The sequence below is a fragment of the Lithobates pipiens genome, unplaced genomic scaffold (genome assembly GCF_037356315.1).
Source record: "Lithobates pipiens isolate NorthernLeopardFrog02 unplaced genomic scaffold, aLitPip1_a1.2 Scaffold_160, whole genome shotgun sequence".
In the NCBI taxonomy this organism is placed as follows: domain Eukaryota; kingdom Metazoa; phylum Chordata; class Amphibia; order Anura; family Ranidae; genus Lithobates; species Lithobates pipiens.
In genome coordinates, this window is record NW_027507749.1 from 1,525,391 (window position 1) to 1,791,771 (window position 266,381).

A 266,381-nucleotide genomic window follows, 5' to 3' on the forward strand; every position below is an offset into this window, starting at 1 on the left:
AAAACTAGACACCTAGGTTCTCAACTTACCCGCCCCTCTAATGAGAGTCTCAAACTAGCGAAATTACTGCACGAACAGGGACTGGCAGATGTTTGGAGAGAATTAAACCCCACCAAACGAGATTATACCCACTTTTCATACCCCCATAATTCATACGCCAGAATTGACCACCTGTTAGTGAAATCCTCAGTTATCCCTACCATACTTCAATCAAAAATTATTGACTCCTCCCTATCGGATCACTCATTAGTAGTCATGACCATCCGTTCACAACACAATAGATCGGGCCAGAAACAATGGAGGCTGAACGAGTCCATCCTATCAGATCCTGTTCGAGTCTCTTTGCTAGCTGACTCCCTCAAGGAATACTTTCAATTTAATGACGGTGATGAGGTTTCGGTGGAAACACTCTGGGCGGCTCATAAAGCCTTCATTAGGGGGGAACTCATCAGACTATCATCAGCCATTAAAAAAAACTAGAAAACTAATACGTGTCCCTGAAGACTCGGCATAAACAAGACCTGACCCTTAATTTACTTCCTCAACTGAACAGGATCAGGCTGGAACTGAACCTAGCTCTAACGGCTAAAGCCGAAAAACAAATAAGATGGTCGCAAAACAGATTCTATACACAAGGTGATATGATGGACTCTATGTTGGCCAATAAATTATCTCCCAGACTCAAAACACAGGCTTTACCAAAGATTATAATCCCTGGACAAGGCCCCACAGCTAACCCTACAAAGATACTGGGCTCATTCGCAGAGTTTTACAATAAACTCTACTCACCAACCCCAGCCCCTACTGATCACTCCATAGACGCTTTCCTAAACGACCTTCCTATCCCATAACTTTCTTCGAACCATAGAGACAGTCTAGAAGCCCCTTTTACAACGGCGGAAGTTTTAGCAGCAATTAAAACCTTAAAACCGGGCTCGGCCCCCGGCCCGGACGGCCTATCCAATCCTTATTACAAAAAGTTTGCCGAAACTTTAGCACCTTATCTCTCTAAATTCTTCAACTATGCCTCGAGGGGAAACCCACTTGATCCCCAGCTAAACACAGCGCTTATAACCGTCATCCCAAAACCTGATAAAAACCCGGAAGAGGTCGGGAATTATCGCCCAATCTCTCTAATTAACTGTGACATTAAAATACTAACCAAAATCCTTGCCACCCGGTTGGCAGACTTCATTAATGCATATGTACACAAGGATCAGGTGGGTCTCATTCCGGGTAGACAAGGCCCGGATCAGATAAGGAGAACCATAGATATTATGTCCATTCTCCAAACAAACTGGAATGGGGGACCTAAAGAATCGGGTATGCTTCTCTCGCTTGACCTAGAGAAGGCCTTCGATTCGGTCTCCTGGCCTTATATCTTTGCTATCCTCCGCAAATGGGGCTTTGGACAACGCTTTACTGGCTTAATACAGGCTCTCTACTCAACTCCTACAGCGAGAATCCGAATCCAAGGCTTCCACTCCAAACCCATAGCCATAAGACAAGGAACCAGGCAAGGATGCCCATTGTCCCCATTAATTTTCGCGATGGCGATCGAGACCCTTGCCATAGCTATAAGACAAAACCAAGACATAAAAGGGGTGGTATGCAGATCTCGTGTTCACAAATGTGCCCTATTTGCGGACGATATCATGCTATACATCACTTCTCCCATAACTTCCTTGCCCAATCTAAACGTCCTGCTAGATTCCTTCTCCAAGATGTCAGGTCTCCAAGTGAACTACATTAAATCCCAGGCTCTCAACGTCTCTCTAACTCCCGCCACTGTTGAACTTTTAAAGCAGAACTTCAATTTCCAATGGAACGACTTCTCCATCAGATACCTAGGTATAAACCTCACAGCTAAGATAGAGACTTTATACAGTCATAACTTTCCCCCGATGTACCGTAAGCTAGAAGCAGAAGTTTTTCAGAATTGGACCCATCTTCCCATATCATGGCTAGGCAGGATACACGATGTCAAAATTACACTATTACCCAGATTACTTTATCTGTTCAGATCCCTGCCAATCCCCATTCGTAAGGATCACCTTTCTACCTTCCAAAACAAAATCCTAAAATTAATTTGGGGTAAGAAAGGTTATAGACTAGCCCGCAATACCCTCTTTGCTCATAGGAAGAGAGGTGGTTTAGGCCTGCCGCATATGTTCCGCTATTACCAAGCAGCCAGACTAACACAGCTATCCGTAATTTACTCCAAATATGAGAAGCCAGACTGGATCCATATTGAGAATCAGGCAGCCCCCACTTTTACCCTAGACTTCTTACTGTGGACCCCCCAGAAAAACAGACCCGCTATCTTGTCCCCAACCCTCTCCCACTCATTTAAACTATGGGATTCCCTGCGCTACTCTGCCTCCTTGGTCTCAACAATTAAACCTTTAACTCATATTTTTAATAATCTTCACTTCCCTACAGGATACAATGTACTTGCCTTCAAATGGTGGGTCGATAAGGGCCTTTATAGGATAGGACACTTTTTCACAGCAACAGGACCTATCACCTTACAATTTTGTATCAAGAAACTAAGCCTACCCAAGACCGAAATTTTTCGGTTTCATCAGATTCAACATTTTCTGCACTCCCTTTGCAAAGGAGACTCAAACCCCCCGATCTTTACAGATTACGAACTTTGGTGCGGTCAAGCCATGGACCAGAAGGGGGGGATCTCCTTGGTGTACACGTCCCTTACCACCCCCAAAACAAAGGCGCCCTATATGGCCACCTGGGAAACTGACTTTTCTTTTCAATGGCCATTGGACAAATGGCACTCAATGGGGGCTAGATCCTTTCGGGGTCTGCTCAACACAAACCTTATGGAAGCAGGGACAAAAGTACTAACCAGATGGTATTACACGCCAGCCAGAGTCGCACACATGTTCCCAACAGCCAGTCCTCTCTTCTTCAGGGGCTGCATGCTTACGGGGACAATGTCACACATTTGGTGGGAATGTTCAAGAATTCGCCCCTTTTGGAAGAAAGTTTTTAACCTGATTAAAAAACTGATTGGTGCCAAGGTTCACAGCTCTCCTTAATGATTCCATTACCCATCTCTCTAAACCCTCCAGCAGATTGACCCAATTTGTACTGCTGGGAGCCAAAATCTCCATAGCCAGGAATTGGAAGGAACCAGGGGTTTCTTTTACAATAGCCAAGAAAAAGATTTCCTGGATCATGTCCCAGGAGGGGCTGGCCAGTTTGCTGGAGGACACATCTGATGGGTTCGTAGCCACCTGGGAGCCCTGGGCCCGAGTAATGGGCCTGACCAACTTTCCATATGTATGAACTCTTCTTATTGAACCTGCTGCGAGTAATGATGCTCTTCCCACCCCTACCCCCCCCCCCCCCCCTCTGTCTTCCCCCTCTTTCTCTTTCTCTCTCTTTCCCTTTTCTTTCCTCTTGTTCTCACATTTCCTCTCGGTTTCTATACTGTGGACTAAGGCTAGCCCGGAAGGGTATAAAATTATCTGTAAATGTCTCTTAGGCAATGTTTGTTGGTTGGCATAAAGAATCTTCCGTGACTTGCTCTAGTTTGCTTCTCCCAACAGAGGAGCTTCAGATCGACTCATGAGCTGATCAGCTGGCAGATTAGAAGTTCTCTGGTACGTGATAGACAATTTCCTTTCATTTATCTCCTTTTAAGTTCATATTTTGTGGGCGCTAACTGCCCCCGGCACAGTGTGATCCCATTCGGGGTGCCAGAGGGGCTAGGTGGCATCCCGTCTCTCTTTTTTACATCACTCCCAATAGTCATGTCAATCCGTACCAGACATAGTGGGTTTCTCTTTCTGTCATTTTCATTTTCTCTTAACAATACAGCTGTCATACAGTCCGCAATGTGACCTCACCGGTTTATGCTGTTTGCCTGTTTTTTTTTTTGACATGTTCACCACGTTCTCCATATATGTGTGAGACGACATGTTGTCGCTGTCTATTGTATGGACTTTATTTTGAAACAAATAAAAATCTTTGAAAGTAAAAAAAGATTACCAGAGAGCGACAAAAGTGCCTATAGACCATTGGTTGGTCTTATCCCCCAGGTGAGGGCACATCGGATGAGGGAATTATCACTAATTCATGTGGATGATTGGAGCATATAGTCTTGAACACTAATTAACCCCTTCCTGTCCAGCTGCCGTAGTTTTACTGCGGCAGAATGGCACGGGTGGGCGAATCGACGTTATGTTACATCGGGCGCGCGCCACGACGCTCTGATTCATTTCTGAACCAATCTGTCTCCACGCCCAGTCCAATTATTTCTGGCCTGGACCTGCTGATAGGTCCTGACGAATGAAATCCTCCCCTGCCTGCGTAAGTGTAAATACAGACGGGGGTAGTGATGTCATCTCCCCTCGTGGAGCTCTTTTCCGTTCCAGAGAGAGGACACCCAGACGTGAGTTGCACCAACACAACCCTACACTAACACAGTACACATGGGCACATATCTCATTCCCCAATCACCCAGTTAACCCCTTCACTCCCTGTCACTGTGTTGCCCAGTGCAGTGTTTTTCTTTGATCACTGTACTGGTGTCATTTGTGACACTAATCAGCATTAGGTTATTTAGTAGTAGCCCCAGATAGGTCTAGAGACCCCCCTAACCCCTTCTAATAAAAGTTTAACCTCGTAATCCCAGTAGTTTAGGGTTGCCAAAAACGCAGTGATAACAGGATCAGCCCAGATACCTGCTAGCACCTGCGTTTAGCTCCTCCGCCCAGCCCGCCCAAGTGCAGTATCAATCGATCACTATCACTTACAAAACACTAAACATATAACTGCAGCATTTGCAGAGTCAGGCCTGATCCCTACGAATGCTAATAGTTTTTATGGTAGCGTTAGAAGCATTCTCTGACAGTCAGTGTTCTTTTTTTCCTGTGAGTCTCACTAGTGTACCAGTAAATTTAGAGGCCAATATGTCCAATCGAAGGTACATCAGTGAAGAGGCGTACACGTTTCTGAGCATAACAGATAAGAGTGAAGAGGAACTCACCCATCTGACAGATTCAGGCTCAGAATACAAACCAGTAGACAGCAGCGGCACCCTGACAGATAGCTCTGAAGACGGAGTTGTGGTCCCTGCCAAGGTCAGGAGTACCCAACCCCGCTCTTCTGCTGCTGTTGAGGTGCAAGAACTGCAGGTCTCTAATATGGAGCAGAGAGCCAGTACTCGTGCTGCTCATCCTTCTGGTCAACTTGCAAGCACCATCGGCCTAGTACGCCCTGGTCGTACATCCAGAACGTGGTGAAGTTCAAGCTGGTGAGGTGGCAAGCACAACTAGTGTCCCGCAGCCACCAAGAAGACAAAGACAGGCCAGTGAAGCCCATAGTGCCCTTCCTGTAGCATTTCCCAATCAGAATTGTGAGCCTATCTCTTCTGCAGCACCCATACTTCCCCCATTCACTGGCCAACCCAGAATTCAGGTGGAAACAGTTTTACGTCACTTGATTTGTATTCGCTGTTTTTCATGGAAGATCTCTATAGATCTATTGTGGACCAAAGCAATTTGTATGCTGGTCAATTCATCACCGCTAATCCCCAGTTGACTCTTGCCAGAGATTGGAAACTTATTATGGTCTCAAAATTTAGGACCTTACTGGGCCTATCCCTCCTCATGAGCATAACTAAAAAAAGTGAGTTGCAGTCATATTGGTCCACTGACCCAATATACCTGAGTTCTCTGCTTCCATGACCAGGACATGATACAAACGTGATCTTTCGGTTCATGTATTTCAATGACAATGAGCGCTATTGTCCTCAGTGTGACCCTGAATATGATAGGCTCTACACAATTCAGCCCCTCATAACCACTTCAACCAACAGTTTACAGCCTTGTTTATTCCCGATCAAGTTGTCTGCGTTGATGAGTCCCTGATTTTGTTTTCTGGCCGCTTGTCATTCAAACAGTATCTTCCTAGCAAGCGTGCTAGACATGGGGTCAAGATGTATAAGATCTGTGGCAGGGCAACAGGCTATACATATAGCTTTCTGGTTTACAAGGGAAGAGATAGTTACGTAGAGCCGGAGAACTACATAGGGAGCGCTTTTAAGATAGTGTGGGACTTGGTGTCACCCTTATTAGGAAAGGGGTACCACTTGTATGTGGACAATTATTACACAAGCGTGCCACTTTTTATTCACTTGTTTGTTCACGGAATTGGCACATGTGGCACCGTGTTCTCTAATTGCCAGGGCTTACCCCAGTGGCTTGTAGATTCCCGTCTTAGGATGGGGCAGAGAGCCTGCTTGAGATGTAATATTTTGCTTGCTGTGAACCGAAGAATCCCCCCTCTGTCCACGAATATAACCTTAATATGGGAGGGGTGGATGCATGAGATGCATTTCCGTGTGTCCTCCCTGGTACCCTTACCCAAAGAAATCCCCAAAGAAGATGTTGTGTCTGTAGAAAGTGCGGATATAGGCATGACACCTGCTATTATTGTCTCTCCTGTCTTGACAAACCTGGTCTTTGCATCTGTGACTGTTTTGAATGCTACCACACACTGGTGGAGTATTAGCATAGGGCACAGCATTGCACAGTCCTAGGCACACTTACACAGTGTCTCGAAAAATGAGATGGCCATCACATTTTGAGAGACCCTAATTTGGAATGTTTACAGTTTATATAAGTGCAGAAAAAAAACGTTGTTTTATTGTTAACCATCATTTGCTTAGCAGGTACACCATTCAGCTGCAGCACAGGTTTATTTATTCTGACAGCAACAGTGTTTTCTCCCACAACATGTAAAGCCGTGACTCCAGCGGAGGTGATTTCACCACCACAGTTAAAAAAAAGAGCATATATACCGAAGCATGGGGGCAGGGGTGGAGGAGTGATATTCTCCTAACATTAGGGGAAGATCGCCCCATGCTTCGGCATATATTTTTTAGGCACAGATTGCATTAAAAAATTTGTTTTATTGAGTTAATGTTTTATCGTTACCATTGTTAGATTTTCAGGTACGCCATTCAGTTGCAGCACTGATTTATTTATCTTGACAGCAACAGCATTTGCTTTCGCGATACGAAAATCTGTGACTCCAGTGCTGTAGGAGGTGATTTCACCACCACAGTTAAAAAAAAATGGTGCATGTATCCCCCTCATTATAAGTGGATGGATGAAGAGCGGTATTCCAATAGCATACCCACTGATCAATCTCTTTTTTTCGTTCAGCCCACAGGCTGCATGAAAAAAAGAACATTACAATATATGCCCAACAAGGACCAGCAACTTACTGGCATGTTGCTGGACTTTGAGTGGTTCTACCAGAATGATCCCTGCAGGTTTAGGTATCATCTTGGTATCGATGGTATGGTATGGATAGAGTGTTTCATGACCGCCTAATTGTCATTCAAAGTGTGACAGCGCTGAGAGACGAAAATTGGTCTGGGCAAGAAGAGAGTTAACCACTTGCCGACCAGCGCACGACGATGTACGTCGACAGAATGGCACGGGCAGGCAAATGGGCGTACATGAACGTCCCTTTAAATTTGCCGCCCTGCCATCGGGAGCACGCCGGCGGCGGCGCGCTTCCGCGCTGGTCGGGACCCCCGTATGTCCGGTCGCGGGACCCGCGGACTCGATCACCGCGGGCATCCCCGCGATCGTCTCACGGAGCGGCCGAATGTTGTAAACAACATTTCTCCATACCCGAGTACCTATCTGTGGCCCATCAGAGTACCCGAGTACCTGTCATCAGGCCATCAGTGTACCCGAGTACCTGTCACCAGGCCATCAGAGAATCCAAGTACCTGTCACCAGGCCATCAGAGTACCTGTTACCAGGCCATCAGAGTACCTGAGTACCTGTCCCAGGCCATCAGAGTACCTGTTACCAGGCCATCAGAGTACCTGAGTACCTGTCCCAGCCCATCAGAGTACCCGAGTACCTGTCACCAGCCCATCAGAGTACCCAGGTACCTGTCACCAAGCCATCAGTGTACCCCAGTACCTGTCACCAGGCCATCAGAGAATCCAAGTACCTGTCACCAGGCCATCAGAGTACCTGTCACCAGGCCATCAGAGTACCCGAGTACCTGTCACCAGCCCATCAGAGTACCCAAGTACCTATTTTCAGCCATTGCCTCATAGAATATACGTTGGGGTATTTGCTTTCCCAAATTGGGGTCATTTTGTGAGTAATTCCACTGTCCTGGTGCTCCTGGACCATCAAAAGTGTCCTAGAATGCCTGAAGGTACTACTTCAATGTTTGGCCTCTGTATGTGACCAGGCTGTGTAAAAGTCCTACACATGTGGCATCACCATACTCGGGGAAGAGTAGCAGAATGTATTTTGGGGTATAATTTGTTGTATGCATATGCTGTGTGTGAGAAATAACCTGGGGTGTTATTTTTGCTAAATACATGCTATTTGTTAGAAATATCTTATAAATGGACAACTTTGTGTAAAAAAAAAAAAATGCGGTTTAATTTTTTTCCCACATTTTTCAAAAACTTCTGGAAAAAAATGAACCGTTCAAAAGACTAATTTTGCCTCACAGATGATACATTGGGGTGTTTGCTTTCCAAAATGGGGTCATTTTGTGGGCAATTCCATTGTCCTGGTGCTCCAGGGCCTTCAAAAGTGTAATAGGTGGTTGAGAAATGAGATGCGTCATTTTTGCTCGTAGAACGCCTGATGGTGCTACATCAATGTTGGTCCTCTGTATGTGAGCAGGCTGTGTAAAAATCTCACACATGTGGTATCGCCATACTCAGGAAGAGTAGCAGAATGTATTTTGGGGTGAAATTTGTTGTATGCATATGCTGTGTGTGAGAAATAACCTGATAACATGACAATTTTGTAAAAAAAAAAAATATAAGAAAAATAAAAAAAATCTTAATTTTGCAAAGAATTGTGGGAAAAAATTACAACTTAAAAAAACTCACCATGCTACTTACTTAATACCTTGGAATGTCTACTTTCTAAAAAGGGGTCATTTGGGGGGTATTTGTACTTTCCTGACTTGTTAGTGTCTCAAGAAATGAGGTACACCTGATATACTGAAGGCCTGATCAGATGTGATCAATTTTCAGTGATTGGTACCATAGTTTGTAGACTCTATAACTTTCACAAAGACCAAATAATATATACTAATGTGGGTTATTTTTACCAAAGATATGTAGCAGTATAAATTTTGGCCAAAATTTATGAAGAAAAATTACTAATTAGCAAAATTTTATGACAGAAACAAAGAAAAAGGCATTTTTTTCACAAATTGTACGTTTTATTTTATTTATAGCACAAAAAATAAAAAACCCACTAGTGATTAAATACCACTAAAAGAAAGCTCTATTTCTGTGGAAAAAAGGACACAAGTTTCATATGAGTACAGTGTTGCATGACTGAGTAATTGTCATTCAAACTGTGAGAGCGCTGAAAGCTGAAAATTGGTCTGGACAGGAAGGAGGTGTAAGTGCCCTGTATTGAGGTGGTTAAAAGCGACTACTTAAAGAAGCTGTAAAGCAATTGTTTTCTTACAGCTCCTGATTGTTGAGCTAATATTCTGGGCACTAGATCCAAAACACAAGAAAGCAACTCAAAGAACCAACTAAAGAGACATGGTGGGATAGAGCCACCTGGGTGGGTCTCTCATGCAAGCAATTGAGTCACTAAAGTCACTAAAAGTGGTGGGGCTGAGTGGACTGTGAGGATAGCGATCACCGAATAATGTCCCCGAGTTGCAATGTTTTATGCACCTGAATTATTCAAAGTTCTGTTAATTCTGATCTGTACTCATTCTACAAAAGTAAGACTAGACAAAAATTCCACCTACTGTACTGAGCCATCTATTGGAAACACCATATTACATACATAATATATTGCAGTGATCACTTACCTGTGTATACCGATATAGACTAAGTAACTGAGCCAGTGCATTATTTGAATAGAATTCATTGTTACCAATAAAAGCAGCCACTTCTCCGTGCCCCTTACAGTAATAGTTATGAGCATTTTTTTCTCCAGACAATATCTTTGTGGCATATCCCAAAATATTACTTGGGTCATTACAATTATCAAATATATGATAGCCCAGGGTAATATTGGGCAGAAGATCGGGGTCCTTGTTAATCCTGTTGATAGCTGAGATCATCACCAAGATGTTTTTATACTCTCCAAAGTCCAACCTGCAGGATATTGAGAGGATTAAATTGAAACAAAATGGTTACTTATGAGATTACAGTTTAGCCACATCCCACAAAACACACACAAGAATGTTTTTAAAACAATAATGATTTAAATTTAGTGTTTACTATATTTTTATTGACAGTTTTTAGGACAGAATAGACATTTTATGAGGCGTAATACAAGTTTTATATTCCAGGGCTATTGCAGTATAAGTGGCACAATAAGGTACGGATATAGTAATGCAGTAAACAGGTAAGATAACACAACACTCGGGGATTAGTTTGTTAGAGGAATTAAGTGCTGTCAAGAAATATGCCTCTGAAGTAGAGAAATGGGAAAGAATAGAAATGATATGAAAATATAAAATTGATAGAGTCACTAAAGTATAGACATCCTGGTCTGAAAAGTCCATAATGAGGTCTCAATAGGTACAGTATTGTGAGAACTAGTACTAACGGGGATGTCACGTGGCTAAGGAAACATATACTCAGCTGTAATGTCAGACAAAAATACGTAGGGAAAAGAGGTCAGTTTAATACCTTCTTTTCAAAGTGGCTGAAGAAGACCAGTAAAGAACCCACACCGCACATTTGTCACATGCTCCAAAGGTACCAGACAAGGCTGCCCGCTTTGGCCGCTGCTATTCGTTCTCTCCCTAGAACCCCTCTTACGACGCCTTAGGGCTAATGCCAACATTAAAGGAATTGATGTCTTGGGATGAATGCACAAAATAACAGCGTTTGCAGATGCCATATTTTTTTTGTCCGGACCACACCTTACCATTCCCAACTTACTCAGTGACTTTGCCGATTATAAAGTACTGTCCAATTTACAAATTAACTAAATCCTACGCCTTAAATATTTAACTACCAACCTCCAATATATCCAAATCCAAATGCCCCTTTACATGGCAGACGCAATTCATTACGTATCTCGAAATACAACTCCCTAGACATCTGAAAGACTTATTTAGACTGAATTACTTATCTATACTGAAAGACATTCAACATGATCTCCATACTTACTGTAGCACAAAGGGACTTTTTCTTGGTTCTGTAGGGCTGCCATAATAAAGATTAATATCCTTCCCTGCATTCTCTTTGTTCTACAAATCACCATTCAATTTTCCAAAACCTTCTGCCTAGTCTATAGAAAAGCCTGTACATGCTTTATATGGGGACACATACATCCTAGAATCATCTATGATCTACTAACATTTTGCAAGCTAAAAGTTGACATAGGCTTACCAGACATTCTCCAATGTTACCTAGCTTCACTTAATGAGAATAGCAGACTGAAACCTACATAAAAAAAAGGAAAGCCTGAGTTCAAATAGAAGATGCTGGCCTGCCAATTCCACTACAACCCCTGGCTCCCATCAAGACAAACACCTACAGAACCCAAAGAATACCCTACGATAGGCCCATCCCTTCACTTCTATTATCTTGCATGTAAAAATGTAGACTTAACAACCTTTCCAGGGCCACTTGACTTCACACCTGGCCTTTCACCATACTTTCGTAGTGAAATATGGCCACATGAACAGGTACAGGCAGAACACTTTTTCCAGAGAGGCAATCTTCGCTCTGATGAATCACTGCAGACTAAAATGCACAATTCCTACTTCCTTCCTTAGTTGTACGCTAAGGCATTTTTTTAAATACCTAAAAACCTCCCCAGACTGTTCCTGTGACAACACACCATTTGAGGCTTTCTATTCCAGAACCACTCCACAGCACCATATATAGTAATCTCTTTACTTCCTTCTCATTACACATTTTTAAATAAAGACCAGTTGACTTTGTCAAAAATGGGAGAACCAACTGGGTCTTTTCCTCAATGACGAGGAATGGGAAAGACTTCTAACAAGTACTCACAAAGGCTCAATAAATGTGACAACACAAGAAAAAGGCTCCAAAATATTTACAGGCTGGTATCGGACATCCACCCAACTTCAAAAACTCTCACCCACATATTCTTCATTATGCTGGAGATACGGAACCAATCCAGGGTCTCTGCTACATATTTGGTGGTCCTGTTCAAAATACAAATCTTTTGAAAAGCAGTACATGAAACTATAACAAAAATAACAACATACACCTTGGATTTCACTCCTGCACAATATTTACTTCACCATTCATCTCTTCAAAAAGCCACATATCACTATAAGCCCCTGTACACACGGTTGGACATTCTGCCAACCAGATCTGTTGGATTTTGTCCGTCGGATTTTGCCTGTCGGATCTTGTCCGAAACTGTTGCATACACACGGTCGGACTAAGTTGTCGAAAAATCCAATCATTCAGAACATGATGACGTAATTTAGTTACGATGGGACTACCTTCAGGCTAGTAGCCAATAGCTTTGATGTAGGAATTTGATCTGAGCATGCGTGGCACTTGGTCCGATCAAAATTCTCTACACATGATCGGAGTATGTTCGATCGAACCAGTTGGTCGGAAAATATTTTCAACATGTTGGAAAATTGGGTCAGACGGATATTCCGATGGAATCAGTCTGATGCATACCACACACAGTCAGATTATCCGACAACACGGTCCGATAGGACACATTCCGACGGATTCTCCGCCCGTGTGTACAAGGGCTAAGTCTCTTGCCTTACACCTCGTAAATGTGGCAAGACACTGCATTCCTTTACAATGGGGCACCCCTACTTCACCAGCAATTACAGACTGGTACCGGTACATCTGCGTAAACAGCAGATGTGGAAGAGCTGATAAGCATCGCAAAAGACAACACTTCCAAATGTACCTGCATATGGGCATGCTGGTTTCATTTTCAAGAATTCCTGAACCCATAACCATAATAAATGAAATTGGATAATGTCTGGATAGTATCCCCACTGAATTAGGTTGCCAGAGAGGTGTGGAGTGTTTTTACCCACTCTTCTGACAAATTATTCTATCCTCAGGCCTCCTATATGTCTTTATATGCTTCTTTTATACCTCATAATCCAAAACACACATTTATGATTACAATCCATACTAGTTATTACTCCATGATTTATCTCCCTTATAATTTTCCAGTATTTTTCCAACCTGCATAGAGTCCAATTCCCCTCTTGCTTCCATTTATCCCCCACTCAAACTTCTCCCTCTCCCATCCCAGTCCATATCCCTCCTCCTGTCCCACCCATCTGCTTATCTGCCTCCCCTCCCCACACACCCACTTACCTCTTGAGGTTATACCATCCTGTGAGAGAGTCTAAAGGATACTATCTCTATAGTTTATTCTCAATAAACAGTAATTCTGTTTACTCAAGTTCCTTTTTTGACAAGACCATAAGTTAACCATTGTTATAGGCAAAATCAAATTTGTTATGCTGAATGTGCTTCTTTTAAACTGTAATATGTTCAAGTGCACTTAATAAATATTTACGTTATCATACATTAATATGTTTTCCTTACATTATGAAGTATTTACATTCCCATCTACCTTTTTACTGTTCATTTTGTACCTACCATATGACTCCAATCCAATGGTATATTGTTTTCCTATATCAAATCACATTAAAATATTTTAAAAAAAAGAAAAATGTGTCACGTGTATCTATGTCAGAACCTAAAAGCTCCTCCATCCTCACAATATCATTTACCAAGTGTACCCAGCTTGTCAGGGAGAAGTTTTCCAGAGAGATGGTATCAGTTGTCTACCTATGGTATCAGTTTTCACTCTAGCAAGGGAACTATTGGCAATAGCATTAGATCATCACTAGATGTTCAGAGGTTCCAGTGGGAGGAGAAAACAGCTTTATATGCAGATGATGTCCTCCTATTTTTGAGGGACACTCAATCCTTGCTTATTAACGTAATGGGTATATTTGGTGACTTTGGAAGGGTTTCTGGCCTGACCATTAATTGGGATAAATCAGTATTGTTATCTGTGGATCCATTAGAGCAGTGATTCTCAACCATGGTTCCATGGAACCCTAGGGTTCCTCCAGAGGTTGATAGGGGTTCCTTCAGCATTGGGAAATCTCTGCCTCTCAGATAAGTTCCCACTGACACCATTGATCTTTTTAGCTATCTGTAAGGAGGTAATTCTTCCCAATGATCACAAGTGTAAGGACCATTCTTCCCACTGACCATCACACTAATGTATCATGAGTTGTAGATTTGTAATTTTTAGCAGGGGTTCCCCCAAGTCCAGAGAACTATTTCAAGGGTTCCTCTGTGTTGAAAAGGTTGAGAAAGGCTGTGTTAGAGGAACCTTTACTGGCTAGTCTTCTTCAGATGGAGATGGCTAATAAAATGAAATATCTAGGGATATATATAACAGGAGATTAGTGTGCTGTCCCCAAATAGAATGCCTTAAGCTATAAAAAAAAACATACATTCAATGTATACAATCAAAATAAGAATCAGTATACCTGTGTTTGTGTTATCAACCAATGGTGTGAAATATCTGTGATGCTGAACGATTCAATGACATAGACAATTCCTATAAAGTGCAAAGTGTCATAAAGTAATAAAATAAAATAACATGACTATTAAAGTGACATGTTTAAAATCAACTAATGACAATCTCCGTGTAAGAAACCATGAAATCAGATTGAGACAGAAGTACAATTAAATCACACTTGTTTAATAATAACAGTAAATAGAACAAATGTAGTCAAAACATAGCCAGATTTCAGGAACCCAGAATGGATAGTCAGACAAGCCAGAAGTCAGGGAGCCGGAGATGAGCGTAGTAGAACAGTAAGCAGGATCTGGAGCCAGAAGGGATGTCAGCAAAGCAAGTCTTTAAACAGGAATGCAGGAGAGCGTATCTGTGATATTGACTAAGGTGAAGGGAGAGATCCTCTGGGCTGGACGGCTTAAGTAGGTACGACTGACGAGCAGGATCAACAACAGGTGAGTAACTGTGGAGAGATAGGAGCTGGCAATTAGCCGACAGCTGAGCGGCCATCTCAGAGAAGGAAGGGCTGAGCCCAGCTCTGACACTCCATAATCAAACTTATTGTCTCATATATGTAAACAAAAATCAAGCTGTGAAAGATGGTACAAAGTCCAAATACAATCCCTGAACATGCAAAAACAAAAATAAGAAGAAAGTGCTCCGTGCTGAATATAGTGTCCATTTAGAGAGCTTCACCACTCTTCCACATCTGTTCTCATATGGATACGACTAAGGCTATTGCCGAAACGCATCAGTTTGTTTTACTGTCACTCTGATGTACCAATAAACGACACTTCAAGGATTACAGTGTTGCCGGATCTTCTTACTACTGTTGCATTGGAGTGTGTTGGGACACATTGAGCCTCGGCACCTGTGAGTGGACCCGGTGTATGGATTGAGTTGTTCCTGCAGAGAGCGCTGTTACTTTTCTTCTTTTCCATGTTCATATGAATAGACAGGCTGCTTAGCAGAACCGCTGATCCCTGAGGGATCAAAAGGGCTCTATGATAAACTCCCCAAGGAAGCCAGAACTCCTGATTGATTATATATATATTTTGAATTAAACTCAACATATCATTTAATCAGAAGGCTGGCTTGGAGGGGTGGCACTGATGAGCACTGATAAGTGGCACTGATGAGCAATGATAGGCAGCACTGGTGGGCACTGATCAAGAGGCACTGATTGGCAGCACTGATGGGCACTGATAGGTGGCATTGGTGGGCACTGATTAGCAGCACTAAAGGGTCTTAGTTTTACCGACCACAATGCACTGTGCCACTGCAAAGTGCACTGGAAGCCCTGACTGACTGAAGAAATGAAAGCTAATATCATTTAATCAAAGGTTGTTTTCATTTTATAAAAAAATATATAATAAATAAAGCATTTTGAGGGTTCCGTACAAGAATACATACCAGTTCAGTTTACAATAAAAAATAACTGAAGAAAACATTATTGACCACTACCTGAAATACATGTCAATAATTACCCTAGACTAATAGAGAGTATTGAGTATATACACTCATTGAAATTGTATAAAACCGATATAATAACTAATATAAAAAAAACAATGGCAGGATCAGCATTATATATCTCAATTTAATAGAGTCCGAGGACTAATACAATTTATTATGATGGGTGTTAAACGCTCTCCTGTGGGGGCAATTAGCCCCTACCCATTGAGTAAATCCTCCATAAATAAAAAAATAAAAATAAAAATGCTATAACAGGCCCAATGAAAATGACTAAAATGAACATAAATAAAATAAATGGGAAGCAAAAAATAAATGATGCATAATATTCAAGCCATCTATTCTTTTTCTAAAAATAAGCCTTGATGTACACAAAATCTGCCGTAAAATAGAAAAAGGAGAAAGGGAAAAGACACTTGCATGGAATTCAACTATTGTTAATAAAGGAATTGATGTCCTACGCTATAAAAAGCCCCAGTGGACAAAAGTATTTGAGGTAAAAAATCCATTGGGTTTCTCTATGGGAGAATTGTCTCTTCATATTACTCCCACGCCAATGGGGCGTGTATTTTTCTTTAGTGATAACTTCCAACTTAGAGGGGTCCATATGGTGACACCGAGAGAAATGCTGGGACACACTATGTCCCCCAAAACACCCAAAATTGTTAATAAAGGAGTTGATGTCCTACTCTATAATAAGTCCCAGTGGATGAAAGGATTTGAGATAAAAAATCCATTGGGTTTCTCTGCAGGAGATTTGTCTCTTCGTATTACTCCCATGCCATTGCCACTTTAGTGATAACCTCCAACTTGAAGGGGTCCATATTTTGACACCGAGAGAAATACTGGGACACACTATGTCCCCTAAAACACCCAAAATTGTTAAGAAAGGAGTTGATGTCCTACTCTATAAGTCCCAGTGGATGAAAGGATTTGAGCTAAAAAATCCATTGGGTTTCTCTGTGGGAGATTTGTCTCTTCGTATTACTCCCACACCAATGGGGCGTGTATTTTTCTTTAGTGATAACCTCCAACTTGGAGGAGTCCTTATGGCGACACCGAGAGAAATGCTGGGACACACTATGTCCCCCAAAACACCCAAAATTGTTAATAAAGGAGTTGATGTCCTACTCTATAATAAGTCCCAGTGGATGAAAGGATTTGAGATAAAACATTTATTGGGTTTCTCTGCAGGAGATTTGCCTCTTTATATTATTCCTGCACCAATGGGATGTGTATTTTTCTATAGTTATAAACTCCAACTTGGAGGAGTCATAATGGTGGCACCATGAGAAATGCTGGGACACACTATGGGGTTTATTTACTAAAGGCAAATCCACTTTGCACTACAAGTGCACTTGGAAGTACAGTTGTTGTAGATCTGAGAAGGATATGCAAGGAAAATAAAAAACAGCATTTTTGCTTGTACATGATTGGATGATTAAATTAGCAGAGATTCCCCTCATTTCAGATCTTCCCCTCAGATCTAAACCAACTGCCCTTCTAAGTGAACTTGTAGTGCAAAGTGGATTTGCCCTTAGTAAATCATCCCCTATGTATCCCAAAACCTTTCCTGATATTGGCCAGGTGTTCTCTAACCCATGCCATCAATGTCTGTGTAGTCTCCCCACATATTGGAGACTACAGTGGCAAGTTATGAGAAAAACCACCCCTCTAGAATGGCACATGATGAAATCCTTGATGGTATATTCCTTGGACGTGACACTTGAAGTGAACTTAGAAGTCCTTACAGTTCTAGCGTTAAGACAGTTGTTACACCTCCTACAAGGGTGAAACCCAGTTAAATTATCAAACACACTAACCTTGGGTGGTCTTTCTATTACATTCAGGGCCACTAGCTCTCTCAGGGTGCCTGCGCTCCTGAAGATAACTTGACACCTATAATGAAGCACAGGACCTAAAACCTTGTCGCCCTTTAAACTTTTCCAATAGTTGGACAGGATCCTGTTTACCTATCTGTGCTGTGCTGTAAGCAGTAAAAGCAGTAAAACCTCTCTCTTTTTTTCCTAGGAACGAGGAGATTCTGTGATTCAGTTAGGAGACAATGGGGCTGATTTACAAAGGGTTTGCGCCATGAGTTGTGGCACACGCCGATGCACAACGGCTGTTTTTGTATTCACAAAGCATTTGTGCCTGTAACACAGCGCAATTCCCCATTTACTATTATCATGCCGGCGCACGGGAGGTGGCGATCGGTGCGCCACTATAGACCTGGCGCACGCATTATTCAACTCAGAATTAAAAGAAGCTGGGAGTGCCAATATTATGGGGGTGATATGTCTGCTGTGCCTGCAAATACACTTGGAACTGCGCAAGGTAAATTTATGAATTGCGCATGCTCAAGCGGCATTTGGGCACGTTTAAGTGCTCTGGTTCACTTCTCTGGCAAAATCTTAGTAAATGTCAAGCCACATAGATTCATTTACATAAGTCGAACAGGCGCACCTCTCAACTTGATTTTTTTGGGCGCTGGTTCACTTCTATGGGTTTTTTTTAAGGCTATTTGCACACAGGTCATGTTACCATAAAGAAAAAAAAAATTAAGAAAAAAAATTAAGAAAAAAAAATGTGTGGGGGTCCCCCGAAATTCCATACCAGGCCCTTTAGGTCTGGTATGGATTTTAAGGGGAACCCCATGCCAAAAAAAATGGCATGGGGGTCCCCTTCAAAATCCATACCAGACCCTTCAGGTCTAGCATGGATTTTAAGGGGAACCCTGCGCCAAAAAAAATAAATGGCGTAGGGGTCCCCCTCAAAATCCATTACAATGATAAGAGACAGTTTTTGACAATTCCTTTATTAACCACTTTCAGACCGGACCAATTTGCTGTTCAAAGACCAGACCACTTTTTGCGATTCGGCACTGCGTCGCTTTAACTGACAATTGCGCGGTCGTGCGACGTGGCTCCCAAACAAAATTGACGTCCTTTTTTTCCCACAAATAGAGCTTTCTTTTGGTGGTATTTGATCACCCCTGCTGTTTTTATTTTTTGCGCTATAAACAAAAATAGAGCGACGATTTTGAAAAAAACGCATTATTTTTTACTTTTTGTTATAATAAATATCCCCCAAAAATATATAAAAAAAAATTTTTTCCCTCAATTTAGGCCGATACGTATTCTTCTACATATTTTTGGTAAAAAAAATCGCAATAAGCGATTATTGATTGGTTTGCGCAAAAGTTATAGCGTTTACAATATAGGGATAGTTTTATAGCATTTTTATTAATAATTTTTTATTATTTTTTTTTTTACTAGTAATGGCGGTGATCAGTGATTTTTATTGTGACTGCGACATTATGACAGACACATCGGACATTTTTGACACATTTTTGGGACCATTGTCATTTATACAGTAATCACTGCTATATAAATGCAGTGATTCCTGTGTAAATGACACTGGCAGTGAAAGGGTTAACCAGTGGGTGGCAGTGTAGGGGTTAAGTGTTCCTAGGGGCGTGCTACTAACTGTGGGGGGGTTGGGCTTTCATTTAGTGTACACTGATCTCTGCTCCAATCACATGGAGCAGAGATCAGCGTCACTAGTTGCTAGGCAGAATAGAGAAATGTTGTTTACACAGCATTTCCTCTATTCGGCCGCTCCGTGAGACGATTGCGGGGATGTCCGCGGCGATCAAGTCCGCGGGTTCCGCGACCGGACTCACGGGGGTCCCGACCAGCGCGGGAGCGCGCCGCCGGTGGCGCTCTCCCGATGGCAGGGCGGCATCGAAAATTGGACGTACCTGTACACCAATATGCCTGCCCGTGCCATTCTGTCGACGTACATCGTCATGCGCTGGTCGGGAAGTGGTTAAAGTCTTCTTCTTTCATCATCTTTCTTCTGGTCTTCTTCCTTCTTCTTTCCTTCATCCTTCAGTTTCTTCCCCAATCTTATTCTTCCTCCATCTTCTTCTTCCTCCGATCCTCTTCTTCTTGCTCAGGTGTTCTCGTCCGGCATCTTCCTCCATGGCGTCTCTTCTTCCTTGCTTCATTCTTGGGCCACTCCGCACAATGGGAGGCTCCCGCTGTGTGGCGCTTCTCTTCTTCTGACACTTATATAACGGAACCCTGCGTCAGAGGGGGCGGGGTAACCGGGTGGCCCCACCCTCCGTTATATAAGAACTGTCAGAAGAAGAGAAGCGTCACACAGCCTCCCATTGCCCGGACCGGCCTGAGAAGGAAGGGAGGAAGAAGAGACGCCATGGAGGAAGATGTTGGACAAGAACACCGGAGCAAGAGGCAGAGGATCGGAGGAAGAAGAAGATGGAGGAATAAACCGAAAGATGAAGGAAAGAAGAAGGAAGAAGACCAGAAGAAAGAAGATGAAAGAAGAAAACTTTAATAAAGGAATTGTAAAAAACTGTCTCTTGTCATTTTTAACACTTTTAACCCTCACAACCACCGGCCAGGGTTGTAGGGATGAGGCCCTTGTCCTCATCAACATGGGGACAAGGTGCTTTGGTACCCCAAAGCAAGCTCCCAATGTTGAGGGCATGTGGCCTTGTACGGTTTAGGAGGGGGTCGCTCTCTCGCCTCCCCCTCTTTTTCTGCAGCCTGCCAGGTTGCGTGCTCGGATAAGGGTCTGGTATGAATTTTGGGGGGGGGGGGGCCCACGACATTTTTTTTGGGCGTGGGGTTCCCCTTAATATCCATACCAGACCAGTCATTGAAAAAAACATCAGGGGATTCCCCCACAGTCTATTACAGGTCCTTTAGGTCTGGTATGAATATTAAGGGGAAGCCAAAAACAAAATTTAAAAAAGAAAAAATTGTGTGGGGGTCCCCCCAAATTCCATACCAGGCCCTTCAGGTCTGGTATTGATATTAAGGGGAACCCTGTGCCAAAATGTAAAAAAAAATGGCGTGGGGGTCCCCCCAAAAATCCATCCTAGTCCCTTATCTGAGCATGCAACCTGGCAGGCCACAGGAAAAGAGCGGGGGTGCCCCCCCGCCTGAACCATACCAGGCACATGCCCTCAACATGGGGAGGGTGCTTTAGGGTAGCCCCCCAAAGCGCCTTGTCCCCATGTTGATGGGGAGAAGGGCCTCATTCCCACAACCCTTGCCCAGTGGTTGTGGGGGTCTGTGGGCGAGGGGCTTATCAGAATCTGGAAGCCCCCTTTATTAAGGACACCCCAAGATCCCGGCCTCCTCCTGTGTGAAATGGTAACGGGGTACAAATTGTACCCCTACCATTTACCAAAAAAGTGTGAAAATTGTAAAAATGACATGACACGGCTTGGGACAAGTCCTTTATTAAAGAATAAAAAAAAATGTCCCACAAAGTCTTCTTCTTCTTCTCTTGCTTCACTGATGGACCAAAAAAGAAAAAAAGAAAAAAAAAATGACCATCCCGCCTCCATGGGAGGCTCCAGCTGTATGACGTGTCTGCGTTTTGACAGTTCTTTTATAACTGAGAACACTGTGATGTTCCCGGATGACCCCACCGCCCTCTGATGCACAAGGACTTCCCTATGGCTTTCCCGGGGCGTCAGAGGGGGCGGGGCCACTCATTTACATAACTGGTGGCCCCGCCCCCTCTGAAGTTATAGGGAAGTCCCCATGCGTCAGAGGAGAACAGATACACTCTGGAAGCGGTGAGTTGGTAGAAACCACTGAGGGCGGTGGGAGGGGGTGTGTCCCCTCTCGCCGCCCGCAAGAATGATCAAGTGGTGGAACAGCCGCTATAATAAGTCTTGTGGTGTAGGGAATCTCTGGATGAAAAAGCCGATATATGGTTTATGCCTGTAGCTGCACGCATCATTCAGATATACCCACTCCAAGTTAATGACTTCATATGATGGTCGGCAGGCGGGATTGTGCATTTGTTTTGTACCATCTGAAAATCACGAATCAATGCTCACCAAACTTCTACTAACACGAAATTAGCAGAAGGGACTCAAAGGGTAGCGCATGAGAAATTAACTTCCTCTTTATACTTTCATAATACGTCACTACCAGGGCTGGTGCTACCATTAGGAAAACTAGGCAGCTGCCTAGGGCGCACTGCTGCCTACGGCGCCCGGCCACTGGTGTTCCTACTCTCTAATCTCTGCATCAAGCAGCTAAGTCTCAGCATCAGCAGCCAGCTGCCACTCCGATCGCACATAGTGTCAGAGGCACAATGGTAGCGGAGGACTGTGTCCGTGTCTTAATGAATGAAAGCAAGCAAACATTCATTGTTGGGGGCTGGTAGGCTGCATTGAGGGGTGCTGGTAGGCTGCATTTGGTGGACACTGGTGAGTCTGCATTTGATGGGCTCTGGTGAGGCTGCATTTGATGGGCTCTGGTGAGGCTGCATTGGATGGGCGCTGGTGAGGCAGCATTACTGGGTGCTGGTCAGGCTGTATTTAATGGGCACTGGTGAGGCTGCATTTGATGACTGTTGGTAAGGCTGCATTTGATGGGTGCTTGTGGGCTGCATTTGGTGGGCGTTGGGGAGGCTGCATTTGATGGGAGCTGGTGAGGTTACATTTGATGGGCGCTGGTGGGCTGCATTTGATGGGTACTGGTGAGGTTGCATTTGATGGATACTGGGGAGGCTACATTTTATGGGCGCTGGTGAGGCAGCTTTGCTGGGTGCTGGTCAGGCTGTATTTAATGGGCACTGGTGAGGCTGCATTTGATGGCTGTTGGTAAGGCTGCATTTGATGGGCGCTGGTGGGCTGCATTTGGTGGGCGTTGGTGAGGCTGCATTTGATGGGAGCTGGTGAGGCTGCATTTGATGGGCGCTGGTGGGCTGCATTTGATGGGCGCTGGTGGGCTGCATTTGATGGGCACTGGTGAGGCTGAATTTGATGGGTGCTGGTGAGGCTGCATTTGATGGGCGCTGGTGAGGCTGCATTACTGGGTGCTGGTCAGGCTGTATTTGATGGGCACTGGTGAGGCTGAATTTGATGGGCATTGGTGAGGCTGAATTTGATGGGCGTTGGTGAGGCTGCATTTGATGGGTGCTGGTGGGCTGCATTTAATTGGCTTTGGTGAGGCTGTATTTGATGGGAGCTGGTGAGGCTGCATTTGATGGGCGCGCCATTAAAAATCTGGGGTATACATGGGCAGGGCAAAGGGGGTGGAGCCAGGAAGGGCGGAAAAATTTGGTTTCGCCTAGGGTGTCAAAAATCATTGCATCAGCCCTGGTCATTACATTCGAGTTTGTCAAACGACAATTTGCGGATAGTTAGTATGTTAGACAAAATCCTGCACACGCCCTTTTGACACAAATCAGGCGCTCGGTCGTCCAACAATCGAACCGTGTGTACGAGGCCTTAGTGTATCCAGGTGGATTGTTTGTTTTTTTTTCAAGATTAATTAGACTTTGCTTGGTAAATGGTAACTGTTATCTCCTGATTATTATCATTTTATTGTCATAGGAATACCGACCTAAAATAATTAAAAATAAATAAAAAAATTGCTGTATATTTCTTGCGATCACCATAACTTACCACCGCCCTCATGATCACAGCGATACCACATAATAATTAAAACATGCGGAAAAAAAGAGACGAAAAACCTAGCTAACATCCACATATTAGACAGTGAGCAACCTAGATAAAAGAAACAAACTCAAAGTTAGACTGACCCCCTAGTGTATTCATAAAATAGCCCATTTCAAGGTGGGCATAGAAATAGTGTTCGCCATCTGGTTGTGAGTCCACCTGTAAAAGAAGACTTTATTATAACATTCTCAGTTCAGTCTTTTCCCCAGAAAGCAAAAAAAAGAAAAAGAAAAAAAAGAGGAACAATGAAAGCAGGAGAAATAAGCATGTTGTGAGTGGGCAACTGTAAGACAATGTGAGTGCAGGCCCAGACGCTAACCAGGTTCCATCTAAGCGATATAGTCTACATTTTGCTCGGAAACCGGAAAAACCTGAATAAGGGCCTTAAAGAACCCCCTGGGGGGGCATACCTTTTGGGGCAAACTTGTTTTACCCAGACTTGGATGAGGGTAGCGAGCGTTTTCTGGGTGTAGTTTCAAGCTGCAAACAAGGTGTAAGCTGGCGGAGTGAGATCATTGGAAAAGATGATGGTGGGACAGTTGGAACATCAGAGAGTCGGCGAAGAGGAAGAACAACAAAAAAATAAAAATAAATAAATAAATGAAAAAGGGGGTCTTGGGGCTTCTACAAGATAAATGTTTCAGGTAGTTTCAGCGTGCAGGAGACGATGGACTGCGATTTAGGTGTCCATGAGATCTGGCCTGTCGATTCGGTCTCGTCTTCTAGGCGGGGAGATGCATGGGCTTCCGTGTTATGCTCCCCTTCCATGATGCGGCGCTGATGGGGACCTTCGTCTGCGGTCTCTGTTTCTCTGCGCTCTGGGAGTCGAGTTGTTTGTTACTTCGATCCATGTATCGTGAATCTGGAAGGAGTTGTACCAGTCCGGTACCTCTGTTACAGGGAGGTTGAGCGATTCACAGAATGAATGCAAGTCGTCAGGAGTGCGTAGAAGCGCTGTGTGACCTCTCCATGTTGCGGACAAGCAGAATGGAAACTTCCATCTATAGGGAATGCCTCTGGTCCGGAGTTGGTCCACCAGTGGGCGAAGGGCCCTGCGTTGCTGTAGGGTAATGTTGGAGAGGTCTTGGTACAATTTGATTTTGTGACCGTTGAAAAGCACCCTGTTCTTTTCTCTGGCTTTTTTAAGGATAGCTTCCTTTAGTGGGAAATTTACCAAGCAACAGACAATGTCTCTTGGTGGGTCAGTGTCTCTTCCTCTCGGTCTGAGAGCACGGTGAATTCTTTCAAAGTCAATTGGGGAGTCAGGGGGTCTCTCCAGCAGGTCATTAAAAATGGACGTTGCCGTTTGCATTACAGGGGTTTGGTCTGTTGTCTCGGGGACCCCACGGATTCTGATGTTGTGTCGCCTTCCTCTATTGTCGAGGTCTTCAATATGGCGTTGCATCTCTATAAGGTGGCAAAGGTGGTTGTCAGAGGATCTTTGTATTTGCTTCAGGGCATCAGAATGACGTGATATAGTTTGTTCAGCTGCTCCAATTCTTGCTGCCATGTGCTGGATGTCAGATTTCAGATCTGTAATGGCTGCTGACAGTGTAGCTTTAATATCTAGAGCTACAGCCTGAAGATCTGCAAGGCTTAGGGCCTGTGTGGCTGGGGCAGCTTGGGGGGATACAGCCTGTGTTAGTGGGGGGAAGCTGTCTTTGTTTAGGCCCAGCGGACCGTTCGCGCCGCCCGCCGCACCTCCGGAGGTGCCGAGCGGGGAGGATGGCTTAGGCGAGGCCGCGGCTTTGAGGCCTTCCCCGTGTGCCGGGCGAAACATCGCCGGTATACTGGTATGAGGAGACTGACCTGCATCAACAGTCTCCTTGGATCCCGGAGCGTTCCGATCCCCCTTCCCCATGGTCGGATGGCGGCGGATTGGCCCAGAAAGATGCGTATTAGCTCCCTGTACGCCGGAGGAAAGGGCTCAGGCGTCCATCTCTGTCCCCGGTTAGGCCACGGTTAGGTCTCTTTTTTTCCTCATGATAACATACAAGAGCCCCAAGGCTCTAATTATCTTAGGTTTGTCTCTCTCATGGTCTCTAGGGACTGGGTTATCCCAATACCAGCCATATTTAAAGGTCTCTTTTAGTCTGGCTCGACCCCCATTCCACTAAGGTTATTGAGGTAAACTGTATTTTTTGTTCTTCCTTCTTCTCTACCATTATATACATAAAGTTTAAGTTGTGTGCTTGATTTCAACTTTTGTTTGTTACCAGTCAGAAGCTCCTGTAAGGGGTATAACCCCTTCTCTCTTTTGCTACAGCTTCTGTTAACTGGGCGAGTGGAGAACCCCGCTAGTGCACATCCCCCATGGATCTGAGTAAGACCTATCCTAACTATCCTGCTCGATTTATAGACACAACCCTTCTGCTAACTGGGATCAGCACTAGTCTCCAAATCCACTGACACAATTATTTGTTGTTAATTCCGGGCTCCGAGCCCGGTGTTGCCTGGCGGGATTCTCGGTTCGTCCTACTCCTTCTTTGTGCAAGGTTAAAGGTATTGTTATTACTATTATTGTTATTAAGATTGTTGTTTAGAAGATTCCTTTACTACACACTACTACTAAGCAACATATTTACTCAAGCCCTCCAGAGGGTGAAAGGGTCTCATCCCCCTGACGCATTGCCTCATAACACATACACAAGATCCTCACTTAATTTGTTTCGATGGTCATTATAAAGAGATATGCATATCCACGGTCCAAGGTTGATCACTTATTCACACTTCTTCTCATCGCAACATAGGCTTGGCTGGCTCTGATCACATTACGCGATGCTGCCGCGCTACCCCCCTTCCACCTCCATGCATCACAACCCTGTCCAGTTTTAAATTTCCATGCGCACTTGAGCTCCCTGGGCGCCGATCCCTCTTACCTTATCTCAAACACCTTACTTTGTGTTACAACATCTGACACTTGCTTGTCCCCCCTTTTGGTCATTGAACCCACACAAGGAGTGATCTCCTATATCGCTCCTTGACCCTACCGGCATATACATATAGGTTGGCTTAGCTGGTCTAATCCTTCCTCCGGTATCTGTTCTACCTACCTGTTTTAGGTAATCCCTTCATCCCCCCTCAATATCCCAACTAAAAGAACCAAGTTCCTTTCTGAGTTTCAAAAATACAGAGCCAACATAGTATGTATCCAAGAGACTCATTTCAAATCTAACAATGTTCCAAAATTCTCGGATGGACGTATCCCCACTGTTTTCCACTCCACTAATCCCGAGGGGAAGACAAAAGGAGTATCCATCCTCATCTCGAAACACACTCCACTGCAGATACAAGATACAATGGTTGACCCGGGGGGAAGATACGTCTTCCTTAAGGGAGAGGTGTTATCACGCCCCATCACGATTGCCAACATTTACGCCCCCAATACGAAACAGGTAGCTTTTTTTCGTAAGATCAAAGACCTTCTAACAAATTTTGCTTCCGGTATTCTTATACTGGGAGGAGACTTCAATGTTCCCCTCAACCCCATTGCCGACACCTCGAATGGCTCTTCGAGCATTCCCTTCAGGGCTCTTAAACAAATTAAATTACAGCTGCAGTTGCTAACGCTACACAACACGTGGAGAACTCTCAACCCTCAATCTAGAGATTATACTTACTTTTCAACAATCCATCAAAAATATTCCAGAATCGACTACTTTTACATCACACAATCAGACCTACCACTCCTGACGAACACAACTATTGAGCCAATGACTTTATCTGACCACCACCCAATTACACTAACTTTGACTTTCCCGGAAAAAATCACTAAAACCAAAACTTGGAGAATGAACACCACTGTACTTAAAGACCCTATAGATATCCTCCGCTTCAGAGACATACTCACCGACTATTTTACTCGTAATGACACTGACGATACCTCCAACGTCATTCAATGGGAATCCCACAAAAGTGTCATCAGAGGCGAATTTATTAGGAAACTGACCCAACTCAAAAAAGAAAAACAAGCTAGAATCAAATCCCTAGTAGATCACATACACAAACTAGAACTTCTACATAAAAAAACTATGGCTGTCTCCGCGTTTGAGGAGTTGACTAAAGCTAGAGACTCACTTGCCGACGAACTGAATCTAAAGGCCAAAAGGCAATATATATTATGTCATAAAATATACTACGAACAAGGCAATAAAAGTGGCAAACTTCTTGCAAGAGCGGTTCAGAGTAAGAAAGCCGCTTCCACCATACACCAAATAAAAGACAACAAAGGAAAGTCGTATTCCTCGAATGAGGAGATAGCCAACCAATTTGAGCAGTACTACCAATCACTTTATAATATCCCTCCCAATCCCAAGTTTACCCCAAACTCAGAGGCTAGAACTAAACTCATTCAAGAGTATTTAGACAAACACAGTCCCCCGAAAATAGCACACAATATCGCTCTGGAACTCGAATCTCCCATTTATGGAGAAGAATTTGATAGAGCTTTAAAGGACATGAAAATTGGCAAAGCCCCGGGTCCAGATGGTCTCCCACTTCAATATTACAAAACTTTTCTCGACATTCTTAAACCCAGGTTCTTGAAAACTTTCCAATCACTCCATTCCGAACGAAACCCCCCCAAACAGGTCCTGGAAGCGCACATAGCAGTCATTCCCAAAGAAGGAAAAGACCCAACCCTCGTCACGAACTACCGCCCAATTTCTTTAATAAACGTAGACATTAAAATTTATGCCAAAATCCTCGCCAATAGAATATTACCCTTACTCCCATCACTAATCTCCCTTGACGAAGTGGGATTCATCCTGGGTAGGGAGGGCCGAGACAATACCATTAAGGCCCTGAACATAAACAATTGGCTGACTTCCAAAAAGAAACAGGGATTCTTCCTCTCTCTCGATGCCGAGAAGGCGTTCGACAGAGTGGCCTGGGACTTTATTGATGCAGTCCTTAAAAACATCGGCTTACTGCCTAAGATGAGAGCATACATCTCTGCACTATACTCAAATCCTACTGCTCGCGTTCGCACCAACGGCCACCTGTCGAACGCCTTCACCCTTAAAAATGGGACGCGTCAAGGTTGTCCCTTGTCCCCGCTTCTATTCGTTCTCACCCTAGAACCGCTTCTTAATAAAATCAGAGCCAACCCGGACATAAAAGGCATAGAAATAAAAGACCATTCCTATAAAATCGCTGCTTTCGCAGATGACATGCTACTCTTCCTATCGCAACCCCTTATTTCACTGCCTAATATAATTCAAGAACTTGAGGCGTTCCAATCAATATCCAATTTAAAAATTAACCACTCCAAATCGGTAGCACTAAACATATCCTTACCCTCCAATGATGTGGAACTATGTAAGAAAAATTTCCCATTCACGTGGTCTCCTAAACATATTACCTATCTTGGGATAGAAATACCCTCAAATCTAACTGACCTTTTCAAACTCAATTTTCTACCCTTACTAAAAGACTCACAAGAGGACCTTATAAGATGGAACTCCCTCAATATTTCGTGGTTTGGTAGGGCCTCTTTGATAAAAATGACTATTCTTCCCAGATTCCTTTACGCTATGCAAACGATCCCTATCAGATTACCTTCTTCTTTCTTTGCCGCCTTTCGCAAAGCATGTACCACCTTTATTTGGAGGATTAAACCTCCTAGAATCAAATACACAAGATTAACTCTCCCAAAAAATAAAGGTGGAATAGCCCTCCCGGACCTGAAAAAGTACCACCAAGCAGCTATGCTCACACGTATAGTGGACTGGAATTTACACCAGCCTATCAAGGATTGGGTATCACTAGAACAAGCCCAATTCCCCTTCCCACTCAGTCATCTTCCATGGATAAACCCCAAATACCACTCAAAAGAGATTAAATCTCATCCTATTATCGGTCCCACGTTAGCAATATTCCATGACACGTATAAAAAAAGTGACCCTACCCCTTGGATCAGTTCCCTAACGCCTCTCAGAGACAACCCCGACTTCCCCCCAGGAAACAAACAAAAATCTTTCTTAGTAAACTGGCCCCACAAAAATGTACTGATCAAACATTTCTTACACAATGGGAAACCTCTTCCCCTCGGGGAAATCAATAAAGACAACGACCCGAGACTAATCTCCCACTGGACGTACCTCCAAATAAGACATTTTCTCTCCACGGTAGTACTGACAACTCTGAGTTCCAAACCCCCCAAGACCATTGAAACTCTATGCTCAGGTATGCACCCTCAAAGACACAATATTTAAATTATCTATAACTCATTATTCGACGAGGGTCTAGAATTCTCTTTCCCATCCTGTCTAGCCTGGGAAAACGACCTCAACCTTTCATTCACTAATAAAAACTGGGAAACTATTTTCATGTACGCTCACAAAGGCTCACTCAATGTCGCTACTCAGGAGTGTGGATTTAAGATTCTAACCAGATGGTATAGAACACCCAGCACCATACAGAAATTCAACCCCCAGATCTCCAACAAGTGCTGGAGGTGCAGTGGTGAAGTGGGATCACTATTCCACCTATGGTGGTCTTGCACTCATATCCAACCATTTTGGAAAATGGTTCATGAAACCATTACATTCATAACCTCAGAACCGTTAGAATTCGACCCAGCCCACTTTCTACTGCACCACAACACAATCCCCTCAAAAAGATATTTGAAATCCCTAGTGATGATTATGACAAACGCTGCTAGACACTGCATCCCCTCCCACTGGAGGTCAACTTCAATCCCTACGAAAAAAGAATGGTTCAAAAGGATCACCTCTATTGAAACTATTGAAGAGCTTATCAGTATCTCGCAAGAAAGAATGTTACAATTCACCTCAACCTGGTCAAAATGGCTAGCTTTTAAAGATACTCAGGAATATAAATCGTCTATTTAAGTATTATTTGTTGCCGATTCTCTGTCATTGATCTATGTTTCTGTACATGAGATGTTCATACAGCGCAGGCCGCTGTCCACCCTTCCTCACTGCCTGATCTTCCCTCCTGCCACTACGCCTAAATATAAACTCCCCCCCCCTTTTTTTTTTTTTCTTTTTTTTTATCCCTCCTTTCCCCCTCCTTCCCCTTCCTCCTCAAGAATATTGTTATTTTATCCTTATATACGCTTTGATTCTCTTTCCGCCTTATCTGACGAATACAATTTTTCATTTTTGTCTAAAACATCCTATGTTGTAACCGTTCAATCCCTGTGAATGTTGCAATCTCTTATGTATCTTTGCTTACATTTAAGATATCGTGTTGAAATGCAAATGTCACTGTGCGATTCAATCTTGATTGTAATGTTCTGTTACCTTTCAATAAAAATTGTGTAAAAAAAAAAAAAACAAAAAAAAAAAAACATGCTTTTTTTAGTATACCAAAAATATACGGACCCTGACCTTTGATCCTTATATTGACCTTTGACTCTTACCTTGACCCTAACACAAACCCTGGCACCGACCTAGATCAGATCTTGATCTAGCTTTTTCTTTCTTTCTTTTTTTTTTTTTACACACTTTTGTTAATTAGCATATTCTTCCCTGCAAGTATAGAAAGATACAATGAGGGATACGGTATATACAAAAAATGGAGCGCACAGAATCTTTTGCAGCTGGGCTTAGAAACCAATCAGCTTCCAGGTTTATTGTGAAAGCTTAACCACTTAAAGTGATTGAAACTCCACTGTGCAGCTTTTTGGAGTCCCCCGGCGGCTCCTCCCCGCATCAGATAACCCCCTAAGAGAAGCGCTCTCCCGAGGGGGTTACCTTGAGAGCACGATCCCGAGTCCAGCATTTATGTCCAGAGACATGAAAGCCGGACTCGGCCCCACCCCCCTGGCGCCTGCGTCATTGGATTTGATTGACAGCAGCAGGAGCCAATGGCTGCACTGCTATCAATCTATCCAATCAAGAGCCGGGACCCTGTGGGGTGAGGGACAGTGCGTCCCCACCGAGGAGATGAAGGGGATCAGGTAAGTAAAACAGGGGGGCTGGGGGGGGGGGCAGTGACTGCCATAGGGTGCATTAAGGTGAAAAAACACCAGGGTTTACAACCCCTTTAAAGAGGAAGTAAAGTCAAATAAAAAAATTTAAGAAAAATAACACCCTGCAAGGCAAAGGCATAATGAGCTAGTATACATAGCATACTAGCTCATTATCAATGATTTACCTGAGATTGAAGCCCCCGCAGCGGTCCTCGGCCACCTCCTCCGTCGCTGCCATGATACCTGGAGTGTCCTGGTTGCGGAGCGCATTTAAATATTCGTTCCACTTTCCGGAAGTATGGCTGAGTCAATTTATTATTTTGTTTTGGTAGAGGTCACTTCCGGCGGACGTGAGGTGTGATGACACCTACTTCTGTTTTTTTTCCTGCTTTCCGGAAATACGTGAAATGGGTCCGATAACAGCAGTTTTATGCGTAAGGTCGTTTCTGCCGCATGGATCATTTGCATAATTTTGGGGTAATTTTCTAATTTACTCTCCCTATACAAGGCCTCAATTGCATGTCATGGCCACGCCCCTGAAGATGCACAATGGTGACGAAACGTTGGGTTGAATGAGGGACTAGCGACAAGCTGAGAGTGAGCTGATGAATCCGGGAGTGGCTTCCATCTGAGTGGTAGGAAGTGCTGGTCACTTTCTGATTTTTATGCCTGTGACTCTTTTATGAAATGTGAGTTTATATGTATTGGGTTTATAAAATAAAATCTCTGAGTTTTATGATATCTGCGCAATGAGAATATCTTTTTCATTTCTGCATATGGCCATTACATTACTGCCCTGAAATATATCTATTGGGATATGATTGAGCTGAGATCCATATACGTGCCATTTGATGATATATGTGGAGGAGATTGGATTGTTGAGTCAGTCTGAGAATAGGAGAAAACCCGGGACCTGAACGTACACGGTTATGCTCTATGTGCATGATTAAATGCACTGATGGTGAGAGTCGGTGTGGTTGGGTGCTGGTGATGGTCTCCTTCTTTCTTCTTTTGGACAAGCACAGATGAACTTTCTTGAAATTATTGAGACTGTATCATGTGATCACATTTATGAACTTTTTTCTTTGTATCGTTTGATTTATCTTAGCGCTACACTGAAACTTTTAAGTAATTCATAATAATCATGCATACTAGCTCATTATGCCTTTGTCTTGCAGGGTGTATTTTTTTTAAGAGGCTTAAGTGGTATACAACTTACCTCTTTAAATGTGCCAATCCTGACCCCCCTTTGGGGTGGCATGTCGACCATCATGCAGGTAGAGTTCCCCGCATTCTATTCATCATCCTTGACCGAGTCCATCCAAACAGCAGGGGGGGTGATTGGAATAAAATCTTGCTCCAAAGGGAGGCCGTTGGATTGCTGAATTCAATGCAACCTCGTTTCCAGGCCTTAATACTCAATTAAGTTTTCAACCTTTTTTTAGAGGGTTTTAATTCAGGTGGATGTGAAAAAGAATAAACAAACAAATGTGCCTTTTTTTTTTTTTTTTGCGCAATCACCTATATTGATTATGTCCATATACCATTTCCCAATTTTTTTGTGGGTTTGTCTAATAATTTTCTAACTAAAAAAATTCTATTTTTTCCTCTATTTTGTATTCTTGTTGCCATATGTGGGCTCGCCCCGTTACCCGCCTGGCGCATGAAGCCTGTCCCCCCTTTTGGAGGGCGGGAGCCCATTATATGCGACATGCCCGGAAGTCCCCGGGGTTTTTCGGGATACCCGGGTTTCTGTCACCATGCTGCACCGGTGGGCTCGATCTGCGTGACCTTCCCCTAATGTTTATTGCACTGGGCAGATGCCGCGCAGCTCCTGCCCTGAGGATCTCATTTGCTGTGCCTCCCTATATTCCGCTTGTTCTTCCATTCCCATTTTTTGTTTAATCTCCTATTTTTCCCAGTTTACAGCCGCTGATGACTGTTCTGGCGTCGTAATCTTTAGCATATCATGCTGACTGCCAGCCGCGCCTCCCGGCTAGGTTTTAGCCTATTAGAGACATCGTACCTTCACCAATTTTAAAATGCCAAAAGTTAGCCACTTGTTGCTACTTTCAGGTGACGTCATTACGTCATTTCCTGCGGTGACGCCTTCACTGTTTCTGGGGGAAGACTCCAGCATCAGTTGATCCGTTCACCGTGCCTGCGCCGGCTTGAGGTGACGTCACCACGTGGAGGTCTTTTCACTGTCGCTGGGAAACGTCTCCAGCAGCGGCTGATTTTCTCTCTGCGCATACGACGGCATACTATATAGGCATACATATGGCGCACCGGTCAGTGTTGACCTGACGCTCCAGGAACAATATGTGAGCCATGTTTGGGCTGCATCTATGCTGACCCGACTCTCCAGCAATGGTATATGAGCTATATTTTGGGTCCATACACGCCTTCGCTTAATCTGGTAAGTTAGAGAAATGGTTCCCTTTTTTCTTTGTATTTTCCGTATATAATTTTGGAATCCAAATATACAATAAGTGACCCTCTGAGGTTGGAAGAGGAGAGATTTGGTTGGTCTCCTTCCCCTTTCCTCATTTATTCCACAAGAGTTTTTATTGGGTACTTATTCTATACGACATGTTTCAAACATTGTTGGTTATCTACCTATATCTTGTCAATACAATTCCAACTTTTCGCATATTTATACTCTTCACTTTTTATATCAGGATTTTTCTTGACCACCCATCGCAATTTTTTGGTGATGGGGCTTTTTTTGCGTGGAGATCCTTGTGAGCGCTGTGCCGAGCCCAAACAGAATCCATCGTGTTTCCCGATGGACAGACAGCGGCATTCTCTTATGAAATTTTTAATTTTAATATCCTTTTCAAAAAATCGCATACAAATCCAGTATTTGTATGTATGGTGGACATGCTCAGTTTTTATAATGATGATTCCCCCTTTGAATGTCATACTAAATTTGCTGTTTTGTCTTTTTTTTCAGAATGTATTTGCATCCTCTCCTATAATGCCTCTGAGGAAGGGATTTCATTTCCTGAAACATGTCAGGCCAAAGGAGAAAAATTAACATCTACTGAGTTTTGTATTAGTCCTTTATAAATTCATTGTTCTATGAATTTTGTATGATATAAATTATTTATACGTTTGTCATTTAACACATATGTGTCTTTAAATAATCTTTTGAATAAACAATGTTTTATGATTTATCATTTTTTGATTGTTCGCCTTTAAAGTCTCATGGTACCGGGGGGAGGGGGGGGGGTACTTATTCCCTTACTTAGGGTTTTTTCTTACTAAACAAACATTTGGGATGTCGGCAACACCTAAGTGAGAATTATAGTCTCCCAGTGGTTCCCTATTCATATATATTTATAAAGCAGTACATGTGACTTTCACAAACATTCACCGTTGGTTAATCAATCGCTGTCATTTAAAACGCATTTAGCTGCAGTGAATATTCACGTGCAACCAGTATTTGTTAAGATCCACTGATTTACACATCTAAAGTTTTCCCCAGGCTGGCTTATTGCTATGCTGTGAATAGTCTTTACGGTGATCAGCCCTGATAAGGAGAAGATCATACACACATCTATTACATGACAGCACCTCTCTCTATCCCTCCCTCTCTCCTGGCAATAAAGAACCATTGAGATTTTCAGTCTGCAGGAGCCATAACTACATACATGACATGGTTATTTATTAGAAATCCCAGCATGACCCGAAGATAAAATATGATGGAAGACAAATGTAATCATTGTATATCGGTGCAACACCGACTGTAACCAAATAATGAGAAAATATTTAAAAAATCTGTAAAAACAGCTGTAAATGTTCATAAAATATTACGGTGACAATGAAAAATGTAATTTTCCTTGTTGAATTATACAGAGAGAGCAAATATGGGAAAAAGAGACTTACTCTTGACACACATAATCACCTGGTGGATTAGTTATACATTCCCTCCCAAAAGCAAAACGATATACATATTGGCTGTACACGTGAGCAGAGATTAATCCTCCGATAATGACATCTCCTTCCTTGTGATATTCATACTCAAATCTTGGCATTGCCATAGTAAGTCTACACTGAGGTGCTGAGCTCCGGGTCCATGCGCCTCCATAGTATGTGATGAAAAGGACGAGTATCAGCAGGTAACAGACACAGAGGAGAGGAGAACATTTCATGGCACACAGCAGATCCTCTCAGCCACCGGCAGATCTGCCCAGGAGGAGACACAACCACCGGAGCTTTATACACATCGACTGACAACGATTTACACTACAGAACAAAGAACAGGATAATAGTAACATCAGTTTGAGACCGATTTAGACTTCAGAACAAGGAACAGAAAAATAGTAACATCAGTCTGAACATATAACATGTATAACAGGCAGTATAGCTGATCTAATAGAGTTAGTTTATTCTTTTATTTTTATATCCAGTACACTTTCAGACTCTCAGTCGTTAGATAGAATTATTCATTTTTAAAGATACAGTATACTTCTCAAAGAAACATGTTTTTATGGTAAAATTTAATTTTTTACATCACAGGATGGAATGTGAGAGCCCAATAGGGATGAACGAGTTATTCATAATCCATTTTTTGGACCCCCCACATACACCCTGCTAGGAAAAGTCAACAACAAAAATTGGTAAATCACCAGAGACTCCTACTCCAGTAATCCTTCAAGAGCACTCCAAGTATTCCGCAAACATGGTGAAGCCCAAGCGAGCGCACTCTTCTCTAAAACTACCCTTCTGACTCTTGCTCCAGCATGTAGACCTTGAGAAACCTATCTCAGAACTGGAGATGCTTAATATGATCAAGTCAATGAAGTCTAACAAGCGGCCCCGGTCTAGATGGCTTCACAGTCACCCATTACAAACAGTATACTATGCTGTTAGCACTGCTGCTAGTAGGTGTCTTCAATTCACTTCTAGATGGACGTTCCTTCCCCCTGTATACCCTGATGGCTATCATTTCCATGCTCCCTAAACCCCATTCTGATGATAGCTCATAGACTAATAATCCCCCTCCTTAACCTTGATATCAAAATTGTGGCCAAAGTCCTATTAACCTACTTGAATGTTGTCATCACCTCTCTGATCCACAGCGACTAAGTGGGCTTCACACCTCTCTAACAAGCTGAGGATAACGTCCGCAGGGCAATTCTGTTGACACATGCAGCCTGCTCAAGACATATCCCCCACCTGTTTTCTCTTGTTGGACAATAGGAAGGCTTTCAACATGATCTCTTGGCCGTACTTACAGTGACCTCTGTCTCTGCTCCTTTTTTGCCCTGGCTATTGAGCCTTTGGCCCAATGAATTCAAGCTAACCAAATATTAAGGGCGTAGAGCTTGGTGGACAACTTCATTAATTGTATCTGTCCGAAGATGATATTCTCTTCTTCTTGTCCTGCCCCTAAACTGTCCCAAACCACATTTCAGTGTAGCGGGACGCTGGAGAACGACCACAGAACTGACAGACCCGAATGGCCCATACCGACTGGATTTTTTGAGAACGGCACAACTGCGCCACTTCCTAGACACTCTGGCGCCACCTAGGGCCGCTTCCCCATCTCCCACACCCATGGAAGATCTATGCTCGGGATCGGGGTTGGTGGCTCATACTCTATCCTTAACCTACACGTTACTGAATGTACCGCCGGAAGGCTATCAGCTCCCGAGTCTCATTAAATGGGAAAGGGAACTGAATTGCACATTCACAGATCTTCAGAAGCAGAAAATTGTGCTGTTTACACACAAATCGTCAATCTGCACTAAGGTGCAGGAGACGAACTACAAACTCCTCACGAGATGGTATAGAACCCCGGCGTTGCGTAAATTCCTCCCGGCGGTGTCAGATGAATGCTGGCGCTGCCGGGAAGGGGACGGGACTTTGCTGCACATTTTTTGGTCCTGCCCTAGACTCAGAGGTTTTTGGGAGGGGGTTCGTCAAATCATACAGAGATTCACTGACTATGTGATCCCTGATGAACCGGCGTTCTTCCTACTCCATGCAAACGACATACCCACACGCTCGTATAAGAATTCATTGATAAGACACTTGGTAGACGCAGCGAAGGCATGCATTCCCTTGCCTGGAAGTCTCCGCTCCCGCCCACTCTGAATACCTGGGTCAGGAAAGTCGAGGATGTTAATAAGATGGAAGACCTTGTCTTGACGAGCCACCATAGACAGGAGTTATACGCCAAGACATGGCAGCTTTGGAATGTATTCAAATACTCACAAGAGGGGCAGGCCCTAAGGGAGCCCCTAAATCACCCACCGTGAAGTGGATAATATCTTGAACTATTGTTCGAATGTTTTATGTAACCCGTGTATCCTGGACAGCCATGCTCGTGGGTCCCCCCCCCTTCCACGCCCCCTCCAACCTCCTTCCTCCTGCCCACCTCTGGACCTTTTCTTCCATCTCCCCTCCTACTTTCCCCTCTATTCACTGTCTTTCTTTCTAGCTTTGCCTTCCTTGGCACTTCAGGGCTCTGTTGGAGTTCCTGTGCTTTTCTACATTCTTTCAAAAACAAAAGAAAGAAAAAGGAGGGAGGGGCCTGACCGGACCTAGACAGTTTGTTGTTGAGTGCTGATACCAGGGAATACCTGTGCTACAGTTGTATGATGTCTTGTACCTCAGATTGTTGTTCCCTTCAACTGCACTGTGACTGTTTTGATTTTGTACATGTGATGACCGGTTTGGTCCTTTCTTCTGAATACAAATAATAAAAAAAAAATAATAATAAACTGTCCCAAACTTCCATAAACCAGTTCAATTTGAAATTGTTGTTCCCTTCAACTGCACTGTGACTGTTTTGATTTTGTACATGTGGTGACCGGTTTGGTCCTTTCTTCCGAATACAAATAATAAAAAAAAATAATAATAATAATAATAAACTGTCCCAAACTTCCATAAACCAGTTCACGACAGTCTTAGACTTGGGGTGAACCCTCACAGATCCATAGCGCTTAATATAACTTTGCCTTTCTCTACCCCCTACCATCTGAATGAGACCTTGCCACTCCCTTGGTCACAACACTCTACCTCTTACCTAGGCATTAAGCTGACTGCTGACCCCTCTGCTCTATACTCTGTGAACTAATCTACCATGCTAACTCACCTCACTAACCTTATGACCTTTTGGTCTACCTTACCTTGATGTGATGTCGGAAGGATTCAGTTGTAATTTTACCAAAAATGTTATATATTTTCTGTGTCCTTCCCCATCCTACTTTCTTCAGATCTTACAGTACTGAGTGCTCTCCTGTGTTTGGGGCAAGTTCAGACCCCATGTGTCCAAAACCATCCTCAAAGGTGACCTGGGATTACCAAATTTCACTAAATACTACCAAACAGGGGATAATATACTCCCACTAATAACTAAATTTAGAACTAAGATTGAAATATGGAAGAAGCTCCCACTATCAGTTGCGGGAAGATGTAATTTGATCAAAATGGTGTGGCTGCCCCAGATGCTGTATTTATTGCATAACTCCCCGGTATGGGTTGATAAAAAGTGGTTCAAAAAAATAGAAGAATTATTTAGAGAACTCATATGGAAAGGTCGAGTGTCAAGGATTAGCCTCCAGACCTTACAGTTATCAACTAGGAAAGGAGGAATGGCAGTACCCCATCCACGGAGCTATTTTTTAGCAGCTCAATTACAGCATCTGGGGATAAGTAAAGGTAGGATCGGAGGAACAAATAAGGCATTGATGATAGCAGAGTCCCCTCATAATACAATTATGGAAGCCCTGGAGGCAAACTCATTTCAATATAGGATACCGACGATAAAAATGGTTTTAAAAGTCTGGAAGGCAGTTAAAACAATGAAAGGCCTGGGAGGCCTGACTAAATATACCCCATTATGGAATAATTTAAATTTGCCAGAAATGGAAATGATTGGTAGATATAGACCATGGGAGATAAAGGGGATTGATAAACTGGCCCAATTATATGAAGGAAGGATATTGAAAACATTTAATGCATTGAGGGCGGAGTTTGATATACCAAAGCATTCATTCTATAAATATTTGCAGATCCGACATGCGTTGGATAAACAATTTAATAAACAAGGCCCAGTGTGGAATAATTCCCCTTTTTATGATAGATTGAACGCGCAAGAAAAGGCAGGGGGAACCATAGCAGAAATATACCCATACATAACTGAAGGGAATATAGAAAACCCAGAGAAACTTAAATGTAGAGGGAAATGGGAGGAGGAATTTGGGGCATTCTCAGATGAGCAATGGAGGAAGTTATTGGAGGCAGGACACTCTATCTCAATCTCGCCTGCACAGAAGGTTTCTCACTTGATGCTATTGCATAGATCATACTATACCCCCAAGAGACTGTTTGGCTTTGGGAAAAGAGAGGATGATAAGTGTCCAAGATGTCAAGATACTGGGGACCTAGCGCACATGTTCTGGAGATGTCCCAGACTATTTCGATACTGGTCAGAAATTATCCACACTCTGAATGAAACGTTTGGAGTGGGAGTAGGGAGAGATCCCAGACTATGTGTGCTGGGACTGGCCGAGGGAATAGGGGGCTCATCCTGTACAACTAAAGCAATACTGAGGTGTATGTTTCAGGCAAGAAAGCTTATAGCACAGAGGTGGCAGGCAGAGAGCCCCCCCTCGGCAAGAGATTGGACAAGGATAATAACAGAAACAATATGGAAGGAGAGGACAGTGTATATCAAAAGAGGAAACTTGAAGGAATTTGAAAAAATATGGAAGCCTTGGATGGACAGGATAGGATATCCAACGTAGAGGGAGGGAGGTGGAGAGAGAAGGGGACGGGGGGAGGGAACATTTTGGTTAGTTTCTCTTTTTTTTTTTTTTTTTTTTTTTTTTTTTTTTTTTGGTTTGTTTTGCTTTGTTTTGTTTTTGTTTTCTGGTTTTTGTTTTGTTTTGATCTGTTTCTTGATCTTGCCGGAAGGGAAATAAGGCTGTGAAATCAGATAATTGTTAAATTATGAAGGAATGACTGTACCCTTGACGATCTAATGGTTTCCTTTTTTTTTTATATATATATATATACTTATGTTTAAAATTTTGTTATAATATGATATAAAGAATGTATTTATGAAGAAAATGAATAAAGAATATCTTAAATTAAAAAAAAAAAAAAAAAAAAAAAAAAAAAAAATACTACCAAACAGCACACCTGGCACAACTCCCTAAATATCATGAGGTGCATGAGATTCCACTCTGGGTTTCCCTAGAATCGGTGGACTGCAATCCTCTGTTGGTTGCTAGCCTGTTGTGGCTATCTCCTGGGTAGGGATGATGCGAACACCCCCTGGTTCAGTTTGCACCAGAACTTTCGAACGGACTGAAAATTTGTGCTAACTTTAGAACCCCATTGAAGTCTATGGGACTCAAACGTTCGAAATAAAAAGTGCTAATTTTAAAGACTAATATGAAAGATATTGTCCTAAAAGGGTTTGGGGACCTGGCTCCTGCCCCAGGAGACATGGGTCAATGCCAAAATTGTTTTTAAAACTGACGTTTTTTTCGGGAGCACTGATTTTAATGATGAATAAAGTGAATTAAAAAAAGTGAAATATTCCTTTAAATATCGTGCCTGGGGGGTGTCTATAGTATGCCTGTGAAGTGCCACGTGTTTCCTATGTTTAGAACAGTCCCTGCACAAAATGACATTTAACGGAAAAAAAAGTCATTTAAAACGGCTTGCGGTTTTAATGTAATGTCTGGTTCCAGCAATATGGATAAAATCATTGAGAAAAATGGCATGGGTAGCCCCCCTGCCATTACCAGCCCCTTTGGGTCTTGTACGGATATTAAGGGGAACCCAAATAAAAAAAAAGGAAAGGTGTGGGGCCCCCAGGCCCTATATACTCAGAACAGCAGTATACAGGCGGTGCAAGACAGGGACTGTGTAGGTTTTGTTGTGTTAAGTAGAATCTGTTTGTAATTTTGAACTGGTACATTTTTAAAGTGTAGCTCCAGTCAAAAAATCTATTTGTAAGCTTTTTGGAAAACATGGGAAGGGTTATCACCCCTCTATAATTTACTTTGCCGTCCATCTTTTTTTATCTCACTTTTTGTTGTCTCCTTCCATTTGCAAGTAGGAGACATTTGTAAGTTGGATGTTTGAAAGTAGGGGCCTGCCATATATGCTCTGCAGAAATGGGGGCCTAAGGTGTTGGTGTTGCCACAACACTGTAAGACCTCAAATTGACTCTTGGTGGGCACTGGAGCGCCCTGCTGTGAACGATTATATCAAGAATTGTAATTACATGCCATTCTTGAACAGTGGTAGAAAAATTGTGCCTTTGGTGGTTGTGGTGGTGGTGGTACTGGTGCCATAACACTATAAGTCCTCACAGTTATTTCGGTGGGCGCAGGAACGGGCCCTGCTGTGAAATATTATATCAAGAATTGTAATTTCATGCCCCTGTTAAACAGGGGCTGAAAAATTGGGCCTTAGGCACTGGTACTGGTGCCACGACACTGCAACCTCTCCCATATACTCTAGTTGGAGTGCAGGAATGCGCCCTGCTGCAAAGCATTGCATCAAAAATTGTATTACATGCCCCTGTTAAACAGGGGCTGAAAAATTGGGCCTATACACTGCAACCTCTACCATATACTCTAGTTGGAGTGCAGGAATGAGCCCTGCTGCAAAGCATTGCATCAAAAATTGTAATTACATGCCCCTGTTAAACAGGGGCTGAAAAATTGGGCCTTAGGTACTGGTGCTGGTGCCACGACACTGCAACCTCTCGCATATACTCTATTTGGAGTACAGGAATGAGCCCTGCTGCAAAGCATTGCATCAAAAATAATAATTACACGACCCTGTTAAACAGGGTCTGAAAAATTGGGCTGGTGGCATCACCCAGAACCAAAAATGTTCTTCCAAGATATCAGTGGAGGAGGAAGAGGATAGTCAGTCAACATAACAGGACAGTCCCTCAGCATCAGCATAGGCAGTCTTGAAGGGATGTGACATTTCAAAAAAATTATTCGGTTACATCAGCTTCAGGTGCTTGGTAGCTGGTGGTGAACCAAGACTGATTCATCTTTATGAAGGTCAGTCAATCAACCGAGTCGGTGGACAGGCGCACTCTGTGATCGGTTACAAAGCCACCAGCAGCACTGAAGGTGCGTTCCAAAAGAACGCTGGATGCAGGACAGGCCAGTAGCTCAATTGCATACTGTGCAAGCTCTGGCCAGTGATCCATCCTCAAGACCCAGTAAGAGAGATGATTTTTGGTGGGAAAGGTGTCCAAGTCTGACCTTGCCCAATTTGCCCTTAGGTATTCCTGCACCATGTAAATCAGACGCTGGTGATGGTTGCTGGAACCGATCATACCTTGGGGCTGCGGACTAAAAAATTGTCTGAACGCATCGGTCAGACGGCCACCTTCTCCACCGCTCCTTCTGTGACTGATCGAAGACTCAGCAACACGTTGTCCAGGACCAGGAGTTTGTAACCTCCCAGTCTCTGGGAACACGTTGCACAGACCTTTCTGCAAGGCCTCCCGGAGATGTCTCATGCCACGTACACACGATCGGAATTCCTGCCAGAAAAAGACCGATGCGAGCTTTTCATCGGAAAATGCGACCGTGTGTATGCTCCATCGGAATTTAGCTGTCCGAATTTCCGCCAGCCAAAAATTGATAGCATGTTCTCAATTTTCCCAACGGAAAAACTTTCCATCGGTAATTCCGATCGTGTGTATGCAATTCCGACACACCAAAAATCACGCATGCTCAGATTCAACTACGAGACAGAAGCTATTGGCTACTGACTACTGAACTTCCTTTTTCTAGTCACGTCGTACGTGTTGTACATCACCGCGTTATAAATGATTGGAATTTGGTGTGACCGTGTGTAGGCAAGACAGCTTGAGCTGAATTCCGTCGGAATTCCGTCGGGAAAACCATCAGAGCTTTTTCTGACGAGAATTCCAATCGTGTGTACGAGGCATTATCCTCTGCTCCCTCTGCGACAGCAAGATAAGGTCTGCAACCTTACCCTTGTACCGTGGATCAAGGAGAGTGGCCATCCAGTTATGGTCCCTCTCCTTGATCCGAAGAATATGAGGATCCTTCCACAGGCTTTGCAGGATCAGGGAGGCCATGCAGCGTAGGTTAGATGCGGTATTCGGTCCGGAGTCCTCTGGGTCACTAAGGACAACATGATCCGCAGCCACCTCCTCCCAGCCACGTACAAGTCCACGGGTTTCTTGGGACTGTAAATGATCCCTACAAGACTGCTGATGCTGAGTGCCAGGCTTCACCTCCATGCTGACTCAATCCTCCTCCTCTTCCTGTGTGATGGGTGAGACAGCAGGAACACTGTCTGCATAAAGGGGGCATTAAGAGGCAAGGAAGTCCTCCTCTTCCTGCCTCTGTTCTGCCTCAAGTGCCCTGTCCATTATTCCACGCAGCGTATGCTCCAACAGGTAGACACTGTCACCATCCTTGTGGCCACCTCAAATGGTGACAGAACAGTGCATGCATCCCTGATCATGCCCGACTAGAGAGGTGAGAAAAAACCAAGCTCCCCTGACCCTGTCCTGGTGCCGTTGTCACACAGGTACTCATTGATGGCCCTCTGCTGCATGTGCAGCCGCTGCAGCATGGCCAACATTGAGTACCACCTGGTGGGCATGTCACATATAAGGCAGTTCTTGGGCAAGTTCAACTCCTTTTGGAGCTCAGCCAGCCGAGCACAGGCATTAAATGATCGGCGGAAATGCACACAGACTTTCCTGGCCTGCTTCAGGACATCCTGTAAGCCCGGGTACCTGCCCAAGAACCGCTTCACCACCAGGTTAAGGACGTGAGCCACATAGGACACATGGGTTAGTTGTCCCTGTCGGAGGGCGGAGAGAGGATGTTGGTGCCATTGTCGCAAACCACCATTCCTGGCTTAAGCTGGCGTGGCGTCAACCACCTCTCGGCCTGCCCCTGCAGAGCTGACAAAATATCTGCCCCAGTGTGGCTCCTGTGCCCCAAACAAACCAGCACAACCACGTCATGGCATCTTTTTGCCTGTGTACTTGCGTAGCCCCTTGAACGCCTACGGAGCAGCGCTGGTTCCGAGGACAGAGCACTGGAAGAGGCCATGGAGGAAGAAGAAGAGGAGGGGGTGAAGGAGAGAGGTGTGTCACAACCAGTAGTAGCATTTTGGAGGCGTGGTGGTGGAACAACCTCCAACACTACTGCACCTTATCCTGCATCCTTCCCATCTGCCAGAAGAGTGACCCAATGGGCCGTGAAAGATAGGTAACATCCCTCTCCATGCCTGCTGGACCATGATTCAGCGGTAATATGCACCTTACCACTGTCCGCCCTGTCCAGAGAGGCAAGGACATTGCCTTCCACATGCCGGTAGAGAGCCGGAATCGCCTTCCGTGAGAAAAAGTGGCGTTTGGGGACCTGCCACTGAGGAACCGCACATTGCACAAACTCACGGAAGGGGGCCGAGTCTACCAACTGAAAAGGCAGCAGTTGAAGAGCTAGCAATTTAACCAAGCTAGCATTCAACCGTTGGGCATGTGGATGGCTGGGAGTGAACTTCTTTCGACGGTCCAGCAGCTGGGGCAGGGAAATTTGCCTGCTACAATCTAACGTGGGTGTACTGCTAGCAGAGTGCCCGCAAGTACTTGGCTGTGACACACCTAATTCTACACCTTCATTCCTCTCAGTGCAGGTTTCAGAGAGGACTGAAGGTCTAGTGGGGTTGGAGATCCCAGCTGATGAGGAGCAAGGAGAGGTCCGCTTAGTTCTTTGGTGTGGGTCTTTAAGGTACTCTTGCCAACGAGCTGCATGGCAGGTCAACATATGTTTGGTCAAGCATGTGGTGCCCAAGCGGCTAATGTTTTGGCCACACAAGATACACTTGAGACATATGTTGCAAATAGCAGTGGTACGATCTGATGCACTCGTATCAAAAAAGGCCCACACCAAAGAACTTTTGGAATAATGCGCAGAGGCATTGCCCTGCACAGGCGGAGCTCTGCGGAGTGATTCAGTCAGTGTGCTGCCCCTAAGCTGGCCCCTGGAGGGCATCCCGCTTCGTTGGAGATGTGCCTCTTCCTCCTCCCCCTCCTCCTCCTCCTCTCTCCTATCAGGCACCCACGTGGAGTCAGTGACCTCATCATCCCCTCCCTCTTCATCACTGGAGCAAACCTGGCAGTATGCTGCAGCTGGTGGAACATGACTGCCAGATTGCTGTCCCTCTTGAGCATCCCTTCTCTCTGTGCTCATTCTACTGCCTTCCTCTAGCTGAGTATCATCATCCGGGCCTTCAAAATACTGGGCATCCTCCTGGAGCATGTACCCAACACTGTGTTTATACAGTTTGGGGGACTCCACAGGAGGACATGGTGGGTCTAGGGAAGGAGTGACTGATGATGACATTGAGACGAGAGAAGAGGATGCGTTGGCAGCTTCTTTGCTAGTACCCTGAGCCTGGGTGAGAGAGGATGAGGAGGATGAAGAGGGCTTGGTCATCCACTCTACTAAGTCTTCAGCATGATGCAGCTCAACACGTCCAGTTGCCGAAAATAAGGACAAGCGTGTCCCATGGCCACGTGCTGATGACGATGCACCTCGTCCATTATCAGCACTGTTGTCTCTAGACACAGAGCCTTCTTGCACTCTTTTATTGGCTCGTGACTGTCTGCCTCTCCTTGTTGGCCTTCCAGACATAGTAATGGCCTGCAGGGAGATGGGAAAACCAGCAATTGGGTAGTGTATATTGTGCTGGAGGCACACAACACCCACTAACTCCTGTAGATGGCTCTATTAGAGAACAGCAATAAAGGGTAGATATAGGTGTATACTGCGCTGGAGGCACACAACACCCACTAACTCCTACAGATGACTGAATTGTGCGCAATTTTAAAGCATGACGTTTTTGATATCTATGTACTCTGCATAAGATCGTCTTTTATATTTTACCAACATTTGGGCAATATAATGTATGTTAATGCATTAAATAGTGAAGACGCAGTCACATGATAATCATTGTATATTGTTGATGTAATTGTTGTAACCTTGTGATGTCAATTAATTTGTGGATTTGTTATATATTTTCTTATTAGAAGGCAGTACATATCGCGAACGACCAGCATCCCCTGAGGAAGCCCCATTTAAGGGCAAAACAAGTTGGGAAGCTTGCCATCTACTGCTGTGCTGGTTGAGCTGTACAACACTAGGCATTTATCCATAATCTGTACCTCCTTTCTTTTGTCCCTTTGGTTTTATGAAATATATGTATTTGTATTCTATTTTTCCAATAAAGGAATATTTTTTATATATTGATTATTTTTCATCTGACTCCCCACCTATAAAGTCCCGTTCTTCACGTTTTCTCACTTTAATGCATTAAAATTATGTTTTTTTTTCAAAAAAAATGCGTTCGAAAAATATCTGTGCAAATGATGTAACAACCACCATTTTAATCTGTAGATTATATATATATATATATATATATATATATATATATATATATATATATATATATATTGTAGCATAGCATCCCAGAGAGAGCCAGGAAAAGTCCTGTTTGGGGGTTTATACATCTCCCAGGCTCCTCTCGTACACATTCAGAAATCTCTGATCCATGATTCAGTTCGGATCTTGGTCCTCTTCCCCACTCTAATTTAAGCTCACCTGAGCAGACAGCCTTTCTCCCTGTCTGGGACATACAGACAAAGTTGATCTGTGAAGAGAGAAAAGTTGGTAAAAGCTGTTTATGTAGAGACTAACAAGCGGTAGGCTTGTTCAGCCTGGTAGTGAGGGCCTGCAGATTGTATAGTTAGAGCCGAGACACGGCTAGGATTTGTGTTTTGCTATTTTGTCCTTTATTTATTTTTTCTGGAAAACTCGACAGCACCTGTATTTGGACTTGTATGTAACACAAATAAACACAGAACTGTTCGTCACTTCATCACTGGATTTGGTATCTGTGCCTGAGAAACTGCTCATCCCAGGGAGCTTTGTACCTGCTACCTGTCCCCCAGGTTACATATGGTGGAGGTTGCGACCAGCTGTAGTAAGTTACTACTTAAAAGGCCAATACCTAGAGTGACTAAAACATGGAGGAAATCCTAAAACAATTGATGATATCCAATGCTGCACAACAGCAAACAAACGCTGAACTACGGCAAGCCAATGCTGCACAGCAGAAAGCTAATGCTATTGCACAGGAGCAATCGCACAGGCTGTTTGAACAGCTAGCCACTGATGCAAAAGCAGATAGGAAAACCGTGGCTGAGGTTGTAGAGATGCTAGCACAGTGGTCACCTGCCAAAGTTGATGATGTGGGAGATAAGCCCTCGGTTATCCATGTGGGTCGCTTTCTTTCTAAGATGACTGCAGATGATGATCCAGAGGCCTTTCTGCTAACGTTTGAGCGGACCGCTGAGAGGGAAGGTTGGCCTAAAACCCAGTGGGCAGGACTGGTTGCTCCCTTGCTTTCTGGAGAATCGCAGAAGGCCTACTATGATTTGGAATCAGCAGAAGTGGGGGACTATGAAAAGGCCAAACGGGAAATCCTGGCACGACTTGGTGTCACTTTGGCAGTTCGAGCACAGCGGGTTCACAGCTGGTTCTTTCAAGGTGAGAAGCCCCCAAAATCGCAGATGTTCGACCTAATTCACCTGGTGAGGAAATGGCTACAGCCGGAGTCCCTGTCTGGGCACACAAATAGTGGAGCGTGTGGTCATGGACCGCTTCCTGAGGTCACTACCAATTCCCCTGCAGAAGTGGGTGAGTCAAGGAGACCCCAAATCGGCGGATAACCTGGTGGAACTCGTTGAAAGTTACTTTGCTGCAGAAAACCTGGTCACCACCCCTACAACTGCACAGACTTTCCACCCAAAGCCACGGTCTCCCCAGGCAACCGGTAAGACTGTTCCAGGGGAAGTGGGTGATAAATATGGCAAGGAAATAGGGGAGAGGAATTTTGGTGCCAGGACTGAAGTTTGGCGTCCCGAACAAGGGAAGCGTCAGGTGTTTTCGTTGCCAAGAACTGGGACATGTTGCAGCAAATTTTCCATTGACAGATGAACCGATGCAGTGCGATTTTTCCATTAGGAGACAGTCTATGTTTGCAGCTGTCTCATGCGCTGCAGCGCCAAATATGGGAAAACCAATGTGCCAAATGACTTTTAATGATAAGCCTATTACAGCTTTGCTGGACTCTGGAAGTCTAGTGACTTTGGTTACAGCTGAAATGATTGAACCTGTGACTTGTCATGCTAAAAAAATTGCTGTGATCTGTATTCATGGGGATACCCGGGAGTACCCTATAACCACTGTTCAGTTTAAAACTGGCTTAGGTACGGTGACCCATCAGGTTGGACTTGTCCCCAACTTGGTGCACAAGGCCATTATTGGTAGGGACTTCCCTAAGTTTTGGGAACTGTGGGATCGTCCCGACCCGGTCGCAGTACCTGACTCAGTGGAAGAGCCAGAACTCCTGGCCACTACTGACAATGTGGGTACAGGGGATTCCTCTCAGGGCTCCCTGGGTTTTCCTCTATCGGTTATGGCAGGAGAGCTGGAGGAGTCTGAGGAAGTCCCCACCAACAGTAGAGCTGGACAGCCGTCTGCTGAATCCGAGCCTACGTTGGAGTTTGCTCACCTTAATGTGCATAAAGAAAATTTTGGTACTGAGCAGAGGAAAGACCAGACCCTTGCCCGGGCCTGGGAAAATGTAATAGTGATTAATGAGGTACCTGTCGAACCTGGGGGCAGGCCCTGTTTCCCTTATTTCAGCAGCAATGAGGATTTACTGTATTGTGTATGTAAAATGAATGATGAAGTGGTTGAACAGTTGGTGGTCCCTAAGCCATACAGATGGGTGGTGTTGGAACTTGCCCATGGGCACTTGCTAGGAGGCCATTTAGGGGTTGAAAAAACGACTGAAAGGGTGTTGCGCAGGTTTTACTGGCCCGGGGTACAGAAAAATATTGAGAATTATTGTCAATCCTGTCCTGTGTGTCAGATGTCAGCCCCACTACCCCACTTCCGAAGTCCTTTAGTGCCATTGCCTATTATTGAAGTGCCCTTTGAGAGGATTGCCATGGACCTTGTGGGTCCACTCCCCAAGTCCCAAATCAGCATATCCTTGTAATCATGGATTATGCTACCCGTTACCCTGAAGCAGTTTCCTTACGCACTGTGTCTGCTAAAAACATTGCCAAAGAGCTGTTTATGGTGTTCAGTCGGGTGGGCATCCCTAAAGAAGTCCTTACAGACCAGGGCACCCCATTTATGTCACGAATAACTAGGGAGCTGTGCAAGTTGTTTAAGGTGACACAGTTGCGAACCTCAGTCTACCATCCTCAAACGGATGGCTTGGTGGAACGCTTCAATAAGACGTTAAAGAGCATGTTAAAAAAGGTTGTTGACAAGGATGGGAAAAATTGGGACTTCCTGATACCATACTTGATGTTTGCCATCAGGGAGGTTCCCCAGTCCTCTACGGGGTACTCTCCATTTGAGTTGCTTTATGGGAGACACCCTCAGGGACTTTTAGACATAGCCAAAGAAACTTGGCAGGAGGAGCAGACACCCCATAAAAGTGTAATTGAGCACATCGCTCAAATGCAGGAGAGGATTGCAGCAATCATGCCGATGGTAAAAGAACACTTACTACAGGCCCAGGCAGCCCAACAGAGAATATACAACAGGGGGGCCCAACTACGGGTTTTCTCACCTGGTGACAGGGTCCTGGTGTTAGCTCCTACTGTTGAGAGCAAGTTCCTGGCTAAGTGGCAGGGTCCCTTTTAAGTAATTGAAAGAGTTGGGGAAGTCAACTACAAGGTGCATCAACCAGGAAAAAGGAAGCCCGAGCAGGTTTACCATATAAACCTGCTAAAGCCCTGGAAGGATAGACTGGCGTTAACTGCAAGGTCCCTCCCGGTAACGCTTAAGGGTACTGAGTCCTCTCTGATCCCTGAGGTCACGATTCCAGACACCTTGTCATGTTCCCAAAAGCAGGAAGCTAGAGAGTTCCTGATAAGGAATAGAGAGAAATTTTCAGTTACCTAGCATGACTTCAGCAGTAGTGATGGCCGAACGGTTTGCCCGGCGGTCGTTTCGCGGCGAATTTCGGCTGTTGGCGGTCCGCCCGATCGGCGGACTATTGCCGCCATTCGCTCGGCGGACTTCCGTATTTACTGTGTAAAAGAACTTTGACCTATGATGACACATCCATCATGGGGTACAGGACAGCCAATTGAGACATTACAGCACATGGACACTTGGACATTACCCCTAACTTATAAATATACCCGATCCGGCGGCCATTTTACATTCTTTCTTCTGTCACTATAGGGAGAGGTTGCTGTGTGGAGCAGGGAGAGATTGCAGTGACCCAAATCGCTAGCTATTTGGTACATAAAAGTTATTTTCAGGACTGGTATAGGTGTTAGGTGTAGTTCAGGATATTGGTTTGAGGCACTGCTGTGCTACTGATTGTTGCAGCAGCCTGTCTCTTGTCAGTGTAGAGAGAGGGACAGGACGCTGTGTGCTGCAGGGACAGTCAGTTTAATCATTAGCTGTTACTATTAGGTCCACAAAAGTGCTATTCAAGTTATTGTTCCAGCAGCCTCTGTTTTGTCAGTTTATTTAGGGACAGGCAGGAAGCTGTGTGTGAGGCAGTGAGGGTCAGTTTAATCAGTAGCTGTTACTATTAGGTCCACAAAGGTTCTTTTCAGGACTGGTATGGTAATAGGCTTGTACACGTATAATATTCTTTCTTCCAAATATAGAAAGAATATTATACTTGACTGCTGCCCTTCTGCTGCAGTCTGCTAATCATTCACAACCTACTTGTTCCACAAAGGTTCTTATAAGGACTGGTAACTTGGTCTAGGGTGCTGCAGTACATAGGGTTGAGTGAGGTACAGTCTGCTATTCCATAAGGACTGGTATAGGTCCACAATACATAGGGTTGAGGTGCACTACTGCTGACCGCTGCCCTATACTGCAGCAGTCCTTCATCAGTATAGGGACTGACGTACAGTCTGCTAATCAGTCACAACCTACTTGTTCCACAAAGGTCCTTATAAGGACTGGTAACTTGGTCTATGGTGCTACAGTACATAGGGTTGAGTGAGGTACAGTCTGCTATTTCCTAAGGACTGGTATAGGTCCACAATACATAGGGTTGAGGTGCACTACTGCTGAACGCTGCCCTATAATGCAGCAGTCCTTCATCAGTATAGGGACTTACGTACAGTCTGCTAATCAGTCACAACCTACTTGTTCCGCAAAGGTCCTTATAAGGACTGGTAACTTGATCTAGGGTGCTACAGTACATAGGGTTGAGTGAGGTACAGTCTGCTATTCCATAAGGACTAGTATAGGTCCACAATACATAGGGTTGAGGTGCACTACTGCTGACCACTGCCCTATACTGCAGCAGTCCTTCATCAGTATAGGGACTGACGTACAGTCTGCTAATCAGTCACAACCTACTTGTTCCACAAAGGTCCTTATAAGGACTGGTAACTTGGTCTAGGGTGCTACAGTACATAGGGTTGAGTGAGGTACAGTCTGCTATTCCATAAGGACTGGTATAGGTCCACAATACATAGGGTTGAGGTGCACTACTGCTGACTGCTGCCCTATACTGCAGCAGTCCTTCATCAGTATAGGGACTGACGTACAGTCTGCTAATCAGTCACAACCTACTTGTTCCACAAAGGTCCTTATAAGGACTGGTAACTTGGTCTAGGGTGCTACAGTACATAGGGTTGAGTGAGGTACAGTCTGCTGTTCCGTAAGGACTGGTATAGGTCCACAATACATAGGGTTGAGGTGCACTACTGCTGACCGCTGCCCTATAGTGCAGCAGTCCTTCATCAGTATAGGGACTGACGTACAGTCTGCTAATCAGTCACAACCTACTTGTTCCACAAAGGTCCTTATAAGGACTGGTAACTTGGTCTAGGGTGCTACAGTACATAGGGTTGAGTGAGGTACAGTCTGCTATTCCGTAAGGACTGGTATAGGTCCACAATACATAGGGTTGAGGTGCACTACTGCTGACTGCTGCCCTATACTGCAGCAGTCCTTCATCAGTATAGGTACTGACATACAGTCTGCTAATCAGTCACAACCTACTTGTTCCACAAAGGTCCTTATAAGGACTGGTAACTTGGTCTAAGGTGCTACAGTACATAGGGTTGAGTGAGGTACAGTCTGCTATTCCGTAAGGACTGGTATAGGTCCACAATACATAGGGTTGAGGTGCACTACTGCTGACAGCTGCCCTATACTGCAGCAGTCCTTTATCAGTATAGGGACTGAGAGTTTTGTCACAGGGTCATTTAAAAAATGACAGGCAGAGGAAGAGGCAGGCCCTTCCGCAGGGGTGGTAGGGGTAGGGCAGGAACAACAGGCTTGAGCCAAAGTGAGAAGTTGCAGAAGGTGCGTTCAATTACTTTAAAGGACGCACCAGACTTGGTTGAGTGGCTCACTCAGCCTTACTCTTCTGCACCCTCCTCATCCTCTCGATCTGCACCCTCTTCTTCACTCACTGCTATGTGCACCCCAAAGACACTACCACCAACAACACCACCACCACATACCTTCCGCTTGAGTCACAGGAATTATTTTCCGATCCATATCAAGACATTTCTGATGCGCAGCCACTCTTGGTATTGGATCAGGAAGAGGAGGTAGCAACAACCGCCACTCAGCAGTCTGACGACAGTACCCAGATCAGCCCAAGGAGGAGGTTGGACCCCGGTGTTGCTGCCTACTCCGAGATCTCTACTTATAGCGGTGGGGAAGGTGACGTCGATGATGACGTGTCTAGTGATGTCACGTGGGTGCCCACAAGAGAGGAAGAGGAGGGGAGTTCAGAGGGAGATATGGACCAGCAGATAGGGAGGAGAAGCAGGAATAACTTACATTGCACAGGAGGGACAAAGCAGACTGCAAATGTATCAGGAGCGAGTCATCGACCATGTACGGTCACATCTGGCGCTCCCAGGACACCGGCACATGGCTCCGCAGTGTGGGCTTTTTTTAACGTGTCCGCTGCTGACAATAGCGTTGCCATCTGCAATCTTTGCAGTCAACGCATTAGTCGCGGTAAGCCCAACACTCACCTAGGGAGCAGCCATCACCGAGCCCAGTGGGAGCAACGGAACACACAAACGGAACACACAAAGCCACACTCCAGGCTCTCACCGTCCAGCCTCGTCTTCTACTTCTCCTTCTCCTCTCTCCTCACAATTGTCCTCCACTCCACCTTCCATCACGCCAAGCTCACGTTTTTCTGCAAAAAGGCAGGCTTCCGTGGGCCTAATGTTCGAGCGTAAAAAAATGATGACGCCGGATAACCCTCTTGCCCAACGGTTGACGGCTGGCTTGTCAGAAATCATAGCCCGCCAACTACTGCTATATAAACTGGTGGACTCGGAGGCCTTTCGCAAATTTGTGGCCATTGGAACACCACAATGGAAGGTCCCAGGAAGGAAGTATTTCTCACAAAAGAGCATCCCAGAGCTATATGGCCATGTTCAGCGGCAAGTGAATGTATCTCTGGCACACAGTGTCGGTGCCAATATACATCTGACCACAGACACGTGGTCTAGCAAACACGGGCAGGGAAGGTATATCACTTTTACTGCCCACTGGGTGAACCTTCTGACGGCCGTCAAGCATGTAACCCGTGGCACCCGTGTAGATTTGGTTTTACCACCACGGATTGCATGCAGGCCTGGCCCTTCTCCTCCTCCTACTCCATCCTCCTCCCTCTCCTCCTCAGCTGACTCCTCCTTTTCCGCTGCTAGAGTCTCTTCCGCTGCGCCGCCCAAGCTCCCCAGAACCTATTCGACATGCCAGGTGAGACGTTGCCATGCTGTTCTGCGTCTGTTGTGCCTGGAAGCCAAGAGCCACACTGGCCCGGCACTCCTTTCAGCTTTGCGTTCACAGGCAGATCAGTGGCTAACACTGCTCAATTTGACAGTTGGTAAAGTGGTGTGTGACAACGGTGCCAATCTGCTTAGCGCATTGAAACAGGGCAAAATCACGCACGTGCCATACATGGCACACGTCTTAAACTTGGTCGTACAGCGATTCATTGTCAAATACCCTGGGGTCCAGGACATCTTGCGGCAGGCATGGAAAATCTCGGCCCATTTCAGAAGATCTTACACGGCCATGGCTTGCCTTGCTGACATTCAGCGGCGACACAATCTGCCGGTCAGACGTCTTATTTGTGATTGCCCGACGCGATGGAACTCAACCTTCTATACGCTTGATAGGCTGCTCCATCAGAAACGTGCAGTTAACGTCTACCTGTATGAACTCTGCGGCAGAACAGGTTCTGGGGAGCTGGGGGTTTTTTCACTGCGCCAGTGGCTGCTCATGCGCGATGCATGCAGACTTCTGCGGCCATTTGAGGAGATCACCAAACTGGTCAGTCACAGCCATGGCTCCATCAGTGACATGGTACCTTATGCCTTCTTTATGGAGCGTGCATTGCGTTGTGTCATTGATCAAGCTGTGGAGGAGCAGGAGCGGGAAGATGAGGAAGTCGCAATGCTTGATGGATTCCCAGGGGGGGCTACTCTATCTGAGACAAGTGGACAACAGGAGTCTGAAGAGGAGTATGGTGCCGGGGCGGATGAGGAGGAGCAAGAAGAGCATGCTTTAAACCTTTCTGGGATCCCTGTTGTTGTGCGTGGATGGGGAGAGGAGAATGAAGAGGACGACATTATCCTGGATGATGAGCAGGAGCCAGGCCACCACACTGCTTCCAGTTTAGTGCAAATGGGGGCCTTCATGCTCCAGTGTTTTAATAGGGACCCCCGTATAAAAAGCATAAGGGTCAAGGACCAGTACTGGGTGGCAACGTACCCCCGGTACAAACACAAAATGGAGGAAATGTTACAGCCGTCACAGAGGGCTGGCAGAATGGAGCACTTTCAGGCCTTGCTTCGAGAAATGCTGCATTCTGCTTTTGCGTGCGCTCCCAGAGAAGGAGTTGTGGGTACCAATCCAACAGCGCCTGCAAGAAGAGGCCGGTTTGAAGATGTGTTGGTGACTTCGGATATGAGGTCATTCTTTCAGCCGACCCATCGACAGGTGTCATCCAGATCCAGCATCAGGGAAAGCCTAGACCGTCAGGTGTCTGACTACATCGGGTTAACGGCCGATGTGGACGCTCTGAGGAGTGATGAACCCCTGGACTACTGGGTGGGCAGGCTTGACCTCTGGCCAGAGCTTGCCCAATTTGCAATCGAACTGTTGGCTTGCCCCTCATCCAGTGTCCTGTCCGAAAGGACGTTCAGCGCAGCAGGGGGGATCGTGACCGATAAGCGTACTCGCCTAGCCCACGACAGTGTTAACTACCTCACATTTCTAAAAATGAAAGAGGCATGGATCTCGGAGGAATTCAACACATGTGACCAGTAGACCATGTCTATGTCTATAAACATTTTTTTTAATCGAGCACACAGACCTTCTTTCTTCATTTGGCTCACTTCCTTGTCCAAAAAAAGCACACCGTACTATATGCCCGTACCCTCCTCTTTGAAGAGGTTGAGCGGTGTCATATTTCTACTGGGGCTGCTTATTATGAGGGGCTCCCACCATCCCTGTGCTGTGCTGACTTCCTCCTGGGGCTGCTTATTATGAGGGGATCCCACCATCCCTGTGCTGTGCTGACTTCCTCCTGGGGCTGTACCTCTGCTGTGCATATTATGAGGGGCTCCCACCATCCCTGTGCTATGCTCATTATGAGGGGCTCCCACCATCCCTGTGCTGTGCTGACTTCCTCCTGGGGCTGCTTATTATGAGGGGCTCCCACCATCCCTGTGCTATGCTGACATCCTCCTGAGGCTGCTTATTATGAGGGGTTCCCACCATCCCTGTGCTGTGCTGACTTCCTCCTGGGGCTGTACCTCTGCTGTGCATATTATGAGTGGCTCCCACCATCCCTGTGCTATGCTCATTATGAGGGGCTCCCACCATCCCTGTGCTATGCTCATTATGAGGGGCTCCCACCATCCCTGTGCTATGCTGACTTCCTCCTGGGGCTGCTTACGGTGCAGGTGTCAGTGCTGTATATCACGGTGCTGGTGTCAGTGCTGTATATCACGGTGCTGGTGTAAGTGCTTTATGTCACACTGCTGATGTCAGTGCTCTCTATCACGGTGCAGGTGTCATTGCTGTATGTCACGCTGCTGATGTCAGTGCTTTCTATCACTGTGCTGCTGTCAGTGCTGTATATCACGGTGCTAGTGTTAGCGCTTTATGTCATGCTGCTGATGTCAGTGCTCTCTATCATGGTGCTGGTGTCAGATCACTCTATCACGGTGCAGGTGTTATTGCTGTATGTCACGCTGCTGATGTCAGTGCTCTCTATCACGGTGCTGCTGTCAGTGCTGTATGTCACGGTGCTGGTGTTAGTGCTTTATGTCACGCTGCTGATGTCAGTGCTCTCTATCACGGTGCTGGTGTCAGATCACTCTATCACGGTACAGGTGTCATTGCTGTATGTCACGCTGCTGATGTCAGTGCTCTCTATCACGGTGCTGCTGTCAGTGCTGTATATCACGGTGCTGGTGTTAGTGCTTTATGTCACGCTGCTGATGTCAGTGCTCTCTATCACGGTGCTGTTGTCAGATCACTCTATCACGGTGCAGGTGTCATTGCTGTATGTCACGCTGCTGATGTCAGTGCTCTCTATCACGGTGCTGCTGTCAGTGCTGTATATCACGGTGCTGGTGTTAGTGCTTTATGTCAAGCTGCTGATGTCAGTGCTCTCTATCACGGTGCTGTTGTCAGATCACTCTATCACAGTGCAGGTGTCATTGCTGTATGTCACGCTGCTGATGTCAGTGCTCTCTATCACGGTGCTGGTGTCAGATGACTCTATCACGGTGCAGGTGTCATTGCTGTATGTTACGCTGCTGGTGATCATCTCCTGCACCCTCTTCTTTGCCTACCCTGACCTTCCCTCTCCTCCATTGCCTTCATGCGCTCCACAGTCCTGAATTGTCACAACAATTTCCCATATAAAAAAAGAATGCTTGTAGTTGTCGATCCCAGATTCACCTCATACATGTGTTATGTCATTGGCCATGTGGTGGGACTATGTTTGCACAGCTATTAATTATTTTGTGGCTGCAAATTTGACCTGTAGGTTTGCAAAGTTCGCCTCCCATTGAAGTCAATGGGGCCCGCCGCAAACGTTACGGTTCGCGAACTATGGGCCGCGTTCGCGGTCCGCATTCGCGAAACGTCCCGTCTGAAGTTCGTCCATCACTATTCAGCAGTTCAGCATGATATTGTTACTGAACCTGGGGTACGTGTCAAGCTCAAACCATACAGAATTCCTGAAGTGAGGAGAAAAGACATCAGCAATGAAGTTAAAAGAATGTTGGAGCTAGATGTTATTGAGGAATCCAGTAGTGACTGGTCTAGCCCCATCGTGTTAGTCCCAAAATTGGATGGCACTTGGAGGTTCTGTAACGACTTCAGGAAGCTTAATGCAGTGACAAAGTTTGACACATACCCAATGCCCAGAGTAGATGAACTTATAGACCGACTTGGCAAAGCTCGCTATATTACCACTTTGGACTTGACAAAAGGGTATTGGCAAATACCCCTTACTGATAGCGCCAAAGAGAAGACTGCATTTCTGACCCCAGAGGGTTCATTTCATTATAAAAAAAATGCCTTCTGGGTTGCAAAATGCCCCCACGACATTTCAGAGGGCCATGGACAGGACCCTAAGACCCCACCGACGATATGCATCAGCCTATTTAGATGACATAGTGGTATATAGCACTCACTTGCCTCGTGTCCAGGCTGTCCTTGATTCCTTCTTCAAAGAAGGTTTTACGGCAAATCCAAAAAAAATGTGCCATTGGTCTAGAGCAGGGGTCTCAAACTGGCGGCCCTCCAGCTGTTACAAAACTACACGTCCCATGAGGCATTGCAAGGCTGACAGTTACAAGCATGGCTCCCTTAGGAAAAGGCATGATGGGACTTGTAGTTTCACAACAGCTAGAGGGCCACCAGTTTGAGACCCCTGGTCTAGAGGAAGCCAAGTATTTACTGTAGGCTACACTATTGGACGTGGTGTCATAAAACCTCAAGTGAGTAAAATAGAAGCCATCCAGGAGTGCCCACGTCCTGCAAACAAGAAGCAGGTCAGGGCCTTTCTTGGCATTGTGGGGTATTATAGAAGATTTATTCCAAATTTTGCAACTATAGCTGCCCCTCTGACAGACCTGATGAAAGGTAAAGACTCTGTAATGGTGAAATGGTCCTCAGTAGCAAAGGAGTCTTTCCAAGTCCTGAAGAAGGCTCTTTGTGCACAGCCAGTACTGTACTCCTCCGATTTCTCCAAAGATTTTTTGGTTCAGACGGATGCGTCTGATGTTGGTATTGGGGCAGTACACAATGGGGAAGAACACCCTGTGGTGTACCTAAGCAGAAAGCTCAATGACCATGAGAAAAAGTATGCAGTCATTGAAAAGGAATGTTTAGCCATAAAGTGGGCCGTGGATGCGCTTAGGTACTATTTGTTAGGGCGCCAGTTTGAGTTAGTAACTGACCATGCTCCCCTGAAATGGATGGCCCAAAAGAAAGAGACTAATAGACGGGTGAACCGGTGGTTTTTGGCTCTACAGGATTACTCCTTCACTGTAAAACATAGGCCAGGTGTTGAGATGGGGAATGTAGATGCCCTGTCCCGTGTCCACTCCTGTAGGGCCACAGGTGTTCCAACCCTGGGGTTGAAACAAGGGGGGAGGATTTGTAGCAGAGCGTCCCAGAGAGAGCCAGGAAAAGTCCTGCTCGGGGTTTATACATCTCCCAGGCTCCTCTCGTACACATTCAGAAATCTCTGATCCATGATCCAGTTCGGGTCTTGGTCCTCTTCCCCAGGCTAATTTAAGCTCACCTGAGCAGACAGCCTTTCTCTCTGCCTGGGACATACAGACAAAGTTGATCTGTGAAGAGAGAAAGGTTAGCAAAAGCCTGGTAGTGAGGGCCTGCAGATTGTATAGTTAGAGCCGAGACACGGCTAGGATTTTTGTTTTGCTATTTTGTCCTTTATTTTGTTTTCTGGAACACTGTACAGCACCTGTATTTGGACTTGTATGTAACACAAATAAACACAGCACTGTTTGTCACTTCATCACTGGATTTGGTATCTGTGCCTGAGAAACTGCTCATCCCAGGGAGCTTTGAACCTGCTACCTGTCCCCCAGGTTACAATATATATAATGTTTGGGGGTTCAAAGTAATTTTCTAGCAAAAAATAATAATTTTTTAATGTACACAAAAAGTGTCAGTTGTTGTCTACAAGTAGTCAGAAGAGTGTGTGATGTGTGGCATAGGCATAAAGTATGAGGGCAGATCAACCCCCCCCCCCCCCCCCCCACCCCACATGACCCCATTTTGGAAAGTAGACAGTCCAAGCTATTTGCTGATAGACATGTTGAGTCTATGAAATATTTTCACAAGTTAGACAATGAAGACAATGAATATAACATGAATTTTACAAACAGGAAGTAATCCAAAATTAAAGGGATCACAGTGCAGCATCAGTGGTACTTCTCAAGAGGTGGTAGTAGGTGGTGACAAGTCCAAACAATATACATATCAATGCAATCAGAATAAACTACAATAGCCCAACAGAGTCATAATGGACTGGGGAGGGAAGTAGCCCAGGCCATACGATCAAAGTTATTGGAGCTGAAAGCACCCAGAGTTTCGGAGTAGTAATGGTTACAAGTCTGGATTATAATAAGGGGTAAGAAAACACTTCAATAACTCTGCCCTCAGGTGTACTTAACTCATTCAGCTGCAAGCTTTGTCTGTGACAGTATCCAAGTCAACAGGCTACCAGGAATATGAATAGTCCATGAGCTGTATGGTGCAAAAAGGGGAGGAAAGAAGATAGATACAAAACAGAGGGGTGAAATTATGAGAGGAGGGGCTGAAGACTAAAGAGACCCCAGGGAAAGGGGCAAATGGTAGATCCAACATGAGACTCAGAGTGTACAAGCCGGTAAGTATATTAGGAAGATAATAGTGTTTTGTCAAAGTTAGCCAGTAAGTAATAAACCATCCATGGATTCCTCAGTTGTTTTTTACTTAACCTATCCAGAAGGACTGCCTCAACTTTGCAATGTATCATAGCCCGGGTGATTCTATGCATAGTTTTGAGGATGCTAAGTCGGGGTAATTTCCAGGCCTTTGCAAAGATTTGCTTCGCTGCAGTGGTAACCTGCAGTAAAAGTATGAATTGACTCTAGGTCAAGTCCAAAGGTTTCTTATTTAATAGGGCCATGGCTGAGTCAGTCCATACAGGACAAATAAACAAAGTGGTAAGGATATGAAAGAATCCAATCCAGAAGGTATGGGCTTTCGGGAAGTCCCACCAAATATGGTGCTATGTGCCTGCTTTAGGACATCTATGGAAGCAGGAAAGGGGTAAGATGGAATAAATCTAGCAATTTGGGCAGAGACCAGATCCCACCTAATAAGAACCTCGTAGTTTGTTTCTGTAACCACCATATTTTGCAAAGAGAATTTTGGTAGCGGATCATATTCCAGCTTCCAAATGAAGGCCCAAGTCTCACTCCCACTTGGCAACATAAGGAAGAGTTTTGTGGGAGGGTGGGTAGGGGGGTAGCAGTTGAGCGTATAGGCTAGAGATAAGACCTCGAGCGTAGGGATCGTTTTTGCATGTTCATTTGAAACCAGTCATAATAAGAAGGGGGGAGTCTATTCATAAGTTAGGGGTGAGAAAGTGCTTAATTTGGAGGTAACGGAAGAGTTCTGAGTCTGGAATTCCCACAGAGGACCAGAAACGACCCAAAGCTGTTTTATAAATATATGGGCTCGGATATGGTCAGCGGAAAACCATAATCAAAACTAAGTAGGAGCGGTCCATGCAGGGTAAAAGGCTGGATAGCGCATGAAGGACAGACGAGGGTTATGGGGGGACTGCAGGCAATAATGAGATTTAAGGCTGTCCCAAAGATTCAAGTAATGTTGGGTAATAGAATTTCAGAGCGTCCGGTGATCCCCAGGACTAGGGATGAGCTTGGTTTTCAAGTTGAACGCATGTTCGACTCGAACACTGACTGTTCACTAGGGATGAGCTTGATGTTCGCACGTTCAGCGAATACCGAACGTTATGGGCTGTTTGTGCCAAATTTGTGTGGAGCTCACGGCCCACAATGCACTGTGCCATCGCAGTGCATTGCTGGCTCATGATTGGCCAAGCATGCACTGTGACCCCGCATGCTTGGCCAATCACAGCGCCGGCAGCGAGGAGAGCCATGATTGGCCACAGGCAGGATGCCTGTGGCCAATCATAGCTCAGGCTGTGTAGTACACGCCCCACACTATATAAGGCCGCCAGCGCAGCGGCCTTGTGTAGTGTGTTGGCTTCTGTAGGAGTTAGTGGGTGTTCTATGTGTACCTTCAACACAGTATGCACCGTTCATTATCGGCCGATTTAGCGTTCTTGCTCTTCTGTAATTGAGCTTTTAGCAATCTTCAGGAGTTTGTGGGTGTTGTCTGCGTGCCCTGACTGCAGTATACACCATTATATCCACCTATATAGCTAGCTATATTGCTCTTATGTAATAGAGATTTTAGTCAGTTGTAGGAGAGTGTGGGTGTTGTCTGCGTGCCCTGACCGCAGTATACACCATTATCCACCTATATAGCTCTTCTCTAATTGAGCCATCTGCAGGAGTTAGTTGGTGTTGTGTGCCTCCAGCACAGCACAGTACAAACCAGTATCTACCCTTTAATTCCTGTTCTATAATAAAGGCATCTGCAGGAGTTAGTGGGTGTTGTGTGCCTCCAGCACAATATACACTACACAATTGCTGGTTTTCCCATCTCCCTTCTGGCCATTGCCATGTCTGGAAGGCCAACAAGGAGATGCAGACAGGCACGAGCCGATAAAAGAGGGCAAGCAGGCTCTGTGTCTAGAGACAACAGTGCTGGTCGTGGACGCGGTGCATTGTCATCATCAGCACGTGGCCATGGGACGCGCTTGTCCTTATTTTCGGCAGCTGGATGTGTTGAGCCGCATCATGCCGAAGACTTGGTAGAGTGGATGACCAAGCCCTCTTCATCCTCCTAATCCTCTCTCCCCCAGACTCAGGGTACTAGCATAGCAGCTGCCAACACATCCTCTTCCATTGTCTCAATGTCATCATCAGTCACTCCTTCCCTAGACCCACCATGTCCTCCTGAGGAGTCCCCTGAACTCTTTGAGCACAGTGTTGGGTACATGCTCCAGGAGGATGCCCAATGTTTTGTAGGCTCTGATGATGATACTCAGCTAGAGTAAGGCAGTAGCGTGAGCACAGAGAGAGAGGATGATCAAGAAGGACAGCAATCTGGCAGTCATGTTCCATAAGCTGCAGCATACTGCCAGGTTTTCTCCAGTGATGAAGAGGGAGGGGATGATGAGGTCACTGACTCCACATGGGTGCCTGATAGGAGAGAGGAGGAGGAGGCACATCTCCAACGAGGCAGGATGCCCTCCGGAGGCCAGCTTAGTGGCAGCCCACCGACTGAATCACACCGCAGATCTACGCCTGTGCAGGGCGCAGCCTCTGCGTGTTTTTTCGAAAAGGTCTTTGGTGTGGGCCTTTTTTGAGACGAGTGCATCAGATCGCACCGCTGCTATTTGCAACATGTCTCAAGCGTATCTCGCATTGGCCAAAACATTAGCTGCTTGGGCATCACATGCTTGACCAGACATATGTTGACCTGCCATGCAGCTCATTGGCAAGCGTACCTTAAAGACCCACACCAAAGAACAAAGCGGACCTCTACTTGCTCCTCATCAGCTGGGATCTCCAACCCCACTAGACATTCAGTCCTCTCTGAAACCTGCACTGAGAGGAATGAAGGTGTAGAATTAGGTGTGTCACAGCCAAGTACTTGCGGGCACTCTGCTAGCAGTACACCCACGTCCGATTGTAGCAGGCAAATTTCCCTGCCCCAGTTGCTGGACCGTTGAAAGAAGTTCACTCTCAGCCATCCACATGTCCATCGGTTGAATGCTAGCTTGGCTAAATTGCTAGCACTTCAACTGCTGTCTTTTCAGTTGGTAGACTCGGCCCCCTTCCATGAGTTTGTACAATGTGCGGTTCCTCAGTGGCAGGTCCCCAAACGCCACTTTTTCTCACAGAAGGCAATTCCGGCTCTCATGTGGAAGGCAATGTCCTTTGCTCGCTGGACAGGGCAGTCAGCAGTAAGGTGCATATTACTGCTGACTCATGGTCCAGCAGGCATGGACAGGGACGTTACCTATCTTTCACGGCCCATTGGGTCACTCTTCTGGCAGCTGGGAAGGATGAAGGACAAGGTGCAGTAGTGTTGGAGGTTGTTTCGCCACCACGCCTCCAAAATGCTACTACTGGTTGTGACACACCTCTCTCCTCCACCCCTCCTCTTCTTCTTCCTCCATAGCCTCTTCCAGTGCTCTGTCCTCGCAACAAGCGGTGCTCCGTAGGCGTTCAAGGGGCTACGCAAGTACGCAGGCAAAAAGATGCCATGCCGAGCTTGCGCTCGTTTGTTTGGGGGACAGGAGCCACACTGGGGCAGATATTTTGTCAGCTCTGCAGGGGCAGGCCGAGAAGTGGTTGATGCCATGCCAGCTTAAGCCAGGAATGGTGGTTTGCGACAATTGCACCAACCTCCTCCCCGCCCTCTGACAGGGACAACTGACCCATGTGCCCTGTGTGGCTCATGTCCTTAACCTGGTGGTTCAGCGGTTCTTGGGCAGGTACCCAGGCTTACAGGATGCCCTGAAGCAGGCCAGGAAAGTCTGTGTGCATTTCCGCCGATCATTTAATGCCAGTGCTCGCTGGCTGAGCTCCAAACGGAGTTGAACCTCACCAAGAACCGCCTTATATGTGACATGCCCACCAGGTGGAACTCAATGTTGGCCATGCTGCAGCGGCTGCACATGCAGCAGAGGAACATTAATGAGTACCTGTGCGACTATGGCACCAGGACAGGGTCAGGGGAGCTTGGTTTTTTCTCACCACGCCAGGGGGCATGATCAGGGATGCATGCACTGTCCTGTCACCATTTAACGAGGCCACAAGGATGGTGAGCAGTGACAGTGCATGCATCAGTGACACTGTACCTCTTGTCCACCTGTTGGACCTGTTTGGAATAATGAACAGGGCACTTGAGGCAGAACAGAGGCAGGAAGAGGAGGATTTCCTTGCCTCTCAAGGCCCCCTTTATCCAGACAGTGTTCCTGCTGTGCCACCCATCACATAGGAAGAGGATGAGGAGGAGGAGGAGGAGGATTGTGTCAGCATGGAGGTGGAGCCTGGCACTCAGCATCAGCAGCAGCAGTCTTGTAGGGATGATTTACAGTCCCAAGAAACCCGTGGACTTCTACGTGGCTGGGAGGAGGTGGCTGCGGATCATATTGTCCTTAGTGACACAGAGGACTCAGAACCGAATGCCTCAGCTAACGTACGCTGCATGGCCTCTCTGATCCTGCAAAGCCTGCGGAAGGAGAGGGAATATTACTGGCTGGCCACTCTCCTTGATCCACGGTACAAGGGTAAGGTTGCGGACCTTGTCTTGCCGTTGCAGAGGGAGCAGAGGATGAGACATCTCCGGGAGGCCTTGCAGAAAGGTCTTTGCAACGCGTTCCCAGAGACTGGGAGGTTACAAACTCCTGATCCTGGACAACGTGTTGCTGTAGCTTCGGTCAGTCACAGAAGGAGCGGGGGAGAAGGTGCCCGTCTGGCCGATGCGTGAAGCCAATTTTTTAGTCCGCAGCCCCAAGGTATGATCGGTTCCAGCAACCATTGCCAGCGTCTGATTTACATGGTGCAGGAATACCTAGGGGCAAGGTCAGACTTGGATACCTTTCCCACCGAAAATCCTCTGGCTTACTGGGTCTTGAGGATGGATCACTGGCCAGAGCTTGCACAGTATGCAATTGAGCTACTGGCCTGTCCTGCATCTAGCGTTCTTTCAGAACGCACCCTCAGTGCTTCTGGTGGCTTTGTAACCGATCACAGGGTGCGCCTGTCCACCGACTCGGTTGATCGACTGCCCTTCATAAAGATGAATCAGTCTTGGATCACCACCAGCTACCAAGCACCTGAAGCTAATGTAACGAAATAATTTTTTTTTGAAATGTCACATCCCTTCAAGACTGCCTATGCTGATGCTGAGGGATTGTCCTGTTATGTTGACTGACTATCCTCTTCCTCCTCCACTGATATCTTGGAAGAACGTTTTTGGTTCTGGGTGATGCCACCAGCCCAATTTTTCAGACCCTGTTTAAAAGGGTCGTGTAATTATTATTTTTGATGCAATGCTTTGCAGCAGGGCTCATTCCTCCACTCCAAATAGAGTATATGGGAGAGGTTGCAGTGTCATGGCACCAGCACCAGTGCCTAAGGCCCAATTTTGAGCCCCTGTTTAACAGGGGCATGTAATTACAATTTTTGATGCAATGCTTTGCAGCAGGGATCATTCTTGCACTCCAACTATATTATATGGGAGAGGTTGCAGTGTCGTGGCACCAGCACCAGTGCCTAATGCCCAATTTTTCAGCCTCTGTTTAACAAGGGCATGAAATAAAATTTTTGATGCAATGCTTTGCAGCAGGGCTCATTCCTGCACTCCAACTAGTGTATATGGTAGAGGTTGCAGTGTATAGGCCCAATTTTTCAGCCCCTGTTTAACAGGGGCATGTAATACAATTTTTGATGCAATGCTTTGCAGCAGGGTGCATTCCTGCACTCCAACTAGAGTATATGGGAGAGGTTGCAGTGTCGTGGCACCAGCACCAGTGTCTAAGGCCCCATTTTTCAGCCCCTGTTTAACATGGACATGTAATAAAATTTTTAAGGCAATGCTTTGCAGCAGGGCTCATTCCTGCACTCCAACTAGAGTATCTGGGAGGGGTTGCAGTGTCGTGGCACCAGCAAGCAGTGCCTAAGGCCCAATTTTTCAGCCCCTGTTTAACAGGGGCATGTAATTACAATTCTTGATATAATATTTCACAGCAGGGCCCGTTCCTGTGCCCACCGAGAGTAACTGTGAGGACTTATAGTGTTGTGGCACCAGCACCACCACCACAACCACCAAAGGCCCAATTTTTCTACCACTGTTCAACAATGTTATGTAATTACAATTCTTGATATAATTGTTCACAGCAGGGCGCTCCAGCACCCACCAAGAGTCACTTTGAGGGCTTACAGTGTTGTGGCAACACCAACACCTTATGCCCCCATTTCTGCAGAGCATATAGGGCAGGCCCCTACTTTCAAACATCCAACTTACAAACGTCTCCTACTTGCAAACGGAAGGAAACAACAGGAAGTGAGATGAAAAAAAATTATACAGGGGTGATAACCCTTCCCATGTTTTCCAAAAAGCTTAAAAATAGTTTTTTGACTGGAGCTACACTTTTAAAATGTACCAGTTGAAAATTACAAACAGATTCTACTTAACACAACAAACCTACACAGTCCCTGTCTTGTTTGCACCGCCTGTATACTGTTGTGTTGAGTATATAGGGCCTGGGGGCCCCACGTCTTTCCCTTTTTTTAAATTTGAGTACGGGGTTCCCTTTAATATCCGTACAAGACCCAAAGGGACTGGTAATGGGCAGGCCCATGCCATTTTTCTTAATGATTTTCATCCATATTGCAGGAACCAGATATTACATTAAAACAGCAAGCAGTTTTAAATGACCTTTTTTCCGTTAAATGTCATTTTGTGCAGGGACTGTTCTAAACATGAGAACCACGTGCCACTTCACAGGCATACTATAGACACCCCCCAGGCACGATATTTAAAGGAATTTAATTTCACTTTTTTTTTCACTTTAAAAAACGGCCGTTTTTAAAAACAATTTTGGCATTGACCCATGTCCCCTGGGGCAGGAGGCAGGTCCCCAAACCCTTTTTAGGACAATATCTTGCATATTAGCCATTAAAATTAGCACTTTTAATTTTGAATTTTCAAGTCCCGTAGACTTCAATGGGTTTCTAAAGTTCGCACAAATTTTCGGTCCGTTCGAAAGTTCTGATGCGAACCGAACCGGGGGGGTGTTCGGCTCATCCCTACCCAGGACATAGCCACAACAGGCTAGCAACCAACAGATGATTGCAGTCCACCGATTCTAGGGCAACCCAGAGTGGAATCTCATGCACCTCATGATATTTAGGGAGTTGTGCCAGGTGTGCTGTTTGGTAGTATTTAGTGAAATTTGGTTATCCCGGGTCACCTTTGAGGATGGTTTTGGATACATGTGGTCTGACCTTGCCCCAATTACAGGAGAGCACTCAGTACTGTAAGATCTGAAGAAAGTAGAATGGGGAAGGACACAGAAAATATATAACATTTTTGGTAAAATTACAAATGAATCCTTCCGACATCACATCAGGGGTAAGGCAGATCAAAAGTTCATAAGGTTAATGAGGTGAGTTAGCATGGTGGAGTAGTTCACAGAGTATAGAGCAGAGGGGTCAGCTGTCAGCTTAATGCCTAGGTAAGAGGTAGAGTGTTGTGACCAAGGGAGTGGCAAGGTCTCACGCAGATGGTTGGGGGTAGAGGAAGGCAAAGTTATATTAAGCGCTATGGATCTGTGAGGGTTCACCCCAAGTCTAAGACTGTCATGAACTGGTTCAAGGAAGTTTGGGGCAGTTTAGCGGCAGGACAAGAAGAAGAGAATATCATCTTCGGACAGATACAATTAATGAAGTTGTCCACCAAGCTCTACACCCTTAATATTTGGTTAGCTTGAATTCATTGGGCCAAAGGCTCAATAGCCAGGGCAAAAAAGGAGCAGAGACAGAGGTCACTGTAAGTACGGCCAAGAGATCATGTTGAAAGCCTTTCTATTGTCCAACAAGAGAAAATAGGCGGGGGATACATCTTGAGCAGGCTGCGTGTGTCAGAAGAATTGCTCTGTAGACATTATCCTCAGCTTGTTGGAGAGGTATGAAGCCCACTTAGTCGCTGTGGATCAGAGAGGTGATGACAACATTCAAGTAGGTTAATAGGACTTTGGCCACAATTTTGATATCAAGGTTAAGGAGGATGATTATTAGTCTATGAGCTATCATCAGAATGGGGTTTAGGGAGCATGGAAATGATAGCCATCAGGGTATAAAGGGGGAAGGAACATCCATCTAGAAGTGAATTGAAGGCTCCTACTAGCAGCAGTGCTAACAGCATAGAAAACTGTTTGTAATAGGTGACTGTGAAGCCATCTAGACCGGGACGCTTGTTAGACTTCATCGACTTGATCATATTAAGGATCTCCAGTTCTGAGATAGGTTTCTCCAGGTCTACATGCTGGAGCAAGAGTCAGAAGGGTAGTTTTAGAGAAGAGTGCGCTCGCTTGGGCTTCACCATGTTTGCGGAATACTTGGAGTGCTCTTGAAGGATTACTGGAATAGGAGTCTCTGGTGATTTACCAATTTTTGTTGTTGACTTTTGCTAGCAGGGTGTATGTGGGGGTCCAAAAAATGAATTATGAATAACTCGTTCATCCCCAAAAAATGAATTATGGATAACTCGTTCATCCCTATTGGGCTCTCACATTCCATCCTGTGATGTAAAAAATAAAATTTTACCATAAAAACATATTTATTTGATAAGTATACTGTATCTTTAAAAAATGAATAATTCTATCTAACTACTGAAAGTCTGAAAGTGTACTGGATATAAAAATAAAAGAATAAACTAACTATATTAGATCAGCTGCACTGCCTGTTATAGATGTTATATGTTCAGACTGATGTTACTATTCTTCGGTTATTTGTTCTGTAGTGTAAATCAGTGTCAGTCGATGTGTATAAAGCTCCGGTGGTTGTGTCTCCTCCTGGGCAGATCTGCCGGTGGCTGAGAGGATCTGCTGTGTGCCATGAAATGTTCTCCTCTCCTCTGTGTCTGTTATCTGCTGATACTCGTCCTTTTCATCACATACTATGGAGGCGTATGGACCCGGAGCTCAGCACTTCAATGTAGACTTACTATGACAATGCCAAGATTTGAGTATGAATATCACAAGGAAGGAGATATCATTATCGGAGGATTAATCTCTGCTCACGTGCAGAGCGAATATTCTTATCGTTTTGATTTTGGGAGGGAATATATAACTAATCCACCAGGCGGTTATGTGTGTTCAGAGTAAGTCTCTTTTTCCCATATTTGCTCTCTCTGTATAACTTAACAAAGACATTTACATGTTTCATTGTCACTGTAATATTTCATGAACATTTACAGCTGTTTTTACAGATTTTTTATATATTTTCTCATTATTTGGTTACAGTCGGTGTTGCACCGATATACAATGATTACATTTGTCTTCCATCATATTTTATCTTCAGGTCATGCTGGGATTTCTAATAAATAACCATGTCATGTATGTAGTTATGGCTCCTGCAGACTGAAAATCTCAATGGTTCTTTATTGCCAGGAGAGAGGGAGGGAGGGAGGGAGATGTGCTGTCATGTAATAGATGTGTGTATGATCTTCTCCTTATCAGGGCTGATCACCGTAAAGACTATTCACAGAATAGCAATAAGCCAGCCTGGGGAAAACTTTAGATGTGCAAATCAGTGGATCTGACACTTAACAAATACTCGTTGCACGTGAATATTCACCGCAGCTAAATGTGTTTTAAATGACAGCGATTGATTACCCAACGGTGAATGTTTGTGAAAGTCACATGTACTGCTTTATAAATATATATGAATAGGGAACCACTGGGAGAGTATAATTCTCACTTAGGTGTTGCCAACATCCCGAATGTTTGTTTAGTAAGAAAAAACCCTAAGTAAGGGAATGTTTTTAAATCATAAAACATTGTTTATTCAAAAGATTATTTAACCACTACAATACAGGGCACTTTCGCCCCCTTCCTTCCCAGACCAATTTTCAGCTTTCATCGCTCTCGCGCTTTCAGTGACAATTGCACGGTCATGCTACACTGTACCCAAATGACATTTTTATCATTTTGTTCGCACAAATAGAGTTTTATTTTGGTGGTATTTATTCACGACTCCGTTTTTTTTATTTTTTGCGATATAAGCGCAAAAAAAGCGGAAATTTGGAAAAAAAACAATATATTTTTTTTTTCTATTTTAAAAGAAATCCAATAAAATCAAATTTTGTCATAAATTTAAGCCAAAATGTATTCTGCTACATGTCTTTGGTAAAAAAAAAATACCGTTAAGTGTATAATAATTGGTTTGTGTGATCACGGACATATGTACGTAAATGACCATGTACATATGTGTGCAGGTGATCATTGGGACACGTGATTTTAGTGGGACATATGTGGGGGACATTTTTTATTTTATTTGGGGACATGTCTTTTTATTATTTGGGGACATGTGTGTTTTGGGGACATGTGTGTTTTGGGGACATGTGTGGTGACATGTGTGTTTACAATATAGGGTTACACTGGACTGGTGATCAGTTAGTAAAAAGCTGTAAAAACAGCTCCATACTCACTGATCATCAGCCGGCTGCAGCGATCTGCTCTCCTCTCCTCAGCGACGACTTCCGTGTGAGGAGAGAATGAGCCGATTGCCTAGCAACCGGCTGTTTGTTTACATCACATGACGGCCGTGATTGGACACAGCCGTCATGTGATCAGGAGGGCCAATCACAGAGCCCTCCCGCCAATCCGAGATGCGCTGTGTCCGGGTGACACGAGCACATCGGGATCGCGCCGCTGAACGTCCTCTCAGAAGCCGGGTGGGAAGTGGTTAAAGACACATATGTGTTAAATGACAAACATATAAATAATTTATATCGTACAAAATTCATAGAACAATGAATTTATAAAGAGCTAATACAAAACTCAGTAGATGTTAATTTTTCTCCTTTGGCCTGACATGTTTCAGGAAATGAAATCCTTTTCTCAGAGGCATTATAGGAGAGGACGCAAATACATTCTGAAAAAAAAGACAAAACAGCAAATTTAGTATGACATTCAAAGGGGGGTCATCATTATAAAAACTGAGCATGTCCACCATACATACAAATACTGGATTTGTATGCGATTTTTGAAAAGAATATTAAAATTAAAAATTTCATAAAAGAATGCTGCTGTCTGTCCATCGGGAAACACGATGGATTCTGTTTGGGCTCGGCACAGCGCTCACAAGGATCTCCACGCAAAAAAAGCGGTCAAGAAAAATCCTGATATAAAAAGTGGAGAGTATAAATATGCGAAAAGTTGGAATTGTATTGACAATATATAGGTAGATAACCAACAATGTTTAAAACCAGGGCTGGATTAACATAGGAGCTTTTGGAGCTGCAGCTCCAGGCCCCTCCATCAATATAGGCCCATGCCAGTGGCTTATCACTATCTGTAGCCTTCTTGCAGGAAGAGGAGCCCTCTGTGCACTGCACACATGGAGGAGACAAGTGTCAGTCACTGCAGCCGAGTCTTGTCTCTGCAGATGTCCGACTTCTATCACAGGATCTGTTCCACTCACACCGATCCTCTGTGTCTGGGAGCTGTCTGGGGGAGGGGCGCTGATGTTCTCCTCACCAGCAGGAGCCCGGGAGGAAGGACATCTCCCATGCTGTTGACATGAGGTTAGTAAATTTGTTAGGGAGGTGTTGTGCAATTATTGTGCTAGGGGACACACTGCTGCTTCCCCCCATGTAATGTGCTCTCTTGTGCCCAGTGCCCCCCATGTAATGTGCCCAGTGCCCCCCATATAATGTGCTCTCTTGTTCCCAGTGCCACCCATATAATGTGCCCAGTGCCCCCCATATAATGTGCTCTCTTGTTCCCAGTGCCCCCCATGTAATGAGACCAGTGCCCCCCATATAATGTGCTCTCTTGTTCCCAGTGCCCCACATGTAATGTGCTCTCTTGTACCCAGTGCCCCCATGTAATGTGCTCTTGTGCCCAGTGCCCCCCATATAATGTGCTCTTGTGCCCAGTGGCCCCATGTAATGTGCTCTTGTGCCCAGTGACCCCATGTAATGTGCTCTTGTGCCGTGACCCACCATGTCATGTGGCCCACTATGTAATGTGCAGTGCCCACTATGTCGTGCAGTGCCCACCATGTCAAGTGCAGTGCCAACCATGTCATGTCATGTGCATTGCAGTGCCCCCATGTAATGCGCTGCATCCAGTATGTCATTTGCTGTGCATTGCAGTGCTCACTATGTAACATGCAGTGCCCACCATGTCATGTGCTGTACATTGCATTGCTCTTCATGTGATGTGCAGTGCCCACTATGTCATGTGCTGTTCCCACCATGTAATATGCAGTGCCCACCATGTCATGTCGTGTGCCATGCAGTGCCCACCATGTCATGTACTGTGCCATGCAGTGCCTGCCATGTCATATGCAGTGCCCACCATGTCATGTTATGTGCCTCCCAGTGCCCACCATGTCATGTGCAATGCCCACCATGTCATGTGCTGTGCCATGCAGTGATCCCACCATGTAATGTGCAGCGCCCAACATGTAATGTGCTGTTCCATGCAGTGCCCACCACGTCATGTGAAGTTCCCACCATGCAATGTGTTGTGCTCAGCATGTAGTGTGTTGTGCCCACTGTGTAATGTGCTGTGCTGTTCAGCAGTGCCCACCATTTAATATGCCGTTCCTAACATGTAATGTGCAGTTGCATTGCCCACCATGACATGTACTATGCCATGCAGTGCCCACCATGTAATGTGTTGTGCCCACCATGTAATGTGCTGTGCCAGGCAGTGCCCACCATGTAATGTGATGTGTCATACAGTGCCCACCATGTAAATTGCTGTGCAGTGCCCACCATGTCATGTGATGTGTTGTGCCCACCATGTCATGTGCTGCGCCATGCAGTGCCTACCATGTAATGTGCTGTACCCACCATGTAATGTGCTGCACATTGTCCACCATGGCATGTGTCGTGCAGTACCCACAATGAAATGTGCTGTGCAGGGCTCACTCTGTAATGTCATTTAATGTGCTGTGCTCACAATGTAACTGCCTGTACTGTGTCGTGCAGTGCCCACCAATGTGCCCAATGGAATGTGGTGTGCAGGGCTCACCATGTCATGTACGGTGTCCACCATTTAATGTGCTGTGCTCACAATGTAATGTGCTGTGCTGTGCAGTGCCCACCATGTCATGTGGTGTCATTCAGTGCCCACCTTGTTTTGTGCTGTGCAGTGCCCACTATGCCATGTGCAGTACCCAACATATAATATGCTGTGCAGTGCTCACTATGTAATGTGCTCAGCTGTGCCCGCCATGTCATGTGCTGTGCCCACCATATAAGGTCCTGTGCTCACCTTGTGCATGTGCTGTGTTGTGCCCACCATGCAATGTGCTGTGTTGTGCAGGGCTCACCATGTCATGTGCGGTGTCCACCATGTAATGTGTAGGGCTGAAACAACAAATCAATTAATCAACAACTAATCGATTATGAAATTAATCGATTATTATTTTCATAATCGATTAACCAGTTCCCGACCAGCGCACGCCGATGTACGTCGGCAGAATGGCACGGGCAGGCAAATGGGCGTACCTGTACGTCCCTTTAAATTTGCCGCCCTGCCATCGGGAGCACGCGGCCGGCGGCGCACTTTCACGATGGTCAGAACCCCCGTGAGTCCGGTCGCGGGACCCGTGGACTCGATCCCTGCGGGCATACCCGCAATCGTCTCACAGAGCGGCCGAATGAAGAAATGCCATTGTAAACAGCATTTCTCCATTCTGCCTAGCAACTAGTGACGTTGATCTCTGCTCCATGTGATTGGAACAGAGATCAGTGTTCACTAAATTAAAGCCCAACCCCCACACAGTTAGTAACACACCCCTAAGATCACTTAACCCCTACACTGCCACCCACTGGTTAAGCCCTTTACTGCCAGTGTCATTTACACAGGAATCGGTGGATTTATATAGCAGTGATTGCTGTATAAATGACAATGGTCCCAAAAATGTGTCAAAAATGCCCGATGTGTCTGTCATAATGTCACAGTCACAATAAAAATCGCTGATCGATTACTAGTATAAAAAAAAAAAATTAATAAAAATGCCATAAAACTATCCCCTATTTTGTAAACGCTATAACTTTTGTGCAAACCAGTCAATAATCGCTTATTGCGATTTCTTTTTACCAAAAATATGTAGAGGAATACGTATCGGCCTAAACTGAGGGAAAAAATTTTTTTTTTTGATATTTTTGGGGGATATTTATTATAACATGAAGTCTCTCTATTTTGGTTTATAGCGCAAAAAATAAAAACCGCAGGGGTGATCAAATACCCCCCAAAAGAAAGCTCTATTTGTGGGAAAAAAAGGACATCAATTTTGTTTGGGAGCCACGTCGCACGACCGCGCAATTGTCAGTTAAAGCGACGCAGTGCCGAATCGCAAAAAGTGGTCTGGTCTTTGACCAGCAAAATGGTCCGGTCTGTAAGTGGTTAATCGGCCAGTAACATAATGGGGTTAAAAAAAAAAAAAATTAGCCATTTATAGTACAAAAATAGCAAATAATCTCTTCTGTAAATATTACTCACTGTTCTACAGTAAAAAAAAATGAACCCCTTACAGTAGTGATTAGTGATGGACGAACTTCCGACGGGACGTTTCGCGAACGCGAAACGCGAACGGACACAAACGTTCGCGAAAACGACCGTTCGCCGCGGGCTCCATTGACTTCAATGGGAGGCGAATTTCGCAAACCTTTAGGTCGAATTTGCGGCCACGGGGTAATTATTAGGGGGTAGCACGTAGTCCCACCACCTGGACAATAGCATAATACATGTATGAGGTGAATTTGGGATCGATAACTACAAGCATTTTTTTTTTATTTGGGAAATTGTTCTGACAATTCAGGACTATGGAGCTAATGAAGGCAATGGAGGAGAGGGAAGGTCAGGGACCAGGGTAGGCAAACAAGAGGGTGCAGGAGATACAGAGCACTGACAGCAGCACCGTAATACAGAGCACTGACATCAGCACCGTGACATACAGCGCTGACAGCAGCTCCGTGACATACAGCGCTGACAGCAGCTCCGTGACATACAGCGCTGACAGCAGCTCCGTGACATACAGCGCTGACAGCAGCTCCGTGACATACAGCGCTGACAGCAGCTCCGTGACATACAGCGCTGACAGCAGCACCGTGACATACAGCGCTGACAGCAGCTCCGTGACATACAGCGCTGACAGCAGCTCCGTGACATACAGCGCTGACAGCAGCTCCGTGACATACAGCACTGACAGCAGCTCCGTGACATACAGCGCTGACAGCAGCTCCGTGACATACAGCGCTGACAGCAGCACCGTGACATACAGCGCTGACAGCAGCTCCGTGACATACAGCGCTGACAGCAGCTCCGTGACATACAGCGCTGACAGCAGCTCCGTGACATACAGCGCTGACAGCAGCTCCGTGACATACAGCGCTGACAGCAGCTCCGTGACATACAGCGCTGACAGCAGCTCCGTGACATACAGCGCTGACAGCAGCTCCGTGACATACAGCGCTGACAGCAGCTCCGTGACATACAGCGCTGACAGCAGCTCCGTGACATACAGCGCTGACAGCAGCTCCGTGACATACAGCGCTGACAGCAGCTCCGTGACATACAGCGCTGACAGCAGCTCCGTGACATACAGCGCTGACAGCAGCACCGTGACATACAGCGCTGACAGCAGCTCCGTGACATACAGCGCTGACAGCAGCTCCGTGACATACAGCGCTGACAGCAGCTCCGTGACATACAGCACTGACAGCAGCTCCGTGACATACAGCGCTGACAGCAGCTCCGTGACATACAGCGCTGACAGCAGCACCGTGACATACAGCGCTGACAGCAGCTCCGTGACATACAGCGCTGACAGCAGCTCCGTGACATACAGCGCTGACAGCAGCTCCGTGACATACAGCGCTGACAGCAGCTCCGTGACATACAGCGCTGACAGCAGCTCCGTGACATACAGCGCTGACAGCAGCTCCGTGACATACAGCGCTGACAGCAGCTCCGTGACATACAGCGCTGACAGCAGCTCCGTGACATACAGCGCTGACAGCAGCTCCGTGACATACAGCGCTGACAGCAGCTCCGTGACATACAGCGCTGACAGCAGCACCGTAAGCAGCCCCAGGAGGAAGTCAGCACAGCACAGGGATGGTGTGATCCCCTCATAATAAGAACCCCCAGGAGGAAGTCAGCACAGCACAGGGATGGTGGGAGCCCCTCATAATAAGAACACCCAGGAGGAAGTCAGCACAGCACAGGGATGGTGGGAACCCCTCATAATAAGCAGCCCCAGTAGAAATATGACACCGCTCAACCTCTTCAAAGAGGAGGGTAGGGGCATATAGTACGGTGTGCTTTTTTGGGTCAGGGAAGTGAGCCAAATGAATTAAGAAGGTCTGTGTGCTTGATTCCAAAAATTGTTTATAGACATATACATGGTCTACTGATCACATGTGTTGAATTCCTCCGAGATCCATGCCTCATTCATTTTTAGAAATGTGAGGTAGTTAACACTGTGGTGAGCTAGGCGAGTACGCTTATCGGTCACAATCCCCCCTGCTGCGCTGAACGTCCTTTCGGACAGGACACTGGATGAGGGGCAAGCCAACAGTTCGATTGCAAATTGGGCAAGCTCTGGCCAGAGGTCAAGCCTGCCCACCCAGTAGTCTAGGGGTTCATCACTCCTCAGAGCGTCCACATCGGCCGTTAACCCAATGTAGTCGGACACCTGACGGTCTAGGCGTTCCCTGATGCTGGATCCGGATGACACCTGTCGATGGGTCGGCTGAAAGAATGACCTCATATCCGAAGTCACCAACACATCTTCAAACCGGCCTCTTCTTGCAGGCGCTGTTGGATTGGTACCCGCAAATCCTTCTCTGGGAGTGGGAATTGCTCCTCTGCCAGCGCACGCAAAAGCAGAATGCAGCATTTCTCGAAGCAAGGCCTGGAAGTGCTGCATTCTGACAGCCCTCTGCGACGGCGGTAACATTTCCGCCATTTTGTGTTTGTACCGGGGGTCTAAGTACGTTGCCACCCAGTACTGGTCCTTGACCCTCATGCTTTTTATACGGGGGTCCCTATTAAAACACTGGAGCATGAAGGCCCCCATTTGCACTAAAGTGGAAGCGGTGTGGTGGCCTGGCTCCTGCTCATCATCCAGGATAATGTCGTCCTCTTCATTCTCCTCTCCCCATCCTCGCACAACAGGGATCCCAGAAAGGTTTAAAGCATGCTCTTCTTGCTCCTGCTCATCCGCCCCGGCACCATCCTCCTCTGACTCCTCATCAGACTCCTGTTGTTGACTTGTCTCAGATAGAGTAGCCCCCCCTGGGAATTCATCCAGCATTGCGACTTCCTCATCTTCCCGCTCCTGCTCCTCCACAGCCTGATCAATGACACGACGCAATGCACGCTCCAGAAAGAAGGCATAAGGTACCATGTCACTGATGGCGCCATGGCTGCGACTGACCAGTTTGGTGATCTCCTCAAATGGCCGCAGAAGTCTGCATGTGTCGCGCATGAGCAGCCACTGGCGCGGTGAAAAAAAACCCAGCTCCCCAGAACCGTTTCTTTCGCAGAGTTCATACAGGTAGACGTTAACTGCACGTTTCTGCTGGAGCAGCCTATCAAGCATATAGAAGGTTGAGTTCCATCGCGTCGGGCAATCGCAAATAAGACGTCTGACCGGCAGATGGTGTCGCCGCTGAATGTCAGCAAGGCGAGCCATGGCCGTGTAAGATCTTCTGAAATGGGCCGAGATTTTCCTTGCCTGCCGCAAGATGTCCTGGACCCCAGGGTATTTGACAAGGAATCGCTGCACGACCAAGTTTAAGACGTGTGCCATGCACGGCACGTGCGTGATTTTGCCCTGTTTCAATGCGCTAAGCAGATTGGCACCGTTGTCACACACCACTTTACCAACTGTCAAATTGAGCGGTGTTAGCCACTCATCTGCCTGTGAACGCAAAGCTGAAAGGAGTGCCGGGCCAGTGTGGCTCTTTGCTTCCAGGCACAACAGACGCAGCACGGCATGGCAACGTCTCACCTGGCATGTGGAATAGGTTCTGGGGAGCTTGGGCGGTGCAGTGGAAGAGACGCTAGCAGCGGAAAAGGAGGAGGCAGCTGAGGAGGAGAGGGAGGAGGATGGAGTAGGAGGAGGAGAAGAAGAGTCAGGCCTGCATGCAATCCGTGGCGGTAAAACCAAATCTACACGGGTGCCACGGGTTACATGCTTGACGGCCGTCAGAAGGTTCACCCAGTGGGCAGTAAAACTGATATACCTTCCCTGCCCGTGTTTGCTAGACCACGTGTCTGTGGTCAGATGTATCTTGGCACCGACACTGTGTGCCAGAGATACATTCACTTGCCGCTGAACATGGCCATATAGCTCTGGGATGCCCTTCTCTGAGAAATACTTCCTTCCTGGGACCTTCCATTGTGGTGTTCCAATGGCCACAAATTTGCGAAAGGCCTCCGAGTCCACCAGTTTATATGGCAGTAGTTGGCGGGCTATGAGTTCTGACAAGCCAGCCGCCAACCGTTGGGCAAGAGGGTTATCCGGCGTCATCATTTTTTTACGCTCAAACATTAGGCCCACGGAAGCCTGCCTTTTTGCAGAAAAATGTGAGCTTGGCGTGATGGAAGGTGGAGTGGAGGACAATTGTGAGGAGAGAGGAGAAGGAGAAGTAGAAGACGAGGCTGGACGGTGAGAGCCTGCAGTGTGGCTTTGTGTGTTCCGTTGCTCCCACTGGGCTCGGTGATGGCTGCTCATGTGCCTTCTTAAGGCGGTCGTCCCTAGGTGAGTATTGGGCTTACCGCGACTAACGCGTTGACTGCAAAGATTGCAGATGGCAACGCTATTGTCAGCAGCGGACACGTTAAAAAAAGCCCACACTGCGGAGCCATGTGCCGGTGTCCTGGGAGCGCCAGATGTGACCGTACATGGTCGATGACTCGCTCCTGATACATTTGCAGTCTGCTTTGTCCCTGCTGTGCAATGTAAGTCATTGCTGCTTCTCCTCCCTATCTGCTGGTCCATATCTCCCTCTGAACTCCCCTCCTCTTCCTCTCTTGTGGGCACCCACGTGACATCACTAGACACGTCATCATCAACGTCACCTTCCCCACCGCTATAAGTAGAGTAGGCAGCAACACCGGGGACCAACCTCCTCCTTGGGCTGATCTGGGTACTGGCGTCAGACTGCTGAGTAGCGCTTGTTGCTACCTCCTCTTCCTGATCCAATACCAAGAGTGGCTGCGCATCAGAAATGTCCTCTTGATATGGATCGGAAAATAATTCCAGTGACTCAAGCGGAAGGTATGTGGTGGTGGTGGTGGTGGTCGTGTTGTTGGTGGTAGTGTCTTTGGGGGTGCACATAGCAGAGAGTGAAGAAGAGGGTGCAGATCGAGAGGATGAGGAGGGTGCAGAAGAGTAAGGCTGAGCGAGCCACTCAACCAAGTCTGGTGCATCCTTTAAAGTAATTGAACGCACCTTCTGCAACTTCCCACTTTGGCTCAAGCCTGTTGCTCCTGCCCTACCCCTACCACCCCTGCGGAAGGGCCTGCCTCTTCCTCTGCATGTCATTTTTTAAATGACCCTGTGACAAAACTCTTAGTCCCTATACCGCTGAAGGACTGCTGCAGTATAGGTGAGCGGTCAGCAGTGGTGCACGTCAACCCTATCTATTGTGGACCTATAGCGGTCCTTACAGAACAGCAGACTGTACCGCACTCAAGCCTATGTACCGTAGCACCCTATACCAAGTTACCAGTCCTTATAAGAACTTTTGTGGACCAAGCAGGTTGTGTATTAGTGTTTAGCAGACTGTACGTCAGTCCCTATACCGCTGAAGGACTGCTGCAGTATAGGGCAGCGGTCAGCAGTGGTGCACGTCAACCCTATCTATTGTGGACCGATAGCGGTCCTTACAGAACAGCAGACTGTACCGCACTCAAGCCTATGTACCGTAGCACCCTATACCAAGTTACCAGTCCTTATAAGAACTTTTGTGGACCAAGCAGGTTGTGTATTAGTGTTTAGCAGACTGTACGTCAGTCCCTATACCGCTGAAGGACTGCTGCAGTATAGGGCAGCGGTCAGCAGTGGTGCACGTCAACCCTATCTATTGTGGACCGATAGCGGTCCTTACAGAACAGCAGACTGTACCGCACTCAAGCCTATGTACCGTAGCACCCTATACCAAGTTACCAGTCCTTATAAGAACTTTTGTGGAACAAGCAGGTTGTGTGTTAGTGATTAGCAGACTGTACGTCAGTCCCTATACCAATGAAGGACTGCTGCAGTATAGGGCAGCGGTCAGCAGTAGTGCACGGCAACCCTATGTATTGTGGACCGATAGCGGTCCTTACAGAACAGCAGACTGTACTGCACTCAGGCCTATGTACCGTAGCACCCTATACCAAGTTACCAGTCCTTATAAGAACTTTTGTGGACCAAGCAGGTTGTGTGTTAGTGTTTAGCAGACTGTGCGTCAGTCCCTATACCGCTGAAGGACTGCTGCAGTATAGGGCAGCGGTCAGCAGTAGTGCACGGCAACCCTATGTATTGTGGACCGATAGCGGTCCTTACAGAACAGCAGACTGTAACGCACTCAGGCCTATGTACCGTAGCACCCTATACCAAGTTACCAGTCCTTATAAGAACTTTTGTGGACCAAGCAGGTTGTGTGTTAGTGATTAGCAGACTGTACGTCAGTCCCTATACCAATGAAGGACTGCTGCAGTATAGGGCAGCGGTCAGCAGTAGTGCACGGCAACCCTATGTATTGTGGACCGATAGCGGTCCTTACAGAACAGCAGACTGTAACGCACTCAGGCCTATGTACCGTAGCACCCTATACCAAGTTACCAGTCCTTATAAAAACTTTTGTGGACCAAGCAGGTTGTGTGTTAGTGTTTAGCAGACTGTGCGTCAGTCCCTATACCGCTGAAGGACTGCTGCAGTATAGGGCAGCGGTCAGCAGTGGTGCACGTCAACCCTATCTATTGTGGACCGATAGCGGTCCTTACAGAACAGCAGACTGTACCGCACTCAAGCCTATGTACCGTAGCACCCTATACCAAGTTACCAGTCCTTATAAGAACTTTTGTGGACCAAGCAGGTTGTGTATTAGTGTTTAGCAGACTGTACGTCAGTCCCTATACCGCTGAAGGACTGCTGCAGTATAGGGCAGCGGTCAGCAGTGGTGCACGTCAACCCTATGTATTGTGGACCGATAGCGGTCCTTACAGAACAGCAGACTGTAACGCACTCAGGCCTATGTACCGTAGCACCCTATACCAAGTTACCAGTCCTTATAAGAACTTTTGTGGACCAAGCAGGTTGTGTGTTAGTGATTAGCAGACTGTACGTCAGTCCCTATACCAATGAAGGACTGCTGCAGTATAGGGCAGCGGTCAGCAGTAGTGCACGGCAACCCTATGTATTGTGGACCGATAGCGGTCCTTACAGAACAGCAGACTGTACTGCACTCAGGCCTATGTACCGTAGCACCCTATACCAAGTTACCAGTCCTTATAAAAACTTTTGTGGACCAAGCAGGTTGTGTGTTAGTGTTTAGCAGACTGTGCGTCAGTCCCTATACCGCTGAAGGACTGCTGCAGTATAGGGCAGCGGTCAGCAGTAGTGCACGGCAACCCTATGTATTGTGGACCGATAGCGGTCCTTACAGAACAGCAGACTGTAACGCACTCAGGCCTATGTACCGTAGCACCCTATACCAAGTTACCAGTCCTTATAAGAACTTTTGTGGACCAAGCAGGTTGTGTGTTAGTGATTAGCAGACTGTACGTCAGTCCCTATACCAATGAAGGACTGCTGCAGTATAGGGCAGCGGTCAGCAGTAGTGCACGGCAACCCTATGTATTGTGGACCGATAGCGGTCCTTACAGAACAGCAGACTGTACCGCACCCAAGCCTATGTACCGTAGCACCCTAGACAGACCAAGTTACCAGTCCTGATAAAGAGCTTTGTGGAACAAGTGAGTTGTGAATGATTAGCAGACTGCAGCAGAAGGGCAGCAGTCAAGTATAATATTCTTTCTATATTTGGAAGAAAGAATATTATACGTGTACAAGCCTATTACCGTACCACTGATACCAGTCCTGAAAAGAACCTTTGTGGAACTAATAGTAACAGCAAGTCTTTAAAATTATCCTCACTGCCTGACACACTGCTTCCTGCCTGTCCCTATACAAATTGGCAAAAAAGAGTAGGCTGGAACGATTAGCTGGAACAGCTCTTTTGTGGACCTGATAGTAACAGCTAATGATGATGATGATGATGATGATGAAGAAAGACTAATCTGGCTGAGCTGTCCCTAAAATAGCAGCATACAGCGCTCTGTCCCTTTATCTAAACTGACAAAAGAAACTCAGGCTGCTGACCTAACACCTATACCAGTCCTGAAAAGAACTTTTGTGTACCAAATAGCTAGCGTTTTCTCTGTCCCTACTCCACACAGGATCCTTTCCCTACAGTGACAGAAGAAAGAATGTAAAATGGCCACCGGATCGGGTGTATTTATAGGTTAGGGGGAATGTCCAAGTGTCCATGAGCTGTCATGTCTCAATTGGTTGTCCTGTAACACATGATAAACGTGTCACGAAAGGTTAAAGTTCTTGTATACATTAAACACGTAAGTCCGCCGGGGCGAACGACGGAAAAAGGCGTTCGAACCCGCGGACGGCGAAAGTCGGAAATTCGCCGCGAAACGACCGCCGGGCGAACCGTTCGGCCATCACTAGTAGTGATTATCTGCTTTTTTCTACTATAAAGGGCTAATTTTAGTTTTTTTAACCCCATTATGTTAACGTCTTAGATCTGGTTCACATCTCTGTGTTTTTTGGTGCTTTTTGCAGAAATGCTCTACAGTTCATTTCCATGGTTTCCTATGGGACACGTTCACATCTGAAAGGCTCAGGGACTTTTAACGCTTTATTGGTTCAATATACTTCAATGGAGAAGCTGCAGAAAAGCGTGTGATGCAGTTTTGCAGCAATTTGTGTTTTTTAATCTGCCCAAAAAAAGGCAAAAATGCAAATTGCAGTAAAATCACGTGCACAAAAATCAAAACGCACAGCAAAAAGCACTGCAGAAACAAATCAAAAGCAAAAACTGCATAGGTGTGCACCGAGCTTTATGCCGGCCACACGGATCAATTTTCAGATGAGAATATTCAGACGAAAAATCTTTGTACATTCGCTGAATGAAACAATTTTGTTTGAAATTATCACTTGTTTTTAAAATTCTGTTTTTAAAATGGATGTAAATTCTGACCGAAAACCACAAACACTGTCTGAAAATTTCTTTGACTAAGAAGTTTTCTATTTCCAAATTTTCCCGTCACTGTGGTTGAAAATGAACATCAATTTGACCCACTTTTTTTTTTTAACCACTTGACCACTGGCCACTTAAACCCCCTTAATAACCAGACCAATTTTCAGCTTTCGGTGCTCTCACATTTTGAATGACAATTACTCAGTCATGCAACACTGGACCTATATGAAATTGTTGTCCTTTTTTTCACACAAATAGAGCTTTCTTTTGGAGATATTTAATCACCGCTGGGTTTTTTATTTTTTGTGCTATAGAAAAACAAATACAGAAAATTCTGTAAAAAAATTAATTTTTCTTTGTTTCTGTTATAAAATGTAGCAGATTAGTAATTATTTCTTCATAAATTTTGGCCAAAATTTATACTACTACATATCTTTGGTAAAAATAAGTACAAATTGGTGGATATTATTTGGTCTTTGTGAAAGTTATAGAGTCCACAAGCTATGGTGCCAATATCTGAAAATTGATCACACCTGAAGGACTGACAGCATATTTCAATTCTTGAGACCCTAACATGCCAGAAAAGTACAAATACCCCCCAAATGACCCCTTTTTGGAAAGAAGACATTCCAAGGTATTTAGTAAGAGGCATGATGAGGTTTTTGAAGTTGTCATTGTTTCCCACCATTCTTTGCAAAATCAAGATTTTCTTTTACTTTTTTTTTCCACCAAATTGTCATATTATCAGTTTATTTCTCACACACAGCATATGCATACCACAAATTACACCCCAAAACACATTCTGCTATTACTCCCGAGTACGGCGATACCACATGTGAGACTTTTACACAGCGTGTCCACATACAGAGGCCCAACATGCAGGGAGCGCCATCAGGCGTTCTGGAGCACCCAGGACAATTCTGACATTTCTCTCCTACATGTAAAAATCATCATTTATTTGCTAGAAAATTACATAGAGTCTACATGCGAAGGAGAGTATGGATGCGGAGGACCGTGAGATGTCCAAACTAGGCATGAGAGAACTTAGAGCCCTACGGGACCTAACATTGTTATATGAGGAAAACAAGACTCTGGACCTGATTGATCTGATAGATCTGGAGTCTCTCTTAGCAAACACTACGGATTCGGCGAAACATCCTTCATCTCTAAAAAAACCTTCAGGCTCCTTTCCCCCTTTGAGCTTAAATCCATGCATTGAGATTTTTGTTAAACAAGTGCTGAGGGACATTTCCAAACTTCGTCGTAAGCAAACCTACCCTAATAATTTAAGCAGTGAAGAGTATAAAGCCATTCATTCACTAGGGAATAACGTGAATATCACTATCAAACCCTCTGATAAGGGGGGAAATGTGGTGTTAATGGATAATGCCGACTATGTCAGCATGTGCCAGGACATACTGGACAATACTGACTGGTATAGAATTATCCCTACTAGGGTAATACTAACTTATCACCAACAATTCTATGAATTGATAGACACAGCGCTACAAATGGGTAGTATCACCAGAGATCAACATCTTTTCATTAATACCAAGTTTCCCATGAAAGCTACATTCTACTGTCTCCCCAAAATTCACAAAAACCTATCTCATCCGCCTGGCAGACCCATAATCTCGGGCAGGGAGGGGTTAACTGAAAATCTTAGCAAACTGATTGACTCCTTTCTGCAACCTCTTGTGATGGAGATGCCGTCATTTGTCAAGGATACTATACATCTACTGCAGATCCTTGATAATGTGACTCTACCGACCAATGCTTGGTTGGTAGCAATCGATGTAGAAGCTCTTTATAGCTCGATACCCCATACCAAGGGGATTGCAGCTATACGAAATATCCTACAACACAGGGAGTTGTATGACCAGACCTTGAACGATTTCATCGTTCAAGGTCTGGAGTACATCTTACATCACAACTACTTTGTATTATATAACTCCCACTACCTCCAGGTACAGGGGCGTGGCCATGGGCACATGCTGTGCCCCGGCCTATGCCAATCTGTACCTGGGGGAGTGGGAAGAATCCCTCCTATCTGACGAGAGACTCGTCGATTTCACGCGCCACATTCGCCTGTGGCGGCGTTATATCGACGACATTCTCGTCATATGGGAGGGTACGAAGGACCAGTTGCTCAAATTTGTATCTCAAATCAATGTGAATGAGTATAATTTAAAATTTACCATGTCATATAGTCACTATCTGATCACATTTTTGGACATTAAAATTGGGCGTTCTCCCACTAACTCAATTTTTACCACTTTGTACCGCAAAAGTACCGCAGGGAATATTATACTCCATGCAGATAGTTTCCATCCAACAAATTTAAAATGGTCCATACCTTATGGCCAATACCTGCGGTTGCGCAGGAATTGTTCGGATGATGCCCTATTTAGGGTTGAAGCCGCCAAATTACAGACAAGACTTCTAGCTCGTGGCTATAGTCGATCATGTCTGCGTAAGGCGTACAATCGGACGCTAGCCCAATCTCGTAGTAATCTCTTGCATCCCAAGGTAGCGAGAGATGACCCTGGCATGCATGCCGCCAGGATCATCCTTCGTTTTTCTAGACAACACGTTCCGATTCGCCACATCATCCAGAAACACTGGTCTATTTTGAAAGATGACCAGAAAATTGGGAAATTGGTTTCGAAACAGCCCTCAATTGCCTACAGACGTGCCACTTCTTTTCGCGACAAATTGGTACAAAGTGAATATAGAGATGAAGCAAAGCGAGCAGGGCACTGCTCAGTTTTGGGTTCATTCCCCTGTGGGCACTGCTCCTCTTGTAAGTATATCAAACGAGACAAAATCTTTCGTCTCCCGAATGGCCGAACATTCCGTCCATCCCACTTTGTTAATTGTCAGACACGTGGGGTCGTGTACCTCATGGAGTGTGAGTGTGGGGCGTACTACGTGGGGAAAACAAAGCTGGAACTACACAATAGGATAGCCAAACACACTTATCATATGGAGATTGGTAATTTCTATGTACCCCTTGGACGACATGTAGTCACTGCACATGATTATAAGATGCCTGTAATTTCCTTCGTTGCTCTAGATCGTATACATATCCCGAATCGAGGAGGAGATTGGAATAAGTTCCTTCTCCAACTCGAACAGAGATGGATTTTTAAACTTAATGCTACCATTTTCCCAGGTTTGAATGAAGCCATATCATTCGCCCCATTCCTGAAGGGCTTCACTTTAGGCAAAACACAATAATGCAGCACGAGTTTACTACATGCCCCTTATGTCTCCCCTCAAATATAAATATCCTCTTGCTTTGTTTCGGCTTTCAGTCCTTTATCATTTTATGTTGGGTTTTACTTGTAGCCCCCTAAGGCATCTATAAAGTTGACATATCACACACGTGCATATGTTCATATACACACAGGTGTTCTACTAATTACTTAATGGGATAGTTATATTGATTATCTTTATTTGCTCCTCTCTGCGCCTGATGGGTGTATATGCGCATATGTGTGATATGATAACGTAGTATGTATATATGTCCTCACTACCCTATAACCAGTTTGCCATATTCTGTATATTAACCAGTAGATGTTTTTCTTATGTATACCCAGATTACCTGTAAATGATATATTCATTATGAATTGTCTTTGTTTTATATTTATTTTTATTTTTGACATGTTGCTATTAAAATGTATTTAAAATGTCCTTTTACATATCCTTCTATACATTCTATGACAGAAAGCCCGGGTGCATTTCTCCTCTCCTTCCACTAGATGGCGCCATTTGAGGTTACTTGTTGTTTTCTTGCTGTATGTAGGGCGGACTTCTTGGGTATGGCTTCCCGACCAGAAGAGGGGAGTGGCATTGGCGCGCGCATGCCTCTCCCCGTTCATCCCGGGGTACGTGCGGGTAGGTACCACCCGTCCCCCTGGGACAATGTATCTGGTCGGCGGCATTCCGGAACCGTACCGGACGCGGCGCCTCGCTGCGCACGCGCGCGCGACGCGACGTGCCGACGTCACGGCGGTGCGACGCTACTGTGCACCTTCCCGCCATGTTGGGAAGGTCACTTCCGGAACGCCGAGGGGACCACATCCGGTCGGCCAATATGGCGACCAATAGGGCTACGGTCAGACAGGTGGAGTCTATCGATGGGGATTAATTTAATTCAGCTAATTAAACCACACGCGGGGTATTTATACCCCACTCCATCACACTGGCAATCTATTCCGCTCATTACAGGACAGCATCTCCACTGATTTTATGCGTAGGGTAAGTCACTGGGTCACTTCACTAAATTCCTTACTACTTTCTTTATCACCTTACATATAGCTCTGCCTGTAGGAGTTTAATATTATCTCTTGTTTATTTGCAGATAAAAGGCTCTTTCTGTCTTATGACAATACAAGAGTGTGAGGGGTTTTATTGTAAAGCTTCACCATCTTTTATTCACTTATTATTTTCATCACATTGCCCTTTTTGGGCTCTGTTACCCAACGTGCACTCACCTGAAGCTACTTACAGGTATATACATACCGTTTAACCCCTACACTCACTTTTGTCACGCTGGGGCATGTTGGATTTCGTACCATGTTGCACTCTCACCCCATTTTTCACTACCCTATTCTTATCACAGTCACGCTGTGTTATATTAGATTGTGCACATGTTGTGTTTTCACTTCACTCACTTCTATTTCTCTCTTTTTTTCACTTGGTGTTCTTTGTTGTTGCTGACTTCCCCCTGGGCACCTACAACTTTTAGCTCTTATTATTATTTGCTTATACTCTAATCTTGTGTAGCATTCTACATTAAAGTAGTACGGCTCATCTTTATATTCATATACCCTTTATACTATATGTGGGTATATTTTCTGTCTCTCCATACACAAGGGCAGTCCCCAAACAGGGATTTTCATATACATATATATTTCATATATTTTCTGTTTCCATTGTAGGTTGCCCCCCTCCTGATCTCTGTCTACCTATACCTACACTTTCCTCCACTATTTTATATTGGAGGTAGGAATAGGGATGTGATCCCCTGTAAGCCATTTATCCCTTGGACTCCGTTCCCTTGCTCTCCCTTTTCGGTAGAGCACAGCGACCAATTCCAACTATACAAGTTTGGCACATCTATGAAGGATATGGGAGAAGTGGCGGAGTTTATTTCTGTCTTTTAAAGAGGATCTCCTACGTGAATGATATAGGTATTTTTTTTGCAATGTATACTAATTGACTGCCAGCTATGTAATCATGCAATGTTTTGATGTATACTCTGCTCACAGCAGACTATTTCTAGTACAGTACAGTGCACCATGTATGGATATATATTTATGTTTGTCTTCCTTCTTTACAATAGATAAAAACCTTCTGAAGAAGACCCCCGAGAGGGTCGAAACGCGTAAAGGGTTCACATTATCTATTTTTTATTGTATCTACAGTGATATTATGTTTTAAGTATTACAATTGTATTTTGTTTATATATGTAATATCATACATTTTTATTCACATAGTGGAGCCCAGTCCCTGACCACTGTGTCACCTGTCCAATCCTCTTTTTATTAATAGACATGTGCATTCGTTTTCGTCCGAATGCATTTTCGTCCGAATTTCAGCTATTTTCGTTTTCGTTTTGACAAACGATAACGAAAGCACAAAATCCGAAAAACGAAAGATCCGACATAAATAAATGCTTTATTTTCGTTTTCATTGTTACAATAGTTCGATATAGAATAGGAGATTCGACATGACTCTGACAACAATCTGTGTCTATAGAACCTGTGTTCGAATGTGCCTAACCTTACCTCTATTAGTCCAAGATTATATAGAGAAAATATTCGACAGAGAAAAAAGATTTGACAGAGAGAAAAGATTCTGCAAGTTACTGTCCTAAAAAGTGTTTGGGGACCCGGGTCCTGCCCCAGGGGACATGGATTAATGCAAAAAAAAGTTTTAAAAACTGCCGTTTTTTCGGGAGCAGTGATTTTAATAATGATTAAAGTGAAACAATAAAAGTGTAATATTCCTTTAAATTTTGTAGGGGGGGGTTGTCTATAGTATGCCTGTGAAGGGGCGCATGTTTCCCGTGCTTAGAATTGTCCCTGCACAAAGTGTCATTTATGCAGGAAAAAAAGTCCTTTAAAATCACTCGCGGCTATAATGAATTGTCGGCTCCGTAATACAAAGAGAACATTGTGTTGATAAAAAATAAATAAAAATAATTTAAAAAAAAGCGTGGGGGTCCCCCAAATTCAATTACCAGGCCCTTCAGGTCTGGTATGGATATTAAGGGGAACCCTGCCTCAAATTTAAGAAAAAATTTGACGTGGGGTTCCCCCTAAATATCCATAACCAGACCCTTCAGGTCTGGTATGGATATTAAGGGGAACCCCGCGTCAAATTTAAAAAAAAATTGACTTGGGGTTCCCCCTAAAAATCCATACCAGACCCTTTATCCGAGCACGCAACCTGGCAGGCCGCAGGAAAAGAGGGGGGGATGAGAGAGCGGCCCCCCCTCCCTCCTGAACCGTACCAGGCCACATGCCCTCAACATTGGGAGGATGCTTTGGGGGTCTGTGACCCCTCAAAGCACCTTGTCCCCATGTTGATGAAGACACGGGCCTCATCCCCACAACCCTGGCCGGTGGTTGTGGAGGTCTGCGGGCGGGGGGCTTATCAGAATCTGGAAGCCCCCTTTAACAAGGGGACCCCCAGATCCCGCCCCCCCCCCTGTTTGAAATGGTAAGGGGGTACAAAAGTACCCCTACCATTTCACAAAGAAAGTGTAAAAAATGGTTAAATAAAACAAACACACTTTTGAAAAATTCCTTTATTAAAAATAAAAAAATAAAAAAAAGATTCCAGCGGCGGTAATCCACTCTTGCTATCCAGCAACTGACGGTCATCTCTCCAGCGATGTCTCATCTCATCCAGCGCAGCGAATCCTCCGTCCTTCTTCTGTCTCCGTGGAGGAGACACTGCAAGGATTCCGGCGGCTGACGTTTCTTATATACGGAGGGCGGGGCCACCCGTCACCTGACCCCGCCCCCCTCTGGCGAAAGGGGAAACCCGGGGTTCCCTGTGACGTAGGGGTGACCCGCACCCCTCTGATGTAACACAGGCAGGTTTCCGTTACATCAGAGGGGGGCGGGGTCACCTATACGTCACGGGGAACCCCGGGTTTCCCCTTGCGTCAGAGGGGGGCGGGGTCAGGTGACGGGTGGCCCCGCCCTCCGTATATAAGAAACGTCAGCCGCCGGAATCCTTGCAGTGTCTCCTCCACGGAGACAGAAGAAGGACGGAGGATTCGCTGCGCTGGATGAGATGAGACATCGCTGGAGAGATGACCGTCCGTCGCTGGATAGCAAGAGTGGATTATCGCCGCTGGAATCTTTTTTTTATTTTTTTATTTTTAATAAAGGAATTTTTCAAAAGTGTGTTTGTTTTATTTAACCATTTTTTACACTTTCTTTGTGAAATGGTAGGGGTACTTTTGTACCCCCTTACCATTTCAAACAGGGGGGGGCGGGATCTGGGGGTCCCCTTGTTAAAGGGGGCTTCCAGATTCTGATAAGCCCCCCGCCCGCAGACCTCCACAACCACCGGCCAGGGTTGTGGGGATGAGGCCCGTGTCTTCATCAACATGGGGACAAGGTGCTTTGAGGGGTCACAGACCCCCAAAGCATCCTCCCAATGTTGAGGGCATGTGGCCTGGTACGGTTCAGGAGGGAGGGGGGCCGCTCTCTCGTCCCCCCCTCTTTTCCTGCGGCCTGCCAGGTTGCGTGCTCGGATAAAGGGTCTGGTATGGATTTTTAGGGGGAACCCCACGTCAAATTTTTTCTTAAATTTGAGGCAGGGTTCCCCTTAATATCCATACCAGACCTGAGGGGCCTGGTAATTGAATTTGGGGGACCCCCACGCTTTTTTATTTTATTTATTTTTTTATTTTTTTATCAATGACTTTCAATGAGTGTTCTCTGTATTACGGGAGCCGACAATTCATAATAGCTGCGAGTGATTTTAAAGGACTTTTTTTCCTGCATAAATGACACTTTGTGCAGGGACAATTCTAAGCACGGGAAACATGCGCCCCTTCACAGGCATACTATAGACAACCCCCCCCCCCCTACGAAATTTAAAGGAATATTACACTTTTATTGTTTCACTTTAATCATTATTAAAATCACTGCTCCCGAAAAAACGGCCGTTTTTAAAACTTTTTTTTGCATTGATACATGTCCCCTGGGGCAGGACCCAGGTCCCCAAACACTTTTTAGGACAGTAACTTGCAAATTAGCCTTTAAAATGAGCACTTTAGATTTTGAACGTTGGAGTCCCATAGACTTTAATAGGGTTCTAAAGTATGCTATATACTAGCTCCGTCGAATCTTCTTTATACATTCAACAGACACCATAAGCCTTCAAAGACAGATTCGACCGTGATTCATGTGGATTTTCGGACGAATGCAATTTTTGAACGAAAAACGAAATAAATAAAAACGAATTTCGGGAGTAACTAAATAAATTAAGTTTTCAGACGAAAACGAAATTCCGAAACGAAATATTTTACTCTGCACATGTCTATTTATTAATAAACATTTGTATTACTAGTTGTTTGCTACATGTCAGCATTTTTTTCAATACACACATCTACTAGCCTCTACAGGTAATATATGCTGTTTAAAAAACCCCACTTTGGGGATACTTTTTCTTTCTTTGTTTTCAATATACCAGGAGTGATCAGCGCCCTCTGACCCTGTATTGGGGTGTTACTGTCCATTTTCTCTGAAAATTACATAGAATCCCAAAACATTATATATGTTTTTTTTAGCAAACACCCTGGAGAATACAATGGTGGTCGTTGCAACTTTTTATCTCGCACGGTATTTGCGCAGCAACTTTTGAATGCTTTTTTTTGGAAAAAATAAACTGTTTTGTGCTTAAAAAATAAAACACAGTAAAGTTAGCCCAATTTTTGCATAATGTGAAAGATGAAGTTACGCTGAGTAAATAGATACCTAACACGTCACTCTTCAAAATTGCACACGCTCGTGAAATGGCTCCAAACGTCGCTACTTAAAAATCCCCATAGGTGAAGCTTTACATTTTTTTTACTGGTTATATGTTTTTAGTTACAAAGGAGGTCTAGGGCTAGAATTATTGCTCTCGCTCTAACGTTCACAGCGATACCTCACATGTGTGGTTTGAACACCGTTTTCATATGTGGGAGGGACTTACGTATGTGTTCGCTTCTGCATGCGAGCACATGGGGACAGGGGTGCTTTAAAAAAAAAAAATTTTTTTATTGTTCATTTTACTTTATTTATTTTAGTTTGACATTTTTTCCCCAAAAATATATTTTTTGATCACTTTTATTCCTATTACAAGGAATGTAAACATCTCTTGTAATAGGAATATGGCATGACAGGTCCTCTTTACAGTGAGATATGGGGTCAATAAGACCCCACATCTCACCTCTAGGCTGGGAAGCCTGAAATAATAAATAAAAAAAGATTCTGGCTTTGATCGTATTGGCGAGTCGGTAGAAGCACCGGAGGGCGGCGGGAGGGGGGGGTGTCTATGGCTGGGTATTGCAGGGTATCACCGACTACGGCTGGGTATTACAGGGTATCTCCGAGTATGGCTGGGTATCTCCGAGTATGGCAATTTATGGCAGAGTATTAGCGGGTATTGCAAAGTATTGGCTGGAATTTTACTGCAGAGTATTAGCTGGTATTGCAGAGTATTAGATGGTATTGCAGAGTATTGGCGGGTGTTGCAGAGTATTGGCGGGTGTTGCAGAGTATTGCAGAGTATTTGTGGGTATTGCAGAGTATTGCAGAGTATTTGTGGGTATTGCAGAGTATTTGCGGGTATTGCAGAGTATTAGTGGGTATTGCAGAGTAATGGCAGGGAATTGAGGGGTTACATTTTGGTGAGCAGTGATGTGGGCACTGCAGATGCAGCCCACAGCACTGCTGACACCGATCTCTTTCCCCTCCGCTGTACCGATCGGTAAAGAAAGGGGGAGGGAGGAATCGGCGGTTTGTTTACAAGTGATCACTCCATCATTTGACAGAGCGATCACGTGGTAAACGGCCGCAACGAGCGGCCGTTTACCGTGATCCGTGATGCGCCGGGTCCTGTGGAAAAATGTGGGAAATGGTATATGTACATGATCAATTGCATTAAATGAAACCCAATATAGGTGATTGCGCACACAAAAAAAAGGCACAATTGTTTGTTTATTCTTTTTCACATCCACCTGAATTAAAACCATCTAAAAAAAGGACGAAAACTTAATTGAGTATTAAGGCCTGGAAATGAGGTTGCATTGAAATAAGCAATCCAACGGGCTTCCTTTCATGGTTTTGCAATAGTTTGCTTACCTGTTTCCATGTGTTCATCTCTAGAGACCAGCCGACCCTCACCTGACTGCTTTTGTAATCCATCCTCTGGCATGACTCCACCCTAGCTCCTATCAGAGAACTCTATATTAACCTGTGCACTGCAGGCCAATCCTGCTGATCAACCTTTGTGTGTTAGCTTCCTGTTACCTGCCGTGTGCTCTTCTGTTGTTCCGTTACCGACTTTGGCGTGTCCTTGACTATCCCTGTTTGCCTGTGATCCTGACCTTGTGGCGTGTCCCTGACTATTCCTGTCTGCTTGTGGCCCCGACCTTGGCTTTGTCCCTCACCATCCCTATCTTCCTGTTGCCTACTGTGGGTGTGAGCTGGGGGTCGCAACCTGGAGCCAGTTGCAGCCAAGTCCATCCTCACCACTAGAGGCGCTGATGAACACCTGCTGGCTCTTAGACTCTGCGCCCTAGGGTATCTTACGCTCTAACCACGGTGGGATCCCCCGTCCGCAGCAGTCAGCCGTAGGGTCCACAACCTTGCGGTGTACTCCTGACCCCTACGGTGTGCATCTGTCACCTCGCCTCGAGGTGACCTGACGCCTCCCTTTGGAGCAAGATTTTATTCCAATCACCACCCCTGCTGTTTGGATGGACTCAGTCAAGGATGATGAATAGAATGCGGGGAACTCTACCTGCATGATGGTCTACATGCCAACCCAAAGGGGGGTCAGGATTGGCACATTTAAAGAGGAAGTAAAGCCTCTTAAACAAACACACCATGCAAGACAAAGGCATAATGAGCTAGTATGCATGATTATTATGAATTACTTAAAACGCTCAGTGTAGCGCTTAGATAAATCAAACGATACAAATAAAAAAGTTCATAAATGTGATCACATGATACAGTCTCAATAATTTCAAGAACGTTCATCTGTGCTTGTCCAAAAGAAGGAGACCATCACCAGCACCCAACCACACCCACTCTCACCATCAGTGCATTTAATCATGCACATAGAGCATAACCGTGTACGTTCAGGTCCCGGGTTTTCTCCTATTCTCAGACTGACTCAACAATCCAATCTCCTCCAAATATATCATCAAATGGCACGTATATGGATCTCAGCTCAATCATATCCCAATAGATATATTTCAGGGCAGTAATGTAATGGCCATATGCAGAAATGAAAAATATATTCTCATTGCGCAGATATCATAAAACTCAGAAATTTTATTTTATAAACCCAATACATATAAACTCACATTTCATAAAAGAGTCACAGGCATAAAAATCAGAGTGACCAGCACTTCCTACCACTCAGATGGAAGCCACTCCCGGATTCCTCAGCTCACTCTCAGCACGTCGCTAGTTCGTTTCGTCATCATTGTGCATCTTCAGGGGTGTGGCCATGACGTGCAATTGAGGCCTTATATAGGGAGAGTAAATTAGAAAATGACCCCAAAATTATGCAGATGATCCATGCGGTGGAAACGACCTTCCGCATAAAACTGCTGTTATCGGACCCAGCGTGCGCTCCATTTACGGGAAATTATGCCATATTAAAGGGCATCCACATGTGCCGCAGCTTGCTCTCAACATGTGCGCTCCAATGTCCGAAAGTGACGCATCGCGTATTTCCAGGGTTTGGAAAAAAAAACAGAAGTAAGTGTCATCACACCTCACGTCTGCCAGAAGTGACCTCTACCAAAACAAAATAATCAATCGGTCATACTTCCGGAAAGTGGAGCGAATATTTAACCAGGAAATAATCTTTATACTTACCGTATTTTCGGCGTATAACACGCACTTTTTTCCCCTTAAAAGCAGGGGAAAATCGTGGGTGCATGTTATACGCCAATTCCCCAAAATTCTGAGCCTCTGGGTGGCTTTAAGCCGCCTTCGGCTCTTCAAGGCGGCTTTCGGCCGCCTTCGGCCATTATCGGCGACTTTCGGCCATTCTCGGCAGCTTCCGGCCGTTCTTGGCAGCTTACAGCCGCCTTCAGCTCTTCTCGGCGGCTTCCGGCCATCTTCGGCCGTTCTCGGCAGCTTTCGGCCACCTTCGGCTCTTTTCGGCGGCTTCTGGCCGCCTTCGGCCGTTCTCGGCGGCCGAAAGCTGCCAAGAATGGCCGAAGGTGGCCGAAAGCGAGAAGAGCCGAAGGCACTGGAGGCCCGCCGAGAACTACCGCGCCGCCGAGATACACATCCGGCTCTGATCTCAGCGGCGGCATTTAAAAAATTAAATAATAAATAGCAAATAAAATAGACAAGGCTGCACTGGGGGACAAGACTGCATAAGGCTGCAATGGTGGACAAGACTGCATAAGGCTGCAATGGTGGACAAGACTTCATAAGGCTGCAATGGTGGACAAGACTGCATAAGGCTGCAATGGTGGACAAGACTGCATAAGGCTGCAATGGTGGATAAGGCTGCATAAGGCTGCAATGGTGGACAAGGCTGCATGACAAGGCTGCAATGGTGGACAAGGCTGCAGATGACACTGATGGGCATATAAATGTAAGTTTTTTTTTTTCCCCTTAAACTTCCCTCCTAAAAGTTTTTTTCCTTAAAATTCCCTCCTAAACTTGGGGTGCGTGTTATACGCCGGCGCATGTTATACGCCGATAAATGCGTTAATTACAAGGAAATGTAGTTTTTGTTTAAACAAAAAAGAAAACACTTCCAAATAAACACAAAATAAAAAAACAATAATATATATATATATATATATATATATATATATATATATATATATATATATATATATATATATATATGTAAAAAAAAAGCATGTTATGCTAAATAGGGAGAGGGACTGTGAGTACTTCTGGACATTGGGAGTGGTGTCCCCTTGTGGCCAAATACAAAATATAATAAAAACCATAAAAAAAAATGTTGGTATATAATTAATCATATATAAATACACTTCATGGCTACATACATGACCAATAATAAACCCAGAAAATATTATCAACTGTTATTAATAAAGGCATTAACATCCCATTCAATATTCATACCAAATGGAATATAAGTTTGAGCTTGATATATCCATTTGGTCTCTAAACGTGAGACTTCCCACACTATATTACTACCCCTCCAATGCCCACAAAACTTGTCGATACCAAGAAAGGTAATCCCCTCTGGGTTTTCGAACATGCTTCAAAGCATAGTGCTTAGAAAGACTATGTTTGGAAAAGCCCCGTCTAATGTTGGCTACATGCTCTTCTAATCTCACATGGAGCATGCGTTTGGTCCTACAAATGTACTGTTTTGAACATGGACATTTTATCACATACACCACATATTTAGTGGAGCACGTGATAAAAGGCTTAATTTGAAAAACCTCCTGAGTGGAAGTAGATTGAAAAGAATCAGTTCTTCTTTTAGTGTTCGCATTCAGTTTACGAATTGAGCACCTTCTACACGGATAGAAACCCCCCATACTCTGAAAGAAATAGAGTTGTTTAGGGGGATTAAAAACAATGGGGGCCACCTGTAATTTCAAAGGGGAAGGGGGAACACCTCGGTACACGCTACTTACTTGAGATTGAAGCCCATGCATCAGCCCTCGTTCGCCTCCTCCAACACCGCCATCTATCATGGAGTGACTTCTGGGTATCGCGGCTCCGGCGCCGTGACTGGCCAGAGCCGCCATGATGTCACTCCCACGCATGTAGACATTGGTGATGCTACTTACGCAAATATATCCTAAACCTTTTAGGTTTGGGAGATATTTCTTGAACCTACAGGTAAGCCTTAATCTTAATCTTAAAGTGGTTTGGGTTTACAACTACTTTAATACTTGTGATGTGACGTGCTGCTCTCTTGTAGAATTCCAATTTGGTTTTACCTATGTAAAAGCATTGGCATTGACACATTAATAGGTAGATAACCCCAGGTGATTTGCAGTTTGCATAGTGCCTTGGCTTATACATTTTACCATTGGGTAACATGAATTTGGATTTATAAAAATGACCCTTAGGGTTTTCTCATGCTCACCATTTGCTGTCACTAGGGATGAGCTGAAATCTAGGTTTGCGTTAAAGTTTCAGCCTCCTGTGTGATTTCAGCCAAGTATCATATATAGAAGTTGTATTTGCACATTGTAATATGCTATGTTTTATAACTTTCTGCTTTCAATGGTTCCTAAGAAAGCAGAGAGTGCCAACACCTGGCACATCCCTGGGAACTGTTGGTATCAATGAATAATGTCTTACATGACCATATTTGTTGAATGATGGAACCACTCTCCTCGCTCATCCTCTTATGTAATTAGAGAAAGCTTACGGAGCTGGCATTGGGTGAGGAGTAGCGGCAGGATTGGGTGAAGAGTAGCGGAAGGATTGGGTGAGGAGTAGGGATGAGCTTCGTGTTCGAGTCGAACATACGTTCGGCTCGAACATCGGCTGTTTGCCCATTCGGCGAATTCCGAACGTTATGGGCCGTTCGGGTCAAATTCGTGTGGCGCTCACGGCCCACAATGCACTGGCCAATCGTAGCTCAGGCTGTATAGTACACGACCCACAGTATATAAGGCCGCCAGCGCGGCGGCCTTGTGTAGTGTGTTGGCGTCTGTAGGAGTTAGTGGGTGCTCTGTGTACCTTCAACACAGTATACACCGATCGTTATCGCCCAATTTTGCGTTCTTGCTCTTCTGTCTCCTGACTGCAGTATACATGGCTATATCCACCTATATAGCTAGCTATATTTCTCTTTTTTAATAGAGCTTGCAGTCAGTTGTAGGAGATTGTGCATGCTGTCTGCGTGCCCTGAACCCAGTATACACCGCTATATCCACCTATATAGATAACTATCTTGTTCTTTTTAAATAGAGCTTGCAGTCAGTTGTAGGAGATTGTGCGTGCTGTCTGCGTGCCCTGAACCCAGTATACACCGCTATATCTACCTATATAGCTAGCTATCTTGCTCTTTTTAAATAGAGCTTGCAGTCAGTTGTAGGAGATTGTGCGTGCTGTTTGCGTGCCCTAACCACAGTATACACCGTCATATCCACCTACATAGCTCTTCTCTAATTGAGCCATCTGCCATCTGCAGGAGTTAGTGGATGCTGTGTGTGCCTTTAGCACAATATACACTACCCAATTGCTGGTTTTTCCATCTCCCTTCAGGCCATTACCATGTCTGGAAGGCCAGCAAGGAGAGGCAGACAGGCATGAGACGATAAAAGAGGGCAAGCAGGCTCTGTGTCTAGAGACAACAGTGCTGGTCCTGAACGTGGTGCGTTGTCATCATAAGCACGTGGCCATGGGACATGCTTGTCCTTCTTTTCGGCAGCTGGACATGTTGAGCCGCAACATGCCAACAACTTGGTAGAGTGGATGACCAAGCCCTCTTCATCCTCCTCATCCTCTCTCACCCAGGTTTAGGGTACTAGCAAAGCAGCTGCCAACGCAACCTCTTCCCTCCTCTCAATGTCATCATCAGTGACTCCTTCCCTAGACCCACCACATCCTCCTGAGGAGTCTCCTGAACTGTTTGAGCACAGTGTTGGGTACATGCTCCAGGAGGATGTCCAGAGTTTTTTAGGCTCTGATGATGATACTCAGCTAGAGGAAGGCAGTAGCATAAATGCAGAGAGAGGGGATGCTCAAGAAGGACAGCAATCTGGCAGTCATGTTCCACAATACTGCCAGGTTTGCTCCAGCGATGAAGAGGGAGGGGATGATGAGGGCACTGACTCCATGTGGGTGCCTGGTAGGAGAGAGGAGGAGAAGGAGGAGGCACATGTCCAACGAGGCAGGATGCCCTCAGGGGGCCAGCTTAGGGGCAGCACACCGACTGAATCACACCGCAGAGCTCCACCTGTGCAGGGCGCTGCCTCTGCGCGTTATTCTAAAAGTTCTTTGGTGTGGGCCTTTTTTGAGACGAGTGCATCAGATCGCACCGCTGCTATTTGCAACATATGTCTCAAGCGTATCTCGCGTGGCCAAAACATCAGCCGCTTGGGCACCACATGCTTGACCAGACATATGTTGACCTGCCATGCAGCTCGTTGGCAAGCGTACCTCAAAGATCCACACCAAAGAACAAAGCAGAACTCTCCTTGCTCCTCATCAGCTGGCATCTCCAACCCCAGTAGACCTTCAGTCCTCTGAAACCTGCTCTGTGAGGAATGAAGGTGTAGAATTAGGTGTGTCACAGCCAAGTGCTTCCGGGCACCCTGCTAGCAGTACACCCACATCCGATTATAGCAGGCAAATGTCCCTGCCCCAGCTGCTGGACCGGCGAAAGAAGTTCAACCCCCCGCCATCCACATGCCCAGCGGTTGAATGCTAGCTTGGCTAAATTGCTAGCACTTCAACTGCTGCCTTTTCAGTTGGTAGACTTGGCCCCCTTCCGTGAGTTTGTACAATGTGCGGTTCCTCAGTGGCAGGTCCCCAAACGCCACTTTTTCTCACGGAAGGCAATTCCGGCTCTCTACCGGCATGTGGAAGGCAATGTCCTTGCCTCGCTGGACAGAGCGGTCAGGTGCATATTACCGCTTACTCATGGTCCAGCAGGCATGGACAGGGATGTTACCTGTCTTTCACGGCCCATTGGGTCACTCTTCTGGCAGCTGGGAAGGATGCAGGATAAGGTGCAGTAGTGTTGGAGGTTGTTCCGCCACCATGCCTCCAAAATGCTACTATTGGTTGTGACACACCTCTCTCCTCCACCCGTAGGCATTCCAGGGGCTACGCAAGTACGCAGGCAAAGCGATGCCATGCCGTGCTTGCGCTGGTTTGTTTGGGGGACAGGAGCCACAGGGGCGGATATTTGACAGGAGCCACAGGGGCGGATATTTTGTCAGCTCTGCAGGGGCAGGCCGAGAGGTGGTTGACGCCATGCCAGCTTAAGCCAGGAATGGTGGTTTGCGACAATGGCACCAACCTCCTCTCCGCCCTCTGACAGGGACAACTGACCCATGTGCCCTGTGTGGCTCATGTCCTTAACCTGGTGGTGCAGCAGTTCTTGGGCAGGTACCCAGGCTTACAGGTTGTCCTGAAGCAGGCCAGGAAAGTCTGTGTTCATTTCCACTGATCATTTAATGCCTGTGCTCGGCTAGCTGAACTCCAAAAGGAGTTGAACCTGCCCAAGAACCGCCTAATATGTGACATGCCCACTAGGTGGAACTCAACGTTGACCATGCTGCAGCAGCTGCCCATCAATGAGTACCTGTGCGACTACGGCACCAGTACAGGTTCAGGGGGGCTCGGTTTTTTCTCACCACGCCAGTGGGGCATGATCAGGGATGCATGCACTGTCCTGTCACCGTTTTAGGAGGCCACAAGGATGGTGAGCAGTGACAGTGCATGCATCAGTGACACTGTACCTCTTGTCCACCTCTTGGATCATACGCTGCATGGAATAATGGACAGGGCACTTGACGCAAAACAGAGGCAGGAAGAGGAGGACTTCCTTGCCTCTCAAGGCCCCCTTTATCCAGACAGTGCTCCTGCTGTGCCACCCATCACACAGGAAGAGGAGGAGGCTGAGGAGGATGATTGTGTCAGCATGGAGGTGGAGGCTGGCACTCAGCAGCAGCAGCAGTCTTGTAGGGATGATTTAAAGTCCCAAGAAACCCGTGGAATTGTACGTGGCTGGGAGGAGGTAGCTGCGGATCATGCTGTCCTTAGTGACCCAGAGGACTCCGGACCGAATGCCTCAGCTAACCTACGCTGCATGGCCTCCCTGATTCTGCAAAGCCTGCGGAAGGATCCTCATATTCTTCGGATCAAGGAGAGGGACCATTGCTGGCTGGCCACTCTCCTTGATCCACGGTACAAGGGTAAGGTTGCCGACCTTATCTTGCCGTCGCAGAGGGAGCAGAGGATGAGACATCTCCGGGAGGCCTTGCAGAAAGGTCTGTGCAATGCGTTCCCAGAGACTGGGAGGTTACAAACTCCTGGTCCTGGACAACGTGTTGCTAAGGCATCGGTCAGAAGGAGCGGTGGAGAAGGTGGCCGCCTGACTGATGCTTTCAGACAATTTTTTAGTCCGCAGCCCCAAGGTATGATCAGTTCTAGCAACCATCGCCAGCATCTGATTTATATGGTGCAGGAATACCTAGGGGCAAGGTCAGACTTTGACACCTTTCCCACCGAAAATCCTCTGGCTTACTGGGTCTTGAGGATGGATCACTGGCCAGAGCTTACAAAGTATGCAATTGAGCTACTGGCCTGTCCTGCATCCAGCGTTCTTTCGGAATGCACCTTCAGTGCTGCTGGTGGCTTTGTTACCGATCACAGGGTGCGCCTGTCCGCCGACTCAGTTGATCGACTGACCTTCATCAAGATGAATCAGTCTTGGATCATCCACAGCTACCAAGCACCTGAAGCTGATGTAACCGAAAGATTTTTTTTTAAATATCACATCCCTTCAAGACTGCCTATGCTGATGCTGAGTGACTATCCTGTTATGTTGATTGTCTATCCTCTTCCTCCTCCGCTGATATGTTTGAAGAACAATTTTGGTTCTGGGTGATGCCACCAGCCCAGTTTTTCTGCGCCTGTTTAACAAGGGCATTTAATTACAATTTGTGATGCAATGCTTTGCAGCAAGGCTCATTCCTGCACTACAACTAGAGTATATGGGAGAGGTTGCAGTGTCGTGGCATCAGCACCAGTGCCTAAGGCCCAATTTTTCTGCCCCTGTTTAACAGGGGCGTTTAATTACAATTTTTGATGCAATGCTTTGCAGCAAGGCTCATTCCTGCACTACAACTAGAGTATATGGGAGAGGTTTCAGTGTTGTGGCACCAGCACCAGTGCCAGCAGCCCAATTTTTCAGCCCCTGTTTAACAGGGGCATATAATTACAATTCTTGATATAATATTTCACTGGAGGGCCCGTTCCTGTACCCACCCAGAGTAACTGCGAGGACTTATAGTGTTGTGGCACCAGCACCACAATCACCAAAGGTCAATTTTTCTACCACTGTTCAACAATGGCATGCAATTACAATTATTGATATAATCGTTCACAGCAGGGCGCTCCAGCGCCCACTAAGAGTCACTTTGAGGGCTTACAATGTTGTGGCAAAACCAACACCTTGTTCCACCATTTCTGCAGAGCATATAGGGCAGACCCCAACTTTCAAACATCCAACTTACAAACATCTCCTACTTGCAAATGGAAGGAGACAACAGCAAGTGAGATGAAAAAATACGGACGGCAAAACAAATTATACAGGGGTGATAACCCTTCCCTATGTTTTCCAAAAGGCTTAAAAATAGATTTTTTGACTGGAGCTACACTTTAAAAATGTACCAATGTTGAAAATTACAAATTCTACTTAACATAACAAACCTACACAGTCCCTGTCTTGTTTGCACCGCCTGTATACTGCTGTTCTGAGTATATAGGGCCTGGGGGCCACACGTATTTCCTTTTTTTTAATATGGGTACGGGGTTCCCCTTAATATCCGTACAAGACCCAAAGGGGCTGGTAATGGGCACAGAGGGCTACCCATGCCATTTTTCTCAATGATTTTCAACCATATTTCAGGAACCAGATATAACATTAAAACCGCAAGCAGTTTTAAATGACGTTATTTCCGTTAAATGACATTTTGTGCAGGGACTGTTCTAAACACGGGAAACATGTGGCACTTCACAGGCATTCTATAGACACCCCCAGGCACGATATTTAAAGGAATATTTCACTTTTTTCTCACTTTAATCATCATTAAAATCAGTGCTTCCGCCAAAACGGCCATTTTTAAAAACATTTTAGGCATTGACCCATGTCCTCTGGTGCAGGAGCCAGGTCCCCAGACCCTTTTTAGAACAATATCTTGCATATTAGCCATTAAAATTAGCACTTTTCATTTTGAACGTTCGAGTCCCATAGACTTCAATGGGGTTCTAATGTTCACATGAATTTGGGGTCCGTTCGAAAGTTCTGGTGCGAACCGAACCGGGGGGTGTTCGGCTCATCCCTAGTGCGGAGTAACAGCAGGATCCATATCCTGTGCCAAGTCCATCAGGTTTTCTTTTCAATGAATCAGCTGGCATCTTGATTGATAATAGATTTATAACAAGGGACATTTTTTAGTTTTTTTTTTTTTAAAGGACTTGTAAAATATTTTGGTTTCTATATTTCTAGGTTACATCTTCTTCTTTTTTTGTGAATGACTAGGGGTACTTTTTAATGTGGGGGAGCATCTGGGGGTTCATTTTTTTTAATTAAAATTAAAAGGGGCTTCCAGATCTTGAAAACCCCTCACAACCACTGGGCCAGTAATGTGGGGTTAAGAGGCTTTGCCAGGGGGGTGCCCTGGTATGGTATAGTTCAGGAGGAGGGCTCACCCCTTTCCAAGTCAACCAGGCCCAATGCTTAGATTAAGGGTTTGGTGCACATTTTTAGGGGGGGGGGCAATTAATTTTTTTTTGTTTTTATCTGTACCGGAGTCAAAGAATAAAACCTTTTTTCATTCTTGCTGTAGGATGTGCTACATTTACAAAGAAAAATATGAAACAGTTTAACCACTTGGTACTGCTGTACACATACAGTATGTAGGTGGCCTCATGGAAATGGGTCTTTATTCGTGAGGCCCCATATATGTGTACCTGTGTTTGTGCTGGGAGAATTCTCAATGAGAGTCCCAGGTCTTATACTGTACTAACGATCAGGAACTGGGACTCTCGTTTCCCGGTCAGCTGATCACTGTAATAACCTCTGATTGGTTATCATAGTGACCGGTCACTGTGCTGCCTGTCCGTGTGTTTTTTGTTTTTTTTGTTCTACTCTGAAAGAAGAGAAAGATGCATTGGGGAGATTTACACAGAATCTGATACATATGTGCATGGTAGCCAGCTTCTAACTTCAGCTTCATGAACAGCTTCAGGACTGCCCACCGTGGATACACTTTGCTACTTTGACGTTAAATACCATTGCTATGGTAGCAGATAGCTGCCATAACCCCGGTATTTTTGTTCACGGCGGGCAGTCCACTTTAAGATGAAATGTTTTTCCTGGTGCCTCCATGGCAGCATACCTGTGAAAAGCTCCGCCTCAAAGTCTTCCCCTCAGGATAGCAGGATAGGTAATAGCTTATAAAATTACCTCTATATCCCCTCCTAGCATTCTCCTTTTTTTTCCTAATACCCTGAAGGATAGTATCTGTGCGTGTCCTTTTACCTCCGCCTAGTGCGGTTTCCGTCTGGGTTCTGGCCTCTCCCAGATGCAGTCCCCTTTTTAAGTGGCTAAGTAGTGCTGGTCTGAGGGGAGCCCCTTCTGAGGGTCTTTTGGGACACAGAAGCTTCCTAAATGGGGCAATAGTCTGCTAGCGTGTGTGCTGAGGCTTCTTTGAAAGGGACAGGTAAGGATTCTTTATTCTCCTTTCGGGTCTGCTTTTTAATTGTTTTACTTTGTTTAGCTGTTGTTTAAACATATAATTTTCCTGCTCTCTTTCCTGCTCCTATAGTGCGGGGCACCGTGTCTCTCCTCCTTTTACAAGAACGAGTAGCAAGGAATAGGCAGGGGGGTGGCGCAGGGGGAACGGCGCATGCGTGGACGTACGGCGTAACCGGTGCCATTTTGGTTGTGGGAAAAACGAGGGGGTTTTGCCTTTACTTTAGAAATATATGGTGGGGGGAGGAGAGGTAACGTGAGACTCCTCCCCCCTTGTCCTTTTAAACGTAGGAACAGGCAGAAGAGCTGGCAGACTGTCCAGCTAGCAGCACACCCTGGAAAGTTCCTGGCTCTCCACTGCCTCGTAGTGTTTGGTAACTGCTATGGCACTATAGTCAGAATAATTTCTATGTAGCCTTTTTTGAGGAAACCATGGGGGGTATACACAGGTGGTTAACTCATTATAAACTAATTCTATAGTTTTCTTTTGGTGGCACAAAAAAAATATATATATTATATCAATTCTAAAATACAGTGGACACTCCCAGTCAAGCCCAAGACATAGTCAATCGACTAGTTCCCAACATGGCTCCAAAGGGAAATCAATGTCCAAAAGGCATTGATCGAATAGCCCGTCCAGACAAAAAAAATCAAGGCTTGCAGAGCATGCGGAGCTATGCCTCTTCCGGATAAGCAGATCTGTAAAGACTGTTTATGGGGGTATGCAAGCCAAGAGAGAGCAGAAGTGGAGCAGGTAACAGACCTAATCAAAAGGGTTGTTAAGGACTCTCTGCCCGAACTCATGAGTATGAACCATTCTCTTCAAGCGGCCTCTGATGACCATCTGCAGGCCTTGGAAGTTGCCACCCCGGGGCCATCATCGGCAGGCCTGATAGCCTCTATTCCAAGCCCTTCCCCCATACCAGGGGATAGGGACGACTCAGAAGACTCCACGGAAGAGAGGAAACCTTCGGGCTTAAATTTAAATATTTTCTTAAATTTATATTTAAACCGTTTGTCGCGGCGGTTAAACAAGCGATTGGTTGGGAGGAAGTAGAAGAACCGCCCAAAAAACAAAATGCTTTTTCCCATTTTAAAAAAAGAAACAGACGGTTTTTCCCTTTCTGGATGAGTTGAAGGACCTGGTGGAAGGGGAATGGAGAAGAACAGATAAGCGTTTCTCCATGAATAGACTCCAAAAACGATATCCCCTGGCAGAGTCAGATGCGGCCCTTCTGGATTCTCCTCCGGTAATGGATGCGGCAGTGGTTCGTCTGGCAAAGAACGTTACACTACCGATGGAGGATTCAGCATCCTTTAAAGATCCGCATTGATGCGGACCTAAACAGGGCCTATCAGTTAGCTGGGGGAGCTTGCCGGCCAGTGGTTGCCTTAGCCTCAGTCTCTAATGCAGTCAGAGTATGGACAGAGAATATTGAGGTTGCTATCCGAGAGGATGTACCTAAGAATGATATCATAAAGGCTCTGGATGAACTTATGAAGTTATCAGCTGATTTCATTGGAGAAGCTGCTATAGACTCCATGTGATATTCGGCCCGAGCAATGCTGCATACAGTCATGGCCAAGAGACCGTTATGGCTGAAGCTGTGGGCGGCCAACGGAACATCCAAGCAAAATTGGTGTAAAATTCCATTTGATGGGAAGGCTCTCTTTGGTGAGAGGTTGGAGAAAGCAATATCGAGAGTGTCTGGAGGGAAATCGGGGTTACTTCACCAAGACCAAAGAGTGAGGCGCTCTCGGGTGGGGTCTGCCAGATATCAGTGGACCAGAAATAAAAATTCCACAGGCTTTCGGCAGAATAGAGATTCCAAAAAGAATTGGAGAAGCGCTCAAACAGAGGGGTTTACCCAACGCTCAGGAAGGGGTGAAGCCCCTTTGACAATAAACCCATCCCTCCGGTAGGGGCCAGATTGAGGGGATTCACAGAAGTCTGGGTGCACAAGTGCAAAGATCCATGTGTGGTGTCAACGGTCAGATTCAGACATTTTTGGACGTTTCAAAATCAACCACCTCAGGATTCGTTCCTTCCAACGAGAATGCCTTCTTCACCTCAAAAAGCAGAAGCCCTGCAGAAATACTTGCATCTCCTCCTGGTTCAGCAGGCGGTCACCTATGTCCCTCCCTCCGAGAGATTCACAGGTTTCTACTCTCCTTTCTTTCTTACCCCCAAAAAGAGTGGAGAGTGGAGACCGGTAGTGGATCTGAAAAGGCTAAACCGGTTTATTCATCTAGAATCCTTCAAAATGGAGTCCTTACAGACAATCATCCAGACAGTGCAACCAGATATTGGATGACTTCAGTAGATTTGCAAGACGCATACTTTCATGTGCCCGTACTTCCGGCCTTCCAGAAGTTTCTGAGAGTAGCAGTGGGGGCTACACACATCCAGTTTCAGTGCCTGCCTTTCGGCCAGTGCACCTCCCCGAGGACATTTTCAAAAGTATTAATCGCAGTATTGACACCCCTCAGGGAGAAGGGGCTGCGTGTTTTCCATTTCTTGGACGATATCCTATTGTTGGCCCAGTCAGGACCAGCTGCTGGCTCACAGTCAGATCCTTATGTCCACCCTGAAAGAATTTGGAAGGTTAATAAACGGGAAAGAGTATCCTAATCCCAACATACAGTGGTGTGAAAAAGTGTTTGCCCCCTTCCTCATTTCCTGTTCCTTTGCATGTTTGTCACACTTAAGTGTTTCGGAACATCAAACCAATTTAAACAATAGTCAAGGACAACACAAGTAAACACAAAATGCAATTTGTAAATGAAGGTGTTTATTATTAAAGGTGAAAAAAAATCCAAACCATCATGGCCCTGTGTGAAAAAGTGATTACCCCCTAAACCTAATAACTGGTTGGGCCACCCTTAGCAGCAACAACTGCAACCAAGCGTTTGCGATAACGTGCAATGAGGCTTTTACAGCGTCCTGGAGGAATTTTGGCCCACTCATCTTTGCAGAATTGTCCTAATTCAGTTACATTAGAGGGTTTTCGAGCATGAACGGCCTTTTTAAGGTCATACCACAACATCTCAATAGGATTCAGGTCAGGACTTAGGCTAGGCCACTCCAAAGTCTTCATTTTGTTTTTCTTCAGCCATTCGGTGGTGGACTTGCTGGTGTGTTTAGGATCATTGTCCTGCTGCAGAACCCAAGTTCGTTTCAGCTTGAGTACACAAACAGATGGTCGGACATTCTCCTTCAGGATCTCTTAGTAGACAGCAGAATTCATAGTTCCTTTTATCACGGCAAGTCTTCCAGGTCCTGAAGCAGCAAAACAGCCCCAGACCATCACACTACCACCACCATATTTTACTGTTGGTATAATGTTCTTTTTATGAAATGCAGTGTTCCTTCTACGCCAGATATACTTGGACACACACCTTCCAAAGAGTTCCACTTTTGTCTCATCGGTCCACAGAATGTTGTTCCAAAAGTCTTGGGGATCATCAAGATGTGTTGTGGAGAAATTGAGACGAGCTTTGATGTTCTTTTTGCTCAGCAGTGGTTTTCTCCTTGGAACTCTGCCATGCAGGCCATTTTTGCCCAGTCTTTTCCTGATGGTGGAGGCATGAACGCTGACCTTAACTGAGGCAAGTGAGGCCTACAGTTCCTTGGACGTTGTTGTGGGGTCTTTTGTGACCTCTTGGATGAGTTGTCGCTGCGCTCTTGGGGTAATTTTGGGCGGCCAGCCACTCCTGGGAAGGTTCACCACTGTTCCATGTCTTCGCCATTTGTGGATAATGGCTCTCACTGTGGTTCGCTGGATTCCCAAAGCTTTGGAAATGGCTTTATAACCCTTTCCAGACTGATAGATCTCAATTACTTTCTTTCTCAATTGTTCCTGAATTTCTTTGGGTCTCGGCATGATGTGTAGCTTTTAAGGATCTTCTGGTGGACCTTACTGTGTCAAGCAGCTCCTATTTAAGTGATGCCTTGATTGTGAACAGGTGTGGCAATAATCAGGCCTGGGTGTGGCTAGAGAAATTGAACTCAGGTGTGGACAACCACAGTTATAGTATGTTTTAACAAGGGGGGCAATCACTTTTTCACACAGGGCCATGATGGTTTGGATTTTTTTTCACCTTTAATAATAAACACCTTCATTTACAAATTGCATTTTGTGTTTACTTGTGTTGTCCTTGACTATTGTTTAAATTGGTTTGATGTTCCGAAACACTTAAGTGTGACAAACATGCAAAGGGACAGGAAATGAGGAAGGGGGCAAACACTTTTTCACACCACTGTACAACGACAGGGTGGAACCCACAGCAGGTCACTGTTGAGAGAGGTGGAACCTATTATGTTATGGGCGGAGAGAAATCTAGTGGATTTGAAGGTGGTCTACCTTCCGGGCCATCTGAACCAGCAAGTGGATCACCTATCTCGGTGTTTCCAGGATGACAACGAGTGGTCTCTGCATCCAATGGTGTTCAGATGGATCATGAACCTACAGTGTCTTCCAGAGGTAGACCTGTTTGCCTCTCCGATGAATGCGAAGTTGCCAAGGTTCCTATCCCGCCTACCTCATCCCAGGGCGGAAGCGGTGGATGCTCTATCAAGCCCTTGGCATTTCAAAACGGCGTATGCGTTTCCTCCCAAGCCTTTGATTCCCAGGTTTCCAATTGGCACAAGAGCCAGTCAAGGTGGTGGCAATCCTTCCCTATTGGCCGAAAAGGCCATGGTTTTCCGTGGGCAATGAGCTTCAGTTTATGCGCACCATTCAAGATCCCAATATTTCGGCGTGACCGGAAGCCGAGGACGACGGACGTACCTGGGGAGAGCTCCGCTGTGGCCTAGCTCCAATCATACCCCATCCTCGGCCACCGCACCCTATTTCTGCCCACCGACCTCTCCATCTCGTCGGTGGGCCATCGGGGCTCCGGACGGAGCTGATATTGCTGCTGAGTCCGCCGCCGGTCTCGCTCTGCAGCGACGGGCGAGCGGCGAGGCAGGCCGGACGCCGCCATCTTGCGGCCTACGCCGACATACGGAGCCTCCGGACGGCGCATCCTAGGCCCCATCTAGGCCGGGACTACAGCGGACACCAGGAGCGGATACCTTCGGATAGCCTCTCCTACACCGGACCCCCGCTGGCCGCCGCTCGGATGCCTGGGAGGAAGCACAGGCCCCAGCTGGAAAGGTGAGCTCCGGCGGCCATCTTGCTACACCCGAGGCCTTTACCAGCATATCTGCTCTCCCTCCTCTGTGGCCGGATAGCTGACCCATCCAGAACAGGCATTGACCCCTACCCCTGCTGGGCATAGCAACCCTCCTGAGTATCTGCCTGCCTAAATCTCTCTCACCCTCCTACCCTGCACCTACCCTCGGCCTGCTCAGCGGCCATCTTGGTCCACCCATCTCCTTCTCCTACTACCAGTGGACTGTACCTGCCTGCTAATTGCCCTAGTTCCTGCCTTAACTGGTGCCCTCTCCCCTTATACCACTCAGTGAGGCAGTGGGGTCTGGATTCCCCCCCCTGGCTGCTTGGGACTGATACAGACTGCCCTCCTACTTCATCTCCCTCCCCTCGCAGTTGACTGCTGCGGCCTGCACTCCTGCTCCATCCCCCCCTCCCCCCACGGTTGGTTTGGACCTTCTGAACGGTTGCATACTATCTTGGGGTCTCATCTTGGGTCCCACTTGTTTGACAGCCATGTGATCATCCTACATAGGCCTTAGCCGCCTTCCAATGCTCCCGTGCTACTCGCAGTCGCTACTCTTCTATGGGAAACACCGCATGTAACTGATTATACGCCTAGTCCCAACGCCTCATGGTGAAATACGGGCCGAAACACCTTCCTCAGTCTACGTCCCCGGATTTGCGGCCCCCACAGACACAGACTCTGGATCGATTTTTAAGCAGGCCGGCCTCCCCAGCCCCTTCTCCAGGTTCCTTCACGTATGCACAAGTGGCTTCCCAAGCACCGGCGCACGACAGCTCACATTCCTTGTCATACAGCCACTCAGACACGATGTCCGCCCCGGTCACGGTTGATGTGCTTGACGATAAACTGCGAGTTCTCCTACAAGACTTGACGAGCAATGTTTCAAAGGAAATGGGTAAGCTGGCCCATGAACTGCGGGGAGAGCTTGCCCAGATTGGAGAACGGACTGATGTCCTGGAAACCAAATTTGATGACCTGATACAATATGTCCACGTTTTGGAAGAAGACAACGCCGGACTGAAACAATCGGTCTCTCAGCTCCAATCCCAACAGGAAGATTTGGAGAACAGGGAACGTCGCCAAAACCTTCGGATCAGAGGCGTTCCAGAGGCTGTTGGTGAGGGGGAGATCAAACCTTACCTACTCAGCCTCTTTAACGTTGTTGCCCCTAAAGTCCCGGACATAGACTGGAGAATGGATAGGGCCCACAGATCCCTGGCCCCAAAACCGCCTGCCGGAGCCAACCCCAGAGACATTATCGTACGCTTTCATTACTACGATAGCAAAGAGGCTTTGACCATGGCCACCCGGAACAAATCACGCTTGGAATTTAAAGGAGCCAAGATTCAAATTTTTAGTGACTTATCCCCCATTACTCTCGCCAAGCGTCGCAGCTTTCGCCCCGTGACTGCTCATCTACAAAATCATCAGTTTCCATATCGTTGGGGGTTTCCTTTCCGCCTTTCTGCTACTAAAGATGGGATTCAATACTCTATGAGAGATCTTCAGGAGAGTGAAGCTTTCATACGTAACCTGGGCCTACCACCGCTTCCAGACGAAGACCCCATGCCGCTTCCGACGACGCCCAGACCTTCCTCCATTCCTGCTCGGATCTGGACCCCTGCACGCCAGAAGCCGCAGAAATCCTTCTCTACCCCTCAACGTAACCTGCATCCTAGACTCCCTCCCTGATGGAAGCTTCCAAGTGTCATGTTTGGCTGATCTTGGCCTCGGCCCCTGTCTCACCATGTTTCCTCTTTAACAAGGGATATTTGCAACTTTAGTTACAGGTTACATTTTCCACTGCCCCTGTTCTTTTTTGGTTGTTGGGACTACAGTGTTTTGCTCTTATTTCCTGTAATTTTTGCTGGAAGGTGGCGGGGTCTCTCCAGATGAGCTGGAACCCCTGATGTGCCTTCTTTGGTTCCATGGCTACGGCTGTGGACTCCTGGGTGGTTTTCACCCCCCAGGCCTTTTTTCTATCAGTAATGTTTTTTTTTTCTTCTACTTTCTAGGCCTATTTTTTGGCCTTTTTTTCATCTTTTGTTCAATTTGGTTGCTTTCTACTACAATTTATAATCACATTGTTGTTATTCTATGTCTTCATTTGCCTTTTACTTCTAGGACGCGCCACGAGTCCCGGTTTCTTCATGGTTGGTATGGTTATGTCCGTTTTTTATATGTATATTATGGATGTCTTAAGCTTTCTCTGATTTCTACACGATGGCTTTGAGGGTACTTACTTACAATGTTAAGGGCCTGAACTCAATCCATAAGCGCTGGTTGGCTTTGAAGGAGTTCAGGTCCTCTAATGCTGATGTGGTCCTAGTCCAGGAGACCCACTTTCGCCCGGGGGGATCTCTAAAATTTGCGGCCAAACATTTTCCGGTCTCTTTTATGGCCTCCGACCCCTCTGGTAAAGCAGGGGTGGCAATACTGATTAAAAAGACATGCCCGCTACGGGTTAAGTCCTCATTTATCGATCCTCGGGGCAGGTACATTCTCCTGGACTGTGACTACTTATCTCGCTCTCTTACTATAATCAATGTTTATGCTCCCAACTCAGGCCAGATTCACTTCCTCACTGAGGTCTTGGACAGCCTGGGCACCTATGCCCAGCCTTTCATGATCCTTGGCGGGGACTTTAATATGGCCATGTCTGCTAGGAAGGATAGGCAGACCCTGTTTTCAGACAATCCCTCTTTAAAAACGGAACGTCAATCTGCTGCGTTTCGCAAGCTCATTAGGTCCCATAACTTTTTGGACACCTGGAGGATTAAACACCCTACACATCGGCAATTCTCCTTTTACTCTCCCCCACACAAGATGTACTCTAGATTGGACTACATCTTTGTTTCGGCGCCTCTCCTAACGTCGGTAGTGGCCTCGGAGTTGAATCCCATAACGTGGTCTGATCACGCATCGGCACAGCTTGACCTCGCCCTCACCCTCTCTACACCTAAGACCTGCCACTGGAGATTTAACGAGTTCCTCCTCCGCGACCCGGTTGCCGAAGCTCATCTATCCCACGGGTTAGCCGAATTTTTTCAGCTTAATGAAGGGTCGGTGCGGGACGTGTCCACCCTTTGGGAGGCTCACAAGGCTGTTTTTAGAGGATTATGTATCTCGGCTGGCTCTCGCCTTAAACGGGACTCGGCAGCACAGAGACTGGACCTCCTCTCGCAATTGCAAAGAGCCGAAGCTCTGCTTGTGTCCTCCCCATCGGTGCCGCGTCTTCGCACAGTGACCTCTCTCCGCGAACGGTTAAAGTCCTTGGATATGCACAAGTGTTTTAAGGCGCTGCTTTGGACTAAACAAAGGTTCTATGAATTTGCCAACAAGCCTCATAGGATGCTGGTGAACAAGCTGAAGCCCCGTCCATTCCACTCCTATCCTGACCTCCTGCTACAGCCGGACGGCACTCCAACTTACTGCCCCTTGACGATGACTAAAGTGTTTGGCACTTTTTACAAAAAATTATATAACTGCCTAGCTTCTGACCCCAATCATGAGTTCTCCCAAAGTAGTTTTGATGATTTCTGCGCTTCTTTGAAATTACCAGTGTTGTCTTCCCCACAAGTAGACACCTTAAATGCCCCCGTTACACCGGAGGAGCTAGCTGCGGTTGTAAAAGACCTCCCGTCCCATAAATCCCCGGGTCCTGATGGGCTTCCTTATGTTTATTATAAAACTTTTCTCCCGACGCTGAGCCCCCATCTGCTTAATCTTTTCACCTCCCTGCAAAGGGGCAATGTTCCGCATTCTCAGTTTCTCCACGCATATATCACAGTTATCCCGAAACCGGGTAAATCCCCTACACTGCCAGATAACTACAGACCCATAGCCTTACTCAACTCCGACTATAAAATCTTCACCAAAATTTTAGCTAATAGGCTTTCCTTATTGATTCCTGCTCTGATTCATAATGACCAGGTGGGATTTGTACTGGGTAGACGGGCTGGGGATAATACCAGGCGTACCATTGACCTCATAGATCTACTTGATAAAATGTCTCGCCCGGCTATTGTTTTGAGTTTAGACGCACAAAAAGCCTTTGACAGGCTGGGATGGCCCTATATGTTTGCAACGCTTAAGCGCTTTGGCTTTTCTGGTTCTTTCCTATCGACCCTTCAAGCCCTATACTCGTCTCCCACGTCCCAAGTCCAATTGGCATCTTACAGATCCCCGCTATTCACACATAGTAATGGTACCAGACAGGGATGCCCCTTGTCCCCCTTGCTGTTTATATTATGCTTAGAACCCTTGGCTGCAGCTATACGGGTGGATTCAGACATAAGGGGAGTCTCCCTCAGACTGAAAGAATACAAGCTGTCTCTTTATGCGGACGACATTCTCCTCACACTGACGAAACCCCTAACCTCCCTTCCCAAACTTCACACTCTTTTAGATTCCTTCGGTAGGCTCTCGGGTTATAAGGTAAATACGTCTAAAACCGAAGCGCTCCCTATTCATATCCCCCCCGCACTTCAAGCTTCCTTAGAATCCACGTACCCCTACCGTTGGTGCCCCGTTTCTCTTAAATATCTTGGCATTAACCTGACCGCCAAGTACGGCTCCCTTTATGAAGCTAACTATATATCCTTAATAGCAGAAACGCATGGTCTACTCAGAAGTTGGTCGTCCTGCCCCCTATCTCTTCTGGGTAGGATTAATGTATTGAAAATGGCCATACTCCCTAAATTTTTATATCTTTTCGAAACATTACCAGTTGCTATCTCCATGCCTCAGCTTAGGAATATTCAGCGAGCCTTTGCTAAATTTATATGGGGGAGTAAGAGGCATCGGATTGCCCAAACGGTGGTTTTTGCTCCACGATCTCATGGGGGACTGGGAGCCCCCGATATCGTGAAGTATTACTATGCGTCGCACCTAGTGGCGGCTGTCTCCTGGTCGTCATATTTTGCTACCAGTAGATGGTCAGAGCTGGAAATGAGTGTGGTCACCCCGGTCCATCCGTGCTCCATGCTATGGTCTGATCTGACCTCCTCTATGGCTCAGCTTAGGCGTATATGCCTGGGACCGATGCTTTTTACTCTCTCCATATGGAAACAGTGTCATACACGGTTCTCTCTCTCTTCTCCATGCTCACCCCTGCTGAATGTCATTTTTAACCCAGATATGCCTGACAGCCTTTCGGTGAAGAATATGTTTCCTTGGTATAGGTCTGGCGTCTTTCAACTCCGCCATCTGGTGCATCCAGTATCACGCAAATTCCTATCCTTTCCTGAGCTTCAGGACAAATATGGCATTCCTGATCGACTCTCTTTCTCTTACATTCAATTCAAACATTATTTCCACTCTAGATCTCCTGACCTGACTCTGGCCAATCCCAACATTTTTGAAACTTTGTGCTCACAAGGCCCGTACCAGAAAGGACTTATATCCTCTATTTATAGTGCCCTCCACAATTCAATCTCACCCACCACAGACACACATCTCTATATGAGAAGATGGGCTACAATTTTGCCATCCCCCTTATCCATTTCCCAATGGCAGGACATCTGGACCTCTACCTCTAGAGTTTCCAGATGTGTGGAGCAGAGAGAGACGGCCTACAAGATACTAATGTTCTGGTACAAAACCCCTGAAATGTTATATAAATATGATCATTCCGTATCTAAGTTGTGTTGGAGATGCCAACGAGATGAGGGCACCCATTACCATATTTTCTGGAGCTGCCCTTTGATTGTGCCTTTCTGGTCCATGGTCCAATCCCTACTACAGTCTGTCTTGGAGGTAGATATTCCATTAGACCCTAAACACTACTTATTAGGCCTGCCTATCGCGGCGTTATCTAAATACGCCAAGAAATTAACAGCCTATATTCTTCTAGCTGCTAAGAGAACGATTCCCACTCTTTGGTTGTCCACCTCCCCTCCGTCCCAATCGCAGCTAATCTCTGCTATTGCATATATACGCAGAATGGAACATCTGACTGCGTTGGTGCAAGATACTCTACCCAAGTTTTCTAAAGTATGGGACAAGTGGGACATTTCCATGGTTAACCCTGAGAATGTACCTTAACTCCTTTGACCATGTGCTCTAGGGAATGGTTTTCTCGGGTTTGGCCTTGGGATTTCTGCCCCACAACCCCTCCCACACTGATATATATATTCTTAGGTTTTTCTACGCATTTTTACTGGTAGACTCGTGGTGTGTCCTTTTTCTTTTTACTTTTTAATGTGATATACTGAAACGTTCACAGTCTATTTCCCGCCTGCGGCGGTTTTCTTTGACGATGTTGCATTATCAATCTTGACTATGTGTATCACTGTGTACGATTTTCACCTGTTGTATGAAAATCTTTTTTTTTTCAATAAAAATACATTTAAAAAAAAAAAAAGATCCCAATATTTCCACAATTACTCTCACAGGGCAAGTTTGTACATCCAGCTCCACACAAGTTGAACTTGCATGTTTGGATCTTGAGCGGGAAAAGTTTAGATCCCTAGGTTGTTCAGCGGAAGTGATTTCAACTTTGTTTAAAGCTAGGAAACCTTCTACAAATGCCATCTACTCTAAAATATGGAATACATTTGTACAGTTTGCGAACATCAGACGGTCAAACCCTGCTAGACCCTCCACTACATTAATCTTGGAGTTCTAAGTAATTTTCTAGCACAAAAAAAAAAGAAAAACAGATTGTAAACATCAAGTGTAAAAAGTAGGCTTGGTCTTTAAAGTGGTTGTAAACCCTTATGCTGCGTACACACAATCGGAATTCTCGTCGGAAAAGGCTCTGATGGTTTTCCCAATGGAATTCCGTTCAAGCTGTCTTGCCTACACACAGTCACACTAAATTCCGATCATTTAGAACGCGGTGACCTACAACACGTATGACGGGACTAGAATAAGGAAGTTCAATAGCCAGTAGCCAATAGCTTCTGTCTCATAGTTGAATCTGAATATGCATGATTTTTGGCGAGTCGGAATTGCACGCACGCGATCGGAATTTCTGATAGAAAGTTTTTCTGTCGGGAAAATTGAGAACATGCTATCAATTTTTGGCTGGCGGAAATTCGGACAGCTAAATTCCGATGGAGCGTACACACGGTCGCATTTTCCGATGAAAAGCTCTCATCGATCTTTTTCTGGCCGGAATTCTGATCGTGTGTACGCGGCATGACAGACCACTTTGACCTACAGGTGAGCCTTAATCTAGGTCCAAGAAATATCTCCTTAACCTACACGGTTAAGGAGATACAGTATCTTCCAAAAACCGGGCACCGATGTTTACGGTGCATGGGCACTGAGCTCGCTGCAAGTGAAGCCGAACATGCCGTCAACGACGGCTCCTGTGCGCATGCACCGTAGTGACGTCATCGCGGCTCTGCCCAGTCACAGCACCGGAGCCGCGATACCCGGAAGTCACTCCGGGTATCATGGCAGTAACAGAGGAGGAGGCCGAGGACGCACTGTCCCTCGCCCCACGGGGTCCCGGCTCTTGATTGGATAGATTGATAGCAGCGCAGCCATTGGCTCCTGCTGCTGTCAATCAAATCCAATGACGCAGGCGCCAGGGGGGTGGGGCCGAGTCCGGCTTTCATGTTTCTGGACGTAAATGCCGGACTCGGGATCGTGCTCGCAAGGTAATCCTCTCGGGAGAGTGCTTCTCTTAGGAGGTTATCTGATGCGGGGAGGAGCCGCCGGGGGACCCCAAAAAGCTGCACAGTGGAGTTACAATCACTTTAAGTGGTTAAGCTTTGACAATAAACCTGGAAGCTGATTGGTTTCTAAGCACAGCTGCAAAAGATTCTGTGCGCTCCAGTTTTATTATATACCGTATCCCTCATTGTATCGTTCTATACTTGCAGGGAAGAATATGCTAATAAACAAAAGTGTGTAAAAAAAGAAAGAAAGAAAAAGCTAGATCAAGATCTGATCTAGGTCGGTGCCAGGGTTTGTGTTAGGGTCAAGGTAAGAGTCAAAGGTCAATATAAGGATCAAAGGTCAGGGTCCGTATATTTTGGGAATACTTAAAAAAGCATGTTTTAATTATTATGTGGTATCGCTGTGATCATGAGGGCGGTGGTAAGTTATGGTGATCGCAAGAAATATACAGCAATTATTTTATTTATTTTTTATTATTTTAGGTCGGTATTCCTATGGCAATAAAACGATAATAATCAGGAGATAACAGTTACCGTTTTCCAACCAAGGAAAGTCTAATTAATCTTGAAAAAAAAAACAATCCACCTGGATACACTAAGGCCTCGTACACACGGTCCGATTGTTGGACGACCGAGCGCCTGATTTGTGTCAAAGGGCGTGTGCAGGATTTTGTCGAACATACTAACTATCTGCAAATTGTCGTTTGACAAACTCGAACGAAATGACCAGGGCTGATGCAATGATTTTTGACACCCTAGACAAAACCAAAATTTTCCGCCCCCCCTGGCTCCACCCCCTTTGCCCTGCCCATGTATACTCCAGATTTTTAACGACGCACCCATACAATGCAGCCTCGCCAGCATACATCAAATGCAGCCTCGCCATCTCCCATCAAATGCAGCCTCAGCAACGCCCATTAAATGCAGCTCACCAGCGCCCATCAAATGCAGCCTCACCAACGCCCATCAAATGCAGCCTCACCAGTGCCCATCAAATACAGCCTGACTAGCGCCCATCAAAAGCAGCCTCACCAGCGCCCATCAAATGCAGCCCACCAGCGCCCATCAAATGCAGCCTCACCAGCGCCCATCAAATGCAGCCCACCAATGCCAATCAAATGCAGCCTCACCAGTGCCCATCAAATGCAGCCCACCAGCGCCCATCATATGTAGCCTCACCAGCACCCATAAAATTCAGCCTCACCAGTGCCCATCAAATGCAGCCCACCAGCACCCATCAAATGCAACCTCACCAGCTCCCATCAAATGCAGCCTCACCAGTGCCCAATAAATGCAGCCTCACCAGCTCCCATCAAATGCAGCCTCACCAGTTTCCACCAAATGCAGACTACCAGCACCCATCAATGCAGCCCACCAGCGCCCATCAAATGCAGGCTCACCAACACCCATCAAATGCAGCCTCACCAGTGCCCATCAAATACAGCCTGACCAGCGCCCATCAAACGCAGCCTCACCAGCGCCCATCAAATGCAACCCACCAGCGCCCATCAAATGCAACCCACCAGCGCCCATCAAATGCAGCCCACCAACGCCAATCAAATGCAGCCCACCAACGCCCATCAAATGCAGTCTCACCAATGCCCATCAAATGCAATCCACCAGCTCCCATCATATGCAGCCTCACCAGCGCCCATCATATGCAGCCTCACCAGCACCCATCATATGCAGCCTCACCAGCGCCCATCAAATACAGCCCACCAGCGCCCATCAAATGCAGCCTCACCATCTCCCATCAAATGCAGCCTCACCAGCTCCCATCAAATGCAGGCTCACCAGTGCCCAATAAATTCAGCCTCATCAGCGCCCATTAAATGCAGCCCACCAGCGCCCATCAAATGCAGCCTCACCAGTGCCCATCAAATGCAGCCTCACCTGCTCCCATCAAATGCAGCCTCACCAGTTTCCACCAAATGCAGACTACCAGCACCCATCAATGCAGCCTACCAGCACCCATCAATGAATGCTTGCTTGCTTTCATTCATTGGGGCAAGGACACAGTCCTCCGCCACCATTGTGCCTCTGACACTATGTGCGATCGGAGTGGCAGCTGCCCACTGATGCTGAGACTTAGCTGCTTGCTGCAGAGATTAGACAGTAGGAACACCAGTGGCCGGGTGCTGTAGGCAGCAGAGCACCCTAGGCAGCTGCCTAGTGGTAGCACCAGCCCTGGTAGTGACGTATTATGAGAGTATAAAGAGGAAGTTAATTTCTCATGCACTACCCTTTGGACCCTTTCTGCTAATGTCATGTTAGAAGAAGTTTGGTGAGCATTGATTCGTGATTTTCAGATCGTACAAAACAAATGCACGATCCCGCCTGCCGACCGTCATATGAAGTCAATAACTTTGAGTGGGTATATCTGAATGATGCGTGCAGCTACAGGCATAATCCATATATCGGCTTTTTCATCCAGAGATTCCCTACACCACAAGACTGATCATAGTAGCTGTTCCGCCACTTGATCATTCTTGCGGGCGGCGAGAGGGGACACACCCCCTCCCACCGCCCTCAGTGGTTTCTACCAACTCACTGCTTCCAGAGTGTATCTGTTCTCCTCTGATGCACGGGGACTTCCCTATGACTTCCTCGTACCATCAGAGGGGGCAGGGCTACCAGTTATGTAAATGAGTGACCCCGCCCCCTCTGACGCACCGGGAAAGCCAAAGGGAAGTCTCTGTGCATCAGAGAGGGGTGGGGTCACCCGGGAACGTCACGGTGTGGCCCCGCCCTCAGTTATAAAAGAACTGTCAAAGCGCAGATGCGTCATACACATGGAGCCTCCCATGGAGGCGGGATGGTAGCTTTTTTTTTTCTTTTTTCTTTTTTGGTCCAACGGCGAAGCAAGAGAAGAAGAAGAAGACTTTGTGGGACTTTTTTTGTATTCCTTAATAAAGGACTTGTCCCAAGCCGTGTCATGTCATTTTTACAATTTTCACACTTTTTTGGTAAATGGTAGGGGTACAATTTGTACCCTGTTACCATTTCACACAGGAGGAGGCCGGGTTCTGGGGGTCCCCTTGATAAAGGGGGCTTCCAGATTTTGATAATCCCCTTGCCCACAGACCCCCACAACCACTGGGCAAGGGTTGTGGGAATGAGGCCCTTCTCCCCATCAACATGGGGACAAGGTGCTTTGGGGGGCTACCCTAAAGCACCCTCCCCATGTTGAGAGCATGTGCCTGGTATGGCTCAGGAGGGGGGCGCCCCCCTCTTTTCCTGTGACCTGCCGGGTTGCATGCTCAGATAAGTGACTAGGATAGATTTTTGGGGGGACCCCCACGCCATTTTTTTTTTTTTACATTTTAGCATGGGGTTCCCCTTAAAGGGGCCTGGTATGGAATTTGGGGGGACCCCCACGCAAATTTTTTCTTTTTTAAATTTTGGTTTTGGGTTCCCCTTAATATTCATACCAGACCTAAAGGACCTGGTAATGGACTGTGGGGGAATCCCATGCCTTTTTTTTCAATGACTTTTATGAAAAACTTCATTTTTATATGAGCAGTGATTATTTTGATTTTTAAAGTGAAAGCCTTAAAATGAAAAATTCCTTCCAATATATTGTCTGCAGCAATAATTGCATTTATAAAGCCAAAAAAATGACATTTACCCTGCAGGCTGCCTTTATTTTGCTCAGCAACAGCTGGGGAGCCAGTGTGTATGATGAGGCCACAATGTCATGCACTAAGAGCAAGATTAGAGATGTTTTAGAGATTTTTTGGATACAGTCGGGTGTCACTTTGATTTTGTATAGAAGTAATGGGTGTGTAAAAATTGTACTCTTGATGAAAGCAGGAATTGGCCTTGGTGTAATAAATTGCAATGATATGCACCTGTCAAACAGGTGAAGACAAATTACTCTTTGGATGTCGGGGCGCCTTCCCATTGTAACCCTATAGAGGTGCTCTTGATGAAGGCAAACAAAAATTGCATTGATATGCACCTCTCAAACAGGTGCTGAAAAATTGGTCTTTGGGTGTTAATTGTGCCCATGAAACCCATACCAAAAAACATTATTTCAGATGAAATGATTGAACACCCTCAAAGCTAGGCAGCCTCAAAGTCATGCAGAGATTCCACATCCCAAAAAGACTTAATCAGTGACATTGGCATCAGGGTCTTCATAGCCAGTAATCCAGGACTGATTCACTTTTATAAAAGTCAAACGGTCCATGGAGTCTGTGGACAGACGCGTTCTATGATCAGTAACAAAACTTTCTGCAGCATTGAATGCCCATTCTGAAAGCACGCTAGATGCAGGGCAGCCCAACAACTCAATAGTATACTGGGCAAGTTCAAGAAGGCCAATATTTAGTGGCATAGTCTCAGTGACATCAATGTATTTATACCCACTGACAGCTGCCATCATCCCTCATTGTTGAAAGCCATTTCAAGGGGACAGTTCAGGCATAGACGCCTGACTTGTTCTAAATTTGAGGACTTTCAACATCAGGTGAATACTCTCAAGGAGAGATTTTTACAAAAGGGATATGCACCTGAATATTTAGAGAAAGACATACACATTGGGGCTGATTTACTAAGATGAATGTGCTGCGCCAGTTCATACCCTAATTTGTGCGACAGACAAATTATTAAATGAGCGTATGAACCGGCGCACGTATAAGCGCAACAGAATATAATATGCCGGCGCACGCGATAATAATATGCCATTGATAATAGCACACACTGTATCATTAACAGTCCATTCACACAGGGGCAACACGACTTTGTACACTTTCTTTGTGAAATGGTAGGGGTCCTTTTGTACCCCCTTACCATTTCAAACGGGGGGGGCGGGATCTGGGGTCCCCTTGTTAAAGGGGGCTTCCAGATTCTGATAAGCCCCCCGCCCGCAGACCCCCACAACCACCGCTCAGGGTTGTGGGGATGAGGCCCTTCTCCACATCAACATGGGGACATGGTGCTTTGAGGGGTCACATACCCCCAAAGCATCCTCCCAATGTTGAGGGCATGTGCCCTGGTACGGTTCAGGAGGGGGGCGCTCTCTCGTCCCCCTTCTCTTTTCCTGCAGCCGGCCCGGCTGCGGCGTGCTTGGATAAAGGGTCTGGTATAGATTTTTAGGGGGGTCCCCCACGTCAAGTTTTTTTTTTAATTTGATGCGGGATTCCTCTTAATATCCATACCAGACCTGAAGGGCCTGGTAATTGAATTTAGGGGAATCCCCACGCTTTTTTTTTTTTATCAATGAATGAATTGTTGGCTAATACAGAGAACACTCATTGAGTGTTCTCTGTATTATGAGAGCCGACAATGGAAAGTGATTTTAAAAGTCTTTTTTTCCTTGCAAAATGACACTTTGTGCAGGGACAGTTCTAAGCACTGGAAACATGTGCCCCTTCACAGGCGTACTATAGACACCCCCCAGGTACGAAATTTAAAGGAATATTACACTTTTATTGTTTTACTTTAATCATTATTAAAATCACTGCTCCCGAAAAAATTGCCTTTTTTAAAACTTTTTTTTGCATTGATCCATGTCCCCTGGGGCAGGACCTAGGTCCCCAAACACTTTTTAGGACAGTAACTTGCATATTACCCTTTAAAATTAGCACTTTAGATTGTGAACGTTCGAGCCCCATAGACTTTAATAGGGTTCTAAAGTTCACACGAAGTTTAGATCTGTTCGCAGCTTCTGGTGTGAACCGAACGGGGGGGGGGGGGGGGGGTGTTCGGCTCATCCTTACATGTGACACATTTTTCTTTTTTTTTTATATTTTAATGTGATTTGACATAGGAAAACAATATACCATTGGATTGGAGTAATATGATAGGTAAAAAATGAACAGTAAGAAGGTAGATGGGAATGTAAATACCTTAGAGCATAATGTAAGGAGAACATATTAATGTATGATAACGTAAGTATTTATTAAGTGCCCTTAAACATATTACAGTTTAAAAGAATCACATTCAGCATAACAAATTCGATTTTGCCTATAACAATGGTTAACTTCTGGTCTTTTCAAAAAAGGAACTTGAGTAAAGATGATTGGATTAGATTAGATGATTCTAGGATGTATGTGTCCCCATATAAAGCATGTACAGGCTTTTCTATAGGCTAGGAAGAAGGTTTTGGAAAATTGAATGGGGATTTGTAAAACCTAGAGAATGCGGGGAAAGATATTAATCTTTATTATGGCAGCCCTACAGAACCAAGGAAAAGTCCCTTTGTGCTAAGTATGGAGATCATGTTGAATGTCTTTCAGTATAGATAAGTAATTCAGTCTAAATAAGTCTTTCAGATGTCTAGGGAGTTGAATTTCGAGATACGTAACGGATTGTGTCTGCCATGTAAAGGGGAATTTGTATTTGTATTTGGATACATTGGAGGTTGGTTGGAGGTTGGTAGTGAAATATTTAATTTGTAGGATTTAGAGAAGTTAATTTGTAAATTGGACAGTACTTTATAATCGGCAAAGTCGCTGAGTAAGTTGGGAATGGTAAGGTGTGGTCTGGACAAAAAAAAAATGGCATCTGCAAACGCTGTTATTTTATGCATTCGTCCCAAGACATCAATTCCTTTAATGTTGGCATTAGCCCTAAGGAATCATAAGAGGGGTTCTAGGGAGAGAACGAATAGCAGCGGCAAAAGCGGGCAGCCTTGTCTGGTACCTTTGGAGTATGTGACAAATGAGCGGTGTGGATTCTTTACTGGTCTTCTTCAGACACTTTGAAAAGAAGGTATTAATCTTACCTCTTTTCCCTACGTATTTTTGTCTGACATTACAGCTGAGTATAGGTTTCCTTAGCCACGTGACATCCCCATTAGTACTAGTTCTCACAATACTGTACCTATTGAGACCTCATTATGGACTTTTCAGACCAGGACGTCTATACTTTAGTGACTCTATCAATTTTATATTTTCATATCATTTCTATTCTTTCCCATTTCTCTACTTCAGGGGCATATTTCTTGACAGCACTTAATTCCTCTAACAAACTAATCCCCAAGTGTTGTGTTATCTTACTTGTTAACTGCATTACTATATCCGTACCTTATTGTGCCACTTATACTGCAATAGCTCTGGACTATAAAACTTGTATTACACCTCATAAAATTTCTATTCTGTCCTAAAAACTGTCAATAAAAATATAGTAAACACTAAATTTAAATCATTATTGTTTTAAAAACATTCTTGTGTGTGTTTTGTGGGATGTGGCTAAACTGTAATCTCATAAGTAACCATTTTGTTTCAATTTAATCCTCTCAATATCCTGCAGTTTGGACTTTGAAGAGTATAAAAACATCTTGGTGATGATCTCAGCTATCAATAGGATTAACAAGGACCCCGATCTTCTGCCCAATATTACCCTGGGCTATCATATATTTGATACTTGTAATGACCCAATTTATATTTTGGGATATGCCACAAAGATATTGTCTGGGGAAAATAATGCTCATAACTATTACTGTAAGGGACACGGAGAAGTGGTTGGTTTTATTGGTAACAATGAATTCTATTCAAATAATGCGCTGGCTCAGTTACTTAGTCTATATCGGTATACACAGGTAAGTGATCACTGCAATATATTATGTATGTAATATGGTGTGTCATAGATGGCTCAGTACAGTAGGTGGAATTTTTGTCTAGTCTTACTTTAATAGAATGAGTACAGATCAGAATTAACAGAGCTTTGAATAATTCAGGTGCACAAAACATTGCAGCTCGGGGACATTATTCGGTGATCGCTATCCTCACAGTCCACTCAGCCCCACCACTTTTAGTGACTTTAGTGACTCAATTGCTTGAATGAGAGACCCACCCAGGTGACTCTATCCCACCATGCCTCTTTAGTTGGTTCTTTGAGTTGCTTTCTTGTGTTTTGGATCTTGTGCTCAGAAGATTAGCTCAACAATCAGGAGCTGTAAGAAAACAATTGGTTTACAGCTTCTTTAGGTAGTTGCTTTTAACCACCTCAATACAGGGCACTTACACCCCCTTCCTGTCCAGACCAATTTTCAGCTTTCAGCGCTCTCACATTTTGAATGACAATTACTCAGTCATGCAACACTGTACTCATATGAAACTTGCGTCCATTTTTCCACACAAATAGAGTTTTCTTTTAGTGGTATTTAATCACTAGTGTTTTTTTTATTTTTTGTGCTATAAATTAAAAAAACATACATATTGTGAAAAAATGCCTTTTTCTTTGTTTCTGTCATAAAATGTTGCATAAAATTAGTAATTTTTCTTCATAAATTTTGGCCAAAATTTATACTGCTACATATCTTTGGAAAAAATAACCCAAATTAGTGTATATTATTTGGTCTTTGTGAAAGTTATAAAGTCTACAAACTATGGTGCCAATCACTGAAAATTGATCACATCTGATCAGGCCTTCAGTACATCAGGTGTAACTCATTTCTTGAGGCACTAACAAGTCAGGAAAGTACAAATACCCCCCAAATGACCCCTTTTTAGAAAGTAGACATTCCAAGGTATTAATACAGAGCTAATACCCCAAAATACATTCTGCTACTCTTCCCGAGTATGGTGATACCACATGTGTGAGACTTTTACACAGCCTGGCCACATACAGAGGACCAACATTGAAGTGGCACCTTCAGGCGTTCTACGAGCAAAAATGACGCATCTAATTTCTCAACCACCTATTACACTTTTGAAGGCCCTGGAGTACCTGGACAATGGAATTGCCCACAAAATGGAAAGCAAACACCCCAACGTATAATCTGTGAGACAAAATGAGTCTTTTGAATGGTTCATTTTTTTCCAAAAGTTTTTGGAAAATGTGGGAAAAAAAATGAAACCGCATTTTTATACACAAAGTTGTCCATTTATAAGATATTTCTAACAAATAGCATGTATTTAGCAAAAATAACACCCCAGGTTATTTCTCACACACAACATATGCATACAACAAATTATACCCCAAAATACATTCTGCTACTTATCCCGAGTATGGCGATACCACACTTTTACATAGTCTGGTCACATAGAGAGGCCGAACATTGAAGTAGTACCTTCAGGCGTTCTAGGAGTGTAAATGACACATCTCATTTCATTCCTACCCATCACACTTTTGAAGGCTCTGGAGCACCAGGACAGTGGAATTACCCACAAAATGACACCATTTTGGAAAGCAAACACCCCAACGTATATTCTATGAGGCATGGCCTGAAAATAGGTACTTGGGTACTCTGATGGGCTGGTGACAGGTACTCGGGTACTCTGATGGCCTGGTGACAGGTACTCTGATGGCCTGATGACAGGTACTTGGATTCTCTGATGGCCTGATGACAGGTACTTGGATTCTCTGATGGCCTGGTGACAGATACTCGGGTACACTGATGGCCTGGTGACAGATACTCGGGTACACTGATGGCCTGGTGACAGGTACTCAGGTACTCTGATGGGCTGCAGATAGGTACTTGGGTACTCTGATGGCCTGGTGACAGGTACTCTGATGGCCTGGTGACTGGTATTCGGGTACTCTGAAGGGCGGTGATAGGTACTCACATACTCATATGGACTGTGACAGGTACTCGGGTACTCTGATGGACTGTGACAGGTACTCGGGTACTCTGATGGGTTGGTGACAGGTACTCAGGTACTCTGATGGCCTGGTGACAGGTACTCTGGTACTCTGATGGCCTGGTGACAGGTACTCTGGTACTCTGATGGCCTGGTGACAGGTATTCTGATGGCCTGGTGACTGGTATTCGGGTACTCTGAAGGGCGATGATAGGTACTCACGTACTCATATGGACTGTGACAGGTACTCGGGTACTCTGATGTACTGTGACAGGTACTCGGGTACTCTGATGGGCTGGTGACAGGTACTCTGGTACTCTGATGGCCTGGCGACAGGTACTGTGATGGCCTGGTGACTGGTATTCGGGTACTCTGAAGGGCAGTAATAGGTACTCAGGTACTCATATGGACTGTGACAGGTACTCGGGTACTCAGATGGACTGTGACAGGTACTCGGGTCCTCAGATGGACTGGCAGGTACTCGGGTACTCCGATGGACTGTGAGTGACAGGTACTGTGATGGGTGGTGACAGGTCCTCTTTATTGGGGGGGGGGGCAAATCAGTTTGATTGCTGTGTACACTAAGCGGTAACATCATGTTACCACAATCTCCTTCTCAAACACGATTAGTGTGTGAGGAGGAGAACTCGGTAACATCTCGTTTACATTAAGACCCCTTTCACACCACACCACCCATAGCGTGGGCGGTAAAACGCCGCTATTTCTAGCAGCGTTTTACCGCCGGATTTGCGGCGCATTGCAGCTGCTAGCGGCCGAGAAAGGGTTAAAACCACCGGAAATACGCCGCAATAGCGGCGTTTTGCCGGCGGTATTACAGCGCTGCCCCATTGATTTCAATGGGGCGCAGCGGTGGAGGAGCGGTAAACACACCGCTCCAAAGAAGCTGCTGGCAGGACTTTTCTCTGACGTCCTGCCAGTGCACCGCTGTAGTGTTAAAGCCCTCGGGGCTTTCACACTACAGACAATGGTGCAGCTTTTTTAGGGCGGATTGCAGGCGCTATTTCTAACGCTATAGCGCCTGCTAAACGCCCTGGTGTGAAAGTGCTCTTAGTGATCAAAAATAAAAAAAATTGAGAAAAATCCGCTCTTAGTAAGCCTTAAAATAAAACAAGCAGCTGAACACCATAACCCAGATACTGGGCACAAAAGCTGTAAAAAAGGAAAAATGTGGTCAAATTGAACGAGTTAAATTATCAAGTCACATGTGTTTCTTATGCACAGGATTTTGTTGATTATTTTTTTCACATAAATGGACACTTTATTTATAGATGAACTTTATTCACGTTGATTTTTTTCATTTTTACATGGACACTTTATTCACAGATGAACTTTATTTATGCTGATTTCTTAATTGACTTATTTATTTTTTCACGGCATATTTTCACAGATTTTGCGTTGTAGATTTGTTATTGAATTTCATATATTTGGTTGATATTCTATTTTGTAGTATTTTTTGAGTCACTTCAATATCTGTTATTGAATTTTATACATTTGATTGATTTATTTTTGCAGTATATTTGCACTCTAATTTGAGCAGTCACTTTAATATTTATTATCATTTATAGTATAAGCGCTGCACTTTTTTCCTTTTTTACATTTAGTGATCGGCTGTGAAAGGATCACAGTTGATCACGTGGGTAAACAGCCGACCAATGGCTGTTTACCACCATTGGTGACGAGCAGTGTTCCCGAGAAACACGCCGCCACCGACGTGCACACGCAGCGCCGTGCACAGTGGGGGGTGGATCTACTTGTGATCAGCCATGACTTCATCACGCCCGATCACGTGGTAAACAGCCATACCCAATGGCTGTTCACCCCCCTCAGTGGGGAGCCGTGTCTCCGTGACGAATGGGAGATTCCCTGTTTAAATGGGAGGACGTCATATGACACCCTCCCTCCACAAGAGCCGCGCCGCCTGGCCGTCATTTGTTGTAAATCGGGGTATAGGTGAAGAAAGAAGAGACCTTCTTCAAGGAAACTTTTAGGTTATAAGAACTGAAATCTTCTAAATTCCCGCCAAAAGAATACACCCTCCTTCTATTCAGAAGTGGGGGCTACTTTTCACATCTGGTATTCTTCAGACACACAGACTGACTATTCTAATGACAGGAAATGGGGGAAGGGACTTAAACCTTAAACTTCAAACAAAATATCAGTTACATAGGAAAATGTCTTTAAAAGCATATATAAGATTTACAATATACATTAAAATACTGACAGGTTTCTTTTTAAGTTTCAGCATGTCACCATCTGGAGATTTTATGGATTCAGAGTTATCTTTCACACAATTATGGAGAATTCATATTCAAAATAAAGTATAATAAAGCCAAATTACATTTTAGATATTAAGAATATAACAGGCACTGATAGGTGGCATTGAAGGGTACTGATAGGTGGCACTGATAAGTGGCACTGATAGGTGGCATTGATGGACACAGATGGGTGGCACTGAAGGACACTGATAGGCAGCACTGATTGGGGTACTGATGATGAGGCAATGATGGGCATTGATTGGCAGTACTGGTGGGCATTGATGGGTGGCACTGGTGGACAAAGGTAGGTGGCACTGTGGGCACTGGTACGTGGTACTGGTGGGTACCGATAGGGGGCACTGGCAGGTGGCACTGGTGGGCACAGATGAGGCAGCCACGGCTCTCTGTGTGAGGGACCTGTGTCCCTATGATATCTTATATTAATATACTGTATATATCAGGTTATGTTGGATTTGATGAGTTTGTGCCTATCACGGTTGCACAAACAGCGAGGCGCGCGGGGGAACACACAAGGTGCCTTTTTAGGAGGACATCATATGTTCTCAACTCGAAAAGATAAAGGTCCTGCTCGGTGGTCATTTGACAATAGGCTGGGCGGGGAGTGGTTAACCACTTTCCTACTGGGCAATTTTACCTCCTTCCCGCCCAGGCCAATTTTAATTTTTCAGCCCTGTCACACTTTAGATGACAATTGCAGCACTGTAAACATATGACATTTTTAACAAAAGCTTGCCACCGCCTTCATCTATAGCTGGCTATCGCAGTAAGCAGCATTGGAAGGCTAAAACAAGTAACAACAAAGTCTGGGGAATGCCCAGGAAAAAAAACAAAGCCTACTAACCACCAGCTCACAGACAACCAAATTGACCTGGAAAATGAAAAAAGAAAATGCGCTATGGTATAGAATATTGAATGTGTTGCTATAGAAGGTCTATAAAGACCTATTGGAAACTGCAACTCTACTAAACTGCAACTCTACTGTATTACATAATTACAGGGAACAAACAAGAAAATATTTTTGAGTTGCTCTAAACCAGTGAAACAAATCAATGAATCGGTGGCCTTGCCAATAGAACTGAGCCATGCTGGCCGAGAATTAATCAAGGGCAACGTGAGTCTAAATAAACACTGGAGAGGCACACATAGTGAATAATCAAAACACTGAGTACCTGAAACCTACTACACACAGCAAATCATATATACATAATCATAGCAACCAGTGACTGAAATATACAAATAAATAAAATATAAATATATATGTGAATGTGAAAAAGTAATATCCCTTCTTACCGGAAGTCTATGACCCCCCCCCCCCCCCCCCCCGTTACAGAGGATTACAGATAGCATAAGATGGTGTTGCAATCTCCCAGACCCTCAGACCATCCCACTGGTTAGCATAATCTCCACAACATGAGGAATGAACCGATACTCTCCAAATTATTTCACACCAATCAAGGCTCATAGATGGATGTAGATTTGCATGAAAGAATATAAAGGCTCCAATAGTGTAAAACCTTAGATTTATTGAAGTAAATAAAATAACATATTGCACTTACAAACACATGGATGTCACAAGCCTTAAGTCCGGTGTGCCAGCCGGACACACACAAACAGACCTGTCCTTCCTAGATCACAAGAACGTGAGGCAACGTCAGCGAGTCGCTCCACCCTACGCGTTTCATAATAGAGTTACATCTTCCAGGGACTGTCTAACAGTATGCGTTAAAAACAGGTGGAGGCACATACATTCTAAAGGATAAATGGGAGCAAGTGGCGCTGCTGGACCAATACAAACACACATGCTGGTGGTAAGTAGACTTTGTTTTTTTCCTGGGCATTCCCCAGAATTTATTGTTACCTGTTTTAGCCTTCCAATGTTGCTTACTGTGATAGCCAGTTATAGATGAGGGTGGTGGCAAGTTTTTGTTACCACGTGTGTGTTTGTATTGGTCCAGCAGCGCACCAACACCTTTGCAGCCATTGTGCTATCGCTGGGTGTTTGATGAGCTCCTGTACCTTTAAGGAGGGGTGGGCTCCCCTTCAGTCCACCTGCTCTCATCCATCCATCAGAATGCATGTGCCTCCACTTTGGGGACACTTACATTTATTGGTAGGACCACAAATACCAGGGTGCTGTGACATGGCTCTGTGGCTCACGCATGCGTTTGCAAATGCGTGCGGACTAAAAAACCTGTTTTTAACGCATATGATTATGCTCTGTACACACGGCCAGACTTTTCAATGGACTAGGTCCGACAGTCTTCCCGACTGACTTTCGGCGGAGTTCCGGCAGACTTTATGAATGAACGGACTTGGACACACGCAATCACACCAAAGTCTGACGGATTTGAACGTCATGACGTACGACCAAACTAGAATAAGGAAGTTCATAGCCAGTAGCCAATACTGTCCTAGTGTCGTTTTTTGTCCTTCGGATTAGCATACACACGAACGGATTTCTCAGTCCGGCGGAGTTCTGGCCAGAAAATTTAAAACATGTTCTATTTCTAAAGTCCGGCAGATTTTTGGCAAGCAAGGGTCCGATAGGGCCCACACACGATCGAATTTTGCTGTCAAAAAGTCCAGTCGTCTGTACACGGCATAAGACAGGTCAATTTGGTTATCTGAGAGCTGGTGGTAAGTAGGCTTTGTTTTTTTCCTGAGCATTCCCCAGACTTTGTTGTTATATGACATTTTTTGCATTTTGTTTCACATAAATAGAACTTTCTTTTGGTGGTATTTAATCCCCACCGGGTTTTTATATTTTTGCTAAACAAACAAAAAAAGATGCAAAAAATAAATAAAAATGTTTTCATAGTTTGGTATCAAATTTTGCAAACAGGTAATTTTTCTCGTTTACTGATGTGTGCTGATGAGGCTGCACTGATGGGCACTGATATGCTGCACTGATGATGTGGCACTGATAGGTGGCACTGATGGTCACTGATGAGGAGGCACTGATGGGCGCTGATGAGACAGACTGCACTAATGGGCTCTGATAGGTGGCACTGATGGGCTCTGATATTCAGCACTGAAGGGCTCTGGGATGTGGCACTAATAAGCAGTACTGAGGTGCACTGATATGCGGCACTGATGGGCTCTGATAGGCGGCATTGACCGACAGCTGACCACATGGTAAAGGGCCCCTGTATTTCCAATTGGCCTCTGTGTGTCCGAAGCACTCGGCATGGGCAGTGTGATCAAGGGAGGACCTCCATGTACATGTAGGACATCCATGTATTCCCTCCAGGCAAAGTAACCCTATGCTGTAGTTATCTTCCTGCCCGGAAGCAGTTACGGAAGCTCTGTTTCTGTTTACTGATTTGAAGTTTTGTAAATATAAAGACAAGTAGTTTGTTGCTTTCACTATGCTCATAGCTTCCAGTTTCACTACGGTCATAGCTTCCAGTTTCTTAGGCCATAGAGATGAGTAGTGATGGACGAACTTCCGACGGGACGTTTCGCGAACGCGAAACGCGAACGGACACAAACGTTCGCGAAAACGACCGTTCGCCGCGGGCTCCATTGACTTCAATGGGAGGCGAATTTCGCAAACCTTTAGGTCGAATTTGCGGCCACGGGGTAATTATTAGGGGGTAGCACGTAGTCCCACCACCTGGACAATAGCATAATACATGTATGAGGTGAATTTGGGATCGATAACTACAAGCATTTTTTTTTTATTTGGGAAATTGTTCTGACAATTCAGGACTATGGAGCTAATGAAGGCAATGGAGGAGAGGGAAGGTCAGGGACCAGGGTAGGCAAACAAGAGGGTGCAGGAGATACAGAGCACTGACAGCAGCACCGTAATACAGAGCACTGACATCAGCACCGTGACATACAGCGCTGACAGCAGCTCCGTGACATACAGCGCTGACAGCAGCTCCGTGACATACAGCGCTGACAGCAGCTCCGTGACATACAGCGCTGACAGCAGCTCCGTGACATACAGCGCTGACAGCAGCTCCGTGACATACAGCGCTGACAGCAGCACCGTGACATACAGCGCTGACAGCAGCTCCGTGACATACAGCGCTGACAGCAGCTCCGTGACATACAGCGCTGACAGCAGCTCCGTGACATACAGCACTGACAGCAGCTCCGTGACATACAGCGCTGACAGCAGCTCCGTGACATACAGCGCTGACAGCAGCACCGTGACATACAGCGCTGACAGCAGCTCCGTGACATACAGCGCTGACAGCAGCTCCGTGACATACAGCGCTGACAGCAGCTCCGTGACATACAGCGCTGACAGCAGCTCCGTGACATACAGCGCTGACAGCAGCTCCGTGACATACAGCGCTGACAGCAGCTCCGTGACATACAGCGCTGACAGCAGCTCCGTGACATACAGCGCTGACAGCAGCTCCGTGACATACAGCGCTGACAGCAGCTCCGTGACATACAGCGCTGACAGCAGCTCCGTGACATACAGCGCTGACAGCAGCACCGTAAGCAGCCCCAGGAGGAAGTCAGCACAGCACAGGGATGGTGTGATCCCCTCATAATAAGAACCCCCAGGAGGAAGTCAGCACAGCACAGGGATGGTGGGAGCCCCTCATAATAAGAACACCCAGGAGGAAGTCAGCACAGCACAGGGATGGTGGGAACCCCTCATAATAAGCAGCCCCAGTAGAAATATGACACCGCTCAACCTCTTCAAAGAGGAGGGTAGGGGCATATAGTACGGTGTGCTTTTTTGGGTCAGGGAAGTGAGCCAAATGAATTAAGAAGGTCTGTGTGCTTGATTCCAAAAATTGTTTATAGACATATACATGGTCTACTGATCACATGTGTTGAATTCCTCCGAGATCCATGCCTCATTCATTTTTAGAAATGTGAGGTAGTTAACACTGTGGTGAGCTAGGCGAGTACGCTTATCGGTCACAATCCCCCCTGCTGCGCTGAACGTCCTTTCGGACAGGACACTGGATGAGGGGCAAGCCAACAGTTCGATTGCAAATTGGGCAAGCTCTGGCCAGAGGTCAAGCCTGCCCACCCAGTAGTCTAGGGGTTCATCACTCCTCAGAGCGTCCACATCGGCCGTTAACCCAATGTAGTCGGACACCTGACGGTCTAGGCGTTCCCTGATGCTGGATCCGGATGACACCTGTCGATGGGTCGGCTGAAAGAATGACCTCATATCCGAAGTCACCAACACATCTTCAAACCGGCCTCTTCTTGCAGGCGCTGTTGGATTGGTACCCGCAAATCCTTCTCTGGGAGTGGGAATTGCTCCTCTGCCAGCGCACGCAAAAGCAGAATGCAGCATTTCTCGAAGCAAGGCCTGGAAGTGCTGCATTCTGACAGCCCTCTGCGACGGCGGTAACATTTCCGCCATTTTGTGTTTGTACCGGGGGTCTAAGTACGTTGCCACCCAGTACTGGTCCTTGACCCTCATGCTTTTTATACGGGGGTCCCTATTAAAACACTGGAGCATGAAGGCCCCCATTTGCACTAAAGTGGAAGCGGTGTGGTGGCCTGGCTCCTGCTCATCATCCAGGATAATGTCGTCCTCTTCATTCTCCTCTCCCCATCCTCGCACAACAGGGATCCCAGAAAGGTTTAAAGCATGCTCTTCTTGCTCCTGCTCATCCGCCCCGGCACCATCCTCCTCTGACTCCTCATCAGACTCCTGTTGTTGACTTGTCTCAGATAGAGTAGCCCCCCCTGGGAATTCATCCAGCATTGCGACTTCCTCATCTTCCCGCTCCTGCTCCTCCACAGCCTGATCAATGACACGACGCAATGCACGCTCCAGAAAGAAGGCATAAGGTACCATGTCACTGATGGCGCCATGGCTGCGACTGACCAGTTTGGTGATCTCCTCAAATGGCCGCAGAAGTCTGCATGTGTCGCGCATGAGCAGCCACTGGCGCGGTGAAAAAAAACCCAGCTCCCCAGAACCGTTTCTTTCGCAGAGTTCATACAGGTAGACGTTAACTGCACGTTTCTGCTGGAGCAGCCTATCAAGCATATAGAAGGTTGAGTTCCATCGCGTCGGGCAATCGCAAATAAGACGTCTGACCGGCAGATGGTGTCGCCGCTGAATGTCAGCAAGGCGAGCCATGGCCGTGTAAGATCTTCTGAAATGGGCCGAGATTTTCCTTGCCTGCCGCAAGATGTCCTGGACCCCAGGGTATTTGACAAGGAATCGCTGCACGACCAAGTTTAAGACGTGTGCCATGCACGGCACGTGCGTGATTTTGCCCTGTTTCAATGCGCTAAGCAGATTGGCACCGTTGTCACACACCACTTTACCAACTGTCAAATTGAGCGGTGTTAGCCACTCATCTGCCTGTGAACGCAAAGCTGAAAGGAGTGCCGGGCCAGTGTGGCTCTTTGCTTCCAGGCACAACAGACGCAGCACGGCATGGCAACGTCTCACCTGGCATGTGGAATAGGTTCTGGGGAGCTTGGGCGGTGCAGTGGAAGAGACGCTAGCAGCGGAAAAGGAGGAGGCAGCTGAGGAGGAGAGGGAGGAGGATGGAGTAGGAGGAGGAGAAGAAGAGTCAGGCCTGCATGCAATCCGTGGCGGTAAAACCAAATCTACACGGGTGCCACGGGTTACATGCTTGACGGCCGTCAGAAGGTTCACCCAGTGGGCAGTAAAACTGATATACCTTCCCTGCCCGTGTTTGCTAGACCACGTGTCTGTGGTCAGATGTATCTTGGCACCGACACTGTGTGCCAGAGATACATTCACTTGCCGCTGAACATGGCCATATAGCTCTGGGATGCCCTTCTCTGAGAAATACTTCCTTCCTGGGACCTTCCATTGTGGTGTTCCAATGGCCACAAATTTGCGAAAGGCCTCCGAGTCCACCAGTTTATATGGCAGTAGTTGGCGGGCTATGAGTTCTGACAAGCCAGCCGCCAACCGTTGGGCAAGAGGGTTATCCGGCGTCATCATTTTTTTACGCTCAAACATTAGGCCCACGGAAGCCTGCCTTTTTGCAGAAAAATGTGAGCTTGGCGTGATGGAAGGTGGAGTGGAGGACAATTGTGAGGAGAGAGGAGAAGGAGAAGTAGAAGACGAGGCTGGACGGTGAGAGCCTGCAGTGTGGCTTTGTGTGTTCCGTTGCTCCCACTGGGCTCGGTGATGGCTGCTCATGTGCCTTCTTAAGGCGGTCGTCCCTAGGTGAGTATTGGGCTTACCGCGACTAACGCGTTGACTGCAAAGATTGCAGATGGCAACGCTATTGTCAGCAGCGGACACGTTAAAAAAAGCCCACACTGCGGAGCCATGTGCCGGTGTCCTGGGAGCGCCAGATGTGACCGTACATGGTCGATGACTCGCTCCTGATACATTTGCAGTCTGCTTTGTCCCTGCTGTGCAATGTAAGTCATTGCTGCTTCTCCTCCCTATCTGCTGGTCCATATCTCCCTCTGAACTCCCCTCCTCTTCCTCTCTTGTGGGCACCCACGTGACATCACTAGACACGTCATCATCAACGTCACCTTCCCCACCGCTATAAGTAGAGTAGGCAGCAACACCGGGGACCAACCTCCTCCTTGGGCTGATCTGGGTACTGGCGTCAGACTGCTGAGTAGCGCTTGTTGCTACCTCCTCTTCCTGATCCAATACCAAGAGTGGCTGCGCATCAGAAATGTCCTCTTGATATGGATCGGAAAATAATTCCAGTGACTCAAGCGGAAGGTATGTGGTGGTGGTGGTGGTGGTCGTGTTGTTGGTGGTAGTGTCTTTGGGGGTGCACATAGCAGAGAGTGAAGAAGAGGGTGCAGATCGAGAGGATGAGGAGGGTGCAGAAGAGTAAGGCTGAGCGAGCCACTCAACCAAGTCTGGTGCATCCTTTAAAGTAATTGAACGCACCTTCTGCAACTTCCCACTTTGGCTCAAGCCTGTTGCTCCTGCCCTACCCCTACCACCCCTGCGGAAGGGCCTGCCTCTTCCTCTGCATGTCATTTTTTAAATGACCCTGTGACAAAACTCTTAGTCCCTATACCGCTGAAGGACTGCTGCAGTATAGGTGAGCGGTCAGCAGTGGTGCACGTCAACCCTATCTATTGTGGACCTATAGCGGTCCTTACAGAACAGCAGACTGTACCGCACTCAAGCCTATGTACCGTAGCACCCTATACCAAGTTACCAGTCCTTATAAGAACTTTTGTGGACCAAGCAGGTTGTGTATTAGTGTTTAGCAGACTGTACGTCAGTCCCTATACCGCTGAAGGACTGCTGCAGTATAGGGCAGCGGTCAGCAGTGGTGCACGTCAACCCTATCTATTGTGGACCGATAGCGGTCCTTACAGAACAGCAGACTGTACCGCACTCAAGCCTATGTACCGTAGCACCCTATACCAAGTTACCAGTCCTTATAAGAACTTTTGTGGACCAAGCAGGTTGTGTATTAGTGTTTAGCAGACTGTACGTCAGTCCCTATACCGCTGAAGGACTGCTGCAGTATAGGGCAGCGGTCAGCAGTGGTGCACGTCAACCCTATCTATTGTGGACCGATAGCGGTCCTTACAGAACAGCAGACTGTACCGCACTCAAGCCTATGTACCGTAGCACCCTATACCAAGTTACCAGTCCTTATAAGAACTTTTGTGGAACAAGCAGGTTGTGTGTTAGTGATTAGCAGACTGTACGTCAGTCCCTATACCAATGAAGGACTGCTGCAGTATAGGGCAGCGGTCAGCAGTAGTGCACGGCAACCCTATGTATTGTGGACCGATAGCGGTCCTTACAGAACAGCAGACTGTACCGCACTCAAGCCTATGTACCGTAGCACCCTATACCAAGTTACCAGTCCTTATAAGAACTTTTGTGGAACAAGCAGGTTGTGTGTTAGTGATTAGCAGACTGTACGTCAGTCCCTATACCAATGAAGGACTGCTGCAGTATAGGGCAGCGGTCAGCAGTAGTGCACGGCAACCCTATGTATTGTGGACCGATAGCGGTCCTTACAGAACAGCAGACTGTACTGCACTCAGGCCTATGTACCGTAGCACCCTATACCAAGTTACCAGTCCTTATAAGAACTTTTGTGGACCAAGCAGGTTGTGTGTTAGTGTTTAGCAGACTGTGCGTCAGTCCCTATACCGCTGAAGGACTGCTGCAGTATAGGGCAGCGGTCAGCAGTAGTGCACGGCAACCCTATGTATTGTGGACCGATAGCGGTCCTTACAGAACAGCAGACTGTAACGCACTCAGGCCTATGTACCGTAGCACCCTATACCAAGTTACCAGTCCTTATAAGAACTTTTGTGGACCAAGCAGGTTGTGTGTTAGTGATTAGCAGACTGTACGTCAGTCCCTATACCAATGAAGGACTGCTGCAGTATAGGGCAGCGGTCAGCAGTAGTGCACGGCAACCCTATGTATTGTGGACCGATAGCGGTCCTTACAGAACAGCAGACTGTAACGCACTCAGGCCTATGTACCGTAGCACCCTATACCAAGTTACCAGTCCTTATAAAAACTTTTGTGGACCAAGCAGGTTGTGTGTTAGTGTTTAGCAGACTGTGCGTCAGTCCCTATACCGCTGAAGGACTGCTGCAGTATAGGGCAGCGGTCAGCAGTAGTGCACGGCAACCCTATGTATTGTGGACCGATAGCGGTCCTTACAGAACAGCAGACTGTAACGCACTCAGGCCTATGTACCGTAGCACCCTATACCAAGTTACCAGTCCTTATAAGAACTTTTGTGGACCAAGCAGGTTGTGTGTTAGTGATTAGCAGACTGTACGTCAGTCCCTATACCAATGAAGGACTGCTGCAGTATAGGGCAGCGGTCAGCAGTAGTGCACGGCAACCCTATGTATTGTGGACCGATAGCGGTCCTTACAGAACAGCAGACTGTAACGCACTCAGGCCTATGTACCGTAGCACCCTATACCAAGTTACCAGTCCTTATAAGAACTTTTGTGGAACAAGCAGGTTGTGTGTTAGTGATTAGCAGACTGTACGTCAGTCCCTATACCAATGAAGGACTGCTGCAGTATAGGGCAGCGGTCAGCAGTAGTGCACGGCAACCCTATGTATTGTGGACCGATAGCGGTCCTTACAGAACAGCAGACTGTAACGCACTCAGGCCTATGTACCGTAGCACCCTATACCAAGTTACCAGTCCTTATAAGAACTTTTGTGGACCAAGCAGGTTGTGTGTTAGTGATTAGCAGACTGTACGTCAGTCCCTATACCAATGAAGGACTGCTGCAGTATAGGGCAGCGGTCAGCAGTAGTGCACGGCAACCCTATGTATTGTGGACCGATAGCGGTCCTTACAGAACAGCAGACTGTAACGCACTCAGGCCTATGTACCGTAGCACCCTATACCAAGTTACCAGTCCTTATAAGAACTTTTGTGGAACAAGCAGGTTGTGTGTTAGTGATTAGCAGACTGTACGTCAGTCCCTATACCAATGAAGGACTGCTGCAGTATAGGGCAGCGGTCAGCAGTAGTGCACGGCAACCCTATGTATTGTGGACCGATAGCGGTCCTTACAGAACAGCAGACTGTAACGCACTCAGGCCTATGTACCGTAGCACCCTATACCAAGTTACCAGTCCTTATAAGAACTTTTGTGGACCAAGCAGGTTGTGTGTTAGTGATTAGCAGACTGTACGTCAGTCCCTATACCAATGAAGGACTGCTGCAGTATAGGGCAGCGGTCAGCAGTAGTGCACGGCAACCCTATGTATTGTGGACCGATAGCGGTCCTTACAGAACAGCAGACTGTACTGCACTCAGGCCTATGTACCGTAGCACCCTATACCAAGTTACCAGTCCTTATAAAAACTTTTGTGGACCAAGCAGGTTGTGTGTTAGTGTTTAGCAGACTGTGCGTCAGTCCCTATACCGCTGAAGGACTGCTGCAGTATAGGGCAGCGGTCAGCAGTAGTGCACGGCAACCCTATGTATTGTGGACCGATAGCGGTCCTTACAGAACAGCAGACTGTAACGCACTCAGGCCTATGTACCGTAGCACCCTATACCAAGTTACCAGTCCTTATAAGAACTTTTGTGGACCAAGCAGGTTGTGTGTTAGTGATTAGCAGACTGTACGTCAGTCCCTATACCAATGAAGGACTGCTGCAGTATAGGGCAGCGGTCAGCAGTAGTGCACGGCAACCCTATGTATTGTGGACCGATAGCGGTCCTTACAGAACAGCAGACTGTACCGCACCCAAGCCTATGTACCGTAGCACCCTAGACAGACCAAGTTACCAGTCCTGATAAAGAGCTTTGTGGAACAAGTGAGTTGTGAATGATTAGCAGACTGCAGCAGAAGGGCAGCAGTCAAGTATAATATTCTTTCTATATTTGGAAGAAAGAATATTATACGTGTACAAGCCTATTACCGTACCACTGATACCAGTCCTGAAAAGAACCTTTGTGGAACTAATAGTAACAGCAAGTCTTTAAAATTATCCTCACTGCCTGACACACTGCTTCCTGCCTGTCCCTATACAAATTGGCAAAAAAGAGTAGGCTGGAACGATTAGCTGGAACAGCTCTTTTGTGGACCTGATAGTAACAGCTAATGATGATGATGATGATGATGATGAAGAAAGACTAATCTGGCTGAGCTGTCCCTAAAATAGCAGCATACAGCGCTCTGTCCCTTTATCTAAACTGACAAAAGAAACTCAGGCTGCTGACCTAACACCTATACCAGTCCTGAAAAGAACTTTTGTGTACCAAATAGCTAGCGTTTTCTCTGTCCCTACTCCACACAGGATCCTTTCCCTACAGTGACAGAAGAAAGAATGTAAAATGGCCACCGGATCGGGTGTATTTATAGGTTAGGGGGAATGTCCAAGTGTCCATGAGCTGTCATGTCTCAATTGGTTGTCCTGTAACACATGATAAACGTGTCACGAAAGGTTAAAGTTCTTGTATACATTAAACACGTAAGTCCGCCGGGGCGAACGACGGAAAAAGGCGTTCGAACCCGCGGACGGCGAAAGTCGGAAATTCGCCGCGAAACGACCGCCGGGCGAACCGTTCGGCCATCACTAGAGATGAGCCATTATGGTCTCCGATCAGCTCTATGGTTAGCTGGCAGAACTACCGGCTGCATTCTCAGGTTTCCTGTTGGGACAGGAGAGCCAGAGAAAAAAATGGAAGATGGTGGGAGTGGGGGGAAATTCCCTCCCACTGCTTGAAAAAATAGTCTAGAGGCTAATTAGCCACTAGGATTGCTTTTACATGAAAGCTGACCGCTGCCTGAAAATAACGATACCAAGATGATACCTAAACCTGCAGGCCTCATTCTGGTATAACCACTCAAAGTCCAGCAACATACCAGTAAGTTGCTGGTCCTTGTTGTGCATATATTGTAATGTTCTTTTTTTCATGCAGCCTTTGGGCTGAACGAAAAAAAGAGATTGATCAGTGGGTATGCCATTGGAATACCAATCTTCATCCACCCACTTATAACGAGGGGCATACATGCACCATTTTTTTTTTAACTGTGGTGGTGAAATCACCTCCTACAGCACTGGAGTCGCTGATTTTCGTATCTGGAAAGCAAATGCTGTTGCTATCAAGATAAATAAATCAGTGCTGCAACTGCATGGCGTACCTGAAAATATAACAATGGTAAGGATAAAACATTAACTCAATACACACAACTTGATTTTTTAATGCAATCTGTGCCTAAAAAATCTCTAATGTTAGGAGCAAATAGTTCCTCCACCCCTGCCCCCATGCTTTGGTATATATGCTCTTTTTTTTTAACTGTGGTGGTGAAATCACCTCCTACAGTGCTGGAGTCGCGGTTTTACATATTGTGGGAGCAAACACTGTTGCTGTCAGAATAAATAAACCTGTGCTGCAGCTGAATGGCGTACCTGCTAAGCAAATGATGGTTAACAGTAAAACAAAGCAATGTTACAGTATAACAGTAAGACATACCACACCTGCAATATTTATTTTTTGTGTTTTTTGTGTGTTTTTTTTTCTGCACTTATATAAACTGTAAACGTTCCAAATTAGGGTCTCTCAAAATGTGATGGTCATCTCATCTTTCGAGACACTGTGTAAGTGTACCTAGGACTGTGCAATGCTGTGCCCTATGCTAATACTCCCCTAGTGTGTGGTAGTGTTCGAAACAGTCACCGATGCAAAGACCAGGTTTGTCAGGACAGGAGGGACAATAATAGCAGGTGTCACGCCTATATCCACACTTTCTACAGACACAACATCTTCTTTAGGGATTTCTTTGGGTAGGAGTACCAGGGAGGACTCACGGAAATGCATCTCATGCATCCACCCTCCCATATTAAGGTTATATTCGTGGACACAGAGGGGTATCTCCGGTTCACAGCAAGCAAAATATTAAATCTCAAGCAGGCTCTCTCCCCCATCCTAAGACGGGAATCGACAAGCCGCTGGGGCCAATTTCGTGATCAAACAAGTGACTAAAAGTGGCACGCTTGTGTAATAATTGTCCACATACAATTTCCTAATAAGGGTGACACCAAGTCCCACATAATCTTAACAGCGCTCCCTATGTAGTCTGGGCAGTTCTCCAGCTCTGCTTAACTATCTTTTCCCTTGTAAACCAGAAAGCTATATGTATAGCCTGTTGCCCTGCCACAGAAGATACTGTTTGAATGACAAGCAGCCAGAAAACAAAATAAGGGACTCATCAACGCAGACAACTTGATCGGGAATAAACAAGGCTGCAAACTGTTGGTTGAAGTTGTTATGAGGGGCTGAATTTTGTAGAGCCGATCATATTCAGGGTCACACTGAGGACAACAGAGTTCATTGTCATTGAAATACATGAACCGAAAGATCATGTTTGTATCATGTTTGTATCATGTCCTGGTCATGGAAGCAGAGAACACAGGTATATTGGATCAGTGGACCAATATGACTGCAACTCACTTTTGTTAGTTATGCTCATGAGGAGGGATAGGCCCAGTAAGGTCCTAAATTTTGAGACCATAATAGGTTTACAATCTCTGGCAGGAGTCAACTGGGGATTCGCGACGATGAACTGACCAGCATACAAATTGCTTTGGTCCACAATAGATCTATAGAGATATTCCATGAAAAACAGCAAATACAAATAAAGTTACGTAAAACTGTTTCCACCTGAATTCTGGGTTGGCCAGTGAATGGAGGAAGTATGGGTACTGCAGAAGTGGTAGGCTCCCAATTCGGATTGGAAAATGCTACAGGAAGGGCACTATGGGCTTCACGGGCCTGTCTTTGTCTTCTTGGTGGTTGTGGGACACTAGTTGTGCTTGCCACCTCACCAGCTTGAACTGCAATGATGCAATGATGCAATGTTGTGGGACACTAGTTGACTTGCCATGTCACCACATGATACTGCAGTGCTGGATGTACGACAAGGGCTTACTAGGCCGCTGGTGCTTCCCACTTTAACATAGGGGGTCTTAGAAAACAGTGTTTTGTTTTGTAGGGTGTTATAGAACAAAAAGAGATACCCTTGTGGGTGGAGATCAGGGAGAATAGGAAGTGCTAGACATTTTTGGGTATCATTGTACAAGGTGGAGGATTTTTATGTATAGGAAGCAGATCTGGGGAGGCTATATTCTGCCAATAGGGATTCCAAGGGTTTTAGTTGATTGACGTGAAAGAGATGGTCCACCCAATGGATTCCTGTTTCTTCCCATTGTTTAAGCGAAATATAGGGCAAAAGGAGTTCCAGTGTTCTCAATGGGTAATGGATATAATGTTGTGAAGGTCCCTGGAGGGGTTAGGTTATGGGTTTCCTCCATGCTACGATGGAAGCACGGATAGGCAAAGGGAGTGATTTAATATTCTGTAGGATCCAGAAATCTGCCAACAGAAGGTCATATAATTTAGTCTAGCATGTGAGTGCAGTTTCAATGTCTTTCCATAGAATGTCTTGGAGAGTTTGGACCCAGTGGCATAGGGGTGCAAGTCTGGGCCTGGTGATTTCCCTAGATGTAGAGAATTAATAATTTTATTTATGGTTCTGTTAGAGGGCTATTTAGGGGCTGTAGTTGAGAGTTATTCAGGGTTGGAAGGTTAATACTAGAAGTTGATGGATATCTACTTCTGATGGTTGAGGTGTATTAGAGTCATGGTTCAAGTTATAAAGGGGTTCGTAATAGTCAGCAAAGGCATCTGCTATTGGCTGGGTGTTGAAGAGCCTTTCTTTGGTTTGTGGGTGAAAGGTAAATGCGGGGCGTGGCCTGGACGCTGAGGAGAATGGCAGCTTAACTTGTAAGCTCCCGCTGATACGGAGGGAAAACAGGCGATATCGGAGGTAAAACTGCTCATACACCTTACCGACCGACATGGGAACGTCCTCTCGCGGATCGTCCGCTTCCCGGTCCAGATCACCCAGAGACTTGACGCACAGAACGAGCCAAAACATCCCGGAGATGTTCCGCTCACAGGCCAACAACATGGCGTCCTCACGAGGCTCGCCTACACCGCGGCCCTCCTCTGCCAATGGCGAGATAATACTCGCACCACAGCAACAACCCAGCCTCAATGATCTGAAATCTGTGGCCGATGACATTAAAAATACACTGACTGCAGCGATCTCGGACCTCCGCATTGATATCCAGGCGATTGCTGGCAGAGTGCAGGAGGTTGAACAAAGAACGGCGCAACACTCTGCTGTGCTTCGACGCTCTTGTCAGGTCATTGACACTCACTCTCTGCAGCTCAGAGATCTAAACCGCCATATGGAGGATTTGGACAACCGCGGCAGACGACACAACTTGCGTCTCCGTGGACTTCCAGAAGCGATTGAGGCGGATCACTTACAGGCAGAAGTGACAGGCCTGTTCAACTCCATTCTGGATCGGGCCCCCACGACTCCAATTGGAATGGAGCGCATCCACCGCGCCCTGCGCCCGCGAGGCAAGGAAGCTGACCCTCCCCGTGATGTAGTCTGTTGTGTTATTGACTATCAACTCAAGGAGGACATCCTCAGGCAAGCGCGGGTCAAGAACCCGCTACTTTACAAAGATGTAGAGGTTCACCTATTTCAGGATCTTTCCTCCATTACATTGCAGCGCCGCAGGGAACTACGCCCTCTACTGGAGGTTCTCCGCGCCAAGGGGATCCAATACAGGTGGAAGTACCCGTTCGCTCTCTCAGCCTCCACACAGGGCCGTTCCGCCCTGCTACGAGTCCCGGAGGACCTACGCCGCTTTTGGCCACACTGGAGATTCCCTACACTGATGTGCCTGACTGGTACGCGGAATTCCGCCCGCAAGTCACACGACGTTCCTCACAAGAAAGTGAACCCATGGAGACCCAAGACCACCGTCATCGTAGACGCCGCTCGCCGTCGGAAGATCATCTCCATGGGTCTCTGACAAGCTCTACACACAGCCCTGGCCCTTTGCAAGTGCCACAATCGAGAAGAGCACGCCGTGACCGTTAAACAGCACTACAGGATGCCGCTGCATTCGGTTATTATGACTAGGCTGGCCCTCCAGAGTTGGTTTGTTCTTTTTTTTTTGTTTTTTTTTTCCTTCTCTGTTGCCACTCCTCCATTCTAGCCAGGATTGAGTGTTTATGGCTGTACCACTCCTTTTGATTCTCAGCTTCTAACTAGAGCTGCCTATCTATGAGAATATGCCAGAAAGGTCAGACGCCTGTTGTTATGCAGCCAGCCTCTCATGTGACATTCACATAAGGATCTCTCTTTTTCCCTTTTTTGTGTCCGTTGTATTATTGCATCATTCTCGAGCATGTGTTCTATTGTCCACACTGTTACTATTCTATGAGAGTGAGATCCACACGGACCCTCAGCATTGACCCACACGCTAATCCCCCATGCAGGGATCACACATAGCCATTTTGGTAAGCACTGTATGGTGCCTGAGTTCCACAGCTCGCTCGTACATGTTCCTCTGTTTAGCGGTCTGTCTTCTGCCTCCCCTCCTATCCAGTGATTTAGCGAAGGGGTCCCTGTGGATCGTCCTATCCTCTCTCTGCAAAGTAATTATTGAAGGGCACATTGTTAGCAACTACTATATCTACTATATTGTCATAGCTGTATGCCTTCTATACTAAGTCCGGATGGACCTGACCAGGGATATTATCCGCTCTCCAATCCCTTTGCTGATGCTCAATATTTACAGGGTTGCTTGTCCTGCCTTGGGGGGAGACTGTTTTCCTGCCCACTGGGATAACAATGGCGCGCGGCATGTGTTTTTTCTTTAATGCACGCCAACCTCCTTCTTCACTAAATTGTGTCCCCTCCCATGGTAGGACACGCTTGAGAATTTTTTTGATGTCTCAGGTACAGCCATTCTGCCCCAGCAGTAGATGCCAAGATCCTAATGAGATTGACTCGACTTGTCCCCGACTTCAGCCTCGCAAAGTCCTGGGGGGAGTGAGCCCTACATTACTGTTAGGGGTGGCCAGCTTAGGCAACTGTGCCTGTTAAAGTTTAATTGTTTTTTTTCTTTTCTTTTTGTTTATATGGTTCATTGTTCAATGTTTGGCACTGTTACGGCTCTCCTTTTGCGTCAATGGCTTGTCACGATTCACTTGTAGGACTGCACTATCAGTTAGATGACTGCTATGCTCCTCTGACCTCTCTTGTGTTTTAATAGGATTGCATCCACTAACTGTGATCCTCCGGGGTTCCCCATGACCTAGCGTCTAGATATGTGATCTAGTACAAATAACATGACAAGCTCGGTACTTATCACCCCACTTATTATAGCCAATGGTTTGGTGTCCCCCTTATTTTACCATATTTCTCCTCTTACTAACATGCTCATTTGCTTCCCTCCGTTCAGCTGTTAGCGTCCTTCCACTCATTGTTCCCATCTCTCCCAGCTTCGGACTGCGACCCACGCAGTGGTATTCCGATTCGCATTACTGTATTATTTAATCTGGTTTATTATAATATCACTGACTTTTTGTGGTTTAACCCTGTGATCAGTACATACTGCACAGGGCACAGCGAGCAGGTTCCCGCTATAAACCACCTACTAGTGACTGTATTCACTGCTCTCGACAACATCTCATTCTGACTCAACACTGGTTAGTTACATCGAGGCATTACTACCCTCTCTCGCCTATTCGTCTCCCTCCCTGCCCTTACCCCTGACCCACGCATTTGCTAATAATCTGCATATTTTAATCCACGTGCCAGTCTCTCATCTTAACCGTACTCTCAGTTACCAGGTGCCTAGTACGTACCTTCGCACCTCTGGTACCTAAGCGCCTACCAAACCCTCCATCTACATCAGGCCGGCATGGCATCTTCCACTTCAAACCCTCGCTCCACGGCTCTCTCGCTGAAGTTGGCCTCTATCAACACTAAAGGTCTCAACCTACCGGAAAAGAGGTCTCAACTTCTCCGGGAATGCCGTAAACTTAGAGCCAATATAATATTTTTACAAGAAACACATTTCATGACGGACAAAATTCCAAAATTGTCAGATAGAGATTTCCCCACGAGTTTTCACTCAACCAATAGCCATTCAAAAACGAAAGGTGTGTCGATTCTCATATCTAAAAATACGCCCTTTCAACTGCTAGATCTGTTGCAAGACCCGGAAGGAAGATACCTATTCCTTAAAGGGACCATATACTCTAAACCTGTCACCATTGCTAACATATACTCTCCCAACGCTAAACAGGTCACATTTTTTCGCGCTGTGTGCGACCTCTTATCCTCCTTCTCAGCGGGCATTCTCATCCTCGGTGGGGACTTTAATACCCCCCTGAATCCAATTTTAGACTCCTCTTCTGGTACCTCAGCCATGCCATACAAAGCCTTAAAACAAATCAAACTTCAACTCCAAAGTCTTTCATTGCATGATACCTGGAGAACACTGAACCCACAAGGCAAAGATTACACCTATTTCTCACCTCTTCACCAAAAATACTCCCGCATTGACTATTTTTTTATCTCGCAACCTGATCTCCCTCTTTTAACAAAAGCCACGATAGAACCTATGACTTTCTCAGATCACCATCCGATCACCATCCTTCTGGTATTCCCTGAGACAACTACCAAATCTAGGACATGGAGACTTAACCCCTCATTACTAAAAGATCCTGCTAATGTTGCCAATATTGCCACTTGTCTTACAGACTACTTCAAATTTAACAACATTCCTGAAACCCCCACCTTAACACAATGGGAAGCTCACAAACCCGTCATCTGAGGGGAATTTATTAAATTGTCCTCTATCTCCAAAAGGGAACATCAAATCAAAGTTGCACGACTCACGTCTCAAATACGTCTGCTAGAGGCCACGCACAAACGGACTCTTGCCTTACAAACCTACCAGGCATTAACCCAAGCCAGAAAAAGCCTACTGGAAGAACTTAACCTGAAAACCAAGAGGCAATATGTCTTGAGACATAAACTCTTCTATGAAAAGGGCAATAAAGTGGGTAATCTTCTTGCCAGAGCGGTCCAAAAAAAGAAAAATAGCACTACTGTGCATCATATCACTGACAAACATGGGAAAGTTCACACATCTAACGAGGCTATAGCTCAAAAATTTGAAGAATATTATCAAATGTTGTATAATATCCCATCTAACTCCAACCATCCTCCTGATCCGGTCATGAGGCAACGTCTCATTAAGGACTTCCTTTCCAAATATGGCCCTTCTCCTATTTCGCAGGAAATTGCCCAAAAATTTAATGTTTCCCTATCTGAAGAAGAATATGACGTAGCAGTAAAGGAGATGAAAGTTGGTAAGGCCCCGGGCCCAGACGGTCTCTCATTAGTATATTTCAAAACATTTCCAGACATACTGAAGCCCCATTTTCTCTCAGCCTTCCGATCCTTTGCGTCCACCTCGCAAGCCCCCTCTCAATTGTTTGAAGCTCACATCACGGTTATACTGAAAGAAGACAAAGACCCCTCCCTAGTAATGAATTACCGCCCCATATCGCTCATTAACGTAGACGTTAAGATTTATGCCAAAATTCTAGCAAACCGTCTATTGCCCCTTCTCCCATCCCTGATATCCCTAGATCAGGTAGGATTTATTCCAGGAAGAGAAGGTAGGGACAACACTACTAAAGCATTGAATATTCATCATTGGTTAACCTCCACCAGCAAACAGGGATTTTTCTTGTCATTGGATGCCGAGAAGGCGTTTGACAGGGTGGCCTGGGATTACATTGACTCGGTCCTCTTGGCTGTTGGATTACCGGATATCTTACTATCTTACATACGAGCATTGTATTCTCAGCCGGCGGCCAGGGTCCGGGTCAATGGCCATCTGTCAAACGCCTTCCGGCTCCACAATGGTACCAGACAGGGTTGCCCACTCTCACCCCTACTCTTTGTCCTTACTCTAGAACCCCTTCTTAATAAAATCAGACTTAATCCGGACATTAATGGCATAACTATCAACAGCCACACATATAAAGTAGCAGCATTTGCTGACGACCTCCTCCTCTTCCTAACCAACCCACATATCTCTATTCCTAACCTTCTAAGTGACTTAGAGCTATTCCAGACCATCTCGAACCTTAAAATAAATTATTCAAAGTCTAATGCTTTGAACATCACCCTCCCCGCAGCGACTGTATCGCAATGTCAAACCAACTTCCCCTTCAATTGGGCCAAGCATTCAATCACCTATTTAGGGATTAAAATACCAATAATCCTCTCGAACCTCTTTAAGGAAAACTTTATCCCGGCCTTGCAGGAAACCAAAGCAGACTTTAAAAAATGGAGATCTCTTAACATAGCTTGGTTTGGCAGGGCCGCTCTTCTCAAAATGACGATTCTACCTCACTTTCTCTACTTATTGCAAACCATCCCGATAAACATTCCGGCTTCTTTTTTCCAATCCTTCAGACAAGCCTGTTTGTCTTTCATCTGGCAGCACAAACGGCCGAGAATTCAATACACACGGCTTACCCTACCAAAATCTAAAGGTGAAATTGCACTTCCCGACTTACGGCGATATTACTGGGCTACACATCTAGCTAGAATAGTGGACTGGAATATCCACCAAGAAGTTAAAGACTGGGTCACACTGGAGCACTCTTTCACTTCACTATCCCTAAGGTCTATGCCCTGGCTACATCCACGTCATGTGCATATTCACATCAGACAACACCCCTAATAGGACCCACATTACATGTTCTTCATCGAGCTTTAAAGACGATATACCCACACCCATGGCGAAGTCCTCTCACACCATTACGAGGCAACCCAGACTTCCCCCCTGGTCTTAGTGACAAATTCCTATTCGATATCTGGCTTCACAAAGATCTATATGCCAGACAATTCTTTACCCATAGGGGTAGTTTCAGATCCCTTGCAGACCTGAATACTATGACAACGCCCAACCACATCTCTCATTGGACATATAGGCAACTCCACCATTTCCTGGTTGGACAAAACACTTCCCATCACTATTCGAGAGGTCTGAATCCTCTAGAGGATTTATGCTCACAACATTCACCTCAAAGACACCTTATCTCTATACTCTATTTATTTCTCTTCAAGGATGACTCAGCGTTCTCCAGTAAGACTTTTTCCTCTTCGGAGAAGGACTTAGGTATCAAATTCTCTGAATCGGAATGGGAAACTATCTGTACTTATATACACAAAGGCTCCCTTAATGTAGCCATCCAAGAATGCGGATACAAAATTCTCTCCAAATGGTACAGAACCCCATCATTACTACACAAATTTTCTAATACTGTCCCCGACATTTGCTGGCGCTGTGGCATGGAGGAGGGAACCATGCTCCACATATGGTGGTCGTGTCCTTCCCTCCAAATTTTTTGGAGGTCGGTCCACGACACCATTGCTGTAGTAACTGCTTGTCACAATGACTTTTCCCCTGCCACTTATTTGCTTCACCACACCAAAATCCCCAAAAGACGTTACCTTAAATCCCTCAACATGATTATGATCAATGCAGCAAAACAATGCATTCCATGTCACTGGCGCTCCTCGTCCGTCCCGACTTTGGCGGAATGGTTCCGCAGACTGAACAATATTGAAACCTTTGAGGAATTGATCAGCATCTCCAATTAAACTGTATCTACATTTGCGGCAATCTGGCACGACTGGCAACGCTTCAAACTCACTGATGCTTATTCTCCTCATCCTGACTAAATGTCTCCCGTACAAGACCATACATATCTCTGTCAGTATATCCCTTCCACCTCAGCTGGGTCATCCCCTCCCGTCCCCTTTCCATACTTACGAACCTTCCTACATTGACTTATTGCCCATGGCCTTTTCTAGGTTAATTCGAATAACTCCTTTTACTGGACGAATACATTCTATTAGTAAACCAACACCGAATCGAAAGCAGTCCTACTGTTCTTTATTGTATTCTTAAGAACTAGTTACACGATCTGTAATATTGCCTATCTCACTGTTTAATTCTGTACGCTCCTACATGTAATCCTCTACAATGCTATGAGAACTTTGATATGATACCTTCATTGGAAAAAAGTTTTATGTATGTCTATACTACTTCAATAAAATTTTGTGGAAAAAAAAAAAAAAAAAAGAAAAGAAAGGTAAATGGGATCCATGTCTTGGTTCTTTGGGTTTTCAGTCTGTTTGCTAGGAGCTTACCCGCCCTATTGTTTAGTGCATAATAGTTCTGGTTCATATGATGCAGATATTTGTCATGGCTCTCGCACAATAGCCTTCTTAGATTAAGCCTCAGTTGTGTTAGTGAGGTCGCCATAGTAATGGATGGAGAGGCTTTGTTTAGAGCATCTAAGGAGTCAAATCAGAAAACCTCTTATATAGGCCTTTTGTGCATTCCACAAGGTGAATGGATTAGTGTTCAAAAAATAAATTCCTTGTTTGGTAATAATTCTTTACAACTCATGGTTTTGAATTAAGGAATTTTTACACTGCCAAACAAACACAGATGGGCCGTTGTCCACAGCCACCAAGGGCATAAATATAGCAGCATTGTCTGACCATGTGATGTCGGAGATGGCGGTTGAGGACACCTTCTATAATAATAACTTATCAACCAGAAACATATCAATAGTTCTATACATGTTGTGTCGCTGGGAGAAGTATTCAAAGTCACGTTCATTTGCGTGAAGGCAACTCCACACATCGTGAACTTCCTCTGCATGAAGAAAACCACACAGTGAAGGCAAATGACCTTTCGACTGTGGCATCCATGCTGGGATCAGCAACCAGATTCAAATCCCCACACACAACCAGATAACCCTGTCAAACCTTTTAGATTTTGGTACAACGCTTACACAGAAATTTAAATTGGTGCAAGTTATTAATAGTTGTTAATAGTGCAAAGACATATAATAAATCTGCCTTCCGGATCTAAAATAGCTTCAGTTAGGGATTAGGATACAGAGTCACTGATGACTATCAGGACTCCCCTCTTTTTGGTGTGAGTTGAGGCCATGATCATATGAGGAACGCTTTTGTGGGAACAGTGAGACATAAAGTCTTTATGAAAATGGGTCACTTGTATAACCACCAAGTCAACTTTGTTGGAGTGTGCTTCTTTTCAAAAGGAGTGACACTTCCCTGGGTGGTTCAAGCCAGACATTTAGGAACTAATTTTCAGCTGATATAGAAGGTGATGATGCAAACTGAAAGGAAAGAGTTGACAAGAGTATGAATGACCATGGATGGTGGGATGGGGGTTTCCAGGAACAGGGATGAAGGAATATGCTCCATATAGATGAGAAGACTGTTTCTGATACTGTGATGGGAACTGTCCATGATGTACAGCCAAAATGAAGTGTAGAATTGAACGAAGTAAACAGATGTAGCTCTAAGGTATGCAACTACCAGGAATAAACTCTGGATCGTAGTAGGGAGGAAACTGAGCAGAACTCCAATAACACAGTCAAAGACTGCCAAGAGAGAATGAGAAAAATAAACTGCAAAAAGGTAAAGGGAGGTAAAAAACAAATAAAAAGAAAAAGTACATCTGGGCCCACAAGCTCAGTGGTAACTGCAGGAATTCATGGGGTACAGTGAAAGGTACTCCTTCTGACTCCAGAGTTCCCCTAGGTTTTAGAGAAGAGGCCTCTAGGTCATTCACAAGGAAAATGATTTCCTGGACACAACTTGCCATTCAGAATGCACATGTTTAGACAGCTGGTGTGGAGAACCATTAGGAGATGTTGGTTATTTATGGTATGATTCCCTAGTTCTTAAGGAGTTTGAGGCCTTTGTCCAGTGGGGTGATTATATATGATTTCCTGTTGTAAGTCCCATTAAATTTTGTAGGGTACTTCCATTTGTATATGGGTTTGTTATTTTTCAGGATTTTGGTTATGGATTTCAGGTTGCGGCAAAGTTGTAGGGTCTATTGGGAGAAGCCTGAAGGACCTGAAGGTTCGCAGCTTGTACTGGTAACTGATCAACACAGCGGAAGTCCTCCAGTAGTTTTTTTTTACTTGAAAAAAATGTATCCTTAATAGAACGTTGTATGGCACTTCTGAAGGGAGGAATGATGGTTTTGGAATATGATGTATTCTATCAATAGTTAGACTTGCAGATGTAAGATTAGGCAGCACCTCTTTAAATAGATTGTGAACAAAATTAGGTAATTGGGGGGGGGTCTGTACTGATTTGGGAATACCTCTGATTTTTAGATTGTTGCGGCATGATCTATCCTCAAGGTCAGCCACTATTTCTTTCATAGAGCTCAGTTCATCCTGGTGAATTGCGTGCATATCTACTAAAAAAGTAGTTACTTCACACATTTTGTCTTCCATGTGGCCTACTCTGCACCCTATCTACTGCAGTTCAAGCTTGTATTGGTTAAGAGAGGAGAAACTATCAGATTGCAGTGAGACTCGGAGGGAGGGTAGCATTATTTTCAAGGTAGTGTCAGACACTGACTACCTTGTTGTAGTAAAGTCTGCAATTGGGTCAGGCCATGGGATGTCAGGGTGCAGTTTGGACTGATCGCTACTCACTTCCATTAGTGGCTCTTCCTCTTTTGTCCTGCCCAGCTAATGCTAGAGGTCTGGGACCAGTACTGGATCTTTGGTCTCTGCCACCATTTTGGCTGAGTCAGACGCATGTAGAAGGGAAGAAGCTGGGGATTTTTTTAACCAGCACGTGTCCTGTCGGCACCACCACATAGTGATGGAGGCAGCAAGCACTCAGCTATTTAGAAGAGCCCAGGAAATAGCTGACAATTGGCTAGAGGCAGCCGTAGATGTAAGAATGCCCAGGAACAGAGCGGAGCTCCCTAATCAAGGGGCCATCTTACTGAACGGTCGCCCACGCCCTCCTGAAACATATGCTTTTGGTTATTTGGGATGATGTGAACTATTATCATGTTTCATGGATTATGTTATATTATTCTTTATTTTCAAAATTATCAAACATTATCTCTTCTTTACAAAATTCCATCTACATAACAAAATCTTCATTAATTACCCTCTTTATCCCACCCTCTCCCTCCCTCCTCCCTCCCCTCTCTCACTCGATCCTGCCAATATTGAGCCTCACTAACCTTCAAGCAACTTCAGGTAGTTTTCAGTTTTTCTAAATTACAGCCATTGCCTCCACTTGTTCTGATACCTCTCCTCTAAATGCTCTGACTTAGATATCGTATCTTCAATATTTCTTATCCTTTCCAATCTTACTACCCATTCTTTCATTGTGGGGGGATCCTGAGTTTTCCATCTACGCGGGATCAAGGCTTTAGCAGAGTTCAATAAACAAGGGATCAGGGACTGTCCATACTCTCTCTCTCCCTTTTCTGTATTATGGAATAAGCACACCCATGGATCACACCTAATCCTTTCACCTGTTATGTTAAAGCTTGCTTCTATAATTTTCCCCCAGTATGGTTGTATTTTAGGGCACTCCCACCACAGGTGTGCGAAAGATCCCACCGCCGTACATCCTCTCCAGCATGATAAGGGGTTCTCTTTACTAATCTTATTTCCTTGCTGTGGGGTTATGTACCACCTAGCCAAGAGTTTGTATGACATCTCTCTGGTTTGTGAATCTTTGGCTACCGAGTAAGTACGTCTCATTATCCTATTTCTCTGTTCATCATTACTTAAGGAACCTATTTCTCTTTCCCACTTCCCCAGGTAATCAGGATATTTATGTTCCACTGTTTCTATCAAGATATTATATATTTTTGATATCCTTTTTTCAAGGCTTTGACGGCTCACTAGTAACTTTTCTAGCGGCCTAAGTTGATCCTTTCCCCTAAGTGACTGTGGCAAGGACTGGGTGAAATAGTGTAGTTGTGAATATCTCCATTTATCTAGTGTCTTATGTCCCCATTTCCCTATAATTTCTTCATATGTGCATAATCTATCTCCTACCATAACCTCGTGTAAACTAATACTGTCTTTCTTAGCCCACCTACTAAAATATATGTATTCCTCTTTCCCTGGTCTAAAAAATATATCATCCAGCAGCGGAATTAATGGTGCGTTGTGTACCCAGTCATACCTCTTGTTTATTATATCCCAAACCCGAAGTGTGTTTTTTGTCACTCTACTTGTGTTAACCCCTAATTCTCTATATTTTGCTGGAATCCATATTCATTCTTCTACCTTCTTTGTGCTTAAGTTAATTTCTAATTCCACCCAGTCCTTGCCTTTCTCATTATGAATCCAATCTGTAACTCGTGATATCATAATAGCCTCATAATACTTTTTAAAATCAGGTGCTGCCAAACCTCCTCTCTCTTTGCATCTAGTCAAAGTATTAAATGCAACCCTCGCTGATTTCCCCCTCCAGATAAATCTTCTGACTATAGTTTTTAATTTATTTAAATATACTTGTGGTAATAAAATAGGGGATCATTTGGCATGTGTACGTAAATATTGGTAAGATAAACATCTTCACTGCATTTATTCTCCCCATCCATGAAAGAGCTCTATATTGGATCTTACCAAGGTGTTGCTTAATTTTATTCAAGAGGGGGATGTAGTTAGCCTCAAACAGACCTCCCACTTTTACTGTCAGTTTTATACCCAAATAGCCTAGCTCTTTCAGGCACCATCTGAAAGGCAGTTTAACCTGCAATGCATTCTGTTCAGATACCGCTAAGTTTAGGTTTAGTATCTCCGACTTGGCCATGTTCACCTTGAAGTTAGAGAGTTTCCCAAATTTTAAGAGTTCCTTCATTACCCCCGGGATAGAAATCCTAGGGTTGGACACATATAACAGAAGGTCATCTGCAAAAGCAGCAGTCTTATACTCTCTCCCCTTCACCTTTATTCCCTGGATATCTTGATTTTTCCTGATCGCTGCCAGGAGGGGTTCTAATATCATTATGAACAGAAGCGGGGAGAGTGGGCATCCCTGTCTTGTCCCGTTGAAAAGTTCAAGGGGGACAGACAGGGACCCATTAATTCTTATTCTGGCCTTGGGATGGTAGTAGAGGGCTTCTATCCATCCCCTCATCCTTTCTCCTATTCCATAATGCCTCAATGTTTCAAAAAGGAACCCCCAACTGACCCTGTCGAATGCTTTTTCAGCATCAATCGACACGAGTACAGTGGGGGCTCCCTGCCTGATTGCTTCCTGCATTAGAATCATGGTTTTCAAAACATTGTCTTTCCCCTCTCTCCCTTGAATGAATCCCACCTGATCCTTCTGTATCCAATCTGGCACATAGAGCCTCAATCGGTCTGCAATAATTCTGGAGAACAATTTTATATCTGAATTCAAAAGGGAGATTGGTCTATAGCTTTCCACTGCCATAGGGTCTTTAGCCTCCTTAAAGATTAATGCTATATGTGCCAGTAATGTTTCTTCCCTAAATTTACCCCCCCTCCCTACTTCATTGAAATACTCGCACAATTTTGGAGCCAGTTGTTTTTGGAATTTCTTATAATATAAGATGGGGAACCCGTCGGGGCCAGGGCATCCTCCTGCAGCTGTGTTTTTGATTGCTTTCTCCACTTCCTCAATTGAAATTGGGGTTTCTAATGAGTCCATTTCTTCTTGCGTAGCCCTGTGCAGATCTAACCCCCTCAAATAATCCCTTATTTCCTCTCGGGACGCACTCTCCCCGCCATGTCCTATATTATAGAGGGCACTGTAATATGCGTGAAACGTATCCACTATCTTCTCCGGCAGGTTTTGTACATCCCCTTTCTTGTCTCTCACTTTTGGTATAAAAGTTCTACTCTTCTTTTCCTTCACCCTCCTGGCCAACCATTTACCTGATTTATTTCCCCATAAATATCTTTCCTTATCTAAAATATAATAAGCGGCCTTCCTCTCTTGCTCTAAGCAATCCTCAAGCTCACTCTTTTTCATTATTAGTTCCTGGCTCTCTGGGATCCCCCTTAATCTCCTACTCCGTTCCAGTTTCTGTATTTCCTCATACAACAGCTTCTTCCTTTTTTCCCTCTCCTTTTTTTTCCCCGCTCCAATCCCAATTAATATCCCTCTTATTACTGCTTTGTGTGATTCCCAAAGTATTGATATGGGGATTCCTGGGGTATCATTCAATCGGAAGAATTGTTCCACCTCCTGTTCAATCTTACTTACTAATTCCTTATCTTGTAGCAGTGATTCATTAAGCCTCCAGTTTATCCCCGGTCTACCGACTCCTCCCACCTCCAGTTGGATTTTTTTTTTTTTAAAGAAAATTTTATTGAAGTTTATTGCAATACAGGGGAAAAACTGTAAGTACAAGCAAACAGATCTCTTCTGAGTTTGTTCAGATAACAAGTGTTTGTTAATACAACATAGCAAAATATAAGTAATAAGAGGATCAACATCAGAATCAACACCAACTCAAGCAATTTTGCAATATTTTTCACACTTTCATGTTGTTTGTGCTGTTCGGACCCAGTGTAAATCGAATGTCTAGGAAGCTAGACTCTATTTCCTGAGCTGTGTCCAGAGAGGTTACTAGGTTTGGTTCACATACCATAATAATTCTGAAGTGGAGTCGAGGAATTTACAAACAGACACACTCCCAGATACACCGAGGAAATCCTCTGGACACTGTGCATATGGAAAAATGGGGATTGCGACATCAGTGTCATTCAGAGAGCATAAAGTCTTATTCAGCCAAGGTTAGTGTGAGCCTAGTCCTTAATTGCTAAGTAATTCTTCGTGGAGTTTAGGGTCTAATGGAAGGTAATGACTGGTGAGGATTATAAATGCTAATAATGAGTAAGTCATATGCTCAGAAGAGGAGACTCTGGAGTAGGGGTGTGGGGAAGGGAGAGAAAAGAGAGAGGGTAGCTAGGAGACCCAGTAAGAGTGAGAGGGAATTAGCACAAATAGGAGAAATGGAGGTGAAGCAGAAGGGTAATGTGGGTTTGCCCCCCGGGATTGTTGCAAGTAGCCATTCGGTTTGTGTAGGGGGAGTTATTAAGCCTAATTATCACAGGAAAGGTAGAACGTCTTTTATGCCTATTAAGATAGCAGGTTTCAGGGACGACCATTCAAGAGGTTAGAATAAGTAGGGGTGGTTTTGAAGTGGATCCAACAGGCCCATTTCGAACTAAATTTCGAAGGCGTGTCACGAGCAGTGTGAATCAGCTCTTCCATTTTTGCCGAATGGTTGATCTTGCTGAACCATTCTGCAACTGTGGGTGCATGGCTGGATTTCCAGTTGGTTGGGATACATTGTTTCGCTGCGTTTAGCATAAACATGGCTAAGGATTTATGGTAGGTGTTATGGGATCCGGGAAAGAGATGTAATAGACACTGAGCTGGAGAAGGTTCAATAGTATATGTCGTAACCTGAGTAGTGATTTTGCAGACTTCTAACCAGAAAGGAACCAGCAAGGGGCAGGACCACCAAATGTGAAGGAATGTTCCTGTATCTGACAGGCATCTCCAGCACCTGTCCTGTGCATTCGGGAATAATTTGCTTAGTTTCACCGGAGTATGATACCACCTGGTTTGTACCTTATAATTGTTCTCTTGCGAACTAACATTTAATGTGCCTTTATGCGTGGTTAGGAAGATATTACTCCATTGTTCGTCTGTCAGGGAAATGTTTAAATCCTCTTCCCAGCGTTTGTAAGCAACGTATTCCCTCGGGCTGAAATGGTCAAAGAGAAGTGCATGTGTGTGGGCTATCAGGTGTCTTTGTGGGGATTGTTGGGAACATAGTTTTTCAAAGGGAGTTAGAGCACGGGAGCAATCCTGATTTCTGTTTAATGAATGGAGGAAGTGGGATATTTGAATGAATGGCCAAAGAGGGATAGGGGGCATCTCTAGTGTTTCTGCGATGTCTGCTGCAGACAGTAACTCACCTCTGGAGAAAAAGTTACCTGCTCTGGAGTGGGACGTTGTCCATTCTGGACCTAGGAATTGGGTGGATAAACCTGGCGGAAAGTCCGTATTTAGTTTGAACGTCGTTAACGGGCTGGGAATAGACGAAATCTGTGTTTGTTTGCAGATGCGTTGGAAGTAATGCAAAGTCGGGCCAATTAATGGATGATTCTTTAAAGACACTGAAAGGCTTTTCTGGTTGAACCATGGAATGGAGCCCAGGGGGGCAAGTGAAAAGGATGATTCTAGGGAGATCCAATCTTTAGAAGTTGCGTGTAAGTTCCAATCGGCAATTCGGGAAAGATGGACGGCGTAGCAATAGTTGGTTATGTCGGGTAGGCCTATGCCACCTAAAGATTTTGGACGTGTAAGGAATTGGAAGCTAATCCTGGGTCTTTGGCCGTTCCATAGAAACCTGGAACAAATGGATTTGTATGTCTTGAAAAATGTCGGTGGGAGCTGAATGGGAACCGCTTGTAGGATATAGAGTAGCCTTGGCAGGGCGTTCATTTTAAGAATGGCCGCCCTGCCAAACCAGGAAAAAGTTGGTTTATTCCATCTGCGAAGGTCCAGGATTAACTTGTTTAATAATGGTAGATGGTTCTTGGAATATAGGTCCCTTAGCTTGGGGGGGATTTGGATACCAAGGTATGTTATGTGATCGGTTCTCCATTGAAATGGGAAGTTATTCTCACATCGTAACACTGTTTCGTGTGCTAGGGAGATGTTGAGTGCGTACGACTTTGAGAAATTAATCTTGAGATTGGAGACAGATTGAAAAGAATGGAATTCGGCTAAGAGATTCGGGATAGTGGTTATAGGCTCGGTTAAAAAAAGTAAAATATCATCCGCGAAGGCGGCGTATTTATATTCTTTGTGTTGTGTACGGATCCCTTTGATGTTTTGGTTGCTTTTTAGTAGTTCCAGGAAGGGTTCAAGTGTTAAGATGAACAGGATGGGGGATAGCGGGCATCCTTGTCGTGTACCGTTGCGTATGTGGAAGGCGTTTGACAGAGTGCCATTGACTTTTACTCTAGCTGTTGGATTGGAATATAAAGCCAGAATAGAGTTAAGCATGTTCGGGCCCAAACCTAGAATGCGGAGCACAGCTTCCATATATTCCCATGACACTCTGTCAAACGCCTTTTCTGCATCTAGGGACAAGAAGAATCCCTTTTGCTTCGACTGTGTAATGAGATGGTGGAGATTGAGGGCCTTAAGCGTGTTGTCTCTAGCTTCGCGTCCAGGGACAAAACCTACTTGGTCATTTGAGATTAGTTCTGGAATCAGAGGAAGCAGTCTGTTTGCCAAAATTTTGGAAAAGATCTTTAGATCCACGTTTAATAACGAAATTGGCCTGTAATTGCCTGTATTTGTAGGATCTTTGTCTGGTTTCGGGATTACTGCAATGTGGGCTTCTAAAAGCCCCGTGGGGAGGGATCTAGTGTTAGCTGTTGAGTTAAAAGCTTTAAGGAAAGGGTTTTGCAAGGTGTCTAGGAAGGTTTTATAATAGGCCGCAGTGAGGCCGTCTGGGCCTGGGCTTTTTGCAGGCTTAAGTTGTTTCACAGCCTGTTTCCATTCTGAACTGGATATTGGAGCTTCCAAAGTGTCAGCAATGGTTGGGCAAATTTTCTTTAGAGATGGATTGTCAAGGAGTGAGCGCAGTTTCTCTGATTTCAAACGAGAGGGGAGATTGCTAAATTTATTGGGTTCAAGGTTGTAGAGTGATTTGTAATAGTTTTCAAAAGCCCGTGCAATTTCTTGATTTTTCACAATGGGTTTACCCGTCGGGGAATGGAGTAGATGAATTGTGTGTTTTGCCTTTCTCGTGTGAAGGGCCTGGGCTAAGAGGTGGCCAGTTTTATTTCCGAATTCGTAGAACAGTTTTTTTGTGAGAATAAATTTTCTTTTCAATCTGAATTCCAAGTCTTCTTTGATGAGGGAGCGTACCTCTAAAAGTTCTGAGAGTGTGTTTTGAGCTAGAGTGCATTTATGTGTAGCTTCCAAGGATTTGAGTATAGAGAAAAGGGTCGCTAGTCTAGCGGCTTTTTCTTTTCTAATTGCGGATGCAATAGAAATAATCTTTCCCCTTACTACACTTTTGTGGGCTTCCCATTGTGTTACATGCGAAACATCAGGTGTGTTATTTTCTCGAAAATAATTTGTTAGGCAGTCCCTTATGTCCGTGGTTTTAGTCTGGTCAGATAAGATGCTGGCGTCTAGTCTCCAAACATAGTTACCGGAACGCTTGTCAGGGAACACAAGCGTTGCAGCAACCGGATGGTGATCAGAGCAAGTCATGGGTTCGATCGAGGCCGAATATAAGTAATCAAGGGACTGTTGTTGAACAAAGATATAGTCAATGCGTGAGTATTTATTATGTGGTGCAGAATAGAATGTGTAATCTTTATCCTGGGGAAACAGAGTCCTCCAGGAGTCGTGGAGCAGGAGATTGTGGAGACATTTTCTGATCTGTTTGATGGCTCTGTAGGGAAGATGAGATGTACCCGTGGAGGTATCTAAAATCGGTTCCAAGGGCACGTTCAGGTCTCCTCCAAAAATCAAGAGACCTTCTTGGAAGGAAGATAAGCGATTGATTGTTTCCCTAAAGAAGTTCACTTGAGATGCATTCGGGCTATATATATTTGCTAGAGTCATAGATCTACCATTGATGGTCCCTTTCAGGAAGAGAAATCTACCTTCTGTGTCAGCTAGCGTGTCTGAGATTTGGATGGTTACATTTTTAGAGAATAAAATTGAGACCCCTTTAGTCTTGGATGTGGGGGATGAGGCGTGAAAACTATTGGGGTATGCTTGGTTTTGTAATTTGGGAATGGAATTTTGTCGGAAGTGAGTTTCTTGGAGGAAAATTACATCAGCTTTCATAGATTTCATGTTAGTCAATACTTGGGATCGTTTTTCCGGGGAATTTAGTCCTTTTGCATTCAGGGAAATTATCTTAAGAGAGGTATTCTTGCTAGGGGAATACGGTGAAGGCATGGTGGTCAGAATGGTCAGACCGCTGACGAAGGGGACTAGGTGTAAGAATATAAGTGAGTATAAGGAGTCCCGGGGGGCAAAGAAAATGAAAGGGAGGAGAAAGATTTGGAGGGGGAAGGGGAAAGGGGGGAAAAGAGGAACAGAAAAGAGGCGTCTAGGAGACGAGTGACGTAGAATGGGTAGGGGATGTGGGTGAAACCGGTTACGGGGGCGAACCTGTCGTCCCTAGAATTCCTCGATTTAGTAACCGGGATAGTCGACCGTGACTACCTGCGTCAATCGCGTGGAGGTGGTGTGCAAAGTATCAAGATGTGTTCGCTCTGGTGTCCAGTATTGGCCATAATGCGGATTAGTTCGGCTTTTGCCGCTTAAGTGACAGGAGGTATTTGGATAAGTGAATCCCGAGTGACACTAGGTCACATGTGGTTAGGATAACATGCTGTCGGGCGAGGATTAGGTAGGTTAAGTAGGTTAAGTAACAAGGAAGTCAGATCAGAGAATGTAGAGATGGGTTTAGTAGGGTTGTGGACTATAAGGTCAACTAGCAGCTGCCGGAGGTAAGCTGCGGATACAGTGAGAAAACTCAATACTAAGTAAGGGGAGAAAAAAGAAAAAGGGGCATTATACAATTAAAACGTAAAAATAAAATTCAAGAAGTTTAAAATAGAGAGACATTAGACTGTGTACCATGTCATATCAAAGTGTGGAATAAACCAATAAACTGTGACCTCACAGGCCATAACAATTCACATAAACACGTGAGAGAGGATAATAACAACCCAAAGATGTGCGACCATTCAAGTGATTCAGAGAAACTGTTAAAGAGCAGCAATACAATATCAAGATCAAGTCATTTCCCTCCCCGCCTGCTACATACAATAAACCCTGATAATAACACGTACTAGGAGAAAGAGGGGAGCTTCTTAATGGTTTCCTATCCCCCGTGACATGAACCCATGATAATGTTAATATAACCCTACCCCCCTGCACCCCTTTTTATAAGTGTATATTAACGTGTTTGGGTAATATTGAGTGAAAAGTATTCTTGATGAACTGATTGCTATAGAAGTGGGTCTAGATTGGAATCTAAAGACTAGATTCCTTTTGCAAGAAGCTTCCCTCTTATTAAGCTTGAAGCATACAGTTTAGACAAGAACGTAATACCGACCGGGTGGAGAGGTGCAGATCATCTGGCAAATAAAATAAGATAAAAGAAGATAAAAAAAAAAAAAAAAAAAAAATTACCCCCCCCCTCCCCTTATTTCGTAGACTTGCTCTCAAAAATGGTTCTGTCATGTCAACATTGTTAGGGAGAGTCTACCTTCATTTTATTATGTAGTGAGAGAATCGTATTCAACCGTTCCTTTTTCCCCTCGTGGGGGGTCGTAGGGAAGAGTCGTTCGTCGAAAGGATTTCCTAGGCAGGTCCAGAGAAGTTCAAGTGATGAGGTGTCATACCTAGAACAGACGAACGCTCACTAGATCTTCGGGAACCCGTTCCTGTTAAGCTTCGCATGAACGTTCGCTTACTGTAAAGTTCTTCCGAGCTTTTGTGATATAGGCAGCCTTTTCCGAAAAGCGAGGATCCGAGCCGTACATCGAATAAGTAAAGAACTCTGCGTTCGTTTTTTAGGGGTTTGTCTTTCAGGTGCATGGAGAGGGGGGGGGGGGGATAGAGTAGGTGATCCATGCGGATCAAACTTCGTATTGCTGCATAATGGTACTAGTTATCACGAACGGGAGTCTGAATCAGAGAAAGGTGCATAGGAGAAGAGGCCATATGAAGAACGAAACGAGGGTGGACTGTGAGGTCAACATCAATACAACGCCAGAATTTGTGTATACGTACGGTTAGAACGATCAGTTGATCCGAGCTCTGCGGTGGGCCGGAGAAGCTGAGGGACTGCCGTTCCTAGGTACATCTCTCTCTCTCGGGTGTAATTGCTGGAGAGGAGGGGCAGGGACTGGACAGCGGCGTCTTCCAAGGCTAAAATTCCCTGCTTCTTCTATGCCTTCCATCGATGCAGATCTGACTGGTGTCGGAAGTCTGAAGTCACTATACCAGTCAGGTAAGCTTACCACTGGTATATCAATGGTGGCGCAGAAGTGATCGATGTCTTCCGGTACCCTTAAGTTAGCCGTGCGACCTTGGTGGTTTACCGACAGGCAAAAAGGAAATTTCCACCTATATTGAATTGCTCTGTCGCGTAGGACATCCAGCAGTGGTCTGAGTTCCCTTCTACGCTGCAGCGTAATGTTTGAAAGGTCTTGGAAAATCTTGATCTGGGCTCCTTCAAAAATTACTTGATTTCTGGTCCTTGCCTTGCGGAGGATATCTTCTTTGAGTGGGAATTCCACGAGGCAGCACACGATATCACGTGGAGGGTCTGCTTCTCTGTTCCTAGGCCGCAGGGCTCTGTGCAATCTCTCAAAGCTAATCGGAGTGTCTGCAGGCCTTTCCAAAATGTCATTAAAGATTGTAGACACTGTTTGCGAAAGGTTAACAGGCTCAATGGACTCTGGAATGCCTCGCACTCTTAGATTCCGACGTCTCCCCCTGTTATCCAGGTCTTCCATGTGGCGGTTAATCTCCCGCAGGTGAATGGCGTGGGATTCCGTTAACTGCTGGACCTGGCAGAGGGAGGCATCATGACGGGCCTGTGTGATTTCCATGTCTTCCACTCTCGTCGATATGGAGTGTAGGTCGTCTCTGAGATCCGCTATTGCGGCAGCTAGGGTGGATTTGATGTCCGCTGCGACTGACCTGAGATCCTCTAAGCTGATGGCAGGTTGTTCTCGATGTGCTGGGTCTCCCCTGTCCCGCAGCGGGCTTCTGCTGTGGGAGCGGTGTGGACGGGACATCGCTGCAGCGGAGGCTTGAGAGCTGCCTCTGGGCCGCGCTCTGAAGATCTCAGGTATTTGTCTGGCTGAGTGCGGATCCAGCTCAGCCGGTGATCTCGATCGATTCCCCGCTGACTTATCCTCCTGTCTCTCCATGTTTCGGCCGCTGGAATGTGGGCTACGAGCCGTTAGCTGAAATTGCAGGGCCGACTGGACGGGAGCTAGACAATTACGCGTCCATCTTGGTACGGTGCCGAGCCACGCCCCTCCAGTTGGATTTTTACTGGTGCGTGGTCTGAGACCGTTATTGATTTTATTTCGGCTTTCCTCACTGCCGCCAAGAACTGATGTTCTAGGAAAATATAATCAATTCTGGAGAAGGAGCCATGGACCGAGGAGAAACAGGTATAATCCCTGTCTCTTGGATGGAGTGCCCTCCAGGCGTCTTGAAGCTGATATATAGCTAACGCTTTAAGGAACGCTCTCTGTTTATCCTTAGAGTGCCCGCTCCCTCCCTCTATACCGTTTTTCTTAGCATCCATATTCCAGTTGAAATCACCTGCCAAAATCAATTTACCCTCCTTAAAGTCTTCTATTTTTTTTAACACTTTCATTAGAAATTTATCAGAGTTCTTATTCGGAGCATAGACATTTACAATTGTACATTTCATGTTTAACAATATACCTTTTACACACAGGTACCTCCCTTCTGGGTCCACTAGTCGCTCTTTTAGTTTAAATCTCGTTGCTCTACCAAAGCCAATGACCACCCCTCTAGAATAAAAGGAGGGGGAATCCCCATAGATCCACACAGGGAATTCCACTGAATTTAATCTGATACCTGAAGTGTGTGTTATGTGTGTCTTTTTATTTATCTATTTGCTTCCATATGCTGTAGTTCATCGTTAATCATATATCTTTTCCTTTTTGTATTTAAGCCCCTAACATTATAGGTAACTACATTAATTGCTACCATACTTTACTTCTAAGTAATGATCAATTTCCTTCTTTTTTTAATGCGTCCAGTGAACCCAGGTGGACCTGTTTCTACTACCTCTGTGGCAGGATCGAGTGAGAGCCCATAAACCCAAAAAAAAAACAATACTCCCCCCCAAAACCCCACAACCCACCCACATTCCCTTCCTCCCCTATCCCACCTCCTCCCCTCTACTCCCTTCCCCTGTCCTATAATGGAACATCTCGAAAGATTGGGTAGGACACCTCCTTTTCCATTATTTCTATGGTTCTGGTTGACCATCTTCCATGGTCGTCTCGCATCCATAGTGACCCTAGGATTCACACCCACATCCATAGGAGGCTCCACCCTACCCTCCCCCCCATCCTCCTCCCGCTCCCCCGACCCCTCAGCCTATGTTCCCATGTTAAATTCGTACATTGCTAGTTTTCCCTCTTTCTTTCCATCCACCCCGGGACTCCTGATCCATCCTATTTTGGTTTTTTTTCCCCGTCTCTCCAACATCTTCATCCTTCTCCCACTCTAGCTGCGGGGTAGGCTTTATACCCAGGCGATCGCAAAACTCTTGCAAATCTTCCGGGAAGCGCAGAACCGCAGATCGTCCCTCTTTCTTCCCTATCAAGCATGCCGGGAATCCCCATTGATATGGGATGCCGGCTGCAACCATCATTTCCATAAGCGGTTTTAAACATCTCCTCCTCCTTAATGTCTCCACCGCTAAATCGGAATAAATCTTCAGCTCTGCGCCCCCGTAAGACACCCCTGGGCTTGTTCTAATTCTTCCCATCACCTGCATTTTTTCCTCAACATAATGGAACCTCACTATAACATCTCGCGGGGCTTCTGACCTTATTCCTGAGGGTCGGGTTATCCTATGAATTCTATCTATTCTTAGAGGATCTGAGGTTGCCTTGTCTAATAGGGGATTAAATATTTGTTGGGCTATTTCTCTGAGCGTTGAATTGCTTTTATACGTAGATTCTTTCTCCTATTTCGGTTTTCTTGATCTTCTAATTTATACATTAAATTTCTATTCCCCTTTCGTAGCACTGAGACCTGTCCTAATATTTCCTCTATTTTCTGCTCATGGGCCTCTACTCTATTTTCTATCTCCTCTACTCTCCCCAGTACTTGCCCAATATCTGCCCTTATTGTGGCAATTTCTGCTTTTAGGGAAGTTTCCATCCTTGAGAACATCTCCAAAAGCATCTCTTTTAGCTGTGAGGTTTGTTCTAAGGGTGAAGTCTGACCATGCCCTCCCGAGGCTAACTCTCCTTTCTCTGTGTCCACCTCCGCCCTTTCCTGGACTCCTTCTTGCCTCATTCCGCGTCCCCGAATACCCGTTCCGTTTTCCTGCGTTTCGGTTAACTTTGCGGGGATACTCTTCCCTCCTCTACTTTCTTCCCCCCTCTGCCTGCTAGGGCCCGACCGCAGAGGTTTCTCCGCTCTCGGACTCCCGATCTCCTCTTCTCTTATACTGGAGTTTGCGGCCATATATTTCTGAATTCCTACCGGACTTGAGGCTGGGGTAATCGATTTGTTTGTTTTACTTGACTTCCCTTTCATGATGGCAGGGGGGGGACACTTTTCGGATGACGGGGCGTTTTAACAACTTAATAAACAAATTTGATAGGCCTTCAAACGCCCTCGTAGCTTACTTTTTCTCAGGCCCCCTCTGAGCGGTTATTTTATTTATTTTATGCACCACCTCGCCTCCTGTACCTTTAACCCCCAACACCCCTGCTTCAAGCTCCTCTGACTCTTAGTTTCGAGCCTATTTCAATAATTTTTCACCCCAATTTGGTTACCAAACCTTCCCAAGGGACCCCCCTATTATATCCCTTTAAGGATCGTCCCCCTTGTCCATATGCCTATACAGGCGTGAAGCATCCACTGATAAGGCTCAGCACCCAGGTATACTTAAACAAAGGTCTGGGGAATCACATTCATGGCTTCTTCCACCACCTACCTCCAGCATTAAGTCAATCGTTCCGGATATTACTGAGAGCCCTAAGAAATTTTACACTTATAAGTCCAGCATAATAAATATCCTCCAGCGTTACCAGTCCTCCAAATAGGGCAGTTTCCAATCACCGTTATTCTCCTTTAAGCCCCAATCTTTTCATCTCAGATCAGGCAATAAACAATGTTCACCTTAGCCACTTAGGTCCGTATACTGTGCAGAGCCAGACAGAGATCTCCAGTTATTCCCCTATCGATCTATCTCTATCTCTGGCTGTTTACTTGGAGAAGCACCTATACCCATAAGCAACAGTATATCCTTCAGTGTGGCAGTCTACTAGATCTTACGTCCATCTTCAATACCAGTTGGGGAATACCACTCTTCCAATATACCAGTAGGGGATTTAGGCTGTAAAAACCCCTGCAATCTTCTGACATGAGGACACTTCTCCAGCTTCCTCATCCCAGGTCTTCTGCCCCCTTCCGTGCTGCCACACTACCCCCACAGAGCTACAACAAGACCTCAAGCTACATCCAGCCCTCTCAGACTGTCACGCTTACCACCTCCACGCCTCAGGCTCTGACAGGTCAATCCAGCTGCTCCACAGTCTGTGTCCTCCGAGGTCGGCTGTCTTCCTTCCCAGGCCGCGGAGCGGTGTGTTGGTGGGGGTAGGTGAGCGGAGGTCCAGGCAGTGGGAGTCAATAGTTTGCATGTACGTGGGTTAGGGCAGGCATGCCGCGGTTCGTTCCTATGCGCCTCACGGCGCCTCGATCAGCTGGCCGGTCCGTACCGCTCTATGACGTCATCACAGCGCGCCGCGTTCAGCCAAGGAGAGGGCGGAGGGGGAGTGAAGGGGATGCGGAAGGTCAGGCTCCTGAACCCCCTACGTCATGACGCTCGTCCTGGAGCGGGCCTCAATGAGGTACTCCTCTGTGGAAACCTTAAGACCCCAACTCTGGGCAGATGACCTGTCGTTTCATGGATTATGTTAATTTTGTGGTAGTTTTAGGATCAGTAACTTTATTTGAAAAAGACCTTCATTATATTGATTTATTATGTTACCCCAACTTCTCATCATCCTGAAGTGTGTCTTTTGTGTCTCTGTGTTAAATTGAATTTTCTTCTCTTTGTATTGCTTTCTTTGTGCAAAATACTTTCCTATTGCAAAAAAAAAATGCAAGATATAAGAGCACACCCACCCTAGTGGAGCATATCCCTCTATAGTGTGTACTTGTCTCAATCCAGAGCACTATGTTTAATTTCTGTCTCATGCCTCCTTCCTCTGCTATCTGTATGAGTCACTTCTGATACATATTCCTGACCCCAAGATAAAATGGTGATAGGGGAGGGAGCTCCAGCAGATTGAGAGCCTCCACTCTGTTCCTGTCTGCTGTGTGAAGGGGGGGGGGGTCACTTCACTTCTGGATATGATGCTGAGCACGTGCACTCAACTTCTTTGGTGGACCATGGTGAGGCCTGTTCTGAGTGGAACCTGTCCTATTAAACCGCTGTATGGTCTTGGCCACTGTGCTGCAGCTGTTTCAGGGTCTTGGCAATCTTCTTATACCCTAGGCCATCTTTATGTAGAGCAACAATTCTTTTTTTTCAGATCCTCAGAAAGTTCTTTGCCATGCGGTGCCATGTTAAACTTCCAGTGACCAGTATGAGAGAGTGAGAGCAATAACACAAAATTGAACACACCTGCTCCCCATTCACACCTGAGACCTTGTAACGCTAACAAGTCACATGACACGGGGGAGGGAAAATAGCTTATTGAGACCAATTTGGACATTTTCACTTAGGGGTGTACTCACTTTTGTTGCCGGTGGTTTAGATATTAAAGCGGAGGTCCACCCTAAAATGGACCTCCGCTCATCGGAATCCCCCCCCCCTCCGGCGCCACAATTGGCACCTTTCAGGGGGGAGGGGGGTGCAGTTACCTGGATAATCCAGGTAACTGCACCCACTTCCGGGCTAGCTCTCTGCGGAACGAGCGTAGGTTACGCCCCCGTTCCGCAAGCGCCCGCCCCCTTCAGCAAGTGCCCCGCTGCCTGCTGGGAAACACACAGCTCCCAGAGGCAGCGGGGACCGTCCGGATTGCGCCGCGCGGCTCGCGCATGCGCAGTAGGGAACCGGGAAATGAAGCCGAAAGGCTCCATTTCCTGATTCCCATACCCAAGATGGCGGCGGGACCCGGCAGCCGAGCGAGCGATCGGCTTCGGGTGCCGACATCGCGGGCGCGCTGGACAGGTAAGTGTCACTATTTAAAAGTCAGCAGCTGCAATATTTGTAGCTGCTGGCTTTTAAAAAAAAAAAAAAAAACGCGGAGTCCCTGTGGACTCCCGCTTTAATGGCTGTGTGTTGAGTTATTTTGAGGGGACACCAAATTTACCCTGTTATACCCCGTACACACGATCAGACTATCCGGCGGATTTATTCTTTGCAGCGGAGGTCCGCCAGACTTTCCGAACGAGCGGACTTGCACACACATGACCACACACAAACTGACTTTTCTGGTGGACTAGGTCCGGCAATCTGCTGGACTTTTGGCGGAGATCCGCCGGACTTTCCCAATGAACGGACTAGCCTACACACAGACTAAAGCCCGTCCATTTTGAACATGGCTTCAGGTACGACGGGACTAGAGAAGGAAGTCAATATGGCTGCTTTCATCGGCGAGATTGACACCTTGCGAGCCCTGTTGCCTGGTATGAGTTTTAAGGGTAACCCCTATGCCGAAAAATGGTGTGGGGTCCCCTCAAAGTCCATACCAGACCCTTATCCGAGCATGCAGCCCGGCCAGTCCAGCCCTACTGAACCGTACCAGGACGCGTACCCTCAACATAGGCGGGTGGGTGCTTTGGGGAAGGGGGGCCCTGCGGCCCCACCACACCAAAACAACTTGTCCCCATATTGATGAGGACAAGGGCCTCTTCCCGACAACCCTGGCCATTGTTTGACAGGGTCTGTGGGCGGGGACTTAATAAGGGGGCCCCCAGATCCCGACCCCCACCCTATGTGAATGAGTATGGGGTACATTGTACCCCTACCCATTCACCTGGGGGGAAAAGGGTCAATAAAAAAAACACAACACAGGTTTTTAAAGTAGTTTATTAGGCAGCTCCGGGGGTCTTTTTCCGAATCCAGGGGTCTTCTCCGCTATCTTCTGTTCTTTTGCTAGCGGAGTTCTTCTTCTTCTGACACAACGCTCTCTCCCGCTTTAATGTCAGGGCCACGTTGCATGGCGACTTATATAGGCATAAGGGGCGTGGTCACCGGGTGATGAAACATAGTGACCCCCGCCCCTTATGATGTCACAGTCCCAGCATCCCCCGGGACTGTGACATCATAAAGGGCGGGGTCACCATGTGACATCACATGGTGACCCTACCCCTTATGCCTATATAAGTCGCTGCACAACTTGTCCCTGGCATTACAGCGGGAGAGAGAGCATTGTGTCAACATCGGAAGAAGAGAAGAAAGAAGAAAAATAAAAATAAGAAGAAGGCGGTGTAATGGAAATTTGTAGGTTCTGTATATAATTGTATTCTATTTTATATGTATTGCACAATGCCCTCACTGTGCACACGGCACTAATAATGTTTTCAGTACATGTTTTGCATTCTTTCGAGTCCTGATTAGAATTAGCCTGCCTATGTAACGCCCCTTGTTACCATAAATGTACAATTGTAATATTAATGTGATACCTACGTAATCATGTGTATAAAAACCTTCAAATGCTTCATAATAAAAGAAGAACGGTTATTTGGAAAGATGCTGAGCGTATCTTTTGTGTCTGTTCCCTATTGCAGTAGTTATTATTAATTTGGAACCACTAATATGAGGATAGGAGTTGCCTATCTATAAAATATCCATTTCAGCAGCGACAAATGAGAAGACTGAGCCAACGCTAGTAAAAGAGCTGGAAGAAGATAGCAGAGGAGCCCGGCAGAAGAACCAAAGAGTGGGAGAAGAGGCCGGAAATCTCAGAGAAATCGGAAGAAGACCCCAGAAGTCGGAAGAACACCCCCGGGGGGCGACGATGACGAAGGAGAAAGCTGGGCTCCTCCGCAAGCAAAAGAACGGCAAAAGAGCAGAAAATAGTGGAGGATCCCGGCGAGAAGACCCCCGAAGTTGGAAGAAGACCCCTGGAGCTGCCTAATAATCTACTTTAAAAACCTGCGTTGTGTGTTTTTTTTATTGACATTTTTTCCCCCAGGTGAATGGGTAGGAGTATAATGTACCCCATACTCATTCACATAGGTTGGGGGGCCAGGAACTGGGGGCCCCCTTATTAAAGTGGGCTCCCGGATTCCAATAATCCCCCTGCCCTCAGACCCCAACAGCCAGGGTTGTCAGGAAGAGGCCCTTGTCCTCATCAATATGGGGACAAGGTCCTTTGGGGTGGGGGGTCGCTTTCCTGACTGGCCGAGCTGCGTGCTTGAATAAGGGTCTGGTATGGACTTTGGGGGTACCCCCACACCGGTTTTCTGGGTTACCCTTAAAACCCATACCAGGCGATGGGGTTTACAAGGTGTCAATCTCGCCGATGAAAGCAGCGACATTGACTTCCTTCTCTAGTCCTGTCATACCTGAAGTCACGTTCAACATGAATGGACTTTAGTCCGTGTGTGGGCTAGTCCATTCATTTGGAAAGTCCGGCGGACTAGCACACAGATGAGCGGATTGTCCGCCTGAAAGCCGAGTCCGGTGGACAATTTTGACTTCTTTCAAAGTCGGCCGGACTTTTGGGAAGAAAAAGTCCACCAGAGCCCACACATGGTCGAATTATCCGGCAGACTCTAGTCCACCGGACTAAGTCCACCGGATAGTCTGATCGTGTGTACACGACATTATACAAGCTGTACACTCACTACTTTACCTTGTAGCAAAGTGTAATTTCTTCAGTGTTGTCACATGAATAAATATAAAGAAAAGGGTAAAGAAACTGCGCTAAGAGGATAAAAAACACAAAATTCCAAAATATAATACAAGCTGCAATTCTCCTGTATAACATAAACACAGTAGGCATAAATCAGAAGAAAATAGCACTAAACCTATAAGCAATCAGTAGTTAGTAATTGCATAAATACAAAATCTGTGAAAAAGTCCACCAGTGCTCAAATAATGATATAGTCCATCAATGTGTACAATGGCGTCTCCAAACGCTGTCAAATCATCTGCTGAATCCACCACCAGATAGAAGAAATCACTTTTTACCAGCTAACCATGTTCCCCCGTTACAGAGGATCAAAGAAAACATTTGTAGTTTAACCTAAGCCCAGTTCCATTACACAGTAAGCACATTCAGTTATCCTCAAGCCACTTCTCATAGGCTCAGACAGGTAGATGGATGGAGGTGCTACATAAAAAATAAAGGCTCCAAAATAGTGTAAAACCTTTTCCATTTATTAAAACTTTAAAATAGAAAGTATTGCACTTACAATGTTAGCGTCAACATAAGCCTTATGACTGATGTGCCGGCCAGCGCACAAACAAGATGTAAACACGAGGCGACGTCAGCACGTCGCTCCGCCCTACGCGTTTCATCAAAATATTTACAAAAATGTGAGGGGTCTACTCACTTTTGTGTGATACTGTATAAATGTGAGTTAGGGACCTTAGATTGTAAGCCTGTTGAGGGTGAGGGACTGATGAAAATGTACAATATACTGTATATATGTGAAGTGATAAATAACATCACATTAAAATATTTCCCAACATCTTATCCAGGTCAATTACCGAGTCACTAACACTGGTCTGAATATTGTAAACATGTATCCAACTTTATTCCATATGACACCAGAAGATCGGGTCCGTTTTGAAACTGTTATTACATTTTTGCAGCATTTTGGGTGGAACTGGGTTGGAATAATAACACCAGAGGATGGCAGCGGTGATGAGGAGTCCCAAGAACTGAGCAAGATGATGAGAGAACATGGGATCTGCACCGATTATATCATTCAACTCAAACGAAATACCGTTAATGATATTCATACATCAGAATTCATTACTGGATCAAAAGCTAAGGTCGTTATAGTGTGCGGAACTTCCATAACTAACTTTTATAATTTTGTTTTTGGTTTATACTCTGGTGCAGAAAATATCACATTTATTTTCCCACCATCATGGATTAAGTTAACTGATTTATATTATTTGAAGTATACATCACTTAATCACAGCTTCATATTTGTGTGGCCACGAGAAAAAAAACTAAACCTGGATGTTTATACCAAAGGTGTCACCTTCTACAACTGCTTAACTGACCCCATACTGGAAGATATTTGGGTTTTATGGTTTAAATGCCTTTCCCCAAACCCACAAAAAAATCTCTATTATCGAGAAAACAATCAACTTTATGTAAACCCTTGTACAGGTGTAAGAAATGTTTCAACCTTATTCTCTTCTCATACAACTCACCCCTCCTTTATATACAGGGCTGTATATGTTCTGGCCCATTCTCTACATAGAATGTTCATGAAGAAAAATAAATCCGAACAAAATGGATTCCGGCACAGAGTAAGTTGTAACACATGTAAATGAGCTTTTTTAAGGCAACATCTGACCGTGTGTACGCTCCATCGGACAAACTTTTTCGGTTTTCATCTGACTTTTGTTGGCTGTGTGAAAGGACAAACTTTTCGACAACATAAGTCCGATGGAGCAAAGTCCGATCGTGTGTACAGAAAACCATCAGACTTTACAAACACACATGCTCAGAGCCAATACAAAAGATCAGACAACAATACAGAAGTTGGCAGTAAAGAGCAGAAAAACAACATGATTTGGTGAAAGCTGGCTGAAAAAGTCAGATTGTGTGTATGCTGAACAAGTTCACGGGCAATGCCATTTGTACAAAAAATCCACGGGAAAGTTTGTACAAAGTCCGATTGTGTGTATTAGGCTTATGAGGCTTAACTATGATATACAAAAATAACAAAAAAAAAAAAGTGCTGTATAGACAACCAATAGCTAACTCCTTATAATTTATTATGCCGCGTACACACAATTAGATTTTCCAACGGGAAATGTTGGATGTGAGCTTGTTGGCGGTAAGTCCGACCATGTGTATACTCCATCAGACATTTGTTGTCGGACTTTCCACCAACAAGTGTTGGCTAGCATGCTCTCAAATTTTCTGCCAACAAATGTCTGTTGTCAGATTTTCCGATCGTGTGCAAAAAAAGTCCAAAGTACAAACACGCATGCTCGGAATCAAGTACGAGCCGGAAGCGCTCGGTCTTGTAAAAGTAGCGTTGGTAATGGAGACATCGCATCGGCTCATCACTACGTTCGTAATTGTTGGCCAACATTTGTGTGACTGTGTGTATGCAAGACATGTTGGAGCCAACAACCTTCAAACAAAAATCCACGGTTTTGTTGTCGGAAAGTCCGATCTTGTGTACGGGGCATTAGACAAACACAAAATTGTAAAAATCACATGAAAGGGGTTGTAAAGAAAGAAGGCGTATTCTATGCATTACGATAAAAAGCCTTCTGTGTGTAGCAGCCCCCCTAATACTTACCTGAGCCCCATCTCTATGCAGCGATATCCACAAGTGCACGACTCTCCCTCCTCTTTGGCTGAGACTTAGCAGTGGTGCCATTGGCTTCCGCTGCTGTCAAAGTTAGTTAGCCAATGAGGAGAGAGAGGGGATATAGGGGCAAAATGGACACATGGAGCTGCAGCTCAGCTCGGGTGTCCCATAGCAAGCTGCTTGACAGGAGGAAGGGGCCAGAGCACTGAAGAGGAACCCTAGAAGAGGAGGATCCAGACTGCTCTGTGCAAATCCAACTACACAGAGCAGGTAAGACTTTAGTATCACTTGAAATCCCGTGTCCCTCCCTTATAAAACAACTCCCCTATCCCCATTAACCCACCCCACAATGCAATCCCCGTATTCAGATCCCTTAATGTCCCCCATAAAGCAAAGTAATCCTCCCACCTGGATCTGGGACAGACGACCCTAAAAAGATCCCCCTGAACTAAAGCACCCGCATGTTCATAGGGCATGAACCCCGGAGTCACGGTGTCGGATAACCTCCCGGGGGATCGTGCATCTGGTCCACACTGCACCTTAACCTCTTCCCGCCCACTGGCCGCCAAATGACGGCTGGGCAGCACAGAGCTCATTATGATGGCCCTCCAGAACGACCACCTTTTCGTGCCCCCAGCACAGCGATCATGGCCACACCATGTCCTAGCAACCCCCGATCTGTGTAAAGATCCGCTGTGCCCAATCACAGCCAGTCACATGTAAACACAGAGATGCCAGTAATCGGCACTCCTCATCTCACACTGACAGAGTGTCAGGAGAGGAGAGCCGATCAGGGACATATCCTCACAGAGGACATCTAGGGATGTAATCAGAACATTGATCATCAGTGCCCTGATTACAATTAAGTGCCAAACAGTGCCAGCAAGGCCACTGCCAGCAAGCAGTGTCCACAATTGACAATTAATTCTAATACGAAACGGAACGGAACGAAGCAAAACAAATTTATTGACGGCGCGCATTTCTAATAAAAGCAGAAATCAAAGTGCAATTGTCAGCTGAGCTAAAGTTCATAAAGATCGCTTGGGTGTGTGAATGTAGATATTAGTCAGTCCATCCATTTAAGTAATGTTATATGAAAAAGCACAACCGGCCAAGCCGCTAATATAACACCACAGGAATAGGTTGATCACAAGATGCCAGGAATTGTAGTTCACACATGACACGCAACACTATCATGGTAAGTACATACTGTATATACTGCAATTAGTGTGGTCATGATTCAGACTCCCACCTACGTTTCTGGTCTGGCCCGTGCTGCTGGGTAAGTCCCAGTATGTGGGTAATGTCCTGGCACGGCCGATAGGACCAGTAGAGGCACAATGGGGTCAATTACTCACTGTTCCACCACGATGGATCAGATTCCGAGACATCTGGCATCCAAATAGGTCCTCCAAAAATGGAGAGAGTATGTGGTTGCCTAGCTGGCAATAGCAGATGTAATATCAATATGTGGTGGCGCCATAGCTTCATGTGTCTCAGGGTTCAAGTAAGTGCGGTATTTGGTCCAAACCATACAGTGCAGCAGTAAATGGGGGATTAGTCCCCATGTCTACATGTATCGCTCCACCCTTGGTAACTTCGTCAGGACATATAGAGCATTAGGCTGCTGCTGAGTTAAAGGAGTTGTAAAGTCTCAAGGTTTTGTCACCTTAAAGTGGAGGTAAACACACCACTCATGATTCTCAATGATTGCCATCTTTCTTATGTATATATGTATACATGCCTCTTGCATGTATCCCTACCTTTCAACCTCTTGCTGACCAGCCGCCGTCAATTTAGAGAGGCAGGTCGGCAATGATCCCGCGATCCCTCATAGTTTTACGTGGGTTTGTGGGATCGGGATAGCAGGCACATGCACGCCGCCAGGGGTGCCGATGCTCAGGGCCAACGGTCACGTTGACCGCGGGCACGAAAGGCAGAACACGGAAGTGTGCGTGTAAACACACAAATCCCTGTTCTGTACTGTGAGGGATGACAGATCGTGTGTTCCTAATAGCTAGGAACCACGATCTATCACTTCCTCTAATCAGTCTCCTCCCCCTTCAGTTAGAAACACATAGCAGGCAACGCAGTTAACCCCTTGATCGCCGATTAGTGTTAACCCCTTCCCTGCCCGCGACATTTACACAATAATGAGTGCATTTTTATAGCACTGATCGCTGTATAAATACCAATGGTCCAAAATATGTGTCAAAAGTGTCCGATCTGTCTGCCATAATGTCGCAGTACCGATAAAAATCGCAGATCGCTGCCAAAAAATAAATGATAATAATAAAAATGCTATATATCTAGCACCTATTTTGAAGATGCTATAACTTTTGCAAAAACCAATCAATATACGCTTATTGTGATTTTTTTTGACAAAAATATGTAGAAGAATACATATCGGCCTAAACTGAGAAAAAAATTGCTTTTAAAAAAATTGGGGTTATTTATTATAGCAAAAAGTACAAAATGTTGTGTTTCTTTTAAAATTAGCGCTATTTTTTGTTTATAGTGCAAAAAATAAAAACCACAGAGGTGATCAAATACCACCAAAAAGAAGTTCTATTTATGTGGAAAAAAAGGACATCAATTTTGTTTGGGCGCAGCGTCGCACGACCGCGCAATTGCCAGTTAAAGCAATGCAGTGCAGAATTGCAAAAAATGGCCCGGTCATTGAGCAGCCAAATCTTCCGGGGCTGAAGTGGTTAGAAATCACGCCCTTCTGCACAATGAGCCCCACAAATCTTTGAAATCCATTAGCGTGTCTATGCTCTGGAGCTAAGTGGGCAGAGTTGTGACATCGCTAGACTCCCCGCCCAGCTCTACACTCCCCTTTGTCCAGACAGAGGCGCAAAGGAAGCAGAGCGCGCTCACGGCCTCCTGTGACTCCCACGCATCTGCTACACAACTACATAACTACACAACAATCTGCTACTGTAGTAATAACTCTGAGATGCTTAGAGAGGGATGATGATGATGCTTGCAAAGTACACTGAATGTCTCTCTCATACTAGTGCATGAGATAAGGAAATGAGCTGTCACTCACAGCAAGGGGGAAGAACAGACTGGTATGTCTGTTTTTATCTCACTGAAAAGAAGATAAGAGAATTGCTCAGAGCTGGATTAACTCTTCATGGTAAGACTGGGCACAGATGACATGAAATCATATGCTTTACCAGGTAAAAGCCTTAATGAAAAAAATGTTGGGGGGTTTACATCCACTTTAATGCATTCAATGCATTAAGGTGAAAAACCTTATGTTCTGCAGCTGCCTCCCAGACAGGGGCAAATCCAGGGAGAGGGCAACAGGGCAATTGCCCCCCCCAACAAATTAGTGATGGGCCGGCATAGGTGAGTGAGCGCGGCGGGTGGGCCAGCCCAGTCAGGGGGTGAGTGAGCGGACGGGCGGGTCGGCAGGTGATTAAATGGTGGGTCAGTCAGCAGGTGAGCTGGCGAACAGGACAGGTGGCAGGTGAGCAGGGGGGCTGGCCAATCAGCAGGCCACTGGGCGGGGGATCAGAGAGATGACATCATCTCTCACCGCCCACCCTGCATCACTGCCGTTTCACCCTCCCTGTGCAGCTGCGGGCAGAAAAGAGATTACATCATGTCTCTGCTGCCTGACTTCACTCTGGGACACAGCAAGTGACAATCTGCACCTTAACCGGCAAGTGACACAGCAAGTGACAATTGTAGCATACAAGTGGCAATTCGCAATGTATGGCAGGTGGCATGGCAGGTGACGTGACACTGACAAGTGATAATCCACAATGTGTGTCAGGTGATATGGCAAGTGACAATCTGCAACATGTGGCAAGTGACAATATGCAACGTGTGGCAGGTGACATGGCAAGTGACAATCAGCAATGTGTGGCAGGTGACAATCCGCAATGTGTGGCAGGTGACGTGACAAGTGACAATCTGCAACATGTGGCAGGTGACATGACAATTGACAATCCGCAACGTGTGGCAGGGGATGTGACAAGTGACAATCCACAACGTGTGGCAGGTGATGTGACAAGTGACAATCTGCAACATGTGGCAGGTGACGTGACAATCCGCAATGTGTGGCAGGTGACATGACAAATGGCAACCCGCAACGTGTGGCAGGTGACATGACAAATGGCAACCCGCAACGTGTGGCAGGTGACGTGACAAGTGGCAATCCGCAACGTGTGGCAGGTGATGTGACAAGTGGCAATCCGCAATGTGTGGCAGGTGACGTGACAAGTGACAATCCGCAACGTGTGGCAGGTGACGTGACAAGTGACAATCCGCAACGTGTGGCAGGTGACGTGACAAGTGACAATCCGCAGTGTGTGGCAGGTAACATGACAAGTGACAATTTGCAACATGTGGCAAGTGACGTGACAAGTGGCAATCCGAAACATGTGGCAGGTGACGTGACAAGTGACAATCCGCAATGTGTGGCAGGCGATGTGACAAGTGACAATATGCAACGTGTGGCAGGTGACGTGACAAGTGACAATCCGCAACGTGTGGCAAGTGACAATCCGCAATGTGTGGCAGGTGATGTGGCAAGTGACAATCTGCAACTTGTGGCATGTGACAATCCGCATCTAGTGGCATGTGACGTGGCAAGTGACAATCCACAAAGTATGGCTGGTGACGTGGCAAGTGACAAATGTGCAAGTGACAAATGTGCAACATGTGGACTGGTATGATTCAGGAGAGGGGGGCACTCGCTCCTCCCTCTCCTTCCCTGACCTGCCAGGCTGCGTGCTTGGATAAGGGCCTGATATTGCTTGACCGCTAGTCAATTGAAATGTAATTTGACTATTTATATATATCAGGTTAGAACTTTTTCCCTGTTCGGGAGTTCTGCTGTGGGGGGGGGGGGGATGTTCAGCCCATCTCTAATGGTAATGTTTGTTCTTCTGTTTTCCATGAAAAGCTGCACAAGTATGTGAGAAAAGTTCATTACACCGACCCAGATGATGGCGAGATCTTCTTTAATGAGAGAAGAGAAATTCCAACTGATCTTATTTTACAAAGCTGGATTTCTTTTACAGCTCCTTCATTAAAAACAATCACCACCATTCAAAGCCCAGATTATGTTCCTCCTGAACAATTTCCCAATATGAGTGATCCCATCTTCTGGAGAACAGGCAAAGTAAGAAATCACTTTATTTTCTGTTTATATTGTTTTTGATTTTAGAGATTTTCTGGTCTTAATTTAAGAAATGCTTGCCAGTGTGCCAATGTGCCTCTCCACGTATGGGGTCATTTTTGAAGCCACTGAAGATTTTTTGATTGTAAATAATTGGTGTACATAAACTTTCTTTATTTTCTATGTGAATATGTATGTGTTGTGGAATAAATAAATTAATGAATTTATTGAATGAATGAATGAATAAAGTTGTCAGAGGAGGTACCGGAGAGGCTGTATATCTCTGACATAAATGACATATAGGTGTGCACCCCAAAGCTCAGACTCATACTGTATGTGTGTACATGTGTATATATACTGGCAGTGTCAGTAGTAGGGGGGAGTTTGGTGTTAGAGTCGAACGTACGTTCGACTCGAACATCGGCTGGGCCGTTATGGGCCGTTCGTGCCAAATTTGTGTGGCGCTCACAGCCCACAATGCACTGCACCATCGCAGTGCATTGCTGGCTCATGATTGGCCAAGCATGCACTGTGACCCTGCATGCTTGGCCAATCAAAGCGCCGGCAGTGAGGAGAGCCATGATTGGCCACAGGCAGGATGCCTGTGGCCAATCATAGCTCAGGCTGTGTAGTACATGCCCCACACTATATAAGGCCACCAGCACGGCGGCCTTGTGTAGTGTTCCGGCATCTGCAGGAGTTAGTGGGTGGTGTCTGTGTACCTTCAGTGCAATATACACCTGTATCTACCTATTTAGCTTTATTGCTCTTCTGTAATTGAGCTATCAGCCATCTGCAGGAGTTTGTGGGTGTTGTCTGTGTGCCCTGAGCGCAGTATACACCTGTATCTACCTATATAGCTATATTGCTCTTCTGTAATTGAGCTATCAGCCATCTGCAGGAGTTTCTGGGTATTGTCTGTGTGCCCTGAGTGCAGTATACACCTGTATCTACCTATTTTGCTTTATTGCTCTTCTGTAATTGAGCTATCAGCCATCTGCGGGAGTTTCTAGGTGTTGTCTGTGTGCCCTGAGCACAGTATACACCTGTATCTACCTATATAGCTGTATTGCTCTTCTGTAATTGAGCTTTCAGTCATCTGCAGGAGTTTCTGGGTGTTGTCTGTGTGCCCTGAGCGCAGTATACACCTGTATCTACCTATATAGCTCTTCTGTAATTGAGCAATCAGCCATCTGCAGGAGTTTCCGGGTGTTGTCTGTGTGCCCTGAGCGCAGTATACACCTGAATCTACCTATATTGCTCTTCTCTAATTGAGCCATCTGCCATCTGCAGGAGTTAGTTGGTGTTGTGTGCCTCCAGCACAGCACAGTATACACCGGTATCTACCCTTTAATTCCTGGTGTTCTATAATAAAGGCATCTGCAGGATTTAGTGGGTGTTGTGTGCCTCCAGCACAGTATACACCAATATCTACCCTTTAATTCCTGTTGTTCTATAATAAAGGCATCTGCAGGAGTTAGTGGGTGTTGTGTGCCTCCAGCACAGCACAGTATACACCTGTATCTACCCTATATTGCTGGTGTTCTATAATAAAGGCATCTGCAGGACTTAGTGGATGTTGTGTGCCTCCAGCACAATATACACTACCCAATTGCTGTTTTTCCCATCTCCCTTCAGGCCATTACCATGTCTGGAAGGCCAACAAGGAGAGGCAGACAGGCACGAGCCGATAAAAGGGGGCAAGCAGGCTCTGTGTCTAGAGACAACAGTGCTGGTCGTGGATGCAGTGCATCATCATCAGCACGTGGCCATGGGACACGCTTGTCCTTCTTTTCGGCAGCTGGACGTGTTGAGCCACATCATGCCGAAGACTTGGTAGAGTGGATGACCAAGCCCTCTTCATCCTCCTCATCCTCTCTCACCCAGGCTCAGGGTAGTAGCAAAGCAGCTACCAACGCATCCTCTTCCCTCGTCTTAATGTGATCATCAGTCACTCCTTCCCTAGACCCACCACGTCCTCCTGAGGAGTCCCCTGAACTCTTTGAGCACAGTGTTGGGTACATGCTCCAGGAGGATGCCCAGTGTTTTGTAGGCTCTGATGATGATACTCAGCTAGAGGAAGGCAGTAGCGTGAGCGCAGAGAGAGGGGATGCTCAAGCAGGACAGCAATCTAGCAGTCATGTTCCACAAGCTGCAGCATACTGCCAGGTTTGCTCCAGTGATGAAGAGGTAGGGGATGATGAGGGCACTGACTCCACGTGGGTGCCTGGTAGGAGAGAGGAAGAGGAGGAGGAGGCACATCTCCAATGAGGCAGGATGCACTCCGGGGGCCAGCTTAGGGGCAGCACACCGACTGAATCACACCGCAGAGCTCCACCTGTGCAGGGCGCTGCCTCTGCGCGTTATCTAAAAGTTCTTTAGTGTGGGCCTTTTTTGAGACCAGTGCATCAGATCGCACCGCTGCTATTTGCAACATATGTCTCAAGTGTATCTCGCGTGGCCAAAACATCAGTCGCTTGGGCACCACATGCTTGACCAGACATATGTTGACCTGCCATGCAGGTCGTTGGCAAGCTTACCTTAAAGACCCACACCAAAGAACAAAGCAGACCTCTCCTTGCTCCTTATCAGCTGGGATCTCCAACCCCACTAGACCTTCAGTCCTCTCTGAAACCTGCGCTGAGAGGAATCAAGGTGTAGAATTAGGTGTGTCACAGCCAAGTGCTTGCGGGCACTCTGCTAGCAGTACACCCATGTCCGATTGAAGCAGGCAAATTTCCCTGCCCCAGCTACTGGACCATAGAAAGAAGTTCACTCCCAGCCATCCACATGCCCAGTGGTTGAATGCTAGCTGGGCTAAATTGCTAGCACTTCAACTGCTGCCTTTTCAGTTGGTAGACTCGGCTCCCTTCCGTGAGTTTATGTAATGTGAGGTTCCTCAGTGGCAGGTCCCCAAACGCCACTTTTTCTCATGGAAGGTGATTCCGGCTCTCTACCGGCATGTGGAAGGCAATGTCCTTGCCTCACTGGACAGGGCGGTCAGCGGTAAGGTGCATATTACCGCTGACTCATGGTCCAGCAGTCATGGACAGGGACGTTACCTGTCTTTCACGGCCCATTGGGTCACTCTTCTGGCAGCTGGGAAGGATGCAGGACAAGGTGCAGTAGTGTTGGAGGTTGTTCTACCACCACGCCTCCAAAATGCTACTACTGGTTGTGACACACCTCTCTCCTCCACCCCCTCCTCTTCTTCTTCCTCCATGGCCTCTTCCAGTGCTCTGTCCTCAGAACCAGAAGTGCTCCGTAGGCGTTCAAGGGGCTAAAACAGGCAAAACGATGCCATGCCATGCTTTCGCTGGTTTGTTTGGGGGACAGGAGCCACACTGGGGCAGATATTTTGTCAGCTCTGCAGGGGCAGGCTGAGAGGTGGTTGATGCCACTCCAGCTTAAAGCCAGGATTGGTGGTTTGCGACAATGGCACCAACCTCCTCTCCGCCCTCCGACAGGGAACACTGACCCATGTTCCCTGTGTGGCTCACGTCCTTAACCTGGTGGTGCAGCGGTTCTTGGACAGGTACCTGGGCTTACAGGATGTCCTGAAGCAGGCCAGGAAAGTCTGTGTGCATTTCCGCTGATCATTTAATGCCTGTGCTTGGCTGGCTGAGATCCAAAAGGAGATTAACCTGCCCAAGAACCGCCTTATATGTGACATGCCCACCAGGTGGAACTTAAGGTTGGCCATGCTGCAGCGGCTGCACACACAGCAGAGGGTCATCAATGAGTACCTGTGCAACTACGGCACCAGGACAGGGTCAGGGGAGCTCGGTTTTTTCTCACCACGCCAGTGGGGCATGATCAGGGATGCATGCACTGTCCTGTCACCATTTGAGGAGGCCACAACGATGGTGGGCAGTGACAGTGCATGCATTAGTGACACTGTACCTCTTGTCCACCTGTTGGAGCATACACTGCATGGAATAATGGACAGGGCACTTAAGGCAGAACAGAGGCAGGAAGAAGAGGACTTCCTTGCCTCTTAAGGCCCCCTTTATCCAGACAGTGTTCCTGCTGTCCCACCCATCATACAGGAAGAGGACAAGGAGGAGGAGGAGGAGGATTGTGTCAGCATGGAGGTGGAGCCTGGCACTCAGCATCAGCAGCAGCAGTCTTGTAGGGATGATTTATAGTCCCAAGAAACCCGTGGACTTGTACATGGCTGGGAGGAGGTAGCTGCGGATCATGTTGTCCTTAGTGACCCAGAGAACTCTGGATCGAATTCCTCAGCTAACCTATGCTGCATGGCCTCCCTGATCCTGCAAAGCCTGCGGAAGGATCCTAGTATTCTTCGGATCAAGGAGAGGGACCATTACTGGCTGGCCACTCTCCTTGATCCACTGTACAAGAGTAAGGTTGCGGACCTTATCTTGCCGTCGCAGAGGGAGCAGAGGATGAGACATCTCCGGGAGGCCTTTTTCAGAAAGGTCTGTGCAACGCGTTGCCAGAGACTGGGAGGTTACAAACTCCTGGTCCTGGACAACGTGCTGCTGAGGCATCGGTCAGAAGGAGCGGTGGAGAAGGTGGCCGTCTGACCGATGCGTTCAGACAATTTTTTAGTCCGCAGCCCCAAGGTATGATCGGTTCCAGCAACCATCGCCAGCGTCTGATTTACATGGTGCAGGAATACCTAGGGGCAAGGTCAGACTTGGACACCTTTCCTACCGAAAATCCTCTGGCTTACTGGGTCTTGAGGATGGATCACTGGCCAGAGCTTGCACAGTATGCAATTGAGCTACTGGCCTGTCCTGCATCAAGCGTTCTTTCGGAACGCACCTTCAGTGCTGCTGGTGGCTTTGTTACCGATCACAGGGTGCCCCTGTCCACGGACTCAGTTGACCGACTGACCTTCATAAAGGTGAATGAATCTTGGATCACCCACAGCTACCAAGCACCTGAAGCTGATGTAACCAAATAATTTTTTTTGAAATATCACATCCCTTCAAGACTGCCTATGCTGATGCTGAGTGACTGTCCTGTTATGTTGACTGTCTATCCTCTTCCTCCTCCGCTGATATCTTGGAAGAACATTTTTGGTTCTGGGTGATGCCACCAGCCCAATTTTTCAGCCCCTGTTTAACAGGGGCATGTAATTACAATTTTTGATGCAATGCTTTGCAGCAGGGCTCATTCCTGCACTACAACTATAGTATGTATATGGGAGAGGTTGCAGTGTCGTGGCACCAGGACCAGTGCCTAAGGCCCAATTTTTCAACCCCTGTTTAACAGGGGCGTGTAATTACAATTTTTGATGCAATGCTTTGCAGCACTGCTCATTCCTGCACTACAACTAGAGTATATGGGAGAGGTTGCAGTGTATAGGCCCAATTTTTCAGCCCCTGTTTAACAGGGGCATGTAATTACAATTCTTGATATAATATTTCACAGCAGGGCCCGTTCCTGTGCCCACCGAGAGTAACTGTGAGGACTTATAGTATTGTGGCACCAGCACCACCACCACAACCACCAAAGGCCCAATTTTTCTACCACTGTTCAATAATGGCATTACAATTCTTGATATAATCGTTCACAGCAGGGCGCTCCAGCGCCCACCAAGAGTCACTTTGAGGGCTTACAATGTTGTGCAACACCAACACCTTTTTCCGCCATTTCTGCAGAGCATATAGAGCAGGCCCCTGCTTTCAAACATCCAACTTACAAACATTTCCTGCTTGCAAACAGAAGGAGACAACAGGAAGTGAGATGAAAAAAGTCGTACGGCACAATAAATTATACAGGGGTGATAACCCTTCCCTATGTTTTCCAAAAAGCTTAAAAATTGTTTTTTTTTTGACTGGAGCTACACTTTAAAAATGTACCAGTTCAAAATGACAAACAGATTCTACCTAACACAACAAACCTACACAGTCTCTGTCTTGTTTGCACTGCCTGTATACTGCTGTTCTGAGTATATAGGGCCTGGGGGCCCCACGTCTTTCCTTTTTTTAATATGGGTACGGGGTTCCCCTTAATATCTGTACAAGAACCAAATGGGGCTGGTAATGGGCAGGGCGGGGGCTGCCCATGCCATTTTTCTCAATGATTTTCATCCATATTGCCGCAACCAGATATTACATTAAAAATGCCGTTTTAAATGACTTTTTTTCCGTTAAATGTCATTTTGTGCAGGGACTGTTCTAAATACGGGAACACGTGGCACTTCACAGGCATACTATAGACACCCCCCAGGCACGATATTTAAAGGAATATTTCAATTTTTTTTTCACTTTAATCATCATTAAAATCAGTGCTCCCGAAAAAAGTGCAGTTTTTAAAAACATTTTAGGCATAGACCCATGTCCCCTGGGGCAGGAGCCAGGTCCCCAAACCCTTTTTAGGACAATATCTTGCATATTAGCCATTAAAATTAGCACTTTTCATTTCTACTGCACCTTGTCCTGCATCCTTCCCAGCTGCCAGAAGAGTGACCCAATGGGCCGTGAAAGACAGGTAACCTCCCTGTCCATGCCTGTTGGACCATGAGTCAGCGGTAATATGCACCTTACCACTGACCGCCCTGTCCAGCGAGGCAAAGACATTGCCTTCCACATGCCGGTAGAGAGGCGGAATCACCTTCCGTGAGAAAAAGTGGCGTTTGGGAACCTGCCACTGAGGAACTGCACAATGTACAAACTCACGGAAGGGGGCCGAGTCTACCAACTTAAAAAGCAGCAGTTGAAGTGCTAGCAATTTAGCCAAGCTAGCATTCAACCGCTGGGCATGTGGATGGCTGGGAGTGAACTTCTTTCGACGGTCCAGCAGCTGGGGCAGGGACATTTGCCTGCTATAATCGGACGTGGGTGTACTGCTAGCAGAGTGCCCGGAAGGACTTGGCTGTGACACACCTAATTCTACACCTTCATTCCTCTCAGAGCAGGTTTCAGAGAGGACTGAATGTCTAGTGGGGTTGGAGATCCCAGGTGATGAGGAGTAAGGAGAGGTCCGCTTTGTTCTTTGGTGTGGGTCTTTGAGGTACGCTTGCCAACGAGCTGCATGGCAGGTCAACATATGTCTGGTCAAGCATGTGGTGCCCAAGCGGCTGATGTTTTGGCCACGCGAGATACACTTGAGACATATGTTGCAAATAGCAGCGGTGCGATCTGATGCACTCGTCTCAAAAAAAGCCCACACCAAAGAACATTTAGAATAACGCGCAGAGGCAGCGCCATGCACAGGCGGAGCTCTGCGGTGTGATTCAGTCGGTGTGTTGCCCCTAAGCTGGCCCCCGGAGGGCATCCTGCCTCGTTGGACATGTGCCACCTCCTCCTCCTCCTCTCTCCTACCAGGCACCCACGTGGAGTCAGTGCCCTCATCATCCCCTCCCTCTTCATCGCTGGAGCAAACCTGGCAGTATGCTGCAGCTTGTGGAACATGACTGCCAGATTGCTGTCCTTCTTGAGCATCCCCTCTCTCTGTGCTCACGCTACTGCCTTCCTCTAGCTGAGTATCATCATCAGAGCCTACAAAACACTGGGCATCCTCCTGGAGCATGTACCCAACACTGTGCTCAAAGAGTTCAGGAGACTCCTCAGGAGGACATGGTGGGTCTAGGGAAGGAGTCACTGATGATGACATTGAGAGGAGGGAAGACGATGCATTGGCAGCTGCTTTGCTAGTACCCTGAGCCTGGGTGAGAGAGGATGAGGAGGATGAAGAGGGCTTGGTCATCCACTCTACCAAGTCTTCGGCATGATGCATTTCAACACATCCAGCTGCCGAAAAGAAGGACAAGCGTGTCCCATGGCCACGTGCTGATGATGAAGATGCACCGCGTCCACGACCAACACTGTTGTCTCTAGACACAGAGCCTGCTTGCCCTCTTTTATCGGCTCGCGCCTGTCTGCCTCTCCTTGTTGGCCTTCCAAACATGGTAATGGGAGATGGAAAAACCAGCAATTGGGTAGTGTATATTGTGCTGGAGGCACACATCACCCACTAACTCCTGCATATGGCAGATGGCTCAATTAGAGAAGAGCTATATAGGTGAATATAACGGTGTATACTGCGGTCAGGGCACGCAGACAACAGGCACAATCTCCTACAACTGACTGCAAGCTCTATTACAAAAGAGCAATATAGCTAGCTATATAGCGGTGTATAGTGGGTTCAGGGCACGCAGACAACACGCACAATCTCCTACAACTGACTGCAAGCTCTATTACAAAAGAGCAATATAGCTAGCTATATAGGTGGATATAATGGTGTATACTGCGGTCAGGGCACGCAGACAACACGCACAATCTCCTACAACTGACTGCAAGCTATATTACAAAAGAGCAATATAGCTAGCTATATAGGTGGATATAATGGTGTATACTGCGGTCAGGGCACGCAGACAACACGCACAATCTCCTAAAACTGACTGCAAGCTTTATTACAAAAGAGCAATATAGCTAGCTATATAGGTGGATATAATGGCATATACTGCGGTTAGGGCACGCAGAAAACCGGCACAAACTCCTGCAGATTGCTAACAGCTCAATTACAGAAGAGCAAGAACGCAAAATCGGCCGATAATGAACTGTGTATACTGTGTTGTGGGTACACAGAGAACACCCACTAACTCCTACAGACGCCAACACACTACACAAGGCCACCGCGCTGGCCACCTTATATAGTGTGGGGCGTGTACTACACAGCCTGAGCTATGATTGGCCACGGGCATCCTGCCTGTGGCCAATCATGGCTCTCCTCGCTGCCGGCGCTGTGATTGGCCAAGCATGAGGGGTCACAGTTCATGCTTGGCCAATCATGAGCCAGCAATGCACTGCAATGGCGCAGTGCATTGTGGGCCCTGAGCGCCACATGAATTTGGTGCGAATGGCCCATAACATTCAGTATTCGCCAAACGGACGAACAGCTGATGTTCGGCTCGAACGCAAAGCTCATCCCTAACAGGGACTTTAGTAGGTGTGACAGTTGTGAGATATTAGGTGATGACAGTTGAGGGGAACTATTAGCAGTGACAGTTTTGGGATATTATTAGGAGTGACAGTTGGTGGATAGCATTAGTTGCGAGATATTATTAGGTGTGACAGTTGTGAGATATTATTAGGTATGACAGCTGTGAGATATTATTAGGGGTGACAGTTGTGAGATATTATTAGGTGTGACAGTTGTGAGATATTATTAGGGGTGACAGTTGTGAGATATTATTAGGGGTGACAGTTGTGAGATATTATTAGGTGTGACAGTTGTGAGATATTATTAAGAGTGGCAGTTGAGGGATATTATTAGGCGTGACAGTTGTGAGATATTATTAGGTGTGACAGTTGTGGGGAACTATTAGGGGTGACCATTGTGGGATATTATTAGAAGTGAGATTGCAAATCATTTCAAAAACAAAATCAACACAATTTGTGATGAGATATTTTGCGCCCTGCTTTCTCCCCCAACCAACACACCAGGTCCAACACCACAATCAATAGTTTCCTCCTTTAACCCTGTTATCATTGAGGAAGTTGCTAAACTCCTTTCCATGGCCCACCTCACCACCAGTCTGCTGGACCTTGTCCCCTCACAATTACCGCAATCACCCTCCTACTCTATCCTAAACTCTGCAACCCACATCTTCAACCTCTCCCTCTCCTCTAGCACCTTTCGCTCTCCACTCAAACGCGCCCTGGTTACCCCCATACTTAAAAATCCCTCACTGGAACCCACCTATATGAATAATTTAAGATCCATTTCCCTGCTCCCATTTGCCTCCAAGCTTTTTGAATACCTTGTCCAAAACCTTATGAGTTGCTACCTCACTGACAACAACCTTCTCCATCCCCTACATTCCGGCTTCCGCCCACAACATTCCACTGAAACTGCCCTACTAAAACTCACCAATGACCTACCAAATGCTAAAATCAATGACCAGTACTCCATACTCATACTTTTGGACCTTTCTGCTGCCTTTGACACAGTTGACCACCCATTCCTCCTCAATAAACTACACTCCCTCTGCCTCCGTGACTGTTTTTTGCATCTCTAACCATTATCTATCATCTCTACTAGTGATGGCCGAACGGTTCGCCCGGCGGTCGTTTCGCGGCGAATTTCCGACTTTCGCCGTCCGCGGGTTCGAACGCCTTTTTCCGTCGTTCGCCCCGGCGGACTTACGTGTTTAATGTATACAAGAACTTTAACCTTTCGTGACACGTTTATCATGTGTTACAGGACAACCAATTGAGACATGACAGCTCATGGACACTTGGACATTCCCCCTAACCTATAAATACACCCGATCCGGTGGCCATTTTACATTCTTTCTTCTGTCACTGTAGGGAAAGGATCCTGTGTGGAGTAGGGACAGAGAAAACGCTAGCTATTTGGTACACAAAAGTTCTTTTCAGGACTGGTATAGGTGTTAGGTCAGCAGCCTGAGTTTCTTTTGTCAGTTTAGATAAAGGGACAGAGCGCTGTATGCTGCTATTTTAGGGACAGCTCAGCCAGATTAGTCTTTCTTCATCATCATCATCATCATCATCATTAGCTGTTACTATCAGGTCCACAAAAGAGCTGTTCCAGCTAATCGTTCCAGCCTACTCTTTTTTGCCAATTTGTATAGGGACAGGCAGGAAGCAGTGTGTCAGGCAGTGAGGATAATTTTAAAGACTTGCTGTTACTATTAGTTCCACAAAGGTTCTTTTCAGGACTGGTATCAGTGGTACGGTAATAGGCTTGTACACGTATAATATTCTTTCTTCCAAATATAGAAAGAATATTATACTTGACTGCTGCCCTTCTGCTGCAGTCTGCTAATCATTCACAACTCACTTGTTCCACAAAGCTCTTTATCAGGACTGGTAACTTGGTCTGTCTAGGGTGCTACGGTACATAGGCTTGGGTGCGGTACAGTCTGCTGTTCTGTAAGGACCGCTATCGGTCCACAATAGATAGGGTTGCCGTGCACTACTGCTGACCGCTGCCCTATACTGCAGCAGTCCTTCAGCGGTATAGGGACTGACGCACAGTCTGCTAAACACTAATACACAACCTGCTTGGTCCACAAAAGTTCTTATAAGGACTGGTAACTTGGTATAGGGTGCTACGGTACATAGGCCTGAGTGCGTTACAGTCTGCTGTTCTGTAAGGACCGCTATCGGTCCACAATACATAGGGTTGCCGTGCACTACTGCTGACCGCTGCCCTATACTGCAGCAGTCCTTCATTGGTATAGGGACTGACGTACAGTCTGCTAATCACTAACACACAACCTGCTTGGTCCACAAAAGTTCTTATAAGGACTGGTAACTTGGTATAGGGTGCTACGGTACATAGGCCTGAGTGCAGTACAGTCTGCTGTTCTGTAAGGACCGCTATCGGTCCACAATACATAGGGTTGCCGTGCACTACTGCTGACCGCTGCCCTATACTGCAGCAGTCCTTCAGCGGTATAGGGACTGACGCACAGTCTGCTAAACACTAATACACAACCTGCTTGGTCCACAAAAGTTCTTATAAGGACTGGTAACTTGGTATAGGGTGCTACGGTACATAGGCCTGAGTGCAGTACAGTCTGCTGTTCTGTAAGGACCGCTATCGGTCCACAATACATAGGGTTGCCGTGCACTACTGCTGACCGCTGCCCTATACTGCAGCAGTCCTTCATTGGTATAGGGACTGACGTACAGTCTGCTAATCACTAACACACAACCTGCTTGGTCCACAAAAGTTCTTATAAGGACTGGTAACTTGGTATAGGGTGCTACGGTACATAGGCCTGAGTGCGTTACAGTCTGCTGTTCTGTAAGGACCGCTATCGGTCCACAATACATAGGGTTGCCGTGCACTACTGCTGACCGCTGCCCTATACTGCAGCAGTCCTTCATTGGTATAGGGACTGACGTACAGTCTGCTAATCACTAACACACAACCTGCTTGGTCCACAAAAGTTCTTATAAGGACTGGTAACTTGGTATAGGGTGCTACGGTACATAGGCCTGAGTGCAGTACAGTCTGCTGTTCTGTAAGGACCGCTATCGGTCCACAATACATAGGGTTGCCGTGCACTACTGCTGACCGCTGCCCTATACTGCAGCAGTCCTTCAGCGGTATAGGGACTGACGCACAGTCTGCTAAACACTAATACACAACCTGCTTGGTCCACAAAAGTTCTTATAAGGACTGGTAACTTGGTATAGGGTGCTACGGTACATAGGCCTGAGTGCAGTACAGTCTGCTGTTCTGTAAGGACCGCTATCGGTCCACAATACATAGGGTTGCCGTGCACTACTGCTGACCGCTGCCCTATACTGCAGCAGTCCTTCATTGGTATAGGGACTGACGTACAGTCTGCTAATCACTAACACACAACCTGCTTGGTCCACAAAAGTTCTTATAAGGACTGGTAACTTGGTATAGGGTGCTACGGTACATAGGCCTGAGTGCGTTACAGTCTGCTGTTCTGTAAGGACCGCTATCGGTCCACAATACATAGGGTTGCCGTGCACTACTGCTGACCGCTGCCCTATACTGCAGCAGTCCTTCATTGGTATAGGGACTGACGTACAGTCTGCTAATCACTAACACACAACCTGCTTGGTCCACAAAAGTTCTTATAAGGACTGGTAACTTGGTATAGGGTGCTACGGTACATAGGCCTGAGTGCGTTACAGTCTGCTGTTCTGTAAGGACCGCTATCGGTCCACAATACATAGGGTTGCCGTGCACTACTGCTGACCGCTGCCCTATACTGCAGCAGTCCTTCAGCGGTATAGGGACTGACGCACAGTCTGCTAAACACTAACACACAACCTGCTTGGTCCACAAAAGTTCTTATAAGGACTGGTAACTTGGTATAGGGTGCTACGGTACATAGGCCTGAGTGCAGTACAGTCTGCTGTTCTGTAAGGACCGCTATCGGTCCACAATACATAGGGTTGCCGTGCACTACTGCTGACCGCTGCCCTATACTGCAGCAGTCCTTCATTGGTATAGGGACTGACGTACAGTCTGCTAATCACTAACACACAACCTGCTTGGTCCACAAAAGTTCTTATAAGGACTGGTAACTTGGTATAGGGTGCTACGGTACATAGGCCTGAGTGCGTTACAGTCTGCTGTTCTGTAAGGACCGCTATCGGTCCACAATACATAGGGTTGACGTGCACTACTGCTGACCGCTGCCCTATACTGCAGCAGTCCTTCAGCGGTATAGGGACTAAGAGTTTTGTCACAGGGTGATTTAAAAAATGACAGGCAGAGGAAGAGGCAGGCCCTTCCGCAGGGGTGGTAGGGGTAGGGCAGGAGCAACAGCCTTGAGCCAAAGTGGGAAGTTGCAGAAGGTGCGTTCAATTACTTTAAAGGACGCACCAGACTTGGTTGAGTGGCTCACTCAGCCTTATTCTTCTGCACCCTCCTCATCCTCTCGATCTGCACCCTCTTCTTCACTCTCTGCTATGTGCACCCCCAAAGACACTACCACCAACAACACCACCACCACCACATACCTTCCGCTTGAGTGCAAATGGGGGCCTTCATGCTCCAGTGTTTTAATAGGGACCCCCGTATAAAAAGCATGAGGGTCAAGGACCAGTACTGGGTGGCAACGTACTTAGATCCCCGGTACAAACACAAAATGGCGGAAATGTTACCGCCGTCGCAGAGGGCTGTCAGAATGCAGCACTTCCAGGCCTTGCTTCGAGAAATGCTGCATTCTGCTTTTGCGTGCGCTGGCAGAGGAGCAATTCCCACTCCCAGAGAAGGATTTGCGGGTACCAATCCAACAGCGCCTGCAAGAAGAGGCCGGTTTGAAGATGTGTTGGTGACTTCGGATATGAGGTCATTCTTTCAGCCGACCCATCGACAGGTGTCATCCGGATCCAGCATCAGGGAACGCCTAGACCGTCAGGTGTCCGACTACATTGGGTTAACGGCCGATGTGGACGCTCTGAGGAGTGATGAACCCCTAGACTACTGGGTGGGCAGGCTTGACCTCTGGCCAGAGCTTGCCCAATTTGCAATCGAACTGTTGGCTTGCCCCTCATCCAGTGTCCTGTCCGAAAGGACGTTCAGCGCAGCAGGGGGGATTGTGACCGATAAGCGTACTCGCCTAGCTCACCACAGTGTTAACTACCTCACATTTCTAAAAATGAATGAGGCATGGATCTCGGAGGAATTCAACACATGTGATCAGTAGACCATGTATATGTCTATAAACAATTTTTGGAATCAAGCACACAGACCTTCTTAATTCATTTGGCTCACTTCCCTGACCCAAAAAAGCACACCGTACTATATGCCCCTACCCTCCTCTTTGAAGAGGTTGAGCGGTGTCATATTTCTACTGGGGCTGCTTATTATGAGGGGTTCCCACCATCCCTGTGCTGTGCTGACTTCCTCCTGGGTGTTCTTATTATGAGGGGCTCCCACCATCCCTGTGCTGTGCTGACTTCCTCCTGGGGGTTCTTATTATGAGGGGCTCCCACCATCCCTGTGCTGTGCTGACTTCCTCCTGGGGGTTCTTATTATGAGGGGATCACACCATCCCTGTGCTGTGCTGACTTCCTCCTGGGGCTGCTTACGGTGCTGCTGTCAGCGCTGTATGTCACGGAGCTGCTGTCAGCGCTGTATGTCACGGAGCTGCTGTCAGCGCTGTATGTCACGGAGCTGCTGTCAGCGCTGTATGTCACGGAGCTGCTGTCAGCGCTGTATGTCACGGAGCTGCTGTCAGCGCTGTATGTCACGGAGCTGCTGTCAGCGCTGTATGTCACGGTGCTGCTGTCAGCGCTGTATGTCACGGAGCTGCTGTCAGCGCTGTATGTCACGGAGCTGCTGTCAGCGCTGTATGTCACGGAGCTGCTGTCAGCGCTGTATGTCACGGAGCTGCTGTCAGCGCTGTATGTCACGGAGCTGCTGTCAGCGCTGTATGTCACGGTGCTGCTGTCAGCGCTGTATGTCACGGAGCTGCTGTCAGCGCTGTATGTCACGGAGCTGCTGTCAGTGCTGTATGTCACGGAGCTGCTGTCAGCGCTGTATGTCACGGAGCTGCTGTCAGCGCTGTATGTCACGGAGCTGCTGTCAGCGCTGTATGTCACGGTGCTGCTGTCAGCGCTGTATGTCACGGAGCTGCTGTCAGCGCTGTATGTCACGGAGCTGCTGTCAGCGCTGTATGTCACGGAGCTGCTGTCAGCGCTGTATGTCACGGAGCTGCTGTCAGCGCTGTATGTCACGGAGCTGCTGTCAGCGCTGTATGTCACGGTGCTGATGTCAGTGCTCTGTATTACGGTGCTGCTGTCAGTGCTCTGTATCTCCTGCACCCTCTTGTTTGCCTACCCTGGTCCCTGACCTTCCCTCTCCTCCATTGCCTTCATTAGCTCCATAGTCCTGAATTGTCAGAACAATTTCCCAAATAAAAAAAAATGCTTGTAGTTATTGATCCCAAATTCACCTCATACATGTATTATGCTATTGTCCAGGTGGTGGGACTACGTGCTACCCCCTAATAATTACCCCGTGGCCGCAAATTCGACCTAAAGGTTTGCGAAATTCGCCTCCCATTGAAGTCAATGGAGCCCGCGGCGAACGGTCGTTTTCGCGAACGTTTGTGTCCGTTCGCGTTTCGCGTTCGCGAAACGTCCCGTCGGAAGTTCGTCCATCACTAATCTCTACCAACTCTCACCATATACACCAACTCTCCCCATCTCCCCCGCTCCTCTTCCTTTTTCTGTTTGGGGTATCCTAAGGCTCCGTCCTTGGGCCCTTTTTATTATCTCTCTATACATCTTACATGGGCTAGTTACTAACCTCCCATGGTTTCCCATACCACCTCTATTCTGATGACAACCAGATCTATATCTCGACTCCTCAGTCTCCTCATGTATCACAAATTTCCTGAGCAAAATACCAATATGGATGTCACACCACATCTTGAAATATTTCCTCCTCCCTGATGCCCCACCTGCCGGGAACCAGGGGAGCCATGACAGCTGGAAGGCTCCAGCCGCCACTGGATATCCCTAAATATTTAATGCCTACAATTTCCCAGACATACGGGTAGGGGGTTCAGAGAGATTCTGTTGTGGGAAAATGTTTAAACCTGGGATATGTGATTTAGTTGCATTGAATTTATAATATGAAATGTCACAAAAAGCACAGAGCATACAGTACATTGGACAGTTGTGAAGGTAACATCTAGATAGCATGGAGATCCCATCATCAGTAAACAAGAACATGTTTATATTCCCTATTCCCCATTTTTATGTCTAATAACCCTGATAACTGATGGTAATGGTTCCATTATTATAGCAAATATAATATGTGAGAGGGGTAACCGCATTTCATAAGCAGGACAATTTGACTTTCTTTGGGCTGCTGACACTTCTTACTTCTTACTACCACAGGTCCTTATACAGCCTTATATCAATTTTTTCCTGTCTTGCTGGATCCCCCTGCGCACCCCTGATGAATGTCCCACCTTACCTCCAGCTTCCAGACTGAACATGTCCTTTGGTGCCCCTCTATGTCATTTGGCCTATTTGTGAACATTCTTCTGGTTCCTGTTACTCTTTACACTTCTATGTTGGTGTATACATTGGATAGTATTGTCTCCTGATGAAGTGAACATTGTTTCACAAAACGTGTTGATATATATCCCAACATTTACCTATCTGTCTTTATGTGTAATGTTGCCTAAATGCAGCCTCAAGAACAGATCAGGCCAAAAAATAGATCAGGTCAGAAACAAGTGGATGTTGTGGTTTGAGAACCCTAAACCTGAAACCCTACCAACATAAAATACAAAAATGAGAAAAAAAAATTAGGAATCCCTAAAACACCCCCAAACCAAAGCCATCAAATTGTAAAGAAAAGCCTTGCAAAAAAAGTAGCTTAACCTAAAATAGAGGCCCGAACAGCATGCAATAAAAAACAATAGAAAAAAAAAAAAAAAAAAAGCTGCGCTACAAAATTTCATAAAATTGAGTCCATAAAAACCTGCATGATGCCAGGGAGATCAAGGAGATATAAACGATGTAGTCACAAACATATAAAGTGCCTGATCACCGGAGCTGTAGATTCTGCTTTCCAAATGGCAAGCATTAAAGGCAAGTGGCTTGAACCCAGAGGCAAGTGGCTTGAACCCAGCCTGGGCCTTTAAGCTTACAGGTGACCACAACACAGAGGTTATATCGGGTGATACTGCTCACTTCATCTGTCCCAATGTCCGTGCGCTCTCATTGAATGCTCAGGAATAGAGAAGGGCTACCATAGTGTAGTATATTCAAAACGTAATGAATTTATTAAATAAATGTTGCACTTACAATTACATGGTAAGTTAAATGTGTAAAAAGAAATTGCCGGCCGGCATACACAAACAGAGCCCATTCTCCTTCTCGGATAGCGTGGTGACATCACTACGTGCCTTCCTCCAGATGCGTTTCATCATCAACAGACGTTATCAACGGGGAACCAATAATGGGGAACCAATAAATCAATAAACACCCCAAATGAATGAAAATCCTGAAAAACTGACTCCTGAATGGATCTCAGACCTGAAGAAATCATAGTGAACTCATGGCAGAGGCAAACACAAACCTCATTGTATTTGTAGCACCTATTATGTATAGCCTCATGAGATATGGTGGACTTTTAAAAATAATAATAATAATAATATTTAATTTCAGATTCCGATATCTCGATGCTCAGATCCCTGTTTACCTGGCAGCAGAAAAAAGTTTGGATCTTTGATTCATAAATGTTGCTATGAGTGTGCCCCATGTCCGGAAGGAGAGATATCCAACATTTCCGGTAGAGTTTGTATTTGTTAGTAAGTTATTAGGGAAGGGTATAACTGAGGGTATCACTGAGGGTTAAGGATGAGCCGAACACCCCCCTGTTCGGTTCGCACCAGAACCTGCGAACAGACCTAAACTTCGTGTGAACTTTAGAACCCTATTAAAGTCTATGGGACTCGAACGTTCACAATCTAAAGTGCTAATTTTAAAGGCTAATAAGTTACTGTCCTAAAAAGTGTTTGGGGACCCGGGTCCTGCCCCAGGGGACATGTATCAATGCAAAAAAAAGTTTTAAAAACTGACGTTTTTTCAGGAGCAGTGATTTTAAAAATAATTAAAGTGAAACAATAAAAGTGTAATATTCCTTTAAATTTCGTACCTGGTGGGTGTCTATAGTATGCCTGTGAAGGGGCGCATGTTTCCCGTGCTTAGAACTGTCCCTGCACAAAGTGTCATTTTGCAAGGAAAAAAAGTCTTTTAAAATCACTTTCAATTGTCGGCTCCCGTAATACAGAGAACACTCAATGAGTGTTCTCTGTATTACGGAGTGGACAATTCATTCATTGATAAAAAAAAAAGCGTGGGGTTCCCCTAAATTCAATTACCAGGCCCTTCAGGTCTGGTATGGATATTAAGGGGAACCCCGCATCAAATTATAAAAAAAAAATTGACGTGGGGGTCCCCCTAAATATCCATACCAGACCCTTTATCCAAACACACAACCTGGCAGGTCGCTGGAAAAGAGGGGGGACGAGAGAGCGCCCCCCCTCCTGAACTGTACCAGGCCACATGCCATCAACATTGGGAGGATACTTTGGGGGTCTGTGACCCCTCAAAGCACCATGTCCCCATGTTGATGGGGACAAGGGCCTCATCCCCACAACCCTGGCCAGTGGTTGTGGGGGTCTGCGGGCGGGGGGCTAATCAGAATCTGGAAGCCCCCTTTAACAAGGGGACCCCCAGATCCCCCCTGTTTGAAATGGTAAGGGGGTACAAAAGTAAACCTACCATTTCACAAAGAAAGTGTAAAAAATTGTTAAATAAGACAAACGTACTTTTTAAAAATTCCTTTATTAAAAAAAAAAAAAGATTCCAGCGGTGGTAATCCACTCTTGCTATCCAGCGACCAATGATCATCTCTCCGGGGTCCAGTGATGGCTGATCATATCCAACGACTGGTGATTTTCAGTCCAGCGCAGACCATCCATGCATCCATCTTCTGTCTCCACTGAGGAGATACTGCGGGGATCCCAGCGCTGACGTTTCTTATATTAGGAGGGCGGGGCCACCCGTCACCTGACCCCGCCCCTCTGACGCTGGTGAGGGAAGCCAGGGGTTTCCGTTACATCAGAGGGGGCGGGGTCACCCATACATCACTGGGGAACACTGGGGTCAGCTTTCTGACTGAAAGTGGCTTGTCCAGTTGTGAGAAGAAGTCAAGGACTAGTGGTAGCTCCCACTTGGGGAATCTAGGTTCCCTCTGCTCCCTTGAAGAATTGTTGGATCAAAGGGTGTTTGGCCCAAGACACCCCAGAAAAGGCTGAAATTGCTGAAAAGTGAACACAAAGAGCGCTAACAGATAAGAAGACATCTAATCCAGTTTGCAAGAAACTTAAAACATCCTGAACTGTTGGATTACCGCCAGAGTTGGACCTGGAGGATATGTGGTTTGTGAATCGAGCCCAGATCCCCTCATATACCGGATTGGTACTTCTTCTCCTCGCACTCATGAGAGTAGAAATGACCTCCTTGGGGCATCCCATAGCCTCTAATCTTCCCCCCTCAAAAACCAGACCCTCAGGTGCAGATGAGCCGGGCAGGGATGTAACTGTGAGCCTTGAGACAGAAGATCAGATCAGAGTGTTATCGGTACCCATGAGACGGGAAAAATGGAATGACATTTGTACAGATTTTCTAGCTGGAGCCACCAGGGAAGGGAGTTTTGGAAGGGTCTCATCTTCCATTGAGCCCACTTCACCATTGGAATGGTAGCCACCATAGTACTGATGATCCCCAGACACTGGAGAGCCTGGAGATGGGAAGCAGAAAGAGCTGGATGAATTCTGTCCCGAATTACTGAAACCTTCTCTTCGGGTAGCAAGATGGTGCCTTTCACTGTATTGAAGAGGGCTCCTACAAATACAAGAGGACATCTCTGCAATACATCAACATTTCTCTGTGTTTTACGCCTATAAAAACCCAATAGTAAATCACCTGTTGATCTTCCAGAAATGTACTCTGCTTTTAAAGTTAATCTAATGCCGCGTACACATGATCTGACTTTCCGATGGGAAATGTTGGATGTGAACATGTTGGCTGAAAGTCCAACCGTGTATACGCTCCATCTAACATTTGTTGCCGGACTTTCCACCAACAAATGTTGGATAGCGAGTTCTCAAATTTCCGGCAACAAAACTTTGTTGTTGGACTTTCCAAACGTGTGTACACAAGTCCAGGCTCGTAGTACATCTTGTACGACACTACGTTCGAAATGTTTGGCCAGCATTTGTGTGACCGTGTGTATGCAAGACAAGTTGGAGCCAACAACCTTCAAACAAGATTCCACAGTTTTGTTGTTGGAATGTTCGATCGTGTGTACGGGGCATACAGGTTTTAGTTGTGTTAACTTACCTGCTCTGTGTAATGGTTTTGCACAGAGCAGCTCTGCTCCTCTTCTTTTTTAAGTCCCTCACTGGTGGTCCTAGATCCTTCTCCCTGCCGAGTGCCTCCAATAGCCAATGGCTCCTGATGCTGTGGGAGCCAACACTTTGTTATGTCAGCTCTGTCCAGAGCTTCTTTGTGATCTCTTCTCTTTTGCTAAACTACTCAAACCATCTCCCTAATCTATTCTTCACAACATGGAGACTAATCACTCTGTAGACTAAAGATAAGAACTAGAATGGCTAATTAGATTAGGCTGAGATAGCACAGGATTGTGATCAACAGTTTTTGTTTTTGCAATTACTGAACAGATATAACAAAATGTTTCCCGTGGTATATTTAACAGACTAAAAAGGTAGCAAAGCATTGTCAGGGTTTTCAGGCAATTTAAATTGAAATTCCCCATTATCACATTTCTTGTGCTTTTCTTTTTACTATTTATTGTGTCTTCATGACACCAACATTTTTTTTATTTTTATTTTCGCACTTGCCAATAGACAGTCTCTACGTATAAGAGTCCAACTGTGTGATAGATTAATATAATTTATAATTTTTTTTCCTTTAAGCCCAGTAAACATGGGCTGAATGTCAGGCATTCAGCCTGTGTGTAAGGCAGCCGGTCTGACAGAAGCTGGCATGACTGAAAAAGATCTGCCGATCGGCTCCCGATCAGGGCACCAAGCTAACAGCTAAATGCGCTGAGTGTTCTGGCGGGGCTAGCCACCCCCCTGTCAGAACACAAAAGCTCAGCAGAAGAGATTGCTGTACTAACATCACATTGTTAATAGTGGCTCCTTCGGAGCTCTCCATTTTTTTTTGTTCATTCAACCCGCTGTGTGTAAAAAGGCTTAAGTCTCCCCCAAATGCATTGATGGAAATCCCATTGCTAGCTGTGAGACAACACAAGACAATTCATTTTCTTAGAAGCTCTGACCCCGATGCTCATTGTGTTTGTATTGTTCTTCCTACAGACAGTGAAAACTGCATGAAATGTCCTGATGATGAATGGCCAAATCAGAAGAAGGATCGGTGTGTTCCAAGAGTGGTGGAATTTCTCTCCTACACTGATGATACCATTGTTGCCATATTTTCAGCTGTCTCCATCCTCTGTTGCCTTCTGACTGGTTTAATATTGGGAACATTTATACATTATCAGGACACCCCCATTGTTAAAGCTAATAACCGGAACCTGAGCTATCTTCTTCTGGTCTCCATCATGCTGAGCTTCCTCTGTGTCTTCTTGTTCCTCGGCCATCCAGTAGATGTGACCTGCATGCTGCGTGTGACCTCCTTTGGTGTCATTTTCTCAGTTGCCGTCTCTTCTCTACTTGCCAAAAGTATCATGGTGTGTATTGCTTTTAAAGCCACCAAACCTGGAAGTCCCTGGAAGAAATGGATGGGAGCCAAACTTCCCAATGTTATCATTTGTGTCTTCTCACTGGTTCAAGTCAAAATCTGTGTCACTTGGTTGTCTATTTCTCCCCCCTTCCAGGATCGGGACACTCACTCTTATCAGGGGAAGGTCATCATTCAGTGTAATGAGGGTTCAGTTATCGGCTTCTACTCAGTCCTGGGATATATGGGGCTTCTGGCAGCTGTGAGTTTCATTATCGCTTTTTTAGCCAGGACATTACCGGACAGTTTTAATGAGGCCAAGTACATCACCTTCAGCATGCTGGTGTTCTGCAGTGTCTGGATTGCCATGATCCCCGCCTATCTGAGCACCAGAGGGAAATACATGGTGGCTGTGGAGGTTTTTGCTATAATGGCATCAAGTTCTGGACTTCTTTGCTGTATATTTTTCCCAAAATGTTATATAATTCTGTTCAGACCCGACCTGAATACAAAGACAGTTATCCGCTAATATGTATGGAGCAACACTGGGTTACCAGTAGTTATATCATTATCTCTATTATTGTATTTTAGTATTATACTGGTGTATTGAGAATGAACATTGTTAAAGCGGAGCTCCAGGCTCCTTCAGAAAAAAAATAAAAGTCAGCAGCTACAAATACTATATCTTATACTTACCTGTCCTGGAATCCAGCGGTGTCTTCACCTCAACTGATTTTTCAGTTGGCTCTCAGGTGCTGCCACCGCCATTCCTTGTAAGGGAAACCAGCAATGAAGCCTTCACAGCTGGCTCTTTACGGCACATGTGCAAAGTGTGCTGCTCTTTGTGAATGGCCCGACAGCGGGGGAAGGAGGAGGGGGGCCGAACTTCAGGGGGACTTGGCCATGGCCAAGTCACCAGGAAGTGGAAGAGGGTATCTGTCAAAAAACAGATATCCGCTCCCCCCAAAAGGTGCCAAATGTTGCAGTGGAAAGGGGGAGGAAGCAAACAAGCGGAGCTTTCCCTTTTGTGTGGAGCTCTGCTTTAAAAATGAAGATTTAATTACCTCTCTGATGGATGGCGAGTTTAATTTCTGTTCTGGACATCACTGGTATCAGACACTTTGGATTGTTGGAAACCTTGTCCCCTGCTCGGTGTAGTGATTCTTCCCACCGGCCGTTACATCAATACAGAACAATGTAGTCACTTAGAGAGGAGGAACCACAGTGACCAGAGGAGGACAAAGTATCCAAATCATCCTAAAGTGTCAGATACCAGAGACACCCATCACTCTTCATGAGAGGGAAGATCTCACTCACCACCTTCCCGGGAGATAAATATCAAACATGTTCTTTAATGAGCTGCTTGTAATGTAATTTTAGTGTCAGGGCCACTTTAATTATAATGTATGTAGATATATTCCAGAGATATTAATAAATAAATATTGCTTGGCATATTCAAAAATAATTTTTAATATTAGTTAAAGCTGATGAGAACATGTTCTCAGTAAGTTCATATTTTAAGTGATAAGTTGACTTCATTTTAATGGAGATTTTCTTTATAGGACCTAATAAATAAATCTTTCTCCTTGTATATATTTTTTTGTAAACTTCTGCCACAAGGGAGTATCCGGCTTCCCCCATACAATGCTGCAGAGACAACACTCCTACCCCACACCTCGCCAGATCCCGATATGAATTCTTCCAAAGCTAAAAACAGGTTCCAGATGCTCATTGATCAATCATAGGATTTATTCTGAAGAAGACATTAAACATTAGAATTATGTTAGATTAATGTGTTTTGAAATGAATGTTCTTACTCATAAGGGCCCCATAATGGGGTATTTCTGCCATCTCCAAGATCTTCTAGTCAGACGTGTCAAAGAAAAAGCTAAAAAGATTAAGAAGCAACAATCCTCCCGATCCCTTCCTATAAGTATTCTAATCTTACACCCCGAGACTCCTTTCACACTGGGCCGTTTTGCAGGCGCTATTGCACTAAAAATAGCGCCTGAAAACTGAACAGCCGCTGCTGTGTCTCCAATGTGAAAGTTCCGAGGGCTTTCACACTGGAGCGGTGCGCTTGCAGGATGGGAAAAAAACTCCTGCAAGTAGCATCTCTGGAGCAGTGTATAAACTTCTCCTTCGCCGCTCTGGCCATTGAAATCAATGGGGCAGCGCAGCTATACCGCCGGTAAAGCGTCACTGCAGTGGCGCTTTACGGGAGGTTTTAACCCTTTTTTGGCCGCTAGCGGAGATTAAAACCACCCTGCTAGTGGCTGAATAGCAGCGCTAAAACAACGGTAAAGCGCCGCTAAAAATAGCACCGTTTTACCGCGGATGCCACTTCCGCCCCAGTGTGAAAGGGGTCTAATGCTGCGTATACACGACCGGACTTTCCAGCAGACAAGGTCCAAAGGGATTAGTCCATCTGACAATCTGATCGTGTGTGGGCTAGTTCGATCGTTTTTCAAAAAATAAATCCAAGGGTCCTAGAAATAGAACATGTTTCAAATCTATCCGACGGGCTCAATTCCAATGGACTAAAATCAGTAAAACCGTTTGTCTGTGTGCTGGTCCAACGGACCAAATATGACGCAAGGGAAGCGATTGGCTACTGGCTACTGAACTTCCTTGTTTAGTCCCATCTTACGTCATCACATTCAAAACAAACGGACATTCGAACGGACTAATGCCGGCCATACATGGTTCGAATTTCGAAAGAATTTTCTTTTGAAATTCGTATCTAAGAATTTTCGTATGAATTTCACACCATTAGTGGGCTGTAGCAACAGCCGATTTTCATGTGGAAATCAAATTTGAGAAATCGGACATGTTGGAAATTTTTTGAAAAACAAACGATTTTCTAATCAATGATGGGAGAATCGTGTGAGAAATGTAATAAGAAAAGAAAATTTACGGAGACAAAAGAAGATTCCCGGCCACAAAAATTCTTTTCTGTAGCAACATGAGGTAAAATTGAAGGTTTGGTCGGCCGAATTTCGTAAATCAATGGTGGCATCATCGGATCACAAAAAAAACAAATTTTCTGATTTTGAAAAGAAAATTTGTTCGAAATTCGACCATGTATGGCCTGCATTAGTCCGTTCATGTGTGGGCAAGTCCGTTAGTTTGGAAAGTCCATCAGAACTCTGCCGAAAGTCAGCTGGGAAGACCGTTGGACCTAGTCTGCCGGAAAGTCTGGTCGTGTGTGTACGTGGCATAAGAATAACACAAAATATGATATATTATTAATCAATACTCCTTAAATAAATATAATCACGCTTACACAAAACATTAACCACCTCCCAACCGGCCACTGCACATATACGGCCAGGTGGGTGCTTCCTCCTTCTAGGTGGACGTTCAGGAATGTCCCTCAGAAGGCGGGGGATCACATCATGCAGCTGCATGATCCTGATGCGCTCGTGCCACCTGGACATGGCACATCTCCGATCGGCAGGAGGACTCTGTGATTGGCCCTCCTGATCACATGATGGTTGTGTCCAATCACAGCCATCCTGTGATGTAAATAGAGAACTGGTAGCTAGGCGATCAGCTCTCCTCTCCTCACATGGAAGTTGTCAGTGAGGAGAGGAGAGCGGATCACTGAAGCTGGCCAGTGATCAGTGAGTATGAGCTGTATTTTACAGCTTTTTACAAACTGATCACTGGCCCAGTGTCCCCACACATGTCCACAAACAGTGTAAACACACAATGTCCCCAAAACACTGTCCCCACACAGAAAAAACACCTGTTCTCCACAAGTAAAATCACATGTCCCAATGATCATCTGCACACATATGTCCATGATCATCTGCACATATATGTCCGTTAAACATGGGCGGCGTCAAAAAATGTGTTTAGTTTCGTTCCGTTTCGTTCTGTACGAACAATTTAGATTCGTACGGAATACAAATTTTCGTTAACTTTTCGTAAAATTAACGAAAGTTTGTTATGATGAGTTTATCATTATGAGGGGTTCCCTCCAGGGGCGTAACTATAGGGGGTGCAGCAGTCGCGACCGCAACTGGGCCCTGTGCTGCAGGGGGCCCATGCAGCCCCCTCTACATATGGCCGGCAGCAGCATAGGCATCTAGGGGTGCCAGTGCACCATGCACACGGGTGGCTGGAGGTGGAGGGTGACTAGCAGAGCTCCATGCTTGACTATCGCACTGGCTGCTCTTTAGTTGTGCATTCCCCGCATGACCTGATTCCTCGGCCGGCTCCTCAGAGTACCCCTCTCCTGCTCCATGCATTGCCGCTCAGTCCGATGTCTGTTCTCCCCAGCCAGAGTCCCGCCCCCCCGAGTCTGGCCCACATTGCACTGCATACTTCTCCCGGGTATACAAACTTTAAGCACACAAATGCAGTGCAGCCCTATGAGAGCTCCCCGGAGGACACTGCAGGCTTGTCTGCCAGCCCCCCTCCTCCCCGTCATACACAGATGATGAAAGGTCTTTCTGGGAGATATGCTGATCACCTGTCCAGCACACTGGATGGAGCCCAGGCCAAAATGGATGAGTGCGCGGCCTGCAGCTCGGTCATGGTGAGTGAGAGGACCCCATCCCCCACACACCGTTAGTTACCCCCTCCATCTCCCCCTGGGGACAGGGGCCCCTTCTTACGTTGGGACAGGGACCCCATCTCCCCTGGGGACAGGGACCCCTTCTCACCTGGGGGCAGTAACTTCATCTGCCCTGGAGAAAAGGACCTCATCTCTTCTGGGGACGGGGACCCCATCCTGCCTAGGGACAGTCCCCCCAATGGGGCACCTAAAAATAAAAAAAATAATAAAAAAAACTACTGATGCCTGTGGTGGAACTACAGGGCTCACAAAGGTCATACCTGTGACCACGCCCTGGAGTTCCATCGCCGGACTCGGAGGGAAGGGCCCTGTCTGTGGTTCAGGGGGCCCTTCATGGTTTCTTGCATTGGGGCCCTGAAGGTTCTAGTTACGCCAATGGTTCCCACCATCCCTGTGCTGAGTTCCCGGGTCTGAGTGTACACCCGCTGTGCCCATTATGAGGGACTCCCACCATCCCTGTGCTGTGCCGACTTCCTCTGATTGGTGAACAAAGCACCAGTCATGTTTCTGTTAATTTGAATGCGAAATTCCGAAATTTCATATTTTGGATTCGTACGAATGTATGAATATATGATCACACAAACCTATTATACACTTAATGGGATTTTTTTTTTTTTTTTTACCAAAGACATGTAGCAGAATACATTTTGACCTAAATTTATGACAAAATTTGATTTTATTGGATTTCTTTTAAAACAGAATGTAGAAAATACTGTTTTTTTTTTTTTTTTTAATTTACATTCTTTTTTTTTTTTTGCTTATAGCACAAAAAATAAAAACCGGATTTGTGAATAAATACATCCAAAGAAAAGCTACAAAATGATAAAAAATGTCATTTGGATACAGTGTAGCATGACCGCGCAATTGCCACTGAAAGTGCGAGAGTGCTGAAAGATGAAAATTGGCCTGGGAAGGAAGGGGGTGAAAGTGCCCGGTATCGAAGTGGTTAAATGTGTGAATAATAAAGTGCCAAACAGTGTGAGATGAATACAAAGATCTCCAGTGATTGAACATACAAAAACTCATCCCACGATAAAAGTACCAAAGAATGTGCAAAGCGATCAAATTCCCTTAAATTATTTACATGTGAAGATCAAGTCCCTCACAATACTAAGTTCAATAAATCCCATCCTCCTGACATGGAAGAACCTTGCAAATTTCTGTTCTTCAAACAATCTCTTCATGAACCCCTCAATCCGTCATTCACCCACCTTATAAATCTGACCTCTTCAATGGATAAGTTGGTCATAGAGAGCTTGTTGTATACAAAAAAAATCAGCCGGGAACTCGGATCCACGTAGACAAATGCAGTCAGTCCCACATGAACCAAAATCACACTTTTCTATAGAGAAGTCCTGCTGCAAAAAATTCAGTTCAGCATAAAAGAGCGGTCCTATCATCACACAATAATAATCAATATACCTAAAAAGAAATACAAACACCAAAATCCCACCCCGAAACAAGAGCTAGAAGAATGGAAAGCAATCCTGGAAAAAAAAAAATATGTTGCCTCACAGAGGTGATATCTTCAAGGAATATCATGTAGATGAGAGTAGAGAGAGGGGGGTCTTTAATTGTTACAAAGACCATTTCTGAAGGCCAGAGAGAACCAGATTTCCATGGATGGACTGAATAGTGGACCTTCTGTGCTATGTGTACATTGGAGATGGTGGGAGACATTAAAAGGACAGAGGAACCGAGTCTAAGCACACACCAGGAACTAACACCCCACTGAGCACACAGGCAGAAACTTCACCTTTGATAGAAGTGGAAGACCAATGCTGGTCCAGACCCACTCATCTTCCCACCCACCATTTTAATATTATTATTATTTTTTTTTTTTATATTTTATGATAATTTTTCCTTTTTTATATTATTTACGTTATTTTTACTTTTTCCATTGCCCTGGTAAAGCAAACCATAGCAGGGAAGGCAAGGGTGCAACTAAAATGCTTTCAAAGTGATCATATCTTTGGATTACTGGGTGTGAAGGACATACAGTACCATTGGCTGGAGGTGACCAGTATGTGCTTGAGGTACTAGACTGCCCCGCTGTACACGTCGTGTAAGGGACAAGACCTCTGTAGCACTAACCCCCGAAGGAGCTGCTGGTTATTTTTTGGCTTACCATTCCTTTTTGCATGTCTAGGGGATGTCCCGTGGTAGATGACCCAGCAAATTGAGGCTGACAATAGATCCACCAAAATGAGAAAAAAGGGGGAGGGGATAGGGGCTGGAGGGTAACCAACCCCAGGGACTTTAAACGGTACCAAATAGAATAAATTGAGGAATACCCATATACAAATTATTATTTTTATTAACAAAACATTAAAATAAAGAAGCAAGGAATAAATATCAATAAAGATATTAATACATCAAAATTCATACAGGATTGGCATGAATCATAAATACATGAAGTATTACCAGTCCTACAAATCTAATGCTGCTATTTTCTCTACATGTTTCGCTCCAAACGAGCTTCCTCAGGAGATGGATGATGCAGCGTTGTATTAAAAACTAAAAAAAAATGCAAAATGAGAAAATGTATTCAATATACTATATACATATGAGTATTCTACATCCAAAGAAATTAAATTACAAGGACATTAAAGAATCTAGAACCAAGAACCAAGCTGTAGAAAACTTGTAGGATACCTGAATCCTTCTGCTCACCCGGCGATATCCACAAGACCAGACTCTTTCGGTAACCTCAGCCCTTCCAGGCTCTTGTTAAGAAAACCAACCCATACGTGGTGTTCCCCTAAAGAGTCCTTCCCTGGAACGCCCAAAGTACAATGGGTCTCTCCCGAATCGGAGACGGCACCCAATCACCCCAGAATCCTCCCCCCAGCCTCCCGCGCCTCAAGCTAGCCAGCCCAGAGGCATCAAAGTCAGGTGGATCCGCACCCCAGGCCATAGCCTTCCTGGGGGCTGGTCAGGAGGACCAGGACCATGTAATCAGCACATCACACTGGACCGGAACCCCGAACCACGTGATGTCCATATCTTAAATACCCTCTCCCAGAGGACACAGCAAGAGGGCCACTCCCACTGACCTGGCTCCAAAAGAGAGTAACTTAAGCGCCTGACCAGACCATAGTTCCACGCCTGCCACAAGAGACAGTTCCCCCTCTGGCCAGGCTGAACATCTCACAGCCCAGTCAGACTGACATTGAAGTCTAATTTAGGCAAATAGACCCAAACCAAACTGTAGTTTGGGTAAAGTTTTTTTTTTTTTTTCAAATATAAATTTTATTTATTTAGATAGATACACCGGTGGAGAGTACCCCACAATACAAACCGTAGAAAGACAAAAAAAACAAGTAGAGCCCCCAATACAGAAAATAATGCGGTATCAAGAGCGCTTTGGCACTTAAACAGTGAAGTGAACAAGATACAATAAACCAACAGGATATAAAGGAGATCCTTGCTTCCGCAAAGAGTAGGGACAGTGAACCTGTAAGCTCCGTGCAACGCAACAGGAGTGTGGTACAATTTCCGATCCCCCTCCGACCAACCACCGGGAGGGAACCAGAGCCACCGGAGATGGATAAGGGTAGGGTTAGGAGGGTAGGAATGGGGGGTGGAGAGGAAGAGTTGGGGGAGGGAGAAAAGAAAGAATGGACAGAGAAGAAAAAGGAAAAGGGGGGGGGGTAGACCGACAGACACGGCGGTGGATAGGGTCATCCGTTCCACAAACGGGGGCAAGGGAGAATCAGGACTTTAGCAAAGATTGGCCTTCCACGGAGAATATAAACAGGCACCAGCTATCCCATGTTTTTTTATATGTTTCTTGTTTGTGCTGAGCAGTAAGGATGAGGTCCTCCAACTTCCGTACGTCCTCCACTTTCCGCAGCCAGTGCGCCACTGTTGGTGGGGCACTGCGCTTCCAGTATAGGGGAATACACGCCTTAGCTGCATTGAGAAGGTGACATATAAGGGACTTCCTATACTTTTTAAGGGGGACCACTGATAGATGCAATAAAAAGAAAGCGGCATCGTCCGGGATGGGGTAGGCCGCAAACTGCTGGGTTACACGACGGACCTCCACCCAGAACGACCGCAGCCTGGAGCAGGACCAGAACATATGGAGTAGGGTCCCCTTCTCCTCATTACAGCGCCAGCACCGATCCGAGGACGAAGGATAGCACCTGCTCAGCCTGGTAGGTGTTAGGTACCAACGGGTAAGGATTTTAAAATTGGTTTCCTGCATCTTGGTACAAAGAGAAGATTTGAGGGCTAGTGTAACAATACGGTTCGTTTTGGAGCGGTGAGAATTCGCGGTCAAGGTCCCATTCCCAGTTAAGCAAACAGGGTAGCACAGGGGGGTTTACAGGTGAGGACAGCAGGGCATAGGTCTGGGAAAGCACATGGGTCATTGGGTCAGTCGTTGAGCACATATTCTCAAAGGGCGTCAGGGTTGGTGCGAAGTCCCGTGGATGTGGCAGTGAGTGTAGGAAATGATGTAATTGTAAAGCCGGCCAAAACGGCAGGCGGTATGTCCCTGATGCCACAGTGAGTTCCGTCAAAGAGGGCCATCTCCCCTCCGCCAGGAAACTGGCCGCAGTGTCATGGCCGGCCTCAACTAGAGATGCGTAGGTAGTATAACGCAGACCTGGTTCAAAGCTCGGATGACCTAAGATGGGGAGCAGGGGAGAGAGTTCAGAAATAAGGGCCGTCTTGGCGGCGGCACCATGACCGTGTTTCAGCGTCGTGCCAATAAGGGGGTGTAGTTTTAGGGGTGCCGGGAGTTCCCTATAGCACCACAGTGCTCCTTTCAAGGGTATGTGGGTCTGGGCCTGTTCAAGCTGCACCCAGAGTTTGGTTGTTCCATTATGCCCCCAGTCAATGATCCTCCCCAAGTGGGACGCCAAGTAGTAATTACGCACATCGGGGAGCGCAAGGCCCCCCCAACTCTTGGGGAGCGTCAGCTGCGCATAGCGCAGCCTGGGTTTCTGGTGTGCCCAGACAAATTTGGTGAAAAGGGACTGTACCTGTCTAAAAAAAAGAGGAGGTATATGTATGGGCAGGGCCTGAATAAGGTAAATAAACTTGGGTAGGATGTTCATCTTTAGGAGGTTACACCTCCCAAACCAGGAGTGGAGACCTCCCCGCCATTGTTCCAGAAGTAACCGAGATCTAGTCAGTAGGGGTGGAAAGTTAAGAGCAAATGTCTGGGCAATGTTTGCCGGGATTTTCGTACCTAAGTATGTCAGAGCTGTGTCCGTCCATTTAAAGCTAAAATTGGCCCGTAAATCAGAGAGGGTCCGAGGTGGTACTGCTACGCCCATGGCTTCGGACTTAGTAAAGTTTATTTGCAGGTGGGATATCGCCCCATAGCGCTGGAATTCTCTAAGGAGGTTCGGTAACGAGATTCTGGGATTAGTTAGGGAAAATAAAAGATCATCCGCATAGGCTGATATCTTATATTGAGAAGCACCAAGCCTTAAGCCTGAGATATCCGGGTTCCGTCGAACATGACAGAGAAACGGTTCCAAAGAGAGGGCGAAGAGCAAGGGCGAGAGGGGGCAACCTTGTCTCGTTCCATTCCCAATGGGGAATGGACTTGAGAGGACTCCGTTCGCCTTAACTTGAGCTGTAGGAGTAGAGTAGATATTAGAGATCCACCGCATCATTGTATTGCCCAAACCTATGTGGCGGAGGACAGAGAACATATAACGCCAATTGACCCTGTCAAAAGCCTTTTCGGCATCTGTATTCACCAACACACAGGGGACCTTTCGGGCCTCAGCAATATGAAGCAGGTTCAACACCTTAATGGTGTTGTCTCTTGCTTCTCTGTTGGGTATGAACCCCACCTGATCTAAACTGACAAGGGACTGGATGTGGTGCGCTAGTCTAGTAGCCACAATTTTGGAGAAGAGCTTCAGATCTAGGTTTAAGAGCGAGATCGGCCGATAGCTACCACATTGGCTAGGGTCTTTCCCTTCCTTAGGGATCAGGGAGATATGGGCCCTCAGGGTATCTCTCGGAAAGGAAGTGTCTGCTCCTAGTGCATTGAAAAAGGTCACCATACGTGGGCCCAACAGCGGGATAAAGGTTTTATAGTATTGGGCAGTAAAGCCATCTGGCCCTGGCGCCTTATCCGTCTTTAAAGCATTAACTGCCAGTTGTAGTTCCGCCAGAGTAACGGGCTCCTCCAGAAGAGACCGCGTCTCCAGCGGGAGTGTGGGAAGCTGGGAACTGGAAATGTACTCGTCCATTTGAGACTGGCTACGGGTGGAATCGGGTAGGTTATAGAGACCCATATAAAAGTCTCTGAAGGCGCTAGAAATCTGCGTCGGGGTAGAGACCTTCAGACCCTGCGGGGTAATTACCTGCGGGATATAGGATGCCGATTTGATATCCCTGACCGCTTTGGCCAATGTTTTCCCGCATTTGTCGCCGCTTTCATATGATATGCGTCTGGAGAATTGTACCGCCGCTTTAGCTTTATACTGGAGAACCTCCGTTATTTGCGTGCGAAGGGTCAACAGTTCCGTCTCTAACTGCGGCGTGGGGATACGTTTGTGTTGGGCTTCCGCCGTGGCCAATTTGGTAAGCAAAAGGTTAAGGTGTTCAGCCCGCTTCCGTTTAATAAGGGCTCCGTGCTTAATAAACACGTCCCGGATGACCGTTTTATGAGCCTCCCAGAGAATCCCAGGGTCGCAGCCCGGAGTGTCGTTGTCTCTGAAGTACAGGCCGAGCTCCTTAGTAATATCTGTGAGAATGTCGGGCACCTGTAAGAGACTCTCGTTGAGCCGCCAGAAAAGAGATCGCGGGGAGGGATGGTCACTGAGAGAGTAGGTCATAGATATGGGAGCATGATCCGACCAGGTAATCTGCCCCAATGAGGTGGCGGATACCAAGTGGAGCTGGTCATGTGGCACCAGGAAAAAGTCTATTCTGGAATAGGTCTTGTGTGGGGTAGAGTAGAAAGTGTAGTCCTTCTCATTGGGGTGATGGAGCCGCCATACATCCCACAGCTGGTGGCCGTGGAGTGTCAGGGCAATTCGCTTCTGACAGGCGGGCGATAGGGAGGATTGTCCCGAGGACGTGTCATAGGCGGGCGATAAAGGAACGTTAAAGTCACCCCCCAGAATCAACTGGCCCGATTTAACAGTCATTAAGCGCGTCAGGGTACATTTAAGAAACCTGTCCTGTAGGACATTAGGTGCATAGAGGGAGGCTAGGGTAAATTGCTGTTCCCCAATCAGGCCAATCAGAAAAAGGTAACGTCCCTCGGGATCTGCCGTAACCGCCTGGCATTGCCAAGGCAGCCTACTAGAGACCAGGATGGACACTCCTCTAGATTTTGAGGTGGGGTTTGTGGAGTGATATACCTTGGGGTAATGTCTGTTTCGGAGTAGGGGTAGCTTATCATCCCGAAAGTGAGTTTCTTGGACAAATACTATATCCGCATGGGCCCTTTTGAGGTCATGTAACAGCATCCGCCTTTTCTCGGGGGTATTCAGGCCCTTAGCATTTAAAGATACCAATTTAAGGGAATCCACCACCATGTCTAGTGAAGAAAACTAAGCAAAATAGAAGGGGAAGGAAAGACAGAAAGAGGATGTGAGAGAAGGGGTAGAAAAGAGGTAGGAGGAGGGTAGTGTGTCAAAGAGGCGGAGGGCTAGGCCCCTGCAACGCCTCCGTGCCCCGCGTGGGAGACGGGGCAACAAACTAAATGGAAGACAATAGCTTCGTATGTGCACCACCACGGCTACCCGGGGGTACACGCTGGCCTACGTGGGGTGGGGGTAGACAGAGGACCGGTATTGAGGTCCCGGTCTCCCCGCCCAACCCGGTACAGAAAGGTAAAATTGTCAGCATAAAACATTCAAACAATGCAAAATTGAACAATCAAGAGAGAGGTAACCTGTAAATAATGTGAGGTTAAAGGCAAAAAGCATGCAGCAAGAAGTAAACAATAACACAGCCCGGCAGGCACAAATATAGTACAGTACATTCAAGTAAAGAACAGGGGTGTCCCGACACCCACAACACCAGTGACACCGGCGGGTCATGTCCCATAAGAGGACAGTGGGAAGCACCTCCCTCCCTACCTCCCACCACCGCAGCAGCCGCCCCCCAAGAAAGCAGTGTCAGGGGAAATCCCCAGTGAGTGAACAGAAACTCCAGTATGTTGGGACGGTCAACACCCAGCCCCCAAACCCCCCCCCCCCCCCGGCGGGGCACCCCAACCACCCTGCCGATCTGTAGCACAATATAGGACTCCCCAGGAACAGAAATAGGCTACAGGCAATACCATAGTAACCATTCCCAGATCAACAGGCGAGGTAGAGATGCTGAACACAGGCCCAGGACCCAGCCCGTCCAGAGGATACTGCGTGGCGCAGAGGAAAACCCTCCCCAGCCCCACCACCACCGCCCCCGCATCTCCCCCCCAGTTCCCCACAAAGTCCCCCACCTCCCCACATAGAACATAGGGTAATATAAAATCCAGGAAGGGGAACAAGGAGGGGCTCCCAGAAAAGGCAACAGGAGGCAGTCTAACCAACCGCATGAAGAGTCAGAGTACCTGTGGGGGGTGCCGAGGAGTCGTCCACCGAGGAGGAGGATGGGCAGCCAGCAGATCCATCAAAATCGAGAAGCCTGGGCAGCGAAAGATCGGCCTCATAAGTCAGGGGGGAGACAGGAGCGACAGAGGCGGTGAGGGGAGAAAAAACAATAATAAAATAAAACGACAAAATAATAAAAGTGTGGGGCCGAAGGTCCACCGCCCCACCGCCAAAGTCCATTCGCAGAAGGGGAGAGAGGCAGCCTCCATGGCGGCGGGTCTGGAAACACACACAACGGGAGGGACGTAGCAGCATAGGAGCTGTAGAGGCCGGTCAGAGGTATGGTGCTGCGGGAGTAACAAACCGGGACCCCCTAGACTTCACGGTCATCTTCTTGGGAGAGGGCTCGGGGACCCCTGCTCCCCCTCTGCATTCTCCACGGCAGCGGGGCAGAGGATCCAGAGCCAGTCGGTCTTCCTTGCGTGCGGGGGAGGTAGGCCAGCCAATTCGGGACTTCCACTGGGCCGGAGCCAAGAAAAGTGAAGAGCTCCGGGAGGGCCTCCGGAGACCGCAACAAAAAAGAGCGCTGGTTTTTGATAAAAGTCACCGAGATAGGAAATCCCCAGCGGTAGGTAGCATCACACTGCCTGGCCAGGGCCAGAAGGGGTTTCAGTAAGGCCCGACGGTACAGGGTCGGTCTGGAGATGTCAGGCAAAAGCTTAACGCGAGCCCCATCAAAGTCAATATCACCTGCCTCCCAGGATCTGCGTGCAATTATTTCTTTGTGCGTATAGTGGTGCAAACGGCACAATATATCCCTGGGTCTGGCTGGATCTGAGGATTTAGGGCCCAGGGCTCTGTGGACCCTGTCCACTTCTATTCTGTCCGGTAGTTGGTCACCCGCGATTTGGCGAAATATCGCCGTGACCGTGGCCAAGAGATCCCCCGGCCCCGTTGCCTCCGGAATGCCGCGGAGCCGCACGTTATTCCGGCGGCTTCGGTCCTCCATCTCCTCCATACGCAGCTGCATCTCCACTGCAGCGCGGAAGTGGTCTCTCTGATGTGACTCCAGCAAAGTCACCCTCTGTTCCAGGGATGTCACTGATTGTTCGCCTGCCGCAACGCGGGTATCAAGGCAGTGTACCTCTTGTCGGATGGCCGCCATCTCCGTCCTGTGCGCCGCCTCCACCCGGCCAACGATGGCTTCTATGTCTGCCTTGGTGGGTAGAGCTTGCAGGATGGCCCTCAGCTCCGGGTCTACATGACACAGCGGCACGGTCCCGGGATCGCCCAGCTCCGCGGACGGCGCCGCCGGGGAGCCCGGGTACAACAGCGGACTCCTCGATCCCTCCGAGGGGGGCGGTTCCTCCATTACTCCCGGGGCCGGAGAACTTGAGCCACGCGGCTCCGCCATCTTAGGTTCCGAGGGCCCCGCACCCGAGCGCTGGAACAGCTTCTGTAGATCGCCGGAGGTTTGAGAAGAGGCAGCGCGGTTATGCTGCAGTTTAGTGCGCTGGTTCGCCTTCTTCTTGGAGGACATTATGCTGTGTAAAATAGCAGGTATAAGCCGGGCTGGAAGCAAGGAGGCCGGGAGCTCAAGAGAAACACAGCTTCACCCGGCCATGTCCAGACCACGCCCCCAGTTTGGGTAAAGTTTAACTTTGAAAAACACATAGCGCGTGCTCTTCAGGAGCCCGCTGCTACACACTCCCCCTGCTTATTTAGACAATGTCCCTATCGTCTGGGAAAGACAGGAAAAAGAAACCAAGAGCTAACAACTAGTCTTAACAAAAAAAAACACATTAGAGTACCTGAATATTGGGGTGAGAAAGGGAAAAAAGGGAAGGAAAGCAACAGTAAAACTTTCATATTGCAGCAAACACAGAATTATCTTACACCACAGTTACCACCCAAGCCTGTCTATCTAACCCACCCATTCTCCGGAGGTTTGATAGATGATCTCCGGCGAATCCTGAAAAAGAACAGAACATATATACAATATTTCACACCTAACTGTTAGAAGGCAGGATTCCTCCAATCTCCGTGGATTCCTCTCCTCTAAACTCTAAAATTTCTAAAACCGTTTTTTTTTTTCTGTAAACAGTACTAATTGTGTTGACTCATGCCACCTAGTGGTATGCGTCGCTGAAGTGTAGTCTTTAACCTAAAACAGTTTAAGTATTCTTGACACGGTGGATGTTCCATTCTCTGTGTGACTGACTCTGATTAACTACCCCAAAGTTCAGTAATTTCAAAGAAAAATGCAAAAGAGATGAAGACCCGGAGAAGCTCTCCTTGCAAATTCAAAGTCTTGACTCAGGAACAGTTCACCAGTAAAAGCGGGGATCAGGCAAAGTTAAATCGTTCCCCTGTGCATCCACGGTAGTGATAAAGTACACAGCACTGTCTTTATCCGGTCTGCAGGTCACAACTTTGTCCTCATAGATGTGCCTACCGTAACTCCAATGCCGTAGACATCCGACAAACCGTTCATAAAGCTCTGATGAAAAAGCCTTCTTCCGGAGCGGCTTTGGTACTTTTAAATAGCTCCAAACATCGTCCTCATACCAGGCCTCGCGGTTCTCCTCAATGACAGTCATAATGTCCCTTGGAACATAGGGGAATCCCAACCCGTACTCATTAGCCACTCTCTTATGAAAGAGTCTCTGTGACCTTGCAAGTCTTGGCAATGCACGGGCACTTCCTTCCCCGGGTGGTATGCAGGAGTTTGGGAACCGTTGCACCAACGTGGCAGAGTCCCTTTCAAGTGCGGGCAGATTCACAGGTTTAGGGAGAGTCACATTTACCGTCATGGGATTTTCCACACTCGGCATTCCATCCCCTGAGGTTAGAGATAGCCAGTTCGAAACATCTGTACAAGTGGCAGCTACATCATCCCCTCCAGCCCACAACAACCCCTCCGACAATGTCCCCAAAATATCATCATCTACCATATCCAACAGAGACTCTAACTCCAAAATCTCTGGATTCCTCTGCCGGTAAATAGTTAACTAAAGGTGTACTCACAGTCAAACTTTTTCCCGAAGCATCCTTCTTCCACCTATTGGATCCAGCCAGACTCGGTGGCGGAACTCCATGTCGACTCTGGGAAGACTTTGTGTGCCCCACTTTCTCCAAAGGAGGCATAGTAATTTCTGTCTTGGTGGTAGAAGCAGTGTCCATCTGCTCCAAAGTGGTCTCCTCAGCAGTCTCAGTAGCAGACTTAGCGGCATCTCTCTCTGGGATGTCAGCAATGACAGGTGTCACCACTGTGGAAGGCTTTACTGAAGGGGTGAAGATGGCCAACTCCTCGGTTGTCACGCCCGTTGTCCAGTCCATGTGGTAGGCCTTCGGTGGTGTGCCTGACTGCTCCACTTTAAACATGTACTCCCCACACTTCTTGCACCTGGAGAATGGCCGAGGGTTAGCGACTAGGCCGTTGCACTTTCCGCACATTATACCCAGGCCCTCGATGTCCCCAGTGGTATACAGAATAAACTGTCTCTGCGGCAGCAGGCAAATGCCCATGTCCATAAGTACAGTGCCAGGCAACTGTATTCCTGTGGGACCCCTTCCAAGAGGCATCCTGTGTCCTTGCGCAGGCTGCACACCCGGAGCACGATACATCTTCAAGAAAAACTTTTTCTCTAACACTCAGAGAAAAAATGTCAACTGCTCTTTCCTCTTTCAGTAGCACACTCTCACGTGGTGCCTCATGCAGGAAAGAACAACTCAGACTCCTCTCACTGGGATTTTCAGGTTGTGCAAGTTTGCGGGCTTTTCAGCAAGGGCTCCTACTACACTTACGCACCTCAGTGAAAGTCCGAGTAAAGATGGCGCCGATGGTGCAGTTAGAAAACACAACCCTCTGTCCTTGCTTTCCCACGTGTACAGTTCCTTTGCGAGGTAACGGTAAAATCCCGGACTACGAGCCCCCACATGTAGCACTAACCCCGAAGGAGCTGCTGGTTATTTTTGGGCTTACCGTTACCTTCCGCTCTCCTTGTTGCGTGTCTAGGGGATGTCCCGTGGTAGATGACCCAGTAACTTGAGACTGACAATAGATCCACTTGAATGGATTTTATCTGTGAACTTAAATCATTGAACAGTCTCTCAAGTTGGGACCAAATGGTTGGAAAGGAAGTTCAGGCACTCTCAATGTCAAAGTCCAAAAAACATTAAAGAACTTGCTTACCTTGACTGCATCCAGAGAATAGCCACTCGCAGCTGGTTGAACACTCAGGTTGGACAGTCCCTCTCTCACAGCCGACAAGGTGCCTACTCAGGAACAAAGTCTCTGTCACAGATGTTGTTGCAGAACACGTAGGGAAACCAAGCTGTAGAACACTTGTAGGATGCCTGGATCCTTCAGCCCGCCCAGCGATATCCACAAGACCGGACTCTTTTGGTAACCTCAGCCCTTCCAGGCTCTTGTTAAGAAAACCAACCCGTACGTGGTGTTCTCCTACAGAGTCCTCCCCTGGAACGCCCGAAGTACAATGGGTCTCTCCCGAACCAGAGAAGGCACCCAATCACCACAGAATCCTCCCCCAGCCGCCTCGCCCTAGCCAGCCCTGAGGCATCAAAGTCATGAGGATCCGCACCCCAAGCCATAGCCTTCCTGGGGGCTGGTCAGGAGGACCAGAACCATGTAATCAGCACATCACACTGGACCGAAACCCCGGACCACGTGACGTCCGTATCTTAATGCCCTCTCCCAGAGGGCACAGCGAGAGGGCCACTACCACTGACCTGGCTCCGAAAGAGAGTAACTTAAGCACCTGACCAGACCATAGTTCCATGCCTGCCACAAGAGACAGTTCCCCCTCTGGCCAGGCTGAACATCTCACAGCCCAGTCAGACTGACATAGAAGTCTAATTTAGGCAAATAGACCCAAACCAAACTGTAGTTTGGGTAAAGTTAAATTTTGAAAAACACATAGCGCGTGCTCTTCAGGAGCCCGCCGCTTCACCTTTATTAATATATAAAAAGTAGCCCAGACTACCCAAGTACCATTCTTCAGCTCAGAGTACCCGAGTACCTATCTGCCGCCCAGAGTTACAAAAACCTATCTCCCATACATCACATTACCAGAGTACCTGTCTACTGAGTACTCCCATCTGAGTACCTATCCGCAGCCCATCAGAATACCCGATTACCTGTCTCAGGACCATCAGAGTACCTGAGTACCTGTCTCCAGCCCATCTAAATACCTATCTGAAGCCCATCAGAGTACTCGAGTACCCGTCTCCAGCCCATCAAAGTACCCGAGTACCTGTCTCAAGACCATCAGAGTTCCCGGAGTACCTGTCTCCAACCCATCTAAATACCTATCTGCAGCCCATCAGATTATCTGAGTACCTGTCTCCAGCCCAGAGTGCCCATCTACAGCCCAGAGTACCCAAGTACCTATCTGCATCAGAGAGTTCCCGAGTACCTATGTGCATCAAAGAGTACCCTAGTACCTATCTGCAGCGCAGAGTACCCATCTACAGCCCAGAGTACCCGAGTACCTATCTGCATCAGAGAGTACCCGAGTACCTATTTGCATCGAAGAGTACAGAAGTACCTATCTGCAGCCCATCAGAGTACAAGAGTACCTGTCTCCAGCCCATCATATTACCTATCTGCAGCCCATCAGTGTACCCAAGCACCTATTTTCAACCCATCAAAGTACCCGATTACCTGTCTCAAGACCATCAGAGTACCAGAGTACCTGTCTCTATTTCATCAGAGTACCCGAGTACCTGTCTCCAGCCCATCAGAGTACCCAAGTACTTTTTCTATTCATTTTTGATAGAGTAAGGGAGGGTTATAACCCCTGTCAGATTATTTATCTCTTTTTTGCTATCCATGTCCACGTTTGGATATGTCCTTTCCTTTCACTTCTTCTCCCATAGTCAAGCAGGAAGTGAGAGGAAATTCCTGCAAATTAAGGGAATCCCTTGCCCCCACCCCCTTTCCCAGGTCACTAGAATGAGTGTCCCCATTGGAAGATTCCCCCTCTATTACTTATCTGGGGACATCCCAAACTTTGATATTTTCTTTTACTTTCACTTTCAATTAAAATGGTAAACAGGACTAATGGAGAGAGTGAATCTCCTTAATGGAGACACAGGCAGCGGCAACAGACAGGGGTTCTAATCCCTCTCCACTCTGTCCAAAACTAAGAAAAAAAAGTTTCCCCTGTAGTTAAACGTTAATCGCTTAAGGACTGCCCCACGTACATTTACTGAGGCAGGGCAGCCCTTTAGCGCAAAATCACATACCTGTACGTGATGTCTTCCATCGACTCTGGGGTGCGCGTACCGCCAGAGCCCCGCTCCCGCTGTGGTTGGACACAGTGGGAGAAAATCCACGGATCTGTTAGCCGCCGGGAACGTGATGATCGTTCGTAGAGAGGCAGAAACTGCGTTCTGACTATGTAAACAAGGCAGACCGCTGTTCTGTCAGAAAGGAAACTGGAGATCTCAGAAACATGGATCTCTGTTTTTTCTTTAGTCAAAGCACTTCCCCCCCCTACAGTTATAAAGCACTCACAGGGAACACATTTAACCCTTTGATCACCTCTGATGTTAACCCCTTCCCTGCCATTGTCATTTATACAGTGAAAGTGCATTTTTTAGCACTGATTACTCTATTGGTGCCACTGGTCCCCAAAAGTGTCAGTTAGTGTCAGATTTGTCCTCTACAATGTCGCAGTCCCGCTAAAAATTGCAGATCGCCGCCATTACTAGTAAAAAAATATTTTAAAAAATCAAATTAAAAAGTCCCTAAATCTATTCCATAGTTTGTAGACCCTATAAATCAATATAAACAAATTGGGATTTTTTTTTTCAAAAAATATGTAGCAGAATACAAATTGATGAAGAAATTCGTTTTTTTTTGGATATGTTTTATAGCATAAAGTAAAAAATATATATTTTTTTTAAATTGTCTGTTTTTTTTTTTTCGTTTATAGCACAAAAAATAAAAACCCCAGAGGTGATCAAATACCACCAAAATAAAGCTCTATTTGTGGGGGGACATCAATTGTATTTGGCTCTAACATTGAATTGACCGCGCAATTGTCAGTTAGAATAACTCAGTGCTGTATCGCAAAAAATGGCCTGGTCAGGAAGGGGGCTAATCCTTCTGGGGCTGAAGTGGTTAATGGAGACACAGACAGCAATAATGGACAGGTGATCTAATCCCTCTCCACTCTATCCAAAAATATAAATAAAAGTTTTCCTTTAGTTATACTTTAACCACTTCGTGCCCACACTATAGCCGAAAGACGGCAACAGCGCGGGCGCCAATTGCCAGGAGGGCGTCCCTGGGCTCCCTCCTATTTACTTCCACAATGCGCGCTTCCGCGTTCTGCAATCGGCGTGTCCAATGAGAGATGATCTCATATGTAAACATATGAGATCATCTCTCATCGCCGGCTCTCCCTCCTCACACAGAGACAGCGTGTGAGGAGGGAGAGATGAACCGCTTAGTCAGAGATGCAGCGGTTAGTGGAAAAAATAACAAAAAATGAAAATAAAGTGCCCACTGCCCCCACTGCCATTTGTCCCCACTGCCACCTGTCAGTGCCATCTGCCCCCAGTGCCACCCGTCATCAGTGCCATCTGTCCCCAGTGCCACCTGTCGTCAGTTGCATCTGTCCCCAGTGCCATGTATAAGTGCCATCTGTCATCAGTGCCACATCAGAGCCACATGTCATCAGTGCCACATAGTGCCATCTGCCATCAGTGCCACATCAGTGCCACGTGTCATCAGTGCCACATAGTGCCATCTGTCATCAGTGCCACATGCCATCAGTGCCACATAGTGCCATATGTCATCAGTGCCATATCAGTGTCACGTGTTACCAGTGCCAAATATTAGTGCCATCTGTCATCAGTGCCACATATCAGTGCCATCTGTCATCAGTGCCACATATCAGTGCCATCTGTCATCAGTGCCACCTGTCAGTGTCACGTGCCATCTGTTATCAGTGTCATGCATCATCAATGCCAGGTATCAGTGCCATCTGTCATCAGTGTGATGTGTCATCAGTGCCACGTATTAGTGCCATGTGTCAACAGTGCCACGTATTAGTGCCATGTGTCATCATTGACATGTATTAGTGCCATCTGTCATCAGTGCCACATATTAGTGACATCTGTCATCAGTGTTACGTGTCATCAGTGCCACATATTAGTGGCATCTGTCATCAGTGCCACATCAGTGTCACATGTCATTAGTGCCACGTATCAGTGCCATCTGTCATCAGTTCCACGTCAGTGTCACGTGTCATTGTCCTGGTGCTCCAGGGCCTTCAAAAGTGTAATAGGTAGTCAACAAGTTAGCAAGTTAGATGTGTAATTTATGCTCCTAGAACATGTGATGGCGATCCCTGCATGTTGGGCCTCTCTAAGTGGCCAGGGTGTGGAAAAGTACCACACATGGGGTATCATAATACTCAGGAGGAGTAGCAGAATTTATTTTGGGGCATTATTTGTGGTATACACATGCCAAGTGAGAGAAATAACCTATTACAATGACAATTTTGTGGGGAAAAAAATTTAAAAAAATCTTAATTTTGCAAAGAATTGTTGGAAAAAAATACAACATCAAAAAGCTCACCATGCCTCTTACTAAATACCTTGGAATGTCTACTTTCAAAAAAGGGGTCATTTGGGGGTATTTGTACTTTCCTGGCTTGTTTGGTTCTCAAGAAATGAGATAGGCTACCAGTACATCAGATGTGATCAATTTTATATGATTTGCACCACAGCTTTTACTTCAAAATATTTAAACAGGTAATTACAGAAATTGTGCTGTCATCCCAACATAGGACGACAGCAAAATATACTTGTCAGGTCACCTGAGACCAGGTGACAGTTGCACTCCGTAGGAGTCGGAAGTGCACCGCTAGGTAGTGGACCTTAGGACTGACTGCTGCAGATTGTACCCAGGGAGATTCAGGACACAGGTCTACAGGATCACGAAGCCCTTACACATGGTCGGAGATTCCGATGGAATGTGTCCTATCGGACCGTTTTGTCGGATATTCCGACTGTGTGTGGTCTGCATCGGACTGTTTCCGTCGGAGTATCCGACGGACCAACTTTTCCAACTTGCCGGTAAAATTTTCAGACAATGCTCAGATCGGACATACTCCGATCATGTGTAGCCTACTCCGACGGACAAGGTGCCACGCATGCTCACAATCAAATTCGGACACGGAAGCGCTCGTTCAGGTAAAACTACTGCTCGTAATCGATATAGCACATTCGTCACGCTGCAATGTTAAAAATTCTTTCATGAAGCGCATTCTCTTGTTCTTTACAATGCTGCAAGAATGAACTTCTTTTGATGCTCATAGTCACACACACACTTCTCCCGAACGGATTTCTTCAGTCTTTTTTACTCATTTCAGCAATACAATATTTTAAATCGTCACATCTACACATTTTTTATTTTTTATTTTTTTTTTTTGTTTTTTGGGGGAATTTTGTGGTTGGTTTTTTTTCATCAACATCTCCTTTTTTGACAGTTTGCTCATCTTTGCATTTTCTGGGGTGTGTTTTGGGTTTCAACTTACCACAACACCATTATTATCTTTTTGGTATTTTCTTTTTCTTTTTTAATCTACAGGAGGTTGTTTAGTGTTGGTGCCCCTTGTTATTCATTTCACTTTGTATTTTTGAAATGTACCTGCCTGCTCACAAATAAACTGGACTTCTGGAAGTAAAACACATACGCAAGTATTTCTTTAAACAAAAAAAAACTTTATTTAGGTGTCAGTAACAAATAAAGAGGGAGGTAGCACTGGAGAAACTGGGGAGATTAGCGAAGCCTTTGGCCCCCCAGGGCCCACATCAACTATTTAAACGCAAAAATTGGTGGCCTGAGGAGTACATATCTGAGGGAGAACAGTCTGGTCCTGAAGTCCAAGAAACCCGGAACAGCAGCAGATGACATCTATGTTCCCAGGCTGTGGTAATACAAGAGGCTGCATCTTCTGTCAGACCAGACTGAACCCAGGTCATCACACTCTGGTCTTCCTTCTACGCTTCCTTCCAGGCTGTGGCTGTGGTGCTGGAGGTGTGGCAGAAGGAGGAGGAGGAGGAGGGGCATGGGCCAAATCACACAAGTGTGTTTCCTGTGTGATTTGGCCCAACAGACCCTTGTTGAGGGTGTGGAGAATTATCTCCTCACACAAGAGCTGTTGCCCCTCCTCCATTTTCTCCCGTTTGCACGCAGCCAAGGGGGCAAAGGCCTCTTGATAGGTGGGGGTGGCTTGGAGAGCCGCTGAAGCCTCCCCGATCAGCCTCAGAGCCGACTCCTCCACATTCCCCCCCTTTCTCGCCCTTTTGCATGGAAGGCGGAGGGGAGGGACCTGGCATTCTGTCAGGCTCCTCCGCCCACCCACCGCTTGGCTGCCGATTACCCCCGCCTCCTCCTGGCTGCCACTTTCCACAGCCACTTCCTGGCTGCTGCATTCCACACCCTCCCCCTGGCTGAGGTCTTCCTGTGTATGAAAAAGGGACATAGTTTTAGTTTTTGGTTCATCAAACACACACACAATTTTCACATCAAGACTGTTGCAAACTGTTAACCAATAGAAAAGACTATCATTCTGAGCCCAGCATTTTTCATTCTTGTCACTAAAGGTTTTGGCCACTACTGTCTATTGATATGTGAAACACTTTCTAAAATCAGCAATTAATGAGCAAAAATCAAGTTAACATCATTCATTTTTACTCCCAAAATATGTACAACAATACTATACCTGGCTCAAGCTGGGCTCCCCCAGTTCTTCCTGAGTGGAAGGCCCAGGTTGGGCATCGGAAGACTCAGCGGGTGTGGAATGTAGCATAGGACGCGTGGAAGGAAGAGTAGAGAGGGATTCTCTGACCTCAGCCTGGTCTGACAGAAAATGCATCCTGTTATAATACCACAGCCTAGGGACATAAACGTCATCTGCTGAAGCTCCAGATTGCATGGACTTCAGCACCTTCTTCCTCTCCTTCAGATATGTACTCCTCAGGCCACCGATTTTCACTTTTAAAAAGTGGATGTCTGCCCTGGGGACCACCGGCTTCACAAACTCAACCAGTTTCTCCATTGCTGCCTGCCTCTTTAGTTTGTTACTGTAATGAGGGTGTGTCGCTTGCCACAGGCAGGGCATCTCCCTGTATTTATTGATGAACAGAGGGAGGAAACTGTGATCATTGAAACCGTCCATAATCTCTGTAAGACACAACACAAGACAAACCCTAATGTCAGGCTAAACTCCACTAATGCAGGCCTCAATCTAGAAGCATTATAGGCTAGTGATGTACCAAGTTCAAAATTTTACCTTCGTTTGCACGATCGTTGCGTCAGCTTCTCCCTATGTTCACAGATCACACGTACGACACACGCGTGTTGCGTTTTATATACAGTGCGCATGCGTGAAACTCCGCCCGCCCCTGACGATCTTTCTAGGCTATTCCCCACCCCTTAGCTTTCTGTGCAGTGGGAAGAGCACATAGCGGGGAGAACGCAGGTGTGCAATCAGAGTTCCACTAACGAAGGAGGATGGTGAGGAAAGCCCGGAGCCTGAAACGTCCCGATCCAGGAAGAGAAGATTTAAGGCCTCAAATATGTCTTTTGTAGAGATGTTGGAGATGGTGGACATTTCGAAGAGGACCGACTATGATGGGAAGTATGGACCTTACCCAAACCCAAATATCAGAAAGGCCAAGATCATGACTAAAGTTGTGAAGAGTCTTCTGCAGAATTTTGGGGTACGCCGATCAAAGGATCAACTGAGAAAACGCTGGTCAGACCTGAAACTGAGGGAGCACGATCAGTACAGAAGGATGAAGCGTGTTCTTCAAAAAAGTAAGTAGTTGTCGTGTGTTCATATGATTATTCTTGCTTGCATACATGCTCCATGCGCTTTGATTTCATGTTGTGCAGTTTAAAATGGCCACTTTCAAGTTCATGGTTTCATTCGTTCGTAAGAAACATTGTTCTGCAGGTAAGTATTCCAGCGTTAGAAAGTGTCCACAATAATGTTCTCACCTTTGAACTCGGCCAAAAAACACAATTGTACAACACTTCCAAGCAATGTTTCATATTCCTATTTCTGCCCTCTGTGTGCTAAGTATTGCTTTTTTACATTCTCATAGGGGAGAGAAGACTCTGGAAGTCTGAGGACACCAGGGACCCCACCCATCACAAAGAAGGCAAAATTCCAACACCAGAAGCAGAGGAGCAGGAGGAGGAGGAAGGAGAGATCGTTGAAGTAGGAAAAATTGTCACCACAACAGGTGAGTGTCGGAGACCACAGCTTCCGGTAAGCTAATCAATGTATGTCAGCATATTTATAATACATGGTGTGTTTTTTTGCTTTTTTTTGTAGGTGATGTGGAAGAAGAATCACATTTTACCAGTGAAAGTGCCCAGATCCTGATTGGGGAGATAATGGGGTGCAATCGAGATTTAGAAAATATACAGCAAAACATCAATGATGTTCAAAATAAAATGAAGAACATCATTGATTTTTTGGGGAGAGTGTGAAACAGCCCAAACTAGCTAGGGTTTTATTTTTTTGTTTTTAAACAACAACTTTTGTCTTTTACGAAAAGCCAAATTTGGAAGATGCAGAGTGTGTCAACATGCGCTATCTACCATCATGGGGGATCAATGTACGTGTTTTGTGGAAAGTGGCTGAGTTGAAGAGGTTGCAGCCCCAAAACATGTACATTGATCCCCCATGATGGGAGATAGCACATGTTGACACACTGTGTGCATCTTCCAATTTTGGATTTTCCAGGGGTGACACCCCATGTGATGAAGGCAATATCAGCACAGTTTGTACATACTCATGTCTGATATTGTCTTCACTTTTCAAAGTTGAACTTTGTAAGTTCCTGTGTTCTGTATGTTACGCTTTGATACATGCCTGTTTACACAAAAAACACAAAGTTACCCAAAAATGACCTTAAATAATGTTTTTGATACACTCAATATGTTGGTTTGTTGTAAAACCCTTTTTGTAAATGCACATGTGAATGTGCTTTGATTAAAAAGTTCAATTATCAACAATGTGTGGCTTCCCTTTTCAATGCGAAAAAGCAGTATTTGGAGTAAAATTGTTTTTTTTTTGGTGACAATGGGTGTTATTTACTAAAAGCAACTCTACTTTGCACTCCAAGTGCAGTTTCAGGTGCACTTTTGCAGTGCACTCGTAGAGCATAGTGGATGTGCCTTTAGTAAATAACACCCACAGTGATGTGTTAATTTTCACAATCATGCCATTTTCCTGAGCCCACATATTTCTGACATGGTGCTGAAAATGAGCAAGATTTTGGTCAGCAATGCACTACATACATTAGTTAACAAAAACAAGGTGTGTGTGTAGCAGACCCGCAACATAATAAGATTATCTGAAGAAGAGACTGTCCCCTCATCTCAGTCAGAACTTGGGTTTGCACTGTTGTAGAAAAAAGCACAACAACAAAAATCAAAAATGTACCCAGGAGACACTTAAAACCAAGCCAAGCGGTAAATGAAAACAAAGATTATTGAAGTTTCAAAGAAAATTTATTACAAAAATGCGGCTCAGACATTGTCTGGCATATCAATGGCCCCCCTACCCACAAAGTACTCCATTTATTGGGTTCGGACCTCACGGGCGCTTTGGGGGGGGGGGGGGGGGGCAAGCCATGACGAGCAGCTTCAAGGGCCGTGAGGTTCTCATTTTCAGGCAAGTCTGCATCTTGGCCAACTGAGACCACATATTTTGCTGAATGTCTTTTTAAGAAATTGTGCAGAACACAGCAGGCAAGCACTAGGTTATTTATTTTATATTCCGCCATGTGGATAGGCGTTAAAAAAAGGCGGAACCGGCTGGCCAGTATTCCAAAAGTGTTCTCCACCACTCTTCTGGTTCTGGCCAACCGGAAATTAAAAATCCTCTGGTCCGGGGTGAGGGTCCTCATCGGGTAAGGCCACATCAGATGGTTCGCCAGGGCAAACGCCTCATCCGCGACAAAGACGAAGGGAGTCCTTCCTGATTCTCCTCTGGGGGTGGCAAGCCCAGACTGCCACTCTGTAGATGCCAGTAGAACTCCGTCCATGCGAACACTCCACCATCCGACATCCGGCCATTTTGCCCCACGTCCACATACAAGAAGTCATAGGTCGCAGACACCACCGCCAACATCACGATACTATTAAATCCCTTGTAGTTAAAATAGTACGACCCCGAGTTTGGGGGTGGGACGATGCGGACGTGTTTCCCATCAATTGCACCTCCACAATTGGGAAAGTCCCAACGACTGGCAAAGTGGGAGGCCACAGTCTGCCATTCCTGTGGCGTTGAAGGTAACTGTGGAGTGAAACAAGACAAAAAATTCGTAATTTTGCTAATCAACATTGCAAGCAGATTAGACATCAACATTTTTGGCCAAGATCAGTATAACATTTCGGTAACTGAGTATTTAAAGCCTAAAGTATAAGGTCCCCTTATCAGAGTCATCACCCCCCCACCCCCCCATCCCCCCATCTGATGGGCCCTTGCAAAAAATGTGGGGGGGGTGTTTTGGACAGGTAACCCTCTCCAATTGATTGAGAGCTGAATGCCTAAATAATGTGTGATACTTTGGGCAGCCCCTCCTTACTTACACTATTGGCAGCCCACCAGACAGGCAAGAAGTGTCATAATACCAAAAATAAAACAAAATGGAAGCACATTTTGACATTCTGCTATTACATATCAAGATAATAATAGGGGAAAAAAATGATAGCATTTTAAAGTATTGAGGCAGGCCCTTGCACTACATGCTTTGGTGAACTCGTCCATAAATGTCACCATCAAAAAGGTAGGTATAGTGTGTGTGTATTGGGTTTGGTAAAGTCAGCAGATAGAGGATTGCTAGCAGCTGACCTAGCAGTTGGGGGGAGGGGGGTTCCTAATGAGTTTGGCACAACCAAAAAAAAAAAAAGTCATTCTGCATGAATTGAAGCACACATATAACATTTGCAGAAATTTTAGGGGGTGTTTAGGGGAAAGCAATACTATGGAGCTGACAAAAGACATTGGTAAGTGACTAGACTAAAGTTTAATCGGCCAAGAATAGCATGGTGGGGAAGTTAGTGAGGCAAATATGCATGAGGACAAAGGGGCAGAGCATATGAATTAGAGCATATTGCAATCATGGTAATTAGGGAATGAGGAAAGAAATGCAAGACATTAGCAATCATTAAATACATAGAATGTGATGTTAAAGGATAAAACTTACCTTCATTTAGTCCTTCTGCAGGACTTGAAAGATGGCCGAACAGGTCTCTGGAATAATGATCCCCAGAGCCTGGGGGGAGATGCCTGTGGAGAACTTGAGGTCCTGAAGGCTTCTCCCCGTCGCCAAGTAGCACAACGTGGCGATGAGCCTCTGCTCCAGGGTGATGGCTTGCCGCATGCAGGTATCCTGCCTGGTGATATAAGGGGACAGCAAAGCCAACAGACAGTGAAAAACGGGGTCCGTCATCTGGAGATAATTCCTGAAATCATCAGGATTATTCTCCCGGGTCTCACGGAGCAAAGGCATGTGCGAGAACTGGTCATGCTGGCGCAACCAATTCTTGGTCCACAAACGCCTCCCCTCCCTGTTCATGGACAGCTTGTGTCAAAGTAAGAACCCCAACATGAAGCCCCTGCACAGCACAAACTCTACGATGAGTACGTAGACGAAACATGGTTTGAAAACAGTCGGCTGGTCAGAACGGACAACAGAAAGCACCGATAAACAGCAATGCCTGAAAGAACGACCTGAATAGCAGAGGCAAGCAGACAATAAGCAATGCAAATCAAAGCGTAATATACCAAGATATAGTCCACAATGAGAAACTAATGCTTACTGATAGTGATGGCCGAACGGTTCGCCCGGCGGTCGTTTCGCGGCGAATTTCCGACTTTCGCCGTCCGCGGGTTCGAACGCCTTTTTCCGTCGTTCGCCCCGGCGGACTTACGTGTTTAATGTATACAAGAACTTTAACCTTTCGTGACACGTTTATCATGTGTTACAGGACAACCAATTGAGACATGACAGCTCATGGACACTTGGACATTCCCCCTAACCTATAAATACACCCGATCCGGTGGCCATTTTACATTCTTTCTTCTGTCACTGTAGGGAAAGGATCCTGTGTGGAGTAGGGACAGAGAAAACGCTAGCTATTTGGTACACAAAAGTTCTTTTCAGGACTGGTATAGGTGTTAGGTCAGCAGCCTGAGTTTCTTTTGTCAGTTTAGATAAAGGGACAGAGCGCTGTATGCTGCTATTTTAGGGACAGCTCAGCCAGATTAGTCTTTCTTCATCATCATCATCATCATCATCATTAGCTGTTACTATCAGGTCCACAAAAGAGCTGTTCCAGCTAATCGTTCCAGCCTACTCTTTTTTGCCAATTTGTATAGGGACAGGCAGGAAGCAGTGTGTCAGGCAGTGAGGATAATTTTAAAGACTTGCTGTTACTATTAGTTCCACAAAGGTTCTTTTCAGGACTGGTATCAGTGGTACGGTAATAGGCTTGTACACGTATAATATTCTTTCTTCCAAATATAGAAAGAATATTATACTTGACTGCTGCCCTTCTGCTGCAGTCTGCTAATCATTCACAACTCACTTGTTCCACAAAGCTCTTTATCAGGACTGGTAACTTGGTCTGTCTAGGGTGCTACGGTACATAGGCTTGGGTGCGGTACAGTCTGCTGTTCTGTAAGGACCGCTATCGGTCCACAATACATAGGGTTGCCGTGCACTACTGCTGACCGCTGCCCTATACTGCAGCAGTCCTTCATTGGTATAGGGACTGACGTACAGTCTGCTAATCACTAACACACAACCTGCTTGGTCCACAAAAGTTCTTATAAGGACTGGTAACTTGGTATAGGGTGCTACGGTACATAGGCCTGAGTGCGTTACAGTCTGCTGTTCTGTAAGGACCGCTATCGGTCCACAATACATAGGGTTGCCGTGCACTACTGCTGACCGCTGCCCTATACTGCAGCAGTCCTTCAGCGGTATAGGGACTGACGCACAGTCTGCTAAACACTAACACACAACCTGCTTGGTCCACAAAAGTTTTTATAAGGACTGGTAACTTGGTATAGGGTGCTACGGTACATAGGCCTGAGTGCAGTACAGTCTGCTGTTCTGTAAGGACCGCTATCGGTCCACAATACATAGGGTTGCCGTGCACTACTGCTGACCGCTGCCCTATACTGCAGCAGTCCTTCATTGGTATAGGGACTGACGTACAGTCTGCTAATCACTAACACACAACCTGCTTGGTCCACAAAAGTTCTTATAAGGACTGGTAACTTGGTATAGGGTGCTACGGTACATAGGCCTGAGTGCGTTACAGTCTGCTGTTCTGTAAGGACCGCTATCGGTCCACAATACATAGGGTTGCCGTGCACTACTGCTGACCGCTGCCCTATACTGCAGCAGTCCTTCATTGGTATAGGGACTGACGTACAGTCTGCTAATCACTAACACACAACCTGCTTGTTCCACAAAAGTTCTTATAAGGACTGGTAACTTGGTATAGGGTGCTACGGTACATAGGCCTGAGTGCGTTACAGTCTGCTGTTCTGTAAGGACCGCTATCGGTCCACAATACATAGGGTTGCCGTGCACTACTGCTGACCGCTGCCCTATACTGCAGCAGTCCTTCATTGGTATAGGGACTGACGTACAGTCTGCTAATCACTAACACACAACCTGCTTGGTCCACAAAAGTTCTTATAAGGACTGGTAACTTGGTATAGGGTGCTACGGTACATAGGCCTGAGTGCGTTACAGTCTGCTGTTCTGTAAGGACCGCTATCGGTCCACAATACATAGGGTTGCCGTGCACTACTGCTGACCGCTGCCCTATACTGCAGCAGTCCTTCAGCGGTATAGGGACTGACGCACAGTCTGCTAAACACTAACACACAACCTGCTTGGTCCACAAAAGTTTTTATAAGGACTGGTAACTTGGTATAGGGTGCTACGGTACATAGGCCTGAGTGCGTTACAGTCTGCTGTTCTGTAAGGACCGCTATCGGTCCACAATACATAGGGTTGCCGTGCACTACTGCTGACCGCTGCCCTATACTGCAGCAGTCCTTCATTGGTATAGGGACTGACGTACAGTCTGCTAATCACTAACACACAACCTGCTTGTTCCACAAAAGTTCTTATAAGGACTGGTAACTTGGTATAGGGTGCTACGGTACATAGGCCTGAGTGCGTTACAGTCTGCTGTTCTGTAAGGACCGCTATCGGTCCACAATACATAGGGTTGCCGTGCACTACTGCTGACCGCTGCCCTATACTGCAGCAGTCCTTCATTGGTATAGGGACTGACGTACAGTCTGCTAATCACTAACACACAACCTGCTTGTTCCACAAAAGTTCTTATAAGGACTGGTAACTTGGTATAGGGTGCTACGGTACATAGGCTTGAGTGCGGTACAGTCTGCTGTTCTGTAAGGACCGCTATCGGTCCACAATAGATAGGGTTGACGTGCACCACTGCTGACCGCTGCCCTATACTGCAGCAGTCCTTCAGCGGTATAGGGACTGACGTACAGTCTGCTAAACACTAATACACAACCTGCTTGGTCCACAAAAGTTCTTATAAGGACTGGTAACTTGGTATAGGGTGCTACGGTACATAGGCTTGAGTGCGGTACAGTCTGCTGTTCTGTAAGGACCGCTATAGGTCCACAATAGATAGGGTTGACGTGCACCACTGCTGACCGCTCACCTATACTGCAGCAGTCCTTCAGCGGTATAGGGACTAAGAGTTTTGTCACAGGGTCATTTAAAAAATGACATGCAGAGGAAGAGGCAGGCCCTTCCGCAGGGGTGGTAGGGGTAGGGCAGGAGCAACAGGCTTGAGCCAAAGTGGGAAGTTGCAGAAGGTGCGTTCAATTACTTTAAAGGATGCACCAGACTTGGTTGAGTGGCTCGCTCAGCCTTACTCTTCTGCACCCTCCTCATCCTCTCGATCTGCACCCTCTTCTTCACTCTCTGCTATGTGCACCCCCAAAGACACTACCACCAACAACACGACCACCACCACCACCACCACATACCTTCCGCTTGAGTCACTGGAATTATTTTCCGATCCATATCAAGAGGACATTTCTGATGCGCAGCCACTCTTGGTATTGGATCAGGAAGAGGAGGTAGCAACAAGCGCTACTCAGCAGTCTGACGCCAGTACCCAGATCAGCCCAAGGAGGAGGTTGGTCCCCGGTGTTGCTGCCTACTCTACTTATAGCGGTGGGGAAGGTGACGTTGATGATGACGTGTCTAGTGATGTCACGTGGGTGCCCACAAGAGAGGAAGAGGAGGGGAGTTCAGAGGGAGATATGGACCAGCAGATAGGGAGGAGAAGCAGCAATGACTTACATTGCACAGCAGGGACAAAGCAGACTGCAAATGTATCAGGAGCGAGTCATCGACCATGTACGGTCACATCTGGCGCTCCCAGGACACCGGCACATGGCTCCGCAGTGTGGGCTTTTTTTAACGTGTCCGCTGCTGACAATAGCGTTGCCATCTGCAATCTTTGCAGTCAACGCGTTAGTCGCGGTAAGCCCAATACTCACCTAGGGACGACCGCCTTAAGAAGGCACATGAGCAGCCATCACCGAGCCCAGTGGGAGCAACGGAACACACAAAGCCACACTGCAGGCTCTCACCGTCCAGCCTCGTCTTCTACTTCTCCTTCTCCTCTCTCCTCACAATTGTCCTCCACTCCACCTTCCATCACGCCAAGCTCACATTTTTCTGCAAAAAGGCAGGCTTCCGTGGGCCTAATGTTTGAGCGTAAAAAAATGATGACGCCGGATAACCCTCTTGCCCAACGGTTGGCGGCTGGCTTGTCAGAACTCATAGCCCGCCAACTACTGCCATATAAACTGGTGGACTCGGAGGCCTTTCGCAAATTTGTGGCCATTGGAACACCACAATGGAAGGTCCCAGGAAGGAAGTATTTCTCAGAGAAGGGCATCCCAGAGCTATATGGCCATGTTCAGCGGCAAGTGAATGTATCTCTGGCACACAGTGTCGGTGCCAAGATACATCTGACCACAGACACGTGGTCTAGCAAACACGGGCAGGGAAGGTATATCAGTTTTACTGCCCACTGGGTGAACCTTCTGACGGCCGTCAAGCATGTAACCCGTGGCACCCGTGTAGATTTGGTTTTACCGCCACGGATTGCATGCAGGCCTGACTCTTCTTCTCCTCCTCCTACTCCATCCTCCTCCCTCTCCTCCTCAGCTGCCTCCTCCTTTTCCGCTGCTAGCGTCTCTTCCACTGCACCGCCCAAGCTCCCCAGAACCTATTCCACATGCCAGGTGAGACGTTGCCATGCCGTGCTGCGTCTGTTGTGCCTGGAAGCAAAGAGCCACACTGGCCCGGCACTCCTTTCAGCTTTGCGTTCACAGGCAGATGAGTGGCTAACACCGCTCAATTTGACAGTTGGTAAAGTGGTGTGTGACAACGGTGCCAATCTGCTTAGCGCATTGAAACAGGGCAAAATCACGCACGTGCCGTGCATGGCACACGTCTTAAACTTGGTCGTGCAGCGATTCCTTGTCAAATACCCTGGGGTCCAGGACATCTTGCGGCAGGCAAGGAAAATCTCGGCCCATTTCAGAAGATCTTACACGGCCATGGCTCGCCTTGCTGACATTCAGCGGCGACACCATCTGCCGGTCAGACGTCTTATTTGCGATTGCCCGACGCGATGGAACTCAACCTTCTATATGCTTGATAGGCTGCTCCAGCAGAAACGTGCAGTTAACGTCTACCTGTATGAACTCTGCGAAAGAAACGGTTCTGGGGAGCTGGGTTTTTTTTCACCGCGCCAGTGGCTGCTCATGCGCGACACATGCAGACTTCTGCGGCCATTTGAGGAGATCACCAAACTGGTCAGTCGCAGCCATGGCGCCATCAGTGACATGGTACCTTATGCCTTCTTTCTGGAGCGTGCATTGCGTCGTGTCATTGATCAGGCTGTGGAGGAGCAGGAGCGGGAAGATGAGGAAGTCGCAATGCTGGATGAATTCCCAGGGGGGGCTACTCTATCTGAGACAAGTCAACAACAGGAGTCTGATGAGGAGTCAGAGGAGGATGGTGCCGGGGCGGATGAGCAGGAGCAAGAAGAGCATGCTTTAAACCTTTCTGGGATCCCTGTTGTGCGAGGATGGGGAGAGGAGAATGAAGAGGACGACATTATCCTGGATGATGAGCAGGAGCCAGGCCACCACACCGCTTCCACTTTAGTGCAAATGGGGGCCTTCATGCTCCAGTGTTTTAATAGGGACCCCCGTATAAAAAGCATGAGGGTCAAGGACCAGTACTGGGTGGCAACGTACTTAGACCCCCGGTACAAACACAAAATGGCGGAAATGTTACCGCCGTCGCAGAGGGCTGTCAGAATGCAGCACTTCCAGGCCTTGCTTCGAGAAATGCTGCATTCTGCTTTTGCGTGCGCTGGCAGAGGAGCAATTCCCACTCCCAGAGAAGGATTTGCGGGTACCAATCCAACAGCGCCTGCAAGAAGAGGCCGGTTTGAAGATGTGTTGGTGACTTCGGATATGAGGTCATTCTTTCAGCCGACCCATCGACAGGTGTCATCCGGATCCAGCATCAGGGAACGCCTAGACCGTCAGGTGTCCGACTACATTGGGTTAACGGCCGATGTGGACGCTCTGAGGAGTGATGAACCCCTAGACTACTGGGTGGGCAGGCTTGACCTCTGGCCAGAGCTTGCCCAATTTGCAATCGAACTGTTGGCTTGCCCCTCATCCAGTGTCCTGTCCGAAAGGACGTTCAGCGCAGCAGGGGGGATTGTGACCGATAAGCGTACTCGCCTAGCTCACCACAGTGTTAACTACCTCACATTTCTAAAAATGAATGAGGCATGGATCTCGGAGGAATTCAACACATGTGATCAGTAGACCATGTATATGTCTATAAACAATTTTTGGAATCAAGCACACAGACCTTCTTAATTCATTTGGCTCACTTCCCTGACCCAAAAAAGCACACCGTACTATATGCCCCTACCCTCCTCTTTGAAGAGGTTGAGCGGTGTCATATTTCTACTGGGGCTGCTTATTATGAGGGGTTCCCACCATCCCTGTGCTGTGCTGACTTCCTCCTGGGTGTTCTTATTATGAGGGGCTCCCACCATCCCTGTGCTGTGCTGACTTCCTCCTGGGGGTTCTTATTATGAGGGGATCACACCATCCCTGTGCTGTGCTGACTTCCTCCTGGGGCTGCTTACGGTGCTGCTGTCAGCGCTGTATGTCACGGAGCTGCTGTCAGCGCTGTATGTCACGGAGCTGCTGTCAGCGCTGTATGTCACGGTGCTGATGTCAGTGCTCTGTATTACGGTGCTGCTGTCAGTGCTCTGTATCTCCTGCACCCTCTTGTTTGCCTACCCTGGTCCCTGACCTTCCCTCTCCTCCATTGCCTTCATTAGCTCCATAGTCCTGAATTGTCAGAACAATTTCCCAAATAAAAAAAAAATGCTTGTAGTTATCGATCCCAAATTCACCTCATACATGTATTATGCTATTGTCCAGGTGGTGGGACTACGTGCTACCCCCTAATAATTACCCCGTGGCCGCAAATTCGACCTAAAGGTTTGCGAAATTCGCCTCCCATTGAAGTCAATGGAGCCCGCGGCGAACGGTCGTTTTCGCGAACGTTTGTGTCCGTTCGCGTTTCGCGTTCGCGAAACGTCCCGTCGGAAGTTCGTCCATCACTACTTACTGACTACACACACTGATTATCAGATACGCAAAGACAAGCAGAAACTGAAGAGCAGTAGCGAAACTGAATCACAAATCTGAAAAGCGTGAATCGTCTCTCACCAAACTTCTACTAACACGCGATAGAAACGAGATCAGCAGAAGGAGCCCAAAGGGTGCCAGACGTGGTGCTTAACTTCCTTTTTCTAGTCCCGTCGTACGTGGCTTACGTCACCGTGTTCTTGGCAACCGGAAATTCCGACAACTTGGTCCGACCGTGTGTATGCAACATCACTTCCGGACCTCTTCCAGAATTAATCTGTCGGAATAACTCAGATGGATTTGGTTGTCAGAATCTCCGACTGTGTGTACAAGGGCTAACACAGATCTGGAGCATAGATTCCCCAGGGCGCGGAGTCTAAGAGCCAGCAGGTGTTCACCAGAGCCTCCAGTGGTGAGGATGGACTTCGCTGCAGTCTGGCTCCAGGTCACGGCCCCTAGGGTCTCACAGCTCACGCTCACAGTAGACTACAGGAGAATGAAGCAGCAGGCTGGAATGAAAAGGATAGTAAGGGGATAAGGCCGAGGTCAGGGCAAATAGCAGACAGGAACAACAGAGTACACGCCAAAGGTTCAGGGTCACAAGCAGACAGGAATCGTAGAGAACACGCCAAGGTCAGTAACAGAGACAAACATAGAGCACACGGCAAGCAGGAAACAGCAAGCCAAACACACAATGAATACACAATGGTTGATCAGCACCGCTGGCTTGCAGTGCACAGGTTAATATAGGGTTCCCTGATAGGGCCTGGGGTGGAGCCATGCTTAGAGGAGAGGTTATAAAAACCACCAGGTGGAAGTGGCTGGCCTCTTAGTCAGAACACATGAGGGGAGGTAAGCAAACAGAGGAAGATCACTGCATAACCATGACAGTACCCTCCCTCTTACGAGGCCTCCCCCTCCACCGCCTGGGTCCAGGCTTAAAGGGAAACTCCAGATGGAACCTCCTCAACAGACGAGGAGCAAAGACCTCAGATGCAGCGATCCAAGACCTCTACCCAGGGCCAAACCCTTTCCAATGTACGAGGTACTGAAGAATGCCTTTACGGAGCCGGAAATCCAAAACTTGACTAAACTCGTATTTTAGATTATCCTCAGAGACCGGGAAACCGAGGTAGGGAAAGGACGAGAGGACTTGAGGACTAGGAATGGGTAAGGGCATGAGAAGATCTGGAGTCTGAGCAGGGTTCCCCAGACCCTTAAAGATGAGCTGGACATCCAGCACAGGACCACCAGACTGGGCAGAGGTCAGTGGATCCCTGAAGTCAGGTTGGTTAGAAGGTGCTGTGTCACAAGAGTCAAGCTGGATAGCTGAAACACAAACAGAATGCAGAGAGCCCAGAGAAAAAGATTGAAAACCCCACCTGGCCGAATGAGGCAGTCTATCCAAAGGATGGATTGAGCCTCTTAAAAGGGTTTGAATGGACATAGTAGCAGTAGGGTGAGGCCAGGTTACAGAAGGTCCTGAACAAGAAGCAGGAAGCTCATTGGGCATGGGCTGGACTGACATAACTGGTGCAGAGGCCGACTGAATAGTATTGTCAGGCGTAGCGACAATCTCAATTGCATCACAGGGCATAGCGACTGTGGAACTTGCAGACAAGTTCGCCTAGCGGTGCGTCCAAAGGAGATTAGGGACAGGCAAAGGTAAATGGTTATGCAAACTGGAGTGAATGATAAACTCAGGTTCATAGGTGGGCCCCTCATCCAGAGTACCACATGACCTAGAGTGTGCACCAGTCCAACTATTGCAGGACACATCCCAGAGATCGCTATATACAGCGGTTAGAGCAGAAGATACTGGGATGGTGGCAACAGGAAGTTTCTCTTTTGGGGTACCCTTGAGTAGGCAGGAAGAGGGACAGGAGGAACCCCAAGCCAGGATCTGTCCAGCAGACCAGTCAACGTGTGGAGAATGGAGCCGTAACCAAGGAAGACCTAATATGATAGGAGATGAAGCTTTAGGTAAGACAAGGAAGGATATCCACTCCTGGTGGAGTGTCACTACTGACATCTTAACAGGAAGGGTCTGGAAGCGGATAGGGCCCCCTGGGAGAACAGTGACATCAATCGCCAAGACCACCAATGGTGTTGTAAGGGGCAAAAGGGTAAGTCTCATAGAGGATGCAGTTTCCCAATCCATGAAATTGGCAGCGGCTCCGGAATCCAGATGTGCTGAGACCGAACGAGAGGAAGCACCGACATGAAGCAACACAGAAAGGAGAAGACGAGAAGGTGAAGGTGATATTTCAGGGTCTAATACTCCACCTTCCAGATGTATTAGCCCTGAGCATTTTTCCGGATGAAGAGAACAAGTGTCATGGAAATGACCTTTGGCCCCACATTAGAGCCATAGGCCCAGTGTTCTGCGCCTAGCGCGTTCTTCGGGAGATAACTTTGTCCGGCCCAACTGCATAGGTTCCTCAGCAGGCAGGGGGTGCTCCTTGGATCGAAGAGAAGGGACTGGGAGCTCAGGCTGTCTAAAGAACGGGGAGTGCTGGTGTCTTTTTTCCAGGTCCCTCTCCTGAAAGCGAATATCGATCTGGTTACACAAGGTGATGACACTGTCCAGATCAGCAGGAAGGGATCTTCCTGCTAATTCATCCTTCACTCTATCAGAGAGGCCATGTAAAAAAGTTGCAACTAGGGCCTCGTTATTCCAGCTCAATTCAGCTGTGAGGATACGGAACTGAAGAGCATACTGTCCCACAGAAGCAGACTCTTGACGGAAACGTAAAAGAGCGCTAGCTGCTGAGGAGACACGATCCGGTTCCTCGAAGATATTCTGAAAAAGTTTCAAGAAATCAGACAGGCTAGAAACCACTGGATCATTCAGTTCCCACAGAGGGGCAGCCCAAGCTAGCGCCTCGCCGGATATAATATATGCTACTTTCGCCCAATCGGACAGGAAGTTTTGGGGCTGAAGTTCAAAATGAATTGTGCACTGGCTAAGGAACCCCCTGCAAGCCTTGGAGTCCCCAGAGAAGCTGGCCGGAGCTGGTAGTTGTAATGAATGTGTGGCTGCGATTGATGCGATAGGTGCAGAGGCAGATAGCGGTTGAGGTTGTTGAACCGGGAGTCCTAATGAGGCCTGAAACTGTTCAAAACGGGATGCTAAATCCTGAAGGAATTGCATCACCTGGGTCTGATGTGATTCTTGGGTTTTAAGTCTGCGAACTAAGCCCTGCAATGGATCATCTGTGGATAGCGTTACATCAGCTGGGTCCATGGCTGATCAAACTGTCAGGTCACCTGAGACCACGTGACAGATGCACTCCGTAGCAGTCAGAAGTGCACCGCTAGGTAGTGGACCTTAGGACTGACTGCTGTGGATTGTACCCAGGGAGATTCAGGACACAGGTCTACAGGATCACTAACACAGATCCCAATGGGAGCTAAAGCATAGATTCCCCAGGGCGCGGAGTCTAAGAGCCAGCAGGTGTTCACCAGAGCCTCCAGTGGTGAGGATGGACTTCGCTGCAGTCTGGCTCCAGGTCACGGCCCCTAGGGTCTCACAGCTCACGCTCACAGTAGACTACAGGAGAAGGTAGCAGCAGGCTGGAATGACAAGGATAGTAAGGGGATAAGGCCAAGGTCAGGGCAACTAGCAGACAGGAACAACAGAATACACGCCAAAGGTTCAGGGTCACAAGCAGACAGGAATCGTAGAGAACACGCCAAGGTCAGTAACAGAGACAAACATAGAGCACACGGCAAGCAGGAAACAGCAAGCCAAACACACAATGAATACACAATGGTTGATCAGCACCGCTGGCTTGCAGTGCACAGGTTAATATAGGGTTCCCTGATAGGGCCTGGGGTGGAGCCATGCTTAGAGGAGAGGTTATAAAAACCACCAGGTGGAAGTGGCTGGCCTCTTAGTCAGAACACATGAGGGGAGGTAAGCAAACAGAGGAAGATCACTGCATAACCATGACAGTACCCTCCCTCTTACGAGGCCTCCCCCTCCACCGCCTGGGTCCAGGCTTAAAGGGAAACTCCAGATGGAACCTCCTCAACAGACGAGGAGCAAAGACCTCAGATGCAGCGATCCAAGACCTCTACCCAGGGCCAAACCCTTTCCAATGTACGAGGTACTGAAGAATGCCTTTACGGAGCCGGAAATCCAAAACTTGACTAAACTCGTATTTTAGATTATCCTCAGAGACCGGGAAACCGAGGTAGGGAAAGGACGAGAGGACTTGAGGACTAGGAATGGGTAAGGGCATGAGAAGATCTGGAGTCTGAGCAGGGTTCCCCAGACCCTTAAAGATGAGCTGGACATCCAGCACAGGACCACCAGACTGGGCAGAGGTCAGTGGATCCCTGAGGTCAGGTTGGTTAGAAGGTGCTGTGTCACAAGAGTCAAGCTGGATAGCTGAAACACAAACAGAATGCAGAGAGCCCAGAGAAAAAGATTGAAAACCCCACCTGGCCGAATGAGGCAGTCTATCCAAAGGATGGATTGAGCCTCTTAAAAGGGTTTGAATGGACATAGTAGCAGTAGGGTGAGGCCAGGTTACAGAAGGTCCTGAACAAGAAGCAGGAAGCTCATTGGGCATGGGCTGGACTGGCATAACTGGTGCAGAGGCCGACTGAATAGTATTGTCAGGCGTAGCGACAATCTCAATTGCATCACAGGGCATAGCGACTGTGGAACTTGCAGACAAGTTCGCCTAGCGGTGCGTCCAAAGGAGATTAGGGACAGGCAAAGGTAAATTGTTATGCAAACTGGAGTGAATGATAAACTCAGGTTCATAGGTGAGCCCCTCATCCAGAGTACCACATGACCTAGAGAGTGCACCAGTCCAACTATTGCAGGACACATCCCAGAGATCGCTATATACAGCGGTTAGAGCAGAAGATACTGGGATGGTGGCAACAGGAAGTTTCTCTTTTGGGGTACTCTTGAGTAGGCAGGAAGAGGGACAGGAGGAACCCCAAGCCAGGATCTGTCCAGCAGACCAGTCAACGTGTGGAGAATGGAGCCGTAACCAAGGAAGACCTAATATGATAGGAGATGAAGCTTTAGGTAAGACAAGGAAGGATATCCACTCCTGGTGGAGTGTCACTACTGACATCTTAACAGGAATGGTCTGGAAGCGGATAGGGCCCCCTGGGAGAACAGTGACATCAATCGCCAAGACCACCAATGGTGTTGTAAGGGGCAAAAGGGTAAGTCTCATGGAGGATGCAGTTTCCCAATCCATGAAATTGGCAGCGGCTCCAGAATCCAGATGTGCTGAGACCGAACGAGAGGAAGCACCGACATGAAGCAACACAGAAAGGAGAAGACGAGAAGGTGAAGGTGATATTTCAGGGTCTAATACTCCACCTTCCAGATGTATTAGCCCTGAGCGTTTTTCCGGATGAAGAGAACAAGTGTCATGGAAATGACCTTTGGCCCCACAATAGAGCCATAGGCCCAGTGTTCTGCGCCTAGCGCGTTCTTCGGGAGATAACTTTGTCCGGCCCAACTGCATAGGTTCCTCAGCAGGCAGGGGGTGCTCCTTGGATCGAAGAGAAGGGACTGGGAGCTCAGGCTGTCTAAAGAACGGGGAGTGCTGGTGTCTTTTTTCCAGGTCCCTCTCCTGAAAGCGAATATCGATCTGGTTACACAAGGTGATGACACTGTCCAGATCAGCAGGAAGGGATCTTCCTGCTAATTCATCCTTCACTCTATCAGAGAGGCCATGTAAAAAAGTTGCAACTAGGGCCTCGTTATTCCAGCTCAATTCAGCTGTGAGGATACGGAACTGAAGAGCATACTGTCCCACAGAAGCGGACTCTTGACGGAAACGTAAAAGAGCGCTAGCTGCTGAGGAGACACGATCCGGTTCCTCGAAGATATTCCGAAAAAGTTTCAAGAAATCAGACAGGCTAGAAACCACTGGATCATTCAGTTCCCACAGAGGGGCAGCCCAAGCTAGCGCCTCGCTGGATATAATATATGCTACTTTGGCCCAATCGGACAGGAAGTTTTGGGGCTGAAGTTCAAAATGAATTGTGCACTGGCTAAGGAACCCCCTGCAAGCCTTGGAGTCCCCAGAGAAGCTGGCCGGAGCTGGTAGTTGTAATGAATGTGTGGCTGCGATTGATGCGATAGGTGCAGAGGCAGATAGCGGTTGAGGTTGTTGAACCGGGAGTCCTAATGAGGCCTGAAACTGTTCAAAACGGGATGCCAAATCCTGAAGGAATTGCATCACCTGGGTCTGATGCGATTCTTGGGTCTCAAGTCTGCGAACTAAGCCCTGCAATGGATCATCTGTGGATAGCGTCACATCAGCTGGGTCCATGGCTGATCAAACTGTCAGGTCACCTGAGACCACGTGACAGATGCACTCCATAGCAGTCAGAAGTGCACCGCTAGGTAGTGGACCTTAGGACTGACTGCTGTGGATTGTACCCAGGGAGATTCAGGACACAGGTCTACAGGATCACTAACACAGATCCCAATGGGAGCTAAAGCATAGATTCCCCAGGGTGCGGAGTCTAAGAGCCAGCAGGTGTTCACCAGAGCCTCCAGTGGTGAGGATGGACTTCGCTGCAGTCTGGCTCCAGGTCACGGCCCCTAGGGTCTCACAGCTCACGCTCACAGTAGACTACAGGAGAAGGTAGCAGCAGGCTGGAATGACAAGGATAGTAAGGGGATAAGGCCGAAGTCAGGGCAACTAGCAGACAGGAACAACAGAATACACGCCAAAGGTTCAGGGTCACAAGCAGACAGGAATCATAGAGAACACGCCAAGGTCGGTAACAGAGACAAATGTAGAGCACACGGCAAGCAGGAAACAGGAAGCCAAACACACAATGAATACACAATGGTTGATCAGCACCGCTGGCTTGCAGTGCACAGGTTAATATAGGGTTCCATGATAGGGCCTGGGGTGGAGCCATGCTTAGAGGAGAGGTTATAAACCCACCAGGTGGAAGTGGTCTGAACACATGAGGGGAGGTAAGCAAACAGAGGAAGATCACTGCATAACCATGACAATACTTCAATATAAAACAATATAAAAGGTATATTTATATATATAAACCTGGGAGCTCCCCCTGCTTTAAAGGCTATATGTGAGGCCTTACTTAAAGTACTTTATCTGGGGTCTTCTTTCTTCGCTAGCTAAAGTCACTCCATTGTTATTTGTAATCCAAAGTCTTATTTGTAATCCAAAGTCTATGGGTTAAGCTGAAGTGCTCCTGGTGTAACTCCAATAACTTATTTACAATGCTTGAGGCACCAAGGCAGATAGGCCTCAAGCCTGCTCAGTGTCAGTTGCTCTGCTACTCCTCCTTGGAACCACAGATTCCAGTGAGGCCCGTATGTGAGTCTAACTGCATGCAAAAGTTAACAAATGGTGGGCCGTAACCCGCTCACCAACTGGATCGGAGTTCCGCTTGATCCCTTTGATCCGGTGACTGCAGCTTGCCTTCCCTTCAGCTGGGCCAGATGCTCTGTATCGCTCCGCCTAATCAATCCAGCTCTCCGATTCTTCACTGAGTGTCTTTGGACATTCTCAATCCGGTCCCTGTCTTTCCGGCTCCGTCATGTCACTTTACAAACAAACAGGCTGGCGCTCTGCAATGGCTGATGGCCACTGTCTCCGGGAAGCCCCCCCTCAGATCCGCACAGACAGGCAGCATGGTCCCAACAGGCCTAAAAGGGCGGCTCAGGTCCCTTTTGATCTGATCGTGTGTACGCAGCATAATTGTGTGGCCCAGAGGGAGACACCGGTGAAGATTTTAATGTTTTGGTACAGAACTCCACTCTCTCATCTAGATGCTGGAGGTGTGAAAAAGAGATGGGCTCACATTTTCACTTTTTCTGGACCTGTCCACTTATACAGGACTTTTGGTTAGAGGTTATGCGAACAATCCAGAATGTAACAGGCAACGCACTCCCCTTAGATCCTATTCATTATCTCCTTGGGCTCCCTTTTTCGGGCATCTGTAATCAATTAAAAGACTGACAACCTATATACTCCTAGCTGCTAAAAGAGCTATATCGTTATGCTGGCTATCCAACACTCCTCCTTCCCATTCACAATTCCTACAAGTTGTAGCAGAAGTCAGAAGAATGGAATCCCTCACAGCTACGGTACATGGCATGATCTCTCAGTTTAATAAAATTTGGGAACCCTGGGAGCAATCCAAATATGGGGATCGTGTCAACTGAGCACATTTTGAGGATTGAAATATGTTTTTTTCTAATAACATCTCCTCCCCCCCCCCTTTTTCTACTCATATGTAGATCCCTTCATTGTGAGATGTTGCTCACCTTTGTACACCCTGTAATTTGTGCTTTTGCCCTTAAGTAACTGCTTGCTTTTTATGTGTAGTATGTAGGGAAAAGAAACGTTTTTTTGGTTTATGTTTCTAAGCTGTGATTTCTTATGTAGAATCTGTTTGTAATTTTGAACTGGCACATTTTTAAAGTGTAGCTCCAGTCAAAAAAAAATCAATTTTTAAGCTTTTTTTTTTTCCGTCTGTGCACCTCTTCAGAAGATTACACCTCACTTTCTGTCCCAATGACCAATGTTTTATGAAACAAGGACTGGGATAAAGCATCAGTGGAGAGGATACACGTTTCTCCCATATCAACTCTTACAGAAGAGAATTTCCCTTCCTAGATGTAGATTTCATCTCACTTGCTGTTGTCTCTTTCCGTTTGCAAGTAGGAGACGTTTGTAAGTTGGATGTTTGAAAGTAGGGGCCTGCCCTATATGCTCTGCAGAAATTTGGGCCTAAGGTGTTGATGTTGTCCCAACACTGTAAGCCCTCAAAGTGACTCTTGGTGGGCGCTGGAATGCCCTGCTGTGAACTATTATATCAAGAATTGTAATTACATGCCATTGTTGAACAGTGGTAGAAAAATTGGGCCTTTGGTAGTGGTGCTGGTGCCACAACACTGTAAGTCCTCACAGTTACTCTTGGTGGGCGCTGGAACGGGCCCTGCTGTGATATATTATATCAAGAATTGTAATTACATGCACCTGTGGAACAGGGGCATAAAAATTGGGTCTTAGGCACTAGTGCTGGTGCCACAACACTGCAAACCCTCACAGATACTCTAGTTGGAGAGCAGGAATGATCCCTGCTGCAAAGTATTGCATCAAAAATTGTAATTATACGCCTGTCAGGGCTGGCTTAGCCCTTCCTCCTCTGGGCTGGCTGCTCAGATGTCGGCTAATTGCCATCTCTCTTCTCTTTCCACAGTTACCAGCTGTTCCCGATGATGCTCGTATGACCTGCCTATTTAAAGCCTTCCTGCTCACTTTTTCATTTGCCTTCGCGTTGGTCACATCACAGGGAACCATCTCCTGCTGTTTGTTTCAAGACTGGCTTGCTGACATCCCACCTGGCTTCTTATCCTGCTTTCTGTTGTTCTCCTTGGATCCCTGACTACTGGCCTGGCTGATTACCCGATCTGGTTAATGAACTTTGGACTGGCTGACTACCCGATCTGGTTACTGGACTCTGGCTATGCTTGACTATGCTTTTTCTATTTACCTTTTTATTTTTATTAATAAACAAGTGTGATTTAATTGTACTTCTGTCTCAGTCTGTTTCATGGTTTCTGACACAAAGCGCACCATTTCCTCCTCGTTCGACAAAGCGCACCATTCCATCCTCCCCTGACAGGGCGCACAATTTTTAGCTTGTTAAATATATGTGTTGTGCACTGGTGCATCTGCGTTCTCCATCGTGCACAACTGCTTATATCGGGCATGTGCTCATTGCAATTCTGATCATGTTAATGAGCTTTTCCTCATCACATGGAGAATATTGCTTCCACTTTTATTCCATTCATTCATTTCTTTTTGAAACAACTCAATATTCATTCTAGAGATCTTCCTCCAATCAACAACTGTGCGGATGTTTCCTGGACTTGGATGTGAAATGTCATCATTGTCAAAATGTAATTGTGCATTTTCTGGTGATAGTCTATAATCATTGGTGGGCTCGAAACTTCCATGAAAACATCTTCGCAATACATGTCTGTGTATTGTGCATTCTGGCCAATTCTTTTCTCCATACACTGTGCAATGTGATTGGATAACATCTGAGGCCGGGCTCACACCTATGCGAATTACCCGGCATCCAATTCGCATGACATTTTAAAATACCTTAATTTGAATGAGGCTGGTTCACATATCTGCGGTGCATTCGCACTCCGTATTGCCAAAAAAAGTGTGCGTTTTCTAGGCAGTGCGGTCCGGCTCAGGTTGCGAATTCAGGCCCATTATCTTCTATGGGAACGCATCTGATTCGCAGATGCACCCCATCGTGAACAGGCGTTCCCTCCCCCCTCCCCCTGCTCAGCTGATCCGCAGATACAACACAGAGGGGCTGATTTACAAACCGTTTGCGCCATGAGTTGAGGCGAATGCCGAGGCGCAACGTACGTTTTGGTATTTACGGAAAACGTTTGCGCCGGTAACACGCTAGCGCTATTCCCCATTTACTATAGTAATCTCGGCGCACGGGAGGAGGCGATGGGTGCGCCGCTATAGACATGGCGCAGGGCATCTTCAACTCAAAATGAAAAGAAGCTGGAAGTGCCAATGTTATGGGGGTGATGTGAGGAAGTTTAGTAATAACTGCCCAAGTAACAAATATGCCCAAAATCGAATGAGAAAGTAACTTTTTCTGAACAAGCCTGCTGTGCCTGCAAGTACCTTTAGATCTGTGCGAGGTCAATTTATGCACTGCGCATGCGCAAGCGGCACTGAGCCGGCAAAAAATCTTAGTAAATGTCCAGCAACGTAAATGCATTTGCGTGGGATGAACGGGCGCATCTCTAAACTTGACATTTTTTTTTTTTTAACGCTGGTTCACTTTTATGTGTTTTTTTAAGGGCCAGTTCACACCATAGAAATGCAGTCCGGATGCATTCCAGGTGCTTTTCTGCATGCAGGTTTTTGATGCGTTCTACGGCATTTTTGATGCGTTCCAGTGCATTTTTGATGCAGTCCAGTGCTTATCCCCCCCCCCCTCTTTTTTCGTAACCTTAAATAAGGACAAATGTGTTGCGGTGTGTTTTTGATGCATTTTACAGCGTTCCAGTACAGTCCAGTGCAGAAAAAATACAGCATGTTCTACTTATTTTCTGGAACTGGAACACACTGGAACTGACCGCACCGGTGTGAACTATGCCAATGAAAACCATATATCCTACTTTCCATGCATTTTTGATGCAGAAAAAAAAAACAACGCACTGGACTGCATGCGGTGTGAACTGGCCCTAAGGATATTTGCACGCAGGTCATGTTAGCGTGTTGCGTTGCCAACATGTGACATGCAAAAGGCTCCTCGATCGAGAGATCGGCTTTGGGTGCCGACATCGCGGGCATGCTGGGCGGGTAAGTGTCCTTATTTTAAAACTCAGCAGCTGCAGTATTTGTAGCTGCTGACTTTTAAAAACAAAAAACGGCGGAACTCCCGCTTTAAGTGTTCCTAGGGGCGTGTTACTAACTGTGGGGGGCTGGGCTTTGTGTTAATATACACTGATCTCTGCTCCAATCACATGGAGCAGAGATCAGCATCACTTGTTGCTAGGCAGAAGGGGGAGATGCTGTTTACAGTGGCATCTCCCCCATTCAGCCTCCCCGTGAGACGATCGCGGGTATCCCCATGGCGATCGAGTCCGCGGGCCCCGCAAGAGGACTCACAGGGGTCCCGACCGACACGCGACCACGTCGCCGGCGGCGCATGCGTGATGACAGGGTGGCATATAGAAATGGACGTATTTGTACACCAACATGCCTGCCCGTGCCATTCTGCCGACGTACAACGGCGTGTGCCAGTCGGGAACTGGTTAAGGACATGCTGGATAATGTGTTTCATTTTGGGCAGGGGGGTGGCTTATTTTGTGCTAGCTGCATTTGGGTTGATCTGGGCATGCTCTGGGACTTTCATTTTTTGTTTTGTGCTTTTTGTGAGTGAACAGCACTTGGATCTTTCTGGGCATGCTCAGAGAGTGTGTTTTTTAGGTTAGGAATTTAAGGACATCCTTAACGGGTGTACCTACTTTGAAGTTCAGTCTCTACAGTAGGTGCCCGCGATATTGTGTCAATCTCGCTGCTTTTATCGGCGAGATTGACACGCTGCGAGCCCCGTCGCAGGAGCCAGCACAGAGCTGAATCGGGAAAGGAAAAATTAGTTTTTTCCTTTCCCAGTGAGCGACAAGCATCGCTGATATTGAGGCCGGGTTCACACTGGTGCGGGGATCCGACTTGGATTCCTGCCAATACCAGGCACTGTGTTTGGTATGAATCTTGAAGGGGAACGCCACGCCAAATTTTAAATTGAAAACCGGCATGGGTTCCCCCTCCAAGAGCATATAAGGCCCTTAGGTCTGGTAGGGATTTGAAGGGGAACCCCCCTACGCCGAAAAAACGTGGTCCCCCCAAAATCCATACCAGACCCTTATCTGAGCACGCAGCCCGGCTGCTCAAGAAAGGGGGTGGGGAAGAGTGAGCGCCCCCCCCTCCTGAGCCGTACCAGGTTGCATGCCCTCAGCATGGGGGGGTGGGTGCTTTGGGGAACCTTGTCCCCATGTTGATGAGGACAAGGGCCTCTTCCAGACAACCCTGGCCGTTGGTTGTCAGGGTCTGCGGGCGGGGGGCCAGGATCTTGGGGCCACCTTACTAAAAGATTCCGATAAGAATTATGTTTATTGTCAATGTGTGTCTTTGTAGGTTGTTCACTTTGATTTAATTGTCTGTGTTGAATTATTTTGCAAAAACATTCTCAAGATGTTGTGACGAATGTTTTTTTTTTGTAATTGTAGTTTTTTTATTATTATTTAAATAAACAACAGTAATATAATTGGTACATCACAAATTGTGTAGCACATAACGTTAAAGAGATACATAAGAAATCACAGCTTAGAAACATAAACCAAAAAACGTTTCTTTTCCCTACATACTACACATAAAGAGCAAGCAGTTACTTAAGGGCAAAAGTGCAAATTACAGGGCGTACAAAGGTGAGCAACATCTCACAATGAAGGGATCTACATATGAGTAGCAAAAGGGGGGGAGAAGAAAGTGTTATTAGAAAAAAAACATATTACAATCCTCAAAATGTGCTTAGTTGACACGATCCCCATATTTGGATTGGTCCCAGGGTTCCCAAATTTTATTAAACTGAGAGATCATGCCATGTACCGTAGCTGTGAGGGGTTCCATTCTTCTGACTTCTGCTACAACTTGTGGGAATTGTGAATGGGAAGGAGGAGTGTTGGATAGCCAGCATAACGATATAGCTCTTTTAGCAGCTAGGAGTATATAGGATGTCAGTCTTTTAATTGATTTAGAGATGCCCGGAAAAGGGAGCCCTAGTAGATAATGAATAGGATCTAAGGGGAGTGAGATGCCTGTTAGCCCCTGTACACACGGTCGGAGATTTCGACAACCAAATCCATCGGATTTTGTCCGTCGGATCTTGTCCAAAAACCGTTGCATACACACGGTCAGACTAAGTTGTCGAAAAATCCGATCATTCAGAACGTGATGACGTAATTTCGTTACGATGGGACTACGTTCAGGCTAGTAGCCAATAGCTTTGATGTAGGAATTTGATCTGAGCATGCCTGGCACTTGGTCCGATCAAAATTCTCTACATATGCTCGGAGTATGTCCGATCAAACCAGTTGGTCGGAAAATATTTCCAACAAGTTGGAAAATTGGGTCCGACGGATATTCCGACGGAATCAGTCCGATGCATACCACACACAGTCTGATTATCCGACAACACGGTCCGATAGGACACATTACGACGGATTCTCCGACCGTGTGTACAAGGGCTAACACTCTGGATTGTTCGCATAACCTCTAACCAGAAGTCCTGTATAAGTGGACAGGTCCAGAAAATGTGAAAATGTGAGCCCGTCTCTTATTCACACCTCCAACATCTAGATGAGAGGGTGGGGTTAATGTGATGGATATGTTCTGGAGTTCTGTACCAAAACATTAAAATCTTCACCGCTGTCTCCCTCTGGGCCACACACTTATGCCGCGTACACACGATCGGACTATCCAGCGGACAATTTCGATCGTGTGTGGGCTCCAGCGGACTTTTTCTTCCCAAAAGTCCAGTGGACTTAGAAAGAAGTCTTGACTCAAAATTGTCCACCAGGTTTGGCAGTCCGGCGGACAATGTGCCCGTCTGTGTGCTAGTCCGCCGGACTTTTGAAATGAACGGACTTGCCCACACACTTGCCCACACGTGGTCACTAGCCTCGTTGCCTGGTATGGATTTAAAGGGGAACCCCTACGCCGCAAAAAACGGAGTGGGGGTCCTCAAAAGCGCCCCCCCACCCCCGAACCGGACCAGGCCGCATGCCCTGCGCCCCCCCAAAGCACCTTGTCCCCATGTTGATGAGGACAAGGGCCTCTTCCCGAAAACCCTGGTTGTAGTCTGGGGGCGGGGGGGCTTATTGGAACCCAGGAGCCCCCAGATCCCAGCCCCCCACCCTATGCGAATGAGTATGGGGTACGATGTACCCCTACCCATTCACCTGAGGAAAAAAAGTGTAAATAAAAAACACAGAACACAGATTTTTAAAGTACTTTATTAGCCCCTGTACACACGGTTGGAGATTTCCACAACCAAATCCGTCGGATTTTGCCCGTCTGATTTTGTCCGTCGGATCTTGTCCGAAACTGTTGCATACACACGGTCGGACAAAGTTGTTGAAAAATCCGATCTTTCAGAATGTGATGATGTAATTTCGTTACGATGGGACTACATTCAGGCTAGTAGCCAATAGCTTTGATGTAGGAATTTGATCTGAGCATGCGTGGCACTTGGTCCGATCAAAATTCTCTACACATGATCGGAGTATGTCCGATCGGCCCAGTTGGTCGGGAAATATTTCCAACATGTTGGAAAATTGGGTCCGACGGATATTCCGACGGAATCAGTCCGATGCATACCACACACAGTCTGATTATCCGATGACACGGTCCGATAGGACACATTCCGACGGATTCTCCGACCGTGTGTACAAGGGCTTAGACAGCTCCGGGGGTCTTCTTCCATCTTTGGAGGTCTTCTTGCTGGGCTCCTCCGCTATCTTCTGCTCTTTTACTATCTCTTTTACTAGCGGAGGAGCCCAGCTTTATCCTTCATTGTTGCCGCCATCCGGGGGTCTTTTTCTGACTTCGGGAGTCTTATCCCACTCTTCACTTCTTCTGCCCGGCCTCCGCTTTCTTCTTCCAACTCTTTAACTAGCGTTGGCCCGGTCTTGTCGCTGTCGCCGCCTTCTTCTTCTCTTCTTCCGATGTTGACACAATGCTCTCTCTGGCCGTAATAGCAGGGACATGTCGCGCGGCAACTTATATAGGCATAAGGGGCGGAGTCACCGCCCCTTGTGATGTCACAGTCCCAGCATCCCCCAGGACTGTGACATCCTAAGGGGCGGGATCACCATGTGATCTATGTGACCGATGTGCATTCGTCACGTTTACCTATTGGAACTTCCGGTTATCTTAGTCCAAGCGATGGAATGCATGCCGATTGTGGAAATGGCATGGCCAGTTCACAGCACACCCAGTCTGACATGTCCATTTCCTTCCATGCCGTGGCAAGGCACTTTTTAAAGTAAGAGGCCATTTGGCTGTTTTATTTTGTATGCTACAGAATTTTTAATAAAACGATATCATGCTATGGTACTGCTCTCTCTGTATTTTCCCTACTTCTCTACTTCTCACCAGCCGTGACCTTCCTTCCCTCGCTACACTCCCCACCTATAGGCTCAAATTGGCTGTGCTCTGGGATCCTTGTGAGGGGCATTCAAGGCCTTGGTGGCCCCCTTCTTCCTGGGAGATGCACTCCTAGGGGATTAGTAAAACCTTGATGTTTTGTATACTAAAATGGGGTTGTTGGCGCTATCTGGTATATGGGCCTGTATCTTATTACTATACCCTTAAGCCCCGTACACACGACCGGACTTTTCAACTTCCAAAGTCTGATGGAATGATTCCGGCAGACTATTCGATCGTGTGTGGGCTGCAACGGACTTTTGATTCGCAAAAGTCTGACAGACTTTAGAAATGGAACATGCTTCAAATTTTTCCGCCAGAACTCTGCCGGACCCAGTTCCTACCGAGAAATTCGCTCGTGTGTATGCTATTCCGACGGACTAAAACCGACGCTAGTGCAGCTATTGGCTACTGGCTATGAACTTCCTTATTCGAGTCGAGTCGTACGTCATCACGTTCGAATCCGTCGGAGTTTGGTGTGATTGTGTGTGGCCAAGTCCGCTCATTCGGAAAGTCCGTCAGAATTCTGCCAGAACTCCGTCAGAACTCCTTCGAAAGTCTGTCGGACTTAATCCCTCGAAAAGTCTGGTCGTGTGTACGCGGCATAAGTGTTTCCAATAAAAAGCAGTGGAGAATTTTTTATAGAGGGTGTTTGACTGACAGTATAAAGATCCAGGGTCTATTTTATAGCATATGTATACCTCTAATGGCCAATCTATATATTTCCAGAAGTACAACGAAAATTCAATTCACAAAAGATTACAATTGAACCTTCTGTGGGTACCAGATTGTCCACCCTAACAGGGAACTGCGCATTCTATGCCATACACATCTGACTCTATCTATTCAATATTGTATGGTGTGGTACCTTTATATGCGCATACTGGGTCGTACAACACCAGCTCTGCATCTCCAATAGTGTACGGTGTGATACCGTTTGCATATATTTGTTCCAAAAGTATATAATACCCAATTATATATATAGTTACTACTCCACAATAAAGTGCAAAAAGTGCTTGTTCTAAAAAAAATATGTACCATATACGTGCTTATATAGTGCAGTAAAAACCCAAATCCCCAAAATTATATATATATACACCGCGTATGCAACAATTTATGTGAAACATAAAGAATATAAAAAAAAATTGTAAAAATAAAATAAAAAATGAAAATAAAAGCAGGAAAAACCGAAAAAAACTATAATAATTAATGTCCACAGACGTAATTCTTTAGTTGTGCAAAATCCAGCAAAAATTTCATAAAGTGACTTTCGTGCTCGTGTTATCTTCAAGTGACTCGAGTGCTCCCCCGCAAGGGTCCCCACTCACCAGATGTTTACACCCCTGCAGGGGTAATGTGCATGCACTAAAGAATTGGCTGCCGATCATTAAGATTTCCGGTGACCAGATGGTCACCAGTCATTTCTATTACTGTCGGGGGCCCGGCCGTGAAGTTATGACGTTACGGTCGGACCGCGCTTGTAAACAAAGCCGCGATCGCGGCTGGAAAATATAAGATCAGGATTTTTTTTATCTCATGCTTTCCAGACCTTATATCTCTCCATAAAGAGGATCTGTCACACACCATTCCTATGGTTTACATTGTTTACATTCCTTGTAATAGGTATAAAAGTGATTAAAAAAAAATTGAGTGAGAGCAATAATTCCAGCACTAGACCTTCTCTGTAGCTCTAAACTGGTAATCTGTAAAAAATGTTAAAGCGTCGCCTATGGAGATGTAGCGGGCATAACCCTTGGCAGGGCGGCCTTAACTTTTGGGCTTACCGGTTACCTCCGCTTGGCTGGTTCTTCCACATCTAGGGGTTCCCAGGGTTGGTACCCAACAACTTTGGACGCTGACACCATAAAAGTCCTTTGGAAAAGGTTTTTATTTACAGGGGTAACATCCAACCAACACATATATACAAAAAGTACTAATGCGCTCCACCTAACCAACAATGCTACTAACTATGTAATGATGTGGAAGCTGCCAACATAAATAGTGATCTCAGCACCAATAAACATAAATAAAAATGAGGTTCCTTAGGGAAGGAGCTAGGTGTTACGCGTATTACTTCCGGTCGCGGCCGAGACCGGAAGTTGGTGTCGTTTTGGATTCGTGTTTTTATCTGCCTATATGTAAGTGTGGATATTGTTTTAATAAAGTTGTGTATTTACATACTTCACATGGGAGCCCCCTCTGTCTTTCTTCCATTCTCTATGTACCATTTACTTTATTAACTGGACGCATGAGGAGAAATTGGTGAAGTGTCACCTATACATGTACAGCGCTATAGATGTGAGGCTGGACGGATAAGGACGAAGTGGCATCGGTTTATATACAGCGCTTTAATGCTATATGTTTGAGGTGAGAGGCTGGGGGAAACTGGTGGTGCACAAGTTGAGCACTGAAGTTTGTGGTGGACTGTCACACATTGGACTGTCACGCATTGGAAGCTATTGTTTTACTGCATGGACTTTGCTTTATGGTCACTATTTACCTGCATGGACTTTGTTTTATGGTCACTATTTACCTGCATGGACTTTGTTTTATGGTCACTATTTACCATTGCATTTGGCACAGCATTGCTTATCAAGCATCTTCATCTATTAATTTATTTAATTTCATTTGTTTCACATATGGACTTTTGGTTACCTATGCACTTATATGAACATTGATTATTTATTGATTATATTATTCTATATTAGACGTATTATATTTATTTGCACGATTTGGATATATTGCACAATATACCACTTAAGTGAGGTGGATATACTTTAGCACTTTTTTGCAATTTGATGCAGTATTCGCACTTTAGTAATTATTTATTTATTTGTTTCGTATTTAATAGGTTAGGTAGCGCCACATATTTTCTTATTTTTATCCAACCAACACAGTCTCGTATGGGAACAGAGGGCAAGGGTGAAGAAACTCAGGCACCTTGAACTGCTAATCAATAGAAATTCTCTAATACAACCCAGAGAGTAGCCACTCGCAGATGGGCGCTTCAAGGCTGAACAAATCTCTAGCCAGAGATTATGGCAGTCAGAACTTGTGAGATCTTTGACCTTGAGTAACTGGTAACAGAAGTGAACAGGAACCTTTTTCCTCAGTACCTGGAATGTTCTCGGTCTCCTTGACAGTACTGGAAAAACATGAATTCATCAATGTCCTTCACAACCCAGCAACCAGGCACTTCTCAGGATGCCAGCTTGTTGGCCCTCCTCCGAAGAGTCCTCCCCCAGTCGCCTACATGAGCTGCGGTGCCCCTCCAAGCCGAGAGCACACCCGGACGCCTTGAATCCTCCCTCAGTTACTGCGCGAGACTCGGGAACAGACGGATCCTTACCCTAGACCAGATGGGTCTATTGGGGTTAGCCAACCGAAGCATGTTGCGGTGACCGGGACCCCTCATGGGGCTACCCCGGTCCAGAATCAGAAACAGTCCGCTAGGGCCTCACGAACCAACCCAGAACACGTGACTTCAACATCTTAAGTACCCCTCCCCAGACTCCTCAGCGGGGCCCAGCCACCCACTGATTGGCTCCAGGGAAGCTGATACCCAAAACGCCCAACCAGGCCTGGTTCTGGCCTGTCATGTGCACCTCACTGTACACATGACCAGGCAGAACTCTAACACAGCCCAGCCAAACTGATGTCAAAGTTAACCTACACAATTAACCCTCAGAACCCCATTACTGTTCTGACGCAAAAACTAAATTTGTACATAACAGACACCTTGTCCAAAGTGTCACCGCTACAGAGATTTTTAAGTGCCGAAGTTTGGTGCCATTCCATGATTGTGCGCAATTTTAAAACATGACGTGTTGGGTATCTAATTACTCGGCTTAACATCATTTTTCACTTTATATAAAAAAACTGGACTAACTTTACTGTTTTGTTATTCTTTAATTCATGAAACCTTTTTTTTTTCCAAAAACACGCATTTGAAAAATTGTTGCGCATATACCGTGCAACATAAAAATGCTAAAAAAACATATATAATGTTTGGGGGTTTTGAGTAATTTTCTAGCAAAAAATTATGATTTTTACATGTAGGAGAGGAATGCCAGAAAAGGTCCGGGTATGGAAGCGGTTAATTTCTAGAGTTTAAAATGACTGTTGGGGGTAGGGATGAGCTTCGAGTTCGAGTCGAACTCATGTTCGACCCGAACTTTGCCTGTTCGGTACAGTGAACAATTTGGGGTGTTCGTGGCAAATTCGAAAAGCCTCGGAACACCCTGTACAAGTCTATGGGAGAAATATAAAGTGCTAATTTTAAAGGCTAATATGCAAGTTACTGTCCTAAAAAGTGTTTGGGGACCTGGGTCCTGACCCAGGGGACATGGATAAATGCAAAAAAAAGTTTTAAAAATGGCAGTTTTTTCGGGAGCAGTGATTTTAATAATGATTAAAGTGAAACAATAAAAGTGTAATGTTCCTTTAAATTTCGTACCTGGGGGGTGTCTATAGTATGCCTGTGAAGGGGCGCATGTTTCCCATGCTTAGAACTCTCCCTGCACAAAGTGTCATTTCTGCAGAAAAAAAAAGTCATTTAAAATCACTCGCAGCTATTATGAATTGTCGGCTCCGTAATACAGAGAACACTCGAAAGTCATTGATAAAAAAAAAAAAAAAAAAAGCGTGGGGTTCCCCCAAATTCAATTACCAGGCCCTTCAGGTCTGGTATGGATATTAAGGGGGTCCCCCTAAAAATCCATACCAGACCCTTTATCCGAGCATGCAACCTGGCAGGCCGCAGGAAAAGAGGGGGGGATGAGAGAGGGTACTCTGGCTGGAGACAGGTTCTCAGGTACTCTAATGGCCTGGAGACAGGTACTTGGGTACTCTGATGAAATAGAGACAGGTATTCTGCTACTCTGATAATCTTGAGACAGGTACTATGGTACTCTGATGGCTGGAGATAGGTAATCTGATGGGCTGGAGACAGGTACTCGGGTACTCTGATGGGCTGGAGACAGGTACTCGGGTACTCTGATGGGCTGGAGACAGGTACTCTGGTACTCTGATGGTCTTGATACAGGTAATCGGGTACATTGATGGGTTGCAAATAGGTGCTTGGGTACACTGATGGGCTGCAGATAGGTAATCTGATGGGCTGGAGACAGGTACTCAGGTACTCTGATGGGCTTCAGATAGGTATTCAGCTGGGCTGGAGACAGGTACTCAGGTACTCTGATGGTCCTGAGACAGGTACTCGGGTATTTTGATGGGCTGCGGATAGGTACTCAGATGGGATTGAGACAGGTACTCTGGTAATGTGATGTACGGGAGATACGTTTTTGTAACTCTGTGCTGCAGATAGGTACTCAAATACTCTGAGCTGCAGATAGGTACTCGGGTACTCTGGGCTGTAGGTGGGTACTCTGGGCTGAAGATAGGTACTTGGGTAGTCTGGGATACTTTTTATCTATTAATAGAGGTGTAGTGGCGGGCTCCTGTGTTTTTCAAAGTTAAACTTTACCCAAACTACAGTTTGGTTTGGGTCTATTTGCCTAAATTAGACTTCTGTGTCAGTCTGACTTGGCTGTGAGATGTTCAGCCTGGCCACAGGGCGAACTGTCTCTTGTGGCAGGGTTGGAACTATGGTCTGGTCAGTTGCTTAAGTTACTCTCTTTTGGAGCCAGGTCAGTGGTAGTTGCCCTCTCGCTATGCCCTCTGGGAGAGGGCATTTAAGATACGGACGTAACGTGGTTCGGGGTTCCGGTCCAGTGTGATGTGCTAATTACACGGTCTTGGTCCTCCTGAGCAGCCCCCAGGAAGGCTATGGCCTGGGGTGCGGATCCACCTGACTTTGATGCCTCGGGGCTGGCTAGCCCGAGGCGGGGAGGCTGGGGGAGGATTCTGGGGTGATTGGGTGCCGTCTCCGGTTCGGGAGAGACCCATTGTACTTTGAGCGTTCCAGGGGAGGACTCTGTAGGGGAACACCACATACAGGTTGGTTTTCTTAACAAGAGCCTGGAAGGGCTGAGGTTACCAAAAGAGTCCGGTCTTGTGGATATCGCCGGATGGGCTGAAGAATCCAGGCATCCTACAAGTGTTCTACAGCTTGGTTTCTCTACGTGTTCTGCAACAACATCTGTGATGGAGACTTTGTTCCTGAGTAGGGATGAGCTTCGTGTTCGAGTCGAACATACGTTCGACTCGAACATCGGCTGTTCGCCCGTTCGGCGAATTCCAAACGTTATGGGCCGTTCGCACCAATATTCGTGTGGCGCTCACGGCCCACGATGCACTGCGATGGCGCAGTGCATTGCTGGCTCATGATTGGCCAAGCATGCACTGTGACCCCACATGCTTGGCCAATCACAGTGCCGTCAGCGAGGAGAGCCATGATTGGCCACAGGCAGGATGCCTGTGGCCAATCATAGCTCAGGCTGTGTAGTACATGCCCCACACTATATAAGGCCACCAGCGCGGCGGCCTTGTGTAGTGTGTTGGCATCTGTAGCAGTTAGTGGGTGTTCTGTGTACCTTCAACACAGTATACACCGATCGTTATCGGCCGATTTTTCGTTCTTGCTCTTCTGTAGTGGTTGTTGTCTGCGTGCCCTGACCGCAGTATACACCACTATATTCACCTATATATCTAGCGATATATCTATCTTTTATAATAGAGCTGTCAGTCAGTGTTAGGAGATTGTGCGTGCTGTCTGCGTGCTCTGCACGCAGTATACACCGCTACATCCACCTACATAGCTAACTATCTTGCTTGTTTTAAATAGAACTTGCAGTCAGCGGTAGGAGATTGTGCGTTCTGTCTGCATGCTCTGAAAAAGACGGACGGCAAAACAAATTATACAGGGGTGATAACCCTTCCCTATGTTTTCCAAAAAGCTTAAAAATAGATTTTTTGACTGGAGCTACACTTTAAAAATGTACCGGTTGAAAATTACAAACAGATTCAACTTAACACAACAAACCTACACAGTCCCTGTCTTGTTTGCACCGCCTGTATACTGCTGTTCTGAGTATATAGGGCCTGGGGGCCACACGCATTTCCTTTTTTTAATATGGGTACAGGGTTCCCCTTAATATGCGTACAAGACCCAAAGGGGCTGGTAATGGGTAGGGAGGGCTACCCATGCCATTGTTCTCAATGATTTTCAACCATATTGCAGGAACCAGATATAACATTAAAACCGCAAGCAGTTTTAAATTTCCGTTTAATGTCATTTTGTGCAGGGACTGTTCTAAACACGGGAAACACGTGGCACTTCACAGGCATACTACAGACACCCCCCAGGCACCATATTTAAAGGAATATTTCACTTTTTTTTTTCACTTTAATCGTCATTAAAATCAGTGCTCCCGCCAAAACGGACATTTTTAAAAGTTTTTTTTTGCATTGACCCATGTCCCCTGGGGCAGGAGCCAGGTCCCCAAACCCTTTTTAGGACAGTATCTTGCATATTAGCCATTAAAATTAACACTTTTCATTTCGAACGTTCGAGTCCCATAGACTTCAATGGGGTTCTAACGTTCGTACGAATTTGGGGTCCGTTCGAAAGTTTTGGTGCGAACCGAACCGGGGGGGTGTTCGGCTCATCCCTATTCCTGAGTAGGCACCTTGTTGGCTGCTGGGCCTTGTGAGAGAGGGACTATCCAACCTGAGTGTTCAACCAGCTGCAAGTGGCTATTCTCTGGATGCAGTCAAGGTAAGCAAGCTCTTTAACCTCCTGAGATCCGCACTATAGCCAAATGACGGGTACAGCGCGGATCTACATTGCCGGGACGACGTCTATTGACATCATCCCCTTTCCTGGCTCCCCATGCGCTCCCGTGAGCGCATTGGGGAAAATCTGTGTCCCCTGGACACAGCCAATCACAGATCGCTGTAAACGGGCAATCACAGTGGCTGTTTACAGCGCAATCGCCGCCTCCAATGAGAGATGATCTCAAATGTAAATATATGAGATCATCTCTCATTGCCGGATCTCTCTCCTCACACAGAGACAGCGTGTGAGGAGAGAGCCCAGTGACCCCTCTAGTTCCACCTGTGACCACCTGTGCCCACTTGTGCCATCGGTGCACCATCTGTGCACCATCTGTGCACTGTCAGTGCCCGCCAGTGCCCACCAGTGCCCGCCAGTGCCCACCAGTGCCCACTTGTGTCATCAGTGCACCATCTGTGCACCATCTGTGTTCCACCAGTGCCCATCTGTGCACCGTCAGTTTCCACCAGTGCCCACCAGTGCCCGCCAGTGCCCACCAGTGTCCGTGATTGGCAATCAGTGGCAATCATTGGCAATCAGTGACTGTCTGCAATCAGTGCCCATTTGTACCAACCGTGCCCATCTGTACCAATCGGTGCCCATCTGTACCAATCGGTGCCCATCTACTGCCTCATCAGTGCACATCTGTGCAATAAATCAGTGCACATCTGTGCAATAAATCAGTGCCCATCTGTGCCGCCTTAGCAGTGCCCATCTGTACTGCTTCAGCAGTGCCCATCTGTGCCCATCTGCCGCCTCATCAGTGCACATCTGTGAAATAAATCAGTGCATATCTGTGCAATAAATCAGTGCCCATCTGTGCCGCCTCAGCAGTGCCCATCTGTGCCGCCTCAGCAGTGCCCATCTGTGCCGCCTCAACAGTGCACAACTGTGCAATCAATCAGTGCACATCTGTGCCGACCCATCAGTGCCCATTTGTGCCGCCTTAACAGTATTTGTGCCACCTCAATAGTGCCCATTTGTGCCAACTCAACAGCTCCCATTTGTGCCACCTCAACAGCTCCCATCTGTGTCACCTCAACAGTGCACATCTGTACAATCAGTACACATCTGTGCAATAAATCAGTGCACATCTGTGCTGACTCATCAGTGCCCATCTGTGCCACCTCATCAGTGCATATCAGTGACCCATCTGTGCCACCTCATCAGTGCCCATCTGTGTCACCTCAGAGCATATCTGTGCCCACCTGTGCCCCCACTGTGCTGCTTCATCAGTACACATCTGTGCCGCCTCATCAGTGCACATCTGTGCGATCAGTGCCTATCTGTGCTCCTCATCAGTGCACATCTGTGCCATCAATCAGTGCATATCTGTGCTACCTCATCAGTGCCCATCAGTGCAGGATTAGCACACACCTGTGCAGTCTCATCCCCACCAGCAACCAACCATGTCTAAAAGAGTCTTTTCCGCTGAGGAGCGAACCAAATTCTTTCCACGGCCGACGAGAGCAACGGGGAGCTCTCTTTTTCAGATTTCCTTTCAAATTCGGATTCTGAAGCTGACATAAATTAGGAGCCAGTCCTCAGTAGTGAAACACTGATTGAATCAGAGGAGGAAGATATCCGGCCCATCAAACAAAGGCGTTCTAGTGAGGCAGTGGCCTCCACCAGCACCAAAATGCCATCCACCAGCAATAAAGTGCCATCCACAAGCACCGAAGTGCCATCCACCAGCACTGCAGTGCCTCGGCAAGAAAGGCCAAGTACCAGTGGGGTGTCATCTCAGCCCCAAAGGGTTAGGACCCATGCCGGCCTTCCCTATGCCCTTCAGAACCCCTTGTGGCTTCCTCCTAATTCAGGAGAGGCCAATGTTCCCCCTTTCACTGCCCAGCCAGGAGTCCAGGTGGACACGGAGAATTTTACCCCAATAAATGTTTTTAATTTTTACGGAGGACATGTTGGCGTCAATTGTGGCCCAGTGCAACCTGTATGCACAACAATTTATTTTGCAAAATCCAACATCTTATTATGCCCGACCCCTACGAATGGAGAGACCTAACAGTGGAGGAGTTCAAGGTTTTTTTAGGCCTCACATTTAACATGGGACTCAACAAAAAAAATCAATTGTGTACCTATTGGTCAACCCACCCCCTCCACCACTCACCGCTCTTCTCCGCGGTAATGCCCAGAACCAGGTATCTGATGATCACGAGGTTCCTACATTTCAGTGACAATACCCAGTGCCTTCCACGAAATGACCCAAATTACGACAGGCTTTACAAAATTCGTCCAATACTTAATTATTTTTCAGAAACATTCCCCAAATTGTTTTCCCCGGACCAACACATATGTGTGCATGAGTCCCTTATTAAATTTAGTGGCAGGCTTAAAATTAAGCAATTTATCCCCAGCAAAAGCATAATGTATTTGGAGGTGTAATTCTTGGTATGTGCATGCTATGTGTCCCTGGAACGCCCAATGGTGTTCCTTGCATGTTGCACCTCTGTATGTGGCCAGGCTGTGTAAAAGTCTCACACATGTGGTATTGCCATACTCAGGAGGAGTAGTAGAATGTATTTTGGGGTGTTATTTTTGCTATGTAAATGCTATGTGTTGGAAATATCTTATAAACGGACAACTTTGTGTAAAAGAAAATGCGTTTTCATTTTTTTTCACATTTTCCAAAAACTTCTGAAAAAAAATGAACCATTCAAAAGACTCACTATGCCTCATAGATTATACATTGAGGTGTTAACTTTCCAAAATGGGGTCATTTTCTGGACGTTTCCATTGTTCTGGTGTTCCAGGGCCTTCAAAACTGTAATAGGTAGTTGAGAAATTAAATTTATGCTCCTAGAATGCCTGAAGGTGGTACTTCAATGTTAGGCCTCTGTATGTGGTCAGGCTGTGTGTGGTATCATTATACTCAGGAGGAGTAGGAGAATGTATTTTGGGGGGTTATTTGTGGTATGCACATTCCGTGTGAGAGAAATAAGCTATTACAATGACAATTTTGTGAAAAAAAAATTAAATAAAATAAAATCTTAATTTTGCAAAGAATTGTGGGAAAAAATGACAACTTTAAATAACTCACCATGCCTCTTACTAAATACATTGGAATGCATACTTTCCAAAAAGGGGTCATGTGGGGAGCATTTGTACATTCCTGGCTTGCTAGGGTGTCAAGAAATGAGATAGGCCTTAGTACATCAGATGTAATTTTTTTTTTATGATTTGCACCATAGCTTGTAGATTCTATAAATTTCACACAGATCACATAATATGCACTAATTTGTGTTACAAAATCCATTCAAGTGGATCTATTGTCAGTTTCAAGTTACTGGGTCATCTACCACGGGACATCCCCTAGACACGCAACAAGGAGAGCGGAAGGTAACGGTAAGCCCAAAAATAACCAGCAGCTCC

The 266,381-nt window shown here is 46.3% G+C and overlaps 1 protein-coding gene across 2 annotated transcripts; it reads left to right on the forward strand.

Annotated features, from left to right (window-relative positions):
- Positions 1-69,313: 69,313 nt before the first annotated feature.
- Positions 69,314-205,089, forward strand: LOC143986453 (vomeronasal type-2 receptor 26-like). Of its 2 annotated transcripts, XM_077484798.1 has the most exons (6): positions 69,314-69,681; positions 125,586-125,874; positions 174,851-175,636; positions 181,577-181,795; positions 199,423-199,546; positions 203,166-205,089. In XM_077484798.1, the coding sequence occupies exons 1-6, from the start codon at positions 69,416-69,418 to the stop codon at positions 204,056-204,058; spliced, it is 2,577 nt and encodes an 858-aa protein (XP_077340924.1). In that variant the 5' UTR covers positions 69,314-69,415; the 3' UTR covers positions 204,059-205,089. The 2 variants fall into 2 exon arrangements, with proteins under 2 accessions (XP_077340924.1, XP_077340925.1); XM_077484799.1 differs by lacking the exon at positions 174,851-175,636.
- The last annotated feature ends 61,292 nt before the right edge of the window (positions 205,090-266,381 follow it).

Excerpts from the sequence above, each read along its gene's own strand:
- LOC143986453 (XM_077484798.1), top strand. The coding sequence starts at position 69,416 with ATGAAATGTTCTCCTCTCCTCTGTGTCTGTTATCTGCTGATACTCGTC. Across the intron at positions 125,875-174,850 it reads GTCTATATCGGTATACACAG|GTCAATTACCGAGTCACTAA; the intron begins GTAAGTGATCAC and ends CATCTTATCCAG. Across the intron at positions 199,547-203,165 it reads AGAGATATCCAACATTTCCG|ACAGTGAAAACTGCATGAAA; the intron begins GTAGAGTTTGTA and ends TTCTTCCTACAG.